This window comes from Durio zibethinus, chromosome 6, assembly GCF_047325235.1.
Source record: "Durio zibethinus cultivar Kanyao isolate XHJ-2024 chromosome 6, ASM4732523v1, whole genome shotgun sequence".
NCBI lineage: Eukaryota > Viridiplantae > Streptophyta > Magnoliopsida > Malvales > Malvaceae > Durio > Durio zibethinus.
In genome coordinates this window covers 29,455,198-29,731,592 of record NC_143167.1, presented here as the reverse complement: position 1 = coordinate 29,731,592, position 276,395 = coordinate 29,455,198, and the positions used below count along the sequence as shown (strand labels likewise).

Below are 276,395 nucleotides of genomic sequence, written 5' to 3'. Positions count from 1 at the left end.
TCAGTGTAAATGTTATTTCTTCTATCTTTAGATTTTAATCAAAATAATTAAATATTTTAAACCTTATTTATTTTAATTCAAAAATAAAAAAATGTGATACTTATATTAATATAAGTGAATCCTTTCTCTCTACATACGCATATTATAAAAGGAGATTCATTTGCAATATATAATCACATGAAACCCAAACTCACGGCTACGATTACTTGTGCATTACATAACTATCTCTTCAGTGAAAAAATTACTTCCTCTTACTAGAAATAACTGTACAAAAGTCTATTATTAACTTATCCAATCATATCCAAAACATGTGATTTAGTTGTCCTTTGAGTGTGTTACGTGGAGACTAATTAGGTTGATTTGATTGTCAATTATTGGAACGTTTAGTAACTTATGATTTGATAGTAATTCATAATTAGAATTTTTCTTAAAGGATTTTCGACACCACTAAAACCTGATTAAAAAAAAAAAACTTTGATATCAAAGTCAAATCGAAAATCATTGAAGCCTAAAGTACTAAGGTGAAAGAGAATTTGAGACCAAAACATTGGGTTTCAGTCGTCTTTATCACATTAGAAAATATTTTATCTTCTCTGCTAGCTAATAGCCTATTCTGTGTATATTTTTAGTTGGTAAAAATGCAACATAACCCACATGGCATCACATGGGCTAAATGGTCCTCACCCCTTACCCGTCTAGTCAAATCTATCATTAGCATGAGCTTTGTCACCGGATATTCGTCAAACGTTACTGCAAATTAATCCTGATCCTGTCTTGCCTTGGCTACAAAATGAGCTCAGCTTTTCGTCCTCTTCAACCCCTTGCATTTGGACATTCTTTCTTTGAGATCAAATCCAATTATTTTGGAAGATATTTTCTTTCATATATATATATAAATATGCTTATTAGTCTAATAATTTGGAACATTATTGGATGGATATATATATGTATTTGGGTGGTTTTTGTCGTTTGCTTCTCCGATCAATTTTCCTTGTAGAAGAGTCTTTCGGATTTCGAAATGTTTAAGTCAGCGGTGGTCCTTTCCCAACATTTTTGTACACAAGTCTAATTATAAAGAAAGATGAAGAGTGGATGGATGGTGCCCTCGGTCTTGCCGAGTAAGGTAGGGATTGTGCATGCCTTTAGACATCCAAAGGAAGAACCACAGAGACACATGGGGCTGCCTTTGCCTTTGCCTTTTCTTGTGTTCCTCTTTAAGCATGCTCCATGTCCTAAATGAAACAGACCCCTCCATTACCCCATGATTTGGTCAGTCCTATAGCTATGTGGTGCCAAATCACTAATTCCTCATTCGACGCCCACGAACTGCATGCCAACGTCTTTTGTTTCCGTTTTGGATTAAGATTTCCAACTTTTAGCTTCTCGTCTATCCTAGAATCAAACCACGTATCTTCCAGCTGTCTACCAATCACAAATAATTTCTTGACACTTCCACTCATCTCTTTGCCATTGCATTGGGGCATGGTTATCTCTATAATGTCCATCGCTCAGCTCTTGAAACCTGCAAATGCATTTCACTTATTATTATTATTTTTTAATGAGCAGTAGTATCAGTACTAGTAGCGTGCATAGTATATATATAGGGATTTGTACATGACATTACAGCTTACAGCTTGATCAGTAATTTGATGGTCAGGTTGGAAGGAACTTAATTGGGTGAATGTGATGATGATGATGATAAAAGGTGCTTAGTTGCATCCAGATTCGATACCCTGCCACATGTCATTTTCCCATATCCCCACTAGGATTCCAAGGATTTTATTTTTCATCTGATCATACAGGTGTCTGGATTTCTGAACACATCATCCTCTTTGACGTGATTAATACAATCCCATCTGCTGCTTCTGCTTGAATTTTCTCTTTTTTTTTTTCATTAATTGCAGAATGTCCTAGTAAACGGTTTTAAGATTTTTCTTTCCTCCAAACTAGTTGGTATATCAAGTTTGGTGGGACATGCAAATTCATCCTGCACCACAAACCTTATCTCCAATATGCTTTACCCTTTATCCTTATGCAATAAGAATAAGGCAAAAGGCATGCAGCCCTCCACTAGAATGCATGATTATCATCTCGTAAAAACCCAAACTCTCCTAGCAACAACCACATTTAAAAAAAAAAAAAAGTTAAAAAGTAGACAAGGATTTGCAAAACTCCCAATCCTTTTCCAATTCCCACCCCCCTACCCTAATCATTAATTAATGCATGCAATAAGTTTGGATAGTTGAAAGTGCATTAATTATTTTAAAGGGCGAGGGCATATGTACTGATCAGTAATATTATAATGCAAAAACAAAGCAAGATTAGGTGTCTAATCCAAAAGTAAGTAAAGGGCATGAGATATTGGGGTATAACCTGTATTAGTAACCACAACCCAGCCGACAATCTAAGCTTAGTTATGAGAGTAAAGGAATAATGCAAAAGGTAAAGCGAAAGAGAAAATTAAAAATAAATAAATAAATAAATAAATATAGTTCCACAACATGAGTTTGGATGTTGATAAGTAAATTTATTTGGTGATTCCATATTTATTCCCTCTCAAAATTAGGAAACAACAAATACATAAACAGTTTTCAAAGTGAATATTGGAATCTTTTCTTTTATAAATAACATGATTTAAAAGAACCTAAGCATCCCTCCCTAGCTTTTGAGTGAACTTGAAAACACTGGATGACATATAAATATAAATATAAAATTAAAATGTAAGGAGGCCGCCATTTACCGGCCATAAGCGTTAATTAATTAATTAATTAGCTAGTTAGGGAATATGATTAATTTAAATTGTAGTACGTAGTGATGATGATCCCGTGGAATTAATGAGTGAATGGAGTAATTGGGCATATAATATACCTTTTTGTGTAATGATTTGACATTTAGCTAATTAGGTTATTGCTTAATGAAAAAGGATATTATATACAAGGCCAACGCTACTATATATACTATATATCAATATAATAGCGTTCATTCCATTCCATTCCATGAAGTTAACAAATGCCTTTATATATATTATATATAAAGCCATAGGTATAGCTAGGCATTGCAAAAAACCCTAGGTTTTTGTGCACATTGATCGCATCCCCGTTGGCCTTTGGAAATCACTCACAACACAGGAAACTCTCTTTCTATAAGCCTGCTAGCTACTATAGGATAGACCGAAGCCCAATATTAATTACCTCTTCAGGCCCCAAATTCTGTAGTTCTCGGCTTCACTCAATGAAACCATTGCCTTTAGGCCCTCTGTCTGCCCTATTTCATTTAATTCATATTCTTTCTTATTTTAAGTGGTCTTTCAGCTCTTATAAATTCTTTTTGTTTTATTTTATTTTTCTTTGCAGTTTTAATGATGACTTTCTAAATGAATTAAATTAATTTCATGCTCCAAAATTTTACAATCATATTTAATTGATTGTTACATATTTATTTACTAATTATAAACGAGAAAATCAAATCTACTTTTAATCTTAAAAAATAAAAATTCCTTTTTATTTAATCATTAGAGTCCCCTTTTACTTTAAGTTGTAGTGGTTTTTTTTTTTTTTTTTTTTTTTTTCTTTAGAATTGCGTGAATGAAATTTATTTTATTTGAATGAATTACTATTTTGTTTGAAGTCAAACTAACAAAGCAGATTATAGATTTTAAATGATTTCAACACATTTATGAAATTTATTTATTTAATATTCCACACGGACTTTAAAATTTTTTAAGAGATTGTTTGACATATCTTATATCTATAAATATAAGAAAAGTTCTTATTTAAAAAGACTGAAAAACAAAGTTGTTTGGCTTTGAGTTGTTAATATTAATATTTATTTATATATGTAGTAAATGATTGGAAATTAAGAAACAGTGGGGTTTTGTATATAGAAGGGGCGAGGGTTGAATTATACTTATACATGGGATAGGACAAATCCAACTGTTCCTTGCTATTAGCATGCATTGACCATTATCTTGCAGCTGTGTTATCGTTATTCTTGTTTTTGATGAATGATCAGCAATTGGTTTTCTCTACCAAAAGCAAACTCCAAACTCTATATATATATATATATATATATATATATATATATATATATATATATAGAGAGAGAGAGAGAGAGAGAGAGAGAGAGAGAGAGAGAGAGAGAGGAAACCTGATTGATCTGTCCAGTGAACAGCCATGTTCGATTACAACCATTAAAGAGAGGAATTCGCTCCCAACCTTCAAATGTAGGCTCCCCCAAACCCTATATAAGAGGAGGCATGAGAAACTCCTCCAGCAGGATTCCAGGCTTTGTTTTAACATCAGCTTTTCGCACAGAATTAATAGTTATGGCTACCGACGTCTCCCTCATCTTCATTGTTGCATTCTTCCTTGCCGTGTCCACCACGTCTACAGCTCTCAACATCACCGAGGTGCTTGGGCAATACCCTGAATATGGCACTTTCAACGACCTTCTTACCAAAACCAAGCTCGCTGAACAAATCAAGAATCGCCAAACCATTACCGTGCTAACCCTGGACAACGATTCCATCTCCTCCATCGCAAACAGGTCCATTGATCAACTCAAGAAGATCCTAATGAATCACATTATCCTTGACTACTTCGATACACTCAAGATCCAAAAGCTGGGAAAGAAGAGCGCCATTCTCACCACATTATATCAAACCACTGGTATGGCTATGGAACAACAAGGATTCTTAAACATTACCAGGATAGGCCCAGGTGATGTTGTGTTCGGTTCAGGCGTGAAGGGTGCACCACTGGTTTCTAAGCTTTTGGGGTCTGTGACTGCTCAGCCTTTCAATTTATCTGTGCTTCACGTCAGCACACCAATTGTTGCTCCTGGCTTTGGTGATCCCGTCCTTGCTCCTCCACCACCACCAGCTTCCAAGCCTGCCCCTGCTCCTAAGAAGGCTGGTGCCACTGCCCCCTCGGAGGTGGAGGAGGGCGATTATGACGGGGAAGCCCCAGAGAGTGCATCCTCCCCTGCACCAGCTGATGCTCCTCTGGCTGATGCTCCAACCAAGGGGAAGTCGCCCCCATCACCCGAAGATGCTGATGAAGAAGAAGCGGAAGCACCTGCTCCTTCCGCTTCCTCCAGAGTGGTCGATTCAAGCATAGCCGTTGTGGCGGTGATGTGCTTGGTCGTAAGCTTGGTAGCCTTCTAAGATATTATTAAGGATTCTATGACGTTGAGTGAGATATAATTTTTATCTTTATCTAAATTTGCAACGAAAAAGCTAGGGGCGGGCTTGAGTATTGATCAAAATTCAGTACTCACCCCCCAATGTTCAAAAGCCTAAACCTCTTATGATTGAAATGACAAGTAAAATTGTCAGTTCCGATTCTTTTACTCCTATTATCAAGTAATCTAATCCTGCTATAACATTTGATAAATGTGTGATATTCAAAAAATCCAATCGAACTTTGGATTTGGCTTTGATAAAAATATCCTTTCAATATTGCTAATCCCTATTTCCAAAACAAATATAAAAAATAAAAAAAAAGAACCTCAGAAGACCAAAATTAAACTATTAATCATTCAAATATATTTTGACACCTTAAACAAGAAGATGTGAAATCAAGAGGTTTTATTTGAAGGAAAACGTTCATGCAATTGCACAACGATAAACAAGAAAACAGAACTGTGAAGGATGCTTCGGAAGCAGTAACTCGAAATTCTTCAAAACATTAACAAAAGCAAAGGTCAAGTGAGTCATTTCAGTGGCCTACTTCTCCTTTGTTCTACAACCTGCCAATATAACTAATGTAATATAAATCATTTTTTGACAGCATGAATGATCAAGAACAGAAGTTAATACACAAAATGAAAATTTCTTTACCAAGCCTTACTTTTGTAAGGCAAGTTAATCGGGTAAAACCACAAAATGCTGTCACCGTAACAATCAGAACATACTACTTCCAGTTCTATACACATATGGTCTCTTCATTTAATTTTGTCAATGATATCCGAGATCACCTTCTCCATGTCAAGGTCCTTCATTGGTTTAAATGGTCGCTTCATGTCCTGCAAAACAATTTGTAGAATTGCAGCAAACTTAATAAGAGGTTTGTACAATAATTTGCTGGAAATATCAGACATGAAATAATATACAATCAAATTCCTCCTCAATATAATGAACCTTTCTTTAGGAAAATAGAAAAACCAAATTTATTCTTGTCAAAGAAACAATGCCACTCATCATTAGTATAAAAAAAATACTAGGAATCAACAATATGTACATATTAATTACTAGAATTAGAGATGGTCTAGGTTCACTAACCTTACTACTGCAACAATTTTATTCATATCACATGCAAATAGTATCATGCACTGTTCTAAATCCGTAAAACATTAAAAAAATATAAAAACAAATATAAATCTTTCTTTCACAAAAGCCAACCAGTCTATTGTATCTGTTTTGTATCAACAACCTTGACATAACAGTCCATATATAATCATATCATCAACTAATCTGTATACAATTTTATTTGTTTCATAAATAAGATTTCTCTAGTTAATGATCACTTTCACAACTATGCATATATATTAAATGGAAGATAGGGAATGAATCTAGAAGGCCTACCCCAAAAAATGAGTATTGAAGGGTAATTTACAACCAAGATATTAAGTAAAATAAATTAATTGTTCATAAATACTGCAAGAAAAAGTTTTACCAGCAAACTTATGAACTTCTCGCCATCTTCCTCTCGTATTTCAAAGCAACCTCTTCTTGGCTGTTGGAAATTAGAAAAAAATTGAGAATAGATCAACCATGAAAGAGACATTCAACAGAAAAATCATTAACACAGGAAAAAAAAATTTTTTTTCCAGAAGGATCTTTATACCCAGAACAGAAAACAAAAGCACATGTAAAGCAAAGATAGCCAAAAATGAAAAAAATCATTAGACTACAAAAAATCATGATTAAGACATCTCTTTCTAACTAGAAAAACCAATTTAATTAACATATTGGTCCATCAAAGATACTTAGCCCTTTTAAGATAGATCGAGAATTGAAAGCAATATTGCACGCATTAACACAGAAATGTTTGAAGTTCAATAAAATTAAGCATTGAAAATAATACCTCATGATATGGTTATAAATTAAGCCATAAATGCTCCAGTCTAACTTCACACATTATGTATGTAAGAATATGATTTCAATTTTAACCACACAACAAAAACAAATGGATCTTTACCTTGAAAGAAAAGGATCTTTGAATTTGGAGGGAATTAACCAAAATCAAATTCAAACATAAAGGAAGAGATTTAGTTCATCTTACATTATGAAAACCAATTGTCAGATAGTGAAAGCATCTACAACTTCAAGTCCTCCGAGTGAATATAAATCTAAGAACAGAGCTATATGAACTTTGCTTTTCAGAGCATGATAACAGAACCCTCTACTGTATGCTTAAACAGAGTTGAAATAGCACAATGTGAATGTCATTAAACAATAGGTAAGTACAATATGACAAATAAAAAACCATCCATTTTTTATTGAAAAAGACAAGGCATCTCAGGTTAAAGAAGAGAAAAAAAGGAATTGCATCCCTTTAATGGTGTCCACTGCAAACAAGATACCTGAGGTGTTAGTTAAACAAAGATTTGAAGAGCAAGTAAACTGGAGATAGTATTTGATGAGACTTCAATGTTAACCTTTTTAGGGTTGAGCAACACTTTGATGCCAGGGACACCTTTCTTCAAACCATCTCTTACTTGAAAGGCCCTTGTCTTGAATGAATTGCATTGATTGCTAGAGAAAAGGAATCATAAACAAAGGATGTCATACAGCAGAAAAAGAAAATATTTCAAGTTTGTGAGGACCCAAATTTCATTCAACCCAACCCATCAAAAGAGGACCATGTCTAATTACCTGAAAAAAAAGGGGAAAAGGGGTTGCTTTTATCACTCAAACACTTACTAATACATTTTATGTTCTTGTTACAAAATCCGATGGTGAACAACATTTTAGAAAATTTTTAAATACCCAAGTGGACGAAACCAAGTAAAATGGGCCAAAGTTATTAGTTGCAGAGAACATATTGTACCAAAACCAACCACTATAATACTAGAAGTAAAGTTTAGAAACTTAATTTTTTTATTTGACATGTAATTTCATTGTTCCCAAAAGTTTACAGGCTACAGCCAACCTGTGGTTAGCTTGCGTGAGTACCAATTATGAACAAGAAGAACAATAAGGATTTAACATTAGCCAAAAGTTTGATAATCGTTGCAAAACCGTAAACCTAGAGTAATCCACGTTGATCATCGGAACAAGAAAAAAGTTTGCAACTTTACTAATGCAACTTGTCTTGTTTGTTTTTCTTCTTGCAAACTTAAAATTTTGATCGTCCAGGAAAGAGAATCTGATTGCTCTTTACCCCTCAGACTTCTTTAACAAAAATAAAAAGACTAATACTCTGCTACTTCGTGGAGTGATATTTTAAAAGGAAACGAAAAAAAAAAGAAAACCAACCAGTGTTCGACTACTACAGCCTTGTTGTGGGATCCATCGTTAGCGACGGTCAAATCCTCAGGTACAGCTTCTGCTTTGGCTCCATCCTCCTCCTGCTCCTCCACAGCCACAGCCTCAGCCTCAGCCTCCTTGACTTTCTCCTCAGATTCTTTATTCTCCTTGGCACTCGCTTTCGCCTTCGACCTGGCTTTTGGTTTCTCCTTGTTGGCCTGAGTCAACTCGGAAGAATTACCATCCGGCTGCCTTGTCATGCTCCGAGTCACCCTCTTAAACGTCTCTTGGCCTTGACGCTTCGCTTGCTCCTCGTCCCCGTCCATGTCCTTTCGCTTCCTGGGAGCCATTTCTCTCTTCCGCTTTCTACTTTGTTTTCTTGGGCTGTTGTTGTGGCTTGCTTTGCTTTTTGCCTATGACGCTCTCCGAAGCAGCAGCATATATATTTGGTGTTCCCGCGCTCTAATTCGGCCGTGTATTTGAACGGACGACTGGGATCAGCTCACTGATTACTTAATCGATGATGCTGGCCCTTGATCCTTAATACTACGAGCGAACAGAGGAAGAGATGTCCGGACAACAATGGAAGGACAGGGAATGTGCCACGTGCTACAACTGCACTGCAGCATTGGCTTTTTTTTCTTTTTCAGCATTGGCAAATGAAAGAATTGTACATTTTTTTTCTTCCTTTTAACACTCTTTTTAGTTTGTAATTTATAGAAGCAAATAAAATTTGTCAAATGAAAGAATTTGTACAATTTTCTATTTCGAAATTTAATTCTTTCAAAAATAAAATACTTCTCAGCTCTTGGATTATCACTTTCTGTTGGTATTTAAAAAATTAAAAAATTTTATATTTTAAAATTTTTTTACTATTAATGTAACAAATAATGATATGACGTTTATTAAAATTTTGACACATGAATATTTTATTAAATATTTAGATTACATCAATAAATTAATTGATAATGTTAATCTAAAATATCAAAATAAATAACAGAATATAAATTAAAATAATGAATTAATAAATTTATTTTTTTTAAGTATCAAGTTAACAAAAATAATAATAATATAGAGATCAAATGAATATTTAATCATTAAATTAAAAATTTTGTTATTTTTTTCACTTTTCATATGAAACATAATAAACTAATTTTTCTTCTTCAACATTTTCTCTTTTTCCTCTCCTTCCTATCAAATATAGCTTAAATCTTTGTTAGATCTCTTTGATGTGAAATTAATTTAAGGATACACCTTTACTTGCTTAAATTTAATATTATCATCGTTTATCCGATTAAAAAAAATATTATTACCATTTAGTAATAGTTTTAGTTGTTTTTAACGTGCATACAGGATGAAATTTAAGTAGATATCTAAACTTTTTATTACAATTGGGTTAACATTACATTGGCAATAAATAATGCACATAACTAGAGATTTAATTTTACCAATAAAAAAAAGAGGAAGCAATTTAGAGAAGCATATAGATGAGAGGAGAAAAAAGAAAAAGAAAAAGCCAATGGAGGATCGTATTAATTAATACCCAATTTATGAAGAACATATCTTAATTAATGTGATGATTAATGAATAATTTAAAAAAAAAAAACAAAGAGTTGCCAGAACATTAAAACGTGAGCATGTGAACAATTTCAATATCAATGGATTCTGGCAAAACAAAACAGTATCTATCAATAGATATAATTTCAATATAAAATTACCATTCGGGAATTTCGTTTAAATAACAATGGGAAGCGTGGCTGAAAGAAATTGATCCCATTACACCGTAGTATAATTAGAGAAATGGATCATCAATCTGTCCAAGGTTTCTGGATAAAACTTTCTTGCGAATAAATAACAAGGTCGCTTCATTGTATTCCACAAGCATGGCCCAGTTATCACTCTCCTCTGCACCCGAAACCAAGAAACACGTGTTGTTTAATTACTATATTTACTTGTTCCAAACAAATAATGCAAACAAATAACTTTTACCTTTGGATCACTTGTGAAATGTATGCTGTCTTCCATGGACTGCAAAAACAGACCGAGTATCTTTAAGGCTATACCAAGCAACATTTGTGAACCCATCATTAATAAATAAACTCTATTAAAGACATTTGGGAAAGCAATGTATGACGTACCGTAAGGTTCTTGAGGAACTCAAATGTAATATCTTGAGCCCTAAATGATCTGGGATGCCACTTCCCCTCAGACCAATCAACATATGTTACTGATCTATTTGCGATTCCACCAGGATCAATCATCTGAAGTACAGAAAATAATTGGGTTAAGGTAGTTGATCTTTTTCTTTATTGTTTGTGTTGCTGGGGCAATAAGTAGGTTGGTTATATGTAATAAATAAGAATTAAAGGAAGTATTGATGCAGCCAGAAGAAACTACAAGTCCGATGTACCAACATTAAAAAAGGTTGGCAAGTAATGCTCGTCTGCATAGCAATTGCGTCCATCCATATTTGGCTGACACAACAACATGAGATGTATGTTAATAAAACATGTTATAATTTTCCAACAACCATCATATAATGGATTCGTGGATAGCATTGGAAGTTGGACAAATGAACTTATTATCCTCAGTTTACAACAGAAACTAATAGAAAAGTAAAATTCTAAGATCAGATTATTCATAAGACAAACAACACTGATTATAACTCTGACCGGCAGATTACCTTGCAGTAAAGCCTAAATTTTGTGTAATATAGGCTGTCAGCCATAACTATTATAGCATGCTGCCGCTTCATGGAGAACCACTGAAATAAGATATGAACCAAAACCAACTAAATGTATGAGAAACATCAGTGTCATGTTTTATCTTTGTTGCAAAAATACACCTCTGTTAGAAGGAGAATACATATTTAGCACCAAAACCTTACCGTGTCCTGCCAATCAACTGCCAAAAACACTGTTACAACTAACAAATCTTATACTTGGAGCCATTTCTTTGCTCAACATAATAAACTAAAAAAAAGTAGTAGATCAATATAATTTTTTTACAGGGGGGAATAGGACATTAGAACTGCACTAATCCAGGAAAAAAAATGCCACAGTTAATTACCTCTATTCTACTGGCAAAAACATAGGTAGCTATCTCAGAAACTGTTTGAGTAGCTTAAAATCAGAGATTTAAAAGTTGAATCAACTAACATGCCGTAAAATCTATAATCACAGAAAGACCTTACCGTTTAATTTATGCACAAAGCAGACTAAAGCCAAAAAGTAATTGTAAACAATTATCTTTTTTTATGAATGAATGCTGCTTTTGCTTAGAAACAAGCAGAGGAATACAGGACAGCATCCTCACTGAAAAAAAAAATAACAATCAAGAGCACAGAATCCACAATGTGGTACACTTTATTATGTGAGATATAAAGAAGCCCCAATGGAGGATTCAGGATTCCTTAATATTTGCTGGTTTTCTATATATCAACTATCAACCTCAGTTAACTACACTTTCAATGATCATGAAATGAAGACAGAGTTGAAGTTTAGTTCCCAGCCTCTGTTCAACTAACCTCAGAATCAGATTTATGTCTATAACATGATCTGTAAACTATAAGTGAAAAAAACTTATTTATACTCCCAAATAGAGTTATCATATTCTGCTGTCAAACTCTTTAGTTATTATAGTGGCACACAAGAATAAAACTGATGTGATAATTCTGAAAAAATGCCAAGGCATATTTCTTTTTAACATTTTATAAGAAATGTCAAAGAAGCATAGTAATTTTTTTCCAACATGCCAACAGCTGTGCGAACTGTTGGTAGGGAATTGAACTCTTAGTTTCAGTGACTAGGGTTCAATCCCAGCAGTCTCCAGTACCAAAAAATTTTCAACATATCATCCACCATAGAACTAACTTTTAAAAGCTAAAGTGAGTATAAAAAGAGGTGCAAGTTCAATTGCACTTCAATCAATTTGCAGTCTTCAAGTATGCCCAGTTGAGAAAAAAGGGAGGTGGCTTGGCTCCTACTTTAAACAAGAAAATATTTCTAAATTACATTAGCAAGCAAGAAAGGAATAGCAATATCAATATCAATCAACAGGACTAATCTAAATGATGCCAACAGGAAAGACCGCGGCAATAGCCACACATATAAGAGTTTGAGAACATTCCAGCATAAGTTCTGACAAGAGAATTATGAACCACATTCCATTTTAGAAATGAAATACAAATATCATTTTTCTGTAATTGGTAAATAAGCTCAAAGCCACATTATTACAGCAAAAGGATTTACCTGTGAACCTTTTCGGAAATTGTTCTTTTCAACTTCGGGCATCATATGCTCCGAATACCTCCCAGTTCCATGCGGACCAAGATCCGTAAAACTGATGAGAGAGAGAGAGAGAGAGAGAGATCAAATGTGGGAAAATTAGTTTTTATATACTCTTAATATTAAAAAAAAATGAAGAGTGCATTCATACTAAGTTACATGACAGGATAAAAAAGGCTTTCAATGTTGCTTACCAGTCAATAAAGCTGACATTAGTGAGCATCAGATAGTTGTAGACATAGTCAAAGTTGTGTAGTGGTACGCAACTGTAGGATAAGGTTTAAAAAAGGGGAAAACTTTAGATAAATACCCATCATGATAATATTATGCATGAAATCTGATTCCTCAATTACCTTTCTGACAGCAACACAAAATGCTGGTTATCAGGGTCTAAAAGTGAATGCGCCAACAGTCTCCTCTCAGCATCAACCATGGAAATTTTTCCCCAAACCACCTGCATTTGATAGCTGTTTCTTAGGAGGCACTATATAAAGATATTCTAGCAGACATGTGATATTAAAGGAGGGAAAAGAAAAAAAAGAAAAACCGAAGGAATTCATCAAAATTTGGGAAACAAAAGGGGTCATCATCAAAACCAAAATTGCATGTGCTTGCCCATCCTTTAAAAGCTTCTTTTTAACTTCCCTGCACTTAAGAACCTTTTCAAGGCTTAAGTAGGTAGAAGATAAAAAAAAACATATAGGAGTTCCTCACATATATTTCAGCCAAATGGTAGGAATAGAAAAGAATCATGAATTTTGACTGAGAAATTAAGTTAACAATCCTCTTCCTTTCTCTACAGATTAGAGGCCGATAACACCCTCTTAGAGTGAATTTCCATCATGAATCTCTCAACCCTTTGATGCAAACTGTGCTTCAGTAGCTTAATGTGATAATTATATACCTAACAAAATGCATAAAATGACTAATTCCACCTACTGTTTCACTGTGAATGTCTCGACCAATAAAATAATGACTCTTGTGTACTGGCTTTTCTCTGGAAGCATGTACATAAACAGAGAATCTGTCCTCGTGGCCCTGCAGGAAAAGATTAAATAATTTGATTTGCAATAAAATTTGAAATTGCTAGAGAAGAAAGGAGTTATACCAACTTTTGAAAGGGATAAGAAATTGCACCTGCTAACACATCCACAAATTAAGAAACGAAAAACCAAGGAGATTAAAATTTTCAATCAAGCACACATTTGTATTGAGTTGAACTCAGAGACCAAAGTCCATAAAACATACGAGAAAATTAATGATCACAACAAACCATGTAAGGCAGCCACATAGAATGAAACAGAAGAATTCTTATTGGCAATACTTGCAAATGAAAAGATGCATAACTGATGCAAAGTCAAGTAAAAAGTATTGATGATCAAGGAACAAAGTCTTACATGAAAGAACTATTCTTATTGGCAATACTTGCAAATGAAAAGATGCATAACTGATGCAAAGTCAAGGAAAAAGTATTGATGATCAAGGAACAAAGTCTTACACGAAAGAACATATCCCACAGTGGCTCAAAAGGTAGTGTCCCTAGAGTCAAAAACAGGAAAGCAATTTTTGAATTCTTTGATTGGATAGGAGGTGTCTTGAGGATTTCCCTAATTACAACATGAGATATTGTCTCATCGTCACTTAATTCCCTAGAAGGAAATGCTGGTGGCCGGTTGTACAAAGTACAATCTCTAGATGAAAAGATATAGCAGGCTGCTGAACTTGTTGGCGGGTAGACATAGGCAGTAACCAAGAATATGATGACAAAAGTTACCAATACAATAATCCACACTGGCCTCTTCAGATGCGGACGCTGTCTTGAACCAGACATGATTAGAAAATCTTTTACACCTAGCTGCCATGCACGAGTTGTCTTCATCTAGATTGAAGGCAACATGTCAGTATCTCAAAGCATCGCTCAATTTCCGTATCTTACCATCACACAGCTTCACTGTTGAGTGTAAAGACCACTATTGTATGCTGATCAGTTTATTTGAATCAGACCATAATCTGAAAAGGGCAAGATGGGAAATAAATATAGCATCGAAGTGATTGGTACAAGCATGCTTAATAAACCTTACAAATCATGTTTTCAGATAGCAAAAATATTGGATGTAAAGCAGGGTCACTATTGTTGTTTTCAGTCACACATACACCATGTTCACAATGCAGATTGAGGGATCTTGATTTGCCACAAAATGGGTCATCGAAGGCATAAATGGGTAAATATAAGTGAAGATGAGGAGAATGGTTCTAAAATTCCTGATAACAAGCTGAAATCTCCAAAACTTTTTTGAAAAAATAAGATGGAACTTAAAGTTAAGCAGCAAATACTCCTTAGCTCTATTTTAGGTAAATGTTAAAGCATTGAACGATAAAAAAAATCTAAAACCAATTTAAAATGTGTTAGTAATCAATAGAATTAGAGCGGGTGAAATATACTTATAAGTTATAATCTAAAATAACATTCAATGGAAAACAAGGATTCTCTTAGGAGACAAATACGGAAGATTTGAACCTTTGATATTGAAGGCATTATATTGATCATTCAAATACCAATCTTAAGATTTAGGAGCAGAGATTTGATAGACTGGATCCTACAAGCAGTGTTTATCAATAGATTTTACCAAATCAACTCTACCTAATAGGCTAATAGTAATATTACAAGTGAAAATAGTTGAAGCAAACAGAAGATTCAGCTTTCGCACTTGCGATTGAAATGCGAATTCAATAAATAGAGGAAAGAAATTCTATGGAGGAAATAAAAAAGAGAAATTATAATCGAAATGAATAAAACTCCGATTGGGGAGGCATTGGAATAGGCATGGCAAAACCGCAATACGATCAGGTCCAAATCTTTCAAGAAAAGGAAACATTCCCATCAATTAAAATAAACAAAAATAAGAGAGAGCAGCAGCAGCAAGCAATTCATGTCGCTGTCGGAGTAAGAGTTAAAAATCGTTTCTCACACTGATGAATAGAAGGAAGAAGGAAGAGTACCTGGCGCTGTAGCTGGAATTTGGAAATGGAATGAAACGTTGATGATGGATTTGACATGCGGAAAGATTGGATCAGAATGAGAGGAGAGATCCAGCAGTACCAGTGGCAATGTGTAGACTTAGACTAAAGACCAAAGGGAGATAGGAAAAAAATTAATAATAATTAATTAATTAATTAATAAATAAAGCATTGCCATGGTTGTAATTTAATAAATAAATTATAAGAAAATAATTAGAGCTAGTAAGAAGGGCAGGATAAGCTAAGTAGGCGTTAATATTTGTCCTTGTCCTACGTGTCCACTACCACTACTAGGCACTCCGCACTACCCTATGTGTTTCATTTTCAACTATTAATTATTAGTAAGTATATTAAATTTCATTGGAATCTGTCGAACTCTAACCATATTGTACACAATTTTGTATGTTTATTCTCATGCTTTTTCTATTCCCTTTTTGCCCTTTCCTACCCCAGACTCTCTCTACCTTTCCCACTCTCCTTGTCCAACTCAACTTCAGATTTCAATTTTCCATCTCCCTTGGATCAGCCTATTCCTAATTTTACCTTTCACGTTTCAATTGTGCTTTCTCCACCACATATATAATCCTAAGACTAATCCTAATCCAAGTGATAGTAATAAATAAATAAATAATGATAAGACACAATAATTAAACATAATTTTTGGATATCTTTGCTTACGTCTGAACAATTAAATACAATTTGAATTTATAATTTTTTGTTTTTCTTTTTATTAAAAATATGATTTTTTGAGGAATAGGAAATTTGAACATCCATTATCTTTCGGAAAAAGTAAGTAGATATATATATATATATATATATCTCTTAGCCTTTAGGGTATATTAAAAAGATTTTTAAAAATTAATAAAAATAAAAATACGTGACTGATTTTTATTTTACTACAAAATTAAAAATTTTCAGTATCAATATATAAAAAAAAATCCAAAATATATTTACGTGAATATAAAAAATGCACTTGTTCCATTGGGGATTTATTTATTAAATTAATTTTAAATAAAAAACAACTATAATCTTTATTAATTATTATCATTTATTTTTTATTTTTATTCTTTCTTTTACGTAAGATTTTTTCTTAACTATGAAATGGTGAAATTTTAATTATTTTTAATTATTATTAAATTTAATTATAATTAAATTATATTCTAATTCAAATATATATTATTTTTATATTTTTTATTCCTATCGTTAATATCGTAAAAATGAAATCGTAAGAGTCATGACCTCAAAGTCCGATGCATAAAGAAGAGGATAACGAGAAAGTAAAACATCTGCTTAGGTGGCAGAACATAATCCAGTTCTTAAAGGGGTGGTGGGTCCCTTGTTTGATTTCCATTCCGACATGGCATTATCATCTGCATTCTCAACTCTCAACTCTTAAGCCAGCCAAAGAAAAAACAATAACAGCTCTCTTCAGTTCGGTGTGTTCCATCACCCATAATAATATCCGCCCATGGCAGCTTATTCCTTCACTCTATCATCCTCCTTCACCCAACCTAAGCCCTCAATTTATGGATTAAAACCCTTTAATCTGTCCTTAAACGCTTCATTTCCGCTCAAATACCAGCATAAGTACCAGACTTTCAGGATAGCTGCAAGTTCGGTTTCCATCAACAATCCAGGACTGCGAACCGGTCCAGATGAACTAGTTGCTTCTATTATCTCCAAGGTAATTTGACTCTTTTGATTCATTTTTTTATTCATTCCACATTTAGTTCTATGATTATTAATTTATTTCATTGCTCTACGTTTAATTTGGCTGACTATCTGGATCTGATGATGGGAACTGAACTGTGAATTAGGTGATGCAAACGGATGGTGGAGTTTCACTGACCAAAAAAGAGCACGAAGAGGTAGCTCAAGTAGCTAACGAGTTGCAGAAATATTGCGTAGATGAACCAGTAAAATGTCCTTTAATCTTCGGAGGTAAAATCAAATGCATAAGTTCTCTGTTATCTTTTGAATCCAAAATGTGCAAGTACAATTCCCGACAAGTTCAAAAGCTCAAATTTGTGTTACAAATCGTTTTTTTTGTTTTTTTGGATGCACTGACCAAATGAAGCGAGGGGTATCTGTTTCCAGAGTGGGATGTGGTGTACTGTTCGAGGCCTACATCACCAGGAGGCGGCTACAGAAGTGCATTCGGGCGCCTCTTCTTCAGGACCAAGGAAATGATTCAGGCTGTCGAAGCTCCTGACACCGTCCGAAACAAAGTCTCCTTCTCTATTTTTGGGTTTCTTGATGGAGAGGTTTCCTTGAAAGGTAGGCTCATTATTTACTAATTACTAGTACATCCGATTATCAGTATAGCTAGCCTTACTGTGAGAGGTTGAAACTTCATCAAATTTCAGAACTACATTAAATACAAATTGGCATTACTTGGTAGTATATGCATTGCAATTTGGATGATATTTTTCTTCAATTTGTCCAACTTAATTAGAGTCATTGGACACGTATTTCTTGTCCTTAAATAAGATATGCATCAGAGGAACACTTCTCATTATCTTTCATGTTCTGCACAGGAAAGCTAAAGGCAATGGATAATCAATGGGTTCAAGTCATTTTTGAGCCACCTGAACTGAAGGTAGGTGCATTGGATTTCCGATATGGTGGTGAGAGTGAGGTCAAGCTGCAGATCACATATATAGATGAGAAGGTCAGACTGGGAAAGGGCTCTAGAGGTTCTTTATTTGTATTTCAAAGGCGTGGATAGGTGTGGAAGATTGATGCTTACGGATTCATGTTTAGAATACTTTAAGATCCTTATGCAGTGCCCATAATTGCTGACATCGTGAAACTGGCGCAACTGTCTCGTAAACGATGGACAAAACCATGCTACCTAAGTTGTTGAATCAAAATGTCCTCTTTTTCCTGGTATTGGATTTGTGTCCGTGTGTGATTCTGCCCATCTGTCTAGAGCATGAGAGATTTAACCTTGCAGCAACATGCCTACAGTTTCTACATTTTTCCACTTGCTAATGCGAAATGTGTTATGTCTGGGAATGTTTTGAGTATTAAGAACATCATTTTGATTAATCAAATAACACAATTTAATCACTCAGTACGATATGGTGGATCATGCTTGACTCAACTGTAGAGTGAAAATGCAATGGGCAAAGCTCGACATTTTTTCACACATCAGCCTTAATCAATTGATCTTCACAGCAGAAGTAGGTGAATAGTGAGCCACAAAACATATGCTAGTTAATGGAAAATAAATCAACAGAAATCTCACATTGTTGATGTCATATGCCGATTCAAACACAAGCATCAATCATCACAATATGCATACACCTTAAATGGAGACGAAGTCATGCAAAATCTGATAGAGCATTTCGCAAACATTGCAAAAGTCCAACAAGCTGGAAAAATTCTTAAATACAAAGTGGAAAGAACACGTATTTTTGTGACCATTCTATGTTGCCTATAAATAGATATAAATAGGTTTTGGAGCAAGTGAATTGATGCAGCAAGTGGATTGAGTGGCAATAAGAAAAACAATAGTGAGCAGAAAATATTAGTGCAAGAGCAAGAGAAAATCATAATATTCAACAATTTAAGTGTTTTTTTAGGTATATATTGGGGTATTTTTTATCATAGAAACTCATAATATTCTCTCCAATTTAAAATAGATTTGTAGGTATATTTCCAAACAAGTAACTTTGTTATATTATTCCAATTATTGTGAATCTTAACTATGGTATTTTTACATTATTCCACTAATACTTTGTTAAGGCCCAACAAACAATTGAAATAGAACTTATATAGTCTTAGGTCAAACAATACTGCACCTTTTGAACTATGAAATCCAGATCACCACAAATAATCAACCGAAAACAGCACAGATGATGAGTTCAAGCAAATTAACCAGGGCCAACTTTAGGAATGTCATAATGCTCAGTTAGATTAGCCCAATATTGGTTAAATTCCTGAATGCGATCATGGTGTGATTTGCTTGCCATCTTTGCCAGTGTTCTGAGCTCAAGTTCGTGTGTCTGCTGCAGGAATTTTCTTTCAGCTGGAGTAAGATGATCCTCAAAAGCATTAAAATCGCTGCCATCTTTATCAGTCTCATGTAGGTCCTCCTCAGTAGTCTGATTTGTTGGCAAGCCTGTGTTTTCACCTGTAAATCTCCAAAATGAAGAACACAACACTACGGTGTAAGTCAGACATGACCAGATAATAAAAAATGAAGGACACTGGACACTATACACTCAATAAGCAAATCCAGAAGCAGAATCATGATCAGAAACTCAAAAAGCCATTATTAAAGAAGGTTATTTCATTTAGAGGCGATCGCAATCTTTCTCTCCGATTTACAGTACACCAAGATCTCAAATCTGCATTGAGTTAGCAGCTGACTTGGAAGGGAAAAACAGAAGACATTCCAATCTTCCAAAGGTCATGACTTGGAAGTTCATAATTTGCGCATGAAGTAGGAAGAAAGCTCAATAAAAACCAAAATATGTCCTAGACAGCACATTGGTCTAGAAAAGCTTGAGCAGTAAATAAACAACACATTGGTCTAGAAAAGCTTAAAGCTTTCACAGAACATTCTGTTCAATCATAGATTATAACACCGACAACTAATCTCCCAACTCTTAAGAGTAGTATCAAGAAAGTATAGATACTAATGATGTACACGAAACAAACACAGAGGAAGAAGGAGAAGATAAAGCAAAAGACATGGGAAGTACCAACCTTGGTGGGAGAGGGAGGCATGACGGTGTTTGTGTCTCTTCTTCTTGTTATTGGAAATGCCATCTACTTTAACGTGGAGGGCTTTCCCCTTCAGCCTCAGTCTTCCCCCGACAATGTTCTCGTACGCCGACATCTAAAGTAACAGAAAATGCAACATTAACAAACATACTCCGATTATAAACAATAGTACGAATGAATTTTACTGACAATGCAAAATCAAAGGCATAAGGATTGAACTTGGGACACCTTTGCTTGCGTCGTTCCTTCGTTCTTAGCTCTGAAGATGTTTTCTTTCTCCTCACCACTGACCGTTCCTGTGTCACGGCTGAGACTCAACCTCTGTGGGGCTTCAGGACTTGGATATACACTCTTCCAACATCCTAGATCACTTTACGATTCACATTTTGTGAAGTATTATCCATTTTGTCCTTTCGACCTCATAATTTTATTTTATAAAAAACGCCGCATAAAGAGAGAATGGTATAGCTCAAGATCAATTCTAATATTCAACCGATGTGAGATTCTTAATTTTACTTTAGGACCGTGATATCTTCCCCACTCCAACGAGAGCCCACTATCCGTAGTGACACATCGTTGATACCCTCTAGAATTAGCTCTACTACCACTGTCACGTGCTTTGGTCTTGAGCCTAGCAATCGTGCGACCTTAGGCTTGGAAACTTCCATTCAAGTATACCTAAGTTAGCCTTAAACAAAGTTAAGTGAGTATACACACAAAGAAGGAAGTTAAGTGAGGATACACACAAAGAAGTCACTTGGGAAAAGAATACAAGATTCTCTATTGCTGGAAGAATGTGGCGTGCTTGAGTATCTTGGATAGCTTATAAGATCACTAACTCTCATACATTATTTCCTAAGGGTAGGAGGCACCCCTATTGTGTGGTTATCATTTACACTCTAGAGGGTTCCAAAGCTTCTGGATACATACTAGATCGGTTGGACAGTCTCTAAAAGGAGACTGGTTCTAAGCACTTCTGTGTTGCACTGGTTCCAGAAGGCTTCCAGGCACTCCTGGCAGAGTGCCCACGGCCAGGGCCTCCCTGAAGCTTCTCTGTCTGGGTGCTACAGTATTTATGCCAACTTGCGCACTTGTCCCTACCAGAAGGTTTCTTGCCCGCCCCTTTGGCCTGAATGATGCTCATCTAGAGTTTTCTCTATGTCCATTGCCTGCACCACCATTCTGGAGCTATCTAGAATCTTCTGACGCAAGGTCCCTTGGCTCAACCTCAGGCAACTCTGGCAGGAACTTATCCTTGCGGCCTGGTGCCGAAGGTCTGGCCTCCTTGCGCTGGTTCTCAGGCCTTGGCTTTGCTGGAGCTCGCGCGGTGTGTGACACCTGCAGGTTCTAGAACCGAACGGACATTTCCGGAATCCATATGTGTCATTTTATCTACAGGGAAAAAAAAAAAAACAAATGAACAATAGAGAACCAACCTGTCCCAGTGCGGAGAAACGCCGTCGTTTCTACTCACTCTACAATAGAGAACCAACCTGTCTCAGTGTGGAGAACGCCGTCGTTTCTACTCACTCTACATTTACCACGACTTACGGCTTCGGGTAACTTGGATCACCGTTTGCAGTTTTGTTTGCCGATAACGCACAGTACTCTTGACGCCATTTCTAATAGTTAGTGATGACAATGGCAATCTCAGCGCGCGGTGGTAGTCTTCGGTGGACGAATGATAGCTCTTATCCGTCAGGTTCTTCTATCCTAATCAGAATCAAACTACTAATATTAGCTCTACAAATGTTCTATTCATCTCATTTCTCAAATCAAAATTATCAGGTAAAGGATGCAAATATGCTGGTCAAGCCGTGGTAAACTTTTCTGCTCCACCCCTTTTGTTACATGTCAAATTCTCGCTTCAAAATTATGAAAAATAGTAATTAATGACTATGGGTTTTTGATCGGTGTGGCTGGCTGGGCAGAGAGCATTACCTATCCGAATCCTAACGGTTGGAAAAAAGAGGTCCCGCGGTGTTCAATTGCTGTTGGATGAATATATTGCAAAGCTCAAAAGTTATTGTCATGTTGATGATGTTCAAATTCGCTCCAATCCTAAAAATACGCGGTACTCTTTCCTTTCTACCCTTTGTCTGTTGATTTAATATGTGTTCTGTTTTTATGCCGTTATGGGTGAATTTTTTCTTCTTTGTAGCAATGCGAGGGCTCAGGTTGATGATGAAGACACGGCTGTCGTCAACCTTATCAGGTCTGATGATTGGGTAGGGCCTCAAACACCATTTAACTCAACTTCCATTGGTCTTGTTTTTCTCCCCCTTCTTTTCTTTCACCTTTGTAATATTTGCAAATTTAGTTTTGTTGGCCATTAATCACCCTTGATTTGCAACTATTTACCTCTATAATTGTAGGTGGTGATGTTGGATGAGCGTGGACTAGATATTGGCTCTGAGCAGATGGCCGAATTGTTAGGAGATGCTGGGAATACGGTATGGAATACAAACCATTAAAATGATTACTGGGAATAATTGAAAAAACATGTATCAGAGTAGATTTAGTCTTATTTGACTATGTGAAACCAACTTAATGTGAAAAACGCTCAGAACTTCTTGTTTGTTGGGTGTGTATACTGCTGGAATTTCCAGCATCAGAAATTTGATTCATATTTTGCATCCTCCTCCTGATAGATATTAGCCACCACGTATTTTGCACATATTCATACATATTTTGCACTATCAAGCTCGTTGCTAGATGCCACTTTCCCAATACCAGATGCTGGCAGTTGCAAATATTTTAGTAGCCAGAACAATTATTGGATCATTTTCACTTTTTGACCTAGAGTGCAATTTAGTGATATAGGGCATGATGATGCATACTATGTAACTTCGAATTGCTTGAATTTGATTTTTAGAAAATTGAGTCATGCATAACATAAGTATTTTTGCAATTTGCCATGTTTTAGGGAGCTTCAAGATTATCATTTTGCATTGGTGGACCTTATGGTCATGGACAACAAATACGAGAACGTGCGAACGTATCAATCAAGTTGTCTTCAATGGTATTGAATCATCAAATTGCACTGCTCGTACTCATGGAACAACTTTATAGGTGAGAAAAGTTTTAACTTATAGTTCCATCTTCAATGTTACACACATTCGATATTGTGAAACATTGAAAAACATTCATTACAGATATCATATTTGTTAGTTATAACAAAATATGCTTATTTTACAGCAAGGTGATTTTTAGTCATGCTTGTTCTTTGCAGTCTTCTTCAATCTAATTTTGAATGATAATTAATAATTCATCAAAAAAAAAAAAAGAAAAAAGTGCTTATCAGTCACTATGGATAACCAATAATTTTACCTATCCTCAAGTGAAAGCTCTTACTGAATTTTTTATGTAACTGTTTACTGTTTGGTTCATTTTCAAGGACCATTTTCTAACCCAAAGTTTGCGAGCTACTTCTTGCAGAACAGGTTGAATTTGATGCACTGAGGTGGTATCGGGAGTATTGGTTGGTATGATGATTCTGCTATTGCTGTCCTGCGCAGCATATTGGAAAGTTTCAGTTGCATTTGAGTTTGGGTCAATCAGTAGTGGAGAGAGACTCATCTCTCATTGTTGCTTGAGCTAGATATAGATGGGAAATTATTGGATATTATTGAGTTAAAACCAACTTGAATTGTTAGGAGTGGTTTAATTGCTTTTTGTTGACAGTTTATGGTGGATGGTTATAATGTCTAGTCAAAATGGTTAAACTTAATTGAATTTTTAGGTAAGGGCCACAAGTGGTATGACATCTTCCTTTTTTTGTTTCATCTCTTCACATTGTCTTTTTCTGTTGGTGATTGCTTATGACACTAGTGATAAAAAAATTTGTTATAGGTGGTCATGTCAATCGTGAGATGTTATGTATTCTACTCTTTGTATATCTCTGTTCTTTACCCTATGAGAGGTGATGTATCATGATTTCAGGTCATGGACTATTCTGAAAGGACAGAAGTACCATCATTAGCCATCTTCTGTTGCAAATCATGCCAAAAAGGTAATTCTGAAATCCTTATCTGTTGCTTCTCCTTCTTTCCGGCTCTGCCTTTTTCCTTCCTAATCTTTTATATCATTCCTGGTTGTACTATAAGTTATGTCGGTGATTGGTGTTTGCATTGTCCAGATATGTAACAAAACGGGCCGCTGGGAATGCAGTCAATGCACCATGCATATGCTTAGGCATGAAATCTCCCCCTTTTTTTATTCTTATATAGTGGTCAAGATATAAAATTGAAATCTTATGTTAAGGTTTGTTATTAACTATCAGACGGGTCCATTTATCACAGATAATGAGTTAAGATTACTTAATAGGTTACATAATCTACTGTCTTCTTTTCCCTCAGCTTAGCATCGTTCTTACCAAGTTATTTGTGATCCTGCTGCCTTAATTGAACCCTTAGCCACTGAAAGATGTAGGTATCCTTACTGCACTTCTTTGTCTACCTATTTGCATATCTGATCATGAAATGATACTTTCCTTTTCTATTATTTCACTTCTGCATGTGCGGATTAAAGTTTTTGAGAGAACCTACATTCGTATTCTTATGCTTGGCAGCAACAGCAAATGGACTAGATTGAGAGTATTGTGTATGCTGCAGTGCAGACTGACATAACAATTTTGGAGTGGCATGGACGAAGAATGGAGCTTGTTGAAACCCTCACCATATAACTCAGATCTTAGGGCAAATTAAGCTTATGCATTGTCTTTACTGTATCATCCACTAACATCTTAGAGATAATCTTGCATCACTGAACCATACACAATTATAGCTGTAGAAGACGTTAACATTCAAGGCAATCCCAGGCCGAAGAAAACATGTTCAAGGAAATCTATTGTCCGGCGTAATCTTGATTAATGATTGAAAGCTCAGAGTTGGGTTTTCGAGGATATCTAATTCCACAGTTGGCACAGCAGCAATTTCTATCTAGATAAGTTTATCCTGGGAAAGTTTGATTCATCAAATGAGTAGCTATTAAGTACAAACTTAAAGAAATGAAACCTGATTGTTTTGAAATGCCCTAAAATGCTGATCAGTTTGTCGGTAAAGCAGAATTGTCCAGCTGATATCTGTATTCTGTATCATTTATTATACTAATATAGGATGAGATTCGTTCATGATTCCTTAATAAGAGAGATAATGCTAGTGCAACTATGCACCCCATGGAGGTATTTTATATTTGGGTTAACACATAATTTGACTTTTGAATTATATTAATTTTCATGATTTGGTATTTTATCTTTTATCTTTTATCTTTTATTGTGTCATATCATTTATTTTAGATATTAACTTTGTTAATAATATGATGTAACAAGAAATCAATAAATAAAATAATGAAATGTGACTTATTTTCATTGATGAATATATGCTACTTAATCATTTTATTTAATATCAATAGTCAATATTGCAAAGTAATTGATAAAAGCAAAGCTAAGGCAGTAATTTTTTTTTTATAAGTATCAAATCATAAAAAGTGATATAATCTAGTGCCACTTGTACATTAACTTTTTATTTTTGAAGAATTAGCCTTGAATGCGTCTTTCTTACCGAGTGAGAGTAGAAAAGCAAACCTCGACTGCTGTGGTCCAAACGGCACGAGAAAGCTAGCTCAAACCTTGAACCTACTGTTCTGCTTTCCTTTTTCGAAGGCAATTACAAAGCTGTGGCTGCTATTGTGACAAATCGTCGAGAACCTGCCTCTTCAGGTTCAGAGAAGGCCACGTCTTTAATATCCACGTGTCAACTGAGCAACTACTTAAAATTTTGCCAGCTACAAAGCCTAACTATGTGCAACATGGTTATTCTTCCTTCCTCCTCCTTACTTTCACTTTCGCAGAGAAAACTCATCTATCCATCTTCAATATTTGCATGTTCAACTCAAATTAGGTTCCAACTTGGCTTCCAAATCATGACTTCCACTTCAAAATGCGAACCCAAATCCGTTGCTTCTTCAACAGTTTACGAGGTTCCGGGACTAGACTCCCATGAAATGGACAGCATTGCGGAGAAAACCTTTGCAAGGTACTCATCAAAGACAGAACTGAAGAGGAATGGGAAAGGGATTTCGATAGTTTGGTATAGGAATGATTTGAGAGTGTTAGACAACGAGGCTTTGTTTAAGGCTTGGGTTTCTTCTGAGGCCATTTTGCCTGTTTACTGCATCGACCCTCGTCTCTTTGAGACCACATATTACTTTGGTTTACCTAAGACTGGAGGTATCACTTCGGTTCCTGCTTCCCGCTTTCTAGGTTGTTGTTGTTGTTTGTTTCTTTCGTTTTTTGGACTTTTTGGTGTCCGTTGATGTAATATTAAAGACTTTTAACAGCTAGGCAGTAGGAACAACTTAGATGTTGCTGGATCTTGTAGAACTTGGCTGAATTTGTTTCTATTTACTTAAAAGCTAATTAAGGGCATAGACATATTATTACTATGATAATTCATTTATATTTGCTTTCCATTTGTTTCTTGCTAGCTTTGAGAGCACAATTTATCATTGAATGCTTGGCTGATTTGAAGAAGAATTTGATGAAGAAGGGCCTTGATCTTCTCATTCAACATGGGAAGCCAGAGGACATTCTTCCTTCTCTTGCAAAAGCTTTTGGAGCTCACACAGTTGAGTGCCTGCCACTAAAATGTCTATAAATGAATCTATAGTTTATAATTACTTTCCGAGTTATTGAATTTATATAGTGTACATTTTGAAAACTAATCTAGTCAGGTATATGCCCATAAAGAAACCTGCAGTGAGGAGCTACAGGTTGAAAGATTGGTTGTGCGAGGTCTGAGACGTGTGGTTTTATCACCAGCTCAAGGGAATTCTACCAATTCAAGTTCAACAAACAACCCTAAGCTAGAACTTATATGGGGAAGCACTATGTATCACTTAGATGACCTTCCATTCAGTGTCAGCAGTTTGCCAGACGTATATACGCAGTTTCGCAAGGCATGATTCTACAGTGTCATTTTGGGTTCATTATAGTCTAGTGTGAATGATGACATGGAGCTTTTCTGTGCTAGATGTTTGTTAAAAAAATTTAATACTTGCAGTCTGTTGAAGCCAAATGCACAATCCGGGGGTGCATTAGACTTCCAAAATCTCTTGGACCACCTCCCAATATTGATGATTGGGGAAGTATTCCTTCAATTGAGCAGCTTGGACTTCACTTAGAAAAGGCAAGTTAACATGCCATATATATACTATGCATACAAATTAATTTCAATAAGCATTGAGAATGCTAGGTTTTATAGTGAGTTTTTCTTTTTCTTAATTGACAGGCTACCAAAGGAATGCTATTTTTAGGAGGTGAAACTGCTGCATTGAGCAGAGTAACAGAATACTTCTGGAAGAAGGCAAGATGAAGTGGCTTATTACTTTATTTTGAATGGCAGAATTGCATATTTACTTTCATGATCTGTACTATTGGGAGAAGTAGTACCATAGTCCATAGATGGGCTGATAATAGTGAAATAAAAAGAGAAGGTTTCTCGATTATGCTGTCTTCTTAATTAGTCTCACTTGCATGCATGTATAGGACTTGCTAAAAACATACAAGGAGACGAGGAATGGGATGTTAGGACCTGATTACTCAACGAAGTTCTCTCCGTGGTTTGCTTCAGGAAGTCTCTCTCCTCGATTAATATATGAAGAGGTTGCAAAACTTTCTGAATTTTCCTTTGCTTTTTTTACTGCTTTTACATAACCATGTTGAATAATGAAGAGGATAATTTTAACTCAGGTAGGCATTTTGATTAATACTAGGTAAAGAGATATGAAAAGGAAAGGCAAGCAAATGACTCCACATACTGGTACCTTCCATCGCTCTTGTTCTGAATGGAAAACTCTTTTCCATACTCTATTATTTGAAAACTTGACTAATTTTGAAATTTCAGTTTGTGAAATGGAAAATAGATATCTATGTTTGGGTTGGCGTAAAATTTAAATTTGAGAAAGAAGCCACTAAAACACCATGTGTTTAATCTCATATGAGGCTTGAACTTCACTAAAAACTTAATTTTACTTAATATGAAATTTGTTGCAGGGTGTTGTTTGAATTGATATGGAGGGATTACTTCAGATTTCTTTCGATCAAGTATGGGAATTCGCTTTTCCATTTAGGTAAAGATTGAAATTAGTGAATCTCTTTAGGAGTCAAACTTATGTTTATGGTGAAATTTTTTTCACTGTTTTAGCAAAAGACCTACCTTCTTTGATAGTATGAGCAATATTTTCACTATGTGAATTAATCAATAGTCATTATCATATGAATTGAAAAAGTTGGCTAATATAGGTGGCCCAAGAAAAGTGGAACAGGGATGGAGTCAAGAACAAAAATTGTTTGAATCCTGGAGAAATGGCTGTACTGGGTATGTTGTTTAATCCACCTATATGCTTGTTTGGATAAGTAAGAGAAGTTTCCAACCCATGCATCATTTTAGAATTTGACTATGCTGAAATTTGAACAGAATCTATTTCATGCATATATATACTTTATCATGTATTTACATGAATTTCGCATATTTGTAGATACCCTCTAATAGATGCAAACATGAAGGAACTATCAACCACTGGATTCATGTCAAATCGAGGCCGGCAGGTAAACATTAAGTAATGCACATTGTATAATTTTCATTTTTCCTGTAGAATATCAGTATGGGAAAGTCCCTGCATTCAAATCATAGACTAGCACGATCAAATCCTTAAATAGCATCTACATTTCATTTTTTTTTTTTTTTTTTTTTGGGAATCCTGCAAGCTGTTAAACATGTTTGCAACATGACCAACGGTTAGTCTCTTCAACTGCAGATTGTATGTTCCTTTCTTGTTCGAGACATGGGAATTGACTGGCGGATGGGAGCAGAATGGTTTGAAACATGCCTTTTAGATTACGACCCATGTTCCAATTATGGAAACTGGACGTATGGTGCAGGTGATTCACATATGCATTTCCTTTCTAGCATCTGTACTTAGAATCGGGTCTGAAATACTTTCTAAGCTAATATGTCTTCCGAAGTTTCTTAAGCTATGAATGCAGTTTTCTTGAACTTGTTAATTTATTTGTTCAACCTTTCTTTTGGAATATGACAAGTCTTTTCCTAACATTGTATAATGTTCCTTCATTTAAGGAGTTGGAAATGACCCTAGAGAAGACCGCTATTTCAGCATCCCAAAGCAAGTAAGTGCACTCAGATGTTTAAATTGTTGAAATTTTTTTCTTGGTGCATTTACACAATTTAAGTCAAATCAGTTACTTTAAGCAAATAACATCGCTTAGTATGCAATGGTCATTTTTTTCCTGGATTAAATGTCTTATTCAAAGGCATTTTGATGAGAAATTACATTCATGAAGCTGTAATACCCAGTTCTGTTCAGAATAGATCCAGCAATTTGCAGGATGAGGAACTGAGCCTCCTTAACAACTAACAAGGCGGAAAAGCAGTGTCACTTGTAATTTTAAGCATAAGCATATAATAGAAAGACACGAGAAGCACTGCACGCATGATTAACATAAGTGAAATACATTATCATTTTGTAATTAAACACAAAGGAGGATGCCGTCCATTGAAACGTAACATAATGACAAAATCATAAGGAATTTGATCTGGTCATGAAAAACTAGTCTAAAAGGAAAAAGTATTGAGCATGAGAACTTTTATAGTGTTATTGGTAACGTGAATAATTTTTTCAGGCACAAACATATGATCCTGAAGGCGAGTATGTGGCATATTGGTTACCAGAGCTTGTTGCCCTTCCCAAAGAAAAAAGGAACTTTCCTGGAAAATCGTATATTGAGCAAGTTGTACCTCTCAAATTCGGGAACACCAATAGGCACCATAATCAAAGCATGGCGAGAAGAAGCAAATTTGGTGGGAGACAGTTCGGGGCACAGAGGAGATGAAAGAAGGAAAACACATCTTTTCTTTGTTGTAATCCTGGAAGGTGTGGGCTGGCTTTACTCTTTTTTATTTTTCATTTACATCCACAGGGAAACACATTTTTCATATGCTGAAGAAGTTTTAAATATCATTCTTGCATTGAGTCGAACAAATTTTAAAATTATAAAAAATAAGCCTACATTTAGTGTTATGCAAATCCAAACAAGTGGAGTGAGTCAAGCGAAGGATGGGTTACGTGAGCTTGGCGACGGCTGATGGACGTAATTTCCTGCTATCGTTTGCTGTATTTGCTGTCTTCTCCATCAATTGATGTTTTCAGCCTACATGGTAAAGACAATTAGAAAAGCTGTTCAAAAATTACAAAGAAAAATTTATGGAAAAAAGTAGATGAAGATTTAAGGTGCTGGGTGCACACCACATGGCATAGATGCTCTTGGAACACGCAAAATAGAATGTAGCTTAGCAAGCTACTTACTAAGCAGGAAGCATTCAAAATAATAGAGGAGAGTAGAACACCTGAGGTGCAGCGCAATCAGCATCGGCTGGGTACCAAGCAACAGCACAAGAACAGTCCCAGTCAACGGTTTGGACTTCACAAAATGGTGCCCTGTATTATCAGGGCGTCAGCACTAAAAGGGACGTATGAAAGTGATGCATATACTTTATATTTTCTTTATAGGTGCGTAATTAGGGAAAGGAATTTTGATGAAGTTCCAGTAAGATGCAAAATGTGCCTTCTGATTAAAGAAAATAAAGGAAATCAAATCTGAACTCTGCAAAGTTATTCGCCTACTGCATCACGACACGATTAGTCAGAAAATGATATGATAGAGATTTTGCCTTCTAATTGCAACAAATCTTCTAAGCATTAGCACATAAACAGCAATAACATCAGGGAGTTCGAATTACCATGAAAACCAACTGAGCAAAAGAGAAAGTGAAATTTCTCTCACAATTGTCTTAGAATTTCCTCTACGCTTAAAGATCCAGCTGGAGATTTCATCCTTACAAGATAGGAAATGAGGAGAAAGTCTGAATTTGTATTTACCTGAGCCATTTCTCACATACAGTTCCGTTAACACAATCTCTTGCATCATCATAATGGACTTCCCAACATCGGAGCCAGTTGTTCAAGGAATTGGACTTGAGAAACCAGTCTGAACAGGGGATCTGAGAACCATGGTAAAAGTAGGCATGATAACCCCCAACCCCAATAAGCTCAGGTTGCAAGTAGTCAGTAAAAACAATCCATCACACTCCTTTTTGATGTGGTATGGGACATAGCATTAGGTCTTAGGCTGTGATTGACATTTCTCTTTTCTTAAATGAAACTTATGAAAAACTTACCAAAATTATTATATGGGGTAGATTTGATTTGCCTTTAATGCCTGGAATTCCAATGCAAACTACAAAGGTGTTTCTTTTGCCCTTTTAAAAATCAGAATCCGGTGACCAACGCTTTCAAAACCTCCCACGTGGACGTGTGCATACGAATTATGTGCACTGCAGCTGTAGGAGAATTTCTCCGTAAATTACACGACACTTGAACAGAGTTGAATTTAGAATCCTTGTGAAAACTAGACTCCTAAAAGCCAAAGATTCAAGCTTTGTCCAACCTCTGACACCGATCGACTCAATACTGTAGCACAAGCGCAAGTAACTGAAAACGTAACAATCAATGGCTTCCAACAACAACAACAATGTCACGGATGAAACTTCCACCACCATCCACGTGGAACCACCGGCTTCCGTCGCTACTCCTCCGTCACTTCCGGCGGCGACCGCGGCTTCGGCAGAAGGAGTCCCAGAAAAGCAAGAAGAGGGAGAAGAAGATGTAGAAAAAGCTGAGAATGAGAAGGCGGCGGTGGAGAAGTGGCCCGGGTGGCCTGGATACAACGTGTTCAGGTTGATAGTGGCGGTTTCAAAGGTGGGGAGCATCATTGGACGTAAGGGAGAGCTTGTGAAGAAGATGTGCAACGAAACTCGTGCCCGCATTCGCATCCTCGAAGGCCCTCTTGGCACTCCCGACCGCATCGTCTGTCCCTTTTCCCTCTTTCAATTCCTCCTACTATAAATCTAGACCCCAGCGCCCCCCCCCCCCCCCCCCCCCCAAAGAAAAACCTAACAACAAGTTAAGAGCTGAAGTGTTTTTCTTTCCTTTTGTAGGTTCTAATATCTGGAAAAGAAGAGCCAGATGTGCCACTCTCCCCTGCAATGGATGCTGCTGTAAGAGTTTTTAAACGTGTTGTTGGTTTATCTACTAATGAGGGTGAGGTTGCTGTGGCAGCTTTTTGTTCTATAAGGTTATTGGTAGCATCTTCACAAGCAATCAATTTGATTGGGAAGCAAGGTTCTACTATTAAATCTATTCAGGAGGCCACCGATGCTTCTGTTCGGGTTTTGTCAGAAGGTGCAAATGCAATCTTATTCTTTTTCTACAACATTTATATTTTGCTACAATGAAATTGAATAACATTACCATTACATAGAACATCTCAGCTGTAAAACTCCAAACAAATCAAGCCAATGCCTGACTTCTAGTTTCCTTCCTTTATCTTGGCAGTTTGTTTGCATGTATGCCACCTGTGTATGGTTCATCAAATTCGGGTTTTACTAGAATTAAGCATGATTTTAAGGATACAAACCTCGTTAACCTTCCCAGATTAAGTCTTTCCGAAGCAGATTGTTAGAACCCAAATCTTGGTTTTCTAATTGCTAATTTGATGGGATATCTAGGTGGCTGAGGGAATAGCCTAGTCCGAGCCGATTCCTACCTCTAAAATTAAGGTCTTGAGATCAAGTAGCCCGCCCCCCAACACCTTAATTATCAAATAAACCCCTCTTAACTTATCTTCTTCCTCGTTTTCCTCTCCTTCCTAGTTCCTAGTCCCAACTGTATATTTTACTTCTCTTTCTATATTCACTGTACCTTTTCTCTTTTCCCTTGAATTCAAAGCAGCAAGGTTCTGAGATTTACATTTATTTCAGATGAAGTGCCCTCCTATGCTACTTCAGATGAGAGAATTGTGGAGATACATGGCCAAGCTTTGAAGGTTCTTAAAGCATTAGAAGCTGTATTGGGACAGCTGAGGAAGTTCTTGGTTGATCAAAGCGTTGTTCCTATTTTTGAGAAAAGTGTAAGTGTTAGGCATGAAATTGCTACTTGCCACGTTTGCAACAGTTTGAGAATTAACTCATATGCCTTTGACAGTATAATGCAAAAATATCACAGGAGCGTCCGTTTGATGCCAGAACTGATAAAACTCAGTCATCACTCCATTCTGCTTCTGCTTATCGAACTGGGATTGGTTCTGATTATTCCCTGTCCTTGAAGCGGGATCCTTTGTATGATTGCGAAACTCATCTAGAGCCCAAAATTCCTCCGTCAGGACTGTCACCATATGGACTAGATCATGGAATTGGAACAATACGCTCAAGTGGAGTTACTCGTACTGCTGCACATATAGTTACTCAGGTTGGTCAATTTATTATCACTATCAACGCAAGAGAATGAGCTTCTAGGTGTTATGAAAATAATCATCAAAATTGTTGCTGCTGCTAGTGTTGCTATGTTACATGTGCTTATTTCAAGAAAGTTGGTTGTGGTATCTAAGGATATCTCTGCATCCATTTGTTGCAACTAAGGGTAAGGAAATGTTCTCAAATGATAGAGCATTTTCATGTGCACTATTCTGGCTACAAAGGCCTGTCCTGCATTGATCAGAAGAGTTGTTTGAATGTCTTCCCAGTCTTTCGGTTTCCTTCTAATTATTATTATTTTATTCTTCTAGTTCAACTTGTTCTTTTTCTCATTTTTTGATTGGCTCATTCTTTTTGGATTGATCATGCGTACTCTTTGTTTTAGATGACGCAAACAATGCAAGTACCATTGTCCTATGCAGAGGACATCATTGGTGTTGGTGGATCAAATATTGCATATATTCGCCGTGCAAGTGGAGCAATCCTTACAATACAGGAGAGTGGGGGTTTACCAGATGAGATTACTGTGGAAATTAAGGGCACCACTTCACAAGTTCTGATGGCTCAACAGTTAATCCAGGTAGCTATCATAAATTCTGTATCATAAGTTAGACAATGAGATAGTAATTGTTGGCCAAATTTCCCTCTGTACAAATGCGGGTTTTAACATGTAAGATTTTATTTAACAGCTTCAAGTTGGTGTTCTTTTTGCAGGAATTTACTAGCAGTCACAACGAACCTGCACCAAGCATATACAGCAAGGTTGATACAGGGTTGAGTGCATACTCCCGGTTGCCAGAGACTACCTATACTTCATCATTTGCATCGCATATAGAAGGGTATGGGTCCTCTTCTTCCTCCGGTTTGGGAGGATATAACAGTTTTAGGTACTGAGTTGCCATGATATTTTACTGTGCTGGACACTTTTTTTTATGTCAGTGAATAGAGATACTTGGAACAAATGAAGCCCTTTATTTTAAACTTTTAGAAAATGTATGGAAATGTGACTGGGTAACTCCCATGTGGAAGTGGAAATACCAGAGGGAATGCCAGATGGAAAGGGCAGTCCACATAAACACAGACTCCATGATATTGGGCTTTTTGTAGTTGGGGTCACATTTTGTTGGGTCAACTTTGAGCATCAGCTATTATCTCGAACCCAGTCTTTACCCCGCTTAGGGTCCGCCGAACTTTGAAACTTTGCTCCGTTTCAATATTCTTCTGGCCCAATCATAGTAATTGGTCTTCTATATCTTAATTCTGTCGTAATTTTAAAAAAATAATGGACAAGAGTGATTTTTTCTGTTTTTCTTTTTCATATTTATTGTGTATCGTATTTCAATAAATTGAGCTAAGTTATTGAGAAAAACTTAATTTCCCTTTTTTAAATGCCAAATTAGAAAAAAGATGAATATGGAGTTCAGTTCAGTTAATTCAGACATCTATAATCCGAAATTGAATCTAGGCTCCAATTACGTAGCTAGAAATATTTTCTTCTCTAGCCGTGGGCTGGCTTTGAGAGAAAAAAAAAATCATGGAACGTCATGTTCGCACAATTAGACTTCAACAAACTAAAGTGTGAAAAGTCTTCAAACAAAAAATAAATAAATGAAGGGTGAAAAATTAACAAGAAAATATCTTTGATTGATTAAGCTGCTTGCTAGTTTTACTTAAACACCAAATGTTAGTCTCAATTGGAGGTTGTGTCATGTCTCTCAACGTAGTGGTGATATTCTAATTGGATTCTAATAAATCGAAGCCGACCACCTTACCTATACATGATTTCTTGTTCCCAAAAACTTCAATATGTATCATTGAATAAAATTGACGGTTTAATTTATATAGCATAAAACTTTTTAAATTTTACATAATGTTTAAATAATTAATTTCAATAAATTTAAGAAATGAAATGAAATTATTATTATTTTATTATTATTTGTTTTTTTCATCTCTTAGATCTATTAAAATTAAGGGTTAAAAAAATACGTAAAATTAAAAACATTTTACTCTATAAAAGTTGATCTCTCCTCAATAAAATTACTATATATATATATATATATATATATATATATGCTGAATATATGAGTTTTTTAAATTGAATCGTTAATTAGTTCATGTAATCACTTTTAAAATATGATATTTAACAGATTTATGATCTGAATCTTAACATCTGTAACATTTTTTTTTCATTTCAGATTTTCTTTATTAAAAAAATGTTCTTCCTATCCAAGTTCCAACCTAACATATACTAGCTACAAATGTCCTACGACAATATTGATTACTATATAGTATTGTTTTTGGTCAAGAAATACAAGAAAACAAATCCATACGCTAACGAAAGCTCAACTTCTTCCTTGTTAGCAGAGGAAAAACGAGAGAAAGGGAGGGCACACACAGAGAAAGAGAACAAATTAAAACGAAATTTAGATAGTACAAGCAGTTGTAATTAGTGTCGTAAACATGGCCAAGATTGTGCATATCCGATCTATAATTTCATTTGTTTTGACATGCAACTACTCCTTTGAATATTTTGCATCCCATTTGGGAACAAAAATCATCTCAGCACTCAACTTGATCTTTTTCTATATTCATACCAAACGAATGAGAATCATCTGTATTTTCATTTCAAAGTTGATTAATCATTGTATTATGGTGTCAATCTAACATACCAGGAAAGGCGTAACCATGAGATCAAACAGCAGCCCCTTTTAATATTTTGAAGTGTTTGACAAGTAGCATGCCAAGAATGAATCTCCAAACCTACTTTAGGGTTTTATCATTGTTCAAAGAGTATTCTTGAAAACTACTAAACAACAACTTCATCAAGAACGCGTTATTAAAGTCGTCGTTAAATTATTTTAAGAACTAATCACTCACGTTGACCAAATATAAATACGTATTTGAGAATCGTGTTGAATAAGTGAATGATTCACAATTATTCATAATGTTTAGCCAAACGAGCACGAAATCTTAATTTATGACTTAAGAATAACAAGATGATTTTGAACTATATATGTATCAATAGAGCTAATTATATGTCAACAACTATTTCAACAAAATGATAAAACTCTAATAAGTAAATAAAAATATACTAAATAATAATATGTCTCTCATATATATAACTATATCTAGGACCAAATTAAAACTTTTCATCCAAACACTATCTCAAGTGGCAATCAAATGGTAATATATAAAATGTTGTGGCAGTACTAAGTAATTAATCTAAGTGGCATATAGAACGTCCTAGCTAATTCCTTTCCTTTGGATGATGCCCGGCCCTAACTATTTATTTCAGTAATGCCAAGAATATAGATAGCTTTAAGATTCTAAACGTCTTACTAGTAGATATGCTTCAGATCATTGGCTAGTTTAGTTGTAAATTAATTAATAAATTTGGATGAAAAAATTAAAAGGCTAAATTAAGATTTCAACGAAATGAATTAAACTGACAAATTAAGCAGCAAATTAAATAAAGTTTTTAATAGTTGAGTAATTTGAAATTTGAGTGCTAAGCAAGTAGGGAAGCAACCTTGTGTGCCAAAACTAGTAAGGTGGTGTACGTTTTAACTTTTAATATTATCTCTACCGATTGGCAGACAGATGTATCACAACTGCTTCATTAAAAGTTGCCATTCATTGGAAAAGATGAGAAAATTAAGCACAACTCATTGATTGCATAATATAAAATTAAGGAGTGGATATGTCAGACTGGTAATTGGCTAAATCACTTTATTCATCACTAAATCTAAATCGAGCACGCAATGCAAAGCTGCATGCATGCATGCATGGAATTTTGGTGTCAGTTGGATTCTATTAATTAAGCCGCAGAATAATTGAGGCTTACCTCAGTTAGCCTGCAGCACTGCAGGACCATCATTTCTACTGTGTAATATCTCAGTACTCTTTACATATATGAAGGAAATTATATATAAAGATGGTTAATTACTGTTCAACTGCTGCAATTGCAGCTAGATTTAAGAAAGCAGCAGAAGCATTTTGTAAAGGAAGACAAATATGCATGGCATTGATCGTAGGGCATGTAATTTGCGTGGGAGAATTAAAGAAGTATGCCTCCTCCTTACTCCCTAAAGTGTCTGTTCTATAATATTGATCGATCTGCAGATGGTCGATTAATTTCTAATTGATTAAAAACAGTGTCATGAAAACGAAATTAATAAATGCTACGACTACTAGTATATATTAAAAAATGTGAAAAGAAAAAAAAAAAAAAAGAAAAGTAGTAGCTACCAATCAGCGCATAAATATATATATATATATATATATATATATATATATCTTCCCTAGTTTCAATCAGGATGCAAAATAACAAAATTACTTTTTCATTATATTTATATATTTATATTTATATGTAGATATATATTTAGGTGAGTTTCAGCATCAGAACAGGTAGGCATGAGCGAGACCCTGATGAAACTTTTATATATTGAAGTGTGATATAAGTAAACTAAAGATTTTGATAGATGGCTACTACCATATATATTTTTAAAAATTATATATGGAACAAATCTCAACCTTTTCAAAATCATAACTAACAGTCATCTCTTTTTTTTTTTTTTTCTGTCCAATACTAACAGTCATCTTTACTAGGTTTAATTTAAGAAAATTTGTTACAGTTATAATGCAATTATATATATATATATATACATATTAATTTCTCGACATATATATATCTATTTATTTGTTCAATAACATGTAAATTAATTTATTCTTGCATTTAGTAAAGAATTATATATCAGTCACCAATTGTCACGAAGAGCTAATATATAGAAACTGATGGAGAACATGATTAAGGCTTCATTTAGGTTTAGAAACAGTGTCACTTAGACACGATTATAGCCTCAAATCACATCACTATCGTGTTCGGATGATAACTTTTCAGTGTTTCATCGCACTACAGCATCAGTTACACACTCGACCTTTATGGATCCAGTGAAAAATTGTTAAGTTCAGTTGTTCAGTTTTTTCATTTTTAACTCTTTTTGTTTTTGTTTTTATTTTATTTTTATTTAAAAGTTAAAAAATGATTTATTTCAAGATAAATTTATTGATTATTTATTAATAAAATTATTATTTAACATATAAATAATTTAATAATTTTTAATTATTTATTAATTTTATAAACATTAAATAATTTAAATTTTTTATTACATATAATTTTTAATTTAGTATCTTTAATAATCATTTTATTTTTTATTATAATTCATCTCATTGTCATGTCATGTTTACATCCAAACGCATATCTTATCATTAACTTTAATCTCACAATTACATTAATCAATCTCACCTCTATCACTATTTTCAATTTCATCATCCATCTAAATGAATTGTAATTCTATATATTATATGTAATCACTTCAAAGTCTAAACCTTTGTACAGGTTAATTACATATATAGAACTATCATCTAATCTTTATGAACAATTAATTAAGAGTCTCCACAATCTTAATTAATCTTTGCTATTGAAAATCTGGTTTATAAATATATGCTAATCCTAATTATAATAAGAGCTATACATGAATCTTATACGCTTACTTACAAATGCCTTTGCAAATAATGTTTCTTTGCCTAAATTTTTCAGATATACATATACATATATGCACCTCAAAATAATATAATACCTATTTCCCCACAAAATATTTTGTGCCTTTGATGCCATTTTAAATTTCAAATTAATTATATATACATGTCATTTAGAAATTAGAGCTTGCGTGAATGTGTCACATATATATATATGATTAAATATACTTCATCGAAGCAATGCAAAGAGTTGTGAATTTTAGAGGATGCGGGTAAAAGTTGTGTGACCGCAACTTCCTGTCTGATGGGAAGCAAAATTCGCTTCTTATATATATATATTAGATACTTGAAATTAATAAAAAAAAATTAAATTTTAATTATTAAAATTAAGAATTTAGACCAGGCAATTGTTGGTTTCTTATATATTTAGTCAAGCCACAAAGTATCTTATTTTAATTTGTAAATATTATAGGACAAATTAATGTAAAACACTTGCATGAAGCGATTACTACTATTTCATTGATGATTGAATATTTAATTTCTACATATATAGATATAGTAGTGAATCTTGAATTCATGAAAAATAATTGGAATAAATATCCGTTCAGATATTTTATGAACTCTACTCTGCATGATCAGTTTGGTCCCCCTTCCCCCATATATAATAATATATATACTTACAATTATGCTGAAATTAATCCTCGTCTGACCTGTTTTTGGGCTGATTTTTGTTTGAATTAATATTAATGTACAAAAAATCTATATATGCTGGGGTGGTTTGTCTGTCTGTCTGTCGTATCGGTACTACCTATAGTCTGAGGGGTTGTACTGTGGTAATTCTATTATCTATATACCTATATAAATAATAATAATTCATTAATAAATAAATATTAATTTTTAAAATATATAAAAATTAAAATAATTTATTTATTAATAAAATAATATCATTTAATTTATTTTATTAATAAATTATTTTCATCTAATTCAGTTACGGGATATAAAATTTACTCATCTTATTAATAAGTATGTATGTGTTTTAGAATGAAACAACAAAAATAATAATGAAGTAGAAGATAGCATTGCATTTGCAGTGCACAAACAAAATAAGGAGGAGAAACATGAGCGGAAGAAAGGGGAAGGGAATCCTGGAGAATGGTCTAAAGATGTTCCTTCGTCTTCCTTGATTTATTCATTTTTATATGGCAGCGGTTGGCGCCCCAGGAAACCCACGTCTCCTCTCGTCTCCTATCTATATTTACAATTAATTTATTTGGCACGTGACATTTCCTTCGTCTGACCATTTCAAAGGTGGTCCCACCAATGCATTGGGAGATGGGGGAGAATTCAAATGGGGTCCACTATCACGTGGCATGTTGGCAGCTGGCATATACATAAGCTGTTGATTGTTTAGTTTGGTCTGAAAGAAATGACAAAGTGTGAAACGGGGTTTACGTGCAGCAGTCCACCTTGTCTACGTGACTTTGTCTTCACCTTCCCTTACTCTTCCCTTCCCTGCATTTGCATGTCTTAATTTGCTAAATTACTGTTATTTTTAATTCCTCATCCATCCCAGTGTTCTTTATCCTGATCTCGCTCTCAAAAAACCAAGGCCATTTCCATTTTTTCAATAAATTCTACACCATTTTTATTCTTTTTGTTTCTGTTTTGTCCATTTTATTGATTTAGGTAGCATATAAATTTACATACATAAACATATATATATATATATATTTCCTAACATCATCATCAACTTGAACATATATTGGACCTCCTAGCTCCTATATATATATATATATATATATAAACTAGCTTCGAATAATTATAAACTAGTCTTGTAGTATAGTAAATATATATTATTTTCAAAATTTGTTTTGATTTGTTAGTTTATATGATATACATGTGATTTTTTAAAGTTTGGGTTCAAAAATATTTACGTGCGTAATGTTTTTTTATAGGAATTATTTAGTAAAAAGGGTTGGGGATTAAGGATAAATTAAAAATTAAAAAAAAAAGATGGTACATATAAATAACATATATGCAATTCACTGGTTCAATCTAAGCTCCAGGACAAGAGGGCAATCACGTAAATATCCGAGAAGGGGATTTCTTCAATGACTTACCATATTTGTATGAATTAAAAGCATATACTATATATATATATATGGGACGTGGACAAATATATGATGTACCTTCAAAGTGAAGACCCATAGTAGGTGAGAGCTTCACAGATACACCCTCAAACCTTCAATTCTCTTTCTTCAACTCAAGATAGTTTAAATCCCTCGATTTCTTGTGCATGGTAAGTAAGAAAACCAACCAGCTAATTCTTCAGCTCTAACACGGCCTTGCTTATGATCTACATCTAGAATCCCTCTTTTACCATTTCAAATATCATATGATTATGATCATCAGCAAAACCTAATCGAAGAATTTGTTTTTCTTTACCGTACAAGTAAGCCTCTTAAAGTTATTTTGAAAACCTATAGGGTTTTCAAAAAGTTCTTTCTTTTCTGTTGGAAGAAAATCAATCGGCTTATATAGATACTCTTTTCACTTCTCCTTGATTGCTTCTTTAGCTGTTGCCTTTTCCAATACTACAACTTCATTATTCTACATGTCATTTTGTTTGATAATAATATATAATTACTACATGTAGGATCAAAATATTGGGAAGAAGAAAAGCTTAAAGGAAATAGCAATGGAAGGAGAGAGAAAGGAAGAAACCTTGCCGCCGGGATTTCGGTTTCACCCAACAGATGAAGAACTCATCACTTACTATCTTGTAAACAAGATTTCAGATGCTAGCTTTACAGGAAGAGCAATTGCTGATGTTGATCTCAACAAGTGCGAGCCCTGGGACCTTCCCGGTAGTTTAACCCTATTACCCTCTGTAGAATTCCTTTCCTTCCAAATATCATTAATATTATACTTCCATCAATCAAAAGAGGTCTGACCTATGTTTTGAGCATCAATATTCATTTCTCATCATTTAGTCTTCTGAAAGAAATTATGAAGGGCCAAAATCACACCTATTTACGCTCTTTCATCGAATATTGAAAGTTTTACCTTCAGGCTGGAGCAATCAGCATAGCTCTTTTACCAACGTACGTAAGCTCTATGAATAACTGCAAATTTTATCTCGGAAAAATTTTTTTCAAAGAAAGAAAGAAACGAAGTACAAGTTTACGACAAAATTAGAGTTGCCGTTGCAAATTACCTCTTTGGTTTCATTCTGGTTTTCAATGAAGCTTAAATTAATTCATTCAAATTTGTATCCAAAAAAAAAAATATCATGCATTCAACTTGCATTGATTTCTTGTGATATATGAATCTATATATATTCTTCGAAAAAAAACAACAAAGAGATGATAAACTTTGCATAAAATTTAATTATCATATACGTGTGAGCTAACCCTAGTTTGAAAATGGTTGCTCAACAGGGAAGGCAAAAATGGGAGAAAAAGAGTGGTATTTCTTCAGCCTTCGGGATCGAAAATACCCAACTGGTGTAAGAACAAACCGAGCAACGAACACTGGTTACTGGAAGACCACAGGAAAAGACAAGGAGATCTTCAACAGTGTCACATCAGAGTTGGTTGGGATGAAGAAGACCTTAGTGTTTTACAGAGGGAGAGCTCCAAGGGGAGAGAAAACCAACTGGGTCATGCATGAATATCGTATTCACTCTAAATCTTCTTTTAGAACTACCAAGGTAAATTCATACTTAATTTCAGATCATTTATTCTGCCCTAGACCTATCTATAGCAAACTAATTATGGACGGTGTTAATTAAAACAATAACTACCGATCGAGTACGCACGTATACCATTCGTTCCAATTAAATCTTTTTGATAGTTGGAGTAATAGGAATATGGACTTGTAACCTCTCCTTTTAGGAGGTAGCTATGGTTTTCGACAGATTATCTTCTTTTTAATACTATAAAAATATAAATACAAGAATAAGATTAACTTATATTAGTGTAAAATTTTTTAGTTTTATATTTTTTTTTAATCATTAATTTTAATAAATTTAAGGGATAAAATAAACAAATAAAAATAAAATAAAATAATCTCATTCCTTAAATCTATTAAAATTAATGCTTAGAAACACATGTAAAACTAAAAAAATTTTCATTGGTGTAAGTTAATTCCTCACAATATAGTGACATTGATTTCTCATCAGCCAATTAAGATTCTATGCATTTCTTTTACATTTAGTAACATACATCTATCTATAAAGAGGATGAAAATTTAAAACTAAAATTTTATATGAAACATGTATTAATAATGGTAGCATAGAAGAAGGCCACTATGAAAGAACTTAAATTTTCTTTAGAAGCCATAATAAATTGATGGGATTTAATTTTTAAACCATTTCAAACAAATGCAAAATAAAGATCTTCTCGTCCCTGTTATGTAGTTTCTTCTACTATATCTCTCCTAGCTCATAATCTGACAATTAAGTTCAAGCCATTGTCATGTTATATACTTAACGGGAAAAAATTGCGAAAAGAAGCTTGGTTGAAGAATTAGCTAGGCATAAAGGTGTTTTTAATAATACTAACGTAAAGAGTTTGGTAACCATGCATTTGTTGAGCAGGATGAATGGGTGGTTTGCCGTGTGTTCCAGAAGAGTGCAGGGGTGAAAAAGTACCCCTCAAATCAGTCGAGAGCAGTGAATCCCTACAATTTGGAAATAGGAGCAAGTCTGATACCTCCGGCAATGATACAGGCAGAGAACTATCACTTCCCTATGGGACGGAACTACGCAGAAGTAGCGGAGCTTTCCAGGGTTCTAAGGGGTGGTCAAAGTTCTACTGTAAATCTACCAATTCAATCCCAAATCAACTATCCAGGAGGGTTTACTATATCCGGACTGAATTTGAATCTTGGAGGCGCCTCCACGCAGCCTGTGAATGTGATGCGACCAATATTGCAGCCTCCGCAGCAACCACCACCACCAATGCATCAACAAGACGTTACGGCCACCTTGATGACCACCGCTGCTTCTTTTGCAGCAGAGAATGGGTATGGCGCGGAGATCAATCATAATACAAATGGGCCAAGCAACAGATTCTTGACCATGGAGAATTGCATGGACTTAGATAACTATTGGCCCACGTACTAAAGGACAAAGCAAAATCAAAATCGAGCAAATCTCCCCAAGTTTGTTTTGGTAATATATAGATCAGTAGTTAATTATATACAAGTATCTGTTTAGTTTGGATTAATACTTTATAATTCCCCTCATAACATTGGGGGAATTTAATGGGTCAAACACCCATCTATTACGTACTTCAGCTGATGCCTCTTAATTACTATTAGGAATTTAAATCACTACCCTAAAACTAGGAATCTAAATATATATATATATATATCCTCTTTTGTTTTGTCTGTCTCAATTGTGAACTACACTTTCAATTTACGTGTTTTAGTTAGTTATTATCTAATGAAAATTCACCGTTCTCTCTTATTTTTTATGGCAAATTAAATATAATGCATCGGCAGTCATTTTTTGCTTTCAGCACCGTCTTTAAAACCATAGTATCATATCCTGGACGTACTGATAAATGTCAAGTCTACATAATATTTTTATGAATCTTTACATGTAACTTTATATCATAATTAATTAACTATAATGCAATAATTATAGTAAATATACTCCTTTAAATATCGGATCTTTTATGTTAAATCAACCCATTCGAGGTCAAAAAGGCCATGGCATAACAAAACTCTACGATGGCAAAAACCAAAACCTCTAACCTTTGTTGCCTCATTTCACCGCTCCTTGTAATTTCGTTTCGTCAAAATATTATGCAAATGATAAAGAGCTAACAAAGCCAGAGCCAAGCGAACGCAGATAGCAGTTCCTTGGGCGATGCATAGAGTGGAAAATTGAAATCGCTTATGATCCATTAAAGCCAATCAGAAATGAATCATGCTGGTATTGAGGAATCACCTAAATTAACTCTTTTACAAATGTCAGTAACAAGAAAAGGCCAACCATTTGACTAACATACATCCCATGGATGTTGCAGTTTAAAGCATGATTTCTGAAACAGAGTTCTTTCAATTGTGAATCTAGAAGAATAAAAACTAAAATTAAACTATAACATAAATAACTAAAACTGACACTGGCCGGAATACACGAACTCCAACATATGAGATATCTCAAGATTTCAACTGTGTAGCGTCCAAAGGGTTCTTAACTTTTTTCTATTTTCCTCGCAAAAGAAAAAAAACATGAAACTTAGTGCCCCAACAAACACACATCCAGCCTGCAAAAAATACAAAACATAGTTAGCACGCTCAATTGCAGCCATAGAACAACAATAAGTCGAATGCTCAAGGTTCACACAGCAGGCCTCCATAAAAGTATTGCATCAGCTTTCAAAGATACCATACTATTAACCACCTATCTGATTATTAGGCTGCAAGACTTTTTTTTTACAATAAAAGTTTACAGTTTCAATCCCTCCTCTTCTAGCAAGTTTTGCCATCATCTTTTGGCCTATGTAATCAGAGAAGCATACCTCTAATATTTCCCAAAATAAAGAGACCAAAAATTAAGCGCATGCAGTCTGCTTGTCTGGGTGCCCCCTTTTGGCCTTACGACGACCCTGGTTGGTATTAGCGTGTCGAGCAGGCTTCTTGGCCTTTTTGCTGCAGTGATTAGAGTTATTAAAGTTTTTGGCATGGTGAAAACAAGGATAGTTACAGCAAACTATGGCATTCTTATAAGAACAATAGAAAATGCACCGCGAGACTACATAGATAATTAAGAAACTGACCAGAAAATGGCTGAAATTATTCTGAACAAAATAATAATAGGTAAAGCCAACAGAGAAGATGCCTGCAATATTGAAATAACAGTAAGTTGTATTATTTGTGCCAAGTAACAAGTGATCAAATTATTTGATTTCAGTGAACACTGATAAATAGGAAAGGCTATACTATGCAACCAAAATATACCTACCGCAAACCACTCAAGCTCTTTGGTTGCAAGAGGTCTTGTTAGCTCATGCTTCTTCAAAATTTCTTGCACATAGGCTTGAACCTAAATAATACATGCAACGATAGTTCAATAAGCCATGATATATTTGAAACATAACAGTACTTTAAAGATAACAAGGTAACAACAATCTGAAAATTACTATATTTCAATCCCAGATTACAAAATAACTAATACAGTTCGGAGACATATATATATATATATGTAACTGTCGCGGGCTCCAGTCTTAACAGTTCTGAGACATATACTTTACTCTTGCCTACTTTCTGTTCTCTTTCTAGCCTTTTCCCAAACAGTTTGTGTGCTTTGTCTTTTGCAGCAGCTTTGGGAAGCTAGGCCCTGAAGCATCAAGTGCCTGAGCACCAATCTGAGTAAAGGCTGATCTTGGACCCCGGAAGGGTCCATTCCCAGGTCCAGGAGCCACACAAGCTTGGAGTTAAAGTCTCGGCCCGTGACATAATTTGTATGCTTTAGCTTCTAACAGGAAATTTCAGTTCAACCACATTATAGGCAGTGCAGAAAAACTTAATATGCCACAAAAGTTAGGAGACTTTTACACCAAAGTCAAGCCAATTATTCAAGTTCATTTACTTTTAAAAGAATACTTAAATTTATTATCTAGTAGTGACAGAACCAGTATAGTTCAAATCTTAATCCTCTAAAACATGAAAAGGAAAATAAAGAAAATGTGAATGCCTTCCCACATAAATGGATCAACACAACTTTAAAAGAGTAACAAACTAGAACCACCTAGCATACTTGCACAAACCAAAACAAAGAATGAGGAAAACCTATAAATTTGGCATTCAATCCCATATCTTCACTGTCCAGAATTACTATTCCTTCAGACCTTCACTGTGGCAGACTCAAAAAACAACTGAAAATTAAAAATAGATACATCATGCTTAGGGTTTTAATGCCTTTGCCTGAATAGGCCTTTTCCAAAAACCGGCAGCTTATACACACTGCCAACTTCAACAAATTGGATAAACTGATGTCATGTTCCCCACAATAACTCATAAAGAGAGACCAAACAATACCAAAAAAGCATTTGATACCTGATGATGGTATGTTGTTGCGGATTCCAAAAACTTCCCATAAGCATTAACTACCTCCTTTGTATAGGGCTTCATCACCACACGAACTTTATCAACATGAGGCTTTGCTAAAGTAGCAACCTGATCAACATATGGCTTACTGAACTTCTTCGCTTCCTGTGACCAAGAAAGCTGTGCTTCAGGATGCATGTCAACGTGGTAGAAAAGACATGGTGGAGCATAAGCACATACCTGGAAGTAAGGATCAACTATTTCTTGAACTTTGATAATATGAGGAGTTATTGCAGTCTTTGATCCCTCATAAATTTCAACCGTTTTTGCAGTTAGTGATTGCACATGTGGTTCAGCATATGTAGTTATGACCACCCACTGATCCTTAATAGCTGGAACCCATTTCTTCAAGTGAAAAGATTAGAATCATAAGAATGCCATTGAATTAGAAAGAAACTCATATAATTACACATAAGCTCCTGATTCGTTTGGAAATATCAGCTGTAAAAGAAGCTTACGGTTTTAATTGTTTCCATGTGGGGTTCAGCCCACTTTTCAGCTAAGGCCTTTTTCTCTAGAGCCTGCATAGAATATGAAAAATATTTAGTTGTAATAATATGATTTTTTAATACTCAACAATAATGTTGCACCTAGATCTGAGATTCGACGCATAAAATAACTAGTTGATTAAATAACAGTTTTTAAACCAGTAAGATCTTAAAGGACCACATAGCAGTAAAAGTTAATAAAAAGAATAATAATAATAACAATAATAATAATACCTTCTGGATCAACATATCCATGGCAGGTTTTCCATGCTCATCCCAATGTGTCTGAATGAAAGCCTGCACCAGGACAGTTGATAGAATCACAAGAAAAAAATCTGTAATAAATACAAAACATTAAATATTATCCTAAATTTACCTGACTGCGGATTAACTGCACAGCAAGCCAAGGTGGGAGCCAGGCACTGTGAACCTGATTGCAACATGCATATTAGACTAGTGACTAAAACTACAAGCTTCCAATAACATTCAATTTACAATTTGTTTAGAAAGTATAATTCCACAATTTTCCGTGATACTTGTAGAATTTACTATGTGCTTTAACAAATTTTCTTCATTGTTGCTAAAATATCTACAGTTAATAATCAATAACAGTCACATGGAGACTATTTTGACACTAGTACAGGTAATTTGATAAAATTAACATCATAATACCAACTAAAACTTTCAATTGACAGTTTCAGATAATGAAGATAACTCCAACAAATAGAAATTCCAGATAAAGGAAACCCATCTATGTACAGGCTGTAAGGACAAATCAAAATTACAGCAACAAGTGCTGTCCCTTAATGTAGTAACCCTGTCTAATGAACTTTACAAGGCAAAGTCCTATAATGTTTGCCAGTTCTTTTAGCTGAAGAACGATTATCTCAACCAGCAGATGCTAGAGACAATTTACTAAATTCACTCAGAAATTTTTGTGACAAGAAACTCCAAAAGAATGCCACACAGATAGCATAGCACCATGAACTAAGCAAACTTATTACCTCCATCAACTCATTCATCTTCAACGTGGCCTCAAACTTTGCCTTCATCAATTCTTCCTATTGAAAAAAATGATATAGTTAGAAAATTAACTTGAGAACCATCATCTAGCGCAAAGTATGATATTGCACCTAGTTAACCATAACATACCTCAGCAATTTTTAGAGCTCGTTCAGTTTTTTCTATTTTGTTCTTCTGCTCATTATTGGTCTTTAGAAGCTGTAAAAAAAGAAGACAATTCTAACAGGATTACAAAATACCAAGTGCACCATAAGAAATGCATTCATATATGTGCCACTAGTAAAACGATGGCAGAGCATAGCAACAACATAATTGGAATTCCACACAATGCCAGCAATACTTACATTCTCTAGCTTCAAATTCAATTCAGCCAACTTGTTCTCGGCTTCTGTTGCACGGCCTTCCAAGGAATCTTTTTGCTTTAATTTTTCTTCCAATTCAGTTTTAAGTTTATCAACCTGGACAGCCAGAAGTAACATCAGAATGTTGAAAACAAGCTACATTTATCTGTAAAACTGGAAACGTCCTTGATGTGCAACTACCTGTTTCTGTAAATCAAGAGCCTGCGCGTAAGCTTTTCCCACCTGCTCCTCAGCATCTGAGGTTCCTTTTTTCTGACAAACAAGAAAGTATACCCTTTAGCAGCCAAATGACGGGGTAAGCCCTGTGCTGTGTGCCTTTGTAGACTCTTTTTTATCATACTACTAATTTATTTATTAAAAAAAATGATACAAGGAAAAGAAATTGCAGACCTGAAGAGATGATAATTCAGTGTGCAAGGATTCAATGCTGTCCGATTTGTCTTGAATAATTTTCTCTTTCTGCTTTATTATCTCATCCTTGGTTTTCAATTCTCGAGTATTCTCCTCAACATTTGATTCTTCATAAGAGGAAATAAAAGAAGAAAGATTTGATTAGTCAACAAAGATGAACCTAAAATCCACATTTTAAATCGATTGAACTTTCACCCACAAAAATAGAATAAAAAATTGAAGCTTAAGCCAATCTAATAATGGATAAACCTAACAACAATTATAGCACGGTTATGAGTAAGTGGATAACCAAAATTGGAAAGTCAATTCATCACAAGAGTTACAACCAGTAGCATAAACAAAACGAAGTGATCTAGATTAGCCGGCCTAAAGTGAAGTAAAAGGCTTTGAATCTGAAATAGAAAGAATGATCAAAGTAAGAAAGACAAAGTAAGTAGTCAAGTAGAAACGAGAATCGGGAATAGGAAAGCTAACCGAGAAGACGGATCTTAGACTTGAGTTGATCCAACTCCATCTCAAGAGCAGATGAATCGGAGGCGTCCGATTCGAGCACTGGTTCGGTTGAGACATCGGCTTTAATTTTGTTGAAAATTAGGGTTACAAAGAGGGCGAAAATCACGAGCTTTGAGGCTGCCATCCGCCGGTTACTAAGCCACCTAGACTCGTTGCGCAAAAGAAAATTTAACCAAACACCTGCACAGCCAAAGAGGGCTTCACTCTCAACTTCTTCGACTTCTTCTTCCTTGGTATATAATAATAATTTATTAATTAATAATTAAAAGTTTTTTTTTTCTTTCTTGTGTTGTTGTCAATGGAGGAGATTTAATTTTCCTTCAAAAAAAGATGGGAGGATATTTTGATTTGGCTCTGGCTCTATTTCTCTGACAAAAACGTGGCAATTATTTTGTCGAAAAAAAACAACTAAAGGAATAGGATAGCTATTTTAATAAACGAGTAGGAAGATCGGGAAGAGGCAGCCGGTACTAATAAAAGAATCGTCGCCTTGGGGTTGGGAGAGAAGTAAACAAGCGAAGAAGGACGTTGAGACCGACACGTGTGGGTTACAGATTCTAAGAATATCTAAAGAGGAACACGTGGCATATATTAAGAAGGGTAGGGCCAGCAGGTTGAGATTGTTGAAACGATTGAAGGGTTTGAATGGTGCACAAAACGAGGCAGGAAGAGGTCGGTGAGACAATTAAAGCCACACCTAATAATAAGCAATATATTAGTCTTTTGTTTATGGCGGAAATTTGTTACTCCAATATGTAGACTCAATCCCAATCAAGGTTCCTGATTCCTGATGTTGTCGTGTGGGCTTTATATTTCCGAAGATACAATCTCAACGTCCAAAATATCTTAAGGAGTTTGATTATTTTATTATATAATTTAGATTTCATTTTTTACGTTAACAGTGTCTTTTAATGAATATTTTATTAATTTAATATAAATTTTTATTGAAATTTACGGCACGATCTGATTGTAAAATAAAATAATCTCTCATCATTTAAATTTTTTATATAAATTTTTGAGTAATATTTTTAATTTTATATTTCTTACGATACAATTAAGGAGGACTAGAATTTAAGACACGAGTGAGTGCAGGATGTAAGTTTCTTGTGCCAAAAAAAAAAAAGCAATGGCATTTTTTAATTGTATTTTCTAATATGCAATTAAGGGGTCCAAGAATTTAAGAGGTGAGAAAGTGAGTGCAGAGTGTAAATGAATTTATATATTTATGATATGATTGATTTAAGATTTATTTTAATTTAATTTAATTGTTATTTAATTTTAGTAAATTAAATTATTAAGTTAATCGAATTTAAATGAATTAATATTCAATCATGTAACTTTGTTCTAACATTTTCATTTTTAGTATGTTATAATATATTAATATTATATAAATAATTTATAATCATTTATAATTTTACTTTTGTTATATATAAAAATAAATTTTCTAGTTTTTTCTCAATTCAAACTTGGTAAGTAATGGAACTATACTTTAATTTGTAAATTTGTACTTGATCAAGAATTTAATTGGGTTTTAATAATTTAATTTTTATCTTAAATCAAACATAAAATTAAAAAAATTTATATTAAATTAAATTTAAATCAAACATCGACTTATAAATTTTGGATTGAAATTAAATTTTTCGATAATTTCAACTCGACTTAACTCAATTATATCACTAAGTAGTAGCACTGGTGGTAGAAATTAAAATAATGTATAAAATATATACTCAATGTCCTAATCTTGGAAAAAATAGGTTAATTTGTTCTAAATTTGATCATATCACAAAGTATAAAATATTCTACTACTTGCCATCGCCAAATGCCAAGCTCCACAGTCACCAGGATTAACGGGCTCTTTTTTTTTGGTCCAGTCCAATCAAAGGCACAGACAAATTGGGTTACCTTCGCTAATTTGAACAGATTGGCCCGACTGTTGATCTTTCCACAAGGCCCACCTAATAATACAACCCACATTTTTATTATTGTTATTTTTTGAAAAATAAATATAACCCTCATCCTTAACTTACTGCTCATTTTAATTTTTTCAGAGTAAAAATAAAATAATACTCTATAATATTAAACAGAATGGATCAGATAATATTTCCATAAAAAATGGATTCTGTATATTAAATCCATTAATTTTCTAATTCTCGATTGTGTGCTTAATAATACTCCATTTGATTTAATCAGGTTTAATTAACGTGCGATTTTCAGTTAAAATCTCAAATTCTAACTATTTGACTGTATATCTTGCTCTTTAAGGATCTAATTATCTCACATTCTCAATCAAAAAAACAATTAAAAAAGGAAAATCGAAAAGGATCTTAATTATGTCTAATTTTCATTTTGAGAAATTAAATTACTCTAAATATTGCAAAAAAAAAAAAAAATGCAGTATGTAGCTTGATTTTTCGACATTACTGGTGGTTCTCCGTAGTGCTCTGCGTACCACAACCATAGACATTTATTCATGGAATTAAATTTGGTTTAATAAGAAAAAGTTAGGATTCTCCATTCTAATTTTCTAATTATAAAACTTACAACATTAATTCATGAAATATCAGCTGAATAAGTTGAATTCAAAGTTTAATTCAATTGATTTATATAATGATTATTAAAAAATTACATCTAGTAAATCTTAAATTTTAATTTTAATACATAAAATCTCTTTTCTTATATATTTTTAAATTAAAAATATTCATGGACAAGTCGAATTAGGTTTGAGTCAGGCCTATACTTGGTAATAATTACTTATATGTTTGTCCAAACTTAACCTATTCCAATATTTCGAACCTTAAAATTTCTAACTTAAATTAAAAAAATAAATTTTAAATCTAACTATTAAACTTAATTTATGTAATAAAAATTAAAAAACTTTTTTGAAATAATAAAATATAAAAAATAAAAATTTATATAGATGCTTATAAAATTATAATATTTTAATTATATATAATTTATTCGAGTTAAATCAAGCTAAAGTTTTTATTCATGAAATATCAGTAAAATAAGTTGAATCCGAAGTTTAATTCAATTTATTTATATAATGACTATTAAAAATAACATATAGTGGATATGCAATTTTAATTTTAATACATAAAATCTTTTTTTATATATATTTTTTAAATTAGAAGTATTCATGGGCCAAGTCGGATTAGGTTTGAGTTTAGCCTATGCTTAGAAATAATAACTTATATGTTTGTCCAGACCTAACCTATTCCGACATTTCGAGCCTTAAAAATTCTAACCTAAATTAAAAAAAAATTAAACCTATCTATTAAATTTAATTTACGTAATAAAAAATTAAAAAATATTTTTGAAAAAATAAGATATAAAAAATAAAAATTCATATATATAATTATATAATTATAATATTTTAATTATATATAATTTATTCGAGTGAAATCGAGCTAAATTTTTAATTCATGAAATATCAATAGAATAAATTGAATCTAAAGTTTAATTCAATTGATTTATATAATGACTATTAAAAAATAACATCTAGTGAATTTGAAAATTGAATTTTAATACATAAAATCTCTTTTCCTATATATTTTTAAATTATAAGTATTCATAGGCCAAGTTAGGTTAGGTTTGAGTCGGGTTTATGCTCGGTATTAATAATTTATATGTTTATTCAGACCTAACCTATTCCAATATTTCGAGCCTTAAAATTTTTTACCTAAATAATTTTTTTTAAAAATTTATCTATTAAACTTAATTTATGTAATAAAAAATTAAAAAAAAAATTGAAAAAATAAAAAATAAAAATTTATATATATATGCTTATATAATTATAATATTTTAATTATATATAATTTATTCGAGTCAAATCAAGTTAAAGTTTTAATTCATGAAATATCAATAGAATAAGTTGAATCTGAAGTTTAATTCTATTTATTTATATAATGACTATTAAAAAATAACATATAATGGATATGAAATTTTAATTTTAATACATAAAATCTTTTTTCATATATATTTTTTAAATTATAAGTGTTCATGGGCCAAGTCGGATTAGGTTTGAGTTGGGCGTATGCTTAATAATAATAACTTATATGTTTGTCAATACCTAACCTATTACGATATTTTGAGCCTTAAAAATTCTAACCTAAATTAAAAATAAATTTTAAACATATTTATTAAACTTAATTTATGTAATAAAAAATTAAAAAATATTTTTTAAAAAATAAGATATAAAAAATAAAATTTCATATATATAATTATAATATTTTAATTATATATAATTTATTTGAGTGAAATTGAGCTAAATTTTTAATTCATGAAATATCAATAGAATAAGTTGAATCTGAAGTTTAATTCAATTGATTTATATAATGACTATTAAAAAATAATATCTAGTGAATTTAAAAATTGGATTTTAATACATAAAATCTCTTTTCTTATATATTTTTAAATTATAAATGTTCATGGGCCAAGTTAGGTTAGGTTTGAGTCGGGCCTATGCTCAATATTAATAACTTATATGTTTGTTCAGACCTAACCTATTCCAATATTTCGAGCCTTAAAATTTTTGACCTATATTATTTTTTTTTAATTTATCTATTAAACTTAATTTATGTAATAAAAAATTAAAAAACTTTTTTGAAAAAATAAAATATAAAAAATTATATATATGCTTATATAATTATAATATTTTAATTATATATAATTTATTCGAGTCAAATTAAGCTAAAGTTTTAATTCATGAAATATCAATAGAATAAGTTGAATCCGAAGTTTAATTCAATTTATTTATATAATGACTATTAAAAAATAACATATAGTGGATATGAAATTTTAATTTTAATACATAAAATCTTTTTTCATATATATTTTTTAAATTATAAGTGTTCATGGGCCAAGTTGGATTAGGTTTGAGTTGGGCCTATGCTTAATAATAATAACTTATATGTTTATCCAGACCTAACCTATTACGATATTTTGAGCCTTAAAAATTCTAACTTAAATTAAAAATAAATTTTAAACATATCTATTAAACTTAATTTACGTAATAAAAAATTAAAAAATATTTTTGAAAAATAAGATATAAAAAATAAAAATTCATATATATAATTATATAATTATAATATTTTAATTATATATAATTTATTCGAGTGAAATCGAGCTAAATTTTTAATTCATGAAATATCAATAGAATAAGTTGAATCTGAAGTTTAATTCAATTGATTTATATAATGATTATTAAAAAATAACATTTAGTGAATTTGAAAATTGGATTTTAATACATAAAATCTCTTTTCTTATATATTTTTAAATTAGAAGTGTTCATGGGCCAAGTCAGGTTAGGTTTGAGTCAGGCCTATGCTTTGTAATAATAACTTATATGTTTGTCTAGACCTAACTTATTCCAATATTTCGAGTCTTAAAATTTTTTACCTAAATTAAAAAAATAAAATTTAAACTTATCTATTAAACTTAATTTATGTAATAAAAATTAAAAAACTTGTTTGAAAAAATAAATTATAAAAAATAAAAATTCATATATATATATATATACTTATATAATTATAATATTTTAATTATATATAATTTATTCGAGTCAAATCGAACTAAAGTTTTAATTTATGAAATATCAGCAGAATAAGTTGAATTCGAAGTTTAATTCAATTAATTTATATAATTACTATTAAAAAATAACATCTAGTGAATCTGAAATTTTAATTTTAATACATAACATCCATTTTCATATATATTTTTAAATTAGAAGTGTTCATGGGTCAAGTTGAGTTAGGTTTGAATCGGGCCTATGCTTTGTAATAATAATTTATATGTTTGTCCAGACTTAACTTATTTCGATATTTTGAGCCTTAAAATTTTTGACATAAATTAAAAAAAATAAAATTTAAACCTATCTATTAAACTTAATATATGTAATAAAAAAATTAAAAAACATTTTTTGAAAAAATAAAAAATTCATTTATATATATATACTTATATAACTATAATATTTTAAGTATATATAATTTATTCGAGTCAATTTGAGCTAAAGTTTTAATTCTTTTATCTAAAACTCGATTTAAAATTTAAATGAGCTTAAAAATTATATATAAACATGTTTAAGGAGATTTAATTTTTTATTAAAGTCTTCTTAAAACTTGGGTAAACTTTTAAATTTAGATGGATAACTCGACTCTTTAATAGATCTATTCCAAATTCCAATTTCTTTTGTTAAAAAAAAAAAAACTCTTTTTGTCCCAAAATTATTATTTCTTATTGACTTTGTTGTCAAACTAATTCAATTTTGATAATTATTTTTAATAAAATAATAAAATTTGTAAACTTTGAGTTCAAAAATTTTAAAACATATTTTTTTAATTTTAAATTAATATTATATTTTAAAAATAAGGTAAAAGAATAATTATTTTGATAAAAAAAATCAATAGAAGACAATTATTTTGAGATAAAAAGAATAACGAGTAACGAGTAATAGCATATTGGCCAAAAAAACAAAAAAATCATCAAATTAATCAAGTCAAGATTATGCAACCAAACCTTAATCTGTATATGTTATTCAATATCACATAGTACAAGACAAGGAAAGGACACAATTATGCACGTCCTTTTTTGCTACTAAGTTTATATATAAATATTAATTAATATTGTTGCTCTTTATATGCCAAATATCATTATTATTGGATGCATGCATTGCATATGCACGACGCTCAACCTTACATGAGAGGTAGATAGTTTTAAAATCTATTTTGATGAATGATAGTTTTAAAATCTATTTTGATGAATGATAAAATTGATTTTGATGAGATTAAAAATAATAATAAATGTGAAATTAATTACTATAATAATAAGATTAAATATTATAATAATAAAATTAAAATTAATGATAAAATATATATTTAGGCATAAAGTAAGTGAAGACAATAAAGTGAATTATAGTAAAAAAGAATAATTGTTGAAAATATTAGAGTAAAAATTATTTTAAGAAAAATTTTAAATTTTTTAATATTTATAAAATTAATTAAAATTTTATTTACTATTTAATTTATTATAAAATAAATAAATTTATTATGTAATTATATAATTATATTTATTTATATAAAATTATTTGATTATTCTTAAATAAAAAAAGAAAAAGGTAAGAAAAAACAAAGATTAGGACACTTCTGTTACAGTACAATAATGAAGAGAGTAAAAAAGTAAAAGAAAATTTGAAACATGGACTGAAATGAAAAGAAATGACTGTGTGATTGGGGAAGAAAATCTTACCGGACCCTCAAAGTTCAATAGCTCACCGAAGCTTTAATACGATGGTCGAAGCTTAAGATTACAAGACTCTGTTATTCAAGCAAACTATTGGCGCGATTGGATGCTTTAAGCATGCCGCACTGAACATAACTGACAATCCAAACGGGCCCTTAGCCAAGAACAGCTGCCCGACTATATTTAGATAGGTTGACTTGGTGGATACATACAAAAGAAGAAAGTAATGGCAACTCATCTCCATCTCCAGCTATATTGATGGCAACATCATTGGCTGCAATCCACTGATTACCTCGTAATGCTAGCCACTTTTCAGATCTGACGTAACGCAACAATCTAGCCTATCATTCCCATACCAATCATACCGACAGCTTTTCCCATAATTGCTGGCCTTGCACGAGAAGAAGATAAGAGCTCAATTTAGCCAATAACAAAAATATAACACACACACACACATATATATATATATATATATATATTCAATCAAGGAGCCAATATGCACGATGAATCATGTTGTATACTATCCAAATATTCTTAGCGGTGTATAGGGTCAACCCAAAATCTAACATCAAAATCTCTAAATATTCCCTGCATTCGCCTAATGCTATTCAAAGATAGATATGAGCAAAAGCACGACCTTTTGGAAATATTCCCATATCATTTAAGATATACAGTGCCTTCCCAGATGAGTAAAATGGATTTTTTTTCTTAATTTTCTTTTCTCTTATATAATATAATTTTCACAAATCAAACAGAGAAAATTTTAATTCCTAAGTTTAATTTTTGTCTAAAATAATACTAATAAATAATGTCATGTTATCCATGTATATATATATATATATATATATATATATATATATATATATATATATTGGCTGATTGGCAGGGCTAAACATGCACGTGTGGGATAAGGTATTTTTTGTTTGCCTCTTTCCTAAAGTGCCATTTCTTAATTTTCAAACACTTGGAACTTTGAGCTGCTTCCTTCTCTTTAATTTAATGCTTTTATAAATTTTTATTATCCCTTTAATAAATACTCAAAAACTTAATTTAAAAAAAAATTTAAATATTATCATTTAATTTATTGATATTATATAAAATTTATAAAATGTTAATATATTAAATATAAACTAATATTAAATTAATTTTGTAAATTTCTTAATTAATAAATCAAAGATACCTCATCCCTTGTCACGGATCGAAACTTAAGCTTCAAATCCGTGCGATTTCGGAATCCGAACATTCGTCCTTCCGACATCCCAGATTAGCCTTCTTACCACGGTTCACACCCTTGTGAGGTATTGTCCGTTCTGACCCTCCTGACCTCACGATTTTATCCTACAAAAGGTACCTCACAAGATGAAGGTGGTGTGAACCCTTATATATCCTAGTGACCCTCCTATTATGTTCGATGTGGGATTCAAGACTCTTCTTTAGGTCCGTGACATTCTCTCGCACCTAACCTCGTAACGCCTTCGTCACGGAGGCTGACCACCTTGCCTGTTTCCCTTGAAGTGCTTGGCGTGGATCGAACGGTTTAGAGCTGGCTCTGATACCACTTGTCACGGGTCGAAACTTAAGCTCCGAACCCGCGCGGCTCAAAGACTCGGGCATTCATCCTTCCGGCGTCTTGAATCAGCCTTCCTGTCACAGTTCACACCCTTGTGAGGTATTGTCCGTTCTGACCCCTGACCTCATGGTTTTGTCTTACAAAAGGCACCTCACAAGACGGAAGTGGTGTGAACCCTTATATACCCTAGTGACCCTTCTATTATATTTAATGTGAGATTCATGACTCTTCTTTAGGTCCGTAACATTTACATTAACACCGTTACCATTATAAGGTTCTTAATTTACAGAAATTTAAAATTGTCATTATTTTTTCAACAAATTAAAGGTATTGGAATATACAGTACCACACAGATAATCTTTCTCCTGCATTTAATTCGAAAGGTTGCAATTTGAGTTAATACATGGTAAATGGACCGGCCTTGACAGAAATAAAAAAATGTTAAAAAAATACCAACATATATAACTATATATGGTCTGTAGAATTAGTTTCAAATTAAAATTCCATACGTGAGTGCATTGTCATGAGATTAATGGTCTAATAGTGGGACTCCTCTCAATCTCATATTTAGTGTATAGTATACATTAATATTATCATAATTAAGCTACAAGCATTTGAATACAGCTAAAAGCAAGGAAACCCAGTAAGATAAAATCTTGATTCATGAAGCCTCAGGCACCATCTTATGTAGTAGGTACATTATATATATAGGAATCAAACGTAGCCATGGACAACTTGCCAAGATGGCAGTGCCCACTGCCAATGCTAAATGATGGCACAAAATTTGTATCCGGTGCTTTGAGTTTTGAAAGGTTGAACATAATTTTTTTGGAAGATGCATGTAGTGCTACAGTCTACTATATACTTATATTTCCATATTTCTATATCATTTGCAAATTTGTATATTATATATATTACTGTGAGATTTGAGATATGAACATATTACACAGTGCAGCTAGCGTGGATCCCTATCAATGCTATAAAAAACATCCTAATTATTACCTGCATAGTCGTAACAGGTCTTGCATGAGAAGAAGAGAAGCCAATGTAGCCAAGGACTGACTTGCCGTAAAATACGGTATACTTAGTATATATGATCATTGGGTATCGCCATTCCTGTCGGCAAGTCATCCTTGGCTGCACTAAATTCTCTACCTCTTCAAGCAAGGCGCTTTCGACGTTATGTGCCAGATTAAACTGCTCCGGTCCTTTACTTATGCGCCCTTATGTAGGTCTTACATGAGAAGAAGACAGCCCAATGTAACCCAGGACGACTTGTCGGAATAACACAGCAGAAATTAACTAGGCTAATATGCCTTTAGTCTCCGATCTGCTCTTGAGCCGGCAAGTCATCCTTGGTTACCTCACACTATCTACCTCTTCATGCAAGCCCCCTACAGCCAACTCTCACTCTTGTTTGCTGTGCAAAAGCATTCGGTTTGTAAGCTATATATATATATATATATATATATATATGAAGATTTGCAGGTAGACGAAAATCTTTGGCGCATACATAATATTATATAATATTATAATGTTGTTGTTGAAACTAGAAGTGATATTCAAATCAGATTTAATTTGATTTTTTTAATATTATAAAGATTTAAAATTTTATTCAAATCTAAACTTTATTTGAATCTAGTAAAACATAATCAAATTTTATTAGTTGATTTATTGATTTTTAATTTTTGTATATTATTTTAATATAAAATTTTAGTATATTTAAATAAATTTTGATATAAAATTATTATTTTTATTTTATAAAAATTTAAAATATATATAAATTTAAAAAATATAATTTAATTTGATTCAAATTTTTTTAATTTTTCATATTTCAATCTAAAATTTTATTTAAACTTAATATATATTTAATATCTAAATCAAATAAAAAATTTAATTTAAATTAAATCAAATATTATAATTTTAAATTAATTTTTTAATTTTTTTCTCACTCCTCCTAGATGAAACAAAATCAAAAGAAAATCCAAAGGAGGGTGGCCCTAGAAAATGGGCAATGGCCATCAGCAAAGATTCCAGAAGGGAGCAGTGACCAAAATGCCAGCCAAAGGCCAATAGTCTGCCAAAAGGCAGTGTATAAAACATGGCCCATATAAATTCCCCATATATGGAAATAATAATGATATATCCGTCGAAGAGCAAACTCACTTGGGTTACCATTATATGGGATCCCAATTCAGGATTTCTGGGACCCACTTGCCTTTGGAAAAAGTCAGAGAGGTATTAAATATTTAAATGATGGCAATTGGCTTTTTATGTTGGAAAGGAATCTTTGAACATCGGCCATTGCAGCCACCTACTCCTTGAATTCTCCAGGGACCGTTCTCAACTTGTGGCGTTGATCAGTTCTGTCTCCCACAAGGAATTAATGGATCTCATCCCCAATTCAACCATCCAGTTAAATCTCCGTGAATGTGAAGTCCTGAGGACCGATGAGATGAAGATTCTTTTTTTTTAGATAAGATGAAGAAAATTATAATTTTGAGTTATACTTTAAAACCTTTATTTATGTGATCGATGGTTACACATAAATTATCAATAGGTCAGTGACATAAGAAAAATGTGGCAGAGAGCGATAGCTACTTGTCATGATCATGGGCCCAAAAACACACAAACGATAAAAGCGAATGGATTTTTTGACCTTTCTGAGGCGTATCATGATTGCCGTTGATTTGGCTAATGTTATTTTGTTGGAATATTTTATCTATAAATTTTTATTATAATAAAAAATTATATGAATATTCATCATAATATATATAATTTAAAATTATAATTAATTAATTATAATATAATAATTATAAATGATACATTATCTGTCTTGTCACACTTTCTCGTTAATTGACAGCTCAAAAAGAAGTTGCTACGAGTATTTGATCCCATTTTTTTTACAGGCTGAATAATAATTAAATTAATTGGAAACTCCAATACCTAGCGCCACCAAGTCACTCCCAGGTCCCACCTACTATTTGCACGTCAATCATGCAAGTTAAGATTATATTTTGAAGCGACTAAGGGTAATTCCGGCATCCCAAAAAAGACTCAAATTACAGCCTTTTTTTTTTTTTTTCAAATCGCTTTATATATTTTCTCTATTAATGAACTGAAATAATCTCATAATATTATTTTTTATATAAAGCCAAATACAACCACAAGCAAACGAATAGGTAGGCAACAAGTGAACAACAACACATGGTCATCAGTCATCTTCACTCCCATTTTAATCACAATAAATGTATATGTGTATATATATATATATATATATATATATATATAGAGAGAGAGAGAGAGAGAGAGAAAAAAAAACTAATGATTCAGTTGGTGCCTTAAAAATTGGAATATTATACATTACGTTGGAATTTAGATTGCACTTCGTAAGCGATAAATGCTTAAAGCCCAATACTATCCTGAATTAAAAGTTCACGAGGCTCATAAAGTGGGAATAGTCTAAATAAATTTCTTAATTTTATGTCATTTATTTTAGAGAAATTATTAAATATATTAATAGTGAAATTTTTTAATTTTATAAGTATAATTAAGATGGTAATATATTTTTTATATATTTAAAATTTTTAATTTCAAAAAAATATATGTATTATTATTTTAATTTTATTTGTGAAGTTAAAATATTTTAACTGTTAATATATCAAATAATTTTTTTTTTATTTTAATTAAGTTTTGTTGACAAATGAAAAGATATATATATATATATATATATATCAAATTTAATCTAAATCGTATATAAAAGTTGTAAGACAAACGATTTGAAAGACAAAATGGTTTTATTCTTTCCTATAATCATTTTTATTGCTTTCATCATCTTTTTCCTTATACAGTTGTAATATTGTCGAAACTTGTCTTAAAATCTTAACTCCGATATCTCTTTGATCATTTTTTTTTTCTTTGATAGATCGGACGAAGATTTTTTCCTAAGATACTTATGAACTCTATCTTACTAACTCAAAAAAACCTTAATAATTTAATATAAAAAAAAAACCTTAACAGTAGGTTCATAGTGAAGTAATGGCAAAAAAAAAAGAAAAAAACAAAAGGTGAAGTGTGAATTAAAATTAATTAATATATACACTTTTTGAATAGTGGTCCTCAACAGTAGTCAGCCTCAAGCCTCAGGTTGTTGTCTTGTTTGAAGAATCTTTTACCAGCCAGAATAACAACAGCCAGAAGATGCAATATTTTTGCAGTACATCTGCTGCTCATTATTGTATGCATTCATATTTTGTCACGGTGATGGATATGGAGCAATGGAGTTACCTTTTCATGTCATACATTTCCAGATATTTACTTCCACCTAATACTAGTATGTTCATTCCAAAAATAGAAATTCTTATCAAATAGCATGCATGCTCCTCCTCCTTTTTACTCCATTGATGATAATTTTGCTGTGATGAGATAGTAATTGTACTTACTAATTATTTGATTGTTACGGATGTATTATTTAATTGTTACTATCTACACAAATTACTCCGATTGGCAAATAGAAGAACATCATTACTTGCTAGTAAAATTTGATATTTGTGAAAAATATGTTGATGATAACAATTTGAGTGTACTCCGTTGAATATATAGGGGTGCGTCTTTAAAATTGTTAAAAGAAAATTAAACAAAATTTGAGATATCTTTTATCATTTTACCAAAAAAAAATTGTAAGTGTTACTATATTTCTATGTAGGATTAAATATTCAATTTTGGTTCTTATATTATGTGTTTTCTATCAATTTCATATTTTTTTAAAAATTCATAATTAATTATATAAATTTGTATTTCGTGAGGCACTTTGACCCAATTATTATCATTAATTAAGTAGTTGACATAACTCATGTCATAAATATCAAATAAAATCTTGATACTTGTCAAAATATCTAATTATTATCACATCATTTATTTGTTTATAATAAATATATTTAAAAAATAATAATAAAATTTGTAAAAAACTTTAAAAAATGAAAAATTTTATAAAAATCCAAAAAAATTTGATTTAAAATAAAAGTTAAATTTTAATAAATAAAAAATTAAAAAATGTATAAAAAATCGAAATATTGAATTTATTTAAAAATTCAATATTTTAAAAATGATATGACATTGAGCTGCAGCTGCGATGAAAGCGTTGGGCTTATATTATTTTTATTCCTCAAGATCCAAAATAAGACATGACATTGAGCTTGTGAAAGGTTTGTCGTTGGGCCTTGGGCTTGTGTCGGCTGCCATTTCCTCCTAATCGAATTCCATCAATCAAAACTCAAAAGCCCAATATTTTGTACGAGTTTAACACCTGGAATCAACAAATGATATTTAAGCATATTTTTCCATTTTCAATATCATTTAGTACTAATCAATCGATTCTTTGTTGTAATAGTAGTTGTTTATTAAAGAAAAACTTGAATTGTTATCATTACATGGTTTTAAAATTTCAAATTTAACAAATAATATTTTATTATTATTAATTAAATAAATAAATTATGATCATAATAAAATTTGAATATGTTCAATTTGCTTAAAGCTTAAATGCAACTTTACTTAACAAGTAAGAATAAGTTGGTGATTAAGAGTTAAGACTTTTGACACAATCGATAACCGTTCGATATCTCCAAAGTTCTAATCCAATAGCAATATTTCTTTTGACACAATCGATAACTGTTCGATATCTCCAAAGTTCTAATCCAATAGCAATATTTATTACTAGTATAAAAGAAAGGTCAAAGTAAGGCTGGAGGAAGAGCAATATTGATGACTTTTCTGGTTGTTTTAGTTGGAGAGAGCAGGTGAGAAATCGAAGTGAAGTGACCTGAATCTATAGCCATAAAGTACGGTCAGGGGCTTTAGAATTGATTCTCCTATACTTGCTTCGATGCACAAATCAATGAATTCTTAGGATTTGAATAAGAAGAAGTGAGGTGTGTAAAGAAAATTTCAGTGAAAGGACAACGTAGATATTAAAGTTTTAGGTTATTTTTACGTATTTGATTTTTTTTTATTTTGTATATGAGATAAAAAGAGATGATTTATTAAAATAATTGATAATAAATATACATGAAATTTGAAAAAGATTCGTATAGATTCATATAAATTATATTTAATAATTTTAGATAAATATGATTCATATTTTATAATTATTGATAAATTAAAAATCAAATATTTAATTTTGAAATGATGTTATGATATGATGTTAATAAAAATATTAGGTGAGCCTTTCCTTAATTGAGAGAGAAATCAATTTTTGAAGAAAAATGATATGATAATTAAATGTATGTTAATTGGATGCTTTAGAGAGATTCAAGAGAGTTAATTATATTGATCGAATAAATAGACGTAATGATATTAAAAGAGTTTTTAAATTTTATTATTTTATTTATATAAATTTTTATATTTTTATTTTACTCAAATAAAATTTTATTTTTAGATTTATATCTAAATATATTTTTATTTCAAACAAAAAATTAATTTATATTAAGAGTTTATTTAAATATAAATTAAAAAAATAAAAATTTATTTGAATATAAATTAAAATATAAAAATTTATTTAAATAAAATAATAAAATTTATGACATTTTTATTATTTTAGTTCAGAATTTTCTTAGAAGGGAAGTTTCCGTGCAATTCGGGGTTGGAATGAAGCGAGTCGAGAAAAGTCAGTATTACGCACGCCGTTCAACCAAGTTGACGGCTTGGATTATATTCCCTACCTTTCCTCATCAAACAGCTCTATCCTTCTCTGCGATTCCACGCTTCTGCGTTCTACAGTACATGATTTCTTTGGCTCAACCGGAAACAACAGCAAATGTTAGCGCATGGCCTGGTCGTCTTTGAAAATTACAACATGACCTGGTCAAGCGCCCTTTATTGTACCGCTTATTCTTATTAAATGCGGGAAGGGAAAGCAAATGCAGATTCTCATGCCAAAACCACACCAGCATACAAATACGATCGTATCGTGTCCTTTCCCGGAATTTTATTGCTTGCTTCTTGAGTATTAGTGCTGTGTGTGCGCTGCGTAGGTTTCTCCTTCAACAACTTTCCTCTTCTGCAATTCCATTTCGGTAAGCTTCGCCTCGGTTCTTATTGTTGCAAATGAATATAATCCATTTATTTATTTATTTATTTTAGTAAAAATAAAAAAAAATAATTATGCATCAATCCTCATGGATTGACTTTGCTAATCAATCTGCGTTGTAATTTCAATCCGGGTCTTGTTTTTTGGTTTACCTTTTGATGTGTCTCGCAAAAGGGTTGCAAAGAAATAATATTAGTAAATAATATAGGTAGGGATATCCAATCAGTTAGTTTTTGTTTGTGAATTTGCAAAGAAAATTGGGGAAATGGGTTTTATTTCATTTCCTCGCGACTGCCAGTGGTCAAATGATAAGAGAAGAGACTGATCGTTGTAGTTGTCTGCTTTCTGATCCTCAAAATTATTGCATCTCAAACATTAATTTGTCTTGAAATTATTGATTTCTCTTAATAAGCTGAATTTTTTCTTTACGCAATTAAATTCAAGTACTTCATTCCTCTAGAAAGAGAAGAAAGCGTAAAGATATAGATAGGAGTATTATTGAAGGAGCAAAAGGTGTGGTTGTGATAGTGAATTCAAGCTTCAATAGGTGATAGTTTAGATGCATCCATGTGTATGTATAGTGGATAAATAAACCAAAATAGCCTATTTTACGTTGTTGTACCGATTGATGTTGATAAAATACCTTCATTTTACTCCTAGTATGTGATTGTTGTACTGATTGATTTTGATAAAATGGCAATCGTATAAGTTTGTATTGTTTTCCCTTCTTGGATGGTCATTTACTATTGCATAAATTAAACTTGTAGGGGTTTCAAACTGTTGCTAACCTTCACACGAATGACTGCTCATTCTGGTGTTCGGTCATCCAATTGTGTACTGTAGTACAATCCGATCATTTTTTTTCCATTCCCAGAAATCTGTGAACGTCATTATCTTGCCATTTTGCTCCTTGTCTGATGGGGTGGGGGAATATTTACAGAAGACGTGTGAAAGTACTAACAGTTGCTTTTGTAATCTACCTGGATTATAAGGTAAAATTTCTTGATTCTCACTTCTATACCGAGTTAATGCTTGGACAATCTAAATCACCTGTATTCTACTTTTACTGAAGGCTGTGCAGCAAAGAGAAAAATGGACTAACAAATCAAAAAGAGCTGCATTATGGGAAAAGGTTCATGAGCGCAATGCTAAGCGTGTTCTTAGTTTGATGATAGAGTTGGAAGGCTTGTGGGTGAAACTTGGGCAGTACTTATCCACACGTGCTGATGTGCTTCCTGAGGCATATATATCCCTTCTCAAGCAATTACAAGACTCTCTTCCTCCTCGTCCCTTAAAAGAGGTAATAAATATTTTGATGTTCGGAGATCAATTTCTTACCCAATGTTATCACTCTGACTATGAACAAGATGAGCGGGATTTAGTGGTTTAGAGGTTCTCCTGGATAGCCTATCTGCCCAATCGATCTAGTTGGAAAGCATCTCAGTTCTCCTTTCATGCACTTCTATTATTGTTGATTGCATGATTTTGAGGTTGTTATTGCCATATGATCCCAATTGTAGTTCATGTATCCTAAGTATTACAAAAATTCTTATGGTGATGACTGATGACCGAGTAATACCATGGTCTGCCAACCCAAGATATGGAAGCTGTTGTGCTTAATTGGATTTATCACCATGTGCTGTGTAAAGACTGGATGTTCTTATCAGGTTGTTTGCAGAGTAGATGTATGCCTCCATGAATGGATATATAACTAGGTTTCAAAGTGCTTTTGCTTGTACAGATTAACTTGTATTTGGAAAATTATTAGCTTGGTAAAAATTGAGTCTTAGATATATGGGGATAGCTTTGGGAAATCATTGCAATGTGCTCAAGCTAGTTGGATTTGGCCACATTCATCCATTTTCTCCATTTTGTTTGACTAAAGGCCATGTCTTGTATATTATTTAAAGAAATCATTACAATATCCTTGGTAAAATTTTTATTTTAGAAATTTTAATTTACATGTAACCTGGAGCATTTTTAATCCATAAAAGACAACCCTTTTGGTTTGGAGAAGGATAAGAAGGATAAAGACTGACATGGTTTCCTGCTGACCACGATATTGGGCAGTGAGAGAAATTTTTATTTCATGCTAAGTTTAGATTTAGAATTCCATAAAAAGCCTGTACAAAAGGTATCTTGGTGCATTAGATGATCTCCAAAGGCTTCAGTAAATGAGCAATAATAATTCCAACTAAGATGTGGATAAAGCAGCCGAGGACAAACATAAAGAATAATGAAGTTGAAACTTATTTTCGTGTAACTTTCAGTTGATTCTATACATATCTAATTCTCACAGGAAAGTTTATAGATGTGTGTTTTTGTTTCTGTTCCTATCAGTCCTTCCATATGCACTTATTGACGTTTTTTGGCCATATGCACTTATTGAGCAGGTGCTTATTTTCATTTGCACAGGTTTGTCAGACTATACAAAAGGAGTTTGGCACGACTATGGATGATCTCTTTGCAGATTTTGTGGAAGAACCTTTGGCAACAGCATCAGTAAGGACCATAGTTGTGTTGCTTTGTTCTCCTAAGGGAAATTAAGCGTATTTCCTTGAAAACTTGTTGACAAATGAGGACATCTTTATTCTATGCAGATTGCACAAGTCCATCGAGCAACGTTAATCAATGGGCGGGAGGTGGTGGTTAAAGTTCAGCATGAGGGCATCAGAGAAGTCATATTGGAGGTTTTGCATGCTTTGGCTTTTAGGATGTTCGGATGAAAGTAAGAATTTCTGTCATTATATGGTTGTTGGACATGCTGTTGTGTTGCAGGACTTAAAGAATGCAAAGTCGATTGTGGACTGGATAGCTTGGGCCGAACCACAATATGACTTTAATCCAATGATAGATGAATGGTGCAAAGAAGTCCCAAAAGAGCTTGATTTCAATCAGGAAGCTGGTATGCACTATTTTAAAATGATTTATTCTACATCTGATTTATTTAATTGGGAAAAAGATGGATTTTCTTTTTAATTTAGATTATTCCCATGGTAAATTCACTGAAAAGAAAAAGTTAAATTACAGTTGTAAAATTTGGGCTAGTTTTCAAAAAGAAAATTGATATGACAGGAAAGAAAATCCTTTTTCAAATTTCTGTATTTCCACATCTACTTTAATTTCCGGTGGATTATTAGATTAATGGTGCTTGTTACTAGTCGATGATGCATCAGCAGTAATGCTGATGGTACTATGATGGCAACTTTGATGTTGTGTTTAATGACAATAGGGAACAGTCGTGTTTGACTTTAAAATTGTTTTGGGAATTGCACCTGTAGGTGGAGTTGGTGCTTGAACTGGTAATAAAATTGTGGCGATAATGCTGGTTGTGGTTGAAATGCAGTGACAAATGAAAGTTTTCTGGCATGACCATAATGGTAATGATAATAGTGGTAACTGTAATGTGGTGACATCAGTTTAATGGTGCCATTTCGGTGGCTGTTTGTGGCTGGTTGGTACTGTGGAGATCTAATAGTATTTTTGACCACTACGTGGTCAGGCATCCAACCAGCAGGGATCATGAGAATGGAACATCTCCTTAAGTTTTATACCAATAACTGGATTTGGGCCTTTAAAATGCCCAGGTCAAAAGAGAAAGATGGACAAGTCTGGTTTCCAAATTGTCTGTCTTCCCATAATTCCTTTTTCTGTTAAGTCATGCAATTATATTCTCAGACAGATTTCAATTTTTTACCCTCTCTTTTCCTGTCATTGTTTTTATCGCACTTGTCTTTGTAGAGAATACTAGAACCGTGTCTAGAAATCTTGGCTGCAAAAAGTCACTTGATGAGAACAAGTCTTCCAACTGTGTAAATGTTTTGATTCCAGAAGTTATTCAGGTATGTTCTGAGCTAACCTTTAAACATGAATATTGTTCTTCTGTTATTTTCCAGAGTGCATGTGATCCAAGATAGTGTGAAATGTTAGGATTTTGACCATCCGAGCATCCAAAAATATTATCATTCTGGTATCGTGATTCATAATGTAAATTAAAGAGGGCAGTAGCTGAGTGTGAAAGATCTAGCAGCGGAAATAATTTTGATTTGTTTTACTATATGTGGAACTAACATGTAAGAGCAATAAATATGACAGTTCCTTTCAACCAATGGTGCCTTAACTTGTTACCTCTTTGAGAGTCAAATAAGCACCTAGAAACTTTAAAAACTTGAAAAACAAAACTTAGTTTACAACTACAAGTTCTATGTTAACTGCATATAAAACAAAAATGAACTAATGTCAGATAAAGATTCAGAAGCTTTTAAATCTGTGTTTGTATGTAAAACAAATCTTATGGCTTTTAAATATGTGGTCTTATAATTTCTTTTAAGGCAAAAAATTGTTATCAGCACCCTTCCTCATCTTTGACACTGTACCTATCTCTTTATATCAGACATCTAGCAAATCTTATGCCAGTCAATAGAGAGATCTTTGACTTCAACTTCTAGGTTTTACCATGATCTCTGGTTCTTCGTGGAACATGGTAGAGAAATAAATTGTGTGCCATTATTCTAGCGCATATTTTGTGTGATGAAATCCCATTGTGAGGAAGGGGTGTTCCTCCTTTTTGTTTTACCTTAGATCTTATTAGCACGTGAAGCTTATTCCTTCATTTATGGGTGTATGTTGCCTCTTAAGTACAGAAGGCTCACTCTGATTCCTTTTGGTTTTAATGACAGTCAACCAAAAGTGTCCTCATTTTAGAGTACATGGATGGAATTCGTCTGAATGACTCTGCATCTTTGGAAGCTTTTGGTGTTGACAAACAGCAGATTGTTGAAGAAATCACTCGTGCATATGCTCACCAAATATATGTTGATGGATTTTTTAATGGCGATCCTCATCCTGGTATACCTGTCTCTCCCTTTCCAACTCTATGTTGATGGATTTTTAATGGCCATGCTCATCTTGGTACCATGATCTATAATCTATTTATCTATGTGTCTATGTATCTATATATCTATATATCCATCCATGTATCTTCTGCAGTTTAATATCTCTGTTAAAGTTATTCTATCCGGGTTTATTTCTGATCTACATGATGCAACTTTCTCATGAGTTTTTTCCCCTTCAAAAGTTTTCTTGTTAACTTACTTGCAGGAAATTTCCTCGTAAGCAAGGAAGCCCCGCATCGTCCAATTTTACTTGATTTTGGGCTTACAAAGAAACTATCAAGCTCTGTGAAGCAAGCACTAGCAAAGATGTTTTTGGCATCTGCCGAGGTTTGTGTCTGTGTGTTTATTTATATTATTTTGTAATTTGTATTCCATAAATCTTGTGTCTCACATGAAACACAGATCATTGGGGAGATAACAGATGGCTCAATATTTTTCCTTGAGCTGTAATTTTACTTGATTTTGTTTTCCATTGCTTTACCATTAAACAAACATCTAATTCCTCTTTTACCAATATTTATTTAAACTGCATCTTATCCTTGTTTCTTTTCTTCCGACTTTAAATGTAAGGATTATGTTCTCACCCTATGTCATATAAATAATTTCTTTACTGGTCTCTACGGCTCTATACATTCAAATATAATCTAGTTCACCAAATTCTTCATCTTCATAAGGTTAATAATATGGTTTACCTTTCTGTTTTGACATTTCTGTTATTCTAGTTTCAATTATACAAACATTTTTATTGCTCCAAGAGTATTTGCAATACTGTAATTGGATTATGAAATAATATATCACTCCTTGTGGCAGGGTGACCATGTGGCTCTATTGTCTGCTTTTTCAGAAATGGGCCTCAAGCTACGCCTAGATATGCCTGAGCAGGCTATGGAGATAACAACTGTATTCTTCCGCAGTTCAACACCAGCAAATGAAGCTCATGTAAGTATCAACTGTTTGCCTCTCAAGTTGTCTGTCAACTTCTGCGAGCCCGTTTAATGCTAATTCTTTTTCTATGAAGCAAACCATGAAATCTTTGACTGAGCAAAGAGACAGAAACATGAAGGTTATACAGGAAAAGATGCAACTCAACAAAAAGGAAGTTAAACGCTTCAACCCAGTAAGTTCATTTCTGCCTTTTCTTTTTGTAGCTAACCCTGTAAGTCCATTTCATCTGCTACTGTTGTTCCTTTGGTATTTTTGTTGACTATTTAATCCATCATTAACTAAATACAATTTATTTTTAGGTTGATGCATTTCCGGGTGATATTGTAATCTTTACACGGGTTTTAAATCTTCTGAGAGGTCTGTAATTGAAACTCCTATTTTCACCTTGTTGTATTAAGTTATTGTGCCTTTTGCTAATTTATCATTTATGTTACTTAAATTCAGGGCTCTCGTCCACTATGAATGTCCGCATAGTATATCTAGATATCATGAGACCATTTGCTGAATCTGTTCTTCTAGGGTGAGTCTGTTTTAAAATTTTCAGTCAACTTTTTGACAATTTTCTCCTGTTTCATCTTTGATTGAGTGTGATTATGTTGTCAGAAACATTAATAAGAGACCAGCAGAAAATGCACAGTGGATCTACAACACGCCGTTCCATTCTGATGTAGAGGTCAAGCTGAGAAGGCTCTTAGTTGAGTTAGGAAACAACGATAAAATACTAGGGATTCAGGTCTGCACCGCTATCCTGTTATTAGGCTATGGTCCAATAATCTGACAAGCTTATTTTTTTTAATATTTTATTTGCCTGCCTTTATTGCACTACTGCTGTAGTTAATTATCAAGTTGGATGGCTGGTCTATTTTTATATGCCTTTGTTCCACTAATGCATCAGAGGACTTTCCTTATTTTCCACTCTTTCCTCCTTATGTAGTGATTTTTCAAACTAAGTCATTTGTGTCTTGAAATGGCTTCAATAATTGAGACTGTTTAAAGTGAGCATTTGAAGCCTCCCTGCTATTTCTATTTCATGCAGTGTAGTAGGATTACATGCACATGGTAAGTATCTTTTGAGAGCAGTTGAACGTGCCTTATATGGTCCCAAAATATGTTGCTGTCACTAACGTATAGGTTTAACCCTACTGTGCTGTCCATATTTTTCTCTGGATAAACATTAGGGACTAGTTGCTTTCTTAATGCATTCATGCTATGTTTGGAAAGATGAATTTGAGAGAGTGGATTTGGATTTAGTTTGCAATATAAATTGTGATGATGAAATGCGGATGCTATGCACAAATTAGTTAAGTTTCAATATATCTATATATTTAAAAAGATATAATAAGATGAATTTCAAATTCACAAATACCTATTGGTATTTTCAATTCATCATTAAATAGGCATTTAATAAATCCATGAATTTGAAAATAATCATAAAGGTCATATTTACACGTGCTTTATCACACAAGTTTTACTAAATTTGAAATCCAAATCCCTTCTTTTAAATCCAAGTTACCAAATACAACCTTAGGATCTATTAGAAATCCCTGATGGACTTTTTCAGTTGGTGAAAGAAAGAAATAAGGGCAATCTTTGTGTGATATACTTTGCAATATTGGACATAATTCATGCTAATTGTTGTTTCACTGTACAATTAAGAGGTAAATTGCTTTTGGTATTTTAACTGCTAGTTTACAATCAGTCAATCATAAATGATAGGCTTTATTATTATTATTATTATTATTATTATTATTATTATTATTATCATTATTTCCATTTTTTGATGCCTGTGAGTTTAAAAGCATATTGATTTCCGCTGATTTTGGATAATATTTTCAATTTTTATCTCAAGGTATGTGCATACAAAGATGGGGAGGTTATTATTGACACTGCTGCTGGAGTGCTGGGAAGATACGATCCTCGTCCGGTTCAGCCCGATACTCTTTTTTCTATCTTTTCTGCGACCAAGGGTATTGCTGCGGGAATGTTACACTGGCTGGTAGACAATGGGTATGTAATAATGTAATAACTGCAAAGTTCAATGTTAAAAAAGTCTTTAGATTCACTATTGTGCAAAATCTGGAAATAAGAATGTTCTGTAAAATATCTTATATATGAAGGAATACTCTTCATATGCCTTATATATGAAGGAAATTAGTATGTTCTGTGATATATGTCTTATATATGTTAGTCTGTCAAATGTAATGAAGGGGAATTAAGGCATGGTGGTTGGTCAAAAAATTATAAGTGGTTCAGAATATTTTAAATAACATGCAAACTTTTTCATAGATCTTTGAAAATTCGAAGTTACGAAAAGTTTTTAAGAGTCTCAAATAAATGGTACATTGTCTTGCAGAAAACTCAAGCTTGAAGAACGTGTTGTAAATATTTGGCCAGAATTTAGAGGAAATGGAAAAGAGCACATAAAGGTTACAATTCTGTGCCCAGAACCCTATTAAACATGGATAACCACCATTTAGAATGCGTAAGTATTTCAGTATAATCATTCTTTGAAATTTTCCCTTTCAGGTTCATCATGTACTTAACCATACATCTGGTTTGCACAATGCATTGGCTGACCTTAGAGCACAAAATCCTTTGCTAATGTCTGAGTGGGATGAATGTTTGAAACTGATTGAGGCATCAGTACCTGAGACAGAACCTGGGAAGCAGCAGTTTTATCATTATCTATCTTTTGGCTGGCTATGTGGTGGAATAATTGAGGTATTTTTTCATGCTCACTCTTTGGATAATGCCACTGTACCTTAATGTATTTGAGATGCAAAAGAAAAAGAAGAAAAGGGTACTAATGTTAAAATTTGAGAAAGAAACATGTTTTCAAGTGTATAAGGTATTTCCTTCCCTTTCCCTTATACTTAATTGGGCCTTAAGATTTTAAATCTTACTAAATTCCTAATAATATTATTTCATTTAATTCCATTATGATACTTACTTGAAAAGATGAAGAAGACTTAAATACTTCAATGTTGTTGGGTTGGAGTGGAGGACTATTGGAGTTGGTTCTCGTGAGGGATCACTATTCATACATAAGCTTTCAATCAAGTCAAACCATAGTGCTGTTTGAATTCAAATTAAGCTATCAGGAAATCCTTCTCTTGGAGGAAAGCTCAAACACGATAATAAATTGTTTTATGTGAAGTTTTACCTAGCTCGTTGATGTTAAATTCTTTTGGAAATTCTAATATTTTAGGGGATATGTTTTTCCAGAATTATCTTGCTTAGATTTGTTTTAGGATGTTTGTTTTCTCAATCTCTCTTCCTCTCTGAGCAGTTAAACAATGTCTTCTCCAATTGTACTAATAGTGGCTTTCACCAATCCAAAAAGTTGGCTTTCTTAGGAATATTTGGGGCGATACGCTACTCATGCTTCCCACATGGTCACTCGTTCTTATCATGATCAGATTCTTCTTTCTAACATTCTGACTGACTTGAAATTATAGTAACTTAGTCTAACTAACTAACACATAGTAACTTAGTCCAACTAACTAACACATATTAACCTGGTTTTAATTTTTTAACTTGGGTGATACAGCATGCATCTGGGAAGAAATTTCAGGAGATTCTTAAGGAGGCTTTCATTCAACCACTCAAAATTGAAGGGGAGCTATATGTTGGAATTCCACCTGGTACTTCCTGTTTTTATCTTCTTGATTCATTATGTAGAAATGCTGCATATACATTACTTGCAGAACCTGGTCATCTTTACTCAAAGTATTGATGCCTTTATTGACTCCTCTCCAGGTGTGGAATCTCGACTTGCTTCACTTACGCTAGATACAGATGATCTCAAGAAGCTCTCGGAAATGCAGAATCGAGCTGAGCTGCCATCCACTTTCCAACTCAACAACATTGCTGAGTTTGCAACTTCCTTGCCTGTTTTCTTTAATATGCTTAACATCCGCCGTGCTATCATACCTGCTGCAAATGGACATTGCTCAGCCCGTGCACTTGCACGCTACTATGCAGCCTTAGCTGATGGGGGTGTGGTACCACCACCACATTCCTCTGCTTCAAATCCACCACTTGGCAGCCATCCCCATATCCCCAATTTTCCTTCCAGAAAGGCCCATAAAAAGCAAAAGGGTAAACGGACTAACGTGGTAGATGCTGCTTTCAAGAATAAAACTAAGGATTGTAGACAAAACAGTTACACCCTGATTGTCAATGAGGGTGGCAATAGTAGCAGTAGCAGCATTATAACTGACTGCAGTGCAAACAGGGATGGTCCTCAAAATCAGAACAGCAAGATTTTCTCTAACCCTAGGATTCATGATGCATTCATGGGTACAGGTGAATATGGGAATTTGAGTTTGGCAGATGGGATATTTGGACTAGGATTTAGAAGGCTCAAATCAAGGGATGGGTCTTTTACTGGTTTTGGGCACTCAGGTATGGGTGGATCAACAGGTTTTTGTGATATTAAGAACCGGCTTGCAATTGCAGTGACCCTTAACAAGATGTCATTTGGGGGTGTGACTGCAAAGATTATTGAGCTTATTTGTTCAGAGCTAAATGTCCCATTGCCGGAGGGTTTATCAGGATCTGGTGAGAGGGGTTTTGATGTGAACAGACCACTGATTAATTAAGATTTTACCTTGTGGTATGGTTACATGTATACTAGTTTTCATCCACACGCATTAATGATGTGTTTATAGAGTTATACTTGCTCTGATTCTATTCATAATAAAGAGGAAGAAAAGCAGCCCATGATGGAATGGATGGACAATATGTAACTTATACTTCTTACATAAACGAAAATTTCCTACATAATGGACAGTATATATGATGTGATTTTGTGTTTTAATAAGATCCACTCCTATTAATTTCATTTATTAGTAATTTATGTAAGAAAAATATGAAGTCTGATTTGTTATAATTATTGTGGTTTTGAATTTTCATCTAAAGACTTGGAAACGGCTTGGATTTGGATTGAATGCTGTCCTCCGGTCCTTGCGGCTTTCCTCGGCCAAACCCCCTTCCCCGCAACTGATTGTTATGTATTTTTCGCTTAACCAACAGAAATTTGGTCAATTTCTTTCTTTTTTTCTTTTTGCGTGCTTCTTAAGAATTATTAGACAGTGTGGCGTGTGCGGCCGTTTACCGTTTGAGTTTTTGTGTATGAATTTTCCAAGAAAGCAATATCTACTCAATCTCATTTCCTCTGCGACTCTGCAAGAACTGGTAAGCTAATTTCATTTTCCAATTTCAGGGATATTGACGCTATATTGCATATCAGACATTGATTTATCCTTTGGTTTCTCATAATACATTATGCTGAATTTTTTCTTTAAGACTTGGTTCCTCAATAAAGAAAATAAATAAGGATATAAGAGTATAGGAAAAGATTTACATGAAGTTTCATATGTCAAGTTCATGAAATTTTTTATTAAAAATAAGTAAATAAAAATTAAAATTAAAAATTAAAATCAATAGATTGAAAAAACTTTTAACATAGGTTAAATATGTAAAATTTGAAAAAAAAATTTTAATAAATTTATATGTATTTATTAAATATATATTTTTAATAAAAATATTAATAAAATTTTTACTATTAAATAAATATTGGTCAAATTTAAATTATAAATAATATTTTTAATAACTTTTTTACTTATAATTTTCACATTAAACTCTATCAATATATTGATTTTGATTTTTTTATTAAAATTTTTATTTACTCATTTTTTATAAGAAATTTTACAAATTTCATTTATAAAGCTTAATGCACGTAATATGAAATATTGAGAAAAACCTTTGGGTTAATTATATATATATGGTGACATGTGGTAAAGAATTCAAGCTTCAATATAAGATGGTTTAGATGCATGAGAATGGCCATTTTAACATTAATGTTGTACTTACTGCTTGATAGATATTGGATAAAATGTCAATCATATTCTATTTCCTTGTTGGATCGATGGCCATTTGCTATTGCATAAATTTAATTTCTTTTGATTTTCCTTCAATTCCCTGGAGATCTGTGAACTTCATTTTGCTACCTACTATAGACTAGTCTGATGGGGTAGGCAAATATTTGCACAAGACGCATCAAAGTGTTCTCAGTGGCTTTTATAATCTATCAATGCATCTTTGTATCTTTCTATATATCCATCCATGTATCTTCAGTTTAATTTCTCTATTAAAGTAATTCTTGCCACGTTTATTTGTGATCTTCATGATGCTGCTTACTCATAAGTTTTTTTCCCTTTTAAAAGTTTTCTTGTTTACTTGTTTGCAGGAAAGCAAAGAAGCCCCAAATCGTCCAATTTTACTTGATTTTGGGCTTACAAAGAGACTATCAAGGTCTGTGAAGCTAGCACTAGCAAAGATGTTTTTGGCATCTGCCGAGGTTTGTGTCTGTATGTTATATGTATATTATTTTATAATTTGTTTTCCAATAATCTTGCATGTCATTTGAAATGCAAGATCATTAGGGAGATAACAGTTGGCTCAATATTTGGACCTTTAGTTGTAAAAACCTAAGGCTTCGTTACTTAACCATTAAACAGTCATGTAATACCTGTTTTACCATTTAAACTGCATCATATCCTTGTTTCTTTTCTTCCTACTTCAAATCTGAGGATTATGTTTCAAATCAGTCATTGTTTTACTGCTCTTCAAGGCTTCATACCTTCAAATATAATTAAGTTCTCCAAAATTTTCACCTTCATTTACTTTAATATATATGTGTGTTTGTGTGTGTGTGTGAGAGAGAGAGAGAGAGAGATGGTTCACCTTTCTGTTTTGACATTTTTAATATTCTAGTTTCAGTTATGCAAACGGTTTTATTGCTTCCATCTTCTTCGCTCCAAGAGTGTGGATTACGAAATAGTAATATATATGTCACTCTTTGTAGCAGGGTGACCATGTGGCTCTTTTGTCTGCCTTTTCAGAAATGGGCCTCAAGCTACACCTAGATACGCCTGAGAAGGCTATGGAAGCAATAAATGGATTCTTCGGTCATAAAACACTAGCATATAAAGCTCATGTAAGTATCCGCTGCTTGCTTCTCAAGTTGTCTTTCAACTTCTACGAGTCCATCTAATGCTTATTCTTTTTGTATGAAGCAAACTGTGGAAACTTTGGATGAGAAAAAAGACAAAAACAAGAAGGTTACACAGGAAAAGATGCAACACAACCAAAAAGAAGATACACCGTTCCCTGTAAGTTCATTTCTGCTTTTTCTTTTGGTACGTAACCATGTAAGTTCATTTCATCTACTACTGTTATTCCTCCGGTATCTTTTTTAACTATTTAATACATCATTAATAACTAAGTAATACAATTTATTTTCAGATTGATGCATTTCCGGATGATATTGTAATCTTTACAAGCGTTTTAAATCTTCTGACAGGTTTGTAATAGAAACTCCTATTTTCAGCTTGTTGTATTAAATGATTGTGCCTTTTTCTAATTCATCATTTCTGTTACATGGATTCGGCGCTCTCATTCACTATGAATGTCCGCATGATAGATCTGAATATCATGAGACCATTTGCTGAATCTGTTCTTCTAGGGTGAGTGTATTTTAAAATTTATAAGGTCAAGATTATGAATTTTTTCTCCTGCTTAATCTTTGATTGACTAGTGAGTACATTCTCAGAAACTTTATAAGAGACCAGATGCAAATGCACAGTGGATCTATAACACGCCAGTCCATTCTGATGCAGAGGCCAAGCTGAGAAAGCTCTTGGTTGAGTTGGGAAATAATGATAAAATACTTGGGATTCAGGTCTGCACCACTATTCTGTTATTAGACTATGGTCTGATATCTGACAAGCCTCTATTTCTTTTTGAATTTTTATTTTCCTGCCTTCGCTCCACCACAGCAGTAGTTAATTTTCAAGTTTGATTCTGTTCTATTATTGCATGGCTGGCCAAATTATTTGGAAACATTACATTAAGCTCAGTAAATCCGTCACAGGACTTTGTTTCTTTCTATTTTTTTTGCCCCGCTCCCTTTTCCTCATGTAGTGATTTTCTAACTAAGTCCACTGTGTCATTGAAATGGCTTCAATAGTTGCAACTGCTTTAAATAAGCATTTGAAACCACCCTAGTATAATAGTTTAGCAGGATTACATCCACCTTCTCCATAAGTATATTTTGAAAGGCGATTGAACGTAATTTATATGGTTCCAAAGTATGTTACTACCACTAACGTACAGGTTTTCTTTGGATAAGCTAAAATTTGATTATCCAAAAGTAGCCGAAAATGGCCTGCAACAAGAATCACTAATGTATATGTTTAATTAACCCTACTGCACTTTCCATATTTGTCTGGAAAGCATAATGGATTTAGTTGCTTTTTAATAGATAAATCATTTAGGACCTTGAGTGTCGAAGTAGAAATTAGAATTCCTTCTCTTCTTTAATAGACTTTTTATATTTGGTGAGAGAAAGAAATAAGGGCAATCTTTCTGTAACTAATATACTGTGCAATGCTTTTGGTATTTTAACATTATAGTTAAAAATGCTAGTCTGCAATCATGAATGATAAGCTTTGTTTTCTTTTTCTATTTTTGATTCCCCTGACTTTAAAAGCATTACTGTTGATCTTGTTAACATTTTCAATTTTTATCTCAAGGTATGTGCCTACAAGATGGGGAGGTTATTATTGACGCAGCCGCTGGAGTGCTTGGAAGATACGATCCTCGCCCAGCGCAGCCGGATACTCTTTTTTCTGTCTTTTCTGTAACAAAGGGTATTACTGCAGGAATGTTACACTTGCTGGTAGACAATGGGTATGTAATAATGTGACAATTACAAAGTTCAATGTTGAAAAGTCTTCAAATTCACTCTTGTGCAAAATATGGAAAAAAATTAGTATGTTCTGTAAAATATATCTTATAAATGTAGGAATAATCTTTTTTTTTTTTTGGTCATGAATGCCTCAGCTAAAATGTCCTCGTATTCTAGAATTTTCATATGTTAGCCTGTCAAATGTAATGAAGGGAATTAAGGCATGATGGTTGCTCAAACGATAGTGGTTCAAAATTTTGCAAATAACGTGCAATTTTTTTCATAGGTGAGATCTTTGAAAAGTCAAAGTTACGAAAATTTTAAATAGTCTCTAACAAATGATACATTGTCTTGCTGAAAACTCAAACCTAAGGAAAATGTTGCTAATATTGGCCAGAATTTACAGGAAATGGAAAAGAGCACATAAAGGTTACAATTCTATGCACAAAGACCTATTAATTAAACTTGGATAACAACCATTTAGAATTCGTAAGTATTCATTATCATCATTCTTTAACTATTTTTCCTTTCAGGTGCATCATGTTCATAACCATACATCTGGTTTGCACAATGCTTTGGCTGACTTTGGAGCAAAAAATCCTTTGCTAATGTCTAAGTGGGATGAATGTTTGAAACTGATTGCGGCATCAGTACCTGAGACTGAACCCGGGAATCAGCAGTTGTATCATTATCTATCTTTTGGCTGGCTATGTGGTGGAATAATTTAGGTACTTTTCTAACGCTAACTAATTGTATTATGTCAGTGCACGTCAGTTTGTTTGAGAAGAAAAAAAAAGAAAAGAAAAGGGAACTAATGTTAATGTTTGAGAAAGAAGCATGCTTTCAAGTGTAGGAGGTATTTTCCTTCCCTTTCCCTTGTATTTAATTGAGTCTTAAGACTTTAAAGTCGAACTATATTCCTAATGAGATTATTTCATTTAATTTCATTATGATTCTTATTAGGATATAAAGAGGGTTTACATAATTCAATGTTGTTGCAGTTGGTTCTCACGAGGGTTCACTATTCTTGCACAAGCTTTGAATCAAGTAGAACCATAATGTTGTTTGACTTTGAATGAAGCTATCTGGAAATCCTTCCCTTGTGGGAAAGCTCAAACATGTTAATACATTTTTTTTCCAGTGAAGTTTCACCTAGCTCAGTGATGTTAAATTCTTTTGAAATTCTATTATTTTAGAAGGTATTATTCCCAAAACTCTTCTCCTTGAATTTGTTTAGCTATTTTGATCTAAAGGTGTAAAAAATGAATAAGATTTACACTAGTCTAAGTGGATCTTTCTCGATATATATTATATATATAGTGGCTTTCGCAGGAACATTTTGGGTGATACAATTCTCATACTTCCTTCATCGTCACTTGTTAATCAAATTCTTACTACCATTCTGACTGACTTGAAATTTTAGGAACTTAGTCTAATAAACTAATACATATTAACCTGGCTTGTTTGGGTGATACAGCATGCATCTGGGAAGAATTTTCAGGAGTTTCTTGAAGAGACACCCATTCATCCTCTCAAAATTGAAGGCGAGCTATAAGTTGGAATTCCTGAAGGGGCTTCAAATTCCTGTCTTTATCTACTTGATTCATTAAGTAGAAATGCTTACTACTATTCATATTATACGTTACTTGCATGCCCTCCTTAGTTATCTTCTCTCAAACTAGTATTAATGCCTATATTGACTCCTCTTCAGGTGTGGAATCTCGACTTGCTTCACTTACGCTAGATACAAATGATATCACGGTCTCGGCAATGCCAATGCGCAATCTAATGGATCAGTTGCCCTTCACCTTCCAACTCGACAATATTGCCAAATTCGCAATTCTTTTGCCTGCTTTATTTAATATGCTTAACATCCGCCTTGCTATCATACCTGCTGCCAATGGACATTGCTCACCCGTGCACTTGAACGCTACTATGCAGCCTTAGCTGATGCCAGTGCGGTCCCGCCACCGCATTCCCCTGTTTCAAATCCACCTCTTGGCACCCATCCTCATATCCCCAATTTTCCTTCCAACAAGAACCATAAAAAGCAAAAGTGTAAGCGGACTGACGTAGTATATGATGCTTCGAAGGATGAAAATAATAATGATTGTGGATAAAACAGAAATTACAAAGTAGATGTCAAGGATAGTAGCAGTAGCACCAGTACAACTGATTGCATTGCAAATAGGGATAGTCCTAAAAAAGAGAACAGCAAGATTTTCTCGAACCCTAGGATTCGGGATGCATTCATGGGTGTTGGTGAATATGAAAACTTGACTTTGCCAGATGGGGTATCTGGACTAGGATTTAAGAGGCTCAAATCAAAGGATAGGTCTTTTACTGGCTTCGTACACTCGGGTTTAGGAGGATCAACAGGCTTCTGCGATATTAAAAACCGGTTTGCCATTGCTGTGATCCTTAATTAAATGTCATTTGGGGATGCGACTGCAAAGATTATTGGGCTTGTTTGTTCAGAGCTAAATATCCCATTGCTAGAGGAGTTATCAGGATCTAGTCAAAGGGGTTAGACCTCTGATTAGTTAGGGATGAGAATAAAATATTGCCCTGTCGTGCTGTTACCTGTATGGTTCTTGCACACGAAATTGTATGTACTTGATATGGTTTCAAAAGAAGCAGTGGCATGGCAACAATAGGAAGTTTGATCCGTGATTAGGAAGGTCTGTGGTGGCATTCCAATCGCAGGAGACTTGATTCGTGACTCGAAAGTTTAGTAGGTTACATGTTTAAATGTTAACATAGTGTTACAGACAATTTGCAAGCGGAGCTATGGGGTGGTAGAATGCAAATTGCAAAAAATAGGAGGATTCAACGATTAATTGTTGAAAAGGATGGTTTGGTGGTGCAATTTCTTAATTATAGTGTTCCAGATTCACACCCAATTTTCATACATTAATGAAGTACCGTTGGTGAGTTGATAAAGGAAAGATGGGTGATTCAAGTTCGTCACATTTTCCAAAAAAGATAATTGTTCCTCGATCCTATAAGCTGAAATAAAAAAGGGTAGGTGATTATGAAATGAAAAAAGTTTCATTTTCCTAGGAAAAAAAAAAAAAAACAAAACAAAACAAGAAAAAGGAAAGAGGAAAGATAGTTACATTACATTTCATACAAAAGTAATAACATATACTGGTAGTAGTAGTAGTATTTATTGACTTAATAATATATACTAGTATAAGATATGAGAAAAATCCCCATACAAAAGTAAGTGGATGAATGGATGATGGATCCACAATAGTATCTTGTTAATGCGTGAAACAATAAAATCACGCAATTCATTGGTATTCTTACATTTTCATGCTATATTGCTGAACTAATAATAATAATAATTTCATAGATTAGTTAACACGTTCAACTACAACTAGGATTCTAGGAAATGCGGTTTCTGCACTCTGCTCATTTTTGTTAATTTTATTTTAAAATACTAGTAATGGTTGTTAATTTAATCTGCCTCTTTCATCAGAATATTATGTCATCTACTAAATATGATTCTAAATTATTTATATTCTGGTCTACTTAAAAATATATATAATTTATTCTGGTTTACAGTACACGAGATCAGGAGAGTGGTGTCCTACAAAGGAAGTGCTATATTATTGTTATTATATAAATATAAATATATAAGCAAAGCAGCCATTGTGCATTGGCATTAATTGGCAGACATTAGGCTGTTCAATCCCCACCACCACTATATAGGCTGGTTGGCAGTGGATGAGTTCATCGACATTTAAATTTACGGGCCGACTCGTGAGGGTGACACTCGCAGTTACTACGAATACGGAGTAAAATCTTTACACCAAAAACAATACTACTTACTATAAACTATACTGAACGATATCGTCGACCAATAATTTTTAAAAACAACCTCAGCACCAAAACAAACTGGCTGACTGTAATTCATTTGTTTCTTCGTCTTTTTGGGAGTTAAAAGACGATCGATTAATTTACTGTTACTCTGCACCCGACAGGTAGGAATAGGATCCCAGAGTTGTCCGACTCTCACATAACACTTAGAAACCACAATTGCATACGAACATAACATATACTACAAACAAAGCAAATGCAATGCATGTATTTTATTACGCAATTTTCCAATTTTCTTATTTAGTACTAGTATTATTAAAAGGTTAATCAGATTTGAGCCACATTGACTGTATACTTAATTAGTTTAAATATTGATTGGTGTGCATTACAGAATGGCCCTTGCTGTGATTTCCGTTAATAGCAGTTCAGCTAATTGTGTTTGAAGCCTCCAAGGTCCAACTGTACAAGTTTAATAACCCAGACTCAAAGGGACGCCGGATCCCGGAGGTTACTGTTACAGAAGCAACGATAGATCCTCTCCTCTCTCTCTTCTCATCACTACCTATTGTCACTGTCTATATTATTTATTTACCTATCTGAATTTCTCAACAGAAACCATCACCGGCATTTCATTTTATACTTCTAGCAGTTAAGATGACTGGCATAACCGGAGCAAGTTCCTGAGTAATGGGAGAGTTACCGAATGCGCTGGGAGGCGTGCGATCAACCTCAGCTCACCTTGATCTAATTAACCCTGGAGTTTGCAAGCCACAGGCACGGGATCATGATGACTTCATGCTCCGGGCTCTCACTGCTGTGTTTGGCATAGATCAAACCGATGGCAGAACAAACAAGAAGGCCCGTCAAGTGGTGCAGAAGCTTGGCTTGGTTGATCAGCCCGGTGAGGATGAGCAAGACAGTACTACTAACTTTGACCTGCTTGGTGGTGGTTGGTTGGAGGACAAGGCACCCGTGGAGGAGGTGCTTGGAGTAGGAAGATTAATGGAAGATGGCTGAGAGTGCTGCAATGCTTGGGGTTGAACAGTGGGTGGGATATGGCTTAGATCGAGAAGATGTTGAAGGTTGTAGACTTGAATCTGGATGGAAAGCTAGATTTTAGAAGATGACCTAAATTAATTAAATCATATGTGTTGAGCAAGGGAAAAAGATTAATTACTTCTACTCTAATTTCAATACCATTTTTGCCATGCTAATAATAATTGTATACTCCTTTTGATATATTTTTATCTTATCAATTAAAATGTGGTTGGCTTTCTCTGAATATATATTTCTTCCCTTTATTAATCCAATCCAAGATTCACTTCATTAATTCCGACTTCAATCTAATTAATAGTAGTAATTTACATTCACATCCAAAAGAAATATCTGAAACATGAAAGCAATTCGGTATCTTAACTAGATCTAATCCAACAAAGCAAAAGCAGGGGACACAGAAAATATATATTCACTCCAAACGCCAAATCTCAGTAACACAGCTCACAGCATCACCACCAATTCCATTATTCAGATTGGCAATATTGCTGATATCAGCATTTGCAAGTCCAAGGGCGGAATTCCCAGAAACCATCAATCCAGCATAGGAGGGATCATCTCCATGGACGGTAATGGTGGGTGAGACATTTGCCACCCGGCGAAGATTATGAGTAGCAATTGTTTGCGGTGAAGTCAAGTGACTTTGAAGGAGTTGATTCAAACCACAAGCCAAGGAGCCTCGGGCAAGCATATCCTCAGCCAGCTTTACCTATAATAATTACATTGTTATTATCATAACTACCATCATAGCAAGCATATTGATCGGTACATCCTCAAACCAAATGTAGACATAAGCTATAGCTGTAGAAGAAGGTCCGAAAACCCCTACCTTGGCTCTCAAGGCTTCCACATCTGACTTAAGCACTCGATTATCGGTGTCAGCATCACGAAATTGTTGATGAGCATTTGTAAGCTGCTTGTAAAGGGAATCATTTTCTCCCCTCAATTGTTCAGCCTTTAAGAAGAAATTGTAAAGGAAAAACTTAAGGCTTTGCTTCTATATATAGGTAGTTAGATAGAATTAGTAATTAACAATAACCTGCAATTCGAGATCAGCCAGATGCTCTTGCTTTCTTTTCCTTGACCGCCTGGCAGACTCCCTATTAGAAAGCTTCCTGCATTAAGAAAAGTCAGATGAGTTCTGCATCAACATCTAATTTAGCAACTAGGCATTTATTTATATATGATATTATATACCTCCGGAGGCGTTTCAAAGAAGAGGGGTCTGATCTCTGTTCAGACTGCCCAGCGTCAGTTTCTACATCTTCTTCTTCTTCTTCTTCTTCTTCATCATCATCATCATCATCGTCCGATGGGTCCTGATCTGAGGAAGCACTTGTGACTCCTCTAACTTCAGTCTCCCTACTTTTGGGGTTATTCACTGCAGACACATTTCCTATTTTATCCAAATAATTAAATTAATTACAAAAGAATTCACTACTGCTACACTTAATAAAAGAACCTAGCTGATGATCAATGCCTTATATTAGAAAATTATTAATTGATCAGCAAAATGTTGTTAATGGTATTGGCATGGGTATGATCATACCACAAATGGAGAATTGCGAATCAAGGGTGGATCGCTTTGGGGTGAGATTCTGCGACAATAATACATGTGTTTCAGCTACTTCTCTGCCGTAACTGGAAGATTCATTAATTACTTCCTGATCACCAATTCAATAACAATATTTAAACCAAAATTAGACTAGCAGCTAGATACTACCAAAGCAAAAGCTCAGTATGTGATAAATTAATATATAATAATTAAGTGATTAATCAAGATCATGAAAAGGTTGATTCTATAGCAAAAACAAAAATCAAAAGGCTGGGAATTAGATCAAATGGATATAGAAAATCACGACTTAATTAGATCAACTTCAATAAACGATTTTCATATTTTGCTTTCAATTAATGTACAAAAAAAACTTTTATTTTAATAAAGAGCAAAACCAGAAGCATATATAATTAAATACTATCTGCTAAAAAAATTATAAATGAGAAGTGATGATAAAAGGGGACATGTAATTAGGAGAAATGAAGAGGCGGGTGGTTGAAGCTTAAGTGTTGAAATATGGATAGTATTAACTAGATAGATGATAGAAGCATTATTAATCAGGTCGCATGCAATAAGCTGATGCAGACAGATCAGTGATCAGTGGATTCATCAATCATATAATCATAAATCTATATAAAATTCATATTAATTAAGGAGAAGGGAGAGATGAGGGAGAAATTAACCTGATAAGGATGATCTTTGAAGTCAGACAGATGATGGGCGGGCGATAAATAATTATTAAGATCAACAGCCGTATCGGGCGAGGCTGAGGGTTTAGCGGCGTTGGAGAAGGTGATCATACTACTTGTATTCATATTCTTCCTGATGAACTCCTCAAGAGCCAACTCCGAGGCGCTCCGCTTCATCATCTCTCTCTTTTATATATATATATATCCACATGCACATGCACCCTGTCCCTTCTCGTTTGCTCTTAAGCCCTGATGAATTAATGACTGATGCAGAAGCAAGGTTGGGTAGGCCAATTCCCCAAGGAAGAACGACTGTGTACTCTTAGCATTAATCCAGCTTCTGCTAGCCGTTTATATAATAACTACTTGTTTCTTTCCCAGCAAAAGCTAATTAATTATTTACTAATTACACCTTGACTTATACGCCTCATATTGAACACATTACTGCAATGCTCTATTATACTCCTATTAATTAATCACCTTAATTTAATGCATATTAAAGCATCTCAATTATCGTCATAGTAAGTTAACTGTTAAGCTGATAATTTAACAAATTTCTTATGATCTATTGATAAAGTGTTTGAATTTTTAATTTTAATTATTAAAACTCAAATTTTGATAACGACGTATATAAAAAAAAAAAAGTCCACTTGATATATAGTTATCCTAGTGGCTTCATTTCTTTTTCAATTACTATATATCCCATTGCCATCAAACTAGTTTCATATATTTCATCAAAACTAGTTCTATGTATATATATAATGTAAATATCACCAAAATAGCTTACATTAATTAAAAAAATATTATGAAATTTTTTATCTTAATTTATTCTTTTAATTAAAATATCTATTCCATTCTTTAGGAATTATTTAAATAACAATAATAATCGACATCAAATTAAAAAAAAATATTGAACACAAAATAATTGAACTTCGAAAATATTACTATATTAATTCCTCTCACAAAATAAAAAGCTTTCAATTATCAAGGGTGAATGATTATGTTTAAGGAGGGAACGCAATTGATGGCTTAATAATCATAGTCACCTTATTATAGTATTATTATTATTAAATAATTAATAAGTAATTGATTTAATTGATTAAATTTTATTTTTTTATAAAATTTTTTTTAAATTTTAAATTTATTAATAATTATTTTAAAATTATTTCGAATATATTATTTATATTTACTTATTTTAAGTCGTTAAATATTATATATATTATTTTAATTTAAAAAATTGTTTAATTTTTTTTTAATTTTTTATTAAAAAAATTATTATTAAGATATTTACCCAAAAAAAAATTGAAAGTTGATATAGACTGCCACCGACCTTAAAGACAAAGTTGCCCAGAGATGCTTTATCATGCTCAGGAAAAGTAGCAGTAGCAGTAGTCATAGCTCATTTTATAAAAGTAGCAAAGGCCACAGCAAGCTAAAGCTTTGCTTTACTTTTAGACTGGGTCATGGATAATGCCAAATTTTCTACAGTGATTCTCGAAAAAAAGCAATTTCCAACGTGGCAATCGGCATATATGTAGATGCCAACGTTTAAAAGCACTTTCAGTTTTCTTTTGTAGTCACATTAATTAAATTTGTCCTGCTTTCCTTCCATCGTAAGGTAAGGGCTGACGCGATAACATTTATCTATAAAATATATAAAAAAAATATGTAATTTCTGCGTCTAAAGTGTCAAAAGCTTTATTTATGGTTAAATATAAAAATGATTTATGTATTATTTTTTTTTGTTAGTTTAGGAATTAAATAAATAAAATTATTAATTTGATACTTTAATAGTTTTATTTTTATTTCGTTATTTATTTTAATATTTCAGACTAATATTATTAATTAATTTATTGATATAATATAAATATTTAATAAAATAATTATACAGATAAAAAAAGGTCAATCAATATTACATCATTATTTGTTACGTTAATATTAAAATAAATTTTTTTTTAAATTTAAAAAAGTCTAAAATATTTTTCAAAAGTATAAAATTTAAAAATTATGAAAATTTAAAATTTTCTAAAAATCTAAAAAAATTTAAGAAAAATCCAAAAAAATTAAAAATTTTAAAAATGAAATCTTTAATAAAAATAATTTTTCTAAAATTAAAAAAATTCACAAAAACTTTAAAAAACTGAAAATTAAAAATAGTCTAAACTTTTTAAAAAAATTTTGAAAATTAAAAAAATTAAAAATTATGAAAAAATGTAAAAAATTTTTAAAACTCCAAAACATTTAAAAAAATTAAAAGAATAAAAATTTTTTGAAAAATAAAAAATAAAAAACTTAAAATAAAAAATTCAAAAAATTTTAAAAAATTCAAAAAATATGTAAAAATTAAAATTATAATACTCAAACAAATTAAAAATTTTCATAATTTTTTTTTCAATTTTTTCAAATAACTTTAAATTTTTATTTTCAAAATTTTAAAAGTTTTTGTGAATTTTTTTAATTTAAACAAATTATTTTTATTAAAATTTTCATATTTTTTAATTTACATAATTTTTTGAATTTTTTTTGACTTTTTATTAAAATTTTGAAAATTTTTTAATATTTTAAAATTTCATAAATTTTTATTTTTTAAAAAATATTTTAGTTTTTTAATTCTTTATAATATTTCAAATTTTTAAAATATTTTTTAAAAATTTTGAGATTTTTTTAATTCAAAAAATTTTTAATGTTAACATGGCAAGTGATGATACGATATTAATTGGACTTATTCTGACTGACGACGTTAGTCTCAAGTATTATAATAGAATTAAAATTAGAGTAACAATCGGACAATATTATTTCTTTAAATACCAAATTGACCAAAAGTGTATAATATAGAGATCATTTTTATATTTAACCTTTTTATATACTAAACAATCTTCATTTTGCTCATCAATTATATATTATAGGGTTAGTATGTAAAATGGCTTTTGTAGTATATATTTTTTGTTAATTTGATATCTAAAAAAAATAAAATTTTCACTTTAGTCCTTCAACTCTTATTATGTCTAATACTTTGGTATTTTGCATTATTACTGTTATTTATATGAATAACATAGCATGAATACTCAATAAAACTGTGCTATGTGTCATAAATATCTAATTATCATCATGTCCCTTATTGTCACATTAAAAAAATTTAAAAATTTTTAAAAATAAAATCTAATTATTTAAAAATATAAAAAAATTTTAAAAAATAGAAACAAAAGATTAAAGAGAAAAAAATTAAGAATGAGGGAAAAATGGGAGAAAAGAGAGAGATAAAGAGGACATAGAGGAAGAAAAGACGATGTTGCGACAAGCCTAAGGTCGAATCGGGCTAGTTTAAGTCCAAGGTTGACCGACAACACCACAATGCCTTTTCCTTTTACCACATCTCATTTTTCTTTCTTCTTTCTTTCTCTTTCCTAGATTTTTTTAAAAATTTAAATTAAAAAATATATTTAAATTTTTTTTGAATTTCTTATTTAAATGTTGATGTGAAAAATAGATGATGTGAAGATGATTGAACATTTATGCTATATGTCATGATTTTATTAAGTATAAATGCCACATAAATAACTTGACCAATGGTGTTACTTTAGAGTACCAAAATATTTTGACAAAATAAAAGTTTCGGTATAAAAATGAGAACTTTATTTTTTTTTAGTTACTAAACTAATAGCAAGTATATAATATAGAGCCATTTTTTTTGTATTTAACCTTATATTATATATTCCTTTTAAAAAATATACTAGTTACTACATATAATATGTCCATATTCTGATGATCTAAAATCAAATTCTAACTTTTATTATAATAAAAATAAATAAATAAATAATTTTCATTGCAAAATATAGTGTAAATCAATAATCAACATTGTAGACACTCTATTTAATCTGAGACTCAAACCAATTGGGCTCAGATCCAATCCAAGCCCAATTGTCCAATTTCTTACATTTCTTTTTTATATCTTATTTGTCTTATTTATTTAATTATCTTTTATTTTTATGTTTTAATCTTTTATTTATCTGGTTTTAATTTTTTATTATAAATCATGTTAATAAAATTTGTAGAGTAATTTGAGCATTAATCAAGGATGTTCTTGACAATTAAGACTTAAATGTGATCTCTTCAAATATTAAAAGAATGTTGAAAAGAAATCAAATCAAGAAATAAAAGTCAAATTTAATTTGAAAATTTTTAGTGGATTTTGAAAATAAAGAAAAATCGAGACAATTCCATAAATTAATTAATTTGATTTTAAAGAGAATTAAGAAAAAAATTAATTTAGAGCATAATTAGATTTGTAATCATTTTTATTCAATGCAAATCCTTAAAATTCCTAGTGAAAACCCCATATAAACACCAATCAACCATACAAAAAAAAAAAGAAAAGAGAAAACCCACTAGGAAATAAATGAGTAGCAATCTATACTCAAGCTCTTTGATTGGAATTGGTGACTATCTGCCACTATAGATCAAGGGATACTACTGCTACAGATCAAGGGATACTTTCACCTAGTCGTGTCTTCATCCATTAAGGTAATTTTCACATTTTGTTTATTTATATATTTATTCATTTATTTCACTTTTTTTATGTGTGTTTAAAATAAAATTTAAAAATTATGAGTTTTAAAATATGAATTTTTTTATTTCATGGGTTTAAAAATTTTAAATTATGATTTTACTAAACTATTTAAGAATTTTTTAATGAATTTCTTGAAAAAAAATTTTCAATGCTTCCAAATTATTGGAGGATTTAAATTTTGAATTAAGTCTTACAAAACTATTATAGGATTTAATGAATTTTTTTTTAAATAATAATAATAAAATTTTCAATCCTCCCAAATTATTGGAGAATTTAAATATTGAATTAAGTTTTATCAAAATATTGGAGGACTTAATAAATTTTTTGTAAAAAAAAAATAAAAATTTCAATCCTACCAAACTATTAGAGGATTTAAATATTGAATTAGATCTTACTAAACTATTAGAATGCTTAACGAATTTTTTAAAAATAAATTTCATACATAATCTTACAATAAAATCTTACTAAATTATTGAGAGATCTATATCAAAGTAAATATTACCAAATTATTGAAAGATTTTACTAATTATTTCTTTAAATAAAATTTATATGAATCCGATGCCGGAGTTTTTTCAAAGTAAGATACTAGTATCCGTGAATACTCTTAAGGTGAGAAAATTATCTTAAATTAGTACCAAACTATTGGAGTAATTTTAGATTAATTTTTAATAATTAAATTATTTGACAAATTATAAAGATATTTTTAGCCTTGGATAACTTGAAATCAAATTGGTACCATATTTTGGATAGACGTTATGAGGGTGCTATAACACACCTTACGTGTAATTGTACTTCTGAACTTAAATCTGGTTTCGTAGACTAGAATATACCATTTAAAGATACCTAAGTCAAGTTTGAAACTTCTCTTTAAAATGGGATATATTCAATTAGGTGGTCAATCGCATTTAAATAATAAAGATTGGTGGTGGCTCATTTAATCTATGTCTAGCGATACATTAATGGATCTATACGTTATGACAGTTTGGCAACTCTATTGGGGATATTGAGGTTTAGGCTAGTAAATGATTTCTTGTTATTTAAGTCTAACTTAATAAATTTAAAAATTATTTTATTATTTTTTTGTTTGTATTTTATTTATTTACTTATTTATCTTATCTATCAATCAGTTGTATATGCATAATATGAACTTGACACCCGAGTTCTATCCTTTATGAAAGAGTAAAGTAATTATGCCTTCATGAGATTTCATATCTCCGTATAGGCTAGAGAAACACTCACACTCAAATTAAACAATTTTCGCTTGTAACCTATAATGGGTGAGGATTGAGATGCCTTATTAATCCGTGAAGGACAATGATGTAAGGAACGATTTTGGAACTTGTAGAGTCAATCCTAAACCACATTTAATGAGTCGTAATACCCATGTGTAGAGCTATGTCCTTTCTTTTTGAAGAAATAATCCAAATTAGGTCACATAGCTTTTGGAGTTATGCATTAACTTATTTTGTTTTGTTTTCTTTCTTTATATAAATCATGTTTGCATCTATAAGTTCACATTTATTTATTTATTTGTTTGTTTGTTTATTTGCCTGTCTATTTTCATTCATTTCATGCTTCTCACTCATTCATAAATCATCATTATTCATTAATCATGTCATTGCATAATAGAAATCTTCTGCTTATCTGGACCAATAATTCAAAAGAGATAGGAGATCAATTAGAAGCATAGATCCAAACATCGAAACTCAATAAAAAAGAATTTGGGTATGACTTATGAGAAATAAAAATGTAACTTACCAAGCTAGTAGAAAGGGTGGAAAATCTTGAAGCGACCCATTCTCAAGAATTTTCATCAACTCCAATTCGTGTGTGCATTAAGCAACCATTTTATCAAGGTAAAAAGGCTTATTACAATATTGATGTCAGTCTAAGTCATGCCAATGCATTTGATGGCCCAAGAAAAGACTAAGTTAGTGAAAAAGCAAAAACGATAAGGCTTTCTAACCTTGTGTTGACTTGGCATATTGGCTCATACCAAAATCCCCAACTGGTTATTCATAAACAACATTTTTTTGCATCTCAAACAAGACCTATTCCTATTCAACCTCTATAGATTGGCCCATACCCATATACCTTTTTGGTTATAAATTTTACTTTTTAAAACCCTAGTGCTTATCAACCCATCTAACAGCCAAGTTTTTCGATGAATTCTTGGGCATATACACATAGTTTTTCTCTAAGACCTATAAATTTAAGTCAAACAACTACTTAACCTAAAAAATAGTTAAGTAAAAGAAAGAGAGAGCTCTTATTCTTTCAATCTCTGTGACTTACACTGAATTATTGCTACTACTTTTAAAAAATGATCTAATCACACCAATTCCTCTAAAGCCACTAAAACCTCTTTGTCCTAAATGGTTTGATGCCAAGACTTGGTGTGATTATCATTTTGGGAATAAAGGCCATTTGATAAAAAATTGCTTTGTTTTCAAACATAAGATGCATAGTTTAATTAGAGCTGATAGGTTAAGTTTTGAGGATAAATAAAAGCCTAAGATTGTTAAGAAGTTATTGCCTAATCATAGCGGCTAAAGAACTTATCCATGCCAATACTAGGATTTTAAGTTGAATAATAGAACCATACAATAGATTTTATGATTTTTTTTAGGAATGTTTTTTGATGTATTATCAGATTAATTTTTAATTTTTAATTAAAGATTTTTTTTATTATGTGATGACACTCAATGCATGCATGTATGCATGCATCAATTCATTAATATATAATTTTTTTCTTTTTTTTTGCATAAATTTGTAATAGATATTATCCTAATTCTTAATTGTGATAGTAAAGATTTAAGAGCCTGATCATCAATGTAATCTACTTGCCACTTATAGAGCTAGAATAACATAGCCAAATTGAAAAATTTGAGAAAACTTATGATAAAATGAGAGGAGATCTAGCCCAAATAATGAAAATGCTAAAAAATTTAAATAGAGAGAAAATTTTGGATGAAGCCCACGTACAAGTATTTCAAGGGGCATAATCACAACAAACATCACTTTTTGGGGCATATTCTCATCTTGGGATATTTTTAAGAGCTATAAAAAGACTGTTTCAAGGATACATTATTCCTGGTAGAGATAAATCTGATTCAATCCAGGTCTCTGACAATCCTGAAGAGTTTGAAAGATTAAAGAAAAGTTCATTTAAAGCAACAAAAGATTCAAGTGCTTAGAAAATTATGGATCTCATAAAAGAAAAGTTTAGAGCTACTGAGGGAATAGATTTTTATGGATATATGGATGCATCAAAGCTTTGCTTAGTGCCAGATGTGATTATTCTATCCAAGTTCAAGGTCTTAAAATTTAAAAAATTTGATAAAACTAAATGCCTAATGACCTATATTACTATGTATTATGGAAAGGTGGCTGCTTATATTCGTGATGATAAACTCTTGATTCATGTATTCCAAGATAATCTTATGGGATCTGCTACTAGATGGTATACTCAATTGGATAAAACTAGAATCACTTTGTAAAAAAAAATTGACTAGAGCATTCATAACTTAGTACAAACGCATTATAGAGTTAACCCCAGATTAATTGTCTCTACAAAACATGAATTAAAAGATGTTGAGAGCTTCAGAGAATATGCCTTAAGGTGAAATAATACTGCTACCCAAGTTCAACTTTCTTTAATAGAAAAAGAAATTACAATCTTGTTTATCAACACTCTTAAAGCTTCATACTATGAAAGGATGATCGAAAATAAAATAAAAAATTTTATTGACAAAGTCATATTAGGGGAAATAATAAAAAATACCTTAAAAAATGAGAAGCTTAAAGAGAATGATATGGCCAGTATAAAGAAAAAAGGGTGAAAATAGAATAAAAAAAATGTTTAAGTTCTAAATTACGAAAAAAAACATGCTTAAAGTTTTACCCCACACTTGATGTACCAATTTTACTACCCTACCATGAGTAATCTTTTTCAGAATCTTTATTTTTACCAGTCAGCCTAATAGTCAGTTCTTTACGCAAGTCTTTATTCTCAGTTTTCTGTTCAACCTTTGAGTGATTAAAACAGATCAAAAAATATTTTGAAGAAAATATTAATTCCAATTTTTAATCTTTTACCTTTGTTGGTAAAGTATTAGTACCTCACCCTAATACCTTTGAAAGCAATTCCAAATATATTAGCTAAAAGTTATGATCCAAAGGGAAAATGTGATTATCATATAGGGACAATTGGGCACTCGACTGATAAATGCAGGCAATTGAAAGAAAAAATTGAAAGTCTCATCCATAGTGGCACCTTGATCCATGAACTTTTTGAGCAATGAAAAGATGTTTTATCATCTGTTGATTATTCTTTGTATATTGATTTCTTGAACATGAAGTCATTGGTTTCTGATGAGTTTTAATTGTTTGGGTTCTTACAAATACATGTGAAAAAGTCTCAAAATTTTGGTTATTATTATTAAGAATGAGCATCTTGAATAATTTTTCTGATCATTTTATTCTTTTCAATTGAAAGATTAAAAATCTTGAGAATTTCTAAGGATGAAAGTTTTAGAACCTTACCCTATTTGGCCACAATAAACTTTAAAAATTATTGATCTTCATTTAAGCTATGAGCAATGTGATAGTCGATTAATTTGCAAAATCTTCTAAAGCACTTTCCTAAATTTTTTGGATTATAGTGATTTAATAAATGTCAAGTTTATTTCAAATACATCACTACTTAAATTTTTTGAACCATATTTTCTCAATTTGTTCAACATTTAGGCTTGTTCTATATTCATCTTCTTTTTGAATCCTTTAGCAAGTGATCCTCTGTACTTATTTTACAATAAATTTATTTAAAAAGCTTAATTAACTTGATATCTTAAATAACCTTTTTGACCATTTTGACTGATGAACATTCAGATGGGTTTGTTATCAAAATGCATTACGAGTATAAGTTACAAAAATTTAAAAAAAAAAAAGAAGAGTTGATTATGAAATCATGCATATGGGGCATTCAAATGAACCTAAAGTTAATCAAAAAATAAGTTGTCTTCTGAGAACTGATTTTCAATAGGTATCCACACTAAAAATAAAAAAAATGATCATCTTTCAAATTTCTTTCATAAAATAAAAAAAATATACTTTGCTATCCCTTTAGAGCCTATTGATTATCTTTTCTGAATGAACCTTAACCAAGGATCATCTTTTAAATCCAAAGACAAGTTTAAAAAAAAAAAGTGGATCTCATCAAGATGGCACGTGATCTTGTATTGAGGGTTAGAAAATAATGCCTTATGTTAAAGGGGCAAGCTTGAAAAGATAAGCTCCAAAATTTTAAACTCATGCAAAAAAAAAAAAAAATGAAAGGTGAAAATGTATGTTTTTAAAAAAGAAAAAGATGTTTCTAGAAAAAAATAATCTTTGGTTTGATCACATTTAAATACAATTTTAGACATATTTATCTTTTCTTTCAAAATCTTAAACCTTAACCTATGCTACGTCCTTTAAAAAGTCTATTTTGATCATATACCTAAGTTAAAAGTTTTTTTCTTAGAAAATCATTATGATTTGATTTTAGATGAATTTTGAATGCTCAAATGCAAGATGGAATAAAAAAAAATAGAGAATAAAGTTCTAGGGTGAAAATTCGAAAAAACAGTCTAGAACAAGATTGAAGAAAGCAACTTATGATTTTTCATACAACACGAAGAAGGATTTTGAGGGGACATTGGAAACTTTTCTTTAAAAACGCAAAGAGATCAATATCACTATGAAGAATCCCTCTAAAATTTAAGTTTTTTTCATCTTTCAAACCTAAAATTTTGAGCCTGTCATAGTTGGTTTTGACATTTATTAAGATACTATATATCAAGAACTGAAAGGAGTACCAAAATAGATTGTACTTTAAAAGATGATTTTTATTTATAAGCTTAGATGAAAAGATATTCCTATTCTCATTCAATGGCTAAAATCTTTTTTGATGTGCCAAACTATTACATCCTTTTTGAAAGACTAAGTTATGATTCATCATCTTCATTCTAAGTAATAATCACTAGTTTTTAAGAGATATGATCATATATGAAAGTGAGTTGTGTAAGGTAATTTCCATTAGTTTTCTTGGAAAGCTTTGAGAAATGTTCAAAATATATTAAATTTTAATACTCGTGGTGAGAGATAGGTGAACGCTATAAGAGACCTTTCTAGGGTAAAAAAATGCCAAATGTAAGGGATCGATGTTAAAACAACTCACTAGACAAGAAGAATAGTTTTCAAGAATGAAAATGTTGAGAATGTTAGCTTTAGGGTGTGAAAGAATTTATCAACTAATTCAGAGGCTATATCATGGAAAGATGAAAAGAAGAAAAATTTTTAAGAATACTATTACTATAATTATGGACATTCGGTGTAGAATTCATACATTGCATTCATTGTATTTCATGCATTGTATGGATCACATCTATTTTATATGTTGCATTCATATTTTTCAGGGGAAAAATATGTTGACTTAAATTTTTGATAAAAAAGAAAACTTTGATCAAATAAGAATTTACCTCATGGTATATTTATTAAAATTTTTTAGTATCAATTTTAAAAAACCTCCAAGTATATTTTCAAAATTGTTAAATTCTTTTTAAAGTCCTCAAAGCAAAATCTATAAGACTTTTGAACATGATTTTTAAAACCTTCAAATATCAATTTTCTTAAAGTAGTTGAACATTTGTTTTAAAAAAAAAGTCTTTTTTGAAGTTTAATTTGTAAGACCTCTTGGCATAATCACCAAGTGCTCTGGGTAAGCTTCATAAGTCTTTCAAATTGAATTCTTTTCAAAGTTTGATTTGTAAAGCCTTCAAGCATAATCACCAAGTCCTCCAGGTAAGATTTGTAAGTCTTTTGAGTTGAATCTATTTTAGAGTCAAGATTTGTAAGACTTCTGGGTGTAATATAAAAATCTTTTGAGTAAGATTCGTAATTTTTTCGAGCTGAATTTATTTTAGAGTTAAGATTTGTAAAACCTTCAGGCATAATCTCTAAGTCTTCTGTGCAATATTCATAAATCTTCGAAGTTAAATCTATTTTATAGTGGAGATTTGTAACAACTTCGAGCTTAATCTCCAAGTTCTTTGAATAAGATTTGTAAGTTTTCTAAGTTAAATCTATTTTACAATCGATGATTTGTAAGACCTCAGGGCATAATCTCTTAGTTTTTCAAACATGATCTATAAGACCTCTAGGCATAATCATCAAAACCTTCAAGTGTTGTCTTTAATTTCTTTAAAGTTATGTGCCTTCATGTTAAAGGAACCTTTATTTTTAATAGCAGGTACCTTTGCTTTCGAAGGGCCTTTAAAACAAAAAAACAAAACGAAAAAAAATGAAAAAACAAAAACAAAAAAAAGAAAATAATTAAATAATTTAGGCTTGGACTTAATGGGTATCTATATCTTTGTACAATTTCTGTTTCGCAGAAACTATGCAAAGAGGGACAGCAGTAGATACATTATTTTGTTTATGGCTCAAACCAATTAGGCCCAGATTCAAAGCTTAGTTGTCCAATTTGCTACATTTCTTTTGTATATCTTGTTTGTCTTATTTATTTATTTGTCTTATTTTTATGTTTTAGTCTTTTATTTATCTGATTTTAAATTTTTATCATAAATTATGTCAATAAAATTTGTGGAGTAATTTGAGCACTAATCAAAGATGGTCTTAACAATTAAGATTTGAATATGATCTCTTCAAATATTAAAAGAAGGCTGAAAAAAAAAAGCAAATCAGGGAATCAAAGTTAAATTTAATTTGGAAAATTTTGAAAGATTTTGAAAATCAAGAAAAATTGAGACAATTTCAGAAATTAATTAAATCGATTTTAAAGAAAGTAAAAAAAAATCAATTCAGAGCATAATCAAATCTGCAATCCTTACCATTCAATGCAAATCCTTAAAATTCTTAACAAAAAGTCCTATATAAACACCAATCAACTACAAAAAAAAAAAAAAGAAAACCACTAGGATATGGACGAGTAGCAATTTATACTCAAGCTATTTGGTTGAAATTGGTGACAAAGCTCTTTGGTTTGAATTAGTGACTATTTGCCACTACAGATCAATGGATACTTCCACCTAAGCGTGTCTTCATCCATTAAGGTAAATTTCACATTTTGTTTATATATATTCATTTATTTCACTTTATGTATGTTTAAAATAAAATTTAAAAATTGTAAGTTTTAAATTATGAATTTTTTTATTTCATGGGTTTAGAAATTTTAAATTATGAATTCTACCAAATTGTTTGAGAATTTCATAATAAATTTATTAAAAAATAAACTAAAATTTTCAATCATACCAAATTATTGGAGGATTTAAATCTTGAATTAAGTCCCATCAAACTATTTGAAGATTTAATGAATTTTTTAAAAATAATAATAATAAAATTTTTAATCCTACCAAACTATTGGAGGATTTAAATCTTGAATTAGGTTTTATTAAAATATTGGGGACTTAATGAATTTTTCATAAAAAAAAAATAATAAAATTTTCATTCTTACTAAACTATTGAAGAATTTAAATATTGAATTAGATATTACCAAACTATTAAAAAGTTTAATGAATTTTTTAAAAATAAATTTCATACATAATTTTACAATAAAATTTCATCAAACTATTAGGAGATTTGTATCAAAGTAAAATTTACCAAACTATTATAAGATTTTATTGGTATTTTTTTAAATACAATTTAAATAAATTCGACGATGAAGTTTCTTCAGAATGAGATACTAATCTCTATAAATATTCATAAGGTGAGAAAATTATCTTAAATTATTACCAAACTATTAGAGTAATTTTAAGATTAATTTTTTATAATTAAATTATTTGACAAATTATAAAGATATTTTTAGGCTTTGATAATTTAAAGTTAAACTAGTACCATTCTTTGAATGGGTGTTGTGAGAATACTATAACTTTTCTTACACGTAATCATATTTTCGAACTTAAATACGATTTTGTAGATTATAATATATTATTTAAAGATACCTAAGTTAACCTTGAGACTTCTCTTTAAAATATGATAGATTTGATTAGGTAGTCAATCGTACTTAAACAACAAAAATTGGTTGCAACTCTTTTAATCTATGTCTAGCGATAGGTTAATAAATCTATACATTATGACAAACATAATATCAAGTGATTAAATTGATTTTTAAATTTAATGAATATAATTACAATAACCTTAATTTCATGCAAAGGAAGATAAAAAAATTTATTTTAATTTTTTTGGTAAAATTTAAGACTTTATTCGAATATTATCCCTTTTAAATTAATAACATATATAGCTCACAGGATTATTGTCAAAGCATTATTTTATATTTCAAAGGCATTATGGAGTATCTTTCTTCTATAAATAACAAAATGATTAATGTCATAATTAACCCATAAATTATTGTGAAATTTTTAATATAATATTTAAAATTTAAAAATTTTTAATGTGATATTTAAATTATAAATATGTTAATTAATATGATATTCATATTTAAAGTGATTAATTTCAAATGATAACACATGATAAATAAATAATAATTCAAATATCATATTAGTTAATAAATTTATAGTTTAAATACTATATTAAATATTTTTAAAATTCAAGTATCCTATTGAACATTTTACTATAGTTTAACGATCATTCATAACATTAATTCATAATAAAAAAATTCAAATTAATCAAATTTACTAATTCTTAAGGGTAGCGATGATAAAAATATATGCAAACCTACATATATTAGTAGTATATGCTTTCACAAAAAATCTCATGAAAGAATTATTACTTTACATCAATTAAAATTTTAGCGAAATAAGTTATTATAAAGCTTGGATTCTAAACTTTGTTTGTTTTAGAATTCTAACTTGTTAATATAAGGTATTTTTAAGTTTTGAATCTCCCTTTTCTTATTAAAAAAATAAATTTTTTATTTGATGAATAATTACTCATTGCGCTAAGGGGCTGAAATTGTATTTACATGTGTTAATTTCTTTCATATATATATATATATATATTGATTATTACCTTCACGTAAGGAACACAATTATATAGACTCCATAGATGTCGAAGGATAATGCTTTTTTATGTTGAAAGTTATTGGCAAAAATAAATGGATAGGATTCCTGCAGGAACTCTTATTTCAATAGTATTTTAAAGATTGAAATTTTTTTCAATTAACTTTGACTTTTTATTACTTATATAAAAATAAACATTTTAAAACTTTTACACATGTTTTTAGTTAATAATTATCATTTTAAATTATTCATAACTTTGGGAAAAAAATTATTCATAACACTTTTTTTTTTTGTAATTTTTTTTTAGTAAAGAAGTCACCTTAACATTTATTACTCCTTAAGACAAACCAACAATTAATTATTTAAAAGTTATAAAGTTAATTTTATATCTAATTTCTTTCTCTATCCTCCCCTCCATTCTCTTCGTCAATCTCCCCTCTAATTTGTTGTACCCGCCTGCATTTCGGCCTGTTTCAAGTGGATTCCAATCTAGTATATATCAGAACATTTTTGACCTACCAATGACGGGTTCAGTCTCTTTTGGCAAGATCTGGCCAGATTCGGCCTCAAAGAGGAGAGAGGGGAGCGTTAGAAAATTAGAGAGTGAAATTAAAAAAAAAAAAAAACAAAAGTTAAGAAAGATGGCTTTGAGGCATGTAAACCATTTTTCTTGAGACTTTACTGTGATTTCATGATACAATAAAGCTTTGAACACTCCAAATAGAATAGTGAAAATGAATATTTTATGTAATTGATGAAAATACATGTCAATTTTTAAGACAACTTAATGACCAAATTTAATATTTCATCAATGATTAAACATTAGTAATATATTTGGTGATCAATGATAATATTTCATCAATGATTAATCATAACTATTATTGATGAGCAAATACAATGTTTCACTAGATGCACAACCATAATTTTTCATAATATATATTAATTTATGAAATTTAGCTATAATATATAGTTTGTGACCGCTATCAAATACTTAGTCCACCAAAATTATTTTATAATTTTTTATATGACGTTCAATTATTACATCCACCAATATTCTAAACAACATACAAAGAGGGAGGGGAGGAAAAAACAATCAGTTAAGCATGATCCCGTTAATTTTAGCACTGCATGGTGCAAAAGAGCATGGCCTTTTTCGTGATAAGGAATTTGGACTTGGGTCATCGGAGCTATTTGATGTTAGTTCTACAGTATAATAAATTAATGGTGATTGGTGGCTGTGAATTAATTAGGCTTTGGTCCGGGTTGAAACTTGAACCTGAATTACTCAAATTCTGAACACTTCGCTTTTTGGGACCGAAAACGATTGGAGTTGCAGCTACGCTAGCCATGCGGGGATCAATAGATGATTAACGAGTGACCATATTATTCATTGGACACTAACATTAATCACTAATTAACAGCGTTTTTTACACACGACACAGAATTATTATTAGCTAGAATATTTACTGCTATAATATATTACACTGGTTCACAGTCCCTACATCCATTCAATTGTTCAACTTTCCCCTGCTTGCTAAACCCAAATACAAAGTCAAGGTTGTAAAGCACAGGGACCATAGTGAGGGAGCACAGGAAAACAAGCACCGGGCCAAAGATCCATAGCAGGAGAGGAAGTGCAGCATAGAAGAGTCTGTTGCCGACAGTGTTCAAGAGGAACCCCCTTTCCAACAGCTCCGACACGTAGTCAGGAGTGACTACGGACGTGGGGTCTTGGGGGGTGTTGATAAGGATGTTCACTTGGTTTATGAACCTGATGGATACAGAGTGGCAAAAAAAGGAGAAGAGGAAAATGCATAAGATGGTGACATACTTGAGAGCCACCATGAATTCCCCGTGAGCACCTAATATGGAATCGTTCAGCGGCCTTTTGACGCTGTAAGTGCTGCTGATGACGGCTGCTAGACCAGCACATAGCAGGATGGACGTTGTGGCCATTAGGGTCGATCCCATTATGGTGTTTCGTAGCGTTTGGACTGCCAGGATGTTCTTTTTGTCGTTGTCCTGCCAGTGCCACCCACGCCACGCAGACATCACATTCATATCATTACGTTAAACTAAAAATCAAATAAATTGTTACATCTATACTCTACTATGGGAAATTTTACTCAATTAATGAAATTAATGAACAACAAAAAAACAGGAGCGATCGGAATAATTTAAGACAAATACCGATCTCTGTGTTTACTTATAAATTATTCTAAGGGTATTTAAATAATCTTAGTATTTTACACCTTATATTAAAGGTTGAGGGGTTCTAAATACACCTCAATTTTCTTTGTCCATATCTCACTTTTTTTTTTTTCAAAATTTTCTTTATATGAAGTTACTTAATTATCTTTCTCATATCAATTTTAAAGCTTCTTAATATATATTTATAATAAGTTTTAACTTATTGAATTTTCATATCTGGTAGATTAAAAAATGTTATATTTAGGTGTGAGAAAAAATATCAATTGAAAAAAAATATCTTATAAAAACTTTTAAGCTTTCCGATAAACAAATCTAAAGACTTTTAAGAGTTTTCAGATTTGTAAATCCGAAAACGTTTAAAAGCTTTTAGATTTGTAAATCTAGTTTAAAAATGAAAAAGATGAAGTGAAAAGAAAAAAAATAATTAAATAATTTTGAAAAGAAAGAGGTGTAAAAAATAAAAAGTGGACTGAATAAAATTTCCTTTAAAAGTTAGATGGCTTTCATAAAAGATAAGGGTATAGTTCCTAATCAATGATATATAGATTTGAGTATTAAAACGTCCATCTTAGTACCAATTCTAACGTCCACCATCTCTATCTCATAGATCTTCCACCATCTCTATCTTGTAGATCTTCTGATCTAATGTCGTCAAATGATCACAACGAATTTAAACATGAACATATATATTAGAAGGGATCATCTTATATCAATTTAAAACTTTTTAGTTTTATATATTTTTTAACTATTGATTTTAATAGATCCAAATGATAAAAAAATAAATCAAAAAGAAGAAAAATAGTTTAATCTCATTTTTTAAATCTATTGAAATCAATAATTAAAAAAATACAAAACTTTTTAGTTTTACATTGGTTAAGTTGATCCTTTCTCTCTTTATAAATAAATCATGAATTTAATTTTGATTTAAGGATTTTAAAAAGTGTAAAAATTACATTAGTATAAATAGATCTCTCTTCATATATATATATATATATATATATATATATGTATATGGGAAAAAAACTATCGTCCCTCAATTTTTATCTCAAATTTTTATATTTTTTGACATGATATAATTTTTGGTATGATTATAATATGTCATTTATAAATTAATTGAATTACTTATAAATTGGTAGACTTACAACCGATTAACCAATAATTATACAACAGGTCAAGAATACAAATATTAGTAATAAAATTGGTGGGAGAAGTGGCATGATTTTTATAAAGAGGTATATAGATATAGATGTGTAAACATCAGGAATAATAATGGAAATAACAATCAATCAATATATCTTTTTTTGTTTTTTCTCCTTTTTTTTTTTTTTTTTCTATTTTGGTTGAGTGCCCGACTTCGATCTGCAGATAAAAAAGTGGTATATTACGCAAGGCACCTTTAAGTGAAATACTAATAAGAGTCAAATATATGATTGTGATTGTGAATGGCACTTAACCTTAAACCTGTCCCAACTCTCATCCACGACGATACCACTGATTATTGTCATTACGTAAGACGAACGCATGACTAGTGTCCGTTATTGTCGAATTAAAAGGATACTTATCTATATGTGTGTATGAAGTGTATTCTAAGTCTAATATGAACATCCAATCATGCGACCCATGGTTCAAAGAGAAACCAAATAAACTGTGTAATATTTCTCACAATTGGGAATTTAGGAAGCTGTGAGATGGATCGATCAATGAAGTGATAAACTAATAGGTAAAACAACTAAGAAATTCAGCAATTTAAATGCAGCAGAAAGCATACCTCCCCGCCCCCTTATAAATATATGGTTGGTTAGAAGAAGTTGATATATATGGATGGATTGGCATTTTGGTGGTGATGATCAGAAATGGTGTCTAATTACGCTACCTCTCACCTCACGTGTTTTACCAATTGCGTCTCCGCTTAGTAATACTAATGATCCCAAATTGGAATGCCCAATATTCAATCAACCCAGTGCCTTCTGTCTATGTAAATTATATGTTAGTGTTTGATGTGAAATGATTATGTCAAAAATTATGATAATTTTATACTTAGTAATTAGATCATTGTGTTTGTTAAATACTTGATAATCCTATGTGGTAGTAATTTTATATCACTGAAAATGATTAAATCATTGTTTTAAAAATGATATAATTCCCATACAAAAGAGAAAAATTTTTATCATCGAGTTGAGCTTATATATAAAAATAATAATAATAAATTCATTTGAAAATTTTAATTATTTATATTATATATTTTTATATTTTCAAATTAATATTCATTGTAACACATTCAAAAACAATTTTGTTATTTTTTTATTTTTTTTAATATTTTATATAATATAAATTTTTTGTTTTTCTTTTATTATGAATTTGATATATTGGTTTTATTTTCTAATTTAAATTTTTTTATATAATTTATATTATAAAAATTAATTTATCTATTAATAAATATATTTTTTAATTTAATAATTTAATTATATCTTATTATTAAATAAATAAATAAATAATACTAATATTTTATAAATTATTATTTTTAAACAACCTTAAAATTATTGATTTGTGTAACTATTATAATATGTATGATTTTATTTTCATACTTTTAAACAAAATAATATTTGATTTTTAATAATATCCAACAAAGTAATCTTTAATTCCTAAAAATTAATAACTATTAACCAAACAAAATGATTTCAAATTAGAAGCATTAAAATCACTTTAATAATAAAATTATTTCGGTGATTACATTACCATAATACTTATGCAAAAAATACCAAGCACCACCTACATTTATAAAAGAAAGGGAAAAAGACAAACAAAAAGTGAGAGACAGGATTTATGCTATGTCCTAGTTGAGCATTAATGTTAAAATTAGATTTTATATTTAAAAGCTACTTTTAATTTAATCTCAATGTTAAACAAGAACAAATTTGATTTTTCAATATAAAAATCTAGCTTGCAAATTTAAACAACAAAAGTTGTTCAAGATATATTTTTGCGGTGAAAAAATGCAATTGAAATAAAAAATCACTATATTAACCATATTTTTAATATTTTAATATTTTATATATACCTTTTTAAATATTTCAATTTTTCATAACATTTTTTTACAATAATACCAAACAATTGAAATTTTTAGCCATTCTTTTTTATCATATTTTTTAAACGCACTTTTCTCAGCTCAAACTTTGTTTCAACAGCTAAACTAGCCCTTTTCTTAAATAACTACTAGCAATAGGAGGCCCAAAAAAAATGATAATACTACTAGTAATAAATAAAAAATATTAATGTTTGACATATATTTTTAATTAAGAGTAATGAAGTTCAACACTTTCCCCTTACAATTATAAAAGTAATTAAAAGGAGATCCGCCCAAGTTGTCTTTAATTTTTCAGATAAAGCTGAAGGATCGGAGTCTTGCATAAAATAAAAATAAAAATGAAAATGATATATATATATATATAAGTGAATTAAGTGTATTATAAGGGGAAAAAGAGGGAATTAAAGAAAATTCATATGATGTGTGACTATAGAAGTAACGATGGATTGGGCCTTGGTAGGGATGGAGATCAGTGAAGAGTGACATATATATATACCTTCATCATGGCAGAGACCCAGTAGCGACGTCCGCTGGCATTGGTTCCGATGATGGTAGAGAGGGGCTGAGTCCGAACCTTATGCCATAGCCAGCAATGATAAGCTATGGTCATCAGAAAGCCTAGTGGCACCAAAACCATGTCCAAATAACATGACCTCCACTCCATCTCTCTCTCTCTCTCTCTCTCTCTCTCTTACCTTAATCTCTTTATTTAATTGTCATACGAATCACGTTACACTCCCTTTTTATAAGATTTCTAGGGGAGTTTGAGGCTCACACGCACAGTAGCATTTGATGTACTTGGACTTGTTAGAACGCGCTATTCAATCCCACTAAACAAACTAACCACCTGCTACTACTTTTAACATTAAAGCAAGCCCCTTTTTCTTTCTTATTATATTTTGTGGACGCAAACCTAATTATATGCGGGACGACACATTCGTCATTTGTCTCGTTGCCTACTTTACCATATTTATCTTTCTTTTTTTTAGGAAAACAATTTTCCTACTTTTGCATTGCATGCATGTTCTCTGCCCACATTTACTATATTTTATAATATGTATATAACCAGGCATATATACTAACAGTAGCTAGTTTATATATATATATATATATATATATGTATGTATATATGTGTATATATATATATGTATAATGCTAATATGCACAAGTGGATGCAGTAACGGAGGCTCAAGCCCCGTGAAGGGCAAATTAGAACGCAACATTATAGGTAGCAGGTTACTTGAAGTTATAAATTAATTAGTAAAGGAATAGGAATAGGAATAGGAATAGATGTCCAATAATACTAGTATCTTTTATCTTAATTCCAAGCATCTAGTCATTGGAGAAGAAGGAATAGTATTTGGCAAATATTATACATGTGCGAAATAGAAAGATGCTGGTGTTTGTCAAATTGAGTTCTGTAATCATATATGCCACTTAGTATAATTCTAACTTTATACTTAATTTGTAGAAATATATATATATATATATGTATATGAGAAGCGATCAATTTAAATAGTATAAAAATAAAAAATTTATATATTTTTTTAATAATAGATTTTAATAGATTTAAAAGATTAGATTAACTTTTTTTTTATTTATCTCTCTTATTCATCGTATCAAATGAAATCAATTGTTAGAAAAATATGTAAAACTATTTTACTTTTACACAATACAAATTGATCCCTTCTCTCTCTGTATATATACCTACCAAATAAAATTGAAAACAAGTAACGAAGATTTCAACAAATTAACTTTCAACGGATGATAATTGTGTAGGTTTATTTATTTGAAAATAGAGAGAAGCAAGATGAGAGATTTGGAGATGTGGGCATTGTGGAATTTAGAGGATATATAATTAGTTGTAAGTTTCAGTAACAGTCAAGTAATTAGTAGCAAATTAGGGAAAGTAGAAAGTTGGAAGGTACACTCCACTCGATCCATTGGTTAGGCATATATGGAGTGATTGAGAAAGTGAGAATCTGACAAAGCGCAGATTAGACTAAGAAACCATGATAAGAAAAAAAAAAAAAAAAAAGAAGAAAAGGGGAATCAATTAGGAAGCTCGATGGATGGATTGGAATCTCAACTTAATTTCCATTAATAATTAGTCCATCTATGCACGCCTTTCTTATGACTCATTACTCATTACACCCAAAAACAATTCTCACGTCTTAAACATTATGTCATGTGTGTGCACGCATTAACTTAAAATAATATATATATATATATATATATAATAACACATTTCCATCTTTTTGAGAAAGAAAACCGATTCACTTTCATTTTTAGGAGATTAGGTTTTGTTTGGTTTGGCAATAAAACTATAAAAAAATAGCTACGTTTAGTAAGTTATAGCAATAAGCAAGTGGATATCAATTCTTAATGATAATTGTATACAATTTAGAATAGTTATAGAGACGTGAACATGTATGGATCTCTCCTTTGCGAGTGACTGGGAGGAATAGAAGGATCATTTTATTATGTATGCCTCAGCGTACCTATATTCTTGGCAATCACTAGAACACCAACCCAATATATGATCATCTGTCAACTTTTTCAACTTAGGATTTTATCTATTTGGAACCAATTTTCAAATATAAATAATCACCCACTTCAGCTACCCACCTCATTGCTTAATTAATTAATTAATTACTTGTACATACTACTAATTTCAAGTACTCGAGTATGTATTTTTACGACGACTAGCTAAGATAAAAGCATCAATGTATTGAGAAATATGATATATATATATATATATATTGTGAGAAAGACATGATTTAGGTCTTTTGGGGCCAAAGAAGACATGGTTAAGTTAGGAGGCATACTGTAATTTGTTAGGTTCCTATCATCTTTTCACCCCAATTAATATTCCGCGGATATTATGTTGGAAATTCTGGATATATTACATTATACATTCTTGATTCAGACATTGATATCTAAATACTATCTTTGAATCGGATTCATCCACAATCATATATATAAACAAATCAATATATTCCATTAGGAATCATTCCTTAACATTCCATTCTTTTAATTAATATTCCTTTGAAAAAAAAAACTGATTTTTTTTTTTTTATGCTTTTCTAGGAATTTCTGCTATGAATATATATGAATGAATTCATTGATGTCACCTTTATTATATATGAACCATCCTGGAAACAAATATATACTTATTATTACTTCGAGTACCTTAATTTTTATTTACATATATAATCATATAATTTACTATTTCTTTATTTTTGTATACACACAATTAACTACATAAAAGAAGGTAACTCCTAAGCAATATTAAACTAGCTAGCTAGTGATCAACTTCCATCCTCCCCTCCTTTTTTACATAAATAAGCATGCGTATTTCATGATTGATCACATCAGTATAGATAAGACATTTTTCTTTTATTTGAAGTTATCAGTAAGGGATATACTAAATTTAACTATCAAGAGCATGAACTTAAATTATACCAATCATAACGGATGTAATGAATTATTTTTTAAACTGCAGGAGTGGAATGTTATCACATGTTTTATTAAACTACACTTTAAAAGTTAATATAAGAAATAAATGAGCATGCAAAATTTCTGTACCACAAAATTTTGTCAAGAGTAATAATTCATTGGATATTTTATATATATTCACATCTAAAGATTAGATATGTATTTAATTCACTCAAGGCCAAGAAATAAGGATAGTTAATCCTACTCTGCTCTAACAGGCTAACACTTGCTAGTTTGACATAAGAGAGAATGCCCATGTCTTTTAAATTATTTAAATATGCATGCATGTAGGACTAAATTTAATCAATATGAGTATGGCGGTTTTATTTCATTAATTAATAATTACCACGAGAATAATAAAGTGAGACATCACCTTGATCAATTGATTATATATGTAGTAGGAATTCATTTACACTAACTTACACTTATTTATTTTGATACAATAATAATAAGTATATAGCACTTATACTAATATAAGTGAATCTCTCTCTCTCTCTCTCTCTCTCTCTCTCTCTCTCTCTCTCTCTCTCTCTCTCTTATATATATATATATATAATATCTTAAATATCTAAACAGGTCATCTTTGATTTGAAGTGTTCTTAAATATCTAAACAGATCATCTTTGATTTGAAGTGTTCTTTTTGTCTCCAATAGTAACAAATTAAAGGGAAAGAGAGAAAGCAAACGTCGGAAAACATCCATCGGTTCTGTGCTCATCGTGGGCTGCATTTACATCGATTAGCTTTCGCTATAATTAAACACCTATGATTTGATCCCATGCATGAATTTTTTTCAATTTCCCATTTGTAAATTCGTAAGCTTAACCTATTTCTTTTTCATTTCTTTGAGTTTTTTTTTTTTTTTTTGTTAATCATTCCTTTGAGATTTTTTTTTGTTCAAAAAAATTCAAATAAACAAATTTGACATTTTCATTATAAAAATTTAACAGCCGTTATAACAATCTATAACCTAATCTCAAAAAAATAAATCTACTTTTTTTCTTTGCTTGCAAATAGACAAAAAAAAAAATTTCAAGTTCTTGTTTATTTGCAAGCAGAGAAGAAACAAAGTAATTCTTTTTTTGGGATTAGGTTATAGATTGGTAAATCAATTTAACATATGATTAAAAAGTTAACTTTGTCCATATGAATGATCATCTTCTTTTATTATTCTTATTTATTATTTAAATAATGAATTTTGTTAACAAGTGTGTTTAATGTTAGTTAAAATACAATCTATAATAACATTTTTGTAGTAAATGTGATAGTCAACAATTTATTTTATCATTTTTTTTTTATATAAAAGGTCACATGAGAATAGGGGAAGGGGTCGCAAGCAATTAGATTCGTACTTAAAACCTATTGGATATTATTTTTTAAAGTGTTTGTATTAATCAATTAAATTAAATTTTAATTTTAATAATTTATTTTATCATTTTAAGTATCTTGAAAATATAAATTTTTTAATATAGTCAATATGAATCCTTAAAACACTTGTTAACAAAATAATTATTTAATAAAGGATTAATATCACTTATTGTGGACATCAAATTTATTCGACACAAAAAAATAGAGCTCATAAATAGAGCTTCTGGCTAGACAACAAAAAAAAAAAAAAAGAATCCTGCCCAAAAACATTCTGCCAAAAAATATAAAAAAACAAAAGCTTAGTCATCTCCGCAAGGAGGAACGTAGCGTCAAGAGCTCCTGCACAAAGAAAAAAAAAAGTCAATTTCAAAAAAATAAAAAAAAATCAGAATACGCAAAAAAAATGATTTCACTTAAACTTCAAAAGCAAGGAATTGAGGATTCTTTTTGATGAAAAGAAAGTTGAATCTGTGTTCAGGGAGTCGATAGGAGATTGTGGGTGTTTTTTTAAATTTTTCGACTCCGACGACGGCAGTGGGAACTCGTCGTCGGAGAGGACTACGGCGACAGTCACGACGGACGGCCACCGACCCTAGGTCGACCTGAAAAAAAAAAAACAGAAGGTTTTTTTCTGTAAAAAGTGGGAAATGAAAAAAATTTTTTTGACTTTTATAGAAAGTGCCAAAACCAAAACGACGCCGTTTCAGTAAAGGGTCAAAACGACGTCGTTTTTAAGCTCAAGGATTCAGGCGTCAATCTGTCGACCTAACCCAGGGTCCACACAACCGACCCGTGACTCGACTTACCCTTAGACCTAGACCGGTCAAGTCAGACCGCGTTCAGACCGAGTCGAACCGATATCGAACCGTCGAACTAACCAGACTGCGCCCAGATAAAGTCGAACCGCACCTGAACCACACCCAAACCGTCGAGCTGATCAGATCCTCGTTGATCAGACCGTTGATTGATCTGGTTCAGGTAAAAAAAATTTTTTTAATTTTTTATATTATTTTATTAATATTTATGTATATTAAAATATTTATATTTGTTAGATTAAATGATGAAATATGTGATTAATTTTTTTTTATAATTTTGTTAATTTTTTTAATAAACTTTAAAAATAATAAAAATAAATTTAATAATAATACTAAACTAATAAAAATGTAGGAAAAGAAAATTTTTGTCCGACAATGAGATTCAAAGATACTCCGAGTAGTGATACTTATCAAATCTCTAGGTGAGAAGATTTTTTAAAATATTACAAGTGTATTGAAGTATTTATAAAAAATTTTCAATAAAATAAAAATTTTCCTTTTTTTAGTTATAAAATAATAATAAATAAAAACTAATTAATAAATTAAGAATAAGTAATAAAAAATGAGACAAAAAAGAAATTTTATCCGATGACGAAATTCTAAAAGTATTCTAAGTAGATATGCTTTAAGAAATCCCTAGGTGAAAGGATTTTTTTAAAATATTATCAGTGTATTGGAATATTTATATAAAATCTTCAATATAATAAAAGTTTCCATTTTCTTTAAATTAAAAAAATAAAAATTAAATAAAATCATTAATAAAATTTTTTAAAAAGAGAATAAAATATGTGCATCAACATAATAACATTATGCATTGCATGTACGACATAATTTTTTACGAAAAGTAAATTCGAACATCCGAGGATAAGATTCTTAGGTATTTCGAGAAGCGATGCCTAAGAAATCTCTAGGTGAGAAAGAGTTATTTTAATATTCCCAACGTACTTGAGTATTTTGATAATTATTTCAATAAAAAAGGTTCTAATTTATTTTCTTCGAATAAAATTTGAATAATAAAATTTTTAAAATAAAACCAAACAAACCAATTTTCAAAAAATCAAGAAAATTATTTTTTCAAACACCGAGAATGAGATTATTTTTACTCAAAATCAAAAGATAACACATTATTAAGTGGTACCGTTTTTAAACAGGTGTCATGAGGGTGCTAATCCTTCCTCATGTATAATCGACTCCTGAACCCAAACTGTTTCGCAGACCGTGAAATTATGTTTTTAATAAATTTTAATTAATTTTAAAATTTTATTAGAATGATAAATTTTAAAAAGTGATCAATCGCACCTAGCCAAAAAAAATTAGTGGCGACTTCATTTTTCGTTCTTTTATTTTTGTTTTTAAATTCGTCGGACAAACACAAAATCGTTACGACACTCATAGTTTCTAAATTTTGATCCATATTTTATTCAAGTCCCTAATCTTTATAAAAATTCTAATTGAATTTCTAATTGCCCAAAGTTTTTACTTTGATATCAACCATCACTCATGTGGTAAGTAGATACTAAAATAAAATTCTCTTAAATTTAGAAACCAATGATGAAACTATATCAAAATTTTATATATTTCATACATATCTTATAAAATATTAAATTTCAAATTAAATTTTTATATATTATGTTGTAATATAACTTATTAGCTAGATTTTCTGTTTTAAATGGAAAATAGATATTTAAAACTTAAAATTAAGTTAAAAATTTTAAATTCATTTTTTTAAAACATTCAATACATTTTATAAACAAAAAAAAATTATTTTCTATTAAAAATATTATCTTACTCATAAATCATAATAAAAAAATATTATTTACTATCAAATATTATTTTTTAGAATTATTAAATATCTTTTATGTTTTCTTTTTAAATATATTCTATAATATATGTTTTATAAAAAAAAATTAATTATATTTTTATTTTATATGAATATAAAGTTTTTAACAAAGGATAAAAAATAAATTTTGAATAGATTAATAAATATTTTTAAAAATGATATGGAAATTTTTATATAATATTTTAAAATGATATGGATTTTTTATTTAATTTTTTAAATCGATTTAGAAATTTTTACTTTTTTTTAAAATGATATGTGATTTTTAAAAATTATTTTTAGATTTTTAAATTAATTTTAATTTGTAAAATATATATATTCTATTAGAAATATTATTTTATTGATAAATCATATCTTAATAAAATTTTAAAAATATTTTAAATTATTATATTTTATAAAATAAATTTGAAATATATAAAAATAATTTTTTATTTAATTATTTTATTTTTTCCTTTTTTATTTTTTATAAAATATATTTGAGAAAGGAATATAAAAGATATTTAATATTTTTAAAAAGTATATTTTTGGATAGAAAATAATATTTTTATTATGATTTATGAGTAAACTAATATTTTTAATGGAAAATAGTGTTGTTTTTAAATGATATTGAATTTTTAACTTAATTTTAATTTTTAAAAATTGATTTTATATTAAAATAAAAAATATAACTAATAAATTATATTGCAACAAAAATTATAAAAATATAATTTTAAATTTAATATTTATAAAATATAAATGAAATATATAAAATTTTGAGATAGTTTCATTTTTTTTACCTTAAAATTTACAAAAATTCTATTTTTATCCATTTTTTACTATTCAAGATATCAAGTGACATTATCATATAATAACAATTGATATTTATTGTCAATTTAAATGATTTCTTAAATAAAAAAATCAAAATAAGATAATTTTTTTATAATTAGAGATTTGATTAAAATTTTTTTAAAAATTAGATACGGAGATAAAATTTAAATCAAAATTTAAAGATTACAACTATTATTGACCCTTTAATAAATGAAACAGTAACGAATTTACGATGGAATGATACGGTAAAATACACAAACCTCCCTATAATCAAGTTGTATTTTAAAACTAAAGATGGGTGTCTTTTTCTCATATCCGAGGTTTTAATATTTCACGCTAATAAAAATTAATTGAGGGAGGTCGTACGTGTAGGTATATAGGCCAGTAAGCAAATGGTAACTTGCGGTTCCAACTTTTCCAACAAGGCTTTTGGGATTTTTTGGTTGTGAAATCCACATAGGACCATATTCAATAGTTTTCCGGTGTTTGACCCAAAAAAGAAATGCTTTCCAGTTCGACACCATTTAATACCACGTAAATTGTCAACAACAATCCATCTAGTTTCTTCAGCTTTTATGTCTCAGCACCAGCAGCTCCTTGGGCCACTCTTTTCTTAATTTCCTCTTCTTCTTGTTGTGGTGTTGGTGTTGTATATTTACGTGTTTACATATTAACTACCAATTAGCAAACAAAAGCCATAATGGTTCCACATACGTCTGATGCCTCCAACAAATATATGCATTCATGCCTGCCTGTATGCGCACCACTACCTTATCCAACAACGACTCCTTGTATATTTGCACCAAACAAACCTCCACAAAATCAATTAAGAAAATCAGAGTATCTATGGATCCATCAATTTTTTTTTTTTTTACTTTAATTTTTCTACTTCTTAATTAATTAGAAAATTTGGAAATAAAATATTTTATTCGGTGATTTATTATACTATATGTTGTAAGGTTTTTTAAAAAAATATTTATGTATTAAAAATTTTCCTTTTTGTCTTTCTTCTCTTGTGTTAAAAGGGTAATATTATTTAGCATATATTAAATTTATTGTGATCATATATTAAAGTTAAATCATTCATTCATTACCAATTAATTTTAAATTAAATATTTCATATAATATCTTGACAATCTAAATTTTATTTCATTGTTTTTGCATGCAACTTTTTTTAAGTTTATATGTGATAAGTTTTTATCTCTCATGATAGAGACTTATCAAAGTGATGATATTTATATATATGAAATATTAAATTTCATGTCGATTAATTTTAGATTAAATGCATAATTTATAACTTATGATATAATTTATTTCTCTTTTCATTGGTAACCATAAAGAAAACTTAAGTTTAAAAAAATAAAAAAAAGCAGCTACATTTAAGTTCTGCTTTTTATAAAGGTTTTTTTTTTTTGGGGGGGGGGGGGGGGGGGGGGGGGAGATTAGAAAAAGAAAACAAGAACACTGATGTAAAACAAATCACTTTTATGTTTTTTTGGAAGAAAGGAAATCATATAGGTAAGTATTGATGGAATGCAGTATTCTTGCGGTCAAAAAGGAAAAAGTGGAGAGAAGGACAAAGTTGGGATTGGGGTGGGTCACTAAAAAAGAAACGGGGATAATGGAATTGACGATGGATTCATCAATATATACTACACATGATCCAAGATAGATTTTATAATTAAAAATATGATATAGTAATATAATTTAATATAATATAATATAAATAATATAGTTTAAAATTTTAATAATAATTATATATAAATTTAAAAAAATAAAAAATTAATTATATATTTTTATATTAATATAAATTATAATATATAATTTTCATATAAAATATAATATAAATATATAATTTTTAATATTTTATTTTATATAAATACATGAATCATTAAATCTAATCTAAGTCCAATCTAATTGCCTTAAAACAAAATAAAGTCAATCAAACACATAGCATGGAATGCTTTTATACCATATATTTTGAGATAAAAATAGAGCTAGTTTAATCAAAATGTAGGCCAACTGAGTAGTAGGCTATTGGATGCATTAAAGAAGTTGTGGGAATCGCATACCAGGATTGAGGAATTACTAGGAATTCATCTTGTAACTAACATGTAAAATGCAATGAAAATTTAAAACTTTTACAATTCTCAAAACACTAAAATCATATTGATAACTATTGGTGCTGAGCTTCGATCTGAAGGTATTTTTATAAATATAGAAGAAAAAAATGATTAAAGGCAAAAGTAAGAGGTATTCTTTGCATTTGCATTTTGATGCATAAGTCAATAAAAATCAAGTCAGTAAAATAGTAAGAAGAAGAGAGAAAGAGGGAGTAAATGGGATGAACTTACTTTTATAGTGCCAAACTCTTCATATTTATATGTAAGCTGAAGAGAACCATAGGGATACAATTAGGACAGGGTTGAGCTGAGGTGGCACTGACCATGTCAAGCCGACCTAACAAGTCAAGTCACATAAATGATAAATATGCCCCTGGTTACCTGTTAAAAGCTTTGAGAGGGAAAAAGATCACTATATCCTTTTGACCCTCAAATACCCCTAACACTCTGTCTCCCCATCAAACAGTCTGAGTATCAGATTACAAAATTTATTACCGACGTCCCCGATGTAGGATAGATTGGCTGAAAGAACAGATTGGCAGCTTGGCTCATCGAAGGCTGACATTGCAGAGGGAGGTCTATTTTAGACGATGACTAGTTTTGAGCCATGATCTGACTTGATGGTTATCCGATCTTGTGCGTGTATTCTGGATTGAGTGCATAATCGGTTTAAAGATTACCGAGGTAATAATTGTCTGAGGTGATTCGAGATTAGTGCTAGAGTTCATCACCCTTGGTAAGACTTGTATTTTTTTTCAAAAATTTGGATTTGAACCTCTATTTTGAACCCTGAAGGTGAACTGGGCTCTCAATTTACCCCTGATGACTATCCGATTTATATGGCTCATCTTGGAGTTTGTCTAGTTAGACCAATCTGATAGCATTAAATGAGAAGAAAAGTGGTTTGAGAGGAAAAATTAAAGCAAAAAAATAAAAAGATGTTTTTTGGCTCGTGCTTCAACATGTAGCATGAAATGTGTCATCCATCTAGTCTACAACTCGTCTATATAAAAGGCTAGTAGGGCTTTAACTTTCCACCTTTTGCTTTCTTTGCTTTCAATCCGACCTAAAATTTTTTATCTTAACAGCTTTTTAGCCTTCATTTTTTTTTTACACCTACTCGATATGTATTTCTAATCATGTCCCATAGTACGAGTTTTGGAGAGGCTAAGAGTTATAAGGTAGAGTTAAGGATAGGTCAACGAAATTAACAGGATGATGACCCGATCCTTGTTATTATTGAGGGTCATAACTCTACAAAGACGGCTTATTGGTTTAATTCGATGTTCGAGGAAAGGTAATGGTGCAATAAAGAGAATGCTTGGGCAAGAGGTGAGTGAGTTTTGAACACGGAAGAACTGTGTGCTCAAATCGATTTTGAACTTCAACATCCACCTACTTTTTTCTTCTCTCAGGTCAATCCATCTTCTATGGCTGACCTTCCTTCTTCTTTGGTCATTTTTTTTTTTAGGTTCGATCTCCTTTACCTCTTGTCATTTCTACTCTCTCCCCTCAATCAATTTTTTTGGACATCTTGTCTTCTCCTAAGGGGTTTCCATCTCGTCTTTTTTTTTTTAGATTGAGCTACTTTTATTCACTACTCTTTTTTTGAGATTTGTCTCCCACCTAAAGGTCAAATTCTTCTGACGATGGAGGTTTAAAGGAGAAACAAGAGGAAGGGAACACCTTGGTTAAAAAAAATGATGATGAGGGGAAGAGTTTTGTAGTGTAAGATAAACTTGTCAAGGCCTTATATATACTCCATATGACCTTAATGTGATCCCCAAGAATGTGATGAGTGAGCTAAATAGCAGGACAAATCTAGAAAACTGTCCTAACATGTGCTCAGCACATCACGTTCGTGTTTTGCACATCATGTTCGTGCTTTGCGTACCATTTTTCTTTTTGTTAGAGAGGGATATAGTATAATAATGCCATACTCTTCAGATCGGGTCATTAATATACTAAAGCCATATTGGCTTTACATATATTAGGATTTGTTTATGATCGATCTGAAGTTTTACTTCATCTTTTATTCATTTCAATTTTTAATTCTTACAATTTGACCATCACTCAATTCACCCCAAATTCTATTTAGTACATAGTCATTTTTATTCTTCTTTGTCAACAACTAAATATTCTTCATATTCTTCTTCTATTCAGAGAGTTTTTCTCTCTTAAAAGGTATCCTAGTGATAGCAAGTGGTTCTATATCATAGCTCGACCAAATAAAAAAATTTTCGTTGATTGCCTAAACTCAATAAAAAATTAGAAGTTGCTATTCTTATGCCTTGAGAAGCAAAAAGCAAATAAAGATAGTGAGTCTAAGATTGAGGTTTAAGAAATAAAGAGTACACATGATTTTTTTATGAATGTACCGATGGCCTTTTTAATTCTTGATATGTTAGATCGGGATAAGATTTTGGATTTTACACACAGGGGGAGCTCGTCATCGATGCTCATGGGTTGACCTCTCCGAAAATGATAAACATGATAAAGTATTAGGGTAAGTTTGAGATAACCTCATAGGATTTTATTTTAAGTTAATTTTTTATCTAACTGTTAGCTCTATTTTGTAGACATGGCTGATAGTGATGACTTCGACGTCTCGATATACCAATAGCCTCGAGGCTCATAAGGGATTAAAAAAAGATTCAACTTGGGGCCTTGTCCCATGATGGAGATAAGGTGGTTAACACCTTTATGTCCTACTCTCCCTCATATCGAAAGTCAAAAGCTAAAGTAGGTCGAGACCTATCTTCCATATCGATGCCAACATGATTCCCTCCAGCCAAAAGACCATAAGTGGAAACCTTCTTCTCTGTTCTTGAGAATCTTGAAGCTAAAATGCTAAGGCTTAACTCAGAGAAAATATCTGTGGGTTTTACGTATGCTCAAATAGATGACCACATCTCCAACCTCGACGTTACTAAGAGGTTCTATAAGGTTGCAGTTTTTTTTCTTGATGAGTATTTTCTAACCTCAGCTTGATTTCTTGTTATTATTTTTCTAAGTCTAAGATCTTTTCGTATAGTCCAAAAGAAGTTTCCACCTCAGTTTGTAAAAAACAGTAGCCAAGCCTTCCATTATGTTTATCTTATCATGGGGCATATATTAAAGGTTGAAAAAGATATGGTTACCCTTACCAAGAAGTACAAAAAAAGCTCAGAAGCATTGGACAACATTAAGTCAAGCCTTATGTGTCTCACAAGAATAAGGTCAAGCTAAGAAAAAAAATGGACAAGCTAACAGTAAAACTGAAGGCTATCTCAGTTAATAAGGCCTCAGTTGAATCTATGAAAGAATAGATCAAGCTAAAAGCTTAATGATACTCAAGCTGAAATCATAAGGTTGAGATTCGAGCTAGAGGCCCAAAATAAGAGGAATGAAGAGCTGAAAGTGAAAGCTATAAAGAAGTATAAGGCCTCTAATGAATGTCTCCAGGTGAAGTTAGAGTTTTCAAGAAAGAATGTAATTGGTGCTTTCTAGCTGGTCAAAGATGAGGTGCAGTTCAAATTTTACTCTCTTAACATCGACCTCTATAATATTAACATCAATAATATCATATCAAAGTTTTGTCCAAATCAGCCTGAAAAAGATGAGGCTCTAAAAGACAGGCTAAAAGCCGTCTTAAAGATAGAAAAAAAAGCCATGAAGGTCATCAAAGGTGAGGTTGTCCCTCTTATTCCTATTGATGAGAGTGTTTCCTCTACTGTTATTGCTAATGATGAATAAATTCTATAATTTTTTATTTTTAACTTTGTAAATTTTTGACTTTGAGGTCAGTTTTTTGTAATGACCTATCATACTTTAATCGATGTATTTTGTTATAATGAAATAGAAAAAAATTTTAAGTTACAGCTCGAATTTATCATTATTTCTTTCTTATTTAAACAAGTTTGAGAATGGTTAACCGATCTAAAGGTAGATAATTATACTATAGGCTTACATAATTGCTTAAATTAGATGAACATAATTATAAGTTCTAGGTAAGATTTTTTCAAATCACTTAAACATAAGCTTACTGAAGATAATTTAATTCATGTGCTTGTGTATAAAATAATATAAGCGTGAGCTCGGTTTAAACCAATCTATTGGTAATAAATTTGATTTGCATTTCACATACTTAGGATGGCAATGCCATTCATAAAATAATGCAAGTGTGAGCTCAATTTATATCAAGCTACTAATAATAAATCTTTAAGTTGTTTGCGTTTCACGTCCTTGGGATGACGTTGCCATTTTGATCCTATAATCTATAGGTCACATCGTGAACAACCTCTTTAACAATATATGATCTTTCTCATGTCGGGACCAATTTGCCACCTTGGTCATCTACCCCTGAAGCTTTAACTTTTCTAGGTACTAGTCACCCTTCCTGATATGCTTACAGTGGACCCCCTATTATAATAGTTGGTTACCTTTTATTGATAGGTAGATCAATGTTAAAGCTATGTCTCTTTGTTCTTCGATAAAGTCAAAGTCGACCCTAAGTACCTCTTTATTATTTTCTTTCAACGCCAACTAACTCTTAAGCTCTACAAGTCGATCTTAACTGACATTACAGCCTCTATTCTAATTACCAGGTGAAAGGGGATTTCACTAGTTAGCATCTTCGTGGTCGTCTTCAGGGCCCATAAAATTCATGATAGCTTGTCGGGCCATTTTCTCTTTACCACATCAAGCTTTTTTTTTTCAAAGCTTCTAATATTATCTTATTTGTAGCTTCAGCTTGTCCATTAGATTGAGGGTGGACAACTTACTTGAACTTAAAGTTGATATGAAGATTTAAGCACCATTCTCTAAATTTTAGATTTTTTAATTATTTACCATTGTCCGTTATTATAGATTAAGATAATCTATATTTACAGATTATGTTTTTCAGATGAATTTCTTGACTTGTGCTTCCGTGGTGATAGCTGAAGCTTCAGCTTTCAACCATTATATGAAGTAATCTATTGCCACTAAGATAAATCTCTTTTAACCTATGGCCAGGGTGAATGGTCTAAGGACATCTATTCTCCACTACATGAATAATCACGGGTTGATGATAGAAATGAGCTCAAATGAAAGAAGATATTGCACGTGGATAAATCTCTAATACTTGTTGCATCACTTTACCAATTTGATCATATCCCTCCTAATGGTGGGTCAGTAATAACGCTACCTCAGCATTTATAAGCGAAAGGTCAAGGTCTAAAGTAACCTCCATATATTCCTTCACAGATTTCTCGTATAACGTATTCTACCTATTTTTTATCAATACATCTTAGGTAGGGTAAGCTGAAAGATCTTTTGTATAATTTTTTTTCAATCATTATATATCGATGGCCCTTCTCATTAATGCTTTAGGCCAAACTTATTTGTTGGGTAACACTTTCGTGGTTAGGTATGCTTTAATTGATGTTATCCAGGTTTCTTTCTCAATGACCTATCCCACAAACTTGCCCTCAGTGCTTTCATATGCCAATTCTTCTACTAGAACTTGGTATGGACTTCCCATTGCTGCTCTTGAAACTAACTTAAATAGAGAGTCTATTGTTAAATTTTTTTACCTCGATATTTTTTTCACCTTGATTTTTTTTAAGCCGTTACCAAAACTAGCACATTATCGAGATATTTTTGAATTTCATCTTTTTGAGCTTCGAACTCTCTATTTATCTAACCAACCATCAGTTGAAAATTGCTATAAACGGTTATATGTTGAACATTTAGCTCAGTTACAACCTTAGGCCAGCTATCAATGCCTCATATTTCGCTTCATTATTAGATGTCCCGAAGTTAAATCTCAAAATGTATCGGTACTATAACCCGTTTAAGCTTATCACAATGAGGTCAACTTTTCTGCCCTGGTTTGTAACTGATTCGTTGACATAAAACTTTCAATCATCCTTATCCAAGGTCTTCTCTTTTTCTTAGACTATCTTTTTGGTTGTACCGAGATGCATTCTATGATGAATTTTGTCAACACTTGTGATTTTAATATCGATCTGAATGAAATGTGTAGGTCAAATTTATTGAGCTTTACTGCCTATTTAATTAGGCTTCCTGACATTTAAGGCTTTTGTAAAACTTGCCTCAGTGGCTGATCAATCAAGACATGGATTGTGTGGGCTTGAAAGTATAGCATGAGTTTCTTGGCCAATGTGGCAATAGCATAGCCAAATTTTTCTATACCGTTGTAGTTAACTTCAGGCTCTATCAATACTTTACTTACAAAATAGATCTGTCATTGTTTTTCTTCTTTATTTTAAACTTAGACTGAGTTGACAACCTAATCTATGTTGGCTAAGTATAAGTACAGTGTTTCATTAATCATCAATTTAGATGGGATAGAATGAGAGGATAAAAACTCTTTAAGTTCATCAAAAGCTTTTTTGCATTAAAGAATCCATATGAAGTCAAAGACATGAATTTTAAAAAATGGTAGACATCGTTCTACATATCTAGACATGAATCGACTGAGCACGACTATTCTATCAGCTAACCTCTGTATTTCTTTTATTGAAGTTGACGCCTTCATTTCTAGGATTGCCTAAACCTTTTTAGGGTTTGCTTTTATTCTCCTTTAGTTGATCATATAATGAAAAACTTGACTAATGTAATTCCAAAAGTGCATTTGTTCAATTTAAGTCTCATATTATACTTTCTTAAAGTGTTGAAGGTTTCTATGAGGTCCTCCAAATACTTGATCAAACCTTTGCTCTTAACTATCATGTCATTTACATATATTTATATATTACAGTCAATCTGGTCTTTAAACACCTTATTCGTCAAATTTGTAGGTCATCCCTGCATTCTTTAATTCGAATGGCATAACCTTGTAACAATAAAGGCCTTTTTCAATAATAAAGGTTATTTTATCCTCGTTTTTTTTTAACATTTTGATCTGATTATAGCCAAAATAGGCATTAATAAAGTTGAAAAAGTCATGCTCGACACTATCATCTACTAGATAATCTATGCTAAAAAAAAAAAAAGCTATTTTTTAGGCAAGCTTTATTTAAATTGGTAAAATCCACACACATGCTCTATTTTCACTATGCATTTTTATTATGATCACGTTGGCTATCCACTTAAGGTAGTAGACCTCCCTAATAAAGTCAACTCGTAATAATTTATCAATTTTTTCTCAATGTCCTGTTGTATTTTAAGGGCAAAAGTTTTTTTTTGTTGAATTGGTTTTACCTTGGGATTCATGTGTAGTTTATAGACCATCACTTTAGTATTAATTCTAAACATATCGAATGGTGTCCAAACAAACAAATTAGTATTATTTTTTATGAGTTGAATCAATTAGTCTTTATGTTGGAGCTTGGATCTGATCTACATATATTTTTAAAAAATGTTATTTTAGAATAGGATTGTCATGAGGTCTCAAACTGGTTCGAGGCAGTTTACGTTTGAGTCTGATCTTTGATTAATTATCTATTTTTGTTCAATTAGGTAGGGATCATTTCTTGTAAAACTAGATCTCAATGTGATGATTAGTATATTGAAAAATTTATTGAACGTATTAATAAAAGTGAAGTATAATTTTTATTTCATGTTGTGTTTTGGCCAACGTGTTAACTCGGTCCAAGTAACATCAAATTATTCACACCAGTTAAAGAGCTTGGTCATTTTAATGTTGTTTCAAAAAATTAAAAAAATTAAACAAAATTAAACTTTTTTAGAGCTTAAGAACTCATAGTAGCTTAAGAATGTTCTTCTTTCAGGTTAATCTTATGTTCTGTGCTTTTGTTGGTGATTTTTTACTTCTTGTTGGTTCTCTGTGTTGGTTCTCTGTATTGGTTCTTTTTTGGTTATGACCTTAGTATCGACTAAGCTGCCTATCTACTTCTTAGTCTTATCTTTCATTATTATGACATAACATTACCGAGCCATAGACCGATCTCTTTAAACTTTTTCAATCCCTTTAGGTGTTAAGAATTTTACTTTTAAATTGAGAATTGAGCCTATAAGCTGCATAATAGATTGCTTAGGTTGGCTTAATATCATGTTATAGACAGATGAGATATCCATTATCATGAATTCTACGATCGAGGTAATGGTCTTCGGTTCAATCCCTAAAGAGATCGAAAGCTTGATAGTTCTTCTTACGGATACTTGCTCATTCTCAAATCTCATTAATGTGATGGTGATTGACTTCAACTGATCTTCATCAGTCTTCATTTTTTTAAATAGCCATAGTACATGATGTCGGTCGAACTCCCATTATCAAATAGGAATTTTTTGACCATTTAGTTATACATCAAAGCAGTGATCACTATGGCATCATCATGTGGGTATTGGATCCATCTAGATCTTTCAAGTTAAATGAAATCTTCTCATCTCTCTAATCTTTTTCTTTTTTGGCTGAGGTGCCCACTGCCATTATCATACTCGGGTTAAACTTTTATTTCACTGAGGTGAAGCTACCTCTTGTGATCACGTTAATCACCTTAATAATTGACCTACTATTGTTAGCTCGACCCTCTTCTTAATTCGACTTTTTTTTCGGGCATCCCTTTTTCCCTACTCTACTCTTTTTTCTTTACCCTAGATAGGTGTTCTATAGTCTTGTTTGTAATCTATTCTAAGTTGGTCTTGTCTTTTTTATCTTACAAATTTCTTCAACTGACCTCATTTTATCAAAGCTTCGATTTTATTTTTTAGGTCCACATAATATTTGGTATTATGGTCGATATCCCTGTGAAAGCTATATTTTTTTATAAAATCCTTCCTTGTGTTTTGTCTTAATGGCTTAGGCCATCTGAGGTCAAAATTTTTTTCAATTTGTATTAAAATCCTTTCATAGGAGTTATTCAGTGCAGTGTAGTTTTTTTTTCCACTGAAACTTCTAGCCCTATGTCATCTTTGTCTTAGGAGAATATCATAGAACTCTTTACATTTTTTACGACTAAGAAAAGGAGATAAGCCTCTTTCACCTCTGCTAGTTTTTATTATAATTTTAGCATTAATGTATTTTTCTGCTATTAGTAGGACATCAACCAAAGTTTTAGGTGGTTCTAGCACAATGTTAGCTTTAAGTGGTACTTTTTATCGTTGAATCCACTTGTCAATACAGCAACAATAGTCATATATTCCTAGTCTTTAACCTATAAAGCTTTTGCATTAAAATACATGACATAATTTTTTAAAGTTTCATTTCGCCCTTGGTGAATTGACATCAAGCTTAAGGTCATTTTTTTGCTCTTTAACTATTCATAAATTTGGACAAAAAAGATTGGCTAAGCTTTTTAAATGTAACGATTGACTTTAGTTCCAGGCTATTGTACCAGGATCAAGCTACGCCTTTTAACGTAGTGACTAAACCTTTGCACATTAGAGCTTCATCTACCTCTTGCATTTTAATGTTAGTTTTATAAAGTTTTAACTAATCAAAAAGGTTAGAAGTACCATCGTATGTCTCAAAGGTTGGCATTTTAAATCCTTTGAGAGGTATGACTCTTTTTTCAATAAAAATTAAGGTATCCAAGAACTTAAACTCATCCTCAAATGCCATTGCCTTCATTTTTAGCTCTTTTTTCATGGCTTGCATTTAACTTTCCAAATCTCTCTTCAGTTAAAATTTATAGTTTGTTTGTTTAGATTTTTAGGTTGTGACATGTGTGAAATTATGGTTGGGGTGGTGATAAGTTGGGTTTGTGTGTTCTTATTTTCTGAAGGTCGAGAAAGCCTTTATCTTTTCGTAGCTCAATTTTTCGACAATAGCTTCTCGGTTAAGTGTGATTAAGTTTGACACTTTTGAAACTTGTGGTAGGGTTATAGTTTACAATATCTACTTGAGAGCTTGTATTTATTATATTAGGGCTTAAAATTATTTCATGGTCAGTCTCGCCTGTGATTGAGTTAGGCCAACAAAATGCTGGTTAAGATAAGCTTCTTTTCTAATTGGGGAGCTACCTCTCCTTCCTCTTAGGTTCTTTTTCTTGGTAGCATTATTTTATACTCAGCTAATACGAAATTTCCCCTACTTGGAGTGCCAAATATTGGTGCTGAGCTCTAACTTGAAGGTATTCCTATAAATGTAAGAAAAAAAATATGGTCAGAAACAAAGGCAAAAGGTGTTCCCTGTGTTTGCACTCCAACGTATAAGTTAGTAAAGATCAATCAGTAAAAAAGTAAGAATGAGAGAAAAAAAAGTGAATTGAATAAACCTACCTTCATTGTGCCTAAATTTTAATATTTATAGGTAAGCTGTGAGGGACCATAGAAGAACAATTAGGATATGGCTGAGCTAAGATGGCACTAACTATGTCAAGTCGACATAATGACAAAAATACCCTTGATTGTCTATTGAAAGCTTTAAGAGAAAAATATCACTATATCCTTTTGACCATAAAATACCCCTAATAATAAAAAACTAGACAATCATGCTAGTAGAGATTAAGGAGACCTGAAAATGAGGATAACGATGTTGATGGTAATAGCATTGGCGTAAGACTAATACAAAAGGTTGTGTTAAGCAGTAGAAAAAGCGTAGCGCCAAAAAAACAACAGTCTAATAACTAATAATCTTTGTATTTAACAGAAGATTTTAACTTTTCATAATTGAAATTTGAAAGTTTTTGTTTTGTGCTTGTTAGCTCAAAGACTTGAAATAAACTAAGAGGGGGAGTAAATTGGTTGATAATAAAATTTTCAAAAATAAATACTTAATGGGCATAACTTTTGAAAAATAATTTATCTAAGCAAATGAACACAATAAATAATAGTAAACTAATAATCTTAAAAATAAAATATAGAGATAAAGAATTAGACACCAAGATTTATAGAGGTTCGATCCTTCTTTAGGCACTTACATCCTTTCCCTTAGCTTCAATTGCCAAAGAGTTCAATCCACTATGTGTTGAAAGTTACAACCTAGCTTCTCAAAGCTTTATACAATCAATACCATAAACTCTTAAGGGTTATCCTCCCCTTTAAGCTCATAATTTCACAATACAAAGTTTCTGAAGTATTTTGTAAATTTAAAACACCTCTCTAAGTTTAGGTATTTGCTAACTTGAAGTACAAAGCAATGTTGACAAGAGGATTAAGAGAAAAAACCGATACAATAAAGGATTTTTTGTATTTTTCTTTCTTTAAATTGGTATGAATGCTTGACGAAGATGGTTGGTGGAGGCAATAAGTTCTCTTAACTTTTCATACATTTGATTTGTAGTGGGAGCCTTCATTTATATGTAAAAAAGATTAGATAGCCATTGTTTTACAACTAATGCTTCAAACTTGTAAAATATCATACAAGAAAATAGCTTTTAGGGCTTTCTAGGCATCAGGGGATCAATCCCTTCATGTAAGGGATCAATTGGGTCAGTTATAGAAAAGCCCAAATTTGTGTGAGAAAACATATACCCGATTGATCAGGTAGTATACCTAATTGATCCAGTGCTTAGGTGATCGATCCCTTTTGTTGATTTTTTACCCCATTTTGGATTCTGTATAAAAAAATAGATCAGTCTCTTTAAAGGAGGGATCGATGAGGTAAATTCAAACCCTAACCAATCAATCCCTACAGGGAGGGGATCAATTGGTTCTTGATGAATTTTCACAAATTTAGCTACTAGAAGAAAAATGGATCAATTCTTTTTACCAGGGAATTGATCAGGTAAGGGAGGAGATCAATCCCGCCCATTGGGGGATCTATCCCTTCTATCCAAAACATGTCATAAAACCGTTTTGTTTCTAACATTTGTTTGTTTTAGTTCCTAAATGAATTTTAGTAAGATAGAAGGCTGAAAAAAATATTCAATTTGAGATTATGAGAGTTTGATTCAAGTTAGGTAAATTTTTGTTTTATCAATTCAAAACTTTTAATCAATTCAAGACTAACAATGCTAATTGAATTTACAAAAAAAATTTTAATTAAAATATTTAAAAGTTTAAATGCGAATTGTTTTTCAAAATTAATGTAAGTTTTTTTTTTTGTTAAATTGGAAATATGACACTCATTTTAAGATATATGTTAAAAAAAATCACATCTTATACAAAGACAGTATATATAATTAATTAATTAATTAATATTAACCTATAGTATTATTCAAAAGTACAAGAAATCAACCCTAAAGAATATTCGATGTCCTAAAAGTTAAACTAGTGTTGCAATTAAAGAGTTTAAAATTTTGACAGAATGAATGCTTAGCTAAAATTAAATTAATGCATACTAATTAATAGAGTTTAAAAATGTATCTAACTTGAGCCAAAATAGGAATAAATTTAAGTTCAATTGAATTTTAATTTTTTACTTTATATTTAATTGAAAATAGAAATTAAGTTTGATTTTAAATTTCATTGTTTAGATTTGAATTCAAAATTGAGTTCAAATTTAAAATAAATTAAAAAATTTTGTATATATATCGCAAGTAAAATTACAAAAAATAATTATAAATTATTTATATATAATAATATATTATAAAAATATTAAAAATTAAAAAATTAAAATAATCTCACAAATTATTCAAGTCAAATATTAAAATATTTAAATTCAACTTACTTCGTAACTTAAATTGTTCAAGCTAAAACTTAACTCAACAGTGATTGAGTTAAATTTGAATAATTTTGAAATCGAGTTTGAGTAGATTACAAGTGTATAAACTCATTTACATCTCTAATACATCTTAATACGAAAATTTAAAAAAAAAAAAAGATAGAGTTACAATTATAATAAAATATTATATCAATATAATTAATTGAATAATTAATTAACAAAATAAAATATGGCACTCAAACAAATACACAGGAATACTACATTAGTAGTACTAATAGTAAGTGTCTTATAAAAATTAATAATAATAAAATAGTAATAGCAATATAGAGTAAGCTCAGGATCAGGGTTTCACGTCAAGCCCAGGCCCAAAGAGAAGGAAAAGTAAACCAGGGAGCTGGGATGGGAGCCATTCATTTATTTATATAATTAAATTAAGACGCAAAAACGAAAGCCGGCCAAAGAAAGCAGTTTCCAGAGAGAGAGAGTAGAGAGGAGAAGAAGAAGACGAACATAAATACTAATAGTTATCATAATAATAATTCCTGACTCTCCATGAAGCGCAAGGAGTTCCACGATATTATTGATGATGATTTGTCTTTCCCTTCACGCTCCACAAAATCTATGAGACTGGTGCGTTTTTCCCCCTTTTCTAGTTTTAATTTAGTTATTTTTATTTATTTTTCTTTTATATGCCCCAGAAACTCTGGAATTTGTTCCCTTCCACCCCATGGATGAATGATTAATCATTATGAATCTCTTCATTATCGTTTACATTTAATACTAATTGCCTTCCTTTAGTGGATTGGAATTGAATTGAATACCTTGTTTGTGTATCTTTCATTATGTTTTCTATAGTCATTGCCCTCTGTTCTGACACAAACAAATCTCCAAAGTTAATTTTATACTAATAATAATTCCTCTTTGTTTTATGTATTTCTAAAGGATGGTTGTCAATTGCTATCAATCACGGAGGAGGATCCAAGTATTAGGGCTCCTTTGCGACTGGAATATCAACAGAGGCCCCTTCCAACTCCAACCACTAGTAATGCCCCATCTATAGATGCAAATACAATGCCTTCATCCCAAGACAGGGCTATCGTGCTTTATAATCCATCCAGCACCCCTTTCTTCAAATCTCCTACTTCGCCAGACTTCTCCATCATCATCAATTCCGACTTCTTTCCAGGTTTAAAGGGTATATAAACCTCACTCTCCATATTCTTCTTAAATTATCTCCTGCTGTTAACTGACTATGTTGGTAAATTTCTGTTTGCTCTCAGCATTGTAATGTACCATAAAATTCTGCGAATCACTGTTCCAAATGCTGATCATCCAGTTTGGCCCCCCCTCCACCCACGCACACACACTTTTTTTTCCATGAATTGTTGAAGAAGCTAGTCTTTCTTTCTCTTCACCTCAAATCCAAGATTATCCATATTTAGTGGTTGGCTACTGTAGATATTGATATAGAGGCAGGCATCAGTTTTCTAGTTTGTTGCTATTTTCCTCTAACAAAGGAAATATAAATGGTTAGGGCACAACAGGGTAAGAAAAAAATGAAAAATAATACTTAAATTGTAGCATCATAATGGATAACATGTCAAAGTCTTTGGGGAATTACTGTAAGCCTGTAACATATAGGTACTTCATGCTACAATTGCATTGTTTTTAATGAATGCGGGAACCTAGCTTAATAACAAAGTTTTAATTTGCTTCACAAAATAACCTTTTCTGCACCCTTTGTACTAGATTGTTGTTAACGCAGAGTTTGTATTCACTCAAATGCTTTCTTTCAAGAGTTTTTGTTGTTGGTTTTAGCAAAGATAAATTCATTATTCATAAGGTTAGTATAATTCTCTTTACCACATTATCCAAGCTATTAGGTTATATGGCATATAAATATGTTTTGATCTTTGTATTTTATGTCCTTTTTACAACATTGGCTGCTTTATATGTTCAATCTGGCTCCACAAAGGATGTCAATAACTCTAACAGTGTAATTCTGCTGCTTTTTTATGTTCAACCCATTTGTTTCGTTCTTCCTATTGCCAAAGAATGGAAGATTCATGCTTTGTGTTAGTAAGAAGCAGTAACAAGGATTGTTCCAATTTCTTTTCTGAAGGGTTCTTTTTCTTTTTACCTATTCAACGGGAATTTGTTTTCATTTTGATTTGGATCTAAATAAATATTTTAAATTTTAGCCATTGTTATCCAAAGATTAAAAAAGAGTAACACTTTACATTGATGAATCTGGGTCCTTGTATATATGTTAGTAGTAAACTAATCTTTGTGTTGGCAGATTGTTTATTTTGGCCCCAGGATCCGGGTGCAGTGAAATCAATGGGGAATAAAGTAACAGGCAACGGAAGCACTACAGAACCAAATGACTGCTTGGCTGTTGTTCCCTGGGTTGCACCTCAACTTCTATTAACCTCTGGAACGGAGACAGGAACCATTGCCCCATTGCAGCCAATGGAAGCAGAAGATGTGGAGGGTGAAATGATGGATACAGACGACAACAGTGTAAGTACCATAGTAGGGAAAGCTTTTCAGGATGGTGAAATGTTGGAAGGAGCTGAAGCATTTGAGCTCTGGCAGCAACAGCAACAGAAACAGCACTGTTTGATGCCACAGTTCTCTCAGAGCATGTATAACCCAGTTACTTGGTAACAAATTCGTTAAGTTGCCGTAGCGTCTGATTTTGTGGTATAAGTTGAGGTGATGTTAGAATCTAAGCAGATGCACAAAATGGGATTTTTGGTGATCTTGATTTGCCCTTCCAAACGACGTATGCACATATAGGGGTCATGGGCAACGAATACCCTAAACAGGTTTAGATGATACCATAGTCTTTTCTTAAGATGAACTTTTGTAGATTTCATCTAAGGCTGATATTTTTCTGCTAGATAATTGTCTGTATCAGCATTCAGCAATATATTACCTTCTTAGGGTTCTGCTTCAGGGATTATGGATTCTGACTAATTGTATTTGAATTCAACTTGACATTTTGTGGAATCCGGTCGAGATCAAGCGTTTATAACGAATGTTGGTTCTGGTTAGTCCGACTAGCCTAAACAGAATCTTCATCCCCTATCGTTGATCAACCATCTTTTAACTTGAATTCAATATTGACCAAAATTTTAAAACAAAAGAATCGCTGAATTGCTCTGATTAACCGATAGATTACGTTGAAATAAGCTTCTCCCAATCAAGTTTCCCATACGAACAACCACGAAGGCTAAGTCGAGTGGTAGGAAAAACTCGAAGAAAGAGAAGGAATGTGCTTAGGCTTACTAGACCAGCTTCAAGGAATAATCTCAGCAAGTCTGAAGAGCAAAAGCCATGTTTAATATGCGAGCAGTTCAACACCCCCATTGCCATGGTGATCACAAGGAGGCTGCCTGAATTACTACTCGCAGTGGCATACCCAATCTTGACTCTTTAAAAAAAAAAAAAAGATTCAATAAAAAGAAGTGTGCCAGCCTTATCAAAGAAATCCGCTAGATGGATATTTATCATAGCTGAATTTGGTGACAAGGTTGAAGGCTTTGATATGGGGAGCCGCATTCATCTCCTTGGCACGATTTTGGTTTTAGCCAAAGAGCCAAACTTCAGCCCCGTTTTTCATAATAAAAAAAAAAAGGAAAAGAAGATTTAAAGAAAGAAAGAAAAGAAGCAGTTGGGGTCTTTCCTCGACTGGGTATTAATAGAGAGTTGAAGGCCGCTAAGTGCAAACCCTAACTCTGCGCAACGAGGTGAATAGGGATGGATGATCATATTCATATATAGATTAGCCGCCACGCCAGAAGGCAAAACCCTTCCTTTCTCCTAAGCCTAGAAAAAAAAAAACACGTACTGACGACTTTGCCCTTTTCCTTCCATTCATTGACTGTTTGGACTCTACCGGGATGGAACGGGATTTTCCAATTTGGATCCAGTCAAGTTAAGCCCGTTTAATCTGGGCCTTTCGCTCATTTTAATTTTTTTTCATTACTTTTTTGTTTATTTTGCAGGTATACTAATTACTACAATGATAATCAAATTTGTGTTATGGATGGTGTCTATTCAAATCCAAATCCATATGAGTCTTTTTTTTTTTTTTATCAAGTACTATAATTTTTTTAAAATGGTTTCAAATTAGGCTGTTTCTTACTAATGTACATAAGCACTTATAATTAAAGTTAAATAAATTTTATTATAAAAATAAAATTTTAACTCTATTTGATAGATGCTTTTTTTTTTCGTTAATTTCTATTCATTTGTTTTTTTCTTTTACTTTTTGTTTATATTCATTTTCTACAAAAAAAGGTGAAAAAGTTAAAACATCTCCATAATGAATTTTAATAAAATCAAATCAAGTTAAAAGAGAAACGAGCTTTTCTTCCACTTAAAACCTAATTTAAACATAATTTAAACAGAATATCACTACTTTAATTTCATATAGCTTTATAAATCACTAGTTTTTAAGCAAGCGATTATAATTTTCGTTATGTATATTAGTTTTAAACAATATATAAATAAAATATTAAAAGGTCTATATTAGCATAATAAATATATGATTGTATTTAACATATCTACTTTTTTTATAACATTAGAAAGTCAAGTTTTGATTTCTATAAAATATTTAAGAATATTATGTAATTTCAAAAAAATTAAGATAAAGAAAATTATTATTATTTTTTAATTCAAAAAATTAATAGTCAAATATTACTTTTTTAAAAATTAAAAGTTTTATATTAGTGCTATGCATGGGGCAAGTGTATTTATAATAATTTTTGTAATATAATATTATTTCAAATTTTAATATAATTACATTTTAGAGGACAATTTAAATTTTATTTTCATGATTACAAATATATTGATAATAATTGATAAAAATAAAAGTCACCCTAAATAATTTTTTATCATCATTTTTATTTAAAATTTAATAGATAACATTGATTTGAGTATTAAAAGTAAAGCTATAAAAGTACAAAATAAAAAAGTGTGATATAGATTTTTTTTCTCAATCAAAAAGATAATTTCATCCATAAAACTAAAGGAATATAGAACTTAAAAATCTCATCAAAGAAGACTTCAATGCATAAACAAAAAAACAATTATAATAACACATAATAATACACATAATCTAATTTCTCCAAGAAAAAAATAATGCTCACAATCTAACCCCTTAGATTCTACTACCAACAAACATAAAATAATTATATTTTTTTCACTCTCTTATTTGTTAAAAAATCAGCAATATAATTTGCTTCTCTAAAGAATGGGTAAAATCAATAATTTTATTTTTTGCTTATAACAATTAAAAATTCTCTCCTCCTTCTAAGATTATAAATCTGCATTAAATATCTAAGATATATTTACTACTTTAAATCAAATGTCATATATATTCACTTAGTTTGGAGGGGACATATAAATAATTAATTAGATAAAATTACATATTTTAAAAAATTAATATGAAATTAAAATTTAATATTAATCATAGGACATTTTTTTTGTAACATTAATATATTAAATTTAGAACTTAATTGTACGTATGTTTTCTTTGAATACATTAAGGATTTGTATTAATATATATATATGTATCTTATATTTTAAAGTAGTGGAACTTACATAAAAACCAAATCATTGGTATTTTTATTTCAATATTGTATGTGTGTTTTTGTTATAAATTAGTGGCATTTTCACATGACATATTGAAATGTCTATCTATCTAAAAAAAGGAATTAAATTAAGAATGTTTACCTAAAATAGAAAATATAAAAAAAAATATAGAAGATTGGGTATAAAAGTTTCAATTGTAGTTTGAGTATTTCCAAAATTTTAAGACTTGTTAAATGAAATAATTGACAAATTTCATAAAATTGAAGAATTTATTCCACTTTTATAAGATTAATAAAAATTACAAATTAACACCCCTTACGTCTAAAAATGGAACTCTTCGGGATGCTAAAGTAAAGAGTTAGCCTTTTTCCCTCTACTTCAATTGATTTGAAGAAGAGTTGGCTTTTTACTGTAAGCTATCAACATATCTAAGAATAACCGTTATCAGCATCGCTTTATTCATTAAAATTTTAAAAATAAAACAAAATCGTTAAGCCTCTGCTAACTAAAACTTTGCAAAATAAAATAATTCTCTAATAACATCACATTCAATATATATATATATATATATATATATATATATATATATAATTAAAGATTTATCTTTAAATTATAAATTATAAAAGAAAAAATTATACTAAAATATGTAGTTGATAAAATTATTATTTTAAAAATAAAAACTAACCATTGCATTAAAAAAAAGAAGGCGTAAAACTTCAATAAACTTACAAAAGAATAGCAAGTAAGATTCTAAAATAAATTTTTTATAAGATGATAGAGATAAAATTTGTAGTAAAATAAAGTTGAAAAATAGTTAAATTCGATTTACTTAATATTATTTTTGAAAAAATATTTATATTTATATTGCTTTCAAGAGACATTATCGTAAATATATTACAAAGTTACTATTATTAATCATATAATGTAATATGAAATAAAAGACATGGAATCAATGCATTTTTTCTTTAAAATTATAAATTATGAATTCTTTCTTAATTTATATTTAAAAAAAATAAAATTTTTTATAATTTAATGATATCACTATTGTCAATCCGCTAAATGGCTAATTTCTCTTTTTTGTATTTACTACATTAAATTTCATTTATTTTTTCATGAATAATTAGAAGATATGGAAATATATTCATGAGTAATTTTTTTTATTTAGTTTCTATTTTTATTTGTATTATTGATCAAATTAATTGTAACTTATTCAAATAAGTTAAAATATTAGATATTTGAAAGGTAATAAATGTAATTAATTGAGTTTAACTAGTTATTTTTTAAGTAATAAAAATGTTACTATAAAAATATTTTAAATAAATAAAATACATTTATTAAAAAACATATGATTTTTTAAACACATCGACATATAAAAATGTAAGTATCCACAATGAATTATTTTTTTTTATTAAAGGTTTTGATTTATATATATTTATATAAGATAAATATATTTAATTTAGTCAAAATAAATCCTTTAAATAAATAACATTTATAAGAAATCAAATTAAAAACAATAAACATGAAAATTTTTTAAAATTATTTACATATTAATAATATAAACTATCTATATTGAATAATTTTTATTTTTGTCAAAAATTTTAATTTATATATATTTATATAAAATATCATATGTTCAATACGATGACAAAATCAAGGGGACAATATTGCCAAAAGAGAAAGAAAACAAAATTGGATAAGGGCTGTTAAGTTGGCTTGCGTGGCAGTGACAAATTTTTAGGTTTTTTTTTTTTAATTTTTTATTTTAAACTCGGTGGTTGTTGAGAAAACAAAGGAAGAGAATGGACGGAGGCCGGAAGTGTTGGCGTACTCAACTGAAACTGAAAGTGTTTTGACTTATTATTGATAATAATAAAAAAAAAAGGGAAATTTTTGATTTTTTTAAAAATTTTGTTCCTCAAAAAGATTTACTTTGTCAAATCCTAAAAAATTGGAAAAAAAAAGTAAAAGTGTCGGGAGTCTTAAATCGTCATCTAGTACTTGCGTACGCGTCTCTATCCACGATTTTAGCTGACCGACATTGTTTTATTATTTGATTTGTGATATTAATGTTAAATTGAAACAGAATTCCAAGCAAAGTCTCGAGAATTCATCAAAATTTAGATATGAGGATTGAAGACAACGGAGGAGAGTGTGCATCCATCAAGCACCTCGTCTTTGCCTACTATGTCACTGGTCATGGCTTCGGCCATGCCACTCGTGTTGTCGAGGTTTTTCTTTTTCTTTTATTTTTGTTTGCCCTTGTCCTTGTTCTCAATTCCTTAAATTCGGCAAGACGTTGATCTAGGCAGATCATAACCGCTGTCAATTGATTGTTGTAGGTTGTTCGAAATCTGATTGCGGCGGGGCATGATGTGCACGTCGTCACCGGTGCACCTGACTTCGTTTTCACTTCTGAAATTCAATCCCCTCGCCTCTTCCTTCGCAGGGTTTTCCCCTTCCTCAATAACCTCTCTTTATTTCCCCCTCGTATTATATTCCATATAATTAAATATAATACGGATGAATATGTTAGGGATAGATAACTCCTTCAATAATTGTCTTCCTGTGCGAGCTCTCTTATACTAAACTAAATTTCTCTCCGTGATATGATCAGCTAGTTTTAGACTGTGGAGCAGTTCAGGCAGATGCATTGACCGTGGATCGTCTTGCCTCCCTGCAGAAGGTATTTCAATTTTTTTTTAGTTATTCTATTTTTTATACAACATATTGTCGTAGTCCCAATGTAACCATATTATAGCTTGAGTTCGGTTCTATATCATATTTTGAGTTATATTTACTTGCTATTATTACCTTCCCCCCTTTGTTTGTACTTTTTAAAGTTGGATTTTCTAATATTTTCTAGTTCTCTTTTTTTAATTTTTATATTTTAGTACTCTGAAACAGCTGTGCAACCTCGGGATTCTATTTTGGCAACAGAAGTAGTGTGGCTCAACTCCATCAAAGCTGACTTAGTGGTTCGTACTTTGATGTTCCTTCCTTTAAGTGTTTGAATCAAATTGGGACTTTGAACCTTTTATATAGCCATTATAATTAACAAAATGGAAAAGAGACTTAAAATTGAGTATCTTGATGAGTAATATTTAATATGGCTTCCAAATTAAAACCAACTTTGTTTGATGAATGAGAACAGGTTTCAGATGTTGTTCCAGTTGCATGCCGGGCAGCAGCTGAAGCTGGAATTCGCTCAGTCTGTGTTACCAACTTCAGGTAACTTATTACCTTGACATTCTTTTCAACGAAGAAGTGCACCTTTATATGAATTTAATCTGTATCTGAGGTCAGAAGCAAAAAAAAAATTGTTTGCAAACATTTGTTAATCTATATCCATCTGTGATTGCAGCTGGGACTTCATTTATGCTGAGTATGTGATGGCTGCTGGATATCACCATCGTTCAATAGTTTGGCAGGTGATAAATGTCTTCCTTTTGTTTGACTCCAAGACTTTCTGCTTTCTTCCTTTTTCTGTCATAAGGAGGTATTTTTTGTTGGTAATTAGGCGTTTTCCACTGAATTTGTTTTAGTTCTGCGTAAATATACGCATATAAGTGATTACCATCTTGTGAATGTTGTTAGTAGAGAAATAAAAATCACATATTAAAACATGTCATTCATGTTGTTTGCATCCAATATTTGTGTACACTTGATTGCTTTTAGTTCGGTAATACCTTTAAAACATTTGAGGCTCACTGATTGTTTGAGGTGGTTATTTTCACACAAAAGCATCCAAGTGTTACATTTCTGTGACAATTATTTCAATGTTTGTAATTGTACTAATCTCTTTAAACTTTGATGCAGATAGCAGAGGATTATTCTCATTGTGAGTTTCTAATCCGTCTCCCAGGATACTGTCCAAGTATGTATACAGACATCATTTCTTATGCTTTCATTCTTGATTATAAATTGTTTGAAGTCTAATCATTGGTCTCTGAATGTCCTATGTTTCCACAGTGCCTGCTTTCCGTGATGTTATTGATGTTCCTCTAGTTGTAAGGAGGTTGCACAAATCTCGCAAGGAGGTTGGAACAAGGCAGTAACTCTACCTTTTAGATGATTTAATTTACATCTTGATCTAAGTTTTCAATGCATTGCTCTTTCCCCCTTTCTGTTGGCTCTAGGTGAGAAAGGAACTTGGAATTGGCGAGGATGTGAAGCTAGTTATTCTCAACTTTGGTGGACAGGTAAGTTAAGTTATCTATTCAAGATTTGTCCTCTTCATAAGGATTTTTTTTTTGTTTGATTATATTTGTGGACCATTTGGTTATAATTTCTATGGATAGGAACTTTTTGTGGTATAAAATTTTGGCTTTCACCTTCTCTCTTGAGAGTTGGACTACATACCTTTTATCCTTATGGTATTTCTTCATCATTTTTTTCTTGTGACTTTGCTGGTGAGAGCCTATATTGGATGTGCCCATAAACATGCAGTATCATTGTTTTTGAATAATCATTTCTAAAAAAGTTTGCTAAAGTAGTTAGTGGCTATTCAGATATTGATCAATTGTGCAAATTGTTTAACAGCTGAACACATGAAGCACTTGTATTTGCCGGTTGAGCATAATATGTGCAAATAGTTTAACAGCTGTAAATATGCTGCTCTTGCTGTTTGCTGGGTGATTATACTAACTTGATAGTTTAGCTATTAACTCAACCATCAATTAACCTAAAATGCATTTATTATGTTATACTAACTTGATAGTTTAGCTATTAACCAAACCATCAATTAACAGAGAATATGTTTATTATGTTAAAAATAGAGTAACCAGTGAAATGTGTTGGAGAATCTATTTTATGTCATTGTGAATGACTTTTGATGTGTCAACAGACAACTGTTTGAGTGAAGTTCTATATTTTTGCATCATTTATATGTGGCAAGATATGTAGCAGATAAAATATCTAAATTTTAGTTGGATTTGTGCTGTTGTGCCAATCTTTTAGATAATTCTGCAGTTCTACTAGGATTTTAAGATATTTATTCATTTTGAAGTGCACTTATTCTCTCGGTTGCTTACATACAGCCTGCAGGGTGGAAATTGAAGGAAGAGTACTTACCTTCTGGTTGGCTGTGCCTGGTATCTTTTATAGCCCATTCATTGTCCCTTCAGGTTGCTCTTACATAATCATAGTGTGTGGCATTATGTGGTAATCTTGAATTTTGTTTTTTGATCCAGGTTTGTGGTGCTTCTGATACCCAGGATCTTCCACCTAATTTTGTTAAGCTTCCAAAAGATGCATATACGCCTGACCTTATAGCAGCCTCTGACTGTATGCTTGGTTAGTTTGAAATTTTTCTTGAGGCAAAACTGTATTAGATGAGTGAGAAGTAATATTCAATAGGATCTCCATTGTTTCAGGAAAAATTGGATATGGTACTGTTAGTGAAGCCTTGGCGTATAAGTTACCCTTTGTTTTTGTACGAAGAGATTACTTCAATGAGGAACCCTTCTTAAGAAATATGCTTGAGGTGCCTTTCTTTTCATCTACTTTCTTCGTTTCAATCTCCTCTCCTTTTTCATGTCTTTTTTTTAGAAGAATCAGATCCTTATTTTTTATTAAGAACTTTGAATATTTAAAACAAATAATCAAGTATTTGGTTAAGATATCACTTTCTTTTATACAGTTTTATCAAAGTGGTGTTGAGATGATTAGGAGGGATTTACTTACTGGTCATTGGAAACCCTATCTTGAACGTGCAATCAGTTTGAAACCATGCTATGAGGGAGGCATCAATGGTGGCGAGGTATCTTTTATCATTTCTTTAGTTTATTAATTTTCTAAACATTTTGCATATCTGAATTGTTTGAGTTATGCAATTATAAACAGGAGCAGTGCATATAAATATATTTTTTAGCTTATCTAAATTATTGATAGTAAAATCTACTACTCACGTAGACATGATCAGGTGATGATACGAAATTTGAGCATAGGAAATAAGCTTAACTTGAAGTAGGCAGTGAACTTTAACAATTATGGGCGACCAGTCTTTTTTTTTTTTTTTTGATAAATACGGGTGAGCATTCTATTAGGCCTTTGAATGGGGAAAATAATTGAAGCTAATAAATACAGTAAAAAAGTTGTATTGATGAAAACTAATAAATACATGCAGTTGGGAGATGAAAACTAAAAATATGAACATTAAATTCTAGATATTTATTTTCACTGCCTAGTAGAATCAATTAAAAGGCTTGCATTCAATTTTTGCTGACTCAGTGAATAAGGACTTGTGTGCTGCTTGGAATATTAACACCAATATATTGACTCCTATGTAAATAGTGAATGTTATTGTATACTAGTTTGTGGTGGAGTGTGAGGGTTGTAGTTGTATCGTAGCAGACTCCTATTTTCTTTGGATAAATAAAGCACAACTTATAAAAAAAAAAGATATTTATTTCCTCTACCTGCAAAGAATCACAAAAAAATTTCATACGACAAATATTTAACTTAATTACAGATATATTGACTTTTTGGAAATAGAAATCTTTTTTATTTATTTTTCTGTGTTTTAATTGTGTTGGTTGTTAAAAGGTGGGTTTGAGGTATTTCTAGGTGTCATTTACTTGTAGTGCCCATATAATCATTTATCTTCATGTACTTTAATCTTTTATTGATACCATGCTGATTTCATGTTAAAATTTTAGGTGGCAGCTCACATCTTGCAGGAGACAGCTATTGGCAAGAATTACGCTTCAGATAAGGTACATCATAACTGCTGCTCTTAGTTGTGTTACTTGAACTCTGAATCTTGTTGTAGCCCAAAACAGAACATCCTACCTAATCTTTGAGATGTATTAGTTCAATTTCTAATCATGGATGGAACAAAGTTCTGCTTTTTATAAGTTTGTAACAACAGTTTGTGTAGGGATATTGTAGAATATATTGGGGTTATCAGGAGGCGTATTGGCTTGATGCACTGGCAGGATGATTTTGATATGTTGTTTATATTTTGGAGGAATAGTCAGATACAGGAACTTTATTATCTGCAAGTTGAATAGTTTTCCTTTCTCCTTTTGTTTTAAAGGAGAGATCTATTTCATGATCATGCATGCATGTCAAAATGGATATTGTTTTATGGTGATTTTAGTGGTACCTTATGCTTACAATGCTAAGAAAATAAGCAGAAATCAAATCATCTTGGCTATGAAGGCAGTTCTTATGGCCTGAGATTGCCCTTAATGGAGTCAAATTTACATACTCTGGAACAGCAGAGTGATATTATGGCAGAATGCGGATAGAGACCTGCACTCATAGATAAGCTATTACAGGTTTTAAAAGTTTCTGCTTAGAATAGCCGTCTAGACTGGTAGTTTAAACTTTATTTAAGCAACTTTTTTTCCTTAAATTGCTATCTGATTCATTTATTCCCTTATATAGTTGAGTGGTGCTAGAAGGTTGCGTGATGCCATAATTCTTGGGTATCAACTGCAAAGGGTCCCTGGCAGAGATGTCAGTATTCCTGAATGGTATACAAATGCTGAAAATGAACTTGGTTTAAGTGCTGGAACGCTAACTTCTCAGATGAGTGAGAGCAACTCAATTACAGATTTGTGAGTTTTATCTATCCTAATCAATGATTATGATGGATTTCAATTATGTCATTTTTTTGACACATTTCCATTTCTTTTCTAGATGCATTGAAGACTTTGAAATTCTTCATGGAGATCTTCAAGGTCTTTCTGATACAATGAGTTTCCTAAATTGCTTGGTAGAACTTAACAATGTTTCTGATTCTGAAAAGAATAATGAGAAGCGTCAGATGCGTGAACGTAAGGCTGCTGCTGGGCTTTTTAATTGGGAGGTTATGCTCATTCCAACTTAAATTTGTTCTTTTTACAATTTTAAAAAATTTTCCTACCCTGCATATCCTTAACTTGATTGCATTATTAGCAGCTGTCTCAAATGATGATTTACATGATATGGTACTCCTATGAAAATTTTTGGGCTAGGAACATGTGAAAATTTAATCTATACTTGTAGAGTCATACTATCATTCAGTCACATTTTTAACCTATGTAGTAAATTTTTCATGCAATTGAGCAAAAATAATTCTATTTTCATGCAATACATTGGTTCTGGATGGACTTAAATAGTTTCTTGTTTGAATCCTTTTAGTGTGAAAGGCTGCTGATAGATAGGCTAAGTAACTGTTGTTCTATCCTGATCTTTTAAAACTGGATCTGCTTCAGGCAACAGTCTTGTTTATAAGTTCTTGATTACTGTGATGTTTTTCTACAGGAGGATATCTTTGTGACAAGGGCACCTGGAAGGTTGGATGTTATGGGAGGCATTGCAGATTACTCAGGCAGCCTAGTATTGCAGGTTATATTTTTCTTTCTATAGAATTTCACTCGGTTTCTTTCCTTTTTCCCCCTTTTCCTTCTCTTTAAGTTAAATTGCATAATGCATTAAAAATTCAAGTACTTGCGTCAATATTTATTAATGTATCTAAATGGAATTAACTCTAATTTTTCCCCCCTTAATCATTTCTATTCTGACAGATGCCTATAAAGGAAGCCTGCCATGTAGCTGTGCAAAGGAATCATCCAAGTAAACACCGGCTCTGGAAACATGCACTTGCACGGCAGAATGCAAAAGGACAAGGACCAATGCCTGTTTTGCAAATTGTATATACCATTAGTTAAATGAACTTGTTTCTCACGAACATAGATTGCATCATTTTATTGTTTTCTAAGGGAATGAGGATGGCATGTTAAATAAAACATCCCCCCAATCCTCCTTCAAAATTGATAGGAAATTTATGTGCTGGAATTCTTCACATTAGTCTTAAATCCTAATCAAACAAAGTTTTTATTGGAAAAGAAAAATAATATACATGTACTTTTAGATAGAAATGATCTACTTGTTGCATTTTGTGAAATACATTCTAAGCTCCAATTGTTCTAACAGGTATCATATGGCTCAGAGTTGAGCAATCGTGGCCCAACTTTTGACATGGATTTGTCTGACTTTATGGAAGGAGATCAACCAATTTCATATGAAAAGGCAAAGAAATACTTTGCCCAAGATCCGTCCCAAAAGTGGGTACTTTTCCTTCCTTGATTTTTCCACCTTTGTTACTTTATACGCTAATTATGTGTTTCACATATCAGGTGGGCAGCATATGTTGCTGGGACAATTTTGGTTTTGATGAAAGAATTAGGTTTACGCTTTGAAGATAGTATCAGCATGCTGGTAGGAGGCTGTTTTCTTTGTTGTTTAGCTGTTTTTATTAATTTGATTGATGTTTGACAGGGCCTCTTGCATATAGCATTTAATTTCATAACCTTATTGTTTACTTGAAATGCCTAAATTGTACTACTAGTTTGATAGAAAAGAAATTCATGAAGTATGAGTGGGCTTTCTGCTTGTATAATGGGATGGGAAATGAGCTAAACTTTATGTATGCTTTTGAATTGACTATCAATGGGGCCTGCTTATATATTGTGTTTAATCATATAACTTCACCGTTTACATGTGATACTTTGCTACTAAAGTTTAAGGGTGAATTGGCTCTGTTTTTGTATGAAATTAATATTACAAGTTACTTAACCAACGTCTCTCTGTTATATTATCACATATGCTGCTGCTACTATCTAGATAATTACTTTCAGCTACATACAGGTTTCTTCTGCAGTCCCAGAAGGCAAAGGTGTATCTTCTTCCGCCTCTGTGGAAGTTGCTAGCATGTCAGCTATAGCAGCTGCTCATGGTATTCCTAAATTTTTCATTTTCCATATGCAACTACAACGATGTTTATTACATTTCCCTGTTTTTTTTTTTCTACATATGACAAAAATGGCTGTAATTTTAGTTGAAAAATAGTATTTTCTGATGGATGTACTTTGTATTTGAGATACATGAGGACTATAACTACATAGAAATAAATGGATGAAGTCTTTATTAATGCCACCATTTGCTGGAAGACATAATTTGAGAAGCATATAAATCTTTGAACGGAGGTTGACTACTATAGGATAGTAGATTTTGGAGTACATATGCTTCTTAATATCAACTCCTGTTGAATCATTCTTGTTGTGGATTTCATGCACTGTTTTCAATTTTTTTTTCCAAATGCAATGTTTTCAGTTAAACTAGTGAAATATTTTGAACATTTGATACTTTCCTGTTGAACTTCTAAGTTTCTCAAAGCATTATCATATAAAAGTTAGCTTTCCGAGGGTTACAGGCAGATAAAGTATCTTTATTCTGGAGTGAGAACTTATTTAGACCATCTTATACATTGCAGGATTGAGCATCAGTCCAAGAGACCTTTCCCTTCTGTGCCAAAAGGTATGTTAGACAGTGCAATCTTCCGATTAATATTTTCTTCCTACATTCCAGCAGACATGTTTCAAGCATATATGTTGCTTTGCTCAATCTTTTTAGTTGTTTATTAGGTGGAGAATCACATTGTAGGAGCCCCATGTGGTGTTATGGACCAAATGACTTCAGCATGTGGTGAAGCAAATAAATTACTTGCAATGGTTTGCCAGGTAAGCATCATTATTGCTGCAGAGTAAATCTATGCAGAAGTTGATTTGCTGGTTAATTAACATTCAAAATCAATGATTGTCTTATGCAGCCTGCTGAGATAATTGGACTTGTAGCAATTCCCAGTCATATCCGATTTTGGGGAATTGATTCTGGAATACGGCACAGGTACTGGGTCAATTAATGCGGTCTATTATTATTATTATTATTATTATTATTATTATTATGTGTTTTTGGTTAGCCTATAGTAGCAATGGACATTGTTTACAGTTCATGCTTGTTGGATAATTATGTTAAGTTGATTACTTGCATCATTCAGTGTTTGGATCGTAGAATTAGAAAATTTGACTATACTATCACAAATATAATTTAAAATCAGTTACCCTTCATATTTCACTCTAAAACATGCATAAAATTATTTACCTTCTAGTTATCCATGATCTTTGAAACATTGCTTGCTATAATGCATTTAATAGTTATCATTACCTTCAGTTGCTCTGGACTGACCTTTTCCTTCCAATAGAAATTCTCATGTCTTTTTGTTGGACTTTTTTTAATGTGGCAGTGTTGGAGGTGCAGACTATGGATCTGTGAGAATAGGAGCCTTTATGGGTCGGAAGATGATAAAAGCTATAGCATCTACTAGATTGTCTCAATCACTGTCAACTGCTAATGGGGTATCTCCTGATGAATTGGACAATGATGGATTAGAATTACTTGAAATTGAAGCTTCATTAGATTATTTATGCAACTTGTCACCTCACAGGTAATAAGTCTTTTATCAGGCTCTCTCTTTTGATCTTTTCTAGATGCTATTAATTAATTAAAGAGTGAAGAACCACTTTTTGTTGATTACTATTACTGTTGTTATTACTTATGAAAGTCTGTGTTTCTTTTCTGGTTATAATCTTAAATAAAAATTTAGGTAGTGTTTGGTTTTAGAAAATAGAGTCATTTTTTATTTTCATTTTCTTGAAAAATGAAAAATATGAGTGAAACATGTTTAGTAATTGAAAATGAAAACAATTTTTTAGAAAATAAAAATAAAAATGGGTTGAAATATAAAAACAGAAAAAAGATGTTTTCAATTGTGAAAACAAGGGATATTCATTACTTTTTCCTTATTTTTTGCAAGCTATCATATTTAATACTTTGTAATGTTGTTAATTAATTAATATATATTATATTTATAATTAGATGCCATTAATAATAATATCATTGAATATTTTATTTATTTTCTTATTTTTTGCATTTCTAGAAAACAATTTTTATTTTCATTTACCAACTAAATTTTTAGAAAACAAAAAACAGAAAATAAAAATTATTTTTTAAAAAATGAAAATAAAAAATAAAAACAAAAAACATTTTATTAAAACAGTCAGAGCCTTACTTTTTTGTTTGTTCTTGTGCTACAGATATGAAGCTCTTTATGCCAAACTACTTCCTAAATCAATGCTTGGTGAGACATTTTTGGAGAAATATACTGATCATGGTGATACAGTTACTGTAATTGATAAGAAACGAACATATGGAGTGATAGCTGCTACTAAGCATCCTGTATATGAAAATTTCAGGGTCAAGGTTCGTTATTTGATCTGACAGCTTATTGGATTACGAACAAATTGAATTTGCATCCCAGCAATCAAAGATTTGCTTTCAATTTGAATTTTGACTTATGTGTTATTATCCAATAGAAAATTTTGCTCACATAACTAAACTTTTCCTCTGCAAGATAAAATTTTCTATTCACTCTGATCAGATTTATTTTTCTGCTAACCTGTAAACTGATACGATCTTCACTATGAAAATTTGGAAATATTGGTCTTATACTCACTCTAACTGATATTATTATAATTTGCCTTGTTATTATATTTACATCATTAAGATGAAAAGGTTATTGTTGATAGAAATAAGCAGCGTAAGAAGATTCAAAGCTACGACCTAACATGATTCCCTTTATTGGCCTATCATACAGGTGACTCTAGAGTTAAGAGATATAAGACTTAGTTTGTTGTTGTTGTTATAATATATTTACTTCATTACGGCCCTGTTTAGATTTTCCTTGTAGGTTTTCATCAAACCTTTTTATTTCCTCCATAATTTACATATTTTTCTTTTTAAAAATCAATCCTAGAGTGCATTTAGGGTGCTGAGCCATTGATCTAGTTCTTGATTATCATCAATTAACAATTCACTTCCAATAAACAAACTGGCGGATGATTTACATACTTCAGTTCTGATAGCTGCTTATTCTTTGGTCATAGCAACTTCACTGTATTTTGTTGATTTTCTCACTTAAATAAAGACAAGTGAACAATATTTTGTGCAGAATCATGTCTTTTTTTTTTTTTTTTCAAATTACCAGACACATGCAGACATATGTTTTTCCTTGGTAATTATTTGTTTACTTTCACTTGTAACTTTTTAACTAATTATTCTGGTAACTTTTCTGTAGGCCTTTAAGGCACTGCTGACATCTGAGAGCTCAGATGAGCAACTTACGGCACTTGGAGAGTTGTTGTATCAGGTATATGCTAAAGGTTTTTTAATAGATGTGTCTGTGTGTGTTATTTTAAATAATTGATAGGTGGGTCAGATTATTTTTTACTACTGATTTTGGCATGCCTGCAGTTTAAGGAAACAGGGTAAGGGAAAACTATTTGTTTAATGGATACAAAAGGTCTTAATTTCAATTGAATTCATAGCAGTTATCAACAGACTAGTGCTTCAACTCTACAAGTAACTAATATCAAGATTGCAAATTGATTAAAATTCAGCTCTCTTAAGGAAACAAGAAGAAAAGAGCTGAACCATAGATAAGTTATATGATATCAAGAGATATTAGTCCTATCCTAGTGTGGAGCTATGTCATCTTTGATGAACACATATTGGTGAGATTTTTTTGTGATATTGCTGGCACTGTAAACCAAATGAAATAATGGAATAATGATTTTTCTGACTAGGTCTGGACTCTCTCTCTCTCTCTCTCTCTATATATATATATATATATATATATACACACACACACACACACACACGTATATCATCTATCATCTATCTACATGTAAAAGTGTAAACTTTAAAACTATTAATAGTGATCAACCTATGTACCCTTATAAATTTTATATATAAAGTTGAAGTGAAGTATATTGTAATAGTTGTTCAAAACTACTTTTGCAGTGCCACTACAGCTATAGTGCTTGTGGACTCGGCTCTGATGGGACAGAGAGACTGGTACAGTTGGTGCAGGAAATGCAGCATGATAAAGTCTCTAGAGGTGAAGATGGAACTTTATATGGAGCCAAAATTACTGGTGGCGGTTCTGGTGGAACGGTTTGTGTAATTGGAAGGAACTCGCTCCGAAGCAGCCAACACATTCTTGAGGTAAGTTGTCTTTAAAAGAAGAATAACCGTCTCTTACTTTTTGGCACATATAAGGACCACAACATTTAGAACATCAATTCTTCCTATTGGTACATGGAGATTTATTTCAAAAATAATTTTAAAATGTCCGGGTAATAATATTCACCATTTCTAGGATAGATCACCCATATTCATATGTTCTCTGATTGTCTGGAGTATGGCATTTTTTTTTATGCAGCAAGAATAGTATGGGAAGTTAACACATGTATACGCATCATTTGCATATATGGTATATTTTTAATAATCTATGCAATTGATTTTGATTTGCAAATATATACGTTCAGATTCAGCAAAGGTACAAAAGTGCAACGGGTTATTTGCCATTTATTTTTGAAGGCTCATCCCCGGGTGCAGGGAAGTTTGGATATTTAAGAATTCGACGTCGCATCACTCCGAAATCCTAATTTGCTGCCGCTGCTTCCCCTCATTTGAATAAATTCATTAATTCGATATTTAAGGTTAAGTTTAAAGTAATTGTTTGATGTATCTTTCTTTTTTGAATTTAAAAAATAAATAAATAAATAAAGCAACAATCTCTGGATATTTAAGGGTAGATTTATGGCATTTCCCATCAACTAATGAACTTATTCCCCTTCTACTTTTTCCATTTGCGTAATTGTTTCTCTTTTACGTTTTGCTTATATTAACATATTTAGTTAAATAGACACATGATATGTGTATAAACTTGCTTATCATTGTAAAAAATGTCAATCCAAACACACCCTTAACTCCAAACAAACAAAAAAAGGGACAGTTGCAATTTGAACTACCTGGCCCCAAATCAGTGAATTGATGTCAGATGAAATTATATACATTGTCGTTTCATTATAGGGCCGGTTTAGCCAAATTCTTAAGGATGATGTAAAGTCTGCCATAGAATAAATATAGAAATACTAGGTCCTCTACGATGAGGGGCGGTTTCAGCCTAATTTTCTTACCGTGAGGTAAAGCTCACCTCAGAATAGAATAAAACAGAAATGTAATGAAGCGGACCTTGAGAATTGACATGCCCAGCAAAGCGTCTGGCAGCCAAGTCCACTATATTTAATATAAAAATATTGTACTGCAAGTGCAATAATTCTGTGATAATGATATCTACACAAGAAAAAAACCTGACCTTCTCCGCCTGCCATTCTCTTTCATTAAACAGCGCAGAAAGGAAAGCAATGGGCTCTCCGCTTCTTACCACTCCACAATTAGACCTTACACACTCACAAATGCAATGCAGTAATGCATTCATCCCATCTCTTATTTTCCCCCAAATTCATGCCCCTATAGCCAATGTACTCTTCCCGATGATCATTATCATTGCAACAACTCAAGTGGGCATCAACACCACAACCATTCCATGACATCTTTAAGCACATCAGCTAAATAGAGGATAGCATGCATAACATCCAAACATAAAATCATGAACAAATATGGTTTTAGTGCCATTTCAATAAAACTGAATTCCACTCAAGCCACAGATGCATCGTTGCTTTTAACTCAACTAAACAAAAAAATCTGCTTTAAAAGAAATTTTTTTTTAAAAAAGTCTTAAGTGAGAACAAGCCTAGTGCAGCTTAAAGCCACCTAAAAGGTAAGTCCCCTTGATTAAATATTCATGGGCTCAGGACTAGTAGCGTTCAGTATATCCAATAATGAATTCTGTGGCTCCAATTCCTCATGCCATAGTGGAAGTTTGTCACCAGGGTAGAAGTTCCTTGTCACTCCTTCAGAGTTGATCTGCAATGGAAAATACATAGGTTAGATGCTGTACACAGAACTTAGACTACACATGCAAGAACCATTCATTTAAAAGTGTAAAATATCTTACAATGACAGTGCGAACAACACCACCACTAGCACCATCGCGAGCAATAGCAAGGGAAACTGCCTTAACCACTAATTGCTGCAATGAAATTCCATAAAACTATTAACAGGAAAGCTATGGTCAACCAACCAATCAGTACTTTCGCAAAATAATTATATCCATAAAAGTTGTTAAAGAATAAAAGAAAACATGGAAAATTTTGACTTTGTCAAGCTAAACTAAAACAAATGTACCTCAGCTTCATCCTTTGTCATTCCTTCCTTCCATGCCTGATCAAAAAACCCATATAGGTAACTGGAGCCAGATCCTGTGCAATGTACATCAAACCAAATCATAACCCTTTTTCTGCAAAAGTACTGCAGCACTTGCTAGTGAACCCCATAATATTTTAAACCAAACTCCTAATATTTTAGGTTGTCAATGGTAAAAACTAGGTGATCTAGGACTTTGAGAAATGACAGATAAGGAAAAAGAATAGTTAAGTCTAATTTCATCAGTTAACTAATTATGGAGAAGACTTCACATATTTTGCCACTGACTCACTGATTTCAAGTTATGGGAGAAAACTCTCAAGGTCACATGACTGCATTGAACCTTCTTTGGTAACAAATTTCTCAGAACGAATAAAGGCAAGAAAGAGGGCAATCAACAGTCTGAGCAATAAGCAGATAAGTGGGTAGGGAAACCTCTGGCTAAACAAGACTATACAAATGTTATCTATTCATAAGCACATGCATGTCTGTAAATGTATGCACCATAAGTCTAAAACACTCAATGATGCTAGCCAGCATTTAATATATCATCCTGAAGAACAAGTCAAAAAGAAATGTAAACTAACATAAAACCAGAAGAGATGAATAAGACATCAAGCCTAATTCCTGGAATTGGAGGGAAAGGATGCTTAAGACAAAAAGATGAAAAGAATATCATACCTCCAATAGCAAAAGGCTGCTCAACCAGAGTTCCACCAAGAGGAATTCCATAAATTTTACCACCTTCATACTTATCCCACCCGCCAACAATAAGGCCAGTCTCAAGCATGTTCTGCTCACAAGAAAATAAAATTGAGTCAAGTACATAAACATGAATTATAGGAAAAAAGATAAAAGATCATCATTTGCTCCTAGAAATATAAATCACACAGATAATTGCAGCAAAACTAAAGTATAATTTTGATGTATAAATGCTAATCACAATGCATTCCAATTTCCAAAATAAATGGTTTGTAACCAGAAACACTTTACTATAAAGGAAGAAAATGATGATGAATTCCTCACAAACTGAAGGGATGAAGATTTAAGTATCAAGTTTTACATAAAATCAGTACCATAGGGCGGGGATGTATAAACAGACTAAATCTACCGTGCAAAACTTGAAAAAAGAAAAGAGAAGGGATAAATAGAAGGGAAAAAGGATGAAGATTGGCAAAAGAGTTGGGCAAGCTTTCTAAATGGTAAGCTCAAACCTTGTTATTGTAGGATAGAAGCCTGATAAGGTTTGCAGCAACTTTGACAGTTGCAGGTTGTCCAAGTTGTATCCTGTTCATGCAGGAGGAAAAAAGCTATTAAACGATCTCATAGTAGAACTTTGAAAATGCAATCTCATGAAGAGTAGCGATAAGAACTGCAGATAGAATAATAACCCAAGAATCAGTGATGATGTAAATATAACAGAAAAAGATGAAAGCAATATGTAGATAGAGAGTGCAAAATTAGTATGGAGGAATATACAACTTGGAAGCAATAGCAAGGTCATTGTGTAAGGAGGATTTGAAAACTTGGTTTAGGAATTGCAACTAGGCGAATGAGTACAATATATAAGAGAATTCATCCATGACCAAAACATTTAATAGACTCTTAAAATTTTAGCACCCAGGCTCCAAATAGCATTAGAATAAGTATAATACAATAAAGGACAATCCAAAAGTCTCTTGATGGGAACCAACTTCAATTGGAAGATCAAAACAGCAAAATTAAAAAGAGAAGCAAAGTATAAGAAAGAACTGACGTATGTTGGTGAAGGAAATAGCGGACATAATCGGAAACAATCTGTGAATCAGCAGCCTGCAAACATGACAATCTTTTTAATCATCATATCTAAAAATATAGAAACAATTCTTTTTTGTGGATGCCAATTAAGAAAAAAAGGAGAAATTTCAGCCAAATATAGTTGTACTATAATATAGGGAGGTGAGTTGAAAGAAAAGTAAGAATTACGGATCCAGAGCGGCAAACGTAGACGTTATCAGTGAGCTGTGTAATTTTGTCAGATGCCCGGTTAGCCACATACATCCCTAATCAATCAATTGACCCAAAAAACAAAACATTATTTAAGAAATTCAAATCCCTAATAATAATAATAATAATAAAAGTAAAGAGAGAGAGATAGAAGAATAGAATACCAGTACTGGTGCGAGAGTCGGCGCCTAGGACGACGCCTCCGTTGAATGTGACTCCGATGATGGTTGTGCCCATGGAGTGAGGGCCGTCCAAGTTCATATTCAGATTCATTTGTTCTTTATTTGCCTTTAGCCGTGCCTTCCCAGAAACCCTAAATCCTAATCTAAACTCTTCTCTGCTCGGCTCGGCTTCAAATTATTTTAAGACCTTAACACAGGAGAAAGAGAAGCGCAGATACTTTTGCTTTATACTCTTCTCAACTGACTTGTTTCTCAAGTCCTTTTTACTTTTTTATTTTTAGTTCTTCTTTTATATACAGCTACGTATATAAATACATCTACACATACGTAAATAAATACTTTTTATTTTTTCAAAAATATAAATACTTTTTATTGTTAACTTATGGCATACATAAGGGATAAAATTCATGTAAATTAGAGTTGGAAATGATTTAAAGTTTTCTTCAAATGAATTAAATAAATAGAGTAAGAATTAAAATAAATTAAATTTTCCAAAAAAAAAAAAAAACTCTTTAGAGCACACATGATTATTAAATATATATATAAATAAATAATATATACCTAAAATTAAATTCTAAACCGTTCCTATAAGACCAAAATAAAATAAAAGAACATAAATTAAGATGCAGTAATAGATTTTTATCTAATCTAGAAAAATATAAAATTAGGAATGCTGGTAAAATTTTTTCTTTTAAAAACTACTATTATTTAATTATTTAATTTTTACCAAAAAAAAAAACAGTATTATAGTACTCTCTCTGTTTTTTTTTTTTTTTTGTTCTTTTTTTTCAGATATTCAAAATTTATGTTTTATTTTCATTTTTTAACATTTAAAATATTTACTTATTAATATTTTATAATTATTTTTTATAATTTTTTTATATTAAAAATTATGAAACTTTAATTTTTAAAAAAAATTAAAATTTAATATTAAATATATTAAAATAACAAAATAAATTCTGTGAAAATCAATAAATAACAAATATTCTAAAATGAAAAGAGTATTTTTTATTTTCTTTTTGAGAGTAGACTGTGGGAGAAACCTTACTTCTCATCATAATAAATTAAAATAGTATAATTCTGAATTGTAAGAACATTTCTTAATTCTTATACCTTGGCCACTGCACATATTCATCACACAAATAAAAATACTAGGTCTAAGAGCCTGGAGGAGGAGGAGTGCAAATTTTGTTTCCAATAATTCAACCAATTACCATTACCATACATATAGCAGCATATGCTTCCTTCAAGCAACATGTCCTTGAACAGTTGAAAACTATTGAATAACAATTTTCTTTTGAATTTATCCGTGTCATTGCCAATGAAAGATTCAATGAGGTCAAAATGCATCTTAACATAAAGAAACATTCTTTTCTTGGTTAGAAACTGAAATTAACGCCATTTTAACTGTTACATCCATTCTCGCGTCCACGATAAAGCTAAATGAATAAAAATGCCGGATAAAAAATGGTAATACTGTTCTCTACTAGGTTAAGCAAGACTTATAATTGGGTTACAAAGGTTCGGCCTTCTAGTTACTAGCCTTCGGACGCTTGTTGAGAGTTGATGGAGAAGCTAGGAATCGATTGCAACAGCTTCAGGAAGCAAACGCAATTGAATTGATGGGATGTGAGTCTGGGATGTGAGTGGTTTGAGAGGAAACCCTACTACCGTCTTCTCCTTGGAATTTCCTTTCCCCAATGTTCCAAGAACCTTCCTCACTTCATTTGCCAGCTCTATAACCATGTTATCCTCATGACCTGTTTACAAAAATCCCAAATCTTTTTCATTTACTCATTCAACATATTGTTCTCTATATGTGTGTGTGCATACAGTTATGATGCACTCATGAGTAGTTTGAAGAGAAAAAGAAAAATGACAAAAAGACTCACCTATATCGAACATGGCCTTCTCCAGCAGGAAAAGATAATCTCTATTGTTTCCACAGGGTCCAACAGCAGTTGCAATTTGCCTGAAAAGGTAACAAGCATATGTAACAATGAAGCTCAAAGCAAAAACTTTCATCAAAAAGTTAAGGTAAAAATGGAAGGATCAGAATATTACATAGCCATTTCCTCCAATGGAGCAGGCCCCAGGTAATACTTGTTTGAAACTTTGTCTGGAGTAGATGTGAAACTGCATGAAGAAACATTTCTATTCAGAAAATTATGCACATAATGACTGCTGCTTTTGCATCCACCTATTACAATAGGAAAAACAACATGATGAGAACTTAAAAAGCAGGGTAACTTACACTATAACACCACTTAGAGCAGGCTGCATGGGATCTGCTTCCTGAATGAAAAAATGGGAAAAAAACAAACCTAAAGAGATAAGCAAGACAAGAAAATCAAGTCCAAGCACTAGTGAAATAGAAATCTCAATCTTATACCTTGAAAAAGTCCACAAGGGTCTTTTGATCATATTCGCATTCTCTCCGCTCCAAGTACTAAAAATTGAAAGGAAATAAAAACATCACTTTTGTTTCTAAGAAATACACAAACTAGTTGAGAAATAATACCTAAAAATGAGGCCTGTTAAGTGCCAGTAGAATTTTCCGTCTATAACATAGAACCATAAACAACAATACAACACAGTGAAGTGTGAAGCAAGATACCTCCATTGCCGCTCTTTCCTTTTCAGGACTTCCCCGAACACAATAAGCAGCACCCCACTGAAAGAAATATTTATAGAGTTACCAAACAAAGAAAACATGCAGCTCTTAACAAGACTAAGAATAATTAGCAATAATGATCAACAACACAAAACCAGTATCAGATCTCTTGCTCTATGACTGCCTCTAATAAGTAGCAAGAGATGATAGTAAATTAGAAACAATTGAAGGCACAAACTTGATAACTGGTAGATATATAACATGAAAGAGTTACTGTGAACCGCCACGTACACAAACGGCTCCTTCAATATGCTCCAAGGTGCAAGTCCTTGCAGGATTTTCAGGTGTACCTCTGTGATCAATGCATGCTGTCATGTGGAATAAACAAGATAAATGAGCAGTAAAACAATAAATACTGCAAAAAAATAAAAAATAAAAAGACAACCAGATAATTTTGTTGTATATTGATAAAATACTTACCAAGGTCAAAAACACGCCTGTAATCCTTGATGAAGCCTATGACTTTCTCATCATACTCGAACCCAGGGTTCCAGACCAGTGAACCATAACCAAAAACCCAGAAAACCATAGTCGTAAAGTTCCTGAGAAAATGAAGTTGACAACGTTAATTTTTCATTATAGACAATGAGATGAAAACAAGAAAATGCATCACAACATGACAAACAATGACAAGAAACCATTTATTATGAAATGGTTTTTTATACAAGTTGTGGGAAGGCAATGTGTTCCGATTAGCTCAATTTAACAGCAAAGAGATCAAGCCTTGGTCGAACATGATTTTCTGCTGTCATTGTCATGCTCATCCAAACCCAAGAAACCAAACAAATGTAAGCAAGCTGCAATTACAGTGCAGGCCCCGGTTGCCCCCATCATGACACAAGACTCAAGCGTCATGTAAACATTTGCAGAAGGAGAAAAGATGTAAGTTGTTGGTTTCAATTCAATCACATCCTACTTGATAGCAGGATTCATCTATAGCCATAAAACTCGTCCATAGTCAGAGTCCAAGGAAAATTGAGACAAACATAATTGAACCTATCTAATCTACCAAGGCAGGGTGAAAGCAAGAAAATTAAATATTTTAAAAAGAAAAAAAAAAAGGAGAATTAAGCAGCCGCAGATAAGATGAAAATTAGAACCAACGTTGTGTTTGTTGTTTTCCTTCTAAACGAATAACAGCCGTTGTTTCCTTGTGAATGGCTGATAAATGTAATTATTTTGTTAAGAAAAAAAAAAAAAGGAAAGAATGCAGGAATACATTCTGATTTCTGAGAGGAAGTAAAAAAAAAAAACGATGGTTGATATTTGAGAATGTCATATTGAAGAAGTAAAAGAGGGAGAGGACTTACGATAAGATAAATGGATTGATAGATATGAAACAGAGAAAGCGTTTCGTTGATCTGAAATAGTATACGAGGACAGCGGCGGCAAGCAGGCAACGTCAGGAGAGAAATAGAGAAACAAAGGCTTTGGTTTTGAGATTAAAATTCTCTCGTGTGTTGCGTCTGTGTCTCCCTCCTCCCTTTCTTTCCCTCTGCCGGCGTTTCTGATTCTGGTCTTTGTTTCGTTTCCAAAATGAAGAGGAAGAAGAGCTCGAAGGAGGAGGGTTGCTCCACCACACTATTTATAGATACTAAACCCAACCCATCCAGGCCTCAACTAATCAAATCACCTATGCCAAAATCAGTATTATTATTTAATTTTTAATCTCAATCTAAGTCATTCAATATTCTACGCGTGAATTAATGTTAGAAATAATCAAATCAAGAGCCAAATTCCCAATAAGGACCTGTTTCGGTTTTTTGATTCATTGAACCTGGACAAGTGGGCAGTATAGTTTACCGCGTCCAAATTGCGTCCAAATTAAGATTGTTAAAGATTCTACCGAGTTTTAAGGAAAACTGTAGCATAACTGCCGTTTGCCGTTTGCTGCAAAGTGAAACAACAGCAGCTGCCAGTTTGGAAGTTGTTGGCAACCAATCCACACGTACTTTGGACTTTAGATTCATTGAATCTGGACACTACCACCCACTTAATTAAGTCTGTGAGGACACACCGAATTACCCAAGTCTATTGGTTCGGACTTGAATATGGCTGTTCTGCATTATGTTCACTTTGGTCAATTCAAAGCCTCAAAGGTAGGCAGGCAGGCAGGCCTACAACACAACTTACCTCGAGCCCAAGGAATTTGAATTTGTATTTATTATATTAACACTTGATAAATGTGTTGCTACTGTCGCATGTATTACAGGCGAGAGCAGGAACGTTCCTCTTTTCACTGACCACTAGTGATAACAAAATTTATTATAATAATTTGAGATAATATCACAAATAATTTTTAATTATAATAAAATATTTAATATTATATTTTTATTTTAATTTTTTAATAATATCATAATTATAAATTTATTAATTAATATCTATTTAAAAAATTATTTATGAATTACATAATATTTTTAAAATTAAAATATTAAAAATAAGTATTATTTTATTTAATAAATTTATAATTTAAATATTATATTAAATATTTTAAAATTTAATTTAACTTTAAATATTTTAATATAATTCATAAATCATTCACAATATTAATCTTAAGAATTTGAATCCCTACACATATATTTCTTTCTCTTTTTTATTTTTTCATGTCCTAGAGATTAAAAATTATTACGTTAAAAATGTAATTATATGTTATAATAAGTAATATACTAAATTAATTAAAAAGAAAAAGTTGACCAAATAAACGGAGCCTCAATGTCTGTTCCAATCACCGGAATCGGGAAAAACGGCAAGGCGAAAGCCAAAGAAGAAATGAAGAATGGGTGTCAGCCTCTTTGGTACTCGGCTACGTAAATTTGACCAAAAACTTTGGCCTCTCTTCACCTCATCACCTACCGGTTCCATTCGCAAACGGCTGTATATCCAGGTATTTGTTTAAATCTGTTTTAGCTTCTGCTTTTCTTTTTTCTTTTTTTTTGGGTTTCCTGTTTTAGGGTTAGCGTGTAACTTTTTCCTCATTTCATTAGTCTATAAATCTGCCCCTGAGTTTTTAATTCAAAAAAAAATCAGCCTGAATTTAGGGGCGTTGATGCCTTAAATTTGTTTCTTTTTCAAGCTAGAGTTTCAAATTTGGTGCTACTGCTGCATGTAGCTCAAATTGAATGGGTTATCTAATTGATTTTACAAAATGTCAATTTTAGAGGTTTTTTTATTTTTTTTTATTTTTGTTTTCTAATTATCCAGTAAACCAGGGGGAAAAATAAAGACTGAAAATTTGTAGAGAGCTGAAAAGCATAGAATGGAGCATGAAGATGACAACCCATCACGCCTTTCAGGCATTCGAAGAACACGTTCCCTGGCATCTCCATACTGGGCTGCCCACCATCTACTCATTCTTGTCAATGAGATTGCTGCTACCGAGGCCGATTGTTCAAATGCTTTGTCTTCCTTTCAGAAATGGAAAATTATAGTGGAAAATTGCAATGCTTTGGGTGTTCCACAGTCGTCAAATCAGTGCCGCAGGAAGTGGAACTTATTGCTTCATGACTACAAGAAGATCAAGCGTTGGGAGTCAGAGTCAGGACTACGTGATTCATACTGGTCTTTGGATGGTCAAAGGAGAAAACAATACGAGCTTCCAGAAAATTTCGAGGAAGATCTGTTTAAAGCCATCAACGATGTTGTTAGACTGCTGGAGGACAAATCAGGTACTGACCGAGATAGTGATCCAGAAGCTCAGGATGATAAGCTTGGAATAATTGCAGACCTTGGTACGGTTTATCTTCACTGTACAAACATGCTCTTTTAGTTCATTTATGTTCCTTGAATGTATGCAAGTTCCAGTTTGGTTGCCTAGATTTGCTTGCCTGCTAGTCCAATTTTTACACTGGTGGAGGTCACACTTGGATTGCTATACTGATGGGATTTTCTGCTCTTCTTTAGATACTTATATTTTTCTGCGTAGTACTCCACTGAAAAATGTTGTGTTGGTATCTATCTCATTCATTGCATGGTTGGTGGTACTTACTGGAAGGAAATGCTTTGCAGTTTTTGGTGTTTTGAACTGCATCAACCACAAATAAGATTAGTTTTTCCATTAAAAGCTCTCTTCTTAGTCTTAGACAGTTGAATTATTGTTCATGCATGAAACCACTCTTTAATTTTTGGGTGTTCAGGGAGGAGTCCTCTCAGTGAATTTTTTTTTTTTAACTTTATTTTTACTGGTGGTAAATTGTCTAACTGACCTGAGGTATTTTCACTGCAAAAAACTTCGGAGGCTAATCTTGATGTAGAACTTTTAATTATATTACTCCTACTTTACAACATTCTCCATTTTCTACTTTCAACTGAAGTTGGTATACAAATTGTGTTGTTTGTCCGGTGAAACCTATCAAAGTTACTATGTTTCCATATATTTTCTCTGAATATAGGTGATATCAGTGATATGTTTTCCATGCTTCTCCTTTGCATTTATTCTTGTCATTTTATCTGTTTATTCACGAGCACTGATTTAGGAAATAGAATATATCTTTGTACATGAGTGAATTTGTGGTGGGTATTCATAAACATGAATAATTCAGCTTTTCAAAATCAAATTGTTCAAGCTATTGTCAGATTGTCCCATTAGCCTAGCATTGTTATGTTTTGCATTTGATACTGGGAACGTCTTAAATGGCATTTGTCTGCCTTTTGTCATCTTCATGATATTTTCTGTAGCCAACCATGACAGCTTTCCAATGAAATGGGCTTGTGCTGATGTAGGAATAAGAACTGGATAGTTTGCGGGAACCTTTGATATTGATCTTGTATCATGTTGCACTTTTGTTATTTGGTCTTATCAGGGCCCAGGAAGCAAAAAAGAAAGTTAATTCCTTTGAGAAGCCCTGCTGAAGCAAAGTCACACAAACGATGCGCGGTGGAAAAGCTTAAGGAAATTCACCTGGCAGAACAACCTCAGGAAAGCCCTTCTGAAGAAAAGCTTCAGAGAAGCGAAGCAGAAGAAAGAAGTTGGAGAACTGAGGCAGAAGAAAATCCTGAAAAATGCTACATGGACATAAACCATATGTTTAGCATGAAAGATGAGGAGCAAAGTATGGTGGCAAGACTTGGCGAGAATGCAGAGCAGATCCACGCTGTAGTTGAGGAAAATTTTAATGACCACAGGGCTGCTAATGTGAAGAATGTTGATGACTCCCGAACAGATTTTATAAGACGTCAAGGTGACTTGCTTATTGGATGCCTCGGAGACATTTTAAGCACTCTCAACCAGTTTTCAGAACTTGTCTAGGAATATCAGTGATTAATGCTAAAGACATTTATGTAAAGTGCCTTTCTACTTTCTATTTAGGGTGCAATCTTCAGAAACTTTGGAAAAGACTGTGTGGGCATCTCTCTGTCTCCTAAAAGATCCAATCGGACCGGTTGATCAGACAGATTGTCCGATTGACCGGGAACTGGTGATCTGTCCAGTCGATAGGTGTAATTAAACTGGATTTTTGATGAATCCGTCAAGAACCGGTAATTGAACCGGTTTTAGTTTTTCTTTTATTATTTAATTATTAAAAAATGCAAGTCTCAAGACTTAAATTTATAAACTCTTAGTTTTATAATTCTATATTAAATACATAGTTATCAAAATTGGATTAGATTCAAATTGAACCGAACAAAGTAATGGGTCGATGGGTCACATATTCAACCAATGTCATTTGGGTATGTGAGAAAATATATTTTAGATAAATTACTTTAGATAAAATATTTTAAAATACAAATATTTTAGATAAATTAATTAATAATGTGATAAGTAATAAAGTTATGTTCTTGTAAGGTTGTATTTTGTAATTTTATCTTTAATTTTTTAGTTATTAAAATTTAAAATAAGTTATTTTTTATTAAACGAAAAAATAACTAATAAATTTTATTGATAGCTAAATTAATTATGATTTTAAGATCATTTTATAAGTATATATTAAACTTGCTCAAGTTAATAAAAACTGTTTGATTTATCAATTTTTAATTAAACCAATGACTTCAAATGGTTCTTCAATTGTAAAACGATTCAATACTAGAATTAGACCGTGTCTAGCATTGAATCATCTATTCAAACAGTCCAACCGATTCTATACTAAAATTGGACTATTTCTAATATTTAATCACCTATTTAAACAATTCGATTGACCATTTGATTCGATTTTGATACTTATAATTAAATACTAAATCATTAAGTTAAATATATATATTTTTTGAAGTATTTACTATATTTAATCCTTATTCAACGTTAAAATCACCTATTTAATACTTAAATATCTTTTGAAGAGAATCAGTCCGTTGAATAGGAAACCGGCAACCCACCCAGTCAACCTCCGGTCTGATTTTTTATTCATGCTCTATCCATTGAGGGGAACTGCATTTTTTTTCTTATAATTGTCAATAGTATTATTTTAGGCTCTAACAAAGTATGGATGACTATTGAATTTGAGTGGGTCATTGCTCATAAGTTATAACATAATCGATTTTGACATGCCAGCCTTGAGTCCATTAATATTTAGGCCCATTTCAAAGGGCACCTGATGAGAATAAAAAACCATATCAATATAAGAGATACAGCAATCAGCTGACTCCACTGGCCCAGAATGAATTTCTGGGAATCAGCTGACTCCACTGACCGAGAATGAATCTCTGGCTTCCGTAAACCACCGCCTTATCCATTGGGTCATGAAGTCCTTTTGTGTAACAAATATTTACATTTATTTGTTGACACGATTAAGGATTAAAAAAAAAGAGTTGTGATGTTCCGACGTTCTCCCTTCAACTGTGAGGGATGGATCAATCCATGATTCCGCATTTATAACGAGCATGGTGTTGGTTTCTAAGACAAAACAACAACCTTGCTGAGAATCCACATCACCAAAGAGAACTCAAATGCAAAGAGAGTGTGAAGCAATCCACGATCCAGAGCATATCCAAACAGCGTGATCCCCCGGTTGTTATGCTGCAAATATGACACTGCATCATCCAAAAACCAAAAACCCTATCAGTATGATATAATATATTTTAGGAATTATCATTAATTAATTAATGCAGCAGATATATTAAGAGATATAAATATATCCATGAAATTAACCGACCTAAAGCTTGCCTAGCTTGGTAGTTTGATGTTGGATGTTGTGTGGAAATGCTGATGAATATATCTGATGAGTCGTCGGTGTCGCTTTCATTGAATTTTGATTGAGATGAGTGAGGATCCAGGGCAACATCGGCGTCTCGGTTATGGAGAACTACTTTCCCCTGCTCTACTCCTGCCGTTGCGCATGTCATGTTCATATGCCATCTGGTGGCTACCGATGCCATTCCTTGGGCTCTATGTGTGATTCTTGCCGCACCCAACAAGCACAAGAAGAAACCACTCAGCTGAACGGCTGAACAAACCTGCACCACCCCATATGTATATAGTAATTCATCAGTAACAAATTAAATCAAACTAATTAAGTTGTCAAAAAATGCACAACTGCATGCTGATTGGGTCGTCTATGATTAATATATAAGACCGTATATATGTGAATTGTCCCTTAATCAATAATTATAAAGTGGCGAACAGAAGGTAGTGCAAAATTAACTACTTACCAGGAGATCACCAGAATTGAAAAAATTCTTGTCTGATTTTGAGGCCAAAACCATTAACAAAGCCACGAACTGGCTGACAGTGATGACAACCAAAGACGCAATAATAAAGAAGCGATACCTATGACTCGTAACAGATAACTGTTTCCTGATCCTGACATGTTCCTGAAATATGTCCCCAGCGTCAGACCCACATCCATCGAACATCTTGTGGAGCCCTTGAAGCCTCAGTATCTGTAGCTCACAAGTCAACCGAAACAGCACGCAGACAAGCAGAAAAACACCTGTCCTATAAACCCATGACCACAACACCAACACAAACGCGATGGAGTTCAATGGGAAGCCCGAGCTAACATAAGGCAACGATATCTTCACGGTGGAGAAGAATATGATCTTATGCGCAACTTCAACAAAGAAAGAGGGTAGAAGTATGAATGCCAGGTGGCGAAACGCCTTGTCCAGCTCCCGCGTGTATCCACGTCTCACAAAGGTGGTATCTTGTTGTAGGGCGTCAAGAAACAAGAGTTGTCTCAACCCATATCTTCTGAAGAAGCAGCATAAGGTTAAAAAGCCCAAGAAAGCCAAGCCTGACTCAGGAAACTGAACCAGAAGGTTGAAGCCAGTGGTGTCAGTTGTTAATGCGGAAGATGGTACTTGGAGCGAGACCGAGAGGGAGCTTATGAGAGGGACAAAAACGGTAAGGAAAACAAACATGAAATAGGATATAAATTTGCCTTTGCAGGACGAGTGATCCAGTGCACACCACCTGAGGCTTATTCTGAAGCTGCGCAATTCATCGCAGAGCAAGGACTTTGACCGAGCATATGATGGTTGGAGTAGCAACGGAGAGTTAAAATAATTAGTCTCATCGCCATGGCCAACATCAGATATGGAGCAATTCATCGTGACGTCCCCACAGTTGGTGGAGGGCTCCATTGTTGGGTTGAGTTTACCGGTGGTTTTTTTATATTTACTCCTTGGAAATTATGTATAGTTAGTGGGAGAGAAAATGGGGTATGAGGCTGTCTTTAATTAACTCAAGACAACTACTGTTATAAGTATCAATCAATGTGTGATGTATATATAAATAGGAGCTAGCAACTGTGTCCGCAAGGGATGGCTTAAGGAGTCTGTGATGCAGGGAAGCTTTTTTGGTTACGAAGAAAGCAACTAATTGTTTAATATAGAAGGAAGGATGGTTTGCGATTGCGACTTTGGGAACCGTAGTTTGTTGGTTGGGAATTTATCTCACAGAAACAGTATCATACATAAATATTTGGCAGTTGCAGGGAAACAAACTTAAGTGTTTGCAAATCAGGGAAAGAAAAAAAAAAGGCAAAGGGCAATGGCAAAGTTTAATTTGGCCCGTGAGTTTCTTTGGCCACTCATGGAAGGAAGAATAAAGGCACTTAATTTGCTACTCGCTCAAGCTTTTGCTGTGCCTTATTACCCATGAATGCCATATTCTTTTTTTTAATTTATTAGCTGCCCAAAAGCTGAATATATCTATATAATTTCAGGTTCCTACTCCAAAAAGATGATTGTTGTGTTAATGAAAAACTGAATTTGAAAAATAATACAGCACGTGAAAGGGTGGGTGAATTCCCGAAAAGATAGTTACGGAGCTTCGACACCTGGGTTGATTCCTTCCCACAATGCTATTTTGTGTCATTAATGCATCCATCTGTCTATGAATAATAATAATAAGATTAAAATACATTAATTTTCTATTTGTATGTACTCGCTAGTTATTCCATCTGTTGCTGCAGATTAAGCAGTGCGTAGGATAGTAGATAGAGCTGATAACTTCAAATATTATACGAAAATATAATAGAAAATTTATATAAATAAAAATATAAAAATAATATAATTTAAAATTTTAAGTAAGTTTAATGAAATAAAAAATTTAAATTTTATTTTATTATGTTAATACGAATTATAATATATAATTTTTATGTAACATATGATATAAATATATAATTTTTTAATATTTTATATATCGCAAATATAAAACTTGTCAAATTTAATATATGCCCTACTTCAAATTCAAAGTTTGAAGTATGACCTGGAAACATCATATTATATAATTTTCTTTCCATCCCATAATGTCATAATTTGACTTTTTAAGGGTCAATTTTTTTCAACTGGAATTTCATTTTATTTTAAATATATTACTAATTAAAACATGAGAAAAATACTTTCTAAAAACTTTGAATGAGGTAATTTTCAAATATAATTTTATAAAATATTTAAAATATCAATAATCAAAGCTGATAAAGTTTGAACATTAAAAAACAAATAAATAAATAAACAAGGCGTTACTTAATAGGACGCGGAATAACTTAAGGCGGATCAAGCCCTGACGATACCGGGTCGTTATATTAATCCGTGCTAATCCGCTGCTCAAAGGGTTAGTAAGACATATCTGTCGTCAATCTGACCTAAACATGTAGGATCCAATGTGGGAATGTTAGAATAATTGCGTTGGCATAAGTTGATGCCTGCCTTCAAGCCCTCGTAGATACTTGTTCTCGTTAGCAAGTAAAAGTTACAACCATAAGAAGAGAAACAAGAATGAAAGGAATGCGTCAGTTGCACAAAAAGAGTTAGATGCTTTCGCAAGGAATCTCTCCCTTTAAAGGGTTGAAACAAGGTTCTAATCTCATAGCTTCATCTTTCTAATCTTTTTACATTTTGTTATTTTTATGCCTTTTGTATTTTGTTTTACAAAAGGACTGTAGTGTAGGAGAATACACGAAATGTGCTTTACCAAAAGCAAAGCTAACCAAACAGATAGCAAAAGAGTGATTTGATTCACTCACTTATGAGGCAAACATAAGTCAGGCATTGGAAAGAGATACTATGATCAGATGCTATTGCTACATAAGTCCGGGATAACTGTAAAAACCAGTTCCATTTAACATAAATTTGGTCCATGCAAATTGAAAGAGGAAAACAAAATATTTGCAATGGGGAAAAACAAAAGAAAATATAATAGACCACACATATTTCTCACAATCAAACCCACAAAATGCGACACATTAATATAGACACTTCTCAGGATATGGGTATGAGGTATTAGGGTACAAACCCAATATCCTCGAAGTATTCATGCTCAAGAGCACTTCTTGCTGTAATTCTTTTGCTGGGATCCATGCACAGCATTTTCTGAAAGATAATAGAGAAATGTATCATCAGTTAAAATAGCAGAGATGCAATACATGTTCTTAATTTCTGTGTATGAAAATATCCCTCGGTGATCATCAGGAGTGGTGATATGTTCAAGCTCAGAAAAACTGCTCTATATCAAAAAAATGGTTGGCTTTAAATGAGAAATTTTAAAGAAGCCACGTTTCTAAAATTTATTAAAATCAGTCACTTTGAAAATGATCTCAAGCTGCCGTGAGATTGGACTAATAGAATCACCAATATACAAAAACAAACAAGATAATAATCCAAAGTCATTGATGTCTACACTAATACTGAAGAAAGCACAACAATCAACTAAATATTTCTGACCTTAGCAAAAGAAAAAAATTGCCATGTGGCTCACAACTCATGAGAACTAGTAAAGGTATTCTATCTTATAAAAATCCCACTTTGTTACTTTGTAGTCACAGAGTCAGGTGAAGCAAAAAACAAAAGAAGGCCAAATAAATACTTACAGAAAGAAGGCCAATGCCAGCTGAATCAAGATTTGGAACAACAGTTGCCAAATCCTGCAAGTAAGAAATGTATCAATTTATTCCTCTAATCTAAGATGATAGAACATATAGCCACCATATGTCGTAAACACAACACTACCTTACGCGGCCACTTTGGAAAAGCAGACTTAAAATCAGGCAGTGAAGTCACTCCAGGCCATGTATCCTCATTTGGAGTACCTAATATTCTTCATATAGAAAATAATATATCAGTCTAAAGAGAATGCACAAGTTTTAGGGAGAAAATTTGCACTGATATTTTCCTACAAGCTACATGTAGAAGGCAATTTTTTATGCTCAATTAACTAAAGAGCTCCATTTTCTTTGCACATACATGTGGAAAGGGAAGGAAGGATCAGCTAAAGGGGATCAAATCAGGTAGCAATCCATTTGCTTACCGAAGTCAGAGGCGTGGCGTGGGACTCAAGGATGTTGTCTTGGAACCAAGCATGAATTCTTAAAGAGTCTCTGGCCTATTCTTATCAATGCAGGTTCTCTATGGATTGCATGGATCAAAGCCTATGTTTTGAAAGGTAGGAATGTTTGGCAGATTCCTATTCAACAAGGGAACAGTTGGAGCTGGAAGAAGTTAATGCAATTTAGACAGGTGGTTAACAGTTCATTAAGCAGAGTAATGACACTGCAATTTGGCCTTTCTTTGGTGCAGGTTATTCAATTGCTGCTGTATGGAACTACATCAGACCAAAGAAAGAGAAAGTGGCTTGGCACAGACTGATCTGGTTTCAGTTTCATATTCCCATTCTGTGATCACTTGGATGGCTGTGCTCAAAAGGAATCCCACCAAATATAGTCTTGTTTCTTGGGGAATGGCAGTGGAGGATAACTCATAACTGTTTATTCTGTCATCAGGAGAAGGAATACAGAGACCATCTCTTCTTTGGCTGTGGTTACTCCAAATCCTTAGGGCGAAAAGTACTTGATCTTCGTAAGATTAACAAAAGGGTGGAGGATTGGAAGGAGGAGCTGCAGTGGGCTATTTGCAAGCTCAAGGGGAGAGCCTTAATCACCATCATTTTAAGCATTGCATGAAATGCATTTATTTACTTAATGTGGAGAGAAAGGAAGAAAAGATATTACAGCCATGTTGAGGAGACTGATGCTAGGCTGCTGGATCAAATCAAAGTAGTTGTTTGTAAGTGGTTATATAGGCACAGAAACATTGTTATTGATTCTGTAAATCTAAAGCTTTGCAATGATAGGGGGCTTAATTCTGCTATGTTTGATTAAGAATGCTTGTAAGAACTGATGCATTCTTGTAGCAGCTCTGCTGCTTCTTTAGGTAACAGAATTCAACTACTTGTCTAAAAAAAGAAAATGTTTGTGTCTGTTTAAACCAAAAATTGACTAGCCACCATATAAACTTATTTACACATTTAGGTTTAACAACAACCCCACTCCCTGCATATATATAATCAAACAATGACCTATGACCATTTTTGAGTTAACATTTTAATAACATAATGAAATCTTCCTTCCAAGATTAATCAGAGCAAACTGAAGGTAAACGCCAAAAAGAACAATAAAATAATACTATAAGCAGATAAAAATAATAACATTACAACTTCCAAGAGGGAAACCAAAATAAAATGAAGGCAACAACTTTGTAGTAAGGAGAGTACAACAATACCTGAAGATCTTGAACAGTTCATCAATCTCAGAATCCCCAGGAAACAACGGTCGCTGGTTCACCATCTCAGCAAATATACAGCCCACTGACCACACATCAACTGGGGTAGAGTAATGGCAGGATCCAAGCAGTATTTCTGGTGCTCTGTACCACAGGGTAACCACCTAGAGATAACAACTGTTTTTAGAAGCCAGGCTAGTATCAGAATGCTTTTGCACCGAAAATATTAAGCATGCAGGTAATTAGCCAGGCTCTATTTTCCTAAAACATTTATGACATATCAAACTAGAAACCAACTCACCCAATGCTCTAAAGGGATCTAAAACTGCATTAGAGATACCAAAGCAATGGAAATCCTGAATGTAACATAAGGGAAATTATTTGATGCAACCAACAAATTGTAGTTGCTCAGACTCTATCTTTTCCTATTCCAAGCATTTGAATTTTCTTGTTAGTAAATAGAAACAAAATGGTTTTGTCCTGCAGAAATGCGGCAAAGCCAAGAAGTTTTTCCAGCGACTTTAAATTTCTTTTTCCAACTTGTAATTGTTATTGCTTGTATAAGAAGAAGATGTAATATTACTTTCGAGACATTGATATCAACTATAAATGCCAAGCAAAATACAGGAATAATCAATCATCAGTAAGACAAGTGAACAGCCAAAAACCTCAAACTTGGTATTTTTTATACCTCATGTGTAAATGTTCTGACAGGAATACCAAATGCTCGGGCTAGCCCAAAATCAGCAAGCTTTAGTGCATTGGTACTACGATCTATCAGCAAATTTTGTGGTTTCAGATCTCGATGAAGAACCCTATGAGAATGGCAATAAGCAATGCCACGGAGAATTTGATAAAGGAATGTCTGCGAGACAATCAAAGAACTACAATTCCTCACACTTCAGAAAATATTTGTAAATCATCTCTACTATAAACAACAAAAAACCTACAGTAACCATTATATGAAGTCTTTGAAAATAGGGTGTGACATTTTAAACCTGTTAAACTCCAAACAGAGAGGTAAGTTTTGTGCATATAAACCTTCAAACAGAAGAAAACTCTGATCACTCACTTTTATCATTCGTGGATCTTTCCCAAATTCTGGACATGAATCCATGTGCTTCTTCAAATCCAAGTCCAGATATTCAAAAACCAAATATAAACGCCTCTCACTGTGCACTACATCCTGCAACCTATCACCCGAAGATGAATCAGAGAAGCTGCCTGACAAACAGTAACAGTCAATGTATACAAAAGAAAAGAAGAAGTTAGCACATCGTCTAAAATATGATCATAATAGACCTCGGTTTCAAAACTGTCAGATCTAAAATAGCCAATTCACAGGCTTAACCAACCTATGTTGAATTCCTTCCTCAAAGAAATAGAGCGATACCATCAGCTCTTTCCACTTCCAAAAAAGCATGGTTTTGTCTTTTTTTTCCTTTTACCCTTCCTTTCACTGAATACATTATATAAGTTTTCAATAACTGATTCACACTTCATCTTATATTAAAGCAAGAGGAGCTGCATTCAAAAACTTGAAAATATTTGGCAGGCATGATAAGCATCAATAGCTAGAATGAATCCTGTTGTCTCAAAAAATGCATGAGGTAAACATGTAGTGAATAAGGAGTAGCACAAGCAGAAAGCAAAATGCTTTCAAACTAGTGAATAAGGGTGAGATAGCAAATGTAATAATAGGTAATGGGCAATCGAGTAGTGCAGTACAGTGCATACCTAACGATATTTCCATGTTGCATTTCTTTCAAAAGAGAGATTTCTCTAATAGCAGTGCTAGGTACACCCTCGTCTTCCTGCTCCAAGCGGATCTTCTTCAAAGCAATTGTTTCATTGGTGATGCGGTCACGAGCCTTATAAACAACACCATAAGTGCCTTCACCAATCTTCTCAACTTTCTCGTACTGGAAAATTGAGGGGGAAAAAAAAGCATATGGAGCGCAGCGGCAGAGATAAATGAGGCAAAATAAAGAGTTAAATTCGAGTGACACTAACCTGGTCCATGTTGTCCAGCGCACACCAAATGCTGGATCTGCAGCTCCAGCAGAAGAGAAGAATCAAAATCAAAATCAAAGTTTAAGAAAGAAAGAAATAAGCTAAAACTAAGAGGTAAAAGAAAACAGTTAACTCATCTCAAACATGAAATCTAAGCAGAAAAGAAAAGAAAATCCGATTAATCTGCAATCATTCTAAAGCTAGAAAAGCTTTGGGGCAAGGAATTGCGGCTAGAGGAAGGTGCAGTAAGCCGAATTGAAGAATGAAGCAAGCAAGTGAATATCAATCCATCCAAACAAAGCAAACGTAAAAGGAAAATGCAATGAGAGAAGCGAGAACCTCAATTGACTAATGGACTTGATTCCTTCAGTCGAGGAGAGACTACTTCTATTTCTAATTTCTAATTCTGTTTCTATTTCTATTTCTATTTAAGTATTAGAGTCAGAATTGTTGTTGGTCAACATGAACCCTAAAACCGGGACCCATTTTGACTTCTCGCCTCCAACTTCGTTGCCCAAAATATCACTCAGAATCGTATCGGACTGTTCGATTAAACTGAGAATCAGTATAAATCCGGTTTTAAATTGATAAAATCGGATTTGATCAGTTTTGAGTATTTTTATTATTTTAAAATATTTTGTAATGATAAAAATCCGTATCAATTTAGAATTTTATTGATGTTTTTACCATCAAATCAAATGTATTTATTTGTTAAACGTTTATTATATTTAATATACAAATTTAATAATAAATAATATATTTAAAATATAATAAATATTTAAATTTATATTTGATATATTTTTAATTTATGAATTTATATACCATTAATGAAATAAATTATATTATCTCATTAATAAATAAATATTATCTAATATATAAAAAATTAATGAAATATATCATCTAAATCATTAATAATATCTATAATCTATAAAATGATATGTAACAGTACATTAAATATAAATTTTAAGTATTTTAATTCAACCAATCTATTAAATTGATTGAATTAATTAATTAAATTGCTTATATGGTAAAATAAACAACTCGCTAATGAATAATTTTACAAATTTTTTCATATATCCAAAAATCTTAATAAACAACCCACAAACTTATGCGAATTTTTTTCTTTTTCAAGTGAGTCCATTTCATATATTTGTATAGAATTAAAAAATTATCAAGAGCAACTGCATGTCAACATTTCTTTTAATATTTCAACCTTAAAAAAAACTGAAAATTATCCCCGTGGAAAGGGTAATTGGCTGCCTATCAGGGATAATTTTCTATAATTATCCTATTCACCGGAATAATTTTCATCGCAACACTTCATGTGTGTTTATAATTAAATATAAATTTGTTACAAGCACAACGAAAATTTTCATCAACTTTTGGAAGTTCCACAAGTATTTTCACTTTATAGCCCAAAAAGAAGAACGAGAGGAAAAATGGTACAGGAACACCTTTTCCATGATGGAAAGTGATCTACATCTACGTATGTATGTATAATCACAAGATCCCAGTAAGCTATCTCAATAATTTTTTAGCCACACAACCAAAAGCATCAGCAAATTCAGAGATCAAGCGTTCCTTATACCTACAGGCTACAAATGAGATCAAAGCCCAACAAGAACCATCTCTTGACAAAACAGAACATCTCACTCAATTTCATTGCTCCATGTGGATATGCATCGTAGCCAACTAGATCCCCTTACACTAGTTTTCAGTCACTTCCTCAATCTCAGAACCAGATCTCACAGGGCTGTTGCTTGTCCGAACACCCTCACTCATGCTACCACCGGAATTTTTTATTGCATCACCAATTCCTTCTGATTCCAAGGGGTTCATACTAGGGAGGCTAGAACCAGAAACATGCTCTTCCGATTGGTTTGGCCTATTCAGGGCGCGGCAGTGTGGGCAGTAATAAGTTATGTATGGGAAATCCTCCTTCCTGGCAAGTCCTGAAGAACACACAAAAACAAAAACGGTTAGAAGTTTAATATTCTTCTGCAATAACACTTAGAAGTCTGCAGTGTACATGTGTGAACTTGTGTTGAATTAAGGGTTTACAGCAAAAGTAAATTCCACTAAGATATTCTTGAGTTGATACTATAACCGCAAAAGTAAATTCCACTAACCATTGTGCATATGGCAGTTGCCACATATGAGTGCATATGACTGTGTTGGATCTTCACCCACAAGTAAGGCAGCAATTCGAGCAAGCCATCCCCCATCATGTGTGGAAGGACCCTGTGGATAGTAATGATCAACAACTAGTTGATCATACTCAGAAGCTCGAGGACCCTCATTCCCTGCAGAATGAGGTGTTTCTTCATCAGAATGGAGCAATGGAGTGCTTCCTGTACTACTGGATCCAGTATGCAATTGCTTTCTTTTTCTTAGTCCACTTGATGGCAGTACCTCAACATCATTGCTCTTCTCCACTGGCACATTAAGGCCAGATTCATCTCCAACATGGACTTTCAAACCTGAATCTGCACCCAATTTAGATGCCAGGACAGTTGCAGCGGCAGCTTTTGCTGCAGGATCAGGATCATATCTCTGCATCAAAGTGCTTTAAATAAGTTTGATTTGCTTATGATATCACACATTTAAAAAAATACTCCAGTACCAGCTCATAAGCCAAACAAACTCAAAAGAACAAAAAAAAGTAGAAACCCAAATTTTCCCATTGTCTTCATTTCAGCTTTAGAAAATAAGAAAAGGAGAAATCTTTATTTATTGCTTTACATTCTATTTGATAACATGAGATTCTTTAAAACAGGCTTTTGCCTATAGTTTACTTTGGTGGCAACTTTTTCAAGATAATTGGTTAAAGTATTTATACCTTCCTGCAATTTACTGTGAATTGCACAAATGCAATAAATTATCTCAAAGTCAAAGCGCTCCTGCAAGCAATGCCATCAATAGTTTCCTTTCCTAATTATTCAAAATAAAATGAGGCTCTAACTAATACCTTTCCACAGTTAAATAACTCTTCTTCTAACTATCCAAAAGGTGGCATACACTACTAGGAAAAAAAAAATAAAAAAAGAGGTAAATACTTGTTGCAACAATATATATCAGGGAGGTTCATAACTCATGCTTTCCCTTTCATGGCATGAATAACATAAGAAAGTTCAAGTAGAATTCAGGCACAGGACTTAAAGGACATTTGATGAAACCAATTGCTGGTTTTCTATAATTACCTGAATAAGCTGTTGTGTAGTGTAATAATTTGTCTTCTCCTTGAGTTCATCAATTTTTGCTTGCCTTTCAGCACGTAGTCTTTCTAGAGTTTTCTGGTCCCTATGATCACCTATAAGATAAAATCGCAAATTAACAAGATTGCCCATAATTAAAAAACCATCAAACCGTTGAACCTTGATATATCAAAATCATAATATATCATGGTAATACAGTTTACTATGGTTATCACTTATCCTTAAAAAAGCTTTGCAGCTTAACCTCAAAGGTACAAAACTACGAAAATACAATCATGGTACAAAGAAATATGTAAAAGATGGAAACAGTATTTTGAATGGTAATAAGAATAACTATGGAATGCCACTTATGCTGTTCACATTAGAATCAGAGAGAGCTTTGCCTAACATGACAAGATAGGCAACAGAATTAAGAACTGTCCAACTACCTAAAGAGAGTATGTTTGAGACCTTGATCATCAAAATAGAGATACAACAATGATGGATTGCTTTCTCAAACAATAGCGTAGACAATGCTACAACAATAAATGAAGCCTAGAAATTCATGACAAAAATTACATGGAAGTGCGCTAAGAAGATTCTGGAATCAAATCTTAGGTATATAAATTAATCAAATAAAAAATTATTGGTGTACAAACAGGGGAAATAGAGTAAAGATAACAGACTGGAACAGCCGAACTCCAACCCATTAAAATCCATACTAAGAAATTATATAAGAAACAATTAAGCTCAGTGTTTTACCTTGGAAGTGCATACAAAACCACAAAATAAAACTTATATTAATAGGAAAATAGGTCTTTCAAGACTAGATTTAGGCTTCTTTCTGAGTATTTTGTATGGTTGCTGTTCTGCCACAGTTGGAATGTACTGATTTGAGTTGTCAGCTCAGAAAGGTAGAATAGTTTATATATTAAGACTTTCTAAACTAATTGCTCAACATTGTAATAATGTTCTTGCTTTATATAATTTCCTTTGTTTTGGCCTTTTCTCTTTTTAATAATAATAACAAACAAACAAAAGGCTGAAGGAGAAGCACGAAATTTGGTCTGGAAAATCTTGGAAGAGTGGGAGATGGAGAGAAAATAAGTATAAGACACGCGGATAAAGAAAGGAAATCACCAGCTACAAAAGGGATAGAAAACACCCATCCAATTAGATTGTTCTATACAAGCTAAAAAAGTATTTCAACCAATGAACATCTTGTCTTCTGGTTTCAAACCGCTAACCGGATCAATCATATAATTTTCAATTTTAGGTTCCTCAAGTTATATCTGTAGTTGAATCAGCAATTTCTAGTTTAGACATACACTTCATACCAACAATCATAGGATTTTTAACTCAATATTCCTCACCATTCCATAATATAAAACATCCAAAAAGCCAAGCCTCATATATCAATTAACATCATAACAAACTTTGGATACACATATAATAGATAAAAAATAAGTTATGATTTCTATACACAAAAATTGAAGCCATTTCCAACATCCACAAGTCAAGCATGAAAACAGTAAAATAAATAGCCAACTTTCTAGTAAGAGAAATCACAAGGATATTTCATGCAACTATCTTCAAGGTTAGAACTTCTCTAGACTAGGTGAATATATTTATGCAAAAAAACCTGAGGACTATTCTAGACAATATTATAATCTAACCAACAAAAACTTAATTCACAATATCATATCAGCTATGATATGGAAGAAATCAGCAAGTTTCCGTGTCCTTGAGTTTCTTTTGGGTGGGGGGGGGGGGGGTAATCCTTGTATTTTCTAATTTTGTGCACTAGTAACTGCATGCTCACAAATTTCTATTACCAGGATTCACCCAAGTTGTAAATATCAACAGCTACTACAGTTAATGGCATAAACAACAACAAGATATAGACAAAACTAGTCTAGACCTTTAACAACAATATGTAACTTTGTAAGATATTGAGCTGAGTGACTTACACAACAACATGAAACTTGTGTAAGATATTGAACTGAGTTACTTACACATCCTTGTGATGCGTACAAATGCAGAATAAGCAACAGAGCAAAAAGCAGGCAAAAGGAACATTGGCAAAGCTCGAAATGCCCTCGTCTTCCAATTCAACTCCACGGATCTTGTAGTCATGATGGCATAAGCAACTGCAACAACCTGTAAATTGACAAGAAATCCTCACGAGGGCTCATCCAAAAGAGAGTTTGTTTGAAAAGGTAGAAAGTTATTGGAAGTAATTTTTCTCATTTTCAAGAATAATACTACTACTGCTGCTGCTATTGTATGAGAGACCTAGAGCAATGAGTTGCAGATAGGCACAGAGATAGAGTTATGAGGTTAAGGGCTGGTACCTCCAAAATGACAGAAAAGACAATGAGATGCCTAATCATTCTCCTCCAGGTCTGGGATCTTCTTTTAATTCGGGCAAGAACAACGGCCTCTTCCTTGGAAATGTGTTGAAGTCTCTTCTCGAAATCGTCCCCGTGAATCCTAAAGATTGCATTCCAGATGCGGGAGAGGAGTCCCTTGCCTTTCTTCTTGACCACCGGCAGAGGCGGACTGGATTCTTTGGTTTCATCGCCAGGAATCGCTTTGTCCTCCAACATCGCTCACAATTGCCTATTCAAACACAAATCAAATCATCTCAAAAACACGTAAAACGTAATGCCCAAACATAGTTCTAAGTTGACAGAAGTTGCAGAATCATTTCACTTTCGATTCAACAATTAGGAACTGGAAATAAGGAAAAAATACATGGAAACTCACCTCTGCTAGTATTTTTTATTATCAGATATACATGTAGTATAATATCTATAATTGAAATCAAAGTTGCAGATCTGATCTTCCTCTTCCTCTTCCTCTTCCTCTTCCTCTTCCTCCTCCCACTCCCTTCTTCTTATTTGATCGATGATGAAGAAAAGCAATTATGGTTTTTTCTTTTTGAAAACAACGAATCAGCTCCGTGGGATAAACGCGGATTCCAGAGCGTCCTTCACGAAACCTAGACTCTTCCTCCCAAGCAATCAACCGTCTTCTACTTCCAATTTATTTTAGTATTTCTCTTCTCTCTCTTTCCTTTCCTTCTATTAATTTTAATTCTGCATATACATATGTTATTTCTCTCTCTCTCTCTCGTTTCTATCCACATCTACAGCACGTTCGGTTCACTAAAATCAATAAGAGAGGAATGGAATAATTATTGAAATAAAATAGAAAATAAATAGGAATCAGGTAGCACGGTTTGGAAAGTGGAATCGAAGAGGAATATTAAGAATATGTTTGGTTAGTTAAAAACATGTTAAAGAATTAAGGGAGAAATAAAATTACAAACATAATTTATTTTTAATAAAATAGTAACAGTTTTATTTAAAATAACTCTTTAATTCATTTTTTTTTTTTATTATCTTTACTCTTTTTATTTATTTTTTTCTTTTTTTTTCTCTGACCATCAATATGGTCTTTGTGGATAGATGTTACGTATTTGTTGATCCATGTTGCTATTTCTGGTAACTATAGAATTACCATCTATACTATGGATGAAAAAAAATCCCGAGGGACGACAAGTGTATTTTTTAGTTTTTATTTGATTTTTTTATTTTAGCAACATTAAAAAAAGTATGAAAAAAATATTTATATTTTTATTATCTATATTAAAAGAATTACAAAAAGTTAGAGATAACAAGTGTCTATTTTTATAGGTTTGTTGGGATTTTGGCGTGAGATGTGGACCTGTATGTTTACAAGAGTTAAATACATGGTAGTTTATATATTAAGAGATATTATTAATATATTTATTAATGAAGTAAATTAAATAAAAATTGTTAATTTTTTTTAAGTTAATTTTTTATATATTTATTTTAAGTGTTGATATTTATTTATTAATTAAATATTATTATCAATTTATTAATAATATATATAATTTTATTTACTGATAGTGTATTGAATATAAAATTATATATTAAATAAGTTAAGTCAATATTAAAATTGATTTTTGTTGATTTTGATAGATAAATGAGTTGTGATTTTATTTGTTTGATTTTATTTAAAAAAAGATAAATGGGTTAAAATCTTATTTGTTATATTAAAACAAATCTCTCAGGAAAAAATGTTGGTAAAGGTTTGATTGTTTTTAAATAAATAAATCCAAAGATAGATCTTTAACTCATTTTATGTAAACAAATTAAATCCAAAATATAAGTAGTTTAATTTTATTTTATTTGTTACAAACATTTTCACTCTTTAGGTATACATTTTTAAATTTTTTATTTACGTAAATCTATTTTACATGTTACTTTAAATAATAAAAGAGATAAAGTTAATTAAAAAATGATAATTTGAAAAATCTCTAATAATGAAAATTATTTTGAAAATTGTAATAAAAATTTTAAAATATTTTTTAAGTTGAAAAATTATATAGTCAATTTTACTAAAGTGAAAGGAAATTCTTACGATTTATTCTAATTGAAAAAATTAATTTCAAATGATTATAAAAATAATAATAATTCGTTATTATTACCATCAAAATTAAAAAGTTTCTTAATTTTTTTATAATTGAAACATTATATTATATTATATTATATTATATTATATTATTAATAATTACAAAATATAATAAATTTGATCAAAAATAGTAAGATTTCAAAAATTTAAATTAATATTAGAGAATATATATATATATATATATATATATTACAAACCAACTTAATTTGTATTAAAAATTTTAAACTCAAATCTCAATATGAGATGAGCTTATTTACTTACAGATAATTTTAAATAATTTAATAATTAATTTTTTATTAATTAAAAATAATTTAAAAATTAAAAATTATTATTCTCTTACTTTCCGAAGCACAATAGGGTAATTTACTAGTTTTAAGGGAGAATCTTGATTGTTTACTTAATCACAAATAACCATTTAATACAACAAAATATATTATTAATAGAAGTAATATAGTTTGGGTTAAATTGAGTTTGATTTATTTTTTTATATAATGTATAAAATTTTAAAATTTTAAAATATGATTTGAATTTTTGTATAATTCAATATGAATAAAATTCTATTAGTTTGATTCAGTTTGAGTACTCAATTTTTTATATTTAATTTATATATATTATTTTTAATATAAAATTTAATATATTTAAATATATTTAAGTATAAAATAATTATTTTATTTTCTAAAAGTTTAAAAAATATATAAATTAATAAAAATATATAAATCAATAAAAATATATAATTCGATTTAAATTTTATCTTCAAATTTTTATTTATTAATTCAAACTTAAAATACACATTTAATATTCAAATTTAATTATAATCAAATAAAAAAATAATCCATCTGATATAATTTCGAATCAATTTTTAATTTTTTTAATATCTTTCTCATCTATAACTACTTAGTAAAAACTAAAAAATATAGAATAACAATATAATAATAATTATAATTACAAAAATTTTATATTAACTTTTATGCGTTATTTTAGTAATATATAATAATATAATATATATTATTATAAAAGTTATCTTCATCAATTTCTTTGTTTTTACATCCCTAAGAAATTTCACTAACTTTTTATAGAAAAAAATCCCCTTTGTTATAAGAATTACAAAATTTCACTAACGTTTTTGGAGACTCGAGCATCTAAAGCGCCACGTGTCCTTCCTTTATGTTTTAAAGTCGATACCAAAAACTCAAATAGTAAGTCATCTAATTTTTCAAGTTTTTTTTCTCAATAAAATATTGTTTTAAAATTGTAAGAGAAGGTTTTTTTTTTTTTTTTTTTCTCTTTCTTGTTATTACAAGTTTATATTTTTTTGTCAGAAAATAAAATGATGGTTTAAAGAAAGAAAAATAATCTCTACAAATAAAGGCTCAAATATTTTATTTTCATTTAATACTAAAACGGTAAAACCCAATCTCAACATCAAATAGGCCAAAGCAGGAAGAGCTAGGTGCTTTACTGGAGCCATCGCCGTTTCATTAACTCATGGCTTGTCCATCTCCGAGTACACGGCCATGGCACCTTAAAAATCTCAATTACTTCTCTCTGTCTTCGTTTCCAGTGCTTTCTTCGTTTGAGGGTTTTGGTTTTTGTAGTCTTCCATCAAGGAATATTAATTGCTTTTAGAAGGAATCAAGCATTTTGAATTTAAAAAATAAAAGATCATTTAAAAAGATTTAACCCAAATTATGAGTATAAAAGTAAAAATAAAATTGATAGATTGCCAAGTGAATCAAAATAAAAGAAAAAAAAAAAGCAAACTTGAATTTATACTGAATCAAATAGAAACAAAAATAATTCAACAAAAGCTTTACCTATTTGTTCTACTCATACAAGACCGAGTTATTTCGGTGTAAGTAACGTCATCGTCAATTATAGAACTATTTTTTAAAAACGCTTTAGAAGTTAAATAGCCGATTATTGAAAGTTACCGGTCTCTATTTTGAAACATGAGATAACGTGGCAATTTAAATGGTCAAGGATCTAAAAGTATCTGAAGGGACGAGTATCCCTAGCATTCTTCCTTGGCTTAAACGACACGGTTGTGAATAACAAGTTAAAGTATATAACAAGTATGTAATGAATCTCATGTTCTGACCAATGTGGTCAAGACACCTGTCCTTAGCTAGATCTATTATTTCAAACAATTTGGGCTTTGGTTTTTGGGTCTTTGATCCTTTTAACATGCCACGAAAAGGCTGGCTTTCTCCCGCTTTCCTATATCTATTCCCCGCTTCATTGCGTATTTCATTTCAATTCCCTGCTTCGTACGGCTGAAACGGAATAAAAGGTATATAGTAGAAAATAATTAAAAAAATATTATTAATGCCCTTATCTATAAATATAATAATAATAATTTTCAAAAAATATAAACACTAATAGGATGATTCCCTTTGTATAACACTTGAAATGCAAACTTTTTTCCCTTATATGTTTTACGTTTATGATTCTTTTAAGCTTTTTTTTCTTTATTTTATTAAAAAATATTTTGTTATCTCCAAACACATAATATCCATAAAATATACATCGCATAATATGATAGGGTATGATATAAATATGAACATGTATTATATAACATAAATACGATAACACGATAATTTTTAAAAAATAAAAATGAGAATAGGATAAAACATGTAATACAAAATATTTTTTTAAATAAAAATATTAAATGTAAAGAACAATAAAAAAAAAAATGATTTCGGCCATATTAAATAATAAATTAAGCCCAAACTTAAAAGGATAAAGTCCATTACCCATTTTCTTTTAGATTAAATGCCCATTGGCCCATAACTAAGGAAAGCAAAAAGCTACAGGACAGAAGAAAGTGAATATTTCTATGCGACTGGGTATTTCTTCTGTCTTCACCTTCTACCTTCCCCTCGATCCTTCATATTCTTCAACCTTCAACGATTCAACAAATTAAAAGGTATGCTTGAACCTAAATATGTAATTCATCAGTTGTTTGGTTTTATAATTTAATTGTGTTTGGGTATTCATCATCGTTTGGTTATTTCTCTGTGGGTAAACTTTGGGTTTTACGTTTCTCTGTTTAGAGAAAAACTTCAGAAAGAAACCTTCCATTCCGTGTTCATTGGTGCCTTCGCCGTGTCAGAGCGTGTCAATTTTTTTGGCGTGTCCGCCGTATCGGCGGCGTGTCCTTGTCCGATAACGGTAATGAAAGGGGTTCTTGATATCATAACATTTTACACCAACTGAGATGTGTTAGGATGTAGTGTTTTAATCCTCAACTCTATCGAGAGTTTGGCTCCTTTGTGGGGATCATCGTGGACTATACTTAAGTTCTATTATCTCAATTCATGTTCTCGTTCTTTGTCTTATGAATTTAGTTTTTATAGTCAAACTCTCAATTAAAATTGAAAATTCCTTTATTCCATAAAAATGATATTAGATGACCAAGTCTTTTTTTGTGTGTACAGCTGGGTCGATCAATGATAAAATGAGCCGACCAACAACCCGTAGTAAAAACAAAAGACAGAGACAAGTGGAGAATGGTGATAGTACTACTGAAATATTAAGGTACTAGCTGTTTTCTTAGAAGACAAAGTAATCTTTTACCCTTTTTTTTCCCACGAGGTGGTGGGGGAGGGGGAGTTGCTAAGCATTATCTCATGTGTCCCTTCTAAATTTTCTTTCCCCTTGTGCAGGAAAATTCATGTAACAGGTGAAATAACTGACGATGATGTAAATCAGCTGTACATGATCACAAAACCAGTTTGTCAAGGCTGTCGTATGAATACTAAGGACAACCCTAATTGTTTTTGTGGGTTGATTCCGCCTCCTAATGGAAGTCGGAAAACTGGCTTATGGCAAAAAATGTCAGATATTATCCAAGCTCTTGGTCCAGATCCATGTAAAGATCTTCGTGCTTCTGCTTACTCACCTGCAGGTCTAACGAATCTGGGTGCAACATGCTACGCAAACAGCATTCTCCAGTGCCTGTACATGAATAAATCATTTCGACAAGGTGTTTTCTCTGTTGAACCTGATGTTTTGAAACAACATCCCGTCTTAGATCAACTTGCACGGCTTTTTGCACAATTGCATGCTAGTAAAATGGCCTTCATTGACTCTGCCCCATTTATAAAGACACTTGAGTTAGATAATGGAGTTCAGCAGGATAGCCACGAATTTCTGACCTTGCTTTTCTCTTTGCTTGAGCGTTGTCTAAGCCATTCTAAAGTTTCCAAAGCAAGGACAATTGTTCAAGATCTATTCCGAGGAAGCGTATCACATGTGACAACGTAAGATTATATTTCATCAGTGGTAGTTTGAAAAATATGATTTTCTATTTTTCCCCTCGTGTTACTGCTATTTTTCTTCTTTAATTTGGTTTTTATGATTTTGGAGAGTTATTAATCCTTATGTATGATTGAATCCCCCCTGCCCACCTATATAAGTTATGACTAGATAATGAATGATTATGGAAAATGGAGACAGACAATTCAGAAATGAGCGAGAGAAGCAAGGACTAATTATCCTAAAAGGGAACTGAGAGGGGGAAGGGGAAAATCAATTCTTCAATTAAGTGGAACAGGGGAAAATTTTAGTTTTCTTTTGAAACACAAGTTATTTCTTTGATGTTTTTAAGAAATATTGATATGCCGTTTAATGTTATTACTTGCTTACATTTATCCATTAAGTGGGTTATTCCTCCATGTGATTTTTAGGTCCAACTGAATTATGCTTTTTGAAAATCCTTGTTTTTTTCCTATTCTAAAATATAATTAGTTATGTTTTATTCAAGTTACCGTGAATGCTCTTTTCTTGTTCCGTTATTTCAAATAATTCCTTCAATGTGAACTTATATTTGTCTAAGTCTTTGTCATGCTTGGTTTAGCGTTAGTTTATATGAGGTTCATGAATCAACAGCTGTTGTCGATCATTACTAGTTAAAAACATCCTGTATTATAGCAGCGACCTCTTTTCAGCATTTCAATTATCTAGTTGCATTAACTTTTCATTGTGAGGTTATTTGTTAGTGTCCTTTGGTTGTTTTGGTGTTAGCCAATTGCATTGAGGTACCTCATTCAGCCAATATTTGCTTATGCTCTTTGAATATATATAAATGGTCTTCCTGCCCATGGCATTTGATAATAAGCTTGTGATTAATCTTATGGATGTAATTAAATTTGAGGTAGTAGAGTCTGTTTTATGTGAGATTTGTGTATTATCCTTTATTCATAGGTGCTCAAAATGTGGCCAAGATTCTGAAGCTTCTTCAAAGATGGAAGACTTTTATGAGCTTGAGTTGAATGTCAAGGGCCTGAAAACTCTAGAGGAGAGTTTAAATGATTATCTGAGCGTGGAAGAGCTACATGGTGATAACCAATATTTTTGTGAGTCATGTAACACAAGAGTTGATGCTTCTCGCAGTATCAAGCTGCGTACACTCCCTGATGTGCTTAATTTCCAGCTTAAGCGCTATGATTTCCTTCAAAAGGTAATTGGTGGTATATTTGGTATGATTTTGCTATTTGCTTTAACATTTTACAACTAATGGATTAGCATATCCTTTTACTTTTTATAACCTTTTTACTTGATGTGCAAGCAATTCCATTTATATTATTTCTAGTAGAAGTTCCTGTCTGTAGCATGCTTCATTGAACAGTCAATGACACTTTTAATATTTTGTGTGTTTCAATGTGTCAGTAGACTACGACAAAGAAGAAAATTACTTCTGTGTTCTCTTTTCTTGGAGAGCTAGATATGCGGGGTAGGCTATCTGAGCCTTCTCAAGTGGAATTGATATATGACTTATCGGCAGTTCTTATTCACAAAGGAACTGCTGCAAACAGTGGCCATTACATTGCTCATATTAAGGATGAGAATACAGGGCAGTGGTGGGAGTTTGATGATGAGCATGTCTCAAACTTGGGTCATCATCCATTTGGAGAAGGCTCTTCAACTTCCAATGCTAAATCTAGTCAAACTGAGCCAGTTGTTTATTCATCTTGCATAGGAGTGGATGGCACTGCCAATGGAAATAATTTGGATACCGTTCAGCTGCATCATGCAGAATCTAGTGTTGGGAATCATGTACAGATATTTTCATCTACTGATGCCTACATGCTAATGTACAATCTTAGGTGTATTAACAAGAATGGTGTGAGGGGATGTAGGATGTATGCTGCCAGTAGCACGGAAATAGAAGAGGATGCAGTTTTCTTACATGATGGAATTTCTCTTCCTTCTCATCTTTGTGAGGAGATAACAAACTTGAATTCATCATTTGTTGATGCTTGTGAACAATTCAAATTGAAGAAGGAAAGAGAACTAGATCACATAATAGCAAGGAGACAGGAAGTGAGATCAGTGCTATCCGAAGCTCCTGTTCATTCAGTTGAAGAACCGTTTTATTGGATTACCACTGACTGGCTTCGTCAATGGGCTGATAATATTTCTCCACCGTAAGTATAGTGCCACATTTTATTTGAATCTTTGTTTTTTGTTGGCTTGTGCATGTTCATCAGTTAAATATATTTCCTGTAGGTAGACGTTTTTGAGCAATGAATTGATACTTTTTATTGTCTATGATTGCACATTTAGTTGTGGATTTATGCGTACTGGTGATCTTGCATAAATTTGTAATGTTGTATTTCTGAATTTATTTCTCTTTTTGGATATTTGTAACTCTTTTGTCCCCTCTGCACTTTTAGAGCTGATGGTTTTACTTTTGATGTCCTGCAGTGTTTTAAATAATACATCTATCCAATGTTTTCATGGAAAAATCCCTGTTTCCAAGGTTGGCTTTGTGAAGCGTTTGTCAGCCGAAGCCTGGATGAAACTGTCCTCTAAGGTAGCTTCATTGTTATCTTATAACTTTTGTCCTACGACTGCTGTCTACTGTTATTTACTTACTTTTCATGGTTAATTATGCTATGATGCCTTTCTTGTCGAATTTTTATCTTTGGCATCTGGTTAAATTTCTAATAAAATGGATGTCCATTTTATTCATAGAAGTTTGTATTTCAAAATCTTCTTATTCTTTGTTTAAATTGTCAGTTAACTTATTTTCTGTCTCATGATATTCTTTTCCATTCTCCAATTGATGCATTCCATGTTATGTGATTTCCTATTAAGAATGGATAATCGATACAAGCTTTACATTCAGTTCAAGAGACCCCCCATAGTTTTATAGTGAGTATAGGTTGAGGAGATTCTTGGCTGTGCTCTCTAATGAAAGAAGAAAGGCAGTAAACCTTTAAACACCATATGCAACCAGTGTGGTCCACTCCAAGCTGCTGGACCACTCTCTTGGTGCTTTTTCCATCTGTTGATATTCAAAAAGGTTTATCATTTAGCTTGGGTGGTGTGGCCTAGTTAATCATAGGTCCTGAACAAATTGTAAATTCCCAGGAGTTTCAGGGACCAAATGGCACGACTTTATGCGGAGTGGGGTAACAATGGGTAGCATGAGCAGAATGTTATTACTGCAGGGTATCTTTCCTATCGTTTTTGAGAAAAGTGGATATTTCAATGTTCTGATGGATTGGCCTTCTCTGTGTATGGTAATGGTAGTATGATGCTTTCTATATACAATGGTAAGATGAATTTTCTCCTGGTACTAAAGATGGAAATCTTATGAAAATCTTTTCTTTTGAAAAACTATGTGCAACTCCTTTTCCTTTTCCTTGTAGTTTTTTTTTTTTTTTTTTTTTCTGTTTTTCTCAACTTCTCTTTCCTTATTGCTTGCTTATGTGTACTTACTTAGCTAGGCTTGGGTCCTGTTGTGCACATTTATTTTTCTCTTTTATCAAAAGGTAAAAATGATAATTGTATGTTAATGTATTCATATGTATGTAGATAGTTTCACTTTTCCGTTATCATCTCTTGTTTGCCCCCGTGCTACTGTGCCATCTCCTCTGATACATATTGTTGGGTGCTTGTGCAAACTAGTACAATGGGGGACCAACACTAGCCAAAGCTGACTACTGCTTGGACTGCCTTATCCATGTGGCACGCACGGTCATCTGCGCTGACAGCTATAGGGATCGAAGAAAATTGATGAAAGAGATTGCAGACGATGTACTTTTGGGCAGGTGCATAGATGGAACCTACTATGTGTCAAGGGCATGGTATGACTACAGTTGTAGAAGGAAAATTTTTTCTTTTTCAACTTTTTGGTTCTCCTCTTCTTCAGCTTCTATATTTCTCTGCTTTGCATATTTTGTCAACTTGAACTTTCAGTTTCATTTAGGAATTGGTCAGGGTGAAAGTTGTGGGATGATGAAATGAGCCATTCTGAAGAATAAAATATGCTCCACTTTGCTCTCTGTTTTTTATGTTCTGAGTGTATAGTGATGCTAGTCATTTTCTGCCTGTAGGTTGCAACAGTGGGTGAAAAGAAAAAACCTTGATGCACCTAGTGAAGCCGATGCTGGACCAACAATGTCTATTACATGTCCTCATGGGCATCTGATGCCAGAGCAAGCGGCTGGTGCTAAGCGATTGCTGGTTCCTGAGAAGCTATGGCTCTTCTTTTATGAAGATGCGATCACAATAAAACCTGACGATCCTTCAGGTTGCTCAACTTTTCGTTCTGACTCTGAAGAGTGTCCTGAGTGCTGCAAAGCACTTTCAGAAGTTGCATGCTTGGAGGATTGTATAAGGTCATCTGAACTAAGCTTACATTCGTAGTTTATTGCTATCCACTAATGTGGTTTCATGGTTGATTGACTTCTGTTGTTCATGCTGCAGAGCATTGAAGCTTAAACAGCGTCAAAATCATGAAAAATTAGCCATGGGAAAGAGTATTCCAATGTCTTCAAACTGCAAGTATTACTTGCTGCCTTCTTCTTGGCTTGCAAAATGGAGGAGCTACATCACTGGAAGCAGCAAAACTATTTCATCTACGGAACCTGAAATTCTTGATGGCATCATTAATTTGCTGAAATGTGAAAAGGTCATTTGTAACTATTCCAATACTTAAGTTTATATATTCTAGCACCGTTGCAGATCCTTTTTTTTTGTGCCAAGAATTGGTGCTTATTTATGATTTTCCTCTCATGTGGGAAGTAGCAAAGATTTTTTGATGTGCATTTTGTTGCTTTTAATTATTGGATGATGAGATTTTTTGTAGTAGTTAAAGGAAATTTCAGGAATGTTGTGTTTATGAATGGGACAATAACCCTTTTATAACTAAAATTGACTTTTAGCCAAAATGGTGAGGAATTTGCTTTCGGAAGTTAAATTTTATCTGTAGATTATTGGTGCCTATTCTGCTTTCATTTTGTGAACTTTCTTCCATTTTTTAACTTTTATTCATGAGGATAATGGTTTCTAATGTCCTTTTTCCACCTTTGTTTTCACCAGCATTTACGTCTTCTAGAAAGGCCACCAAAAGTGGCCTACAAACGTGGTTCATTTTTCCAGAAGGGTTCTACTGTAAGTATATGAGTGTTTATATATATTCATTTGCTTGAATATGTAGACACTGATATCTACTAGTGCTATTTATTATTTTTAAAATTTTTTGGCAATATCTAATGTGCTTCTACATCCAGAATATTAGTTCAAAAATTAAATTCTCTAATCCCTGCTACTTGCTTTCTTTTCTTTCTTCCTTCTACCTCCCTCCTCTCATCTTTGGATTTTAGACAGATAGATTGACCATTATCACTGAGAATGACTGGAAATGCTTTTGTGAAGAATGGGGTGGTACTCAGGAGAATGGCATATCTGCTGTAATTGAGCTCAGTAGTGCTAATGATTTGGCTGGATGCTGTGGGGACATGCCAATATTTGAGCAGCATCTTGATCTTTCCAATGAAGTAAATAATGAGATTGAGTCAGGACAGCCAGTGATTAGGACCTGCCCAGAGGTAATGTTGATATTAACCCAGAATTTTTCTTCCTGTTCGGTGATCTATGTAATGGATTTTTTTTTTTTTGTTTTGTTTTAGGACTCATGATTATTGGATTCTTTTGGAAAGTTAAGATTGATGATATTTAGCTAATGCTAAGTTGTCCAAAAACAAATTGGAAAATTTGTTATTTATGTGTTCTTGTGTAGGCAGTGATAAGTGTTGGTTGTTGGGGTTTTTAACTTTCTGTAATGAAATGTGACGTGCATGTCCTGAGGTATGCAGGATGGCTTTTTAATTTTTGCATGGAAGAAAGATGCAAATTTGAAGAAAAAGAAAAATCATGAGAAGAAGATAGAGAATGCTGTAGTTTTTATTTATTTATTATTTTTCTTCACATAAATGTCTGAATTTGTATGCATTAATGTAGAGAGATAATTGAAAATATTATTATAGATTAGGAAGAAGGAAATAGATGCTGCTTGATCTATGCAATTCTAAAAGATTCCTGGTACTTTTAAGGGCAAGAAATGCTTATTGCTCATGGGTTCTCAGAACATTCTTTGGCATCTCAGAAGTTATGAAACTTGAACAATGTAATACTGGCTAGTGTGGGTTTGTAAAATTCTGCTGAGGTTGTTGGGACTTGGGAATGACTTGCCAACCTCATTGAATGTAAATCATGCTTTCAATTTTTTTTTTTTTTTTAATAATTGCATCAGTTGTTCATAGAACACTGTCGGGTATCTCATATGTCCATAGTATTTGGACATTAGAATTGTAGACAATGCAAGTTATGACATTCTGGCCCCAGTCATTGGGAAGATGACCAGACAGCCTCATTGAAAGGAATGTAAATAGTGATGTAAGATTTTTTATATTTACTTGCCTCAGATCTGGGAACAATGTGTGTTAAAATTGTCCTAAAAATGGTTGAACTTTATTACTCTTATAGTTGAAAGTTTGAATCACTTGTGTTGATAATTTGCTAGATATGTGAGGAGTGCATTGGAGAAAGAGAAAGCTGTGAGTTGATGCAAAAGCTTAACTATGCTGATGAAGATATTTATGTTTATCTTGTACGTGGAAAAGAAGCTCCAAAATCAATCTTACAAGCATCTGAGTCCTCTGAGCCTGATCGACGAACCTCCAAGCGTTCTCGGAGGACAAATAATGGAAATTTAGTAAATTTAAAAGTTTCTGCATCTACATCAATATACCAGTTGAAAATGATGATATGGGAATCACTGGGGGTAAGCAATGTCGAATTTGTGGAATTTAACTATAATATTCTTTAAAAAATTGTGCTTATGTTGTGTGCTTCCTTTTTCTTAACTAATTATTTATCTTAATACTGCAGAACTGTGAACATGTATTCTCCTTTCTCTGTCTAAAACTTCGAGTTATCCTGTTTTAGACTACTTTAGTTGGACTGATAATCTTGTCTCTGCCTACGGACCATTGTTTTCCGACAATCTCCTTAACACATTGCTATTTGCAGACATTAAATTTTGGTGATGTTTTGTTGTTGAGTTAAATAAAATCTTAATAATTAATATTAAATAAACCATTTATATCGATGCATTGATCTTAACAGGCTTGCCGCTCTTATTACAATATGTTATTTGCTTGTAGAAATGTTAGTAGGTTATGCTGCAAAGCATTTTAGTTTCCCTAAATCACTCAAGTTGTCACTTATTTAGCTTCATGGAATTTAAAATCTCACTTATATGGGCAAATTTTGATTAAATTTGCAGAAAATAAAGTTTCCACTGACATTCATTACTTATTATTTGGGTGGAATGTGTCATTAATTTAGGGTTAATATCATTCTTTGTTTTTCTTTAGGCCAAAAATCAATCTTGGTTTGAAAATGTGGTAGGAGACAATTTCTTAATATTATTTATTTTGATGAGGTTTGCTTGCTTGTCTACTGGAAACTGAGATATTGCTATTCTCAACTTAATGTTTTTCAGATGCCTTTGTAATGAGCACTTGTCATTGAAGTAAAATATGTTTTCTTTCAATAGCAGCCTCATTGGCAATCATTACGTGCAGGTTGTTAAGGAAAACCAAATTCTTCACAAAGGATCCCGTATAATTGATCAGGAAACTGCCACTCTTGCAGACATGAATATATTTCCTGGAGATAGGCTTTGGGTGAAAGATTCAGAAATCCATGAAGATCGAGATATTGCTGGTAACTTTTTTTTCTTTTCTCCTTTTCAAAAAATATACTGTCATAGTTACTGTGTTAAATAGAATTAAGTGGTTGTTTCAGTGGTTTCCCCTCTCAGTTGGATTTGATGTAAAAGAAAGTAGAGAAACTGTTTTCTGTTTCATGTCCTCAGCATAATCCTTCCTTATGTGAATCTGGGATTTGACAAATTCTTCATACACTCCAGAAAATTGTATCATATTCATTAGGATGTTGATCTTTGTTGTAATTTAGTGCTTTAGAACTGCAGCCAGCATAAATACTTTGTGAATGGTAACCTGAGTTGGGTTTACATGAGAGTCTCTGTTATATGGATTCTTTAATTTCAGTTGCATTAGAAAAGAACACAGAAAAGGATGGGGAAGAAATCTACTTATGTTAAATTTTCTCCTTTGAGAGGGTAAAAAAATAAAAGCTTTGCACAAATTGTCTTTGTGAGAAACCCAGAGGGAGGAAAAACAAGTCCACAGAGGGGCATGATGTTAGGATTAAAGCCCTTTTTTCAGAAAGCAATAATAATAGCAAGTGCAAACGAAAAAATTGAAGACACTAGATTTATAGTAGTTCACTCTCAATGTGTGTGTTCACTTTGTAGCCATTGCAGAATTTTTCACTATAAAGAATAGAGAGATTACAAGCGCGATGATAAACCCTTATTATTACATATAAAATTTGGAGGGGGTTTACCACCCATTTCCAACCTCCACATTGACCTTTCCATGAAAGTCGATTTGCGTATTTGCTTTGGACAATCAATGTCAAGATATTTATTAGGCTCTACACAACTTAACACAAGAGTTAGGGAGGTTATTCTCTGGATTGGTAAGAGCAAACAAATTCTGGTGATTGCTTATGCTTGATTTAATAATTGCATAAATTTTCAGTTTTAAATTTCTGCAATAATTTAATACCTTTTATCCACAGTTATTTTTATGGAATTGAATTCAAGGTTAAGAAACTGGTAAGAATTGTAATTTACTGGTAGAAAAAAATTTAGTATATGAAATGATGCTGTTGAGATATTCAATATTAATTCTGAAGACATAAAATGTTGCTAGAAAAAATATGGGCTTCAGTAGGGTTCATTGATCTATCAAACTGATAAGAATTTTGATTCTGGAAGATTGTTTTTCTAAAAGAATATTATGATGATGGTTTATCATGGTTCTCTTTGGCATTTTAATATCCCAGTTTGATTGTGAGATATGATATATCTCTTGCTAAATATTCTCCTCCTCTCTGTCTCGACATTTAGTTGGATTTTTTTTACACATAGGTTGACATTAACTCGGCATTCAAATATTGCATGTGACCAAGTTCCATATGAATATTTTATTGGTCATGGGTATTTATTCTAGACGGTTTTTTTGACATCTGAGGTATATTAGTACTTCTCACTTCACATGCCACTTTGTATAAAGAAGTGTAGTTGTTTTTTGCCCAAACAGCTGTATAGTTGCTTTCTTTCTAAGCTTTATCACGTAAGTATTTCAATAATCAAGTAGCCATTGTTTGTTGATCCTTTGGTGCTGCACAGATGAGCTTTCTGACCAGAAATTGAATGTTGAAAATATTGAAGAAGGATTTCGAGGAACACTGTTGACGGCAAATATTTCATCTCAAGTTGTTTAGAGGAAGTATACTTTTGTTTTTTTGCCTACAACATCTAAAATTTTGTAGATAATGATGCTGGAAGAAGAAATGATGGAATGTTTTGATTTGCATGTTGGAGGTAAGGTGCCTGACTCTTTTTACATATCATACCTTTTGCTGTTTATATTTGATATGGGTCTCTTTTAGCTTCCTCATTTTTCATCTTAACAATAATTACCAGTTAAAAAGCTCTTGTGCAATTAAGGTGCCATGGCTGGTAAGCAGTCCTCTGCTGCTGTACAGCGCGCCTGAAATTGTCGAGGTCCTAGCTTCTATGATTGCTTATTTAGACATAATTAGATGTTTAAATCTGCATAAGGTTGTCTGATGAAATCACCAGCAAATAGTCTTTGTAAACTGTGAGCACCATTTCTTTTGGTGTCTGAAACCAAACATTTACACCATTTGGCTTTTGCAGTGTTGTCCTAGTAACTTTGTGATTTGGCAAGAGGATGGGCATCTCATTTGGTTAACTTTGTAACTTATTGTCTGGCTCTGGTTTGGTCATTGGTGCAAGAAATCACTGATTCACTAAAATATTGTGTTTGTGCAAAACAGATAGTGAGAAAGGTTGCTGCTTGAGCCTTGAAGGAATTATTTCTCTTCCCCAGCCCATTTTTGTACCTTGGCAATATCCAGAAAAGCCTGGACTTACACATCCATGGCAGATGTGGTAACCATAGTGATACTAGTATTTGTGAATGCTGCAGAGAACTCTTTTACATACTGGTGGAGATGGCTATGAATATCATCAGCGTAATATACCTTTGCTTCTTGTGGAGATGCTCAAGTTGTGGACTATATATTGCATGTAGTAATATATTTTGAGGATATCAACAAAACATAGGATGCTCTGTGAAGTAAATTTATATTAATCTCATGTCGTGTTTCAACAACTTTACTTCCTACCTCCTGTCTCCTATCCTATACCACTTTACGCTGCTATTGCCAGCCGCTCGCTAGCTACCTTAACAAAGCTTTCCTGCAAATTTATTCAGCTAGCAGCTGTTTCCTTACATAACATCAACTGGTTTCGCTATTTTTTTTTTTTTTGGATTTTGTCATTAGTTTTTGCTATTTATTTATTTATTTTTACTTTTAAACAAGGGAAAAAGGAAGAAAATATTACCATATCGAATAATTACATTACAGAGAATTTTAGTAAAATTTTCATTCATAGAATTCGAATGTGAAAGATGGTTAGTCTATATTTTTTATCCAGTGTAAAGATTGCAAATAAAAAGTGGGCCTTGGAGGCTGAGGAAGGGGCCTGGTATAAGAATGAGGCCCAAAGGTTTTGGGGGTTTAAGGGAGGGGAGCCTTTTCATCTTGGTTTGTTGGTTTTACTTTATTTATCTCTCCCCAGTGGACTGAACTCACTCTGTCTGGAATCAATGGCGGCAAAGGCCAAGCAAATGATGCAGTTGGTGTTGTCTTCTTCATTTACTCTCCCTATATCTTCACGATTAGCAGCGGTATCAGCTGTTCGTGTCCTTTATAACCATTATCCTACAAAATCGCTTGCTCTCGTGAGATCTGTTTGTAGAAGCATCTCTACCGATACAAATAAGAAGAAGACGAAGAAGCAGCAGCAGCAGCTGAAGAAGAAAGAAAAGGGCTTAGCGAAAGAAAAGCGAAGAACCCGTTCACTCAGGGATGGTGATATTGAGATTGAGAATGTGGAGGAGGATGATTCTTCTACTTCAGCCATGATGCAGCAGTCCCAGTCCCACATCCCCGTTATGTTGAGTGAAGTACTTGATGTCTTCTCTTCAAATTCAAAGCCACTCTGCTCTTTTGTCGACTGTACTCTTGGAGCTGCTGGTCATGCTTCCGCGGTCTCTTTTCTTTCTTTCTTTTACCAGTAGAGTAGTTACTCCTGAGTTTTGTCCTGTAATTTTCTCCTATTACTAACATATTGGTACTTCGTTTTAATGACAGATAATCCAGTCCCACCCTCAACTCAAGCTTTTCATTGGAATGGATGTGGATCCTGTTGCACTCCAGATGGCTCGTTCTCGCATCCATGCTCTTTCCCATTCTCACCCTCATCCTCACTTCCAAGCCTTCACTTTTCTCAACAATTTTAGGAACATCAAATCCCTTCTCAGGCAGGTTGACCACCCCGACCTCTTCTCTTCCGGAGTCGACGGCATCTTAATGGATTTAGGAATGTCATCCATGCAGGTTTTTTCGCCTTGCCCTTTCCTCCTCCCTCTTCCCTCTTCTTCAATTTGCTTCATGGCCTCCTCTGTTTTTGCACAGGTCAACGATCCCGAGAGAGGCTTCAGTGTGCTTGCTAATGGACCTCTTGATATGCGCATGGATCCTCAGGTAAAGACTTTAAGTGAAGGACATCTCACCATTGGCAACACCGCATCCTTTTCCCTTGTTTCTCTCCCTCACCCTTTACCTCATCCTCATCATCATTTTAAGTTTATAACTTTGAAAGTGGTTACGCTTTCTTGTGATTTTATGCATGTTGTTGCTGTTCTGGGCTTTACCTCTTCGCTGCAATTTGACAACTTTATGCCAATCGAAAAAATAATAAATTGCTTAACTCGTTTCATTGATTATATATAGAGTGAAATGGAGGTGGAAAATGAAAAACATTCCCAAAACTAAATGGTTCCTTAAATTGTCTAGAGGGACACAGCATGCTACAGGGACTGTTCCTTCAGTCAGGCACTCATGGTTAATTAACAGGCTAATTCTGGCATCGCATCTAGGCTAGGGCTAGGGGCAAGGCCATGGTCGAGCTGGGTTGTGCTGTCCTGCGCACGGCATGATTATTCATGTTAGGCCACAGTGGGCGTGGCACATCTATATTTTTATAAATGATTTTAGTTTTCTTTGGAGTTACTAATGAGGTTTGATCCCTTTAATCAGAATACTTCCATAAACTAGCTATTATGACTTTTGAGAGGATTATTTGAAAACAAAATGTTATTTTCGGGAAAAGAAAACTCGCAAGAGTCAGGCTGTGCCGGGTTGGTAATAGCCTTCATGGGCTCTGTTGTACTAGCCTAACCAGCTTGGGACCCTCCAGCACAACCAATATATCGGGCCTGTGCCTCAACTTGGGACTCCTCAGTAACAGTAGGTACGGGCTCCGAGGTGTAGTTGCCTGGAAACTTGACATATGCTGTTGATTAGCTTCATGTTGCAGCTGTTGATCACGTTATATCCTCATGCACCACTTCTATTCTCTTCATCTGAGAATTCTTGTTCATTGATTTTTTCTCTTGCCGTGTATGATGCTGAGTTGTAATCTGAATCGCTAACTCTTCTTTGATGGTCCTCTTCCTTCTTTTTTTCTGCATACAATCTCCCTGGCATACTGTTCCAGTGTTAAATTATTCCCGTAGAATAGCTGGAAGTAGCCAGCCAATATGTTCACACAATTGTCCACAGAGATGCATGTGTTTAGACATATCTCAGAATCTTTAATATTTCTTTTCTACTTAACTAACTATAACAGGCTTATGACAGTCTAGTCTGAAAGCAGAAGACATATTAAATTGCTGGCCAGATAGTGAAGTGGGAAGAATCCTTCGGGATTATGGAGAAGAAAGCAATTGGAGATTGCTTCAAAATAAGATTCTTCAGGCTCGTCTTCAAGGTGGATTGCATTCTACTGGTGAATTGGTTGATGTTATTCGGGGTGTGACTCCTGGGACAAGAGGTAGGTTTTCTCTCTATTCATCCAATAAGGTTTTTTGCTTTTCGTTACTGTTTGAATTTTCTTACTTGTGTTCAAATATGCTCTGACAAGGTAACGTTCGGGTCCACGGTGAGGGATTTTTGGTCGTTTGTTTGTCTCTCTTTTTAAAATTCTTTTGAAAGACAAGCACAGAGGCAATTAATGCAAAAATGGACATAATCTAATGGGCTTGTTTCCACTGGATGGGTAACGTCTAATTATTTGACACAGGAGGTAGGCAAGGTTGGGTAAAGACTGCAACAAGAGTGTTTCAAGCGCTCAGAATTGCTGTCAATGATGAACTCAAGACACTGGAGGATTCCCTGTACGATTGCTTTGATTGTCTTGCCCCTGGGGGTAGGCTTGCCGTCATTTCTTTCCACAGTTTAGAAGACAGAATTGTGAAACAAACATTTCTTAAAATCATCGATTGCAGCAAGGAAAGTGGAGATGGTAGTGTAGAAGAGAGGGATATAGGGGATTTGCGAAAGATCAAAGGTGACAATAATAAAAAGGAATTATGGATTAGACAGACGATACAAGGTCGGAATGGAACAATACTGACCAAGAGGCCAATTACACCATCTGAAAAGGAAGAAGGATTCAACCGTCGGTCTAGAAGTGCTAAGCTAAGGGTAATTCAGAAGGTCTGTTCATAGGTAAGTTGTAGCTGGAGGTCATAGCTAGCTCGGGGAAATTATTAAGTAGTGATCTTTAATGAGCCTCTGCCATTGGCGTTCCATCCTTATCCTCTTTGTTTGATAATTAGGGTAGAAATCTTCCACAGAGGAAAATCATTTCATTGGATCACCGTGTAACTAAAAACCAATTACCAGTTTTATGATGATAGGAATAGAATGAGCAATGGCGGTAGTATGACATTTGAAAAGTGGAACCAACAGATTATTACCATTTTCTTATCAATGCTAATGGAATTATTTGATGTGTGAAAACTAATCAGTGAATGATAATGATCCCCTCCCACATTTTACAAACCAACAACTAGTGCTATATGGAAGTGCAAAAGGAAGAAAGGAAGCAGTCCAGACCAGACCAGAAGCAAGCACCATCAACTACTCTAATGTTTCGCATATTAGAGCACTCCTGCTAAGACAAGAATCCATGTCTCATAAGTTTTGTTGTTGTTGTGAAATAGTCAGTCAGCTTAACAAATTGTATAATGCTAGTAGGATTGTACTAACATGCATCTTCAAGGTCAAGGGAAGGTTATTGATTAGTTCAGACTGCTTATATGCTAATTTAATAATTATTAATTAAAATCTTTAATTTTATGATGTTTACCAAGTATAATTTCGATGAGCAGAAAAGCAAAGCAATCTATAAATAAAAATCAAGAATTAAGAAATTTGGTTGAGAAGTATAATGTTGACTGTCGTAGTAGGAACATAACAACATCACAGAAGATGCAGGCACGTCGTCCATTTATCTATAAATAATCAATTATTTATTATAGCCATAGGATAGTAGCAGTAGAAAACGTGATCTTATTTCCTGAACCAGTAAAGCTAGTGACCATTAGAGGTCTGTTTTATTATCCATGTACTTTGGAAAAGTAATGCTCGAAACTGAATATATTACTGACTTACAGTCGGTAGGAATAAGAACCCACGACCAATTACTCTAAATAATAACGAGTAGAGTCTCAACTCTCAACTCAGCTTGTCGTTTTGTTTTGAGTTCACAGATAATTAAAAAAAAAAAAATCATCAATTGGGGGATATGATGACTGTAGCAACTGCGAGCAACACTGGATGGAGATGGAGATTTCCATTTCCACACTTGAGAAACAGCAGCAGCAGTAGAAGGTTTATGTTGAGATTTCTTCTTTCATAAAGTTGAGTATTAACCACTAATTCCTGCCTGTTCCTGCCTGAATTAATCTCTCCGTATTCAGGAAAGCTACTCTCACTCTTCCCATCAAACTACACCGACATAAAGAGAACAATCTTGTAGCCTCCTCTAATGCAAAGCGAGCGAGTTTGACTGCCTCAAGGACCCAAAAAGTTAAACTTCCAGTTTATGGTGACACTTCGGAGGTCAAGGGCGACCAACCTTATCATATCAGTCACTTTTTAAGCCATCCATCTGGGATCGAAGCTATGTTAAACACTAGTGCCTTACAAAACTTTGAGTTTCTTGACACCAATGCATACAGGTCAGTTTCCTGCCTTATCTCTTACTGCCAATGCCCACTGCTAGTATTTATTTGCCATTTTCGTCATTCATTTTCTTCTTGCTTAACTATCTCCTCTACTGTCCAATCCCATTGCTGTGTTCTGTGCTGGCAAAACAAAACAAAAGAGTTTTTTTTTTTTTTTTTTTTGCAATTAAACTGGCTATCAAGGAACTGATTTTTAATGAACCCATTCCAAGTTTCTCATTCATCCTAAACTATTAATCTAGAAATTCTTGAACCTCAGGTCTTAATAAGGTTTGATGCCTTTTATCTTTCATCTTTTGAATAGCTGCATAAAAATGACTCTTAACTAGAAAAGGATTTTTCTTGGATGCTGTCCAGGTGCACACTTCCAAAACTTGCGCTCTTCAACTTTGAAGCAACACCGGTACTTGACTTACGAGTGATCCCCACAAAAGAAGATTGCACTGTTGAGTTATTTTCTTGCAAGGTGACCTTCTATCCTACATTTCAGATATTGTAAGGTAGAACAAGGTGGGGGTAAAAGGTTTGCTTAAAATAAAGAGGAAAAAAAAAAAAAAACAAGAAATGCACAAAGAACTCATTTAGCATTTTCAGAACCTGTCAGCAGAGATTGTATTTTGCATGTATGCTTTTATGTTATACTGAAAATTTTGTCGTTGAGAAAATATATCATCCAGTGATTGCCTGTGAGCATTGAAGCCTCTAGGGCAAAAGTGATGAAAATATTGCTATATGGAAAGACATCTTTGCTTAATCAAGCTGATTTCTAGTTGCTCACAGCACAAAAGCATACACATTAATAAGCGACATCAATATCAAAATGCCTATTTTTGCTATTGTGCTTGTTGGATTATGATTATAATGAGAATGACAAAGTCCATTTCCATTGAACCCAGAATCTAATGATATGCAAATGAAAACAAGAGACTTAAATACAGATCTTTGATGAGTATTAAAAAGAAAAATGAAGGTCACTGTTAGTTGTATTCTGTTTGATGACTGATGAAAATTGTATTTGTATACTTGTGGCTAACATTGTATGCAGTTCAAGGGTTCAAAAGTTGTGGAACGCCAAAATGACCATTTTTCAGGTACTTATGACCTTTGTATACCTTTGAGCTAATATTGGTTTGTTTTTTATTTTAGAGTGATAGATGTTGTTTAGATGAACTAAAATCAATAGCTTGTTTCATAGTGCTCAACCTATTGCTTTGAAAACCAATCATTTCAAACTTAAAATGTGTGATTGGCATGTATAGAATTTTAAGCAATGGTCCTCGCTTTAAAGTATGAATCATTAAAAAGAAATTATGGAATGCAGTAAAGAAGTTATCATGTTAACTTCCTAAACCATTGGTTGAAGTGGGAACTGGCTCCTCAAGCAGTTCACTGTTTGGATTTTTAAGGCACTGGCTAAACTTTTTCATTTTGGTGCCCAACCTCTCATCAGCTAATTGGATTGCTGAATAAAACTTATGGCTATAATTTTTTTTATTATACTAGCCAAGATTTCATTTAGTTGTATCGTTGATAACAAATTTAAGTCGGAGGGCCCAAGAATTTTCTTTTTAGGATCTTTAAGAATGCATATTATTCTATATATAGTGGGTATTTGGTACTATTTTATAACTATTAATGTTGCTTTCAATTTTGCAGCTACTATGATAAATCATATTACCTGGGACACAAATATTTCTGAGCCATTTTTAGAAGTTGATGTGAAGTTGAATCTAAGTCTTGAGGTTGTTATCTTATTGGCTTGACAAATCATGACTGTTACCTAGAAATTAAATTTTAATTGTGCCTCCTGGCAAAACATTTTTTTTTTTCTGTAGGTTTGAGTCTTATTTTGGAATATGTGATTTACGTTTATCATGATATGCTGGCCTATTTCCAATAGTGCCTATTCGCATCCATGTAGGTTGACTGCATTCAACTCTTTTCTAATCCTATGTTTCTCTTAGTTATTTATGGTCTTGAGAAGTTGCCACTTTGAATTTACATAAATAATTGTGAATTTGTCTTCCAAAGTCCATGAAGTATTGATGAAGTTGAATTTTGATTTTATAAGGAGAAATGGGGGAAGTCTGGAAAGTTGGGAAAGGTGATACAAATGAGAACATTTTTCTATTTCAACTGGTTTGCTTGGTATAAGATGGAAAAGTGTATAGACAGAAATATTTTTTCCATTAATTTCTTGGTAGAGTAGCAAATACGTTTTGTAAGTGTAGAAAATCTCTCCAGTTTGGATGATTAAGTTTTGGTAGCATGGAGAGAATGGCAATCATTCATTTTTCCTTTCCTCTCATTTTTCTCTTCTACATGGCCTATGAGTAGAATTCTCTTCCACTTTTTCAGTAACCCCTTTGGATCCACCCACTTTTGACTCCTACCAAGCCTAGCCTAACTGTTGTTGCATGAAGAAAGTTTCAGGCATGGGTTCAGTTCTACTTTTCACCTGAGTGACAGTCGACAAGGGAGGACCTGATCAACTATTTAAGAAAACAAGCATTCATCCTACAAATCTTGCTGAATATATTCAGTTCACGGAGCTTTTTAATATTGATAAATTAAGAATTTTTTTTTATCCTTCCTAAACAGCTATACTCTTAATTCAATTTGCTGATATGGAAAGTTTGATCCAACTCTAGCTTCTCAACCATAGAGGAAGCAAACTGCATTAGATACTCCGTCTATGTTCTTCAACTTGCAGTTCTTTTTAGGTTTAATTGAATTTCAAAGCTTTCAGGGTCTTGGTGTGTCACCATAATTTGGGGGCTCCTTTGAGTAAATACTTCTAGCTCATAAGTTACCTCTAACGGTCATACAAGTGGGTTGTATTTTATTTTCAAGAATATTGATTCTAGTCATATTTTTGAGAATGTCAGCATGATAATATGATTGTCTTCCTGTTTTAAGCATGTTAATTTGTAGATCTCGTATTTGCTCTACCTGGTGTTTATCTGCTTTGGTGGTGATTTTTTCTTTTACCTTGATAACATATAAATGATGTTGATTTTTGTAAACAGATTTACACGCGACCATTTGTTTCACTGCCAATTTCAGCTGTCGAGCGTCCTGGAAATCTGTAAGTGTTTTAGTTTAAGTACAGCCGCATTTCCATCCAAAATTCTCCTATCTTGTATGAATATTTAATAAAATGACAGTAACTATCAAATGCTGTAGCACCATGGATTTTTTTCACTTAGATTATCAGCTAATCTTTGGATTAACCTAATGTGTAGATGATGTATTAATCAACAAGACAGATATTCTAATTTACAGCAAGAAATGTAAATCTTCATTACAGTAACCGTGCAGATTCCAGGATTATGCTTATTTATCCAGATGCACATTTGTCAATTCAAAGAATTTATCCTCAAGCAAGTATTTTTTTGTCTTTTGGGGGCTTGCAAGATTTAAGGAGCTTCTCTAACTATTATTTCAATTAGTATCTTCAAGTTGCATAGTAGGACAGAAACTTAATCCTGTCAAGTTGCTTATTCATGAAGATGAACTGCAATCAGTAGCATATGAGATGAGATGGATTTTCATTTTCACTCACTGATTCTTCCATAAATATTCATACAATGGAATTGTTATCAAATGCAGAATGATACAAGCTCTGGTGGATAGACTTGTTCCTTTGCTTCTTCAGCAACTACTGCAAGATTACAACAAATGGGTTGAACAGCAACTTCAAAATTGTTGATAAAGTAGCTCCTTTGTTCATATTGGCAAGTAAATCTTTGACCTTTCTTTTATACTTTTTTTTCTAATCTTTCCGACTTTCTCTTTCTTCTCAGTTAAGTCAATGATGATGGACCATAAATAGATTCAATGACAATAGCAACCAGTTTTTAAGGTTTTCTAGACCTACTTTCCCCGATTAAGGTTTTAGTTAAGAATACAATGTCAGATCTTAACATCTGGACAAGTAGTTTAGCTCAATTTTGGTTCATACTTTCGATTAAATCTATAAGCGCCCGTCAGTTTGATAGTATTAGGTCCACATCCTATCCTATTCATCATCTTATGTACCAAACATGGCCATAATGCATTACCTAGCTGATTCTTTTGGCTAAAGAAAGATTTAATTTGCATGAGAATTTGCCCTATCAGGAATTCATAACGGGGCACTAATACAATGGGCGAAACTCTTTTTCAACAAACGAGTGAGATATTAACGTACCAAACCAATCAAGACCATTATTTTCTTTAGTATTGCCCGAAATAATAGAACTATCTGAAGGAACAAACTGGATAAATAAGCCTTTGATAAATATAAATGATCAAATAAAGCATGTAAGGATCCTTAATTTTACAAACCTAAGGGTATATTAAAACCATATTCTTTGATGTTGACAGGGAAAATAAGATTAGTATTCTTTGCCATCACAAGAATACAGGTTCAATGACCATTTATGCTAGACCTAAAGATTCATCTATTCGTGTCATGTAAAATACTGAAATTCGTATATTCATGTTATGTTTTACACAAAAATTATATGTTACAATTTGTATTAACATGAGAACTTAAAATATATATTTTTTGTTAAATCTATATATAGTTATTGTTAAAATTTTAAATCGTGTTACTTTCTTAATCTTTTTTTGTATTGTATTCGTGTTATGTCACTATATCGTATTTTAAATTGTTAGATTTAATTTATATGAAAACCTAAAGCCAAAGCTAAAGAACCTTAACCAAAACACTCTAAGATTGCCCATGTAGAATCCTATAAGGTGTATCCATACATAAATGAGAAAAATTTCAGGCCAATCACCCCAGTGCTCACTGAAACTGTCAATATTGTAACTTGGACAATCAAAATTTAATTTCTATCAATTGGGACATCCAACTTTTAATTTCATAACAAGTTCAGTCATTCCCTTTGTTTTGTTAATTCACCTTCATGGAGTGATGAAATGTCAACATCATCAAAAGCAATTTAAACAACTCAAAGGGCCCAGAAACAAGGTAAATTAACAATCAGTAACTAAATGTGAACAAACAAGATTCCCTTTGAGGTCTCAAAACTTATAGTGTTTAGCAAATGCAAACATCCTAACAGTAAAAAACTAAAATATTAACAAAACGCAGACTAGGCCATCAGGTCATAACAACAACAATACCTCATTGAACCCATATGGGCCAGATCCACTATCTCTTTTTTTTTTTTTTTTTCTGTTTCCTCTTCTTTGTTTCAAGTTTCAGCATTTCAAGTCTGTGTTTTAAGAAAGTAAAGTAAGAAGTATTGTTTATAAGTGGAGGAATTAGGTGCTTTTCTTGATTCCTAACTTGAGTGTTAGTATGTGTGTGTGTCTAAGAGAGAGAGAGAGAGAGGGTTGAAAGGATTCTTCTGGAAAAACAAATGAAAGGAAATAAAAAATGATTTGAGTTATATAGCAACTAACCTAACTGTCAATGATTTCAATTGTTTGTTGTTATGGTTATCACAGTTATGATTTATTTACATAACATAGTTACGTGGTTCAATTAGTATAAAACAAAAGCTTATTTATCAAAGTGAATAAGATATTTCAGTTATTGTTACTGAAATTTACTTAATTTGTTGGCAATCTTTGCTGATGACATGGTTGTTGAAATGGTTGCTAAAATGGCTGATATGCAAGTTAACAGAATGATCCAATTTGTTATAGAATGAAAAGCTACCAATTGTTAAGAATTCAAGTCAGGAAAGCCAAGTGACAGTGACAAATACGGTGACCACTGATATTATGGGCCCAAAATTTCAGGTATTGATTTCTACACAGATGAGGATTCAGTCTCATAAGTATAGAATTTAGCTGAATCCTCCTAAATAAGATGAAAGATATTGACCCACTGCTTCAATGAAGAAGAATATACGTACTATGAAGGTATTGAGATTCCATCTTGCTTCGGAAACCGTTGGGCTCCATCAAGACACTCAGGAGACAGCTCATTATCCCCAAAAGATCCCAGCAATTCACTGACCATAGCAAAGTCAAAGAATATGAATATGTAAAAGAGAAAAAGGAATATGAGAGTAAAAGATGAAAAATAAACATGATTAGTAAAAATTCACGTACCATTATGTCAGATTTTTCAGGAGTATCATATCACAAGAAACTATGGTAACAATATTTTCCTACCCTTCCAGTTTAACCAAACTCTGCTTAAACAAAGATAAAACCATTTTCAAAATGCAAAACTAATTTGGGACTTCCAAAGAAAATTATCCACGATAAAAAATCAAAGGCTGTTGTTACCAAACTACCAATCACAGCCTTTAATAAAAGCTTTTACCAGCAAATTACTCCATCTACTTAACGGTTAAATTATATAATATCTAATGGGCATGAAGTTGAGTACTTTTCTAATCCTTGAATTTTTCAGAGGAAAAAAAATTGCTACGGAGGGAAGCACAAGAGGTAAATATAGCAGACACGAAGGTGGGGTGGGGAAGATAAGATAAACTCAATGATTAAAACAGCATTTCGAGGCTTTATCTCATGCACCCATTTCATCCCTAACAATGCAATCCTCAGCTACAGCACATAAAAATATATGGGTCTAAAATTGAGAGTGATACCTCCTTAACATGCTGACTTTTTAAAGACCAAAGATGTGTAATTAATTGTGGTTTCCATATTTTATCATAGAGGATTCAACCAAATCACATTGATAGCAAAACGTCCTCTAAGACTAATTTACCTCTACGGTTCAACAATACCACTAAAAAGGCATTTTCTTACATACTATCTTATCCAAAATCTAACGAACAAGACTCTAAAGAGAAGAGTGACTTTGTAAGGAGCGGAGAACATTCTTACTAAAATCAGCTTGCCCAGGCAATCCAAAACAAAACCAAATAAGAAAGTGTTAACTGAAGAACTCTATGCATAAGCATGCAAATGGTTCATGCACTGCCAGCAGATTGTCTTGGCAAGATTATCAGCGCATCATCTTAGCAACTGTAAAGTATTACAATTCAAAACATAATCTGCAACTCACATGAAGTGTGACCACAGCATTTGGATTTTTTTCTACAGCATAAACCTTAAGCTTGCGTCCATTTTCTTCAGCTGCCTATCAAGTCAACAAACAGATCACAAAGGCACATCAGAATAGAAGTTGCAACAAATCAGCTGCCCATTCAGCAAAAGACAAGGTAAAAAACCTGCAATGATGCCGTCACAAGAGGTCCTCCTCCTTCATGTAGAAAACACACCAATATCAAGATTGAAAAATCTTGTATGCATCATATTCACGAAAAGTAATAATAGAACAAGATGATCAGAAGTCATATAAAACAGACAAATTAGAAAAATATGATTTGTGATAAACAGGTAGCTTGCAGTGGTTAATGCTGATTCTTCCCCATCAGGGACCCTGTCCGGTAATGCTTTGCAGATTGCCCTTTGATACTAGTAAAACATAAGCACACCTTATGTCTAAAATTATAATAATAAATAACCACTCGCACCAATCAACAATATAAGAAGAGTCCCACCCACAAAAAAGATACTAAACAAACTCTGAAGGAACAAAACTGCATTTACCTGCATAAATTTCACTGAGTCTTTCTCAAACGTTTCATACGTCTGAGCCTCCAGATTATCCATCAGAGGCTGCGTTGAAATAGCAGAATAAACCAACCTTTAACTGAAATAATAATAGTGGCAAGATATTAGCAAAAGTGTAATGCTATTTTCTCAGACATTCTGAATGTATAACAAGGACTATGAAGAATGCTATACGGTAAAATCGATTTTCGACGAAAAAGAAAAAGAAATATACGGTAGAATCGTTCATAATCATAGAGTACGAACCTAGCGCTTGAGTCTTTTTCTAGGGAGGAGCATGAAATACAACCAATTTCTAAATACCGGAATAATAGACATCCCATAATTATCGATCCAAAAGAAAAAAAGGTATGTACTTAGTTTTCTGTCAATACTGAGCGCTGATTTGGTAACCCAGTCTAGAGCCCAGGCCCAAACTCTCCTGAGAAAAAGATATGTAATAAGTACTTAGTAAATAAAAATTTGGACGGGTTGCTCTTTGTCCTTTTATTATTATTTTGATTTTTTTAATGGGAGGGTCAGGTCACTCAGAAGCAAATTGACTTCAATATAAATTCAGCGGCAACAACTGTTCTAGTCTGAAAGAAAAACTTTTTTAAAAAATATAGCTGTAATTATTCTCAAAAATGTTATACAAATATATATAGTGGTAATTTGTTATTACTTGTTAATGGATGGGCCTAGGAGCCCATAACAACCAAAATCCACGACAGGGGCAGTGCATATTGGAAGGTGATCCAGAATTCACGAGGCTCTTGGCCCAAAGTAAATATAAAAAAAACCTATACAAACGGTTCCAAACCACATTAACATTATGTTTGATAAAAAAATTGAGGAAAAAAAAAAAAGAAAGATATTTTATTTTATTTTTCATTGTGTTTGATATGAAAGATGAAAAAAAAAAAAAAAAGATATAATTGTAAATAAAATTCACTCATTCTCTTTCCATCTTATTTTCTTCTTGTCAAACAAGAAATTTGAAAAGAAAGAATTTTCCCTTTCATCCTCTTGTTTTTCCTACCAACTATTGTGTAGAGGTAAAGCCCGCTTAGTCTCTCATTTCTCTCCCCAGTCATTACTTCTGCCTCGTCAAATCAATCATCCAAGCTGGCCGAAAAAATCAATCATCCATGTAGACTTTAAAACATCATAGTCCATAAACCCTACGCGAAACCATTTAAGATAAGCCCAAGAACAATCTCATTGATCTTGCCATCGAGACCACTTGTTTTCAGCCCAATCTCGTTTATGTTGCCCTTCGTCCTTCGTACTCATCCTTCTATGAGTCAATTTCTTGCAATGTAGTCCCCTAAATTCACAAAGCCAGCGGCTTAAGCCAAATCCAATTGCCATCTCTGTTCAATAATAAAACCAACCATGTCCAACAATCCACCCACATTTTCTTTGTACAAGTAAGAATTAAAACCCGATCAAAACCAGAAAGGTCTCAGAATCAGGATTTCAAAAGCACCAAATGAAAGATGAGTATTTACAATGAGAAATTTTCATTCCATGGTGATGCTGAACAAATACTAGCTGACAATTATTACTGTGAAATGGAAAAAGTCTAAACCACACACAAAAGATAAAGATAGTTTGGGACAGATATTAGGCATAAGATAGAAAATGAGCCATGAAAAGCATTACACAGCACCCCCTTTGACATGGTATTCAGCAGTAAGAACCTGACCAGGGTCAGCTTTATTTTCCTTTTCAACTTCATCAAAGTGATCCTCTCGGGCATTATCAGCCAACATAAGGGCAACTAGCCAGAAGAGGGCTGAATCGAGGGATACAAAGGCACCACCACCAAGGAGTCCAGTCTTAGCGGTAGGACATTCTGTGGTGAGATTGTGGTGAACATTGCGAGTCAAGTGAAGCTGCTCTGTGATGGTTGGCCATAAGAGCAGAGTGAATGCTAAGCCCCCTGTAAACCTGCCACAAGCGGATCAAACGTGTGGAGCAGTATATCTTAAGAACAAGGGTGTTAATACTTGAGTAAGTTGATAGGATAGGATATGGATATGATGATCCATTCATGATTAGTTACCAATATGATTTGAGAATTGTTGGGTGGAGAGTGAAGAGAAGATGATAGATGTGATATTCCACAAGCAACTTAATCAGATAACAGATAAGTAAGAATTAAGGAATCATTGAATTTACATAATCATGGATTAAAAAAAAAAAAAGAGAGAAAGAAACTGTGTGAGAATATTCCTTACAAGGCAATGTTGAAGAAGACGAAGAAACTAGTGCTTCGGAAGAGAACAGAATGTGGAACAGATTTCCCTTTGTAAGGGTAAAACAGAGACCAATAGCCAGCGAAACTAGAAAGTGACAGAAATGCAACCGATAGGTAGCCCAGAACCACCGAGGGATCTGATGGATATTTGCAAATAACCACATCTTTTCCAGAAATTGGAGTTCCAGCCGCTGGCTGTGATTTAATGAATTGGAATAAAATTTTTAATTAAAAAAAAAAGAAAATAATACTCCCTCATTAACATCAATAAATTAAGGGTTTAAAAATTATAATAATAATGCTATAAAAGTTGCGTTACTTATTAACAAACCCTAAAACCAACAGTAGCAGATTAGGTAGAGAAGGTCGAGAAAAAAGAAAGAACCTTCTTGTTTTCGGCAATGACTCCGAAGATGAAAGACAAGACGCCGAGAAAGGAGACGATCAGGGCAGCCTGCTTGATGGTCACAGCCATTTTCGATTTTGATTTTGATTTGACGATGATCTGCAATAACAGAGTAGTAATAATCTATGAGGACTAGGGTTCAAAAATAATCATTGTTTGTTAGAAATCTAATCTCCGTCAGACTGTATTAACTATTATTAGGAGCCAAATAATCGTTCAATTAAAAGGATTTTTTGGGTCAGAAAGAAACAGATTGATTGATTGGTATTTGTCGGAGGAATGAACATACATACCTTCCTGATCAAAAGGCGTGTCGGTGTCTCCTCGACTTGACTTGCTTCAAACGTTAGGCTAGATCAGGACTCAGGCGTAGAGCAGAGGAGGGTACGGTTTGTATACTTATTATCTATGATACTATGGGAAGGGAATTCTTGTGAGATTCAGTTTCAATCTCCCACATCTGATATGCTTATCCCGGGAATCTCTCCTTACAATGACCTTTTTGCCCCTTCTTTTTCAATTCCTTCTATTTTTTTTTTTTCAATTTCCAACTCACCAGTTACTGTCACCAATAAATGAATTATGACGAATCAGTCCGAGTGAAACCAAAATTTTCATTTGAAATGAGGACACGTATTTTAAGCCAAATTAATCCATATCGATATCCATCACTAATGTTGAAAAAAATTTTAACTATTGAAAATATACATTTATTCGTTATATTTTAAATATTAATAAAATTTATTTAGTTTATAAATACGAATTATAATTTTTTTAAAACACTTTTAATAAATAAAAATTATTTAATTCATAACTAAGGATTCAATTCAATGTAAATTTAACATACATGTTAATAGTTTAATGGAAGTTTATGTTAATATTTAAATTTCAATTATTTGAACATAATATATACAATTAAATATTTAACATTTACTTTGCAAAATGTAATTTAAAGTATAAATGATTTGGTGTGTTGGTATTTATTTTTACTTCACAAAAGAAATATTTATACAGATCATATTTCAAGACACTAGTGATTAATAGGAGTATTACAAGAAGCAAGCACATATAGAAAGGTCAAAGTTTAGTCGGCAACAGATCTTGTTCTTATGTAAAGAAAATATTACGTTACATAAATTTTTAAATTCATATTTGAATTTTGTCATGGGTGGGTCTATTCTAATTTTATTTTACTTTTATTTAATTTATTTTTAAGTTTATATTTAAATTTTATCGTACGTAAATTTTTTTTTAATTTTATTTTACTTTCATTTAATTTTTTATTGATTTATTTCATGAATTTACTAATGTTGATTGTAAATGTTACTAAATGTTATTAACATGTTAGGATCATTTGTTGTTGTGTTGATTTTAAATTCAAGCTTTCATATATATGCTCACGCCAAGCAAAATGCCAAATATATCAATTTAACAGTAATGTCAACATGGGCAAAAAGGAAGACACGGAAACAAGTTAAAAATCTTGCTTGATTCATTACGTTTCAAGTATCGTTTTAAACCAGGCAGGTATGAATGGATCATTTTCAAATCAAAACAAATAGCTTTTGCCTTGTAATTTGTCATTTTATTACCAATTTTATTACCACCATTCCAAATTGTTAGTATTAAAAGAAGGCAAACTTTTCCTTCACGTTATGGCCTTAAAAAGTTCACTGTCCATATAAAAATCATTAGCATTAACCACCCTTAATTGGCAACAATGTCGTTCAAACTTTACAATGTTTTATTTTTTAATCCTTTATGTTCATCAATTTACACATAGTGCTCATTTTGCAACAAACTGAACGAGACAGTCAACAGGTCTTGACTGTTGATTAAACATTTTTAAAAAATGACCAAATCATATAGTAAAAGTTATTTTGGTAAATACTTGTACTAGGAAAAATCAATAAGCATTTACATGAGATTTTGAGCTACTCTACAAATTCACAATCGTAATTTCCTTTCCCAAAATCTTTGAGACTGAATGTTTGAATCACTACTTGTATTTACACTACTGTGAAAATTTGATGGAATGTCATTCCGATTCAGTTCATTCCTTCAATCTACATGTACGAACTACAGAAAATATTCAGCATTTCAAATTCTGAACTTGGACTCACGAATCAACAAAGTATCATAGGTAAAGGCCTCGGCGAATTCTACAATTAAAGGAAGAGAGCGAAGGACCCGTTTCAAGTTAATAAGAGTCGTGCAAAATGACATGCTGTCTCTGTATTCCTGGCACGTGAAAGTACAAGATTTCTCTAATTAAATTCTTTTGATTGAAGGACCATTCATCGTGCTTGGACTTTTTGTTTTAGCGACAAATTGATGAACATCCGGCCACCAGTCAAGAAGTGATGACAGGTAAGGGCATTAACAGTCAGGATAGGAAACACAGGTCAACAATGCCATCTGTCAGGAACTCAAAAGTCATGCATGGTAGCAATCACTGGCGGCATTAGGAACAAATGAAACATCACCGTTGGCTCAACTTTATGCAGATCCATAACCATCTATATGGGAAGTCAATGGTGTGGCTGTGTCTCCCGCATTGGCGTGATTCCTGTAACTGCTTCGAAAATCTAATAATAAATGCCAGACTGGATAACTTCTGACAAATGCTGTACTGCCACCAGTACATCCTAGATGCTTTCCACATTAGCCAAATACTTTTGAGAACAGACCTTCACAGCTATTTGAGAAAAGCCTGCATAACCTTTCACTTAATTTGCAGTTTCTCATAATTGAGCAGAAAAATAAAAGTTCAAAAAATAAATTACCATTTAGCAATTATATCATGCTAACATTCCAATGTGACGCTTTCGAAGATGCTCCCTGGATCTTATATCAGCCTACATATATGAATGCAAGTCCAGGCTTGAATATTTCGTACCACAGAAAGAACCAAAATAAAGATGATCAATGGTTCAAGTTTCTTATTTCTAAATAACAGATCTCAGTGACTAGCAAAATTATATCAATATAATGGCCTTCCATACAAGCATTTTTTTTGTTTTACTAAATAATGGAGTCCTTTGTGAAGAGTAGCAATTAACGTCTGAAATATCTATGGAAAGGAGTTGCTACTGGATAGTTATTTTAAAACCCTGAATCAGCGAGGGCTTTCAGCAGTAAATCACTAAGCAAACAAAAATCTCAGGAGGTTTCTATAACCATAGACAATCACTCCAATGCACCTCCTAGATGTACATAAAAAATCAATTTTCTTTTTTTTTTTTTCCTTAAAAACCAAAAATAGATAGCTCTACTAACATCACATCAAAGCGATAAAGCCTTCATACAAGAATTGTTAACACCAGGGCACTTTGACATTTTCATTTAGAACTACAACAAACAATGATACAAGAAAGAAATCAACAAAGCTGAAGGATTATGAACTTCAAAGAATCAGTTACATGCTAATTTGCCCAACAACAAATTCATAATTTAACCAGAAAGCACCAAACTTGATTACCTGCCTGATAGGCTCTGGCACACGAAATTTGCATGTCATGTTTACAATCTTGATGGCAGTATCAAGTGATACTCGATGACCAATTGAAACAAATACAGGCTTCAGTGAACCTTGAGTTGATCTCATTGCCTATTTAAAATTAAAAAAAATAAAATAAAAAAGAAAAGACAAAGTACTGTGAAGATTTGGGACTAAAGCTGAGGTTAACTTTAGTAACTCTATTTTTCTATTCTCAGGTCATCCCTGAACTTATGAAAAATAAAACAAATGACTTAGCATTTCCGCAAGTTGATATCTGATGATTGATACTATTCTAACATCCTACAGGTTAAAGAAAAATTTTACAGAAATCTCTAACATGCTGCAAAAAAGTAGCATCTCAAAGTTGCATAAGAATTATAGAATGCAGCTTTAAATAAATCAGCAGATACACCTCCATGCTTGTCGATTTTATATATAGTCCATAGAATGAGATAAAAACTCTCAAGGTATAGTAAATGGATGATTAAAGCTTATATCAACTTTATTTTGAAGCAGAAGCAACCCAGCAAGTTCGCCAGAAATGATTTAAAAGAAAAACAGCCAGGTCCATTTCGAAGCCCTGGTATAAATTCTGCTCACAATAGTCAAATGACAATGCCCATACCGAAAAAGAAAGTGCTCTTTAACAATAGGGTGGTATTTTCATGGTGCCTTAGTTTATTACATGAGTCCAGCTATCTCTGTTGCTGAATTCATTGCTCTTCACCTTAGGGTTGGTTGAAAAAAACTGCTTTCATGCATGATTGTGAATTTTTATGTATTACATATCCGTTTATGCTTCGACTAAGAAAGGAGAGTAAGAAAAAAAAATGAATCCTGGCCAACTTCTTACCGCACCCCAAATGAAGCCTGAGCTGCCTCTTAAAGTAATAACGTCATTGGCTCTGTTTTCTTCAGCTTCGAGAAGTTTTCTTACCCCAGATTGAGTAAGACCATCAATATGATGCAGCTGAAAAAGATATCAACATATTGGCAGTGTTCATATATATACATATATATAGACACACAAACTTGTATATATTCATATATGTTTCATTAAAATCACAAATAACATATAATAGCATATAGAATAATAGTTGATGTAAACTCACGTTCTTTCCAATACCAATGGTTGGAATGTTAGCAAGAACACCTAGATGAGAGGCCAAACCAAAACCTGGCCAAGGAAAAACAGTAGTTTAAATCATTTGTGTAAGATGAAAGGAAAGCAGCGATTCCTTAATAATGCTGAAAACAGAGAATTGCAAGTTGTGAATGATGTTTATTGGACAACAAGCCTCAAAGTACAGTGAACACATCATCTCAATATAAAACAGAAACTGAAAACAATCGCAAAAAAGGGGGGGGGGGAGAGGGTGAAAAAGTGAGGGTTATATCATATAAAAATATATATTGCTCATACTTGGGTTTCCATAGCGTTGGTGTTGTAAGTGAAGGTGATAAGGGGAGTTAATAGAGTAAAGACTAAACTTGCCTCGAGGGTGAAGTAATCCATTACCATCCACCATAAGTACCTGCTGAATGCATGCAGAAATTAGACGACAAAGAGGAGATGATGATGATGACGAATAATAAATAACGACAAAAACTGAAAATGCTAAATTGAATACAAAGAAGGACCTGCGGGTAGAAAGGACTAGCATCGTTTTTCATCTTCTCCAAGAGATGTACAAGAATGGGAGCCTTTAAAAACAAAAAGTAAAAGGGGTTTAGTTAAAGATAGTGCTGTCGTTGATAGAATCATAGTAGACCTAGTAGTAGTTAGAAGAAAAGAGGATACCTCACGGAAGGCAAGGAAGCCAGGGACATAAGGAACGTCAAGGGTGAGGCAAGTATAGTCCTGATAGACGAGGCGCAGATCATGATGGAGGTCCAAAACCACGAGGCTCCCACATGCCATGGATGGCTCTTCCTTGGAGAAGCTAACGTCCACTCCCCCCACATACTTGAGTTGTTGCTGGTGTGAGTGTGACTGTGGAGAGGGCAATCTCCATGGGAAATCATCCACCGCAATGATACTTTTCTTTAGCGTATCTTGAATCCTGTCATTCCAATCAGTCGTCTATTTTACACAATTACACTACAATCTAAAAATAACAAACCCTAATCCAATTAATACATATCAAATTACAATTACATACTCGGCCCATTTGCCCAATTCAGGCGGATCTGAACGTTTTTGTGCTTCCTCTTTCTCATTTTCATTTACCCCTTCCATTTTCCACTTTCGCTTCCGCAATGCTGAAGCTGTTCAAAACTGGAGATCAGAATCAGATCTAATTTCTTTACATCTAACGCAACTTCTTCAGATGACTGGCGGTTCCTATGCAACTACTAAGATGAGATTGGAAGAGCAGATCATCTATGAATGGCTGTCAAACCGTGAAGAGGTAAATCTACTACGAAGATTTTCCAACTAAAAAAATAACTAGGTGGAAAATCGTAAGAATCAAAAGAACCATGGTATGGCGCGTGCCGAGTAATAAAAAAAGCAACCCAACAGCTACAGGCCATTAAAACCAAGTCTAATATAGAACAATGGACATGAAAACCCAAATTCAAAGAGGAGCCTGGCTTCAACAAGAAAACTGGCTAGTCTTTTCGATTATCCCGTTTTTGTATTATATAAAATACAATTTTATGTCGACAATTTAAATAAAGTAATTATTTATAAATATGAAAAGTTTTTGAAATAGGTGATGATGTTGAGGAGAGTTCACAACGTTAATTTATCAAAACATGAATTTAACAACAAGCGGCTGCGGTGTTAACACGCATCCACAAATAATATAGAGAATAATTATTTAATTTTTAATGATAAATTTTTATATTTTGCAATAAAAGATTGACTGTTGAATGAATTTTATATTGAGTTTTGAGATTGATTTTCTATTATGATTCTTATTTTTAAAATAAATATATTCTTCGTATTTTTTATTTAATATGTTAATTAAAATTTTTTTATGACTTTTTTTGTTATTCTTATTTAAATTTTATTTTAAAATTGTTGTAATAATCTTTTATATTTGATTAGTCAAAACATATATAAACATAACGACAATATATATATATATATATTAATCTACAAAATTATATTATTTAAATTTTATTTTTTTATATTATTTAATTTAATTTTAAATTTGTTTTAATAATCTTCTATATTTTATTAGTTAAAACATATATAGATGTTTTATGTATATAATATATTTTCGTGAGACACGAGATAATTAAAATTATGTAATTTATAAAATTTAAGTTAAAATAAATATTTTAATTTAAAGTTTAAAAACATTTAAAATTATAAAACTTACCAAAATCAAAGAGGAATAAAAATATCAAAATTTTTAACATTATTACTATAAATTGTTTCCATTACATATAATTTTTTCAATATTTTTATATTCACAATCATATGCGTAACTTTTTATCTCCATTAATTTAATTGTGATATTTTATTATTACGATTTTTCTAAATTAAATAACAATTTATCTTTATTATATATATATTTTTTGACCTTTTATTGGGATTCATTTTAATGCTTAGTATCTAGTTAGAACCCTAAATAATTTCAAAACAAGTGCATGTGATGTGATCTTTATTTTAAACGTTGAAGTATATGTGTTCTTAGAATCAAATTCCCACCATTAACTTATGGTTTTAATTCAACTCTTTAGGATCGTGAAAGAATCATCTTTCTCCTAAGTTTTTGATCCATACTAAATTAGACTATTTATTTTAAACCCAAATGAGACATATTTTTATTTAAAAAATATTGTCACCTTTTTTTAATTATAGAAATCAATTAAATAAATATACAATATTATATTATGTTTACACAAAATTTTAAATTGATACATTACAATAAAAATTCATATGTTTGAATCACTAATTCCTAAAAATGAATGATAAGCATTGGTAATTATCAAAATATTCATATATAGTTAAATACACAATCTAATATATATTTCCTAAAAAAAATATTTAATTATATTAACAAGCACATTAGCTCATTCAAATATAAAAAATAATATTAGATGAAATTGCCATTCTTTGATTTTTTAACTAATATCTTATTTAGAAAACTACATCAAAATATAAAATGTAAAAGTTCATAATCACCTACAAACTAGCGTATTTCCAAAAAATATATATAAAGTAATGTATTTAAATTATATTACGATTTTATTATAAAATAATATATTCTATATATTTATGAATATGTTTATACTTGCCATTGTGTTGATATGTATATTAATACTTTATCGACATGGCAATGTGTATTTAACTATAGTCTTTGTTTAAACAATTGTCAATGAAATACTAATAGAAGGCATGTATTTTATATTTTTAGTAAATTTATGGTTATTTACTTAAAACATGGGGTTTGTAATATTTATGTTTGACGAATTTTATTTTTGAAATTAAGATTGAATAATATCTATCATAAATTCTTTTACTTAAGCAATAATTTCACTACATAGGTCGAAATATTATTTATTACTATTTTAAAGTTTTTTAATTTTAATTTTAATTTATTAATTATGTATATAACAAATTTATATACTTTGATGTCCCGTGCTTGCGGAATCAAAGCTAGTTTATTTATAAAAAAAAAAAAAAAAATCAATTGCTAAGTTGTAATGTGAAAAAAAGTGCCGTGATCTAATTAGCTACTGTAAAAAATTACTAAAAGGATTAAATTAAAAAAAAAAAAGAAAAGAAAAAGAGAGACGGAGCGGAGAAGAATTGGGTTGGGTGTCGGGTATAATCAGGAAGCTTCGGATCCCCTTTGCCCTTTCTCTCTCCCTTGCTTATAAACGCGGTAGCAAGCGATGGCCAAGAATTTTTTTTTTTGTATTCCATTGCGTTGAGAAAGAGAAGCCTTCTTGTTACTCCTTACCCCCTCGGAAGGATTACCTTTAATTTGTTTGTCTTGATTGGACCTCTTGTTTATTCTTCTTCATCATTATAGTAATTCATTAGTAGCGTATATTGTCTTTTTATTTTTTTTTCAACTGTAAATAAAATTCGAAAATACCAAATAGCTTAGACATGGAGGATATGTCCAACCAACTCCAAGCTCCCAATCCCAATCACAATGAAAACCAGAATCAAAGGGAAGAGCAACCGCCGGAGGAAAGAGAGGAGCAGCAACAGGAAGAGGAAGAAGAAGACGAGGAAGAAGAAGGGAAGAAAGAAGACGAGGAATTGATGGCAAAGGCGCAGTCTCTCATGGAAAAGATCACTTCTTCTCCTGATAACCCTAACCCTACCGTGCTCCATGCTCTCGCTTGCCTTCTCGAAACTCAGGAGTCTCTGTACGTCTTCTCTCTCTCTCTCTCTATATATATATAATATTTTTTAAATAGGTTTTACTTTTAAATTTAATTTCTATCAAACAGCCAAGCTACGGAACTACTCGCACAGTGTAATTTAATACTAGGATACTTCTATTCATACGTATTCCCGGTACTTGATAGTTCATATGCCTATCCTTTCGTCCAATGCTAAATTACAAAGTTTAATTGAACATAGTTTAGAGGGGGAAGAAATGTTCGGCTATAACTGTGCTACCTCAAAAATTTCAGTGCTAAACTGTGTTTTTTTAATGAACAATAACAAACTGCACACAATAGATATTTTAAGCTTTTTGAGAGGTTGATATGTAAAATGTACGGAGAAGCAGCAATATCCTATTGCTTTTCACTCTTTCATATTATATACTAGTATTTCTTTTCATTTCTTTATCTATTTTGCATATTGTACAAATGTTTTGAATTCTCTATATGTTTAATTTTAGATACCTTGAAGAGCATGGTCCTTCTTCCAGCAATGGTCGTGCCTCTCATAATGTTGGACGGTTGGGGAACTTAGTCAGGGTAATTAACTTTTCTTTATTGATCCTTTCTGTTTTCCTTGTTTCATAATAATGTTATTATTATTTTTTTTTTTCATTTCATGCAGCTTTTCACTATCCATTTTATGTTGTTGTTATTTAGGCTAGATATGATATGATTTTTGAGAACATTATTGCTTATTTGACAAGGTTCTTACTTGGAGCATTTCCTTTTGCTCTCAGGAGAATGATGAATTTTTTGATTTGATAACATCAAAGTTTCTTTCTGAGAGTAGATATTCAACCTCTGTCCAGGCAGCTGCTGCTAGACTTCTTCTAAGCTGTTCTCTTACTTGGATTGTGAGAATTTTTTTTTTTTTGGTTGAATGTATTTAATTTCTCTCAACTTTATGGGATATTTTCTGACTTCATGAGCTGTAAATGGGTTGCAGTATCCTCATGTTTTTGAAGAACCAGTTTTGGAGAACATCAAAGCTTGGGTGATGAATGAGACTGCCAGATTTTTTATCGAAGATCACAACTGCAAGCATGAATTGGCTAGAAAGGAAGCCTCAGATGCTGATATTTTAAAAACCTATTCCACCGGCCTTCTTGCCGTGTGTTTGGCAGGGTCTACTCCTAACTTGATGTTTATGTTGCTCTCTTTGTTCTGTTCTTATCTGCCCGGTGTTTCCATTCTTTCATTATTCTTGTTTTCTCCTCCTTCTGATCATTCTTAGCATTATTGAATGTTGCAGTGGTGGTCAAGTAGTGGAAGATGTGTTGACTTCTGGATTGTCTGCTAAGCTTATGCGTTATCTTCGTGTGCGTGTCCTTGGGGAGATTACCGCAGGTCAAAATGATGCCTGCAATTTATCTGAAAGTAAGAGTTTATCTAGCGCTGCTTCTTTCAGAAGTAGAGATGAAGGTCGAGGGAGGGTTCGGCAAGTTCTAGAGACAACTCATATAGATGATTCCAGAATAATAGATGAGAAATCTTTAGATGACCCTTGTGCTGAGCGGGATCAAGATCAAAGCACTGGTCAGCCATCAAGTGGAGAGGAGTGTTGGGTTGCTGACAGACAATTACCTGATGGGGTGGCTGAGGGTGTTGACATGCATGTTGTGGATGCAGATAGTGAGGAAAGATGGCATATTCGAGATATCCGTGATGGAAAAATGAGATGTGGAGAAGTTGATGAAAATGGGAGAGATGACTCCTCAAGGCGCAGGATAAACCGTGGGTCAAGGTCTAGAGCTAAGGGAAGGACCACTGAAGGGATTATGGAGAATGAACAATCACTAAACTCTCCAGGATCCGGTAGCCCTTTTGGGCTGGCGCGTAGTATGAGAGACAGAAGTTTGTCTAAATATTTAGATGCAAGAAAGGTGTTGGAGGCAAAGAAGTGTATTGGAAAGACAAATGCTGATAATCTTGTAGTGGAAAGAGAGGATAATGATGAATGCTTTCAAGGATGCAGAGTTGGGAGTAAAGACTTCTCTGATCTGGTAAAAAAGGCAGTTAGAGCTGCTGAAGCTGAAGCTAGGGCAGCCAATGCACCTGATGAAGCCATCAAAGCAGCTGGTGAAGCTGCTGCTGAAGTTGTCAAGTGTGCCGCTTTAGAGGTACAATGCTTTTCTCATGATTCTGTTCTTTTTCAGTTTTCCTTCCTCCCCTCCCCCGCGACCAAATTCTTTTGAATGAGATTTATTATCAGTTATTTCTTCTTTCTTCTATCCTCAGGAGTTCAAAACTACTAACAATGAAGAAGATGCATTATTGGCTGCTTCCAAAGCAGCATCTACCGTTGTTGATGCTGCTATTGTCACTGAAGTTTCAAGGTAGGTACTTCTTTTTGACAGAATTTACAGAGTCATAATACCCGCAATTCAGTTGTTGTATTTGGGTTTTCATTGCCTCGTGCAACTGTTAATACACCTCATTTGTTGTTCACAGGGACTCCACTAGTACAAGTGCTGATCCAATAAATAAAACTGCTGTGGAAACAGAAGTAAACCAGGATGTTGAAGAGCACTTTATTCCCAGTGTTGAGCTGCTTGCTCAGTTGAGAGAAAGATACTGCATTCAGTGCCTTGAGACTTTAGGTGAATATGTTGAAGTCCTTGGGCCTGTACTGCATGAAAAGGGTGTAGATGTATGTCTTGCCCTGTTGCAACGATGTTCCAAGGATGAAGAGGCATCAAAGGCTACTTCACTTTTGCCTGATGTGATGAAGCTAATTTGCGCTTTAGCTGCCCATCGGAAGTTTGCTGCATTATTTGTTGATCGTGGTGGCATGCAAAAACTGCTTGGTGTTCCAAGAGTTGCTCAAAATTATTTTGGTCTTTCTTCTTGCTTAGTTACTATAGGTTCTCTTCAGGTAATGCATGTAAAGCTTAAATGTTGCAATTTATGATGTACTAGATTTCTTAAATTTTAGGAGTTACCGTGAATTTTTATGGAGGTTGTTTCTCCTGATTTGAGAGTACTATTAGAAAATATACCATTTGAGCCTTATTCACTACAACGTAACAGACCACTAAAATTTTCATTTTTTGTGTTCTTCTAGGGAATAATGGAACGCGTCTGTGCACTTCCTTCTGATGTTGTCCGCCAGGTGGTTGAGTTAGCTATCCAACTTCTTGAATGCCCACAGGACCAAGCTAGGAAAAATGCAGCATTGTTTTTTGCTGCTGCATTTGTCTTCAGAGCAGTGCTTGATGCTTTTGATGTTCAAGATGGCTTACAGAAACTACTGGGCCTTTTAAATGATGCTGCCTTAGTTAGATCTGGGGCAAATTCTGGTGCGTTAGGCTTGTCTGGAACAATGTCATTTCGAAATGATAGATCGCCGTCAGACGTACTGACTTCCTCAGAAAAGCAGATAGCTTATCATGCATGTGTTGCTTTGCGGCAATACTTCAGAGCTCATCTTCTTTTGCTTGTGGATTCCATACGCCCAAATAAAAGTAACAGAAGTGGGGCACGGAGTATGCCAAGCACCAGGGCAGCATACAAGCCTCTTGACATTAGCAATGAGGCTATGGATGCTGTGTTTCTGCAGTTGCAGAAGGATCGAAAGCTGGGTCCTGCATTTGTGAGAACTCGGTGGCCTGCTGTTGAGAAGTTCTTAAGTTGTAACGGACATACTACTATGTTAGAATTGTGTCAGGTCTCCTGCGTCAAACTTCTACATCATCCCCCCCCATCCCTCCCCCTTGGTTTATCATTTTCTGCCTCTATCATTTGGTGATTTATTCCTTTTGTAATCTTTGTAGGCCCCTCCTGTTGAGCGTTACCTGCATGACTTGCTACAGTATGCATTAGGTGTTCTGCACATTGTTACATTGGTACCTGTCAGCCGTAAGATGATTGTAAATGCTACATTGAGCAATAATCGCTCTGGCATAGCGATATTTTTGGATGCAGCAAATAGTGCTAGTAGTCCTGTGGACCCTGAGGTGGGCATTGGCTATGTTATTGCAATATTGTTATTATTGTTCTAGCAAATAACCCTAATACTTTCATGGGCCATTTTGGTGATGTCGCGTTTATGGCTTTGAAGGTGCTATTGTTATTTTTGGTTGCTAAAAGCAGATTTGTTACTTGTATGTTTACTGGTTTAGCCACTAAGCTTCACCTCCTTTTATTGTGTACTTGCAGATTATACAGCCAGCTCTTAATGTGTTAATTAACCTAGTTTGTCCTCCACCTTCAATCAGTAATAAACCATCCTTACTAACTCAAGGTCAGCAGTTTGCTTCTGGCCAAACCACAAATGGTCCTGCCGTGGAAACTAGAAATGCAGAACGCAATATTTTGGATCGAGCTGTTTACCTGCCTAACCAGAGTGAGATGAGGGAGCGGGGAGAGTCAAGTTTGGTAGATAGGGGCACTGGAGCAGCCACCCAGTCCACCAGCAGTACCGCACAAACACCTGTTTCCGCTTCTTCATCTAGGTTGGTTGGAGATCGTAGAATATCTTTAGGTGCGGGAGCAGGTTGTGCTGGCCTTGCTGCGCAATTAGAACAAGGATATCGTCAAGCAAGAGAGGTTGTTCGTGCCAATAATGGAATAAAGGTTCTACTGCATCTCCTCCAACCCCGAATATATTCACCTCCTGCTGCATTGGATTGTCTTCGTGCCCTTGCCTGCCGGGTCTTGCTTGGTTTAGCTAGAGATGAAACAATTGCACATATATTGACCAAGCTTCAGGTAAACATGGATTATTGCCACATTCTATTTGATAATATCTTCTTTGTAGTTTTACTTGGTACTTTTTAGCATTTGTCTTATTTCTTTGTATTCAAAAGTTCGCTGCTTCACTTGCTCTCTCATTGCTTACCTGGAAAAAGACGAGTATTTTTACAATCTATTTGATATGGTGATCTACTCATTGGTTAATGTTACTTGTTTCAACTCATAATTTTTCTAGGTTGGCAAGAAACTATCAGAACTGCTTCGAGATTCAGGTGGCCAGACACCTGGAACTGAGCAAGGCAGGTGGCAATCTGAACTTGCCCAGGTGGCGATTGAGCTAATTGCTGTAAGAATCTTTACCTGCTATTAATACTGGTTGCATTCTTCTTTTTGTGCAAAAGGCTATTCTTTTCTACCGCTATTTTATGCCTGTTGTATAAAGTGATTTGAATAGCATACATTAAAAGCTGAGCTTATCATTTTCTGGCCTGATTTTTGCAAACAGTTGTGGGTACAGAGTTGCTCTTTTACAACTTGGTATCTTCAATGGGAGATTAAAGCTTCTTTATAATTAACCATAAACTTGATGCCTTCTTTTTTTGATGTATGTTATTTGCCACGTGATGAGCCCTGAAATATTCAATCAAGAAGTGATTGGTAAAGAACCATCAATCAGAAGCACTTGAAAGTTGACCTATCTTTTACCAAAATGAAAGATTATATGGTTTAGGGACAAAATATCAAGTGATTGTTTAAACCTAATTTATTTCATCAATGGCAGAATTGAGCATCATGTGCTACATGTTAGAACAGGTTTCAGAATAACTTGCTTTGGATCATTCGGTTGTTTCCATTAAGTTGTAGTATCTTCTGTTCTATGATACTTGTTGAGTATTTATATTTCTTTTATTTAGTTGATATTAATTTTGCTGGACTGAATTCATTATTATTGATTGTTATATTATGTATATTTTTATTTTCTCTCTCATGCATGCTTAGCTCAAGCCTAGTGTTCCAATAAATGAAAATGATTTTTTGGTGAATATATTTTGCTTTTACTTAAATTTTTAGGAGATTGATTCTCAGGATTTATCTAATTTGTCAGATTGTAACAAATTCTGGGCGTGCAAGTACATTGGCAGCTACAGATGCTGCTACACCCACATTAAGGCGCATAGAGAGAGCTGCTATAGCTGCTGCCACTCCTATTACTTACCATTCCAGGTAAATTTTCCAGCAACATTTCATGGATTCATCATCTAATTCTACTTTTCAGTGTTCCATTGCTTCATGAATCTTATTCTGTCTGTTCTGTTGTACGCACATGCTCATGAAACTGCAGGGAGCTTTTGCTTCTCATACATGAACATCTGCAGGCTTCTGGTCTGGCTGAAACTGCGGCTTCACTTCTGAAAGAAGCTCAGTTGACACCTTTGCCGTCCTTGGCTGCCCCTTCATCTCTTGCACTCCAAGCCTCCACACAAGATACTCCTTCAGGACAACTCCAGTGGCCCTCAGGTCGTATTGCTGGTGGATTTCTCTCCGGCAGATCAAAGATTGCTGCCCGTGATGAGGATATTAATTTGAATTGTGATTCAACACTATCTTTAAAGAAGAAACCGCATGTTTTCTCGCCAACTTTCGGGTTGCAACCAAGAAACCCCTTTCATTCCCAAGATTGCCAACCACCATCTGTCAGGAAAGTATTCACTAGTTCAAAACCATGCCCTTTACCAGCAAGTGTTTCAGAAACTCCCTCGGAATCTATGCTGAAAAGTAACATTGATTCAGAATCACAATGTAAGACGCCTCTTGTGTTGCCAATGAAAAGAAAGTTATCTGAGTTAAAGGATACTGGTTTGGCACTGTCTGGGAAGCGGTTCAACACTGGTGATCATGGACCGCGGTCTCCAGTTTGTCTTACACCCAATACTACTCGTAGAAACTGTCTGCTTGGAGATGCTGCTGCATTCATGCCAACTTCTACTTTAAGGGATCAACATGTTAGAGCAACATCAAGCAGCTTAATCGATTTGTCAGATGACAACCTGTGTGGTAGCTCTCATGTGGGACAGATGACACCTTCCTCCCAAGTTGGGCTTCTAAATGATCCCCAACCTTGCAACTCAGAACGTTTAAGTCTTGACACTATTGTTGTTCAGTATCTAAAGCACCAGCATCGTCAGTGCCCTGCTCCAATAACAACTCTTCCACCACTCTCTCTTTTACACCCACATGTTTGTCCTGAGCCAAAACGAAGCCTCGATGCACCGTCAAATATCACTTCCCGGCTTGGTACTCGTGAGTTCAGGAGTGTTTATGGTGGAGTCCATGGAAATCGTAGGGATCGTCAGTTTGTTTATAGTAGATTCAAGCCATGGAGAACTTGCAGGGACGATGCCGGCACTTTGTTGACATGTGTTTCTTTTCTGGGGGACTCCTCCCATATTGCAGTTGGTAGCCACGTTGGGGAGCTAAAAATTTTTGATTCTAACAGCAACAATGTGCTTGACAGCTGCACAGGCCACCAGCTTCCTGTGACACTTGTTCAGTCATACTTTTCTGGTGAGACCCAAATGGTTCTCTCATCAAGCTCTCAGGATGTGCGGTTGTGGGATGCCTCCTCTGTCTCAGGTGGGGCTATGCATTCATTTGAAGGCTGCAAGGCTGCTAGGTTCAGCAATTCTGGGAGCATTATTGCTGCCCTATCTGCAGATTCCACCCAGCGAGAAATTCTCCTTTACGACATCCAGACTTACCAGTTGGAGTTGAAGCTTTCTGATACCTCAGCTAATTCTACAGGTCGTGGTCATGTATATTCCCTTATACATTTTAGTCCATCTGACACTATGCTGCTTTGGAATGGTGTTTTATGGGATCGACGGGTTCCTGGTCCTGTTCATCGCTTTGATCAGTTTACAGATTATGGTGGTGGTGGTTTTCATCCTGCTGGGAATGAGGTATATAACCCTGTCTCTATGATAGTTTATCCTTTTGGTATTCTTTTCTCTGGTGTGTTTTATCAGCTGCTATCTCTTTAAACTCTTTGTAATAAAGCTTTTCGGTCAGACATCATTCATTTTTTTCTTGTACTATGTTTTTCATTTTGGTGGTTCACTAGGGTGATCTGTATGTATGTGGAGGATAGTACAAATGGAAACCAGTCCATTGAAACTTCAGACGTTCAGAAATTTTGTAGGCATTTTGTTAGTGCTTGTCATTCAAGTTTTAGATGAGTGCATTTTTTTTAGTTGTTTTGCAATTCAAAATGTAGTTTTAGTGTGCATGGTCTGTTAATTGAAGCTTCTCTTAAATATATTTGCTGTGTTTTTTTTTTCTATCTTAAATTTACTTTCAATCTTTGGTTAATAATTTACCTTTCAATAGGTTATTATAAATTCCGAGGTTTGGGATCTGCGGAAGTTCAGGCTACTCCGAAGTGTTCCTTCTTTAGATCAAATGACAATAACCTTCAATGCACGTGGGGATGTAATTTATGCGATCTTGAGGAGAAATCTTGAAGATGTGATGTCAGCAGTCCACACCCGTCGTGTCAAGCACCCCCTTTTTGCTGCTTTCCGCACATTAGATGCAATCAACTACTCTGATATTGCCACTATTCCAGTGGATCGATGTGTTCTCGACTTTGCAACTGAACCAACTGATTCCTTTGTTGGGTTGGTTACCATGGATGACCAAGAAGATATGTTTTCGTCAGCCAGAGTTTATGAAATTGGTCGGCGAAAGCCAACTGATGATGATTCCGATCCTGATGATGCAGATGATGATGACGACGATGATGATGACGACGATGATGATGATGCTGATGTAGACCCAATACTTGGGCCAGATCTCAATGGGGATGGTGAGAGTGATGCCTATGATATGAGCAATGAGGATGATGACAGCGTGAGTGAGCTTGATGACGATGACGGAGATTTTGTCATGGATGATGTAGACGCCGATGGAGGTGGGATATTGGAGATTGTGACTGAGGGTGAGGATGATGACAGCCAGTTGGTCGAATCTCTTAGCAGTGGTGATGAAGAGGATTTTGTGGGGAATGGATTTGGTTTCTAATTTGATATATGATAGGCAAAATTGTTGGTCACAATGCTTCATTTAGAAATAGTCGAAAATCAAAATGTTTGTAATTATTGTTTGATGGTATTTATTGTTTTTTTTTTCTTTTGCCAATTTTGTTACTTTTTGTTACTATTAACCCTAAGAGGGCGGGAGAAAGGGTGCGTCGGTTCTCTGCAAGGTAGACAATGGAGAATAACCATTTCTTTTTAATTGTTTTGTTCATGGTAAGAACAATGTATGCAAGGTAGACATTGGAAAAAGTAGGGATTCTTGTTTTCAGGGCTCCACAGAATCTGTGTAATGTGATGATCATGTGAAAGAATAACAAGTCTACTATGCATCAGCAGTTAGAAAGCGAAATGGGGGCAAAACCAGAACCAACATCAACCCTCAGCCGCAGGGGATGTTTCTTTTCTGAGGTTTGCTACTTTTTACTTTAGTAGGTTGTCCCCAAACGCTAACACTATCGATCGAGTTCATTTTGCCGAATAGAGTGAAGGGTGAAAAGTCATGGTTCTTTTCGTTAAAGAAAGGGTTTAAGAAATGAAAAGCTGCCTGCGTACTTGCTGACAACACGAGTAGCAATTATCCTGAATAGTGGCATCCCTTCCCCTCCCTTTGGCTTTTCAAGTTGTTCAGTTCGTCGTCAGTTTTAGTTTATAACTCTATTTAGATTTTGATGCGAGAATAGAGTAGACTGTTGACAACAGAGGCAAGCAGAAGAAGAGAAAAGATGGGTGATGGTGAGAAGAAAAGGGCAATGGTAAGTGTAACTGTGACTGCGGCGAAGCCCCAATCGTTCAGAATCCATAGGAAATCGGCCACTGGCGTCCATGCTCAAATCTTCCATTTCCAAGCTGCTACTTCGCTTACTTGCCGATTATTACGACAACGTCCTCGCTGTACGATCAACTTCATCATCTATTTCTTCAGATTAGTTTCTACTTTCTACACGGTTTCCGTCAGTACATATACGTGTAGATATGATACATTATCTTCACACGCCTTTGAAATTTGAATAAATTTTTATATTCTTCTTTTTGTTCTTATTCATGAACAGGAATATGTGATTATTATTATATTTATTGGAGTACATTACGGTTCTTGTGTGCAATGGAAAGCATCAGAATCAGGCTAGAGATGACCTTGACGAATTTCTTAGTGATAAAGACTGCTGAATTTGTTTCTTGGTACTCTCTCCCTTCCAGGCCCTGGTTTTAATTAATTAAATATCATTCTGCTGTTGCATAATGTTGAGGAATCTTGTCTTTGTTTCTTGGAACTCACTTGTGGACCGAAAACTCCAATACCCATCTATACGATGATAATTTTTCCTCTTAATCCAAACATATTATACCCTCTTTGATTGAAATTAATTATTGTCCTTATCATCTCTCTTTGAACTTGTTGGTGCTGGGAGGTTTAAGTGTTTTTTTTTTTTCTGTACACGTGGAAAACCACTTGGTTTGGCTTACACAAATTGAGCAGCACTTTTCCTTCCTACACTCCCACTCCGAAAATTCAAACTTCAGACCCCCACATTTAAAGTCCCAAGTTTTAACAGTTGAGTTGTTCCTCCGCGGATAATTATTGAGTTTTTTATTGTCCCAATACTAGCCTTCGTGCATGATAAGTTATTCATTTGCAGGTTCACTGAACATTTCTGAGGGAGATATGGAGTCAAGAACTGTATTTGTTTCAAATGTAATCACATTGAACTTGTTCTGTCTATGTCCTTAATTAGTTCTTGCTGAGCTTTTTCTCTTTTTCTGGTTGACATCAAGCATGTATGATTCTCAAGAAGTCCATGGATATTGATATATATCAGGAGGCTATAGTAGAGGTATTTTTGCATTCAGGTTTAGCCTAAGCTTTTGTTTATAGTTTCTGGGTACTAAACTAAATTGATTATCAAACAATTTAAAGTCGGAAAGATTGATCCATGTGGACCTATTTGACGATAAGGTTTTAATTGAACATTTAAAGTGGACAGTTGTAATCTTAGTCATGTCACATGTGGTTGCAGTTCAACCTCAAGACATGGTCTGCCCAACTCAGAAAAAGATAAATGGTTGGGTGGACTCTTTATGAATTTTAATTCTAACAGAATAATAACCGAAACATGTGGGAGATAGAGAATAGCATTCTGAAAGAATTACTGCAGCTTTCAAGCTGCTGCCTTTCGTTTTAAGGCTGCTTGATATAAATAACTGATCTAGGATGGCAGGGAAATGTTGGGTGGCTGGTTAGTATTTGTGGGGGAATACAAGTGAAATTATGGCTAGAAATTAATGATAAGAAATTAGAAAAAATAAGTTAAATAACGGTTAGAAATTAGTGATATGGATCTTGCTCAATTAAGAACATAGCAAATCGATAAGAATATTAACTACCACTACCAGGCTCATCATAATTCATAACAGGTTCAAGGAATCACTCCTGGGAAAAAAATCCATGCTTTGTATGAATTGTAACATTTTTTTGGATTAGTATATTTATTATCCAGAAGCAGCAAAATACTGCTACAATATTACATGCAAAACCAGCGTTTACAATTCGAACCTTTCTGTACTTAACTCCCGTTTTTCACATAGTTCCTTATTTACATGATCATAATCAAGCCCCTTTAACCCAAATACCCTCATTTGAACTGAGTCTTTTATTTGCTTCAATATATATAATAGTACTTCATTCATTCATTACTGTATAGTATCTTTCTTCTATAAATTTTAATCCTAGATTTGCTTGTGTAGCCTAAACTAATGGTAAGTGAGTCAGCGGGTACGATTGCAACTTGTCAGGTTTTTGTGTGGCTGAGCAAATTGTTGAGGTATAGTTTGGAGGTCGATAATGAAACTTAGTTATTTGTTGACTGTCTACATTCATATACTAACTTATGTTCTTTCCGAAAGGGTGAGCAATGCATTGGGGAGATGCATAAACCCTTGATTGTAATGTTTCAGATCTGCCTTTGGAATTTGGGGATATATAGTGTAGGTTTTATTTTTATTCTTTTGAGGATTGATGGTGGTATGAAATGCAGGTTTTAAGGAAGGTGGATACAGGCACAGCTGCTGCAATATTTGTATCCAACCATCCTGCTGGGAAGCTGTTCCTAGCTCCAGTTTCTCACCTTAACAGGAAGGCTATCCACAGCAGACAACATTATCCCTGCTCTTTATCTGCAAAGGAGGCTAGAGACAGTAATCTTTGAACAAAATAATTGACGGATCTAAGAGATCTTTTTTAAGTGTTCACTTATAATATATATAAAAAAAATCGTCAACAAGAATAATCATTTTTTTTTTTTAATTTTTTATTTTCAATCTTTCATGGTGTCCATAAACATTAAACTTTAAAGCATGGATCTGCCTTACCATCCTTTATGCTAAAGCTTCCAACTTAACTTGATTCGGAAACAACCACAGAGGAGAAGTCTCAATAGTGTCATGTAGTGGTAAACCTCGGTGATTGTAAGTTGCAATGTCATAGACTCATTCGAACGGGGGACTCTAAGCTGATAATTAAAGTTGTGCTGAACATCTTTATTGCTTCTCTTATTTATTTAATTTTATAATATTTCCTAATAATTTTTCATTTTCATCAAAGAAAAATAGTACTCCGTATAAAAAAAGACGGAGTATGCTAAAATTATTAAAATTAAACATATGAATTAGGCGAAGCCTAAAAAAAGATGGATATGTCCGAGTCCAACACTGTTGATAAAAATAATTGAGAAAAAAAATAAACGAGAAAAAATTTATAAAAAAAATGAAAACCGAAGAAAATACACGCGCGTTATTACGGGATGGAGGACCTAACAAAAGCAATCAAAGCACAGCTCTATCGACACGTGTATATGAGATAAAGCGAGTGGAAAAGTAGAGAGAATAGAGGCGAGTGGTGCTGGGTCTGGTCACAATAAAAACGAGGCTTTGAAAGTAAATGAGAAGCGAAGACTGCTCCTCTCTTGTTCTTCTTCTTCAACCTTTTTTTAATTTTTTTATTGCTAAACCTTTCGCTCGTCTTCTTCGTTTTTCTTTCTTTTCTTTGGGTCTTTTTATTTTCTTCTTGCGGGAGGCATTTGATGAATCTATAAAATTAAGCATCCTGATCAGTCGTTATCCAAATTTCGTCTACTATTTTCTTAGTAAAATATTTCAGGTATGCATTTGATGTATTTTCCATCGCTGAATCCGTTGGTCACTTGTCCTGCTAAAATTTTCCTGATTTTTTGCAAATTTCCGAGCTTCCTTTGATTTTCAGCGTGTTTTCATAATCTGATCTATGCCTGAAGTTGGTTGATTTATGATGGAATATATTATTCTTTTAATAATTTATTTTTTAATAAAAATGGAATATTTCGATTGGGAAGGATGTGGAACTTGAAAAGGAAATGAAAAATTAATAATTTTGATTTTCAATTTGTGTTTGGTTGGTCTAAAATCTGTAGCTGAATCGTTTTTGTTCTGCTTCATTCTGTTCCAAGGACATAGGGGTTTTAGGGCAAAAAAATTTTTTTTATTTGAAAGTTGAAAGTCGTAGCTTTTATTTTGTATGCATAAAACTTTTGTCTGAAAGACCGTGCTTTGCAGCTTTTTCATTTCAATCGCGGCTATCGGTGGTACTTTGAAGGTTTGACTGTTTCTTGAACGGATATTTTGGCTTACGGGCTCCGATTCAGCTTAAACAATCCGGGATCCCAATAATTGCATTTCTAGGGTTTGCTAGCAGCTCGAAGGATTTTCATTTTTCGTAACCAAATTAAGTTTTGACTTATTTCTTAATTCGATTCTTTTAGAACTTCAACGAATGAACAATTATTTCAAAACTGGAAACTAAAGCTAGCTATTATCTCCTTTCTCAAATCACTTAAGACGTGGATGTCTGATGATTTCTGGAGAAATATCTTCTCCCTGTAAAATTACTTATCTTTTTCATCTCCAAGCATCCACTTACGGACATTTTTATATTGCAATTTTTTGTTTCTGTCTATCTGTTGAATTCCTTTACCCAATAAATTAAGCACAAGTTATGTCCTAAAACACAAGCAATGCTTGCTCATAATCTTTAGCACTTAATGTCAGGTGGTAACTCACAAGCTTTCATTTATTTTGGTTTTAGGGCATATCCTGAAGATATTGTGCCATCAAATGAGTTTCAAGAGTTTGGGCTGAGGAAATCTGCTTAACCTGATTTTTATCATTTAGTTTTCCATTCATGATTGGGAAAATGGTTGAGGGGCCTAAATTTACAGGACTTATGGGAGGAACCAACAACAATGACAACAATTACTATGATTTTACTCAAGGGTTTTACCAAAAACTTGGTGAGGGCACAAACATGTCTATTGACAGTTTACAGACGAGTACTGCTGGTGGGTCTGTGTCCATGTCAATTGAAAACAGTAGTGTGGGCTCTAATGATTCTCTAACCCACATTTTAAGCCATCCTGGTCTAAAGCCTGTGAACCGCCACAATTACTCTGTCTCTGTGGGGCAGAGTGTGTTTCGTCCTGGTAAGGTTGGCCATGCACTCAATGATGATGCATTAGCACAAGCATTGATGGATAGTAGGTATCCAACTGAGGGATTGCCAAATTATGATGAGTGGACTATTGAGTTAAGCAAACTTAATATGGGCACAGCTTTTGCTCAAGGAGCTTTTGGGAAGTTATACAGAGGTACATATAATGGTGAGGATGTTGCAATTAAGATATTGGAGAGGCCAGAGAATAACCCTGAGAAGGCACAAGTTATGGAGCAGCAGTTTCAGCAGGAAGTTATGATGCTTGCAACGCTGAAGCATCCTAACATTGTGCGATTTATTGGGGCATGTCGTAAGCCAATGGTTTGGTGCATTGTGACAGAGTATGCAAAGGGTGGTTCAGTTCGACAGTTTCTAACAAAAAGGATGAATCGTGCTGTGCCTTTGAAATTGGCAGTTAAGCAGGCATTGGATGTTGCAAGAGGGATGGCCTATGTTCATGGGCTTGGGTTCATTCACAGGGATTTGAAGTCAGATAACCTTCTAATAGCTGCTGATAAATCGATAAAGATTGCAGATTTTGGTGTCGCACGTATTGAGGTGCAAACTGAGGGCATGACACCAGAGACGGGGACATACCGTTGGATGGCACCGTAAGTCTGTAGACCCTTATATGTTACAGTTTCTTCCACATTACAATGTGGCATTTACACCTTTTTTTTTATTTGATGGCTCTTTTCATCTTTGTTAGATGATTCTTGCTAGTTGGCATGAACTCTCTGGATATTTTTATAGAAAACCCTCAAGGTTGTGCATTCTTTCTGCATAGGTTCCTTACTCCTTTGTTTAATTAACTGTATCGATTTGTAGATTAGCTTTGCTATTATCCTGTTGTGAATTATGTTAGGGAGTAAGTCCTGCTGTGTAGGGTTCTGTCATTTTCTGTTTTCATCTTTTGAGCTTTTAATTATATATTCTTTGAGTATTCTTTTTGAAATCGTTGACTAAAATAAAATTTCTTTTACTTTTTTATCTGAATTTTGAATTTGATTATGCAGTACTTTAACTTTGTTATGCTGGCTAGCAGCTTCCTTCTAAAATGGCTGATGCTTTTGTTTGATAATTTGAGGGAAGGCACTGCCTTCATGAATGTGATTTGATTTAGAATTTTTAAGTTTTCTATTTTTGGCTGGGACATTGTAAGGTTTAAATAATTGCAAATTGTTTAAAACATTCATGTAGTTGTTGCTTATCCAGAAGAAAGTTTGAGCAGATTCCTGGGGAGTGTACATGTATCATCTAAGAAGGTTGGGTTTTTGAGGCGTCTCTTCCTTTCTCTCTCTAAAATAGGTTTGAATGTTTGGCTTCTGGATATCTTGCAGCTTAAAGTGAATTGGGCTTCTTCTTGAAGTAAAATAAATAAGATGTGACAACTATTAAGTGGATACTGGATAATAAAGTACTTATAAAGCATTCATTCATTTATGTCCTTAAATTTGTTTGGAAGGGTTAGTATTCTTATGAAATTTTAAACATTTGAGATTTGAATGTGATAGGATTGTAATATGCTAAGTTGATGTTGTGTTTTCAATCAAGACGGAGATTGTGCCTAGCTTGTTTTTATCCACTGCCACTATTTGCTGTACATCATGTCCTTCATATTTTTGGGTGCTTGTTTTGTTCCAGCTATGGTGGCTGAGAAAACTGGTCTTCTATCTTGAGATCTGGTTCCTATTTCATATTTGGGTGCATTATGAATGTTAAATATTGAAAAATTTTCATAAGAATCTTGTATTCTTTTGCCCATTATACTTGTCCTTTTTGTTTGGTGTATTTACAGTTATGTGTTTTGATTGCTCTTGGATGCCTTTGACTTCATGATTTACTTGGGATTCACTCGTATGAAGTGATCCTTTGGTTTTAATGTGGTTTATGCCTCACTCTTCTCATCACTGTTTGCTGGCATACATACCCATTAACTTGTTTCTAATTTAATAAAACTGTATAACTTTTAATTAAGAATAGTGACCAAGGTTTCCAGATGGCTCAATGTTTAGTTTTTGGCAGCAGCACCTAAACTATATTGGCTGTGGCAGAGCAAGAGAGGAGTTGCAAAAGCCCCCTGGCCATTATTTGGAATTTATATGTTATCATCTGCAACATCTTACTGCACATCACTGAGGTTGGACTAACCGACAGTGCTAATGACTTGTCTCTCGAAATTTAAATGGTACTGTTCTAAATAGGCTAATTGCCAAGCATTGGAATCTACTTCACATGCACAGGAACAAACCTGTTAATGAGGGCGAAAAGATCTTTCACTTTTTTTTGAAGCCCAAGTCTTCATTTTCCTCTCGTATCGACTTTACAGTGTTTGCAACTTTTACATAATTATATACAGAGTAATAGTGATGTAGACAAATAGATGCGTTAAGAGTTGGATTTTGTATCTAGTTTAAAGTTGGGAGATTACTATTTTTGTTGTGCTATGTTGAAGCAAGGGAGGAAGACAAATAAGTAAATCAATTTACTTAATAATGAGGTTGGATGCAAGTATGTTTTATCAAGAAATGTCCTAGCTTGGAACTGAAAAGGTCTCTTAGGTTATATTTGGCTAGAGCATTTGACAATTTCTACAGCATTTTAAACTGAGGCAATTCAAAAAGCTGTTATTGAGAATGTGCGGTTTGGTCAGCTATTCCACACATTGGAATATTAATCCCTGGGTTATCCAACTTAAACAGGACATTGCCATTTCTCTCTCAGAATTTCACAACCATCACCAACCATCCTCCCAATAGTTTAAAGCATACTGATTGTTTCAAAAATGTGCTGGAAGCACAACCAGAGAGATATTTGGGTAGAAGAAGAAGAACAAAAAGTGGCTATCATCCTAGTTCTTTACTGGCAACAAAATGGCATCTGGAAGCATAGGAAGGGGAGAAAACTCACCAGAAGGAGAGATGAGAGAAAGAGGAAAGGGAAGTGAAAATATAAAATTAGGTCTTGTTGGTGTTGCTAGAACTTGGAGAAGACATCAATGGTGATGAAACAATGAGATATCTGACCAAAAATTAACTTTGGGAGACAAAGACGAAGTATATGAGACTTTCTCTGTCCTTTTTCTCAGTTTTAGTATCTTGTTTTTTGGTTGAAGGAATAAAGTACTTCGAAATAACACCTTTCTAGGTTTTATTTTGAAGCAGGTATTTGGATCTCTAAAATTCTGTGATCTTTTATCCACATGATGTAATTTACTTTTGAGCATTTAAAATGCTTCCTCGAAATCCAATCCCTCTGAACACACTCTTATGTAAAATTGGAAACTGTTGAGCACGAGTTTTTAGTAAATTATGTTGTTTTCCCCTTCCCTATTAAATGTGTATTTGTAGAGTGCTTGAGAATAGAAATGGTAGGTATAGCATGGTGGAAGATCAACTGAGAATTATAACAAGCTGTTATGCAACACTTCTAATTGGAAATATCTTGTTTGCATTATAGTTGATTGATGGAGCACAAAACATGAACTGTGAAAGATAAGAAAAGATCATAGAATTGTTAGACGTAATTTTTTGGGCCCTTATGAGTATAATGATGTGCACTACATTTCTAGGATTTGTCAAATGACTTCTACTTCAATGTTAAGACGATACTAAGAATTACTTCTCTCTATTTGCCTTGGTCTTGTTGATTGTTTGGGGTGGGAAATTTTGTCAATGCCTTTGTAGAGGGCTACGTTCTGACTGGTTTGAAGGATACTACTTTGAATGGATAAATTGCAGTTTCACAATTCAACTTTGATGTAAAGTTAAGAGGTGTATCCATTAGTTGATATAACAACAATATCTGATGAAGCAGAATGCCATGTCAAGATATTTCTACCATAAATAAACATTTTATGTTGTGTCATTATCCTTGAATAGTTAACTAGCTTTCGCGGTTTGAGGAGCGGACATGATGTACTGTTGTGTATATTTAATACCCACAGGCAATAGAACAAGTTAAGGCATTGAAATTGTGTATTATTAATTCCTCTTTCTTGTGTTCTTGACTTAATGTGCACTGCTATGGTGATTCCCCACTGCGAGAGAAGATAGTTGAGAACATTGCATCACCTCATCTTGTTACTTTCTACTTACCATGTTACTTGGATTTGTCTATTAGAATTGCTTTCCTGTTTCAAATGGAGAGTACTGGAAACTGATTTGCATCTTATATATCTATCATAACAATATAATGGTGTTCATTGGTGCATTTGTTTTGGCATTTAGTTTATCATTATTTTTGCTGAATTTTCTTTTACATGAAATTGTTTTCAATTGCTGACCTGTTGACTTGGTATTAAAATTGTCTATCTCAAAAGTATTTTATTCATTTTTGTTCTTTATTTATATTAGTAATGCTGTTGGTCGTGATTCTGTGTTTGTCTTTGCTCTTTCAGAGAGATGATACAACATAGGCCCTACACGCAAAAAGTAGACGTGTATAGTTTTGGAATCGTCCTTTGGGAGCTCATCACTGGCTTGCTTCCTTTCCAGAACATGACTGCAGTACAGGCAGCATTTGCTGTGGTGAACAAGGGTGTAAGGCCAGTTATTCCAAATGATTGCCTCCCTGTGCTGAGTGAGATCATGACCCGTTGCTGGGACACGAACCCAGAAGTCCGTCCTCCATTCACTGAGATTGTGAAGATGCTTGAGAATGCTGAAACTGAGATACTGACAACTGTTCGGAAGGCCCGCTTCAGGTGTTGCATGACTCAACCTATGACAATTGACTGATCCAGAATAGAAGAGTGAAGAACAGACGATAAAGGAAAAGAGGATATAAATGAAAATGCAAAGGAAAAACAGCAGCAGTAAGAATTTAAATATAAATTCGTGTATGTATCAGTATTTTACTTTTTTCTTTTCCCCTTATTTTCCAGATAGGAGAAGGTAACTGTTCAGACTACTGGTTTCTGGATTTTGGTGTCAATTGTACTTGGACTACTGGTGTTGTACTATTTTAGTAGTAAGGGAATCATTGATTTGGTTTCCCTCTGTAGCTATATATGTGGGCCTGCCATATCTGTTACCCTTTGATTGTTTAAATGCAGGTTCTCAATTGGATCAACGTCTTGTTTTGGTTTTCTCTCTTGTTTTTGGTTTTCCACCTGATGTTTACTGGTGCCGATTTTGGCATGGTGTTTCAATTAATAGTTATTTCTGCTTGGTGGTTGTTTTTGTGACGATATGTTGGTGGGGTAGGTTTTTGTCTGTTACGAAGCCACAGGGCAGTTGTTGACGCATTTCTATATGATTTTGCGTGGTTTTTACAGCTACAGAGGTTGTAAGTAGAAAATGGGTATTCTCTTCTCACTTATAGCGTGTATTCCCTGTGTGTTTGTGGTTCTGCGGCTAGACATAGAAGGAATTTAAGAGTAGTTGTGACTGATTGTGATCGAGTGATTTATTTAATAATGGTTGTTTTATATCCATGTGAGTCAGCTCCCCAATAAGAAGAGAAACCTAAATTTGCAGTGAAGTAGGCTAAAGTTCAAAAGTTGGATTGTCGACCAGGGCTCTATCTCATACGTGTTAAAAAGTTGTTGTACAATTCTTCGTAGAAAACTGGGATCTGAACTCCCGAGTACGCCGGTAACCGGACAGCCACAACTACGAACAATGCACAGCTGCTGTCGCAGGTTGACTTACCATTTGTTTTCGGGCCGGAGCCTGTTGACTTCCATTTGATGGGGGAAAATGGAAGGAAGAATTGGTTGGCAAGTTCCATTCCATGCAATTGCATCATATACCCTAGAAACAGTCATATTTGATTTAATGATTCCTTTTCTTTGAAAAAAAAAAAAAAGGCAAAATAATAAGGATATGGTCTGTGGATTTTTACATGCAATTAGTTAAAATGTTATTTTAAAGGCATTATTTTGTTATATTAAAAAAGAGATAAGAAACTGGTAATTTCTTCTAAACCCTAAATCCAATTCAATTAAATTTCAATTACCATATTCACCCTGAATCCCATTAAAAAATTAGCACTTAATACCGAACTAAAAATTAAGAGTATAATGAACTGGCAATTTCTTCTACACTCTAGAACCTTAAATCTTAATCCTTGATATAAATATATTTTTTCTCCTGGCCGAAAAAGGCGAAACGAGCTTGGGCAAGTCACTGCTGGGCTCATGGCTGATATGCAAATAAGATTCAGTAAAAGCCCATTAAGAAAAGGAAGACAAACGGAACCAGTGGGTCTTATCTGAGGCCCGGCCAGGCCAGTCTTATTTACGCTTTAACAATAGTAGAGTAAGAAATTACGCAGTTTTTAAAACTAGGGTTTTGGCGAATTGCTTCACCCAGAAGGCCAGAACCAGTATTCATTTTTATTATCCTTTGAAGTTGTTATTATAAAATTGAAACTTAAGCATCATCGTCATCATCATCACCATGTCATCCGAATCGGAAGAGCAGAACTTGAGCAAGAAAGCTGCCAAGAAAGAAGCTGCCAAGCTGGAGAAGATGCGCCGCCGCCAGGAAGCTGCTTCCTTGGCCTCATCGGCTTCTGCTCTCTCCGTCGAGGAGGAGGACCCCCATTCCTGCAACTATGGCGAAGTTCCTCTCCCCGAGCTCAAATCCTGCTCCCAACCCGATGCTGGAAATTGGATCCGAGCCATTGCCTCTATGGACTGGACTCAAGTTGGAGCCCTTACCCAGGAGCTGAAGGGCAAGGAGGTGCTGATACGGGGGCGAGCCCATACAACACGACCGGTGTCGAAGAATATGACATTCTTGGTGGTGAGAGAGAAGGGATTCACTGTCCAGTGCTTGGTTTCCACGCAATCAGAGGGAGTGAGTCGTCAGATGGTGAAATTTGTAGCTGGACTCAACCGTGAATCCATCGTTGATGTAATCGGTGTGGTATCTGTTCCTGAGAATCCCATCAAGGGAGCCACACAGCAGGTAGTACCTTCTTCTAATGAAGCCTTTTTTTTTATTTTAAATATAAAATGAATATCAAGTATTCATCAATCACCTCTTTTTTTATTTCTTCGGGTGAAATTCATGTTAGAATTTTCTTTTTTGGTGTTAATAAAGCCTTTCTTTTATTTTTGAAAATAATTAAATTAAAAAAATGAATATCGAGTATTCATCAATAACCTCTTTTTTTTTTATTGTTCCAGATCGACATTCTCGTTAGAAAACTGTATTGTGTGAATAAAGCCATGCCCAACTTACCCATTAATATTGAGGATGCTGCTCGAAGTGATGTTGAAATTGAAACTGCTTTGCAAGTATGTTATATACCCCTTATCTTGCTTTCATGCCTTTTTTTTGTTAAATTTTTGTATTCATTATATATGTATGTATATTCTCATCCATGTCTATTTATCATTTAATCTACTACAGGGTGGAGTTCAACTTCCTCGTGTCAATCAGGATACACGTTTGAACTTCAGAGTTCTTGATATTCGAACCCCTGCTAATCAAGGGATTTTCCGCGTCCAGTGCCAAGTTGGAATGGTAAATCTTAGAGGCTTTGCTAATGTCATCATCATCATCATCATCTCTCTCTCTGACTACAATAATTATTGCATGCTATTGTGTCTTAGGGGTGTAATCGAGCGAAGTTGAGTTGAAACAGTGAGAAACTCGAGCTCAACTCCAAACTTGAGGCTTGAATCTCAACTTGAGCTTTTTTTAGCTTGAGCTAGACTCTAGATAGAAAACAAGCAACTCAAATTCACTCTTTTAGGCTCTTTTACCTAGTAAAAAATGAGCTCGATTAATCTTGCTGTGTGTTAACATAAGGTTTCATCGTTATTGAACTAATTTAAAATGCATAGAAGTAAAATTGCATCAATTCAAGACTAAAATTGGATTTTATTCAAATATTTAAAAAGTTTATTAATTAAATATATTTGTAAAAATTTTAAAACTCTAGTTATTTTCTCGATTACTATTCGCATCGACTCTTATTTCCTTTCGCCGGCATGAATTGTTAACCGAATAGAAAAAAAAAGTTCAAACTGAGAACCGAATAAAAAAAGAAAAGAAAAAAACTTACTGGTAGAGCTGGCATTTCAATTATAAGGCCGAGAGGCAGGGCATGAATCCAAAAGCAAAGGTTGAAGCTCCAAATTGGTTTGTAAAATGGAATTGAATGAATGGCCTGGTGCTGCTGGAATCGCAAAAGAGTGGAAGTAAATGCGTTGAAGGTTAGGAATTTGGGTTTTTTTTTTTTTAGGTGTGTATATATATATATATATATATAAAGGGAAAATTGTAAATTACTAATAAAATATTAAAAATATATATTAAAAAATAGAAAAGCCCAGTTAGTCTCGCGAACCTCTTGAGTTGGATATTACGCTCCTCAAACTTGGCTTGCTCAATAACTAGAGCTACTTGAGCTCGAGCTCGGATTAACAGTGATTTTGTTCTAGTATTTTCTAGCTGAGCTCAGATAGCTTGCAAGCACAACTGTTTCATTTACGCATTTATTGTATCTGCTCTTTACCTTGACCTTTAGGTGGTCTACAAAATTTCTAACTTTGTGGATATAGATATGCTTGGAAATGCACCTCTCAGGTCGTGAAATTGAACTATGAGAGTGGTTTCATTCTATGAGAGTTTATTTTCATTCACCATTTTTTATGTGGTCTCCAATTGCTACAGCTTATAGCTATTTGCTTACTTTCCCATTTCCATCTTATTTCTAAACTGCTAAATGGTTTCTCAAGCAAGTCCAAAAATTCTGCAGATATTTAGGCAATTCTTGCTATCTGAGGATTTTGTTGAAATCCACACCCCAAAACTGATAGCAGGCTCTAGTGAAGGTGGTTCTGCTGTTTTTAAGCTTGACTACAAAGGGCAACCTGCGTGTCTGGCACAGTCTCCTCAACTTCACAAGCAAATGTCAATCTGTGGTGATTTTGGACGGGTTTTTGAGATTGGCCCGGTTTTTAGAGCTGAGGATTCCTACACTCATAGGCATTTGTGTGAATTTACAGGTCTTGATGTTGAAATGGAGATCAAGAAGCACTACTCAGAGGTAAGATTAGTTGGTTTGAGTCATTTCTACCTGAAACTTTGTGATGGTTTATATTTTAATGGCCAATTGGGCATCTATATGTAGGTGATGGACATTGTGGATAGATTATTTGTTACAATGTTTGATAGTTTGAATGAGAGGTGTCAGAAGGAACTTGAAGCTGTGGGGAGGCAGTATCCCTTTGAACCTTTGAAGGTCTTTATCCATTTTCAGTTCTACTATGCTTATATTGCTATAAAGTTTCTGTATTTTTTGGAATGAATAAATATTCTTGTATTAGTCTGTTAACTATAAGTGGAATAGAAAGAAACATATCAATGTGGAATCAGATTGTTTTGAATCCATATTCTACTGTTAACATTTATATATGTGCAGTACAAGCCAAATACCCTGCGACTTACATTCGAGGAAGGAGTTCAGATGCTGAAGGTAATCCTTAACCTTTGTTATATAAATTTAAGTCATGTACTGCTATATTTTCCTCTTTTCATTTGTAATCATGTTAAAGAGGAAATAGGTGAAATAAATAATTGAGGCAACATAGCATGCATGTATAATAAAAATAAATTAGAACAGCCGTAGGAAAGAATATAAAGAGTTAGAGAAAGTAGCTTGCTTAAGTTGTTATACTTGGATCAGACACTAAAGATTTCTCATAGATCCACTTTGTTCTATGAAATGGTTTTGTCAGTTTTAAGCTGTTCTTGGGTTCTATTTTACCTTCACTCAAATTTCATATGTTTGTTCAGGATGCTGGTGTGGAAGTTGATCCTCTTGGGGACCTAAATACAGAATCTGAGAGAAAATTGGGCCAGCTAGTTTTGGAGAAGTAATATCTAACTTTTACTTATTTCTTGTCCTTTAGATTTTTGTCCTGTCGTTCCTTCTTTTCTATTCACTGAATGCGATCTTTAAGTTTTACATTTTGTATAATTATGAGTATGAACTAAAATACTGTTTGTTGTAGGTATGGCACTGAATTCTATATTCTGCATCGCTATCCTTTGGCTGTAAGGCCATTCTACACCATGCCTTGCTATGATAATTCCCTTTATAGTAATTCATTTGATGTCTTTATCCGAGGTAATCAGCAAGATTTTCTGTATGGATCTTGATCTATTTTTAGTTTCATAGTATGGCTATATTTGTTCTGTTTAAGTATGTTTTAGTTGAAGTTTTACTTTTTTAATCTCTTTATGTGGTTTCTGCTTTTGTGTGCCAATAATGCTGTGAAATTATTACTCTTATGTCTGTGTCAAAAATAATGATTTTATCAATAAATGAGTGAGTTTGTTAAATAAAACTAGAAATAACCTCCATGTAAATCTGGATTGATGTCGTGGTTGTTGTGCTGCATGGATGAAGTTGTAAATCAATCAAAGGTAATAGTAAAAAGATTGAGGTTGTAATGGAGAAACAAGAGGTTCAATGGATTGAAATAATCACTTTTTAAATCTCTTTAATTGAATGTGCATTTAATGCTTTTTCTTTGCTTGTATCCCCTGACATGACATAACGGCATTCATGTTCTTTCTTTTTTAAATCTCCCCCTTTTTTTTTATAGATATATTACTCTTGGAACTTATTTATGGTATCTTTCTTAATGAAAGGAAAATCGCTTTTAGCTCCCCTTTCATTTGTGTGATTCAATTGATTTCACACTTGTGGAACTGCTTCTTATCCTTTAGGTGAGGAGATAATTTCAGGAGCACAGCGTGTACATGTGCCTGAGTTTTTGGCAGAACGTGCACAGGCATGTGGAATTGATGTCAATACAATATCAACGTATATTGATTCTTTCAGGTAGTTAAAAAGCACTATTTTCTCTATTACCTTACTTTCCTTCTAGCATGTTTTGGAATTGTCACCTTAGTAAATTTCAGTTGGGAATTATTTTAGACCTTAAATTCGGGTGCAGATAAGTTAGTGTAGAGAAGAACAGAATGCTTATCAGAATATTTGTTTATCAATACTTTTGTGCAAATGGCATCTGCTGCTGAAGCTTTTCTTGGTGTTTATTGAATTGCTTGAGTTCTTAATGCTCTCAGTTTCTTTAATCTTTTACAGATATGGTGCGCCTCCACATGGTGGGTTTGGAGTGGGACTGGAGCGTGTAGTGATGCTTTTCTGTGGTCTGGGCAACATTCGTAAAACTTCACTTTTCCCCCGTGACCCCCAAAGAATTGCCCCGTGATTACGTGCAAGAGTAGCGGTTCAGCCCAAGGTCCATTGAGATTTTCTTCAAGTTTGTTTGCAAGTGCTATTTGGGTGGAGAAACAAGAGTAACATTATTTGTGCTTTATCTTTGAATATTGTTTAGCGTTTGGGCATGTTAAAACAATAAAGCTTCTAACTGCAATGGCTAGTTTTTTCCAGCACTCTACTTTCACAATTATGACTTAGTTATTTTAACCAATTGTTCACAATTGCTAAAGTCAACTAGCCTGATTCATATCCCAAAACCAGATACTTGAATTTGATAAAAAAAAAGGGAACCTTGCAAATGGACGAAGTCAGTTATCGTATGAGCCTGTTTCGACCAAAAAATGTGAACTTTGCAGTTTGAAAATATTATCATAATAAATGAAATAATAATAAAATGAGAATATTGGATTTGGATGCTATTTCATCCTCTTTTAAACTGGTGTTCTATCTTGCAGCAGTGAGCAAATCTGTGAACGTTGCCGTCAGCTGGTATCCACGTACACAAATTTAGCATGCAGGGATTTAAAACAGTGATGTCCAGGACCTCATAGTTATTCATCCATGATTTGCTCTACGATAGAACATCTGCTTGTACTGTGGCAGCGCATAGTTTTCTAGTTTAATTACTACAAGGTGTATCTATAGCATTGCCCAATGAAGACGATGGATTATAACCTTTGCTTTGTTGTTCATGACAATACCTGCTTGGTCCAAAACTTATTTAACTGCTGAAGAATATAATTAGCTTTTCTCTGCTGAATCATATAATTAGCTTTTTCTCTATTTACCAATTTATGTATTCATAACATCTAAAATACTAAAATTCTTATAATTATATCTCATTTTATATAAAAAATTACGTATCATAATTGATATCGACACGACAACATTATTTTTTTTTAATTTCATTAAACTCATTTATAATTATTACTAAAATTTTAAATCATGTCAACTTTGTATCATTTTTTTTGTATCATATTCACGTGTCATTGTATGATGTTTTAGATTGTCAGGTGTCTCCAATCATGTTCATTACATGCAGAACGAAAAGCCCCTTTTTTTGAACACTACTTACATGACAGTATGGTAAAATTAATTAAATCTCCTAATGGTCTATGCATGCGCACACATTTTACCAACCAAAATTTAACTAGCATAATCAGTCAACTTCAGTTTTCCTCCATGCTTACGTGCTGAAAGGAGTAATAATTATAATAAAAAATAAAAGCAGAAGAAATGAGCCATTTAAGTACTCCTTGGTTTCCATCCTGTATGGATCATTCAGTGATATTTGACAGGTTTACCTCGTAGCAGCTCGAGCACTCATGGATGAATGGTATGAGGTGCTTCTCTGTTTTCTATAAGATGTATAAACATCATCATATTGACTCGCTTCATTGGGATTAGCTGTTGCTCCAAGTCCTAATCTTCCTAAGCCACTGGATCCTGGTTTCCGCTCAGCACTTCCATCAGCATAAGTTCCTGAATCTGGGTCTACCTGCAGATTTGGGGGTGGAGGGATGCAAGCTCCTCCCTTACGAGTGGGAGGTTCTATCTCATACTCATCATCTTCATCTTTTGAAGATCCTTGATAAGGGTTAACCTCTCCAATCTCTTTGAAAAACTTTGATACTCTCTCAAGAATTTCTGATGGTGATACACTGGATGGAGGAATAACTGTTGGGATATCCAAAGGACTCAGGGGAGAGTAAGGCACCCCACTCCCAATTTGCATTTTTCTGACCATTCCAGGAATAAGACCGGGTGGGAAAAGTGGATATGGGGGCAACTTTTCACCAATATTTGCAGATTGTAGGCTCGGTGGCTGAAGATTAGAATTTAAGGGCATAGACCCTGGGAAGCCCCCAGTAGGGACTGAATTTGGAAGAAATTGCTGGTTTGCCAGCGATGGTAGCAAGGCAGTGGCCACTTGTTTATCAGGGAGCTCTTGGTCCAGTACATTTGGAATAGAACTTTGCTTGTCAGGCTGCCATAGAGTGACATTATTGTTCGCTGTCTGTGGTAATATTCCTACACGGTGAAATTTTAAGAAATAAAAAATGAAAGGGAAATTAGAAATACATGAAATGACACATTACAAAAAGCCCAAGTTCTTTATTTAAATAGAAGAAGCTACCTGCAGGTGTTGAGGACTCGACTGAAGCAGCAGACAATTCTTTTGGAGGCCCAGGAAAAGAATTAGTTGGTGGTCCACTCATCATCTCACTCTCAAGTGCATATATGGCATCTTGATCATAAACTTCCTTGGATGCCCAAAACTGCAAAATTTTCTGTAAACGTGACTGATTTTCCTCATTGTTTTGAGGATTGTGGTATATTCTTGCAAGCATTGAACCTAATACAGGTTTAAATGCAAGGGCTTCATTATCTAGGTCACGAGGGTTAACCCTTCTCTGCAAACTGCAAATATTGAAGAGAAATGTCAAGGAGGATCTGAAGGAACAATCACGGCATCAACACCGGAACAAACAAGATGAAGAACTGCACCATGCTAGGGCCTAGGAAAAACCTAAGACTTTTGGAAAGAATACACTCTGGGTCCAGAAGTGATTGACAGATATAAAAGAACAAGTAATGTAAGCCTGTTTTCTAAAGAGGAAGGCTGATTTAAGATGGTTTCTTAAGTTGTATTAGTATGTGACCTAGAATATCATGTAAGTCAACAAATTACCAAGTACTATATAGATGCATGTTTCAGATATTACAAATGTTTAAGGTTAGGTATTTTACTTATCAATTACCCAATTGATGTTAATAGGGAGGATTATGCATGATTCTGAACCTTCTGACTCAAGCAATATAACTAACTGGATAACTAAAAGCATAAGAAAATGTCCAATTAAAATTAAAATGAGTGGATGATTAATAATATTTGAAAACAATTGATAACATGCCAAAAAAAAAAAAAGGAAAAACAGTACTCAAGATTTTTTCCACAGATTGGCAAATGGAAATTACTTGCTTTTGAGTTACTATTGTTCATCAATGATTCAATAACTTGACATTGGCTCTTGAAGAACTGAATTAACCCAATTTGAATTATTCACAGGTTCACCAACATCTGATCTGAGCTAACAATCATATGTATACAAATCAACAGTAGGGTTAACTGCTAAATAAGATGGGAAGACACGTGCCCCATGTCTGATAGGTAAGAACCACAAGGTCAAATAATCAAGTTTTAGAATATATAGAGAAGGAATCTAGACCTAGAGCTTTAATTCTAGAATATCACAGTTCAAAGTTTTAATTCTAGAATATCACAGTAGAAATATAATCTTTTAATTAATTACATCACAGGAATATGGATCACATTTGGAATGTACCAAAAAAAAGAAAAAGAATCTAATGCAATAACAAAAAGAGGAAGAAAGAGATTTATGGTATCAAGGAATCAGGTACAAGACAAAGGGAAGAAATGTTTCATGATGCATAGATCATTTGCAAACAACTAGACAAGGAGCCATCACAGAATATGTCTAAAACGCCATCAGCAGCTAAACAACAGCAACCATATACCAATAGAAAAGTACCTGTCAAAAAGAATGTCATTGGCGAGATAAATCACATGCAATTGCCTCTCTGAATCATCCAAAGCAAATACCCTATCTTTAAGTGCCTCAGCCAAAGCTGGTGCAAATGGAGACCTCTGCATGAACCATATCTTGGCACTTTTGATTGACTCTTTGGTACCATTTAGATTGTTAAGTATGGTAGTAAGCTCCATTGCAACATCAGAGGGAAGTGGACCAGAAAGGCCTTTGAAGGATTGATCATACTCTGGCTGGCCATGAGTAACAAAAGGCTGAGGATGCTGATGATGGTGCTGCTGATCATAAAATGGTGGAAAAGCGGGTTGGTGCAGTTGAGGAGCAGCCATAGCCCCAACAGAAGCAGCAGCGCTCATTGCAGGCGCGTTCAGGGAAGGATTCATGACAGGATTTGGGTGAGGATGCATCATAGGTATAGAAGAGGGTGGAAAGGAAGGGTAGGGTCCACCTGGGGGAAGCGTAGATAACCAAAGCTTGTACCTGTAGTAACCATTCCCCTCTCCACCAAAGAGGAAACTGTAATCAGGATTATCATGCTGCTTTTCACGGATCATGGCTTCAAATTCGGGACCATTCTTAGTTGCATACTCCACAAGCTTATCAATACGCTTCTGGAGCTCCGTATCAGATGGGGGAGTGGCAAGGGGTGGTGGAGAATCATAGAGGCCATGGAAAGGTGAAGAAACAAGGTGAGGAGGCAAATGTGAAGGGAAAGAAGGTGGTGGCTGCTGTTGCTGTTGCTGCTGAAGATGAAGAAGTTGAGGGTGCAGAGAGGGATGTGGGTGGAGTTGTGGTTGCTGTTGCATGTGGGGATGGTAAGGGAACTGAGAAGGATGTGGAGGTATGAAAGGTGGACCGTGCACTGTTGTAGGGAACTGTTGATGTTGCGGATGAAATCCAAACTGCTGTTGAATATTGGCTGGTTGCCGCTGCTGTTGGGAATAGGCCATAGCAGATGCAGCTGCATAACTATGAGGTGGTCGATCCATAAGGGTGTTGGAGGATGATAAGGCAAAAGGCTGTCACGAAAAAGAAAAAAAAAATCAGTAAGGCCTGCTACAAGAAAAGGAAACAAGTTCCATTCATCATTAAACCAAAAAGCACAGGCATTTTAATTTTATGTTTTCTTCTAATATGCTACGATAAAAGCAGCAGTAAGATTAGCAAACATTATTATGGATTTGAGTTGCAGGGAACAAGAGGCAAGTGCTTAGAAAAATAAAGTTGCAGCCTTTCACACTTTCAACCAAAGATTTTATGCAGTATCTGTTCTACTAAATAACTATAGCAAATACAACTAGAAAGAAAAAAAGGATGAAAAAAAGCGAAAAATATGTATTAGCAGACAGTAGTAGTCAATAGCATTCCAATTCGCAAGTACCAAATACGGATTCGAAACAAGGGATTTGGAAAGTAGAAAGCCTAATTAAAAACTTCTGTAGTTGGCTTGAGAATTTTTTCCTGAGCAGTTACTCGGAAAGCAATCTATTTTGCCGAATAAAATAAGAATCCAATGACAATGAAAGAAATATACTGCTTCTTTAGTTGTTACCTGGTCGATGATGGACGAGAGGAGAGATGCAGAGACCTAAATTCGCTTCTCGAGTTTTGATTCAACCAAGACATCCCATAGCCCTTTTTAAAAATCTCTACGAAAAAGGTTAGAGCTTGGGCTTTTGTGTTCTGGATCCAACTGACCCGACCCACATCTTTTTTTGTCAATAAAATAATATCCTAATATTATAAACAAAATACACCCGTATATAAAACCCTAATGAAAAACCCTGGGGCCTAATCATCCCTAAAGCCCTGACGCTGGAAGCTTTCTCTTTGTTTCTCCTCCAAACCCAAATAATAATTTGAGTCAAACGATTCAAAGGGAAATGCAAAGGTGCTTGTTGTCTTCTTCTACTATTACTTCTGCAGCACTGCGTCTTCACCCGTTGATGCCCAAGGTTCATTTTCTCATTTGTATTTTGCTCTAGTCATTCTCTACATGGAGAAAAAAAAAAAAAACTTTACTTAAATTTTGGTCTTTTCCTTTTTATTACATTTCTCTTTTCTCTAAGTTTTTACTAATAATATCATTTTTGTCAACTACAGTGGTAGAGTTTGTTTGGTCATTGATAAAAACTGTAAACTTAATTCATTTTCAGACTCAACATATATACATGTGTATTGCATTTTGGTAAATTTGTTTACTTTCCTTGATAATTCACAATTTACAGTTGACAATAAATCCATAATAGTCATGTTTAGCTGTTTAAATAAATAGTTAGAGGGATGTTTCATAAATATGCCTTGCTTTTTTATGATTATAAACTGATTGTGGCTTTGGTGTTTCAATTTCAGTTCATGGCAGTTGAAATCTTTTCTCTAATACCATCTGAACTTAAATTTAAAAAACTTAGACCACCTTCAAGGCTCATGCCTAGCTCTCCAAAACTTTGCCAACACTTGAATCTTTTCACAACCCTTCACAATGCCTCTACATTTGCCTTGCCACCCAACCACTTAACTTGTGCACTACCTCCGAATAGAAATATAATCTCTACATGCTCATCTTGCAATGGTATCAGATCAACCTATTTGCTGCCTCTTTCCAAAAGGTTTTTTTCTCAATCCCCTCAACCAGCAACTAAGACGCCTACGAGAATAGCTACAGGTAAAGCCAAACCCAGTGATAGTATGAGTGTCAGAGATGGGAGGAGTAGTGGCTTCAGATTCAGATGGTTTAATAGGCATTCAAAGAAGCCAAAGGCAGTGGCTGCTCTCAATGGGAACAAGTGTGCACCTTTTGAATCACCTGCTTCAACTTCACTACTTAACAATGCTAAGCCAGACTCTACTTCAAATTCACTGGTTAACAATGCTAAGCCAAACTCTGCTTCAACTTCATTGATTACCAATGCTAAGACAGAATCTAAAGATAGTCTGGAAAAGAAAAAGCAGTCAAGAAGCAAGAAAAAAAAGGAACAAATGTCCAGCACTGTTGTTCCAAAGGAAGAACCTGTGGTGAAAGGCACTAAAACTCTTTCTCTGGTAGTGACCTCTAATATTAGCAAAAATGGCCAGCATCCCACACAGGCTGCAGAGGTTGGCAGTTATTAAATGCTAAAAAGAATTTGGATTTATTGGGATTTTTAATATGCATTCATATATGTATGTTTGTTTGTGTATATGTATACATGGACATATTTATATGCATTATCTACATCTGTGTGTGTGCTTGCTTTGGAATCTGGCAAAAGTTTAACTAACAATGCAGTTTTCCAGAAAAATTCAACTGGCAACTTGCCTACTGAAGCCCATGATGGTTCTGCTTCAACCAAAAAGCAGTCAAAAAAGAAAAGCAGGAGCTCAAGTAGAAAAAGGCAGCCAATGAAAGAAGTTAATGAGCCAGCTCAGAAACAGGTGCCACAACATATATCTCAACAAGAAAAGCCACTGAAGCAGCTATATCCTCCCACTGGGAAGTCTGTTATGGTGGTTGAGTCTGTCACAAAGGCGAAGGTCATTCAGGGCTACCTTGGTGATATGTTTGAAGTATTGCCTAGCTATGGTCATGTTAGGGACCTGGCTGCACGGTCAGGATCTGTGCGACCTGGTGATGACTTTAGCATGGTATGGGAGGTCCCCAGTGCTGCATGGACGCATCTTAAAAGCGTTAAGGTTGCACTAAGTGGGTATGTAATCATGTCCCTTCCTAGCATTTGCAATGAAATTCTTGTGATTAGTTTTGTGGTCGAAAGTCTTAAAATCTACTCCACAGACATGCGATGTTGCACTACATGGAAATACTTTCATGTCCCTCTCTATCACTTCCAATATATTCCTTGAGATTAAATTTGTGGAGAGAATTCTTATGATTTTGTTGTGTCCCTTTGTATCGATTCCAATGAAACTCTTCTGATCATCCTTGTGATGAGAAGTCTTATGATATAATTTAAGTTTTACAGACATTTGATGTAATGTTATTATCCATGATTGTTATCAATTCCTTCAGTTGCTTTTGTTAATATTTTTATCAAATTTTCAGTTTCTCATCTTACTTGCCTTACTCAGAGCAGAAAATCTTATTCTCGCATCAGACCCAGACCGTGAAGGCGAGGCTATCTCTTGGCACATCATTGAGATGTTGCAGCAGCAGGATGCTTTAGGTGAAAATGTTCATGTAGCAAGAGTTGTCTTTCATGAAATAACTGAAGCATCCATCAAAGGTGCTCTGCAAGTGCCACGAGAAATTGATGTAAACTTGGTAAATGCTTATCTTGCTAGACGTGCTCTTGATTACCTGATTGGCTTTAACATTTCACCACTATTATGGAGGAAGCTACCGGGTTGCCAGTCTGCCGGACGAGTGCAATCAGCTGCTTTGTCTATTATTTGTGACAGAGAAACAGAGATTGATGAGTTTAAGCCAAAGGAGTATTGGACTATTGAGGTTCAGTTGAACTTTGAGGAACCAAATGCTCCAGTAAAAAATGCTTCTTTCCCTGCACGCTTAACTCATTTTAATTCAGAGAAGTTAGGTCAATTCTCAATCGTTTCAGATACAGAAGCTAAGGATGTTGAACAGAAGATTAATTTAGAAAATTTTAAAGTGATCAGCTCTAAAAGAAACACAATGCGAAGAAACTCTCCTGCACCCTATATAACATCAACGCTTCAGCAGGATGCTGCAAACAAATTAAATTTTCCGGCAACATATACAATGAAGGTTTGTAAGTTGTTGGTTTTCTTTTGCCAGTTTTAATTGTATAAAACCTGTGAAATTTTAGTAATTTTCCTTCCTTTACTGTCCACCCTCTCTCTGTGATTAACTTTAGTTTTATGGTCTTATCCTTTTGAATTTTTGTAATTTTCTTATACTTTTAGACTCGTTTTGCAATTGTTCCTTTTTTTTTTTTAAAGACTTTGTTGAGGTGGCAATGACATTTTCTTCATCAAATGTTGCTTTTGTTTTGACTGCAGTGTTTGGTGTTACTTTTTATTTAGTGTCATTATCTAGGGATGCAATTATTTTGCTTGTTGCTTTGGACTTTATTGTAAACTATATATTGATTAACTCTTGTATGTTAACATACTTTATTTGCTTTATTTAAAAAAATTACTAAATTATATGTATGGTTTTTATATCCTTTTCACTGTTTAACTGTATGCTTTGACATCAAGCCTGCCTTAACATATAACTATCTGGCCGATTTTTCAATATATTTACTAGTTCTGTTTTCACACTTAAAATGCAGCTTGCTCAAAAACTTTATGAGGGGATTCAATTGTTAGATGGTGAGGCAACTGGGTTGATAACATACACCAGAACAGATGGGCTACATGTGGGTACATCTTTGATCTCTCTATTACTTGGTTAGTTTATTCAGCGTCTTCATTTTTTTCTAAGATAACAAAAAGACATGTGAGAGGTCTTGTAGTGTGCACATGCCCTGCAATAGAAGTGTTCATGTGTCTTCCTCTTGCTCTTTAATGGCTTCCAGGTATCTTTTATTCTAATAAATAATAATAATAGCAAATTAGAGGTTAGTTGAACTTGGCAGAAGAAGTGGAGTTAAATTCATAAGTAATACCTGTTAACAAAAGTTAAACATTATTGATGTAAATTTACTTTGGCCTCTTGGGAAGACAATAGTTAGCATTTATTGTTCAAAAAAAGTTCAGGAAAAATGGAGAACATTCTGCGTGGCTTCTGACATCTTGGTTTGCTGCAAGTGTCATTATTGCATTTAAAATTTTTTTGAGGGCATGCACTTTTGATCTTGGCAAGACTGATGACTTATCTTGGATTTATATTCTCTTTCAGTTCTTACCTATTAGATTACTCCACTGTTTCTGTTCATACAATATATGAAAATTAGCTGATGTATTGCTTGTCATATACCGTGTTATTTTGGTACTTGATCCATACCACTGTGGTAGAACAAGAATTCATACTAACAATCATAGTTTCAGTTGTATGACTGTTGTTTATCATGTTCTATTTTATTCATAAGTCTTTCTTAAATCTCTGTGTTTTATTTTCTGCACTAATTTGTGCTAGGATTGGTGATCTTGGGGGTTTATAATACTTATCTTTCTGGTTATTGTGTTAGATTTCTGATGAAGCTGTTAAGGACATTCGCTCCTTGGTTTTGGAAAGGTGACTTGCATCTACCTGAATTGTTAAGCTCAAAAATTTTATCTTCTTTTACCTGCATGCTTTTTTCCTGTCAATGTGCCTACACTGCTAAGCACATCTAATATTTCCTCAGTGTAAACATTTTTTCCATGCCAGTTATTGTTGCATATCTGTAAGATTGCTTGAACCGAATAATTTATGTCTCATCAAAATCTGTAACTTTAATTCCAAGATATTTGTGTTTATCCTAAACTTCTACCCCTGTTTCTTGTTGATTATTATGGTCAAACTGTGGAAACTAAATGTATATTGAAAAACTACTTATTTTTAATTATACAAGAATCTTAGGTTTATATACAACTAACTAGGGGTTAAACTAGGAAACTAAATCTTTCTTAATTCTAGGGATACAGATACTTAATTCTAGATACAAATATAAATATACAGATTACAAGATTACAACCAGCTGTAAATAAGTGTTTTCTCACACAAACCATTATCTATTTTTCTTTTAAAATTCTTAGTTCAGTAAAGTAAGTTATTGCATTTTTCCTTGATAAGCACCAGTTTATTGCTGGTCGAATTGTAGTTTAATGTCCCTCTTTAATTTTTTCGGCAAATTTGCTCATCCTCTTACTTGCTGATTGTAAATGAAAACTTAATTTCTGCAGATATGGGCCAAATTTTACCCCACAAAGTGCACGCAAGTATTTTAAGAAGGTCAAGAATGCTATGGAGGCTCATGAAGCAATTAGACCCACCGATATTCGGAGGTTACCATGTATGTCAAAAAATTTCTTGTTTCTTTTTATGAGGATAAATTATGTTTTTACTTTGAACTGAACTGCAGTATTATATTTTCTGGTTTGAAATCTCACCGCCAGTTAACAACTGAATTGTTCTAAATGTCAGCAATGCTTGTTGGAGCACTTGATGAAGATTCATTGAAGTTATACACTCTTATTTGGTCAAGGACAATGGCATGTCAAATGGAACCTGCAACCATAGAGCAGGTTGGAATGATGATTCTTTTGATTCATTATAGTTAAAACTTCAATCAGAATAAGCTCGCTTGATTACTTACCATCTTTTGGTGGAAATTGTGCTTCTGAACAGGTTGCATTGATTTCTTTCTGGCAAAATCTTTATTTACATTTTTTTACTAATTGCACCATATATTACTTGTATGTGGTTTATCTTCCTCTTTCTCCTATACGGATACGGACATGGATAAATTGGTCTTGTTATCATCTGCATGATTATGGACCATCATACTATGATCTGTATAATACCTGGAATTCATTGTTCTAATCAGATACAAATTGAAACTGGAAATTGTGATGAGTCCATCAGTTTCCGATCTTCATGCTCAAGAGTAGCGTTCCTTGGATATCAGTCTGCTTATCAGGTATAATTTACAGTTTTCCTGTGGATGTGTGCATTCTGCATACTATTTCTGGTCGCTTCTTTCAATGTGTAATATGGATGTCCACAGGACATCTTGTTCAACATGGACAATCTGAATGCAATTGTGGTCGTTTGATGGTGTAATTAAATTTTGCTTATATCCATCTTTATATGGATAGTGGTAATTTTTTCTTTGAACATAAAATGGCATCAAATTTTATTGTATTTCTGAATTATCCATTTTTATTTTATAGTATTTAGTATATTTTATTTGGTTACAAGGTCTCAGGATAATCTATTGATGTTTCTTGATTCTAAGGGTATAAAATCACTTATAACTTGAGTTAATGATTTTAATTAGTTAATGAGGTAGGAATGACTTGTATCAAAATTGAATGTAAATACGATGTAAGATTTCTTAATTTGCTTTTTGTTGTATTTCCCAATTATAACATTTCTAAATACTTATAAATTAAAATGAAATATTTTCTCTTTTTTGTGCTACGATCTCTATATTATAAGAATTTAAATTTATAATAAAAGGAAATGTAGGATAGAAGTATGTTGGTTGAGGGATTAAATTATCTAGGACTTTAATTTTGGTTTAACAGGTTTGATTGCAATCTGTACATATATTTATGCTATTTTAGATTATTTAGGTTATTTCATATTAATTAGTATTTTACTTCATTTCCAATTATTAGGGTTTTAGGTTATATTTGGTATTTTGGCTTTTATTAAGGTTTAGGGTTTAGTTATAAGTACCCATATTGTTTTAGTTTCTCTGAGGTTTTGGATTAACATTGCTATTTTAGATAATTGAGTATCTCATTATTGATATTTCTGAATTTTGATTGAGATTTTAGATTATTTCTTGGGTGATTTGAATTGAGAATACTTTTTCTACATTAGAAATGAATCAGCAACACGAGGATTCACTTGTACCACATGTAACATGATTACTAATACGTTTAAAAAATATTTATTTTTTTCTATTTTTTCTGTTATTTTAATTTTCTAGGATGCTGAATCTGAAACAATCAGATTTAAGGATAGTGAAGCAAATGATTGTGCCGAGGATTTTGGGATTCTTAGTTCCCTGAAGGTACTAAATTTTCACTTTATTGTTTATTTTGAAATATATAATATTTTGACCACCTTGATGCATCTTAACCTTTCTATTCTATTATATTCCTCAGCTTGCCTTAGGCATGGTCTTGTCATGGTCTTGTCACCTTTTTAACTGCTTTTCTATGGTATTAGTGTAGTTTTAGAGGTATCGAATGAGATAGTATTTGGCAGTGGGTTGCCCCTTTTTAGCATTAGATCATAAGGTCAATGTGTTGCAATGATTTTGAAAGTGTTGGTAATTTCTTATGTTCATTTTCAATTTTGTCTCGTAACTAACTAATTTGTTTTGTAGAAAGGGGATCAATTATATCTTGGTAAAGTAGAGCTCAAGCAGCATTATACTCAGCCTCCACCACGCTATTCTGAAGGATCATTGGTACATCTTGTCAATTTCATTCATGCTAAAAGTGTTTGCAAGCAATTTTCTTGCTCAATAAATTACAATCATGTCATCATGGTTAAGCCATAGCACAGAAATATGATGTGTAAATGCTATCTTATAAGAAGACTTAAGATACTTTTCATCTCTTGAACTAAGCATGCCAAAATTGTTTCACTAATGTTCTGTTCTTTCTTTTCTTCATATATGTTTTTTTGGTGTGGATGATGTAAAATATCCAAATATCTTTCCTTTTCACTTCTTTCTGAGTGCATGCAAAATGGGCTAAGGGAGGGAGACGGTTAATTGATTATGCTTGCTTTTCTTCTTTTGCAATGGGGCTTTCATACCTTCATAATGCTGCATTTTACAGGTTAAGAAACTGGAGGAGCTTGGGATTGGAAGACCTTCGACATATGCATCTACATTGAAAGTTTTACAGGTTAGTAATTGTGTTGAAATGATCAATTTTCTATCTCATTTTATACCCGATTAAAATTGACATGAAGCTTGCGGTTTTAATTTCAAATTCCAGATCTGTGCATGTTATCTAAAACGAACTAAAACGATCTAAGCTGTTCAGTATCAGAATGCTCTTGTTTGAAGCTCGGATATTCATGTGCATGCACGTCTCCCTAAAGCTTGATTATCATATCAGGACACCAATAATTTTTTTATGGTAGTGATTCAGTTAAATTAGTGTGATGGCACATAATAGCTTATCTGCTATGCTTCTCTCTTACTGCAGGCCAGCTTGTCACTAATTTGTTAAAAACTAGATAAGTAACAACTCATATGTAGTTTGATTGTTCTTTCATGATTTGATGCCATTGATTTTATGATATGTGCAGCCTTTCATGCTCTCTTGTCTGCAACTCTCAAAGCTTCTTGGTCTTCTTTACCTTCAAATTTCATATTGACATGGCATATTCTAACATCATGTTTTGTTACATCAGGATAGAAACTATGTGACAGTAAAAAGTCGAGTATTATATCCTGAATTTCGCGGACGCATGGTAAATTATCTCCTTCCTGCTATATTTGATTTACTAAATGCTTTTTGCATAACATAATAGGTTAAAAAATGTTTGTTTACACAATAATAATATGTAGATATTGGAATGCATAGGGAATCAATGTTTCAAATAAAAATGGCAATACATGTTTCTTGCTGCTATCAGTGATAAGTAGTTGTCCATGTAGCCAATGTAAGGGGAAATTTGATTTTATAGTAAAAAGCATAATCAGCCTTCAAGTACATGGTATTGGTTGTTTGTTTTGGGACACTTTATTGAACTTAAAAAGATAGACTAATTGGAAGTAATTAATTTTGCAAAACATTTTGGGCTTACAATTAACTATTATTAGTGATTTGTAAGTGGAATATTAAATCTAGTCTTCTTTAATACTTTGGGGGCGATGTCTAGGTCTCAGCATTTCTCTTGCACCATTTTTCTGAGGTCACTGATTACAGTTTTACTGCTGACATGGAGACAGAGGTAAGTTGCAACGCACTTGACGGTCATAGTATAATGCTTTTTCAATTTGTTAGATTTGAAATTTTTGGAATGTGATTTCTTTTTTTAAGTGGCGTTATTGACTTGTATTTTCAGCTTGACAATGTTTCTGCTGGCTTAACTGAATGGAAGGGGCTCCTTAGGGACTATTGGACTCGTTTCAGCTCATATTGTAGTCGTGTTGAGAGTGTTCATATTCATCAGGTATCCCAAGGCTTTCTTACCTAAGTATCACAGGTTTTTGGATCTTATGATACTTTCATTTCAAACTTTTAGTTGTTAAAGTTAGTTTTAATTCAGGTGGAGAAGATGTTGGAAAAGACATTTGGAGATTTCTTGTTTGCTTCTCTCCCTAATAAAAGTAGGACGTGTCCAAGGTATGCTCTTTTACTTCTTTGTTGCTTTCATGGGCTTCAAGTATTGCATTTGACAAAAAATGCAAGATAAATGAAAAGAAAAGAAGATGTAGAAGAAGAGTAAATAGTATTTGTTAAGATAAATTTCTTGCAATCCTCCTTGGTGAAAAATAGTCCTTTATGGTTCAGTTTGAACTCTGAAACCTTGGAAATATGATATTTTAGGCCAACTTGTTGTTTAATATGATATTTTTCATTGTCTTTAGTCTTTTACTAGAAGAATAGAGAAAGGTGATTATCTTAATAGGATTACACAAGCTATGGAGATGGAAAGGATGGATAAGAATAGTATTATGTAAATAAGGTAAAACCATTTTAGGTATGTGTGAAAAAGAATAGATTAAACTAAGGCAATTTACTAATCAAGTTTGGCTGACTTTATTCCATCTTTGAACCTATTTAGCAACCTCCATTGAAGTTTGTAAGCTTGATTTCAGCACTTCCCTCATCAATGAGCTTGGATGGAAATGCTTATGCAGCAGACATCAATCCTCCCATAATCCTGCCAGCCTTTTTTTTTTCTTTCTTTCCCCTATTTTGCGACTTAATGCAATAGTATTTGGCATGGCTAGTATCTAATTGTTAGATTTTTGTTTCCTTTTATAACTCAATAAGGAGTATGTTACATGTATCATTTTAATTGCTAGAAAATGCTCTAGGGGAAACCTCATTCTCTCTGATTAAGTTGATGTTTGTTTAACTCTTCTAGCATAACAGGATGGAATTAGTATCTAATTAAGTTGATGTTTTCCTAGGTTATTTGTTGCAGCGTTTGTTATCTTATTTCTTGTTTGTTGCCATGCATTCATTGTCCTCAGCCCATTTGTCTTGTTGGTGTCAGACCTACCCCGCTATACATGCAAATTTAGTGATAATAGTAGGTTTTATTGCAAATAGCGGTTGCCTACTATAAAAGTAACTCAATTTTAACTTTTTGTGAATGGTTGAGATATGGGTTCCAACCAAAGCCTTTTCATCCTCTATTCGTTTAGAGCTAATCCATTTCAAACTAACAATTAAGCAAAGCAGGAATATTATTCCTTCTTTGTTTGCCTTCTCTTTTTTTATCTTTGCATGTATGGGACATAAATTTGTTACAGTATTGCTCACTGTGTATTCAGCTTGCACATATATATTATTTTAATTAGTTCACTCTTTCCGATAAAGCTTATCATAACCTTGTCCAACCTTTTTTCAGTTGCATGGAGGGCACATTAATTTTCAAAGTAAGTAGGTTTGGTGCCGGCTATTTTATAGGGTGTAACCAGCATCCAAAGTGCAAGTAAGTGTGAAGCAGTATAATACTAACTAGTTTTTGATACATATTTGCATATATATACTTGTGTGTGTGTGTGTGTGTGTATATAATCTATACACTAGCACCTTAGAGTTGGCAGTAATGTGGCAGTAATTTTGGTTGTATTTATCTGTTTGACGATTAAGAAGAGCACTGTAATCTTCTCTTTCTGAGTTGTTGTGAATCATTGTTTTTTTTTAATTTTTTTATATAGGTATATTGCTAAGAAGTTATGTGGTGATGAGGAGGAAGAAGAGAGTCCTCAAAAGAGTGGCTCTGTCGAGGAGCCAAAACTATTAGGTCTTCATCCAGGTTCCAATGAGAAGGTTTGCATCAAATATTGGTCTTAGTAGCGCTGAACAAGAATTTGGGTCTTTATTTTCATTTTCATTTGCTGTTTCCATTTGATATAAGTAGACACTAAATTGTTTCTTCTTCTATTCTCGTTTTTATTCCCCCTTCAGGTTTTATTAAAGAATGGCCCCTATGGATACTACGTGCAGCTTGGTGAAGACAGAATGGGTTATTTACCTAAGCGATCATCTGTTCCTCATGTATGGTTATATCTGGTTTTGCATTCCATAGACATAAAAGACCTTTTGATATTTGCACTGTTTCATAGTTACTTGGGGAGACTTATGTTTCCTGAAAAAGCTCATGAAGTCAGCTACAAAAACACTTTCAGTGAATGTAATACCAGCTAAATAGAACTTTATTTATAGCCCTCCTCATACCATCACCTTTTTCCTGATATGAAAAAGATAATTGAAAATGGTTCAAATGGTGGTATGATCAAGTATACTGAAAGTATACAGGAGAAGCCAGTTGTGCACAAGAGTTGTTACATGGATTAAGGTCTCTTATTTAGCCTATGAGTGACCTGTAAATACTTTTGTTCTTTTTGGGTAGCACCTGTAAATATTGTTTGATATATGGCAACATGGGTAAAAACAGATCTCCATCTTATTTTTTCATTCAGAGAAAGAAAGTGGACTCCATCACCCTTGACGATGCTCTTGAGTTGCTGCGCTACCCTCTGACATTGGTACTTTAGTCCACCTTTAAAGTGAGTTTTGTTTTCTTTATGCTGCTAAATGTCCTTAAAATTTTCACACATCTTGACAGGGAGAACACCCTAAGGATGGGCACCCTGTGATATTGAAGCTTGCCAAGGTCGGATTCTCTGTTCGCCATCGACGAACCAATGCTTCTGTTCCTAAGGTAAGTTTGGAAACAATGTTAAAACTGAAAAAAATATCAGGATATCGAGAAAAATTTGTATTATTTTGACAGGGTCAATGTCACTAAGTTGGTGATTATGGTAAACTTTTCTAAACTGTTAGATGTTGTAGCATTCAATGCATCCAACCTTTAGAAAACTAATTCCTTGACTGAAACATGATTGTAGAGTATGAAGCCGAAAGACATCACCCTAGAAAAAGCATTGGAGTTTTTGTCAAGTAAAGATGTGAGACGATCTGGGCGACCTACGAACAAACCAAAGGTCGAAGAAGTTATTGAGACCCGATAGGCTTGTAACCTCAAAGGAGCAGATGCTTTTGGGATGAGTAGAAGGTTTTTTGTGACTGCATAGGTATCTCCAGGTTGATTTGAAAGCAAGAGGGGCGTGAATAATGCGGTTGGAAGGTAGGCCAATTTTGTAGGGTTGGCTATTGGATTAAACGTTATTTGTTTCTAATTGATAGGGCTGAAAGCTTTTTTTGTGTTTGTTAAAATGAAATTATAGATATGATGAGGTTGAACAAGTTATTTCTATAATCAATTTATTTATATCATGAAATGTCAAACTTGAAATTGTTGGATTTTAGATTGAGGTGTGGGAGACAGGCAAAGGCACTTCTGAACATGATTTTTCATCTCATATATTTCTTTCAGTTATAGTTATAGACTTGTAGTTATTATTTTGATTGTCTTGTTTAAATTCTCATAAATGATTTATTTATTTATGGGATAAGGTTTAAATTTATTGTTAATTTTCAATAGGTTTAATTTTACCATTATGTTTTTAATTCTATAGCAAAATTTATCATTATATTTTAAATTTGAGTAATTAAAGAATATTTAGTAAAAAAGTTTACTAATTCAAAATTCTGGAAAAAAAAACCATGAAAGAGAAAAAAATCAGCATCAACCGAAAAAGTAAGATGTAACATTATATATAGTAAAAATGTCAATAAGAAATAAGAAAAAAAAAATTTTTAAAAATGTTGGATCATGCGATTCTATACTTTTACTATGTATAAGGAAGACCCAAATTCATGATCCATATTAAATCCCACTTAATCCATCCGCCAATAGTAAAGGCCCTTAAAGACCAAAATCAACAATCAAATTGAGGACTAAACCCATAATTAATATTCCTCAATTAAAAAGGACACTTGTCAACAATCAACAATCCATTAAAATCATTAATCTTCCTTCAACTACAGTTATATAAGATAAAAAGGTTAATGTTGATAGTTGAAAGGGAAACAAGAAACTAATAAACCTCCATTTTTAATACATAGGCCCAAATAGTTTTGGTCACTTTTTGAATAGCGATTATTACTAAGTCTAACCATATTTTACAAAGTTGGAACGTAAAGTTTGAATATACTCATATAAGTTATTTGGCTTGAAGAATTTCATCTCATCTCGATTTGTAAAAACAAAAAGTTGACAATGAAGCAAAATACTTTGAAATGATTTTGTCGCCGTTTGATCTGATCTATCGTGAACATTAGATCTATTGGTATTTACTGCTTTTGATTGCAAATTCTCACTTACGGTGAGATTCTTCAGAACTGTTACTTTTGTTTATTGGTATTTGGTTGTTAAACAGATTAATCTTGCTAGTTGATTTGCGTTACAGCACACAACATGTACCTATCTGTGTTCCGCTTATTACTAAGAGGCTCTATTGATAAAGATTGCATACACTCCTCTCGTTGAGAAGATCGCACAGAATAAATAGCTGGACTGCTATGCTACTTTCACATGCCGGCTTATACAATACAGATTGTTCAGCATGCAAAATTTCTGGTGCAGCTATTTTATTCTTCCAGAAAAAGTGATAGAGAGTGACTCAGCTTTGTACTTCATTTTTTGATGAGGGAGGTACTGCTCTGCCCAAGATGCTCGCGTTTATTGGAATTTTATTTGCCATTCAAAGTGGTTTGAAAAACCCGAAAGAATAGAACCAAGCTTTAACTTTTAAGCATAGAGGGCTCATTCTTATCAAAGCAGGTTCTTTGTGGGTGACATGGACTTTTGCTTATAAACTAAAGGAAAGAAGCTTCTAGCATGTTCCCCTTTCACAAAATACTAGTTCGAGTTGGAGGAAGATTTTGCAGCTCATGAATTTTAGCGATGTCTGTCTTCAATCATAGGCTCCTAAAATTCCTTGCACGAGCAGTATGGGCGGCCTGTCATTACCGTATGAATTATATGGAAAAACTCATCTGGTTCCATTCTCACATCCCTCGGCATTCTCCAATTCTTCGATTGCCATACTTGATAGAAGGTATTTCACTGTTAGCTGTTCTTCTACGTATAGCTTGTAATGCAACTATATACCACACTTGAAGGGATAGAAACAACAGAATGTATAGGCAGCAAGCCACCTTTCTTTCCGCAGTTTAACAAAGCATTGCAGACACGAGAACGAGTCAATGTTAAGCTTTGTCACAATTGGCAAATTATTCGACATATTTTTTGCTAATTCTTTTATTTGTAATTACCTGTAAATTTTGGCCTGTTCTTAAAACAGAACTGAACATCTTGTGCCAGGTTCCGTAGTTCATTGGATAATGAAACTCTAGCTTATCCAAAAAAAATAAGTCATGATTAAAAGACCAAATTAACATAGTTGAAATTCAAAATTTCGGACTGAGTTGTTCTTCCAGCAAGTAGCTAGGAACCGAAACAGCTTATGCCATTGACCATTCCACAATCCAAGTGTTGTGAGAAATTATTATAGGCACCAACTTTAAGTTGCTTTTGCTTTGTTGCAGTAATTTTCAAGCCAATCCGTTGTAACACTTTTTGGCCTTTCGAGGGGCAATCCTAGTGCTCGGTCCCATATTAGCTGAACCAAGAAAAGAATATATATGTAAACTCAAGCAACACCTGTTGGTTCACATCAAAGCAAATCAAATTTCGCAGCAAAACAAACCTGAGAGCAAATCCCAATACTCCTTGATACACCAAAAAGAACGGTATAGTATCTGCCCATCAAGTTAAAAAGACTTTTAATCTATTGAGAAATGAAGAATTACTAGGTCACAAACAACTGTTCATGCTTCCAAAAAAAAAAAGGATGTGTTCATAATATTTGAAAGAAAAGCATCATATGTTACCGTGCTTCAGTTAAACCAAAATGGTTCAGCAGCACCCCACTGTGTGCATCAACATTGGGCCATGGGTTTTTAACCTACAAGCATCCCCAAAGTCCAAATGCAGGCATTAAATTCCATTTCAGCATCATATCAGTTGAGCTAATAATAATCAGTTTGAAGTTTCAGTTGAGCCAGCAAATAATATCCTACTATTCAACGAAAAATAGAAAACTTGGGAGGCGATGCAATTTAATCAAAGTTCAAAAATAACAATTGTTCAAAATCATAAGTTTAAAAGACAACATCCTTGAGACCAGGGTTTATTACCTTATCCTAATTTACCATTCATTTCAACCAAATATCAACAAAGGAAGCTAGTGAGGATTCCAGATTATATCAATAAAAACATTAAACTACTTTACATGGTCTTCTGAGCTTTACCACTGCATTCAAGGTTGTTCCTTTGTGATGTATTAGAACATGCGACATATGCAAATTCTTTGAAACATCCTTTGGTAAAAGAATGTAAGTCAGAAAATTACCTTGCCTAACTCAGTAAGAATAGGAGGCACCACTTCATAAAGCTTAGAAACCTGCAAGGATGAAAATCATGTCACCTTAGCAATAAGACAGGAGTGTAAACAGTAACAAATGGCACTCATTAACATTCTGTCGTCAAGGCATGAGTGAGAACCAGCTGGAACAGAGGATCTTCGGGTAAGTGCTTTAAAGCAAACTCCCTTTGACACGTGTATCTTGGATCAGTTTTGCGCAACACTCCATGACCAAATCCTGGGACAACCTGCAAATAGAAAAGTACATTGAATTAAGACAACAACAATAAACATTAATGTAATCAAGCTTCTCATAAGAATTGAAAAGACAAATTATGATAGTGATTATCCAAAGGATGTTAAAACCCCTTTTTTGCTTAAGTCAAAAACCAAGTATCTCAAAAGGTATAGTGCATTTTAGTAAACAACTTCAAAGAAAGGCATCAAAAGACCACAAACAAATAGAATTTTCAAAAGCTACCATAACATTCTAAAAGCACTGTATCTCTTTCCTTCCCAGTCCAATAACAGTAAGGAGATCATATGAAGCACAAAAGAAAGACTATCATGAAGCAGGAATGACAATTTACACATCTTCCAAGAGTTAAAATGTAGCCAGATTGGCAGGTTCTGTAATAAACATTTGAGGCAGAAGAATATCCATAAACTATTAGGTAAACTTAAACTTAAATTCGAATAATCTTTAGACAATACCTTGCCACCGTTAAGTGTTTTCCAGACATAGTCTTTCAGCTGTTCTTTGGATATGTTCTCTCCACACTCATCTACCACAGATTTGATCCAAAGCAACACTTCCTACAATCAAAATAACAAGGAAGACAATCAGACTTCTACATAATGTTCAGATTCACAAGGTCAAGAAACAGCAGAGAAGGTAAATTAACTCAATTAAATGGGTTATGATTATTACGATAGCAATAAAACAATAAATCAGGAGACCATCTATGTTAGCCCTTCATTGTTTCCCTGCAGGAAATTAGCAGATGCCAAGTTGCAAAAGTGATTTTGCAAAGATTAATAAGTTTATAAAGTTATGACTGCATATGGAGTAGCAAGATACACAAATACAAACATTTGCAGGAAGACTATCTCTGATTCTATGATTCTAAAGTAATGTAACGACAGGTAATTGCAAGGAAAGCTCCTTGGAAAAACCATATTCCAAAGAGGCAACCAAAAACCATTATAGGCCATAGAAGGACATTGCCCTAATCATGCACCTTTTTTCTCTTAGTGCATATAAAAAATGGTGGAATGGGATTGAAGACATAATGGACCCATCTTGGAATGGGATTGGTATAATCAATACCGTAGGAAGTTTATGAATGATCAATATCACTACTATCAATCATCAATCAAGAACTTAATCTGCCTGGTTCAAATAGTTGGCTGCAATAAACATCCAAGATACAATCAGGGCTTGAACTCACTTGAATATTTAGAACCATTACAATCATTTGAACACCCATCCAACTTACAGAATTTAGTTACATATTATTGAATAAAGCATTGCACAAATAAGCTTCAGAAGCAAGCTAGCATATTGCTCTAAAGTGTAAATAACATATAATATTTGCTAAAACCTAGTTAAAGAAAAATAAAAATACAATAATTATAGATAACTCAAGTCTGGAAGATCCAATACCTGATTAGCCAGACCATGGAGAGGCCCAGCTAACCCATTCAATGCAGCTGCAAAGCAAAGATAAGGGTCTGAAAGAGCACTACCCACCTGAATTTAGACCATGAATATGAAAGAAGCATTGGTCAGATAAGCATAAGTTGGAAGAACTATCAACATGTTTGAGGACTTGAAAGCCATAGTAACATAAAAATTAGTAGCAACTTAAAATCCTCATACGAGGAACCATAGTAACTTACCAAGTGGCCAGTATGGGCGCTAACATTTCCACCTTCATGATCACTGGAGCACATTATTGAAAACGTCATTAAAGTGATACATATGATTTGGCCGAAACAAAGACGTTTAGAAGAAAATACCATATAGGTAAAAATATAAGTAAAATACACAACTCAAAATACGTATCCCATAACTCATATACTCTATGGGAGAATAACATAAACAAACCTGTGAATTGTGATATAAAGCCTCATGAGCTCTTGCATCTGGGGACAATTGAATCCCAACATTTGTGAAAAATTTCCACCATAATCCAATGAGTTGTCCACAGCAATAAATTTTCCATCTTTATATATCCTTCAAAAACAAAGTCGAGGGAACATAATTTAAGAAACTCCAAAAGAATTTTATGTAACAAACATTACGAGGAAAGCAGCTGTGGTCAGAGAAGTCCTCCCACATCTCACTTCTGTTCGTTCATAACATTAAAATGACATGCTTATTAATTGGCCAAGCCAAAATTAAAAATGTTAAAGAAACACATTGATGAAGGACAATTTTAGACTTACGTGTAATTTTGGTAAGGGATATTTGGAATTGTAAATTTATGTTCAGGTTTTATGGCCTCAACCTATAAACTTGGCGGGCGCATTTTTAATTGAGATTTGGTTTATTAAAATTGAGTATGAGATCTCCTCTCCCTTCGTTATCTATAGTTACACTCACTTGTTTCTCACAACTTTCCTTTCCCCTCTATTTCCTTTGTTTCTCCGTGTTTCCCTAAGATTTCTCTATATTCACTATTTTCAGCCTCGTTCTCTCTCTTGTTGCACATCACTTATAGCACACAAACAAAAGTCATCCAACAACTTATCTATGCTATAGACAAGGTATCATATGCTTCACTAACCTTTGATAAACATATGAAGCTACTAGTGGCACGCGAGCAATCAAACTAAGAGCATCTTCATATGTCGGCTCCCAATACCTAAAAGCAATGTAATACCACAATGGTTGCATGACCACAAGAAGGTTGATTTATGCTATCATAGTATAACTGCTCAGAAGGACCTTACTTTGACTTTGGAATTCCCTTCTCATATGCTTTCTGAAATTCACTTTGAACCTGAAAGGCAAAGTTGTTCAGGTACATATACAAAAACTTAACAAGGCAAGTTTAAAGTTCGTTGCACCACTCTTAATGCCCATGATTGCCGCTATAGATTTTAAACATTATATTTATGTCTAGAAATACTTCTAAAAATGAGGTTTGTTATAAAGAGAAAGCAAGGATAAAGAAGTCTATCTCCTCTAGAATCTATAAAGTAGAGGAGAACGAGAATAAGGAAAGGAAAGTGATTGATTACAGCAGAATTGCAATATATAAACCCTAAACCATGCAAGCCTAAAAGAAGTTTGACCACAGAACAGAATCAATGTGAAAGAGACTATAAGAACAGAACATATACCAACCTGGAGTGCCATAACACCAGTTCCAAATTGAGTCATAGGATGAGCTGAGACAGGTAGAGCATCAATGGCCTTGAACACATAATCTGCAACCAAATAAAGAAATCTAAGTAAGAATTGCGTTGCTTGAGTCAAGAATATTTTTTGCAGAAGCTACAAACCTGGAACAACAGCACGGCCACGCAATTCTTGAGATAAAGCATCAACCTGAGCTTTGCTCGGCACCTGAGGATAAAAGGAGGAAATGCGTATGTTGTCAAGCAATACAGGCTAAAAAAGGATACCCTGTCATTAATAGAAGCCTCATACACCACCGCCCACCTTTCCAGTCAAAAGAAGCCATAAAAGACCCTCAGGTAAAGGTTCTCCATCAGGCTTTGCAGCTGGTAATAGCTTTTGACACTCAGGAATTGACAAACCCCTAAAGCGAATTCCCTGAAAACAGAACTCCACCCTTTTAGAACTATCAGATAATTTATTTTCCAGTAATTACAGTATCTGTGCATAAAAGTCTGGTGAATCACTGTTTATTATGGGACATAAGTGAAATATACCTCCTCTGGGTCAAGTAATGAGGTTTCCCAAAGTAGCCCTGTCATTCCTCTCATTCCGCCAAGTACCTTTCAAACACAGTACAAAAATCAATTAAACAGAAGCCCAAAGATATACTTAATAATTATAAAATTTCCAACTTTAAATTAATAAATGAAACACAAATGGAAAATAAATGTTCTTTTTCACTAGTGCTACACTAGAAAAAAAATGTTTTACCATATCAACAGTAATATTCCCAAGTTGCACTTTTCCATGCTCTGACTTCAGTTTCTTCAGGCGCTCCTGGAAAAAAGTGAGAAGCCATTCAGTGAAGGAAAATTCCAAATTGGCAATGATCTTCCATGTAATCATTGATGGAATCATACTGATATAGAATATGCGCCAGCTTGGTAAAATTATGATATTGGACTAAAACTTAACACTGACCCCCTTGACAACTTGTCGATGGAGATGTAAATAAAAAGTGGAAATAAATTAACTAGTTGTGCCTCAACTATAAACTCTATCTGCAGCTATCTTAAAAATACAAATGGAACCCCATTGAGACTAGCAAAACAAACCTGTTGTTCTGGAATCAATTCCTTCAACTGTGAATGAAGATCCTGCAATGACCAAAAAAACTTGTTTAGTGAATATAATTAAAGGTGAGTACCGAAAACTAAAAAGACCAAATGGGAAAATCAAGTAGTAATTGACCTTTTTTCATGTTCAAATATACAACTAAATATTAAAGTAAATAAAAAAGTCATTTCCAGGTGTCAAGTGAAGTCTCCTGTCTTGTCAAACGGGGGCTCAACTACATTGATAGTGCACCATACGTGTGTGTGTGTGTACGCGTGTGCGTGTGTGTGTGTGTGGTGTAAGTATTCTTAATGATTGCTGATCAAACATAAGATTTTCCTCTTTCTTTTAAGAGAATAGTGTGTCTTCAAAGTGCAATATAAACAATAAATGAAAAACAAGAAGCGAGAGAAGAGAATAATAGCTTACAAGATCCGAAGAGCTTTGCGTTTGAAGCCATCTAACAGAGTCGCAGAGACTGGATTGTTGGTTCTTCAGCATGAATAAATTCAATATATAAGCGATCACGCACACTGCCTATATAAACAAAATTACGTATATGCACAGTCGCATTTGAACTTACAAGACGAGACCGCAGCCTAGATAGCGCTGATACACCCCTTAAAAACACCATTGCGCACTGCAAAAAAAAATCATTTAAAATAAACAAAAGCAACACATCTGAAGAATCTAACCCTAAGTGAGGATTTCGACACCGCCGATTTGCAATCAAACGCAGTAAGCACCAATATATCGAATGAATCAAGCCTAAATTTCACAAAAATAACATGTTCACGATATATCAGATCAAACGCCGACAAAATCATTTCAAAGAATTTTACTTCATTTCTCCGCAAACTAAGTAGCAGTACATAAACTGATCTAAGAATAACGAGTATTTACGCCCAGTATACTAACAGTTGAGTAACAGTATAGATCGAAAAGAACAGTGAGGAATAAGAAAAGGAAAAAGCCAAAACGGAGAATATCATATCTAATATTTTTGGATATTTTTAAATATTTACCTTAGAGAAAGCGTGATTTTTGAATGCGACAGATTGTTGAAGGTCGCCGCCTTTCGCTCTGCGTCGAAAGGAAAAGACGAGAGAAAAGAGAAAAACACTTGTTTGAGGAGAGGAGAGGAAAAGCGACCGTCGATGCTTTAAAAACAGAGAAGGTTTGGTACCACCTCCCCTTTTATCGGCTCGTAAGTATGACATCCGACTTTGACCCGATTTTGTAGGTACATTTTTTTTTTTTTTTTAAATCAAAGTCCAATTAGGCGAAAAATTAAAAAGAAAATTCAGAGGCAAATGGGAGGTAAACTTCAAGTTTTTTTTTTTTGACCCGTCTTCATATATATAAATATATATTTTTTATTTTTTATTTATATTATATTAATAAAATTATTATTTAATAATTTAATTTAAAATTTTTTATTTTAATAAAAATTAACATTTATATATAATTAAAATATATTTTTATTAAAAATAATATTTTAATAAATATTCTATTAAATTAAAAATTAAAAATTTTGAATTAATTTTGAATTGGACGCACAGTATCCGTATAATTAAAATGGGTGTAAAATTAATATTTTGATATAAGATCGGGTGACCCTAACCCATCTAACCCGAACTGATTGATTAGACCTGTGTTGGATTTATAAGATTTTTCAAAAACTATCTTCTTAGAAAGGAAAACAAAGTTTGTGTTTTGTTACGGTCATATGACAATTACTAAAATAAGCTTCTATTACCAAAAAAGTAATAGGGTCAACAGATCAAGCTTGTAGGCTAAGGAACAAAAGGAGGAATCTGCCGACAAAATGCTCGCATTTGGTTACTAAAGCGATGATCAGTAACTGGTCTAAGAGGATCATCAGCCACATTGGTTTGGGGTTATGATTTATGCTGCAGGGGTTAGTGTATATGAGTTGGGTTCTAAGGTATAGGGATTAGGATTTAGAATTTAGGGTTTATGGATATGGGTTTAAAGTCTATCACTATCACCCTGTTAGACATAAACTCACGGATGCTCTGTTCTGTTTGCTTTAGGTTCTGAATACGGATCCCCTTTTACAGGTACTTGATGACAATGTGAAGGAGAAACTCTCTCAATTTTGCCATGTCTCGGTTGGTATAATTAAACGGAGAAAGGTTTCATTTGTGTATGTGTTGAATGTTCATTTATGTGGTTGAAAAAATGTAGTTAATTGAAAATACTTGCTCTAGACAAAAGATACTATCTCTCTTTATGATGTTCCCAACGTTCACATTCCTTTGCTACTGAGACAGAGAGTAAGTGATTTCATTGTGAAGTATAATAATATGTTCCTTCACTTGTTGTGCACTGGTTTCCTGCTAGTGACCTCGAACACATGACTGAAATAGATGTCAAATTGGTTTTAAAATCCTTTTAACATATTATGTATTGCTCTTTACTTCTTGATGAAAATATTTCGTTGACAGATCAACCTTGATGCTTATAAAGCTGCACGCAAGTTGTTAAAGTTCTGTATTTTTTAGTTGTTTATTGCCTTGGAATGACTGGTTAACGTTCTTTGCTTCGAATGGTCTCTGATAGTCCTCTAACTGGCTTCTATCTTCAGAGTGCAGATGGTGTTCTTGTTCCTGGAGGATTTAGTGACAGATGGGTGCAAGGGAAAAATCTTGCAGCAAAGTATGCACGGGAAAATAAAATTCCCTTTCTTGGAATATGTCTGAAAATAAATATTGCTGTTATTGAGTTTGCTTAAATCTGTTATCGGATTGAAAGTTGCTAACAGCATTGAGTTTGATCTTAACACCCGGAATTCTTGCATTATATTTATGCCAGAAGTTTAATGTTTTCTTCTTGGTTTTTGTGCCATGCGCCGTAAAATAAAGTTATTGTGTCATTTCCTAAACATCTTCATTGAAGAAACAAAATTTTCCCTTACGACAAAGGGTAAATTTCATTGAAATCCATTACTTTTTTGTCCAAAAATCAACAAAAATAAAGTAGATGGCCAAAGTCCATAAAATTGAATTACAGTCATAAAACTAAACAAATTTAACCTTAATCCTTATATTTTGTACATGTACGAATGGTTATAAATTATAGTAATTTACGCATTCTGAACCAACCTGATGGAAATGTTGAATTAATTTCCAATAAAAATATAGAAAGTTTGATGGCATAAGAGATTATATGTTTAGCAAACGAGTTTCCCAGCTTTGTGTTTGTTCATCGTGTTTTTGGGTTATCTTAATTAGAAGGACGTGAAGTGAGATTAGAGGGAATACAACTAAAACTTGCTGCCAAAGAACATAGACAAAGGCATTAGAGTTGTTATTTTGAAATACGTTTCGACGTTTAAATTAATATTGTATTTTAGACAAGAAAGGAAGGAAAGAAATAAAAACAGTGAAATGTATGGAGGAAGCTTCAATGGAAGAAAAGTTTAGAGTGTAGTCGAGTTTTCTCTCATATATGTTTTTTTAATTATTTTATATATGAGATCAAGAAGTGGTGACCCGATTGAGATAATTGATAATTGATAAAATATTTACATAAAGCTTGAAAAAAATCTATTAAATAGATATGAATCGCATTTAATGATTTCAGAATCTCTAGAACCAGCTTTCTTGCCTCTTCCTCGCCCATGCTCCTGGGCCTCTGATTGTTGGCTAGCAACGTCGCTTTGGGATGCCATCTCCTCAATCACGATCTAACCTGCACAACACAAACACGCAGAATCGAACTTGCTCTGATACCAATTGTCACGGGCTCCAATCTTAGACTCAGAATCCGTGCGGCCTTAGGCTTGGAATCTCCTCCTTTATGCCTAAGTCAGCCTAAAACACAAGCGTGCGGGCACTAGAACAATGGGAAGGGCTGATTACGCAAGTTAAAGAGAAACAGGACAGGAAAACATAATTCTGGAAATGCTCTTGTATTCACTGAAACAGAAGTGTTTGATGGTGTACAAATGAGGGTGGAGCAGCCCTCTATTTATAGTTGAGGCTCCAGCTACAACTTAATGGCAAATCCCTAGAATAAAGGCTAAAATCATGGGATTACAATCAATCAAGATGCTGGCTCCTAATTTTCAGGGTCAACCAAATCTGCCAGGATGCTGATGCTGATGCTGATCCTGCCTGGTTCCAGAAGCTTCCCTTGCGTATCCAGCACCTTGGGCCCTTCTGGATGTGGTGCGGGCAGCTTGTATGACAGGCCTTGGTCTCATGGGCTGGCCTGCAAGTCGGGCGGGCGTTTGGAGCTTGTTTGCTAGGCTTTGCGCACTGATACCTGCCAGCACGCCTGGTCTGCGGGCCTCAGCCTCTGGCTCGCCTGCTGGTCTGCCTGATGTGCCTGGCGCTCGCCCAGGGCGTGACATTCTCCCCCACCTGATTGCGCAATGCCCTCGTTGCGTCTTTTGCATGGTACTGCCTGATCTGGTCCCCGAACTGCCATAAGTCCTCTGCTGGTTCCCAGCTCGCCTCACTGTCTAGAAGTCCCTTCCAGCACACCAAGTACTATTGTCTTGGCTGATAATTCTTTCGTCTCACCTCCCAGTCAGCTATAATGCTGTGGACCTCTTTCTCATATGAGGCCCTTGCTCCCAATGGCGCACGCTTTGACTCTGCCCGTCTTGGATCTCCCTCATCCTCATGGAACGGCTTGAGCATGCTTACATGGAACACCGGGTGTACTCTCGGCTTGGGTGGCATATCCAGCTTGTAGGCAACCTCGCCTACCCTCTTGACTACTCGAAAAGGTCCCTCATACCTCCGGACTAGGCCTTTGTGCAGCCCCCTATGGCGCACAATGGGATGCAGCTTCACCAACACCAAGTCTCCAACCTAGAACTGCACATCCCACCTCTTCTGGTCTGCCCACTTTTTCGACCTCTTGGCCGTCTTGTGTAGACAAACTCTGGCAAAGTCAGTTTACTCCTGCCATGCCTTGGCAAACTTGTATGCTGCTGGATTCGACCCTGTATAACCTGCAGCAATCGAACCGGGTGTTAGTGGTTGTTGCCCTGTCACAACCTCAAATGGGCTCTGGTTCGTTGCCTCGCTCCTTTGCAAGTTGTAGGAAAACTGCGCAATATCCAGTAGCTTTGGCCAGTCCCTTTGCGTGGCACTCACATAGTGCCTGAGGTATACCTCCAATAGTCCGTTCACACGTTCTGTCTGCCCATCGGTCTGCGGATGCATGCTGGTGAAAAAGTTCAAGTCTGACCCCAACAGCTTGAACAACTCAGTCCAGAACTTGCCCGTGAAACGCCCGTCTCGATCACTAACAATGGTCCTCGGCACTCCTCAGTACTTCACCATGTTCTTCAGGAACAATCGAGCTGCCTCCTCGGCTGGGCACTCCTTGGTTGCTGGAATGAAAATTCCATACTTGGAAAACCTGTCCACCACTACCATGATGCTTCCAAACCCCTCTGCTTTGGGTAGACCGACTATAAAGTCCAGAGAAACACTCTCCCATGGTCGCTCTGGCACTGGCACTGGCTCCAAGAGACCCCCTGGTTTCTTGAGCTCCACCTTGTCCTGTTGGTACACAAGACAAGTCTTCACATAGGCCTCCACATCGTCTCTCATGTGCGGCCAGTAGTATCGGTCCTCGATCAGCGCCAAGGTGCGGCTCACTCCTGGGTGTCCAGCCCACCTTGAATCATGACACTCTTGCAAAACTTCCTTGCGGAGCTTTCCGTGCTGCGGCACAAACAGTCTACTGCCCCTGGTTTACAGCAAGCCATCCTGCAACCAAAACGACCTAGTCTTACCTTGCTGGGCGTACTCCATCAAAGCCTTGGCTATAGGATCATGCGCAAGTCCCTCCTTGATACGCGGTAACAGTGACCCCTCTGGTTGGCTAATGGCAGCAAGGTTAGCCTTCCTGCTCAGGGCGTCTGCCACTAGGTTTGCCCGTCCCGTCTTGTACTCCATCTGAAAATCAAATTTCGTAAGAAAATCTTGCCATCTCGCCTGCTTGGGGGACAGCTTCTTCTGCGTCTGGAAGTAGCTGGTGGCCACATTGTCCGTCCTCACCACGAACCTCGACCCCAACAGGTAATGGCGTCAAATGCGCAAGCAGTGCACCACTGCAGTCATCTCCTTCTCTTGGACCATGTACTTGCGTTCAGTCTCGTTCAGCTTTCTGCTCTCAAACGCGACTGGACGTCCCTCTTGCATCAACACGCCCCCTATGGCAAAGTCTGATGCATCCGTATGCATCTCATACGGTTTGGCATGGTCTGGCAAGGCCAAGACCGGCTCCTCGGTCACAGCCCGTTTCAACCTGTCAAAGGCTTCCTGGCACCCTGCGCTCCACTCCCATGCTCTCCCTTTCTTGAGTAAGTCAGTCAATGGCGTGGCTATTGCTGAGTGACCCTTGATGAAGCGCCTGTAGTAGTTAACCAGCCCAAGGAACGATCTCAAGTCAGTGACCTTGGCTGGCGGTTGCCACTCCATGATGGCGTCTATCTTGCCTTCATCCATGCGTATCCTGCCACCTCCCACTATGTGGCCAAGGAACGGGATCTTCTGCTGGGCGAATGAGCACTTCTCCCTCTTGACAAACAGCTTGTGCGCCCGCAACACCTCGAACACCTGTCTCAAGTGGTCTACATGCTCTCCCAAAGTCTGGTTGTAGATCACAATGTCATCCAAATAAACCACAACAAACCGATCAAGGAATGACTGAAGTACCTTGTTCATAAGGGTGCAGAATGTTGCTGGGGCATTCGTGAGTCCGAAAGGCATCACCAAGAACTCATACGAACCATACCGAGTGACATATGCTGTCTTTTGCTCATCTCCCTCCGTGATCCTGACTTGATAGTAGCCTGACCTCAAATCCAACTTGGTGAACCACCTTGCGCTTCCAAGTTGATCGAACAAGTCCGCAATGAGTGGGATGGGGTACTTGTTCTTGATGGTCAGCTTGTTCAAAGCCCGGTAGTCTATGCACAACCGCAACGACCCATCATGCTTGCGCTGGAATAAAATCGGTACACCATAGGGTGCTTTCGATGGCCTGATATAGCCAGCATCAACTAACTCTTTGAGCTGCTTCCTCAACTCCTCCAACTCTGATGGAGACATTCGGTAAGGGGCTCTGGCTTGTGGCTTG

The 276,395-nt window shown here is 33.3% G+C and overlaps 32 protein-coding genes, 2 long non-coding RNA genes, 1 other non-coding gene and 2 pseudogenes across 83 annotated transcripts; 19 read left to right on the top strand and 18 right to left on the bottom strand.

The window, feature by feature from the left end:
• Positions 1–4,136: 4,136 nt before the first annotated feature.
• On the top strand, positions 4,137–5,400 carry LOC111285983 (fasciclin-like arabinogalactan protein 3). The gene has a single exon (XM_022875727.2). It carries the CDS (start codon positions 4,256–4,258, stop codon positions 5,162–5,164), a length of 909 nt encoding a protein of 302 aa, XP_022731462.2. The 5' UTR covers positions 4,137–4,255; the 3' UTR covers positions 5,165–5,400.
• A 269-nt stretch (positions 5,401–5,669) lies between these two features.
• Positions 5,670–9,176, bottom strand: LOC111285483 (uncharacterized). 5 transcript variants are annotated; one of them, XR_016343025.1, is made up of 5 exons: positions 8,480–9,157; positions 7,660–7,756; positions 6,675–6,734; positions 5,850–6,024; positions 5,670–5,760 (listed from the first exon to the last, which is right to left on the bottom strand). XR_016343025.1 is itself a non-coding variant. In XM_022874966.2 (4 exons), exons 1-4 carry the CDS (start codon positions 8,818–8,820, stop codon positions 5,944–5,946), a joined length of 579 nt encoding a protein of 192 aa, XP_022730701.2. In that variant the 5' UTR covers positions 8,821–9,157; the 3' UTR covers positions 5,670–5,943. The 5 variants fall into 5 exon arrangements, 1 of the variants encoding a protein (XP_022730701.2); XR_016343024.1 differs by having other exon boundaries at positions 5,670–5,748; XR_002689736.2 differs by lacking the exon at positions 5,670–5,760 and adding an exon at positions 7,284–7,569 and having other exon boundaries at positions 5,946–6,024; positions 8,480–9,176.
• Positions 9,177–10,094: 918 nt separating this feature from the next.
• On the bottom strand, positions 10,095–15,898 carry LOC111285482 (glycosyltransferase BC10-like). Of its 2 annotated transcripts, none has more exons than XR_002689733.2 (11): positions 15,757–15,898; positions 14,255–14,766; positions 13,696–13,794; positions 13,110–13,210; positions 12,951–13,022; positions 12,721–12,811; positions 11,154–11,234; positions 10,885–10,944; positions 10,609–10,731; positions 10,460–10,527; positions 10,095–10,375 (listed from the first exon to the last, which is right to left on the bottom strand). XR_002689733.2 is itself a non-coding variant. In XM_022874963.2 (11 exons), exons 2-11 carry the CDS (start codon positions 14,633–14,635, stop codon positions 10,247–10,249), a joined length of 1,176 nt encoding a protein of 391 aa, XP_022730698.1. In that variant the 5' UTR covers positions 14,636–14,766; positions 15,757–15,898; the 3' UTR covers positions 10,095–10,246. The 2 variants fall into 2 exon arrangements, 1 of the variants encoding a protein (XP_022730698.1); XM_022874963.2 differs by having other exon boundaries at positions 10,460–10,498.
• Positions 15,899–17,159: 1,261 nt separating this feature from the next.
• Positions 17,160–18,666, top strand: LOC111285908 (Plastid-lipid associated protein PAP / fibrillin family protein). Its single transcript, XM_022875577.2, has 4 exons — positions 17,160–17,458; positions 17,592–17,715; positions 17,872–18,051; positions 18,312–18,666. Exons 1-4 carry the CDS (start codon positions 17,243–17,245, stop codon positions 18,500–18,502), a joined length of 711 nt encoding a protein of 236 aa, XP_022731312.2. The 5' UTR covers positions 17,160–17,242; the 3' UTR covers positions 18,503–18,666.
• A 751-nt stretch (positions 18,667–19,417) lies between these two features.
• LOC111284668 (uncharacterized) lies at positions 19,418–20,869 on the bottom strand. Its single transcript, XM_089762656.1, has 3 exons — positions 20,737–20,869; positions 20,491–20,623; positions 19,418–19,912 (listed from the first exon to the last, which is right to left on the bottom strand). The coding sequence occupies exons 2-3, from the start codon at positions 20,621–20,623 to the stop codon at positions 19,653–19,655; spliced, it is 393 nt and encodes a 130-aa protein (XP_089618782.1). The 5' UTR covers positions 20,737–20,869; the 3' UTR covers positions 19,418–19,652.
• A 748-nt stretch (positions 20,870–21,617) lies between these two features.
• LOC111284667 (putative RNA methyltransferase At5g10620) lies at positions 21,618–27,131 on the top strand. Of its 9 annotated transcripts, none has more exons than XM_089762655.1 (10): positions 21,618–22,210; positions 22,297–22,328; positions 22,440–22,582; positions 22,670–22,736; positions 22,884–22,961; positions 23,435–23,580; positions 24,451–24,520; positions 24,647–24,702; positions 24,867–24,935; positions 25,079–25,639. In XM_089762655.1, exons 1-7 carry the CDS (start codon positions 22,144–22,146, stop codon positions 24,488–24,490), a joined length of 573 nt encoding a protein of 190 aa, XP_089618781.1. In that variant the 5' UTR covers positions 21,618–22,143; the 3' UTR covers positions 24,491–24,520; positions 24,647–24,702; positions 24,867–24,935; positions 25,079–25,639. The 9 variants fall into 9 exon arrangements, with proteins under 9 accessions (XP_089618781.1, XP_089618779.1, XP_089618773.1 ...); XM_089762653.1 differs by lacking the exon at positions 22,297–22,328 and adding an exon at positions 23,947–23,993 and having other exon boundaries at positions 21,618–22,296; XM_089762647.1 differs by lacking the exon at positions 22,297–22,328 and having other exon boundaries at positions 21,618–22,296.
• CRY3 (cryptochrome 3) lies at positions 25,763–30,606 on the top strand. Of its 2 annotated transcripts, XM_089762646.1 has the most exons (14): positions 25,763–26,319; positions 26,409–26,737; positions 26,995–27,134; positions 27,241–27,465; positions 27,570–27,695; positions 27,798–27,872; positions 28,055–28,171; positions 28,282–28,328; positions 28,562–28,638; positions 28,811–28,886; positions 29,047–29,116; positions 29,326–29,449; positions 29,646–29,695; positions 30,209–30,606. In XM_089762646.1, the coding sequence occupies exons 2-14, from the start codon at positions 26,431–26,433 to the stop codon at positions 30,416–30,418; spliced, it is 1,644 nt and encodes a 547-aa protein (XP_089618772.1). In that variant the 5' UTR covers positions 25,763–26,319; positions 26,409–26,430; the 3' UTR covers positions 30,419–30,606. The 2 variants fall into 2 exon arrangements, with proteins under 2 accessions (XP_089618772.1, XP_022729224.2); XM_022873489.2 differs by having other exon boundaries at positions 25,763–26,737.
• Positions 30,601–31,644, bottom strand: LOC149518550 (uncharacterized). 2 transcript variants are annotated; one of them, XR_016343022.1, is made up of 3 exons: positions 31,326–31,644; positions 30,933–31,023; positions 30,601–30,736 (listed from the first exon to the last, which is right to left on the bottom strand). It is a non-coding gene; the product is annotated as an uncharacterized LOC149518550 (long non-coding RNA). The 2 variants fall into 2 exon arrangements; XR_016343023.1 differs by having other exon boundaries at positions 31,465–31,644.
• Positions 31,645–32,070: 426 nt separating this feature from the next.
• LOC111284666 (RNA-binding KH domain-containing protein PEPPER-like) lies at positions 32,071–35,214 on the top strand. Of its 2 annotated transcripts, none has more exons than XM_022873493.2 (6): positions 32,071–32,451; positions 32,583–32,826; positions 33,405–33,553; positions 33,649–33,891; positions 34,282–34,476; positions 34,611–35,214. In XM_022873493.2, exons 1-6 carry the CDS (start codon positions 32,095–32,097, stop codon positions 34,788–34,790), a joined length of 1,368 nt encoding a protein of 455 aa, XP_022729228.1. In that variant the 5' UTR covers positions 32,071–32,094; the 3' UTR covers positions 34,791–35,214. The 2 variants fall into 2 exon arrangements, with proteins under 2 accessions (XP_022729228.1, XP_022729227.1); XM_022873492.2 differs by having other exon boundaries at positions 33,628–33,891.
• Positions 35,215–41,642: 6,428 nt separating this feature from the next.
• On the top strand, positions 41,643–44,870 carry NAC038 (NAC domain containing protein 38). Of its 2 annotated transcripts, none has more exons than XM_089762645.1 (4): positions 41,643–41,733; positions 42,091–42,301; positions 42,875–43,146; positions 44,035–44,870. In XM_089762645.1, exons 1-4 carry the CDS (start codon positions 41,731–41,733, stop codon positions 44,560–44,562), a joined length of 1,014 nt encoding a protein of 337 aa, XP_089618771.1. In that variant the 5' UTR covers positions 41,643–41,730; the 3' UTR covers positions 44,563–44,870. The 2 variants fall into 2 exon arrangements, with proteins under 2 accessions (XP_089618771.1, XP_022731495.1); XM_022875760.2 differs by lacking the exon at positions 41,643–41,733 and adding an exon at positions 41,752–41,886.
• A 479-nt stretch (positions 44,871–45,349) lies between these two features.
• LOC111285313 (uncharacterized) lies at positions 45,350–50,708 on the bottom strand. Of its 3 annotated transcripts, XM_022874688.2 has the most exons (15): positions 50,314–50,708; positions 49,819–49,946; positions 49,609–49,680; positions 49,411–49,524; positions 49,196–49,264; positions 49,048–49,104; positions 48,420–48,473; positions 48,278–48,340; positions 48,014–48,076; positions 47,736–47,900; positions 47,505–47,660; positions 46,411–46,491; positions 46,226–46,287; positions 45,968–46,097; positions 45,350–45,712 (listed from the first exon to the last, which is right to left on the bottom strand). In XM_022874688.2, exons 1-14 carry the CDS (start codon positions 50,474–50,476, stop codon positions 46,001–46,003), a joined length of 1,344 nt encoding a protein of 447 aa, XP_022730423.2. In that variant the 5' UTR covers positions 50,477–50,708; the 3' UTR covers positions 45,350–45,712; positions 45,968–46,000. The 3 variants fall into 3 exon arrangements, with proteins under 3 accessions (XP_022730423.2, XP_022730424.2, XP_022730425.2); XM_022874689.2 differs by lacking the exons at positions 45,350–45,712; positions 45,968–46,097; positions 46,226–46,287; positions 46,411–46,491 and adding an exon at positions 46,510–46,923; XM_022874690.2 differs by lacking the exons at positions 45,350–45,712; positions 45,968–46,097; positions 46,226–46,287; positions 46,411–46,491 and adding an exon at positions 47,175–47,323.
• A 15,145-nt stretch (positions 50,709–65,853) lies between these two features.
• On the top strand, positions 65,854–76,928 carry LOC111285862 (ABC1 family protein). Of its 3 annotated transcripts, none has more exons than XM_022875497.2 (19): positions 65,854–66,228; positions 67,117–67,234; positions 67,315–67,542; positions 68,658–68,744; positions 68,843–68,932; positions 69,021–69,147; positions 69,984–70,084; positions 70,922–71,090; positions 71,343–71,464; positions 71,948–72,076; positions 72,156–72,254; positions 72,382–72,439; positions 72,527–72,602; positions 72,686–72,815; positions 73,932–74,089; positions 74,436–74,508; positions 74,609–74,803; positions 75,633–75,726; positions 75,842–76,928. In XM_022875497.2, exons 2-19 carry the CDS (start codon positions 67,160–67,162, stop codon positions 76,684–76,686), a joined length of 2,856 nt encoding a protein of 951 aa, XP_022731232.2. In that variant the 5' UTR covers positions 65,854–66,228; positions 67,117–67,159; the 3' UTR covers positions 76,687–76,928. The 3 variants fall into 3 exon arrangements, with proteins under 3 accessions (XP_022731232.2, XP_022731231.2, XP_089618768.1); XM_022875496.2 differs by having other exon boundaries at positions 67,010–67,234; XM_089762642.1 differs by having other exon boundaries at positions 67,010–67,234; positions 68,636–68,744.
• A 147-nt stretch (positions 76,929–77,075) lies between these two features.
• LOC111284426 (uncharacterized) lies at positions 77,076–85,163 on the top strand (annotated as a pseudogene). Its single transcript, XR_016343021.1, has 14 exons — positions 77,076–77,281; positions 78,336–78,446; positions 78,957–79,085; positions 79,165–79,260; positions 79,394–79,452; positions 79,540–79,639; positions 79,713–79,833; positions 80,683–80,839; positions 81,050–81,066; positions 81,211–81,266; positions 81,371–81,565; positions 82,315–82,423; positions 82,549–83,861; positions 85,054–85,163. The product of XR_016343021.1 is annotated as an uncharacterized LOC111284426 (transcript).
• Positions 85,164–85,316: 153 nt separating this feature from the next.
• On the top strand, positions 85,317–85,789 carry LOC111285464 (uncharacterized; annotated as a pseudogene).
• A 195-nt stretch (positions 85,790–85,984) lies between these two features.
• On the bottom strand, positions 85,985–88,382 carry BZIP9 (basic leucine zipper 9). Of its 2 annotated transcripts, none has more exons than XM_089762643.1 (6): positions 87,954–88,382; positions 87,265–87,379; positions 86,913–87,096; positions 86,755–86,830; positions 86,545–86,670; positions 85,985–86,424 (listed from the first exon to the last, which is right to left on the bottom strand). In XM_089762643.1, exons 1-6 carry the CDS (start codon positions 88,137–88,139, stop codon positions 86,128–86,130), a joined length of 984 nt encoding a protein of 327 aa, XP_089618769.1. In that variant the 5' UTR covers positions 88,140–88,382; the 3' UTR covers positions 85,985–86,127. The 2 variants fall into 2 exon arrangements, with proteins under 2 accessions (XP_089618769.1, XP_022730674.2); XM_022874939.2 differs by having other exon boundaries at positions 86,913–87,111; positions 87,954–88,380.
• Positions 88,383–103,909: 15,527 nt separating this feature from the next.
• On the bottom strand, positions 103,910–108,564 carry LOC111285902 (uncharacterized). The gene is made up of 2 exons (XM_022875558.2): positions 108,338–108,564; positions 103,910–104,567 (listed from the first exon to the last, which is right to left on the bottom strand). Exons 1-2 carry the CDS (start codon positions 108,503–108,505, stop codon positions 104,025–104,027), a joined length of 711 nt encoding a protein of 236 aa, XP_022731293.1. The 5' UTR covers positions 108,506–108,564; the 3' UTR covers positions 103,910–104,024.
• A 22,650-nt stretch (positions 108,565–131,214) lies between these two features.
• Positions 131,215–133,796, top strand: LOC111286258 (uncharacterized). The gene is made up of 3 exons (XM_022876142.2): positions 131,215–131,411; positions 131,724–131,976; positions 133,081–133,796. Exons 1-3 carry the CDS (start codon positions 131,334–131,336, stop codon positions 133,449–133,451), a joined length of 702 nt encoding a protein of 233 aa, XP_022731877.2. The 5' UTR covers positions 131,215–131,333; the 3' UTR covers positions 133,452–133,796.
• A 262-nt stretch (positions 133,797–134,058) lies between these two features.
• On the bottom strand, positions 134,059–134,184 carry LOC149518549 (small nucleolar RNA snoR77). Its single transcript, XR_016343416.1, has one exon. It is a non-coding gene; the product is annotated as a small nucleolar RNA snoR77 (small nucleolar RNA).
• Positions 134,185–138,461: 4,277 nt separating this feature from the next.
• On the top strand, positions 138,462–150,921 carry LOC111285951 (L-arabinokinase-like). Of its 2 annotated transcripts, none has more exons than XM_089762640.1 (29): positions 138,462–138,613; positions 138,725–138,832; positions 139,000–139,068; positions 139,290–139,360; positions 139,537–139,613; positions 139,747–139,813; positions 140,202–140,259; positions 140,355–140,422; positions 140,522–140,584; positions 141,422–141,475; positions 141,575–141,677; positions 141,758–141,867; positions 142,024–142,143; positions 143,042–143,098; positions 143,775–143,947; positions 144,030–144,198; positions 144,636–144,719; positions 144,899–145,024; positions 145,308–145,438; positions 145,511–145,592; positions 146,022–146,109; positions 146,647–146,690; positions 146,798–146,893; positions 146,983–147,059; positions 147,457–147,657; positions 148,307–148,472; positions 149,347–149,418; positions 150,072–150,275; positions 150,599–150,921. In XM_089762640.1, exons 6-29 carry the CDS (start codon positions 139,775–139,777, stop codon positions 150,716–150,718), a joined length of 2,505 nt encoding a protein of 834 aa, XP_089618766.1. In that variant the 5' UTR covers positions 138,462–138,613; positions 138,725–138,832; positions 139,000–139,068; positions 139,290–139,360; positions 139,537–139,613; positions 139,747–139,774; the 3' UTR covers positions 150,719–150,921. The 2 variants fall into 2 exon arrangements, with proteins under 2 accessions (XP_089618766.1, XP_022731409.2); XM_022875674.2 differs by having other exon boundaries at positions 139,277–139,360.
• Positions 150,922–151,726: 805 nt separating this feature from the next.
• Positions 151,727–154,744, bottom strand: PBA1 (N-terminal nucleophile aminohydrolases (Ntn hydrolases) superfamily protein). The gene is made up of 8 exons (XM_022875677.2): positions 154,532–154,744; positions 154,347–154,423; positions 154,138–154,193; positions 153,596–153,668; positions 153,063–153,174; positions 152,364–152,437; positions 152,134–152,208; positions 151,727–152,042 (listed from the first exon to the last, which is right to left on the bottom strand). The coding sequence occupies exons 1-8, from the start codon at positions 154,638–154,640 to the stop codon at positions 151,911–151,913; spliced, it is 708 nt and encodes a 235-aa protein (XP_022731412.2). The 5' UTR covers positions 154,641–154,744; the 3' UTR covers positions 151,727–151,910.
• A 1,162-nt stretch (positions 154,745–155,906) lies between these two features.
• On the bottom strand, positions 155,907–158,779 carry LOC111286390 (gamma-glutamylcyclotransferase 2-1). Its single transcript, XM_022876316.2, has 9 exons — positions 158,534–158,779; positions 157,644–157,765; positions 157,455–157,531; positions 157,167–157,223; positions 156,942–156,998; positions 156,804–156,844; positions 156,614–156,685; positions 156,442–156,521; positions 155,907–156,309 (listed from the first exon to the last, which is right to left on the bottom strand). The coding sequence occupies exons 2-9, from the start codon at positions 157,750–157,752 to the stop codon at positions 156,125–156,127; spliced, it is 678 nt and encodes a 225-aa protein (XP_022732051.2). The 5' UTR covers positions 157,753–157,765; positions 158,534–158,779; the 3' UTR covers positions 155,907–156,124.
• A 1,135-nt stretch (positions 158,780–159,914) lies between these two features.
• Positions 159,915–162,721, top strand: LOC111285126 (sequence-specific DNA binding transcription factor). Of its 2 annotated transcripts, none has more exons than XM_022874384.2 (3): positions 159,915–160,107; positions 160,433–160,951; positions 162,023–162,721. In XM_022874384.2, the coding sequence occupies exons 2-3, from the start codon at positions 160,480–160,482 to the stop codon at positions 162,466–162,468; spliced, it is 918 nt and encodes a 305-aa protein (XP_022730119.2). In that variant the 5' UTR covers positions 159,915–160,107; positions 160,433–160,479; the 3' UTR covers positions 162,469–162,721. The 2 variants fall into 2 exon arrangements, with proteins under 2 accessions (XP_022730119.2, XP_022730118.2); XM_022874383.2 differs by having other exon boundaries at positions 159,951–160,107; positions 160,425–160,951.
• Positions 162,722–163,711: 990 nt separating this feature from the next.
• On the bottom strand, positions 163,712–166,421 carry LOC111285830 (Ras guanine nucleotide exchange factor K). The gene is made up of 3 exons (XM_022875449.2): positions 164,802–166,421; positions 164,306–164,606; positions 163,712–164,183 (listed from the first exon to the last, which is right to left on the bottom strand). The coding sequence occupies exons 1-3, from the start codon at positions 165,732–165,734 to the stop codon at positions 164,047–164,049; spliced, it is 1,371 nt and encodes a 456-aa protein (XP_022731184.1). The 5' UTR covers positions 165,735–166,421; the 3' UTR covers positions 163,712–164,046.
• A 1,272-nt stretch (positions 166,422–167,693) lies between these two features.
• LOC111286723 (cell division control protein 2 homolog) lies at positions 167,694–172,723 on the bottom strand. Of its 4 annotated transcripts, none has more exons than XR_016343020.1 (9): positions 172,503–172,719; positions 172,164–172,200; positions 171,888–172,072; positions 171,223–171,343; positions 170,842–171,015; positions 168,901–170,314; positions 168,603–168,690; positions 168,464–168,517; positions 167,694–167,966 (listed from the first exon to the last, which is right to left on the bottom strand). XR_016343020.1 is itself a non-coding variant. In XM_022876879.2 (9 exons), the coding sequence occupies exons 2-9, from the start codon at positions 172,170–172,172 to the stop codon at positions 167,877–167,879; spliced, it is 885 nt and encodes a 294-aa protein (XP_022732614.1). In that variant the 5' UTR covers positions 172,173–172,200; positions 172,503–172,706; the 3' UTR covers positions 167,694–167,876. The 4 variants fall into 4 exon arrangements, 3 of the variants coding, with proteins under 3 accessions (XP_022732614.1, XP_089618764.1, XP_089618765.1); XM_022876879.2 differs by having other exon boundaries at positions 170,151–170,314; positions 172,503–172,706; XM_089762638.1 differs by lacking the exons at positions 168,464–168,517; positions 168,603–168,690 and having other exon boundaries at positions 170,151–170,314; positions 171,223–171,370; positions 172,503–172,723.
• A 787-nt stretch (positions 172,724–173,510) lies between these two features.
• On the bottom strand, positions 173,511–178,644 carry LOC111286722 (uncharacterized protein At2g24330-like). The gene is made up of 6 exons (XM_022876878.2): positions 178,127–178,644; positions 177,712–177,979; positions 177,373–177,517; positions 175,364–175,473; positions 174,293–174,716; positions 173,511–174,115 (listed from the first exon to the last, which is right to left on the bottom strand). Exons 2-6 carry the CDS (start codon positions 177,964–177,966, stop codon positions 173,871–173,873), a joined length of 1,179 nt encoding a protein of 392 aa, XP_022732613.1. The 5' UTR covers positions 177,967–177,979; positions 178,127–178,644; the 3' UTR covers positions 173,511–173,870.
• A 4,073-nt stretch (positions 178,645–182,717) lies between these two features.
• UBP26 (ubiquitin-specific protease 26) lies at positions 182,718–194,451 on the top strand. Of its 3 annotated transcripts, XM_089762636.1 has the most exons (16): positions 182,718–182,786; positions 182,914–183,031; positions 183,298–183,397; positions 183,526–184,122; positions 185,066–185,321; positions 185,534–186,288; positions 186,569–186,677; positions 187,778–187,956; positions 188,206–188,490; positions 188,579–188,783; positions 189,194–189,265; positions 189,478–189,702; positions 190,677–190,937; positions 191,743–191,884; positions 193,440–193,634; positions 194,114–194,451. In XM_089762636.1, the coding sequence occupies exons 3-15, from the start codon at positions 183,318–183,320 to the stop codon at positions 193,532–193,534; spliced, it is 3,261 nt and encodes a 1,086-aa protein (XP_089618762.1). In that variant the 5' UTR covers positions 182,718–182,786; positions 182,914–183,031; positions 183,298–183,317; the 3' UTR covers positions 193,535–193,634; positions 194,114–194,451. The 3 variants fall into 3 exon arrangements, with proteins under 3 accessions (XP_089618762.1, XP_022729113.2, XP_089618763.1); XM_022873378.2 differs by lacking the exon at positions 182,914–183,031; XM_089762637.1 differs by lacking the exons at positions 182,914–183,031; positions 190,677–190,937.
• A 150-nt stretch (positions 194,452–194,601) lies between these two features.
• LOC111284613 (mraW methylase family protein) lies at positions 194,602–198,201 on the top strand. The gene is made up of 5 exons (XM_022873379.2): positions 194,602–195,393; positions 195,497–195,742; positions 195,821–195,889; positions 197,048–197,240; positions 197,490–198,201. The coding sequence occupies exons 1-5, from the start codon at positions 194,752–194,754 to the stop codon at positions 197,915–197,917; spliced, it is 1,578 nt and encodes a 525-aa protein (XP_022729114.2). The 5' UTR covers positions 194,602–194,751; the 3' UTR covers positions 197,918–198,201.
• Positions 198,202–198,628: 427 nt separating this feature from the next.
• Positions 198,629–203,443, top strand: LOC111284614 (DUF1997 family protein, putative (DUF1997)). 3 transcript variants are annotated; one of them, XM_022873381.2, is made up of 8 exons: positions 198,629–199,084; positions 199,174–199,434; positions 199,798–199,906; positions 200,486–200,531; positions 201,097–201,182; positions 202,470–202,528; positions 203,053–203,156; positions 203,247–203,443. In XM_022873381.2, the coding sequence occupies exons 1-7, from the start codon at positions 198,999–199,001 to the stop codon at positions 203,150–203,152; spliced, it is 747 nt and encodes a 248-aa protein (XP_022729116.2). In that variant the 5' UTR covers positions 198,629–198,998; the 3' UTR covers positions 203,153–203,156; positions 203,247–203,443. The 3 variants fall into 3 exon arrangements, 2 of the variants coding, with proteins under 2 accessions (XP_022729116.2, XP_022729115.2); XR_002689553.2 differs by lacking the exon at positions 201,097–201,182; XM_022873380.2 differs by lacking the exon at positions 203,247–203,443 and having other exon boundaries at positions 198,799–199,084; positions 203,053–203,204.
• A 233-nt stretch (positions 203,444–203,676) lies between these two features.
• Positions 203,677–206,597, bottom strand: LOC111284615 (uncharacterized). Its single transcript, XR_002689555.2, has 3 exons — positions 206,441–206,597; positions 205,516–205,598; positions 203,677–205,415 (listed from the first exon to the last, which is right to left on the bottom strand). It is a non-coding gene; the product is annotated as an uncharacterized LOC111284615 (long non-coding RNA).
• Positions 206,598–208,500: 1,903 nt separating this feature from the next.
• LOC111286176 (keratin-associated protein (DUF1218)) lies at positions 208,501–210,105 on the bottom strand. Its single transcript, XM_022876002.2, has 4 exons — positions 209,957–210,105; positions 209,643–209,762; positions 209,238–209,452; positions 208,501–208,947 (listed from the first exon to the last, which is right to left on the bottom strand). Exons 2-4 carry the CDS (start codon positions 209,730–209,732, stop codon positions 208,656–208,658), a joined length of 597 nt encoding a protein of 198 aa, XP_022731737.2. The 5' UTR covers positions 209,733–209,762; positions 209,957–210,105; the 3' UTR covers positions 208,501–208,655.
• A 1,493-nt stretch (positions 210,106–211,598) lies between these two features.
• Positions 211,599–215,848, bottom strand: LOC111285903 (endonuclease V family protein). 5 transcript variants are annotated; one of them, XM_022875564.2, is made up of 9 exons: positions 215,328–215,848; positions 214,967–215,228; positions 214,807–214,869; positions 214,661–214,700; positions 214,278–214,342; positions 214,019–214,135; positions 213,145–213,273; positions 212,450–212,521; positions 211,599–212,376 (listed from the first exon to the last, which is right to left on the bottom strand). In XM_022875564.2, the coding sequence occupies exons 1-8, from the start codon at positions 215,402–215,404 to the stop codon at positions 212,465–212,467; spliced, it is 810 nt and encodes a 269-aa protein (XP_022731299.2). In that variant the 5' UTR covers positions 215,405–215,848; the 3' UTR covers positions 211,599–212,376; positions 212,450–212,464. The 5 variants fall into 5 exon arrangements, 4 of the variants coding, with proteins under 4 accessions (XP_022731299.2, XP_022731294.2, XP_022731297.2 ...); XM_022875559.2 differs by having other exon boundaries at positions 214,589–214,700; positions 215,328–215,780; XM_022875562.2 differs by having other exon boundaries at positions 214,589–214,700; positions 214,967–215,248; positions 215,328–215,684.
• Positions 215,849–218,041: 2,193 nt separating this feature from the next.
• On the top strand, positions 218,042–227,602 carry DCAF1 (DDB1-CUL4 associated factor 1). Of its 3 annotated transcripts, XM_022874465.2 has the most exons (14): positions 218,042–218,505; positions 218,988–219,066; positions 219,267–219,383; positions 219,476–219,654; positions 219,782–220,649; positions 220,768–220,865; positions 220,981–221,404; positions 221,594–222,196; positions 222,303–222,485; positions 222,688–223,239; positions 223,460–223,570; positions 224,330–224,448; positions 224,567–226,184; positions 226,612–227,602. In XM_022874465.2, exons 1-14 carry the CDS (start codon positions 218,240–218,242, stop codon positions 227,302–227,304), a joined length of 5,910 nt encoding a protein of 1,969 aa, XP_022730200.1. In that variant the 5' UTR covers positions 218,042–218,239; the 3' UTR covers positions 227,305–227,602. The 3 variants fall into 3 exon arrangements, with proteins under 3 accessions (XP_022730200.1, XP_089618756.1, XP_089618757.1); XM_089762630.1 differs by lacking the exon at positions 219,267–219,383; XM_089762631.1 differs by lacking the exons at positions 218,988–219,066; positions 219,267–219,383 and having other exon boundaries at positions 218,370–218,505.
• A 3,662-nt stretch (positions 227,603–231,264) lies between these two features.
• On the top strand, positions 231,265–237,912 carry LOC111286250 (Protein kinase superfamily protein). 2 transcript variants are annotated; one of them, XM_089762634.1, is made up of 4 exons: positions 231,265–231,474; positions 231,906–231,945; positions 232,435–233,450; positions 237,239–237,912. In XM_089762634.1, the coding sequence occupies exons 3-4, from the start codon at positions 232,531–232,533 to the stop codon at positions 237,576–237,578; spliced, it is 1,260 nt and encodes a 419-aa protein (XP_089618760.1). In that variant the 5' UTR covers positions 231,265–231,474; positions 231,906–231,945; positions 232,435–232,530; the 3' UTR covers positions 237,579–237,912. The 2 variants fall into 2 exon arrangements, with proteins under 2 accessions (XP_089618760.1, XP_022731865.1); XM_022876130.2 differs by lacking the exon at positions 231,906–231,945.
• A 1,200-nt stretch (positions 237,913–239,112) lies between these two features.
• Positions 239,113–244,813, top strand: LOC111286247 (Class II aminoacyl-tRNA and biotin synthetases superfamily protein). Of its 6 annotated transcripts, none has more exons than XR_002689810.2 (11): positions 239,113–239,756; positions 239,978–240,088; positions 240,204–240,317; positions 241,558–241,848; positions 241,933–242,043; positions 242,224–242,277; positions 242,598–242,677; positions 242,816–242,931; positions 243,537–243,651; positions 243,916–244,130; positions 244,512–244,729. XR_002689810.2 is itself a non-coding variant. In XM_022876127.2 (11 exons), the coding sequence occupies exons 1-10, from the start codon at positions 239,244–239,246 to the stop codon at positions 244,040–244,042; spliced, it is 1,632 nt and encodes a 543-aa protein (XP_022731862.2). In that variant the 5' UTR covers positions 239,113–239,243; the 3' UTR covers positions 244,043–244,072; positions 244,512–244,813. The 6 variants fall into 6 exon arrangements, 3 of the variants coding, with proteins under 3 accessions (XP_022731862.2, XP_022731861.2, XP_022731859.2); XR_002689809.2 differs by having other exon boundaries at positions 244,509–244,729; XM_022876127.2 differs by having other exon boundaries at positions 243,916–244,072; positions 244,512–244,813.
• Positions 244,814–245,183: 370 nt separating this feature from the next.
• LOC111286246 (SWAP (Suppressor-of-White-APricot)/surp RNA-binding domain-containing protein) lies at positions 245,184–249,387 on the bottom strand. The gene is made up of 4 exons (XM_022876123.2): positions 249,178–249,387; positions 247,608–248,644; positions 246,191–246,474; positions 245,184–246,084 (listed from the first exon to the last, which is right to left on the bottom strand). The coding sequence occupies exons 2-4, from the start codon at positions 248,612–248,614 to the stop codon at positions 245,354–245,356; spliced, it is 2,022 nt and encodes a 673-aa protein (XP_022731858.2). The 5' UTR covers positions 248,615–248,644; positions 249,178–249,387; the 3' UTR covers positions 245,184–245,353.
• Positions 249,388–249,438: 51 nt separating this feature from the next.
• LOC111286244 (DNA topoisomerase, type IA, core) lies at positions 249,439–261,833 on the top strand. Of its 4 annotated transcripts, none has more exons than XM_089762632.1 (22): positions 249,439–249,580; positions 249,978–250,721; positions 250,894–251,311; positions 251,691–252,345; positions 252,875–252,961; positions 253,733–253,779; positions 254,430–254,539; positions 254,671–254,771; positions 255,074–255,166; positions 256,187–256,270; positions 256,589–256,672; positions 257,049–257,117; positions 257,632–257,691; positions 258,103–258,174; positions 258,289–258,396; positions 258,493–258,569; positions 259,807–259,890; positions 260,120–260,231; positions 260,370–260,459; positions 260,885–260,950; positions 261,031–261,126; positions 261,314–261,833. In XM_089762632.1, exons 3-22 carry the CDS (start codon positions 251,007–251,009, stop codon positions 261,434–261,436), a joined length of 2,523 nt encoding a protein of 840 aa, XP_089618758.1. In that variant the 5' UTR covers positions 249,439–249,580; positions 249,978–250,721; positions 250,894–251,006; the 3' UTR covers positions 261,437–261,833. The 4 variants fall into 4 exon arrangements, 3 of the variants coding, with proteins under 3 accessions (XP_089618758.1, XP_022731852.2, XP_022731857.1); XR_016343017.1 differs by having other exon boundaries at positions 249,445–249,580; positions 250,902–251,311; positions 260,860–260,950; XM_022876117.2 differs by having other exon boundaries at positions 249,445–249,580; positions 250,902–251,311.
• Positions 261,834–263,595: 1,762 nt separating this feature from the next.
• Positions 263,596–270,434, bottom strand: LOC111286249 (citrate synthase, mitochondrial). Of its 2 annotated transcripts, none has more exons than XM_089762633.1 (20): positions 270,290–270,434; positions 269,848–270,032; positions 269,694–269,756; positions 269,264–269,305; positions 268,920–268,985; positions 268,703–268,768; positions 268,470–268,583; positions 268,310–268,373; positions 268,152–268,234; positions 267,755–267,804; positions 267,589–267,666; positions 266,907–267,035; positions 266,699–266,741; positions 266,463–266,549; positions 265,511–265,612; positions 264,937–265,044; positions 264,785–264,835; positions 264,264–264,337; positions 264,080–264,131; positions 263,596–263,992 (listed from the first exon to the last, which is right to left on the bottom strand). In XM_089762633.1, the coding sequence occupies exons 2-20, from the start codon at positions 269,896–269,898 to the stop codon at positions 263,894–263,896; spliced, it is 1,422 nt and encodes a 473-aa protein (XP_089618759.1). In that variant the 5' UTR covers positions 269,899–270,032; positions 270,290–270,434; the 3' UTR covers positions 263,596–263,893. The 2 variants fall into 2 exon arrangements, with proteins under 2 accessions (XP_089618759.1, XP_022731863.2); XM_022876128.2 differs by having other exon boundaries at positions 269,848–269,904.
• Between the last annotated feature and the right edge of the window lie 5,961 nt (positions 270,435–276,395).

Coding starts and splice junctions, on each gene's coding strand:
- LOC111285983 (XM_022875727.2), top strand. CDS start 4,256: ATGAGAAACTCCTCCAGCAGGATTCCAGGCTTTGTTTTAACATCAGCT.
- LOC111285483 (XM_022874966.2), bottom strand. CDS start 8,820: ATGGCTCCCAGGAAGCGAAAGGACATGGACGGGGACGAGGAGCAAGCG. Junction 7,757..8,479: donor GCTGTAGTAGTCGAACACTG/GTTGGTTTTCTT, acceptor CCTTTTCTCTAG/CAATCAATGCAATTCATTCA. Junction 6,025..6,674: donor AGAAGTTCATAAGTTTGCTG/GTAAAACTTTTT, acceptor ATTGTTTTGCAG/GACATGAAGCGACCATTTAA.
- LOC111285482 (XM_022874963.2), bottom strand. CDS start 14,635: ATGAAGACAACTCGTGCATGGCAGCTAGGTGTAAAAGATTTTCTAATC. Junction 10,945..11,153: donor AATTTAGGCTTTACTGCAAG/GTAATCTGCCGG, acceptor TTGTTGTGTCAG/CCAAATATGGATGGACGCAA. Junction 10,732..10,884: donor ACTTGCCAACCTTTTTTAAT/GTTGGTACATCG, acceptor TCTGTACTTCAG/ATGATTGATCCTGGTGGAAT.
- LOC111285908 (XM_022875577.2), top strand. CDS start 17,243: ATGGCAGCTTATTCCTTCACTCTATCATCCTCCTTCACCCAACCTAAG. Junction 17,716..17,871: donor ATGTCCTTTAATCTTCGGAG/GTAAAATCAAAT, acceptor ATCTGTTTCCAG/AGTGGGATGTGGTGTACTGT. Junction 18,052..18,311: donor TGGAGAGGTTTCCTTGAAAG/GTAGGCTCATTA, acceptor TGTTCTGCACAG/GAAAGCTAAAGGCAATGGAT.
- LOC111284668 (XM_089762656.1), bottom strand. CDS start 20,623: ATGTCGGCGTACGAGAACATTGTCGGGGGAAGACTGAGGCTGAAGGGG. Junction 19,913..20,490: donor TGCCTCCCTCTCCCACCAAG/GTTGGTACTTCC, acceptor GGAGATTTACAG/GTGAAAACACAGGCTTGCCA.
- LOC111284667 (XM_089762650.1), top strand. CDS start 22,144: ATGACAATGGCAATCTCAGCGCGCGGTGGTAGTCTTCGGTGGACGAAT. Junction 22,583..22,669: donor TCCAATCCTAAAAATACGCG/GTACTCTTTCCT, acceptor TCTTCTTTGTAG/CAATGCGAGGGCTCAGGTTG. Junction 22,737..22,883: donor TTATCAGGTCTGATGATTGG/GTAGGGCCTCAA, acceptor CTATAATTGTAG/GTGGTGATGTTGGATGAGCG.
- CRY3 (XM_022873489.2), top strand. CDS start 26,308: ATGTGCAACATGGTTATTCTTCCTTCCTCCTCCTTACTTTCACTTTCG. Junction 27,873..28,054: donor CAGAATACTTCTGGAAGAAG/GCAAGATGAAGT, acceptor ATGCATGTATAG/GACTTGCTAAAAACATACAA. Junction 28,887..29,046: donor TGGAGAAATGGCTGTACTGG/GTATGTTGTTTA, acceptor GCATATTTGTAG/ATACCCTCTAATAGATGCAA.
- LOC111284666 (XM_022873492.2), top strand. CDS start 32,095: ATGGCTTCCAACAACAACAACAATGTCACGGATGAAACTTCCACCACC. Junction 33,554..33,627: donor TTCCTATTTTTGAGAAAAGT/GTAAGTGTTAGG, acceptor TGCCTTTGACAG/TATAATGCAAAAATATCACA. Junction 33,892..34,281: donor CTGCACATATAGTTACTCAG/GTTGGTCAATTT, acceptor TCTTTGTTTTAG/ATGACGCAAACAATGCAAGT.
- NAC038 (XM_089762645.1), top strand. Junction 42,302..42,874: donor CGAGCCCTGGGACCTTCCCG/GTAGTTTAACCC, acceptor GTTGCTCAACAG/GGAAGGCAAAAATGGGAGAA. Junction 43,147..44,034: donor CTTCTTTTAGAACTACCAAG/GTAAATTCATAC, acceptor TTTGTTGAGCAG/GATGAATGGGTGGTTTGCCG.
- LOC111285313 (XM_022874688.2), bottom strand. CDS start 50,476: ATGGCAGCCTCAAAGCTCGTGATTTTCGCCCTCTTTGTAACCCTAATT. Junction 49,681..49,818: donor CTGAATTATCATCTCTTCAG/GTCTGCAATTTC, acceptor CTTGTTTGTCAG/AAAAAAGGAACCTCAGATGC. Junction 49,265..49,410: donor TGAATTTGAAGCTAGAGAAT/GTAAGTATTGCT, acceptor CTTTTTTTACAG/CTTCTAAAGACCAATAATGA.
- LOC111285862 (XM_022875497.2), top strand. CDS start 67,160: ATGGGGTGGGGGAATATTTACAGAAGACGTGTGAAAGTACTAACAGTT. Junction 68,745..68,842: donor AACCTTTGGCAACAGCATCA/GTAAGGACCATA, acceptor TATTCTATGCAG/ATTGCACAAGTCCATCGAGC. Junction 70,085..70,921: donor TGATTCCAGAAGTTATTCAG/GTATGTTCTGAG, acceptor TTTTAATGACAG/TCAACCAAAAGTGTCCTCAT.
- BZIP9 (XM_022874939.2), bottom strand. CDS start 88,139: ATGATGAAGCGGAGCGCCTCGGAGTTGGCTCTTGAGGAGTTCATCAGG. Junction 87,380..87,953: donor TCAAAGATCATCCTTATCAG/GTTAATTTCTCC, acceptor ATTGGTGATCAG/GAAGTAATTAATGAATCTTC. Junction 86,831..86,912: donor TCTTTGAAACGCCTCCGGAG/GTATATAATATC, acceptor TTCTTAATGCAG/GAAGCTTTCTAATAGGGAGT.
- LOC111285902 (XM_022875558.2), bottom strand. CDS start 108,505: ATGGAGTGGAGGTCATGTTATTTGGACATGGTTTTGGTGCCACTAGGC. Junction 104,568..108,337: donor GGGTCTCTGCCATGATGAAG/GTATATATATAT, acceptor TGGCACTGGCAG/GACAACGACAAAAAGAACAT.
- LOC111286258 (XM_022876142.2), top strand. CDS start 131,334: ATGAAGCGCAAGGAGTTCCACGATATTATTGATGATGATTTGTCTTTC. Junction 131,412..131,723: donor CCACAAAATCTATGAGACTG/GTGCGTTTTTCC, acceptor GTATTTCTAAAG/GATGGTTGTCAATTGCTATC. Junction 131,977..133,080: donor CTTCTTTCCAGGTTTAAAGG/GTATATAAACCT, acceptor TTGTGTTGGCAG/ATTGTTTATTTTGGCCCCAG.
- LOC111285951 (XM_022875674.2), top strand. CDS start 138,509: ATGAGGATTGAAGACAACGGAGGAGAGTGTGCATCCATCAAGCACCTC. Junction 139,361..139,536: donor CCATCAAAGCTGACTTAGTG/GTTCGTACTTTG, acceptor GAATGAGAACAG/GTTTCAGATGTTGTTCCAGT. Junction 145,593..146,021: donor AAGATAGTATCAGCATGCTG/GTAGGAGGCTGT, acceptor AGCTACATACAG/GTTTCTTCTGCAGTCCCAGA.
- PBA1 (XM_022875677.2), bottom strand. CDS start 154,640: ATGAATCTGAATATGAACTTGGACGGCCCTCACTCCATGGGCACAACC. Junction 154,424..154,531: donor CGACTCTCGCACCAGTACTG/GTATTCTATTCT, acceptor TTGATTGATTAG/GGATGTATGTGGCTAACCGG. Junction 152,043..152,133: donor GTGTTGTTCGCACTGTCATT/GTAAGATATTTT, acceptor TTTCCATTGCAG/ATCAACTCTGAAGGAGTGAC.
- LOC111286390 (XM_022876316.2), bottom strand. CDS start 157,752: ATGGTTTTCTGGGTTTTTGGTTATGGTTCACTGGTCTGGAACCCTGGG. Junction 157,224..157,454: donor ATATTGAAGGAGCCGTTTGT/GTACGTGGCGGT, acceptor TATTTCTTTCAG/TGGGGTGCTGCTTATTGTGT. Junction 156,845..156,941: donor CCCTTGTGGACTTTTTCAAG/GTATAAGATTGA, acceptor TTTTTCATTCAG/GAAGCAGATCCCATGCAGCC.
- LOC111285126 (XM_022874384.2), top strand. CDS start 160,480: ATGGAGCATGAAGATGACAACCCATCACGCCTTTCAGGCATTCGAAGA. Junction 160,952..162,022: donor TGGAATAATTGCAGACCTTG/GTACGGTTTATC, acceptor TGGTCTTATCAG/GGCCCAGGAAGCAAAAAAGA.
- LOC111285830 (XM_022875449.2), bottom strand. CDS start 165,734: ATGGAGCCCTCCACCAACTGTGGGGACGTCACGATGAATTGCTCCATA. Junction 164,607..164,801: donor TCAATTCTGGTGATCTCCTG/GTAAGTAGTTAA, acceptor GGGGTGGTGCAG/GTTTGTTCAGCCGTTCAGCT. Junction 164,184..164,305: donor CCAAGCTAGGCAAGCTTTAG/GTCGGTTAATTT, acceptor TGGATGATGCAG/TGTCATATTTGCAGCATAAC.
- LOC111286723 (XM_022876879.2), bottom strand. Junction 171,016..171,222: donor AAGATCCACGAATGATAAAA/GTGAGTGATCAG, acceptor ATTGTCTCGCAG/ACATTCCTTTATCAAATTCT. Junction 167,967..168,463: donor CTGGCATTGGCCTTCTTTCT/GTAAGTATTTAT, acceptor ATTATCTTTCAG/AAAATGCTGTGCATGGATCC.
- LOC111286722 (XM_022876878.2), bottom strand. CDS start 177,966: ATGTTGGAGGACAAAGCGATTCCTGGCGATGAAACCAAAGAATCCAGT. Junction 177,518..177,711: donor TCTTTTCTGTCATTTTGGAG/GTACCAGCCCTT, acceptor GTCAATTTACAG/GTTGTTGCAGTTGCTTATGC. Junction 175,474..177,372: donor TGTACGCATCACAAGGATGT/GTAAGTAACTCA, acceptor TTTATCTTATAG/GTGATCATAGGGACCAGAAA.
- UBP26 (XM_022873378.2), top strand. CDS start 183,318: ATGAGCCGACCAACAACCCGTAGTAAAAACAAAAGACAGAGACAAGTG. Junction 184,123..185,065: donor AGCGTATCACATGTGACAAC/GTAAGATTATAT, acceptor CTTTATTCATAG/GTGCTCAAAATGTGGCCAAG. Junction 186,289..186,568: donor GCTGATAATATTTCTCCACC/GTAAGTATAGTG, acceptor GATGTCCTGCAG/TGTTTTAAATAATACATCTA.
- LOC111284613 (XM_022873379.2), top strand. CDS start 194,752: ATGGTTAGTCTATATTTTTTATCCAGTGTAAAGATTGCAAATAAAAAG. Junction 195,743..195,820: donor TAGGAATGTCATCCATGCAG/GTTTTTTCGCCT, acceptor GTTTTTGCACAG/GTCAACGATCCCGAGAGAGG. Junction 195,890..197,047: donor ATATGCGCATGGATCCTCAG/GTAAAGACTTTA, acceptor GGCTTATGACAG/TCTAGTCTGAAAGCAGAAGA.
- LOC111284614 (XM_022873381.2), top strand. CDS start 198,999: ATGATGACTGTAGCAACTGCGAGCAACACTGGATGGAGATGGAGATTT. Junction 199,435..199,797: donor CTTGACACCAATGCATACAG/GTCAGTTTCCTG, acceptor GATGCTGTCCAG/GTGCACACTTCCAAAACTTG. Junction 199,907..200,485: donor TTGAGTTATTTTCTTGCAAG/GTGACCTTCTAT, acceptor CATTGTATGCAG/TTCAAGGGTTCAAAAGTTGT.
- LOC111286176 (XM_022876002.2), bottom strand. CDS start 209,732: ATGGCTGTGACCATCAAGCAGGCTGCCCTGATCGTCTCCTTTCTCGGC. Junction 209,453..209,642: donor TCATTGCCGAAAACAAGAAG/GTTCTTTCTTTT, acceptor ATTAAATCACAG/CCAGCGGCTGGAACTCCAAT. Junction 208,948..209,237: donor GTCTTCTTCAACATTGCCTT/GTAAGGAATATT, acceptor CGCTTGTGGCAG/GTTTACAGGGGGCTTAGCAT.
- LOC111285903 (XM_022875559.2), bottom strand. CDS start 215,404: ATGGAAGGGGTAAATGAAAATGAGAAAGAGGAAGCACAAAAACGTTCA. Junction 215,229..215,327: donor GAATTGGGCAAATGGGCCGA/GTATGTAATTGT, acceptor TTGGAATGACAG/GATTCAAGATACGCTAAAGA. Junction 213,274..214,018: donor CAGGCTTCATTTGGGGTGCG/GTAAGAAGTTGG, acceptor AATTTTAAATAG/GCAATGAGATCAACTCAAGG.
- DCAF1 (XM_022874465.2), top strand. CDS start 218,240: ATGGAGGATATGTCCAACCAACTCCAAGCTCCCAATCCCAATCACAAT. Junction 220,866..220,980: donor ATTGTCACTGAAGTTTCAAG/GTAGGTACTTCT, acceptor TGTTGTTCACAG/GGACTCCACTAGTACAAGTG. Junction 224,449..224,566: donor CCTATTACTTACCATTCCAG/GTAAATTTTCCA, acceptor ATGAAACTGCAG/GGAGCTTTTGCTTCTCATAC.
- LOC111286250 (XM_022876130.2), top strand. CDS start 232,531: ATGATTGGGAAAATGGTTGAGGGGCCTAAATTTACAGGACTTATGGGA. Junction 233,451..237,238: donor ACATACCGTTGGATGGCACC/GTAAGTCTGTAG, acceptor TTGCTCTTTCAG/AGAGATGATACAACATAGGC.
- LOC111286247 (XM_022876127.2), top strand. CDS start 239,244: ATGTCATCCGAATCGGAAGAGCAGAACTTGAGCAAGAAAGCTGCCAAG. Junction 240,089..240,203: donor AAATTGAAACTGCTTTGCAA/GTATGTTATATA, acceptor AATCTACTACAG/GGTGGAGTTCAACTTCCTCG. Junction 242,044..242,223: donor ATCCCTTTGAACCTTTGAAG/GTCTTTATCCAT, acceptor ATATATGTGCAG/TACAAGCCAAATACCCTGCG.
- LOC111286246 (XM_022876123.2), bottom strand. CDS start 248,614: ATGGATCGACCACCTCATAGTTATGCAGCTGCATCTGCTATGGCCTAT. Junction 246,475..247,607: donor AATGACATTCTTTTTGACAG/GTACTTTTCTAT, acceptor CAATATTTGCAG/TTTGCAGAGAAGGGTTAACC. Junction 246,085..246,190: donor CGAGTCCTCAACACCTGCAG/GTAGCTTCTTCT, acceptor TTCACCGTGTAG/GAATATTACCACAGACAGCG.
- LOC111286244 (XM_022876117.2), top strand. CDS start 249,509: ATGCAAAGGTGCTTGTTGTCTTCTTCTACTATTACTTCTGCAGCACTG. Junction 252,962..253,732: donor CCAGAACAGATGGGCTACAT/GTGGGTACATCT, acceptor TTATTGTGTTAG/ATTTCTGATGAAGCTGTTAA. Junction 256,673..257,048: donor GCTATTCTGAAGGATCATTG/GTACATCTTGTC, acceptor TGCATTTTACAG/GTTAAGAAACTGGAGGAGCT.
- LOC111286249 (XM_089762633.1), bottom strand. CDS start 269,898: ATGGTGTTTTTAAGGGGTGTATCAGCGCTATCTAGGCTGCGGTCTCGT. Junction 269,757..269,847: donor CTAGGCTGCGGTCTCGTCTT/GTAAGTTCAAAT, acceptor TTCATGCTGAAG/AACCAACAATCCAGTCTCTG. Junction 267,667..267,754: donor AAGGGAATTCCAAAGTCAAA/GTAAGGTCCTTC, acceptor CATTGCTTTTAG/GTATTGGGAGCCGACATATG.